The sequence below is a fragment of the Mesoplodon mirus genome, assembly GCF_964341445.2.
Source record: "Mesoplodon mirus genome assembly, chromosome: 12".
In the NCBI taxonomy this organism is placed as follows: Eukaryota; Metazoa; Chordata; class Mammalia; order Artiodactyla; family Ziphiidae; genus Mesoplodon; species Mesoplodon mirus.
In genome coordinates this window covers 51,680,050-51,925,927 of record NC_138988.1, presented here as the reverse complement: position 1 = coordinate 51,925,927, position 245,878 = coordinate 51,680,050, and the positions used below count along the sequence as shown (strand labels likewise).

General features: G+C 37.6%; 1 protein-coding gene across 4 annotated transcripts; it reads right to left on the bottom strand.

The window, feature by feature from the left end:
• Window positions 1-4,137: 4,137 nt before the first annotated feature.
• Window positions 4,138-193,477, bottom strand: CLASP2 (cytoplasmic linker associated protein 2). Of its 4 annotated transcripts, XM_082637540.1 has the most exons (39): window positions 193,063-193,477; window positions 178,376-178,454; window positions 172,164-172,267; window positions 169,747-169,838; window positions 168,468-168,543; window positions 166,817-166,914; window positions 160,646-160,716; window positions 138,796-138,942; window positions 121,746-121,825; window positions 119,380-119,472; window positions 116,113-116,258; window positions 103,829-103,964; window positions 97,963-98,033; window positions 95,055-95,114; window positions 93,791-93,868; window positions 92,650-92,817; window positions 90,369-90,424; window positions 89,127-89,300; window positions 71,217-71,240; window positions 69,320-69,337; window positions 66,762-66,863; window positions 60,912-61,082; window positions 60,241-60,348; window positions 55,421-55,527; window positions 52,126-52,370; window positions 49,830-49,893; window positions 39,048-39,211; window positions 37,927-38,005; window positions 37,744-37,794; window positions 33,429-33,572; window positions 25,661-25,804; window positions 24,223-24,329; window positions 22,371-22,524; window positions 18,747-18,975; window positions 12,493-12,686; window positions 11,861-11,989; window positions 9,479-9,685; window positions 8,273-8,389; window positions 4,138-6,036 (listed from the first exon to the last, which is right to left on the bottom strand). In XM_082637540.1, the coding sequence occupies exons 1-39, from the start codon at window positions 193,255-193,257 to the stop codon at window positions 5,950-5,952; spliced, it is 4,569 nt and encodes a 1,522-aa protein (XP_082493666.1). In that variant the 5' UTR covers window positions 193,258-193,477; the 3' UTR covers window positions 4,138-5,949. The 4 variants fall into 4 exon arrangements, with proteins under 4 accessions (XP_082493666.1, XP_082493665.1, XP_082493663.1 ...); XM_082637539.1 differs by lacking the exon at window positions 37,744-37,794 and having other exon boundaries at window positions 4,139-6,036; XM_082637537.1 differs by lacking the exons at window positions 69,320-69,337; window positions 71,217-71,240 and having other exon boundaries at window positions 4,140-6,036.
• Window positions 193,478-245,878: the final 52,401 nt, after the last annotated feature.

Here is a 245,878-nt window from a genome sequence, read left to right as displayed (position 1 = left end):
TTCAGTGGTATTAAGTATATTCACATTGTTTTGCAACTGTCACTACCATCCTTCTCCAGAACTCTTCTCATCATTGCAAACAGTAACTCTGTGCCCATTAAACAATAACTCCCTATTCCCTCCTCCCTGCTGCCCCTGACTAACACCATTCTACTTTCTGTTGCTAGGTATCTCATACAGGTGGAATTACACAATATTTGAATATCGACTTAATACTGGCCAACAAACTTCAAGGCCATTCTTCTGGGTCTCCTCGGTCGTTCACACTGCTGCAGACCTGCACTGTATGGAAATTCTCTGACCTCAAGAGCTAGAAATCAGTTCTTTGAAATAAAAATCACCATTTCTTAGAGGAAAATTTGAAGGACTACCCTAGCATTGGACTGAGACTTTAGAATGGAGTAAGTTGTAGGAGAAAAAGTAGAAAATAGTTTGGGTTGAGTTGGGGATCAATGATTTGTGTTGAATGTTTGGCATGTGGGCCCATATGTATTAAAAAATGGGAAAATTTATCCTAAAATTCAGCTGGAAATGAGTTCTGGATTGTTCACCTTTGTGTTCAACATTAGTGTAAAAAACTGATTCAGTGTTTTTAAACTGGGCTGTATTACCCGTGGAACTATCCATGGAAACTCCTTTGCTTTGGTGCAAGTTTTCTCAACCTGGGCATTACTGACATTTGGGGCTGGATACTTGTTTTTTGCGTGTGGTGGGATGCGTGGAAAGGCAGTCCTGTGTATGTAAGATGCTTAGGAGCGCCTTTGGCCTGTACCCACTAGATGTCAGTAGCACTCCCCCACCGAGTTGTGACAACCCAAAATACCTCCAGACATTGCCAAATGCCTTCCAGTGGGCAAAATCACCCCTAGTTGAAAACCATGGCTTTAGGAGGATGGAGAAGAAAAGGCACATTTCTTGTTTTGTTGAAGTCATTAAGCTCTAAGTCTTTACTCAGACCTGAACTTAGATAAAAATTAATGTTGTAAAATTGGCTTTAGATCAAAACCAGCAAGCAATCTCTTTTTGCACTCATTTCCAATAAAAATAACACATTCACACTTTCTTAAGGGAAAAAATACTGGGGGACCGGGGCTGCATGCAGGGCTATCTGGTCAGGATGGTTTGCAAGAAGCAGCACCTTCTACCCTGAGTTACAGGCCGGTCCCTCCTGTACCGATCACATTTCTGAAAGCACGTTAATGCGTCTCTCCTATTACCAGATCCACAGCTACATATTTACAGCAGACAGATTTTAGAGGTGTCAGATGCAGGGCAGGTGCTCAAATATTTAGTAGGTAAATAAGGGTTATCAGAACCAGATTCATAGAGACCAATCTGTAAAAAAATTGTAACCTAAAAACTAACTCACTTCTGAAGTTTTCAGAGTATGTAAAATTGAGGTGTTTGTGATGTTAATTCTAACCATGCTGTTCTTCAGTTTAAGTCTTCAGTGAACTCCTTAGTTCAGTTAGATTATATCTCAGAGTATCTAGTACTCAATCTGGGGTCATTCTCCACTGGCATCCCATGTTCCAGCTAAACCAACCTGTGTAATGATGGCCAGCTGGGGAGACATAAATGATACATTCAGTCTGGAAAGCAAATTCAATATTATAACTTTGTAAGAAAAGGAAAACTTTTGAACTAAAACCCCTGAAAGAAAAGTTATAGCCAATATTATAACTTTGTAAGAAAAGGAAAACTTTTGAACTAAAACCCCTGAAAGAAAAGCTATAGCCAAGCTTTCTTGATTGTGAGAATGCAGATTTTTTTTTTCTTTTTGAAAGATATTTTATGGGGACTTTTAAGAGAGTATATGAGATTTCTTTTACATTTTCCAAAACAAATCATCGTTTAAAAAGTTCCAGTGACATGACATAATGCTTCTTACTTCATAGAGCACTGCCTTGCTCTTTGGCTTCCCTCTGCTCTCCCTACCCTGTCACCCCAATAAGCCTCAGACCCATTCAGTTTCTAGACTAAATTTAAATATCACCTCTTCTCCTAGGAAGCCTTCTGTGATTACACCTTATGTGTACCCCCACCTCCATTCCCTAGCTCCCATCAGCACCGTGTTATTCTCTACTATAGCACTAACCACACTGTATCATGGTTATTTGCTCTACTCTGTCTCCCTGAAGGCAACTACTCATATATCTTCTGCATGGATGAATGTACGTAAGTTTTTTTTGTTTTTTTGCGGTACGCGGGCCTCTCACTGTTGTGGCCATTCCTGTTGCGGAGCACAGGCTCCGGACGTGCAGGCTCAGCGGCCATGGCTCACGGGCCCAGCCGCTCCGCGGCACGTGGGATCTCCCCGGACCGGGGCACGAACTCGTGTCCCCTGCATCGGCAGGCGGACTCTCAACCACTGCGCCACCAGGGAAGCCCAGTAGTGTGGCTCGCGGGCTCTAGAGTGTAGGCTCAGTAGCTGTGGCGCACGGGTTTAGTTGTTCCGCGGCAGGTGGGATCTTCCCGGACCGGGGCTCAAACCGGCGTCCCCTACATTGGCAAGCGGATTCTTAATCGCTGCTCCACCAGGGAAGTCCCTAAGTTTGAAATACTGAAATTCCGATACATATAAAGATTTCTTGTATTTTCCTGTTCTATTTTAGATTACTATTATGAGTAATTTAAACCCAGCTATTTAAGTAATTAGTATATCTTTAAATAAGGATTGTTTTTCTATATTTAGTAATTTCATAGTAAAGGCATCTATAAAACTGCCAAGTAGGAAATAATTGGAGATGTGCCAAAGATGTAGCTATTTGTTATAAGAATATCCAGTGAAGATCAACAACCCAGGATTATGCTGCACACATACCAATGAATATTTTGCTGCTGTTAGAAGTCATCCTATAGAAAAACAAAGAAGGAATATATTCAAAATGTATTGTTAAATACATGCACAGAACAGAAGCATTCAAAATCTTAGCTAATTCTAATCTTGTCATTCTCTGGTTAACAAAACTTAATGTTCCCTTACAGTTTTCAGCATTAAATCAAATTGATTATCTTAGCACTCCACAAAATAACAACACAGATCATCTAAAGTGGTGCTATGAGAGGTAATTTTTTTCCTTCAGTTTTTCATTATTTTCCAAATATTCCACAATAGAGATGGATAAATTTTTAACTGACAGTTTTTTTTAAAGCTTAATTCTAGACCTTTCATTTGCATGGCTATAAAACTATACTGATTAACTGCAGTAAAATGAACTAAAACAATACAGGAAGCAAAGATGTCAAAGGTTAAATTAAAAAAACCCTCATGTATTATGGAATAACATTAATCCTCATTTCTATTTACTGTAAATGTTTTTCTAAATTAACAATAATAAACACTTGAATTTACAAATAGATCTGGCCTGAAGATTTTAGTTTTTTACTGTAAGACATAACTTGGTGAAAAGTCATTTTGACCTGAAGTTTATAATAAAATATGAAGGAATATAGCAAATTTACTCCAAATATGAAACCTCAGGTTCAAATCATATCTTACTTGAAAATGTCAGAAGTCTATTACAGATTTTGAAAACCCACAAGAAACAAACATGTTTTAAAACCTGGAATTATATGTTTTAATTGGTTCTCAGCAGCGTGGGTAAATGAATGACACTGATGATTAGCTTAGGGGAGAAAAGCAGAAAGAAAAAAATTTAATCAGTAGCTTTTTATCACCATTCTTTAATAGCTGACATCTTAATATGTTTCTGGAATGAACAAATTAAAGGTATTATATATAGCAATCTGAATAGTCAACAATAACTTTCTTATAGTCTTATCAACTGAAAAAACAGAATTTTAAACATGACTTAGCTTTCACTTCGTCACATTAAACCATACTCTTCTGTTACTCAGTTCATTCATTTCTTGAGTGCCTGCCTTTAGATGCCAGGTGTTTGATCTAAGTTTTCAAGTAGAGTTATTGTTCAGCTTAAGCCACTCTATTTAGTTGTCAACAGTAGTTAGAGCAGGACCTTAAAGAAGAGGTCAAAATTAGATCAATATTTAGATCCAAAATGATTATAAAACATACCAAAGGTCATGGAACATAAAGCATTACTGAGACGAGTTCAATGTTTAAAATACCTTTTCTTTTTAAGGATAAGATATAATATATACATGCATATAGAGCTATATACATTAGATTGTGGCTGCTACTCCTGACATATCTTTTCTCCTTGGATGCACTTACAAATTCATGAGAATACCACTGAAACAGGACTTTCTAAGCATTTTTAAAAACCTAGTTATGAGATAAATGACTTGTCACACAGTGAGACAGAAAAACAACTGATATACATTGTTAATTTGTTCAAGTAATGTTATGTACAGTTTTATTGCCAGTATATGCACAACAGTAAGCATAGAACTATAAATACACAATGTAATTAACAGTAGAAAACAAAATTGTTACAGGTAAAGGGGGGACTATAGAGAAACTATTTTCCTGCTGCTAGAACAAAAAGGAAGGAAGGTAAAAGCCTATCACAAATCATCCATTCAGAACTCTTGCCTTAAATTCTTTACATACATTTCTACATTTTTTCGATTAAACAAAGTACAGATAACTCTGTAACAAAAGCAAATTGCCTCCCTAATAGGTATTTGCCTTTCCAGTCAAATTCACTTTATGTTAGGATTTAAAAAAAAGTCAAGATGAGAAATCATTAGTATCCTGGTTCCAAATTACCTAATTTGCCTTCCACCAAAACTGGTAATTTTTGAAAGTTGGTTGCACATGAAAATAAGAGGTGTAGCAAAAGGTGATTAAAAAAATTTGTTAAAAAGTAACAGAAAATCACCCTTTTAATAGTTTTCCAAAAGACACTATAGGCAGCAGCTCAGTTAAAAGTATTAGCCCTGAAGAGGTAGAGAATTTGAGCCCATTATACACAGATAATAACCTTGGCACCATCTTCTCTCTCATCAGGATCAATGTTTTCAAGTAAGACAATTTCATGGTAAAAGGAAACCAGGTTTCACCATTTAAAAGAAAAGGTGCTGGTCAACTCCCATGTCTCAATAATTAGTTTGTTTATTAAATGAGAAACAGAAGACGGTCAAGGACACACATGCACTTGATTTTTTTTAATGTTTCCATTATCAAGTTTATTCATAAGTGAATTTGATATTAATAAATAAAAAAGCATCATTCACAACAAAGATAAACAAACCAAAAAACCCTGCAATGAAACCTTCTATTTTAATAAGTAACAAGAAAAACACAGGCTGATGATTTGGTACAGCTTTCTTAAGGGATCATAGAGGGGACATGGTTTTAAATAAAGATGGCAAGATCAACAACCAACAAAAGCTATCAGCCTTACAGAACTGGCTGATTCTGTAACATTTCTTTGAGGTCTTAGTTTTAAACTACAGATCACCCCAAAGAAGTTGCAACTAATTAATGACGTGTATCACCATCACACCAACAGAGTCCAGCTGTAGTTCAGATTAGTCCTGCTTTATTTCACATCATTTCAATATTTCTAGCATAGGACATGATATGGAACTCAAAGTAGCAATAAAAATATTATTCTGCATTTGAATAAAGGCCAAAAAATGTTTTAGACTGTTAAACTTTTAAAGCTTTAAGCATTCCTGTTTAACCAGCATTTAAAAAAATGTATACAGTCATAACACTGGCAAAGGTTAATGGGAGGACAAAGAAGTAAAACGTGAAATGATGAATTAGATTAAAAATTACTTTGTATTGACCAACTGATGTTAATACTGCTTCTTTTGAATTTGGAATAACTATCATAAAAGTTACATGCAGATTGAGGATAGCCCTCTGTTACAGAAAATACAAAACAAAACAAAAAACTAAAACTGGGAAACAATGGTAACTTCCAAAAGATGTATTTGAAATTTTCCTTTCATTGATGAGGGTGGTCTGTCTGTTCTTTCTTTGAGAGACCTGGTTCACTTCCATCAGCTTCACTAACTTTGTCCAGAAACATCAGTAGTGGGATCAGCTCCTCCAGAACCTGTTTGTGCGCGTTTGATGTAAAGATTCAGTAGCTTCATCTGCAGATTCAAGCCAAACATGTCATTTGAGAAAGCTGCTCTAAATTATTGTAAGATGCTCATTAAAAAAAATTATACATATGTGAGCTTCAAAAGATATTTTAGACTGAGGGGTTATTATAATGCCCCAGTTACTGTTGATAATTAAGAATTTCAAAAAAAATATTTAAGTCTCAGTTTGTTCAGGACTGAGTATTCTAGCATGCCTTTCAAAAAATGTTACAGTGATAACATACAAAACTTAGAAAAAGAAGTCACCATTAAGACAATAATGATAAACACTTGAGCAGTATGTGCTATACAATATACTGCCTTAAATTCTCTTTTTATCTTCACAACATTTTACAGATGAGGAAATCGAGATACAGGATGTGCCATCCCTGCCTAAGGTCACAGGGGTAGAGAGAAGTGGGCCAGGAGAGGCAATTAGGCACTTGGGCTCCAAGATCTCAGACAACTACATCACTGCTCTCCTAACAAGAATGTTTTTGATTTCTCTGTGTCATTTTGCAGTCTTTATTGTATGAGATCATATTTTTAGTCTGGAATCAAAGCACATCCAATTCTGTTTTCTACTTTTTTTTCACCTAATGTCATTCTCAGATATTTTTCCCACCTACTGTCTTCACATGCAACATTACTACTGGCTGCCTAGTATTCTGATAAAGTGCTGAATTTTAATTCTTCTACAGACAACTCTGGATTTTCAGTACATAACTTAAACTTATGACAAAACTCAGGATACATTTTTCTCTGAAAACCACTTTGTTGTTCAAAGTTTGCTTTTTTAACATTGTCTTTGACCGAAGGGTTTTTAAACCTGGTGTCCACAAGATTCAGAGGCTCACCGAATGCCCCCCCAACGAAACTATGTGTAAAATTTATCTGTATGCATTTATTTTTCTTGGGATGAGATTATACCTAAAGCTCAAAGTGGTCTGTAACACAGAAAAGGTTAAGAACCACTGCTTTTTCTTTTGGCCACGCCACACAGCATGTGGGATCTGAGTTCCCTGACCAGGGATCACACCTGCGCCCCCTGCAGTGGAAGCGTAGCGTGTTAACCACTGGACCTCCAGGAAGTCCCTAGAACCACTGCTTTAATCTATCTATAACTTGTATAGGTATTTATTGTAAGGTATATACCTGAGCTCTTTTTCCTTCTATGTATTTTTTCTTCCCTTTGCTACTTAAAAAATAAATTTGATCATAGTAATGACAACTGTTAGGATTTGGGGAAACTTTTTATATGAAGGTGAGTGTCTTGCCAGTTAACTGGTTCATAAACCGTAATTCAACAATCATAGTTTATCCTTACCCCTTAGAACAAATTTCAAGGTTTTGATAGTATCAAAGAAATGAAGAAAGCAAGACTGATTTGTGTTTTTTTGCATCTTAAGGACTAATTGGAAAATGCATTTTAACATAACAAATCAAAGTTAAACATTTATTGTGATCATAATAAGAACAGAAAGAAGAGAAACAAATACTTGATTATCATAGTTCATAAAGGAAAATTTTTTAAATGTTCAATTGTTCCATATTTGGGGACATATAAATCCATGGACATATAACTACTATTTATTCTTAATTAAACAGCCCTTGGGGGTAAGGATTTGGGTGTGGGAGCGAGGAGAGTCAGTTGGTGATCAATAAATAACCAGAAGCTGTAAGCATTTTTTTCACAGCAGTCTACCAACCACCCTACCAAACCGCTGACCTCACCTGAGTAACAGATGTGGAAGTACAAACAGCTAAACCGCAACGGTAAGAGGAATAAGTTGGATTCGCAAAGCCTAATTAAAATCCGAACAACAAATTTACTCTTTTTATTTAAATAAATAAATAAATTAATTAATTTTTGGCTGCACTGGGTCCTCGTTGCTGCACGCAGGCCTTCTCTAGTTGCGGTGAAAGGGGGCCACTCCTCGTTGCGGTTTGGGCTTGTCATTGTGGTGGCTTCTCTTGTTGTGGAGCACGGGCTCTAGGCGTGCGGGCTTCAGTAGTTGTGGCTTGTGGGCTCTAGAGCGCAGGACCAGCAGTTGTGGCGCACGGGCTTAGCTGCTCCGCAGCATGTGGGACCTTCCTGGACCCATGTCCCCTGCATTGGCAGGCGGATTCTCAACCACTGCCCCACCAGGGAAGCCCCCAAATTTACTCTTTAACACACTCAAAGAACTAAATTTTGAAGAAGGACCCACAGCCACCATCTTTAGAACAGAGCAGCACTACTTACTTTACTGCCAGTGAGCTGACTGAGATGTGGTTTTAGTTCATCACCAATTACCGCATGAACAGCCACCAGGCAGAAGACACAAGCTTTCCGAACACTGCTCTCCGAATTATCATAACCCTGGGAAGAAAAGTCCTTGTTAGCACTCCTGCAGGATCTGAGGAAAGTACCATTCCACAGAGACAGAAGTGCAACTCAAAGAGGAGATCCCAAGTGTGCTGAGGAGAGAGAGCTTTACTGACTGGACAAAGTTAATTTCTCACCTTTTCAGGCAGAGACATGCCCTTCCCTCCTCCACCTCCCCTTCGGCATCCCCACTCCACTGTCAGACTTCCTTGTCGGGTTCTTTCTTACTTAGCTTAGAAAGCTGCAATCCTCTGACTCTGGGCCTGCCCCTCTGCCAATCCACCCTGCCAAAGTCTCTGAATTAACCTTCCTAAAGCATTCAGCTGTAGTGAATTCAACAGCTCCTCACTATTGAATAAAACCTAAACTCCTTGGCCTGGCAGTCAAGGTACTCCTGTAATCCAGGCTAAATTAAGCTTAACATCTGGCCCATCCCTACCATTACTCTAAGTTATTCATCCAACAGACATTTATTCAGTACCCACTATATGTATGACACACACCTATTACGTATATTCTGTTCTTAGCACCAAAGCACAGATAAGAAAGGAAAAGATTTGGATCTTATCTTCAAGGACCTCACAATTTAGTAGTCAAGGACCTCACAATTTAGTAGTAGTCGGCTTAGAACAGAGTCACAAAGGTAATACTGTAGAAGCACAAAGAAATGAATGATTAACTCTCTTCAGGAGGGATCTTAATATACATACTATGTAATATTAGTCATTAAAATTACATTATAGAATATTATTTATTGGATGGAAAAAGTTCACAATCTATGATTAAGTTAAGCAAAGCATGTTACAAAATATGATCCCATTTTTAAAAGTATTTATATGTATGGGTTTGTATGCATAGAAAAAAAACCACATTAAATGGTAAGTTACCATGCTAAATGGTAAGTTTTATGTTATGTATATTCTACCACACACACACAGAGCTAATTACAGAAAGTCTTTGCTCCGAACACCTAAGACAGCAGGAAGGCTTGGTCATGCCACTAGTGTTGCCTGGCAAGTGCCTAAAATAACTGAGTCCCAAATGCATCACACATAGCTTATTCCTCCAAGCTTTGCTGCTTACCTGTATTAGGCCTGGCATAATCTCTGGCAAAAGCAGGTTAAGGGTTTCCTTGGAAACTCTCTCTATCACTTTTGTTTGCATTTTGATTGCAGCCAGATTAATTGGGTAATCTGCAGTTTGGATGATGGGACAAAGCACTTTGATGCACTGCTCCGGACTGATTGAAGTGGCCAACACTGACGCAGCTTCCTCAGCAGATCTCACCACCTAAAACAAAGAGGTCAACATTTAGCAGGGATGTAATTTTGTAAAACTTACACTGTGGCCTGGATGTATACACTTCCTGAAATATATCCTAGGACATGATATCTGGGATTTTCTTTGAAAACACTAAACAAACATAAAAGGTGAGGGTACAGATAAAACAGGTTTGGTAAAACGGTGATAACTGTTGAAGCTAGAAGATGGAAACATGGTGCTTTTTTACATCATTCTTCCTTCATTTGTGTTCTCTTAATGTTGGCTTGATTCAGTGATTAAAAGCAACTTTAACATGATATTGTGGTCTAGTTCTGCAGGGGAGTGGAGGTTCTGTCCACCTAGACTACACTGTGACTGGAGTCCTCTGCATCAGCCACGCTGAGACCCTGCTCATTGTTAGGACCCCCAACTCCAGGAGGGCTTGTGCCTTTTATCACATTATTAACAAAATAAAATAAAAATCATTTCATTAATATGTTATCAAGTTAACAGGCTATTTCCCCTACTGTTCATAATGATTTTCTTTCCTTCTATATTGGACTTGGGGAGGGTAAAACACTGGTTCTGCAATGAAGAGAAGAAACAGTTATCTATATTTTTATTGGAATCTGTAATCTCTAAAGATGGTCTTGAAAACATGTAAAAATTATTGCTTTTGCTGCTACTTTGGTATTGTCTCATTTGTGCTCTCAATCTGTGAGAGGTACTTAAAAAGGTATAGTGGAAAATACACTGCAAGTCAGAAGACCTAGGGCTAATTTCAGCTCTAACAGCTTAAGAATGTCAATTTTATCTTTGGTAAAAACTGGTATGCTACAAGGCCTTATTTAGGTCGGAAGGTGGATAACTAAAGTACAAATATTACATAGTTTTTTTAAGCCTTCAGCAAGATGCTACAGATGTACCACTACTAAACAACAAGTGGATTTTTTAAAAAATCGGGATTAAAAATCCAGGTAGACTTAAAAGTTATGGCTCACTCTCCTATAAGATTCACAGTCACAGCTTCTGAAAAGTGAATTACCCAGAGGGTTTCGATTTTTTCATATCCTCACCAACATTTCTTATTATCATTCTTCATCATGTGTGGGAAGTGTGGTATCTCATTGTGGTTTTAGCTGCATTTCCCTAAAGACTAATGAGGGTGAGAATCCTTTTATGTGCTTATTGGCCATTTGTATATCTTCTTTGAAGAAATGTCAACTCAGATCCTTTGCTCGTTGAAAAACTGAGTTTTTACCTTTTCATTGTTGAGTTATGAGAGTTCTTTATATATTATGGTGGTTAGTCCCTTATCAGACATGATTTGCAAAAATTTTCTCCTATGTTATGGGTTGTCTTTTGACTTTCCTGAGAGCATCCTTTGAAGCACAAAAGTTTTTAATTTTGATAAAGTTCAATTTACTCTTTTTTTCCTTGTTGATTATTTCTGCTTTTGGTATTGAATCTAAGAAACTATTGCCTAACTCAAGGTAACAAAGATTCACACCTATGCTTTCTTCTGAGAGTTTTACAGTTTTAAATCTTATACTTAACTTTAATCTATTTTGTCTCACGGCTGTTTTAACTTTCTTTTTTTGACTTGTCTTTTGCTTATGTATTGCTCTGATGCTTTCTCTTAGAGTTGCAGTCCCTATTTGAAACTTGCTTTTCTAATTATTTTAATAAAAGTCCTTATGATTATCTCATCTCACTGATTATCTCATCAGTGTCATTGGTCATGATGGGGATATCCTGACTATAATGTAACAAGACAGGTTTACAGGACTCTTTCAGGAAAGCTGTCCTCATTGTTTTACTGAGAAAACTTTTAACAGACATCTAGCTCCTATAGGCAATTTACCACTCTAAAATAACAATGATTCTTATCTTCATTAGTTATTTTAAAAAACCAAATTCTTATTGGTAAACGGAAAGTGAAGTTAAGATTGGTGAACTCTAAATGGAAATCTAAAAGTGAATTATAGGAGAAAATGAAATCAGATAAATTATATCCTAGAGCTCACCTATTTTAGGTAAAAGGCCATGGTATCAATATAATTAGTTAAACAGAAAAGATTATATGTTTGCTTCTCAATCAGATACTACCTTGAACATTAAGAAAATGCTTGCTAAGAGTACTTTCAAACAACATTTGTATGTTTCATGCAATAATATCAGAAGTACTGTCAGGTCACTTACCTCCTTATGAGGATCTTTATGTGCTTCCAGTGTTTTCATGACAGTCAGTTCTGCATAGTTTTTAAATCTTGCTGGTTGATGCCTTAGGATTTCTCTTAAAACCTTTAATGCCAAAGCCCTGATTGTAGGCTAAGAAGAAATATTTTAATGTTTTTAATATTTTGGGCTGTAGATGATCTTTATATTTTCCATTTCTGTAACTTAAGGGTCTTAATATGGGTTGGGGGAATTGTAGACAACTGCATAAAATATGCGGTATATTACACAATTAAGTTTTCACATCTCTAGTTGAAAACTAATACTTCTTAAAGAAACCAAGAACCACTACATTCTATTAAAAAGGAAGTTTTACTTTTGAACAATGAATTCAAATATGCAAAAAAAAAAAGTACTCTCCTTTAAAAAATTTTGTCAGCAACCTTTCATTTTCCCTGTTGTCAACTGTTGAAAATCACTGAGCTGCTTGGCTGGGAAGAAAAAGTACTTTACAGTGAAAATTTCAGGCAGAAAGAAGCAGCAGAAAAGACTCATTTTCCCAATTTCCAAATCTGTGTAGCACTTGATTAATAGGCAATGACAGGCAATCCAAGACAGGAAAAACAGGCTATTGTTTACATATTCTGCCATTTTACCTCTTTATCCCCAAGGGTTTCAAGCAATAAAAGTAATATTGTTTTGAAGTGTTCATCCCAAACACTGAAAGATTCTTCCTGTGTCAGTTTCATGAGTTCATAGAGGGCGATTTTTCTTTCTTCTACACGTTCGTTATGGTTAGACAACTCCTTCAATAACTCTGCAACCAGGTCAGAATGGTCTAGGGAAAGATCTGTCATAAGGACATGATGTTAATTCTGTAACTTTATAGGTCAACTTTCACAAGTATGGGGATGACAACGTTATAACATGAAACACAAACAGAAAGTTGCTTGTAAAAAACCCCCAAAAACAAAGAAAAATGACCAAGTAATATTCTTTTCCATTTGTCATCCCCCAAACCTCAATGCTAGTTTAAAACCATTTATAATAAAAATTAACAGGAGAATTGTATAATGAACCCCCATGTACCCATCACCAGATTTAAAAATTATTAAGATTTTACCATTCTTACATCATCTTCGTAACCCCCCCAACTTTTTTCTGAAAAATTTTTAGCAAATCCCAAATGTATCATTTCATCCTTACACACTTCAGCATGCACTTCTATGTTGTCATGCCAGGAGGCTCACAGTGTCTGGGTACTCAATTTTCAGCGATACTAATAAATGATCACTGGATTTAACTGGTAACAACTTGATCCCACCATTGTAAAATTCCCCGTCAACCTTTTAACTAATGATTTCACCCACTGATGTTGCTGAATCAATTATTTTATTAGGAGTTAAAAATGGGTTGGAATTCTTCTGAGAGAGTGAGTTTATCAACTAGAGCTATTTTGATTGCCCTGAAATACAGTTTGATAGAAAAGGCAGAATACCTAATATATTTCCCTTTAAATTTCTGAGTCAAGAGTTGGGCCCAGTGGTTATCAAGGAGTTTTCATTTGTTTTTGCTTTCTTTTTTTAAAGTATAACTATGAACTCATGAATTTTATGAATGTTAAAGGACACATTGTTTATTTTTCAAAGTCATCAGATAATGCTTTGAGAAATCTTTGTAGGAAAGACAGTTAAATCCAAAAGTTCACATTAGAACATTAAAAAATACCAGAGTTCTTCCTAAATTCTTTTGGTGATAAAATACATGATAAATTCAGGTTTGAGGGACTTAGGCAGGCATTTGCTTGAGCTTGTGCCATAGATTCTTTTCCCTTCTAACTCATTCTCTGGAATAAAATAATCACAGAACATGGTGCCTGAGCCTAGAAGGTACACCTGGGGTCACTCCCTCTCCTAAGTCTCCAGGAAAGACAGCTAACACTGTGGAGCTGTATTCTCTGTGGCTTCACTTGGCATGAGTATGCTGGCCTTTTGGAGAGGGTTGCTGCCTACAAAAGGAAACGCTCAGGAGGAAAGAGCACTTTTCCCAAAAGTGAACCTTGAGGTTGTAGTTTGCCAGATGGTTCACAACTGGTCCATAAAAACAGAAGCTACTGTGCCTCATCCTGCCAGCTGGTTAGCCACTGACCTAGAGATACCAATGGCCTGAAATTATAGGTCTCAGGGAACCCACAACTACAAGTAGGGAAAGAAAAGTTATATTTCACTTAAGAGGATTCAGAAACCTGAGGAAAGGAAATCAAGCTGAACTACTAGAACAGACGACTTCTACTGGAATAAAACTAACAGATGATAGGGAAGGGAAATTGAACCAAAATGTAATGATAATATTCACTGCCTATAAAAAAGGAAGTTTGTTAGGACAACTTTCGTGGAACTATAATAAGAGCACGAAGAACTTCTGGTCCCCAAACACTCATACACAGAGTACAAAATGTGATTACTGAATTTAAAAACTTGAGATAATCTGGAAAGAATGATCACTGAGGAGAACTAAATTAGGTTTTGGAAGATCAGGAAGAACCTCTGCAAAATGCAGAGCAAAACCATGAAAAATAAGAAATTTGAGTTCAAAGATCTTAACTTGGAGAATAAAAACTGTCTTATAATAATTTCATTTGTATAGACCAACATTAGAACAATATTGCTGGCTTAACAAGAACTACTGCAGCAGGATCAACGCATCTCTATAAACCGCTCAAAAATCACTCCTGTGAAGTTACATTATCAGACTTTCAAAGATGTCATAAAATCATTCTGATAAGAGTATATTTTATTTCAGCTGAATAAAGGGAAATCTCAAGAAAATGCTTTGTTTCAAAGGAACTCAGTTCTCCTCTTCATGAATATAGGCTTTGTAATTACTCTAGAAGATAATTAGAAATGACTTGTCATATAATGGTCTGGACAGATGACTGACAGGAAAATAAGTTCTGCCAAAGAAAGCACATAAATTATTTGTTAAAAAACTGAACTATTTATGTCATACAAATGAGATAAGCCTAACGTACTGAATTAACTAAGATAAAGTATAATCAACTGTATTTCCTCTTCTGACACACAGAAACATTGTTGTTCTGTGAAAAGAACACAGGTTCTGGAGTCTCACCAAGCCTCTGCCCCTTAGCCTTTGTGTGATAGGAGTACGCTCTCAATTACTGTGGAGGCTGGGTTTTCTTATCAGTAAAATGGGAAAATAGCACGCACTTCCTAGGGTCATGGTGAGGACCTGGGCCTGAAATATGAGTCTCCCTTGAATAACAGTATCATCCTCACTAGAGGTAGTACATATTCTGGAATATTATAGTCCCTGGTGAACTTTACAAAGGTCATAATTAGAACTGGCCATTAGTGGGTTTGACTTGTTAGTTTTGATAAATGTATCACTAATGTGTGTATCTGTCTGTAATATGTACAGACACATCTGAGTAAGAGAGATACTTAATATGTCTCAGAATTTTAAAACAAATTCCTACTTGAACAAAATAATTATCTCCCGCCAAAAGTTTTATATTTTAAAAACAAAATAAGGAGAAATTTTACTTGGGGGCAGGGCATAAAAGAAAAATCAAAACAGCAAAATGGAGGTCAATACATTAAAAAAGATAATGTCAGCAATGTTTACAATAAAATAATGTCAAATAATGTCAAATAAGGTCTTCCCCACCTCAAATTTAAAAAAGAAAATAGACAGTAAATGAAAACAATTGCTATATGAAGCTTGGAACAACTACTATTTTGGTGTAACTGAAGGCTTATCTATCTTCAAATGTTTCAGAAGTCAATCAAGTATTATGCTGTGAAGAAATAACGTTCTCAAGTTCAAAAATATTCTACCCAGTTAGCTTTCAGTTATATTATTTCCAAAGATATTTTCCTTTAACAAATGAGAAATATATGATCCTTAGTAAAGGAGAAGAGAATTAGACAATAAGGGGGTGATCTTGCTAAGTTGTCATAATTTTGGCTTTGTGGTACTTGTGATATATCAAGCCTCAACATGAGAAGCTGGTAAAAACACAATTCCTCAATCTCATAAAATGAAGATATTTTTCCATTTATCAAAATTACAGGCCTGGGGACAGATTCCCAGGCAGAGTATGGAGGGTTTCCACACGTGAGAGTGGGAAGGATAGGGTTTCAGAGCTCAGCTAGAACAAGAAGTGTGTCCACATGTAGTGGCAACCAGGTGTGATGTGTCAGAGCCCAAGCAGAATGGCACTGAGGCCAAGGAAGTTGAGGGTGGAATGGCAGAGCCCAGCAGGGTGGGGAGTGCATCCGTGCAGGTGAGGAGGTGGTGGCAGAGATGGAGAACTGGCTGCACACAGGAGGATTGATCAAATAAGTAAGTATATTCAAGATAACGGAAGTCAGGTTTCTCACAGGGGGTTATTAATATGGAAAGGGAGAAACTAAAATTAATCTCATGGTGCTAGACTAGAATTGGAGTTATTGGTATAAACACATAGCTTTTGACAGATACAGCAATAGATATAAATCAGTGTGCATGCGTGTACACACACGCACGTGCACACACAAACACACACACTCCCTAGCTCTAGTCACTTAGAGGTCTGGGGAGTAGTGATGTCCCACCAGCAGTGAGTATACCTAGTGCCCAGACTTTAGTCTTTAAAGACCATTTTCTGTTAAAAGAAACCAAGGATCGATCCTTGGAGAAATGGTTGATTCCAGGACTGAAGCAAGGACAGTATAAGATTTTGCTCTGTCAGAATGTAAGAATGGGGACGTGTTAAAAGGACACAAAAGCCAGCTTGAATGGGATCCTGATGGTCAAATTAAGGAGCATCAAAATAAATAATGACAGTTAAACATTATAGCCCATTGAATACAACAGGAAACTATGTGTCTGTACAGTTATAAATATTTATTTTTTTAAGTAAATAAAATTTAAGTTTAATGAGGAACAGGATATTTAGTTTTAAAGTACCTCTCCACAAAACACTTACTACAAAATGAGTAACTTCATAGTGGAGAAGCCTGTTAGCAGCACCATAATCAAGTGATCAAAATTACATCACCAATCTTGGGGCAAAGGGAAATCATGTATTAGTTGAAAGATGCACTGACACTTCTGTGATACTGATGCCAAGAGTACAAAATCTGAATCCAATCGTAAGAAAACATCAGACAAACCTAAATTGAGGGAAATGCTACAAAATAACTGGTCTTTAACCATCAAAAGTGCCACGGTCATGAAAGCCAAGAAAAGACTGGACACTGAAGGAGACGTGATGATTAAATGCAACATGACATTCTGAACTGGATAATCCACTATAAGATATTATCGGGACAAGTGGAAAAACTCTAAGGATGGGTAGTTGTCAATGTAGCACTGATAATTCCCTGACTTTGATGAATATATTGTAATTATGCAGGAGAACTGTCTTTGTTTATAGAAAATATGTCCTAAAGTATTTGAAGTGATGGAGCGTCAGTTTGGCAACTTACTCTCAGATGGTTCAAGAAAAAGTTCCTTCTACTGTACTCCCAACTTTTAAGCTTTTGACTATTTTGAAATAATACTTAAAAAAAAACCCTACAGGGTTTCCCTGGTGGCGCAGTGGTTGGGAGTCCGCCTGCCGATGCAGGGGACACGGGTTCGTGCCCCGGTCCGGGAAGATCCCACATGCCGTGGAGCGGCTGGGCCCGTGAGCCATGGCCGCTGAGCCTGTGCGTCCGGAACCTGTGCTCTGCAATGGGAGAGGTCACAGCAGGGAGAGGCCCACGTACCACAAAAAAAAAAAAAAAAAAAAAAAAAAAAGGGAAAAAAAACCCTACATATATATGTAGGTATATATATATATATATATATACACACACCTATATAGTGCATATATATGTGAGATATACATATATATAGCGGAGCCGAAGCAAGAAATGTCAGTTGTGACCTCTGTGCATAAATAATTTAAAACCAATTTAAATTAAGCTGCTAAAGCTAGGTCTCAATCACCAGGCTGTTGCTACTACGCAGGGTTCCAAGGGCACTTTGCTGCTAGGTCCAATTCACACACTTCTGTTATGCTGCTATCATGACTAAACCTCAACAGCATAGTCAACTATTTGTGATAGATTAAAATACACCAAAGTGCATAATTGTGGCGATTTTATAGATTCTTATGTAATTTAGACAGTTTGGTATGTTGTCATAATTTTGCCTTTGTGGTATATGTGCTATATTAAGTCTCTTAACATGACATGTTTGCCAAAATATGATTCTTTGACCTCATTAGTAATCAAAGAAATTCAGAAGTGAAGATATTTTTCTATTCATCAAAATTAGAAAAATTAAAAAATAATCTGATATCTAATTTCTCAGTCTTCCTAACAATTAAGGAAATGCTCATTAGGATGACCTATTTTATATCCATCACAATGACAAAAAATAAAAACACTTAAACATTCTGGGTTGGTGAGGAAATCAGTACTACTTAAACTGGCCAAGTGTTTTGAGTTGGTAATTGGTAGTAACTCTCAAAACAAACTTACAGATATCCCTTAATTGGGCAATTCTATCCCTAGAAATCTCTTAGAATTACCTGTATGTGTACATAAATTTTATGCAGAAATATGTTCACTGACAGCAACACTGAGGGAATAAAGGGAAAATCAGAAATTACCTAAGTATGAAATCATAAGTGTTGATTTCAAGGATGATATTAGGATGATTAATCTGTCTCTTATTCAGGGTCAGAAAACCAACAAACCACTAGAAATGAGCTCCTAGAAGATGGGAGAGAACGTTCCCACCCCCAGAGATCCTTACTTTTTAGGGAGTTACAATAAAAGAGCATGCATATTTCATTTGCTTCGTTGATTACCAGTTCTCCAAAACACAGACAGTAGCAGCAGGACCCAGGACATACCATCAGGAAACTGGTCAGCATCATCATCAAACATGGCTTCCTTGAGGGCAGACTTATTGAAGGGACTGATGCTATCTGAGTAGTTATACGGATTATAGTCTCGAGAGCGTGGAGAGGAGTGAGCAGGCATCGAATGGAGCAATGAAGCTTTATTATCAAGGGCTGTTTGGCTTGAGTCAGTAGCATCACCTCCTGCTCTTGGATCAGACATCCCAGGACCGCCACATGTCTATTAATGGGAAGGGGAAGGCAGAGCAAATTAACTCCTTTTTAAATCTCTTTGAAATTCTAAAAAGATATTTCCCTACTGCTTCAAAGGCTGTTTTAAAAAGGTAACAATAGGGCTTCCCTGGTGGCGCAGTGGTTGAGAGTCCGCCTGCCGATGTAGGGGACATGGGTTCGTGCCCCGGTCCGGGAGGATCCCACATGCCGTGGAGCGGCTGGGCCCGTGAGCCATGGCCGCTGAGCCTGCGCGTCCGGAGCCTGTGCTCCGCAATGGGAGAGGCCACAACAGCGAGAGGCCCGCGTACCGCAAAAAAAAAAAAAAAAAAAGGTAACAATAACCAGCCAAAAAAAAATTAAGTAATGGAAATCAACATGATGAGTTAAAACTTACATGCAAAAAGTCACAGTTTATAGAAGAGATGTAAAGAAACCACAGCCATAAGGGCAAATAAGAACTGTAAAAGAATGCTGTCTCTCCTCCTAGAGAATGGACTTGAGGACAGGGGAGGGGGAAGCGTAAGCTGGGATAAAGTGAGAGAGTGGTAGTGTATATATGGACATATATACACTACCAAATGTAAGATAGATAGCTAGTGGGAAGCAGTCGCATAGCACAGGGAGATCAGCTCGGTGCTTTGTGACCAGCTAGAAGGGTGGGATAGGGAGGATGGGAGGGAGGGAGACACAAGTGGGAAGAGATATGGGGATATATGTATATGTATAACTGATTCACTTTGTTATAAAGCAGAAACTAACACACCATTGTAAAGCAATTATACTCCAATAAAAATGTTAAAAAAAAAAGAATGCTGTCTCTAATGATTCCTATAGTTTTCTTGCCAGTGGCTTGATCAAGCAATATATACAATGTGACTAGCAACAGTTTCTCTATGCCAGTTAAAGACACAAAAGGACTTTCATTAGCAACACAGAACTAAAAGCTCCCAGATTTCATTATTAAGGTTGTAAATTATACAATGACAGTGTGTCAACAAAGTATAAGAAAACCAAATTTAAAAAAGGCCTACTTAAGAAAAAATAAAAAAGTCCCAAAAGGACTGCATAACTTTTGGAAGGATGCCTGATGGAGTTTGAGCATATTAACATACTTATCAAAATATCAATTATGATCATCAATGTCACCATTACCACCGTCTACTGAGCAACTCTGTGCCAAGTCGTTAGCTAGGTGCTTCACAAATATCCTTTAAATATTTGCTGTGCGCCTTTTCCATGCTAGGTATTATTCTTGGCACTGGGGATATATTCTTGAACAAACGAGAGAGAATGCTGTCTATCCTCATGAAGTTTACATTCTAGTGGAGGGACAGAGACATTAAGGAAACATAATGAATGAGTAAAGTATGTGGTACAGCAGGAGGTAATTAGTGTATGGGAGGCAGTACAGTATTAAAGGGATTATGAGTGCTGAGGTGGGAGAGAGGAGACTGAAGATTAAATAGGGTGGTCACTGAGAAGCTACTGGAGCAAAGACTTGGAGGAGGTGAGGAAACTGGCCATGGCTATCTGCTGGAAGAATGTTTAAGGCAGAGGGAATAGCCAAGACAAAGGCCCTGAGGCAAAAGCACGCCCAGCACAGTGGTTAAGAATCTGCCTGCCATTGCAGGGGACATGGGTTCGATCTCTAGTCTGGGAAGATACCACATGCTGCGGAGCAACTAAGCCCATGTGCCACAACTACTGAGCCTGCGAGCCACAACTGCTGAGCCCGCACACCACAACTACTGAAGCTCACGAGCTCTAGGGCCTGCGTGCTGCAACTACCGAAGCCCGCAGGCTGCAACTACTGAAGCCCACACGCCTAGAGCCCGTACTCCACAACGAGAGAAGCCACTGCAATGAGAAGCCGGTGCACCACAAGAAGAGTAGCCCCCGCTCGCCACAACTAGAGAAAGCCCGTGTGCAGCAATAAAGACCCAACAGAGCCAAAAAAAAAGCATGCCCAGTAAGTTGAAGGAACAGCAAGGAAGCGTGTAGCTAAAGCAGAGGAGAGTAGTAGGAGATGAGGCCAGAGAGGTAAAAAGGGAAAAAAGTCTACTGTATAGACTGTGGCTTATATTTTGAAGATGGAGTCAACAGATTTCCTGCTGGACCGAGTAGGGAGGATGAGAACAAGAGATGGGACAAGGACAACTGTTCTGTCCAAGGTTTTTGGCTGAGCAACTAGCACTGCTGTCAACTGAGAAGGGAAAGATCAGGAGTTCAAACAAGCAGCTGGATGTATGAATCTGGAGATCAGGAGAAAGGTCTGGGCGGGATGGAGTCATACGATTTATTATACGCATAATAATTTTTAAGGTATGCAGTAATATCCCTATTTTCCTTAGGAAGACATGGAGGCTTAGCAGTGATAATCTGACTAGTGAGTAAATGCCAAACTCACTTCTGCCAGAATCCACTACTTGGGCTCCTGACACTGTACCCTGCTATCACTGGGGAGAAAGTCTCAATTAAGCAGTGACTCTTACTAACCTGTTACTGGTACCATAGGCAGCTTTTAGGGTAGGGAACCTCAAATACGAGTGGTAAGCAGGTTTTTGACATCCAGTTTACTAAGCTCATCTGCCATACAGGCACGGGGAGAAAAACAATAGCAGGAAAGAAGTCAGGAAGCAGAGCAGGGAGCCCTGTAGAGATTTGCTGAAACACTGCAATGTTCTATAATTTTGTAAACACTGAGAAACCACAGATTCCATAGGAAATGGTGGGATAGCTTGTTTTGAGAAAAGTCTAAGCTGTGAGAGAAAAGTCTAAGAAGAAGCAGAGTAAAAAAAAAGAACTTTTTTGTATAATGACGGGGTAACAAACTGAATACTACTACTCACAAATGTCAGAAAGATGGGTCATAACATTCTTAATTGGAACCGCAGAAACTGATGAAACAAATCACTATCACTACACTGAACAGGAATAAAAAAGGTTTAAACACCTTATTTTGTCCTACAAGAGCCACGTGATCTGGCCCATGTTCCTATACTGGCTTTCATCCTGGTTCTCAACTGTACAAAACTTGCTCCCATCTAAATGTCTTTGCACTTGCTACTTCTTTTATGGAATTCTTCTCTCCTAGATCTTGTATGGCTTTATTTAGGTCTCAATGCAAATGTCATCTTCCCTTACAACTTAATCTAAAATAGATTCACTTTACATTCTAACCTAGAACTCCACAGTACTCATCTCTACCCAAAAATATACGAGGAACTTGAGGGCAGCGACTCTGCCCAGAACAGTACCTGGCACATGGTACTCAGTAAATACTGAGTAACTGACCCCTGGAAAATTATCTTTGAAAATGACAGAAAGCAAAGTTTAAAAATAAAACAAAATCAAAAACTCTTAATGAAAACATGTACGATGTAATAATGTTCAAATACTCACTGAATCGCCTTCATCTTTTTTAGAATCCCTTTTCAATGGCTCATTCATATCTTCTTGACTGCGGAAGCTGAAATTCTGAATTGCTTCAGTGACACCTCTAAGAGAGCTATAAATATCTTCAGAATTCATATTTTCGGTGTCATAATCAAATGCACTATGAAAAAGACAACAATTAATTTTTATTTATGTGTAGTTTTAAAATACAAATACATTTGAGGAGATTACACAGGATATTTATAAAGACAGGATTAGAGAATGTATATGCTCTAAAGCATAATTAGCAAAACGAAACCTGACAGCTACAAATGGCTAAAGAACGTGTCCCACTGTTTGCCCATAAAGGGCAGCTTACAGTGACTCTAGAATGCACAGCCCTTAACAACTGGTTTGTCTTTTCACCTTCAAAAATGTTCTGACTAACCAGAGGCCAGCAAATTACGACCCCTGAAATCTGAGAATTTTTTTTACATTTTTAAATAGTTGAGAAAAAAATAAAAACAATAACATTTCATGACACAAGAAAATTACATAAAACCAAAATTTCAGTGTCCATAAATAAAATTTTGGAACACAGCAATGCTGATTTATTTAGCTATTATCTATGGCTACTTTCACACTACAGGAGCAGAGCTGAGTAGAGGTGACAAAGACTGAATTGCCTGCAAAGCCTAAAATATTTACCATATGGCCCTTTACAGAATATTTGCTAACCCCTGTGGTTAACTCACAATAATGGTACTGCTTAAAGAGGCGATAACTGTATTTTACATAAATCTGTAAGAAGGCTGAGAATTTTTAACAGTGAACATAAGTGTTACTGATCTGAATTCTATAATCAGATTCTAAAATTCAACTGAGTCTGGAATTTAGCCATCAAAATTGTCACATATGTATAACATGGAAAAAGCAGGCTAGACGATAAGTTTGCAATCGGTCTGCAGTATAATGAAGCATCTTATAATTGTAATGAATATGATGAAGCATATGTTATGGTATATGGTTAATAACAAAAATCAAGCTGGTAAGTACAAATATGACCCACTAGACAAAGTTTTTTAATTTAAAAATTTTATTTTATTTTATTTTACTTTTTTTGGCTGCAAGGCTTGCGGGATATCTTAGTTCCCTGACAAGGGATTGAACCTGTGCCCCCTGCAGTAGAAGCGTGCAGTCCTAAGCACTGGACCGCCAGGGAATTCCCTAGGCAAAATTTTTTAAAAGGCCAGGAGATGGGAAAAAAATGTTAATCCACTAATGAGTTAAGAACTTCATCTGAAATATAGCCCATGCTTGAACTGCACAAGTGTGTGAAAATTTCACGTCTTATCAATCTCACAGTCACATCTTTTCCTAACTATATGTATTGCCATTTTATATTTAACCCTTCCCTATTTTTTTTCTTTATTTTTACATTTTTGTCTATAAGGTTAATTTTTTCTTCTATTTTTAGAGATGGCTGGCCAATATTAGATCTAAATATTCATATTATAACTTGACCTCATCACTTATATTAAGTATCATAACTGAAAGACACAATTGGCAATTAATGGATTTATACAGCATATCTGAGAAACATAACTATGTTATTTAATGCAACAAGCAGTAATTTCCAAAAGCTGTGTCCCTAAGTTTTCCTGTCACTTACAAAAAACAGTTCCATATCCTACACATTATTATAATCTAAAGGGTTAGTTTTGGAATAAACTTAACATTTTTTGAATTTGCTAAGTTTCAATGTGTCTAAGACCTTTCAAGTTGAGTAGAAATCAACTGGAATTATATTAATGTCCATTTTTCTAAGAATGGGGAATCTGCAAATACAAACCATGATGGAAAATAACCCTTTTATTACCTTGGAGATAAAGTATTCTGCGACGTGTTGGTAGGAGAAGTAAGAGGACTGGACCAGTTGGCTGGTGACCGTGGTGCTGGTCTTGTCAAAGGACTCCCCATGGAACCCTGATGGACGGAGTCAAATAAACATTAACATATGACAGGTAGTTCAACCAAAAGGCTCTTCAGGAAGCCATACAATCAAGATGTTGAACAACATGAGAGAGCCATACTTATATTATAGGTCATTATTTTAAATATTCATGTACTTATCTCTAGTTTCCATGGGAAAAAACTTTCTTCCCATTCAGAAATCTAGCTCTTTAACCCTTTTTATTGTTCTCCTCACACACTTCCTTCTCTCAAATATTACCACAATATCTTTTTCCTCAAAGATTAAACAAGATCCCAAATTAACAATTTTAAATTAGCTCCCTGCTCTGAGCCAATTTTCCTTCCTCCAACCATTACGAATGCTCAAATTCTGTTCCCTCTTGAGTTTGATTTACAAATGATTTTTACAAAGACACCAAAGGAATAGAATCTGGTCATGTTAGTAATTTGCCTATCTCTTAAAATATAATGAAACAATACTTTCTCCTTTGATTTTTAAAATTTTTTAATTTTTATTTTTTGGCCATACCGCACAGCTTGTGGGATCTTGGTTCTCTGACCAGGGATCGAACCCAGGCCCTCAGCAGTGGATGTGAAGAGTTCTCAACACTGGACCACCAGGGAATTCCCCCTTCTTTTAAAAAAACTGACTTTGGTCCCAAGAAATTGTTCTCAGATTGTTCTCCCCTTAGACATTACCTTAATCCTGCCATAAGTGCATCTACTTTCTCCTTTATCCACTAGCAAAGGTATCGCTCTCTTTGTCTTTTTAAAACTTAAGTTCAATTCTTCAGGCATATTATGTAAATGGTTTGATACCATTTAAATATAACACTAATGTTTCATTTACTCAGATCTTACTTCTCCAAAACAAAATCTTGTGTTATCCAACCACCTATGGGCTGACAAGCCTGTTATTATTAAATGTGAACACACCCTTTAAAGCACTACCCTCCTCGGGCCTTATTTGTTATTCCTGGAATAAGTCATCCTTTCTGGTCCTCAAATAAGGACTGGTTCATCTAAAGAGCATGCCCTAATTCTCATGGCTTGCAAAGCTGATGACCTCATCTAAGTTCTGCTACATTTCACTTTCCTTGTTCATACCCTGGCCACCATTCACCACCATCCTAATGTACACCAAATTATAATAGAAACACAATAGGCCTAAGAACTCTATTCTTTCCAGGAAAATATTTAATTCTGCTCAGGAAATGCTGCCCAATACAGATGCAAAAATTGTACATTAGGATCAAAGTTTACTTCATGTAAAAAAAACAAAAACAATTATTGTTAACCAGTCATCACATTATACAATGGCCAAGAAAATAACTGAAAAAGACCTGGGTTCCATTGCCAGTGTTTCGAAGGTGATTATGAAGAAGTTTGGTAGCACCATCCTGAAAAGTTTTTGGTAAAGCTCCTAATAACATTGTAAACTCTGGGGTATTGAGTTCAAATAAGGAAATCAGGACTGACTGCGCTGCCTAGAAAAGAAAGACATACAAGAAGCATATGAATATATTTTGGTTACTCAAAGGAGACCATTTTCTTCACTCAACATTTCTGTTCAATAGTGCAAGGCCATCTTTCCCAGGGAAAAAAATGTTCTTATATGCTTTAAAATTTCTTTGCTGAAAGAATAAAATCAAAAAATATTTGACTTACCATTTATTTTTTTAAAGTAAGACAGGAATATGAAAAGTATAACAAATACGACCTAACAATCAATGGCAAAAGTCAACCAGACAGTTTCTAGGATTACTCTGTCAATATATGCTCCTACTTCAGTTTTCCTAAAAAAATTATTACAAGAAGAAAGATGGATGGAAATAAGGAACTACATCCCTAAACTATACAAAGCCCATCAAGAGCAACTTAGCACTTTAATTTTCATTTTCTCAATATAGGATTCTTTTTTTTTTTTAAACATATTTATTTCTTTATTTCTTTTGGCTGCATCGGGTCTTAGTTGCAGCACGCAGGATCTTTCGTTGTGGCGTGTGGGCTCTAAGGCACATGGGCTCAGTAGTTGTGGCGTGCAGGCTCTGTAGTTGTGGTGCGCAGGCTCCAGAGTGTATGGGCATTGTAGTTGCAGCACGTGGGCTCTCTAGTTGTGGTACACAGGCCCAGTTGCCCTGCGGCATGTGGAACTCCAGTTCCATGACCAGTGATCAACCCATGTCCCCTCCATTGGAAAGCTGATTCTCAACCACTGGATCACCAGGGAAGTCCCCTTATATGATTCTTAAATTAACTAGCTGTATTTAGTCTTCTCTCAAAGCAACTAATCTTAAATCTACAATTCGAAGCTAAAACTAGTCTAATGTTTCTGTGGAAATGGGAACAAAAGAAAGGTTACTCAGATCAGTTAAGAAAACATAAATTTCCTTTCTTCTTCTAAAGTAATCAATTGGGTTATTAAACACCACACTGTGAAATTCAGATTACTCAGAAACTTAATTGAGAAGAGAAAGAAACCTAAATAGTTCACGATCATGACTTGTATGTAAATGTGCACATTTTGTTCTGGACCCTTTCTGACCCCACTCTATGAAAACCTAAGTGTTCCATGTTTATGACATCTAATAAACAACAGGAGGGGATGGTGAAATTAAGTTACACTGGCACAATGACATATTACACAACACAGCCTTGAAAGATGATGTAGCTCTATACATGAAGAGATTGGGAGAGGACTATTACATACTGCTGAAGGGAAAAATTATAAAACAGCTGTAACATAAGCCCATTTTGTTAAAAACAACAACAAAGTATACACTGTGTGGGTGTGTACTCTAACATGTTAATAGTGTTTAAATAAAGCTATTTGCATTTTGAAACAAAACTTTATGATCTTGTGTCTTTTTGGAACCTAAACAGTGAAAGGATCTCAAGTTAATTTGAGCAAATGAATTAATAATTGTTAAGGTATATTTTATTCCACCTAGATTTTATTTTGGTGTATGAGACGCAGCTTTATTTTCTCTCTAGAGACAGACAATCCAACTGTTCCCAAACCAGTGAGTGTATCCTGTCCTCATGACTCAACATGACACCCTTATCATGAACTAATCTTCTATATAAACCTGCTTCTCTGGACCCTCCTTTATATTCTATTGATCTTTGTCTATTTCTGCATCAAATAATACAGGTTTAAATCGCATGACTTAAAATGCAGTAGCTTTATTTATTTTTTATTTTAATTTTTTAATTTATTTTTGGCTGTGTTGGGTCTTCACTGCTGTGTGCAGGCTTTCTCTAGTTGCGGTGAGCAGGGGCTACTCTTCCTTGTGGTGCAAAGGCTTCTCGTTGCGGTGGCTTCTCTTGTTGTGGAGCACAAGCTCTAGGCACGCGGGCTCAGTAGTTGCGGCACACAGGCCCTAGAGCGTGCGGGTTTCAGTAGTTGCGGCACGTGGTCTCAGTAGTTGTGGCTCACAGGCTCTAGAGCGCAGCTCAGTAGTTGTGGCACACGGGCTTAGTTGCTCCGTGGCATGTGGGATCTTTATGGACCAGGGATCGAACCCGTGTCCCGTGTATTGGCAGGTGGATTCTTAACCACTGCACCACCAGGGAAGTCCCTGTAATAGCTTTAGTATATTCTGATGAAGTCCTTCATTTCTGTTAGTTTAATGTCTCATTTATTTTACTAGCTACATTTTACATTTATTTAAAAATAAATTTTCCAGCCTTTAAATAAAAGTAACACATACTCATGGATTAAAAAAAAAAAACCTTTAGAAAAGGTTTTATAGTTCTCAATCCTCTGTTCAGCTCTCCAGAGAGTTCTCTGTAATGCTTGTTTTTACTGATTGTTAGGTATACATGGGCTTAAATAATTATTTCTTGATTTATCAGTTAGAAACATTTTCTGGTGATTTCCTACTACATTAGATGAAAACTTAGGTTCTGTTCAATATCAGCCCTACCTCTCCTACCCTCTTCTCCCTTACACAACATAGCTAGTCCATTTTTGTCACATTAGTCAAAATAATGTTTAAAAACATAAATCAGATCATATCATTCCCTTACTTAAAACATGTCAATCAATGGTCTCTACAGTCCCATCAGTATTCTTGGTCTTGGAATATCCTCAAATCTTAATTTTGATGAAATCCAACTGACCTATTTTTTCCTTTTGTTGTTTGTGCTTTTGGTTAGAATCCACTGCCAAATCCAAGGCCATGAAGATTTATCCCTCTTTTCTTTTAACAGTTTTCTAGGTTTAGCTTTTACATTTAAGTCTTTGATCATTTTGTATTAATTTTTGTATATGGTATGAGGTAAGGGTTCAACTTCATTCTTTTGCATGTGGCTATTTAGTTGTCCCAGCACAATTCGTTGAAAAGACTATGATTTCCTTATTGAATGGTCTTTGCACCCTTGTTGGAAATCAGTTGGTCATAAACACGGTTTTTCTGGACTCTCAATTCTATTACACTGGTCTTTATGTCTAGCCTTATGTCAGTACCACACTGTCTTGATTACTATTACTTTGTATTAGGTTTTGAAATCTGGAAGTGTAAAGTCCTACTTTTTTTTTTTTTTCCCAAGGCTCTTCCAGCTATTAGGGGTCCCTTGGAATTCCATTATGAATTTTGGAATCAGCTTGTCAATTTCTACAATGTAGAAGCCGGCTGGGAATATGGTAAGGATTACACTGAATTTGTAGATCACTTTGGGAAGTATTGCCATTTTAAGAATATTAAGTCTTCTGATCCAAGAACGTGGGATGATTTTCCATTTATTTAATCTTCTTTAATATTATTTCATAGTTTCTACTATAAATTTTGTACTTCCTTTTAAAAATTTATCCCTATTTTAATCTTTTTAATGCTACTGTAACTGGAACTGTTTTCCTAATTTCATTTTTGGATTGTTCATTTCAAGTGTTTAGAAATACAATTGATTTTCATATATTGATTTTGTATCCTGCAACCCTGCTCAATGTGTTTATTAGTTCTAATGGTTTTTTTAGTGATTCTGAAGGATTTTCTATGTATAAAATTGTATCATTTGCAAACAAATAGTTTTACTTTTCTTCCTTTCTCTCTTTCTTTTTTTTTTCTTTTTTCTGGCCTAACTATCCTGGCTAGAAACCGGCGAACAATGTTGTACAGAACATTGTTGTACAGAAATGGTGAGAGCAGACATCCATTTCTTGTTCCTGACTTTATGGAGAAAGCATCCAATCTTTCACCAAAGTAGCTGTGGATATCAGTAATAGCTGTAGAGGTGCCCTGTATTGGGTTTAAGAAGTTCCCTTCCCTTGATAGTTTGTTTAGTTTACAATTTTTTGTTTTTGTTTTAATCACGAAAGATGTTAGATCTTGCCAGATGCCTTTTCTGTTGAGATAATCATGTGGTTTTTGTCTTTTTACTATTGATGTGGAGTACTACAATAGACTTTCAGATGTTAACCTTACATTCCTGGGATAAATTACACGTGGTCTTGGTGTAGAATTCTCTTTTTATATGTTGCAGAATTTGGTTTGCCAGGATTAAAAGGGTCCATATTTGTAAGAGACATTGATCTGTAGTTTTCTTTTTGTGTGTGATGTCTTTGGGTTTGTGCTCAAGATAAAACTGTCCTCACAGAATAAGTTGGAAAGTGTTCCTTCCTCTTCTGTTTTTTAAGGAAGAGTTTGTGAAGAACTGATATTAATGCTTGGTAGAACTCACCAGTTAAACCATCTGAGCCTGGGCTTCTCTTTGTGGGTGGTGTTTTGATTACTAAATCAAACTCTTCACTTGTTCTATTGACTTCTTGAGTCACTTTTGGTAGTTTGTGCCTTTCTAGAGATTTGTCCATTTCATCTAAGTTAACTACTTATTGGCATACAATATTGTAACATTCCTTTATAATCCTTTTTATTTCTGTAAGGTTAGTAATAATATTCCCTCTTTCATTTCTAATTCTAGTAATTTGAGTCTTCTCTTTTTTCTGTCAATCTAGCTAAAAGTTTGTCAATACTGTTGATCTTTCCAAAAAACACAGCTTTTGGTTTCACTAATTTTCTCTATTGTTTTTCTATTCTCTATTTTATTAATTTCTGCTTAATCTTTATGTTTTTTGTCTTGTTTGGCTTGGTTTTAAAAATTGAAGTACAGCTGCCATACAATATTATATGTTATAGGTGTACAATATAGTGATTCACAATTTTTAAAGGTTATACTTCATTTATACTTATTATAAAATATTGGCTATATTCCCCATTGTACAATACATCTTTGTGACTGATTTCATACCTAATAGTTGGTACCTCATAATTCCCCACTCCCATATTGCCCCTCTCCTGCTGGTAACCACTAGTTTGTTCTCTGTATCTGTGAATATGCTTCTTTTTTGTTATATTCACTAGTTTGTTATATTTTTTAGATTCCACGTGTAAGTGATATCATACAGTATTTGTCTTTCTCTGTCTGACTTATTTCACTTAGTATAATGCCTTCCAAGTCCATCCATGCTGCTGCAAATGGCAAAATCCCGTTCATTTTTATGGCAGAGTAGTATTCCATGGCATATATATACATCACATCTTCTTTACCCATTCACCTGTTTTTTTTTTTAAGATTATTATTTTTTTGATGTGGACCATTTTTAAAGTCTTTATTGAATTTGTTACAATATTATTTCTGTTTTATGTCTTGGTTTTTTGGCCCTGAGCCATGTGAAATCTTAGCTCCCTGAGCAGGGATCAAACCCACACCCCCTGCATTGGAAGGCGAAGTCCTAACCACTGGACTGACAGGGAAGTCCCTTCATTCATCTGCTGATGGACACTTAGGTTGCTTCCATCCATATCTTGGCAATTGTAAAAAATGCTGCTATAAACATTAGGGTGCATGTATCTTTTCAAATTATTTCAAACATTTCAAATAATGATTTTTTAAAATTAATTAATTTGTTTATTTTGGGCTGCATTGGGTCTTCATCGCTGTGTGTGGGCTTTTCTCTAGTTGTGGTGAGCAGGAGCTACTCTTTGTTGTGGTGCAAAGGCTTCTCATTGTGGTGGCTTCTCTTGTTGCAGAGCATGGGCTCTAGGCACATGGGCTCAGTAGTTGTGGCTTGTGGGCTCCAGAGCACAGGCTCAGTAGTTGTGGCACACAGGCTTAGCTGCTCCGCGGCATGTGGGATCTTCCTGGACCAGGGCTCGAACCCGCGTCCCCTGCATTGGCAGGCAGATTCTTAACCACTGCGCCACCAGGGAAGTCCCTATTCTTAGTTTTTTGCCTCCATAGTGTTTTCCACAGTGGCTGCACCAATTTACATTCCCAAAAACAGTGTATAAGAGGGTTCCCTTTTTTCCACATCTTCGTCAACATTTGTTATCTGTGTTCTTTTCGATAATAGCCATTCTGACTGGTATGAGGTGATATATCATTGTGGTTTTGATTTGCATTTCCCTGATGATTAGCGATGTTGAGCATCTTTTCCTGTGCCTGTTGGCCATCTGCATTTCCTCTTTGGAAAAATGTCTATTCAGTTCTTCTGCGTATTTTTCAATTGGGTTGCTCTTTTTTTTTTTTTTTTTTTTTTGTGGTACGCGGGCCTCTCACTGTTGTGGCCTCTCCCGTTGCGGAGCACAGGCTCCGGACGCGCAGGCTCAGTGGCCATGGCTCACGGGCCTAGCCGCTCCGCGGCATGTGGGATCTTCCCGGACCAGGGCACAAACCCGTGTCCCCTGCATCAGCAGGCAGACTCTCAACCACTGCGCCACCAGGGAAGCCCCTGGGTTGCTCACTTTTTTGATGTTGAGTTGTATGAGTTGTTTATAAATGTTGGATATTTATCCCTTATTGGTCATATCATTTGCAAATATTTTCTTCCATTCAATAGGTTGTCTTTTTGTTTTGTTTATGGTTTCCTTTGCTCTGCAAAAGCTTTTAAGTTTAATTAGGTCCCATTTGTTTATTTTTATTTCCTTTGCTTTAGGAGATGGATCCCAAAAAGTATTGCTGTGATTTATGTCAGAAAGTGTTCTGCCTATGTTTTCCTCTAGGACTTTTACAGTCTTACATTTAGGTCTTTAATCCATTTTGAGTTTATTTTTGTATATGGTGATAGAGAATATTCTAATTTCATGCTTTTACATGTAGCTGTCCAGTTTTCCCAGCACTAGTTACTGAAGAGATTATCTTTTCTCCATTGTATATTCCTGGCTACTTTATCATAGGTTAATTGACCACGTGTGCATGGGATTTATTTCTGGGCTCTCTATTCTGTTCCATTGATCTATGTGTCTGTTTTTGTGCCAGTACCATACTGTTTTGATTATTCTGGCTTTGTCAACAGAGCTAGATACAGAATGCAAGAAACGAATGATTAGGGTTGAAGAGAAGTCTCAGGAAGAAGGTGAAGAGAACAGAGGAGGGTGTAGAAAGGAACTCCCCAGAAAATAAATAACCTATGTTTTTGAGCATATGGAAAATCTTAGCCATGAGCATATGACAGAGATGTTGAACCTAACAACAAGTACTTAAAAAACATGTGGGGGAAAAAAAAGGAAAATGAAAAGGTAAATTATTAACACCAGGACAAATAAAGCTTCTGTAAGGAAGGAGGCTGTAATAAGCCACTTGGCGAAGGGCTGAATACTTCCACAGTCAAAATTAAATCTTTTCTATTGAGTACCAACAATTGATTCATAAGTATTTTGAAGGTTATGGGGAAAGACATAGGAAAGGATAGGGGAAAGTTAAGTCTTAATTTACAAAGGTAGACAGACATATATAATGACTAAATTTATCAATGGATCAATAAATAATGCCTAAAATTAATAAATCAAGAAACAGTGCAAGCTCTTATTTGAAATATATAGGTAAATGCGAGGGGAAAGATTTGAAATATTTTGAATGGCTATAAGATTAGAGGTTGGGAGGACTGTTTCAAAGACAGTTATCTTTAATTCTAAGTTTGAAAATTATACTCATATTAATTGGATAAAATTTAAAAGAGAAGGTATTTTTTAAAAAAGGTCTTTATATCACCAGGTAAATAACTCTATGCTAACTGGTAACATCCTGAAAATATTAGCTTCCTTCACTGGCAATCCAAAATGACTGACTTGCTTTTCTAATTTATCTTCTAAATCTTAAATTAAAACATACCTTCCGAACATCAGAACTTTTGGGTTCTGTTGTCCAAGTGATGACCCGAGACACCGCCAGGCGAGTTTCACTGGAATTTATAAAATCTCCTGGATCCATCTGTTTGGCCAGAGTTTCTATGTATTTAAGGATAGCAACCTTCACCTGCAGAGGAATGCACAATGAGAGAGGACAATCAGCTGGTCATTGAGGGGCAATGAGAACACTTCAGAAATAATTAGGTGACTTTTTTTTTTTTTGGCTGCGCTGTGTGGCATGTGGGATCTTAGTTCCTCCACGGGGGATCAAACCCATGCCCCCTGCAATGAAAGCGCGGAGTCTTAACCACTCGACGGCCAGGGAAGTCCCTAGGCGATTATTTTTTTGACAAATACAAAATGAATAAGCATCAACAACAAAAGAGAAGTTATACAATCACCTACCTGCCAGAGGTACAAGTATATGAAAATGTGGATTTTTTTCACACACAGCAGAACTTATAAGTTTCATTCCCCGTGTTTGAACAACTGCTAAAGACTCTCTTGATAAGATTAGACACTTCTCCTTGAGTCTGCCTTCAGAGATTACAGCTGACTCTTGTCTAGATTTCCCTAGGAACCAGTCTTTATAAAATGAAGTACAATTTGCCTCTTGGGGAAATCAAAGAATTTTGGAAATAAGGTATTATAAACCATGGGTAATCAAGGTGGGCAATACAGGTTTTTGGCAAACAAACAGTAAGACTCACACAATGAGATCAGGTTCCTTAATATGTCCATCAACTGCTAGAACTACGTCTCAAAATAAATGTGACAAAAAAGTTTTACACAAGTACCACTGGAGAAGAGACAATACTTATCTGTATAAAAGAACTATCATATATGAGTTTAAAAAGTCTTATTATTCTCCCAGGAATTCCTGATGTGTGGGTGGCATGGTGGGTAGGTGTGTGGTAGGATGCAGGCTTCAAAGTAAGCAGGAGGTGGGGCAAAGCATCCATGTTTCTCTCTTAGATGCAGCCTTCTTTATCCTTAGAGTAAGCCATTGTTAAATAATCTCCCCTTTCTCAGGTATGTTGGGGTAGAAAAAAAGTTTGAGAACCACTGTTTTTAAAGTCACATCTAACATTCTAGGATTTCTAAGTAATGGTTCTCTAAGACTTTACCAGTGCCCTTTAGAAATGGCACCTGGCACAGTGCACAGTCCTTGTATACAGCAGATTCTAAACACATATTAAATGCTGATTTGCTGACTTAGAAAAAGGAAGGTTTAAATATATGATTAAAATAGTGACTTTGAAAAAATATTGTCAAAGATTAAGGTAATCAGGTTTTCTATACTCCTTCCCTTATTATTGATCTTAAGATGTCATTTTTCTCACTCAATCCAAATAAGGTCTCTGGGAAGTACTAAGCCAAGTTAACATATAGGAAGTAATATGTTAAAGTTCCGACTCTTGTACATTTTCCCCCTTCTGTTTCCAGTTTAAAAAAAAAAGACAGAATGCATCACCTTACATTCTTCATTTCATAATAAATGAATTTTAAGAAGTAACTATAACTTTAAGAAATGTACTGAAAAAAACAAGAATTAACCTATCAGCCATCATGAGTAAATTGTACAGGGGAGAGGGAAAGAGATTTATGGTTACTTTTGCAGTAGTAGGCCCAACTAAATTATGGCAGCACATAACATTCTGGATTCTTGAAGCCACGTCACCTTCTATCAGTGTGACTGGCTGAAAGGTGACTATAGTAAATCAAAGAATGAACATCAATGTATTTTGTTTTTTTGAATATATTTATTTGCACTATGTGAGATTCAGATAGTTCCGTGTCTTGACAATTTATAGAGAGGCATGTAAAGTTTTTAAAGGGTTTCACAGAATAGGTGTGTTTACTATACCAAAGGCAAAATAACCATGATACACATATAATCATTTGAAAATTTACATTTTGGTAGAATATTTCACAAGGTTCTATACATGGTCTGTACTCTGAATAACATAAACATGCATTCTTCTTCAGAGAGGAAAAACAATCTAGTCGCTAAGGTGCGTATAATTCTAAACCTGTTTGTGAAACTCAGAAAAAAAAGTCAACAAAATTCTATTAATTTAAAAAAATATTACTCAAATAAAATCACTCTGTATGCGATTTCCCCCTATCTTATTGCTTCCTTTCTGACATTTACCCACATGATACTCTGTGAGAGACGTAAAATTTTATCTGAAAGATCCAGCACTTCTTCAATAAAGAATTTTTATGCATCTCATACTGAAGTTATTTGTGTTTTTCTACAACCTATTAAGTTTTTAATTCTTAATCCTGTCACCCATCTGAAAGTTACTTTTATTTTCAGCATAAGGTGTAGCTCTAATAGAACGTCTCCTTGCTGTCCTAAAACATCAATTTATGAGTTGAAGAGTGATCTTCCTCTACAGTTTTACGTGTGTGTGCATATGTGTGTATATATAAAAGCCAAGTACATACTATGTTCGTATTATATACTATGGTTTATATATAATACACATATATTATACATAGACTGTTTCTCTAAAAGCCCTATATACAAAAGCCATGTATACATATATGCGTACAGGTATACATGGCTTTTAGAGAAACAGTCTAGGTATATGTATTATATATATGTATATGTATATAGGGCTTTTAGAGAAACAGTCTGTGATTCTAGTCTCCAGTATGACTTTTTTTAAAATAAATTTATTTATTTTATTTATTTTATTTTCGGATGCGTTGGGTCTTCATTTCTGCACACGGGCTTTCTCTAGTTGTGTTGAGTGGAGGCTACTCTTCCTTGTGGTGCGCGGGCTTCTCATTGCGGTGGTTTCTCTTGTTGTGGAGCATGGGCTCTAGGAGCACGGGCTTCAGTAGTTGTGGCTTGTGGGCTCAGTAGTTGTGGCTCGCAGGCTCTAGAGCGCAGGCTCAGTAGTTGTGGTGCATGGGCTTAGTTGCTCCGCGGCATGTGGGATCTTCCTGGACCAGGGCTCGAACCTGTGTCCCTTGCATTGGCAGGCGGAGTCTTAACCACTGCGCCACCAGGGAAGCCACATTAGTATGATGTTTTAATTATATGTTTTCCACTGTCTTTCTCTTCAGGCCTTCAGCAACTTTATTCTCTCCTTCAACTCACCTATCACCCTTATTTCTTAAGCTAATGGTTTAGACCTCCATTTCTACTGGGCCATGAAACATATGTTTTCAACAGCACTTGAATACCTACCACCAGTACCTAAATCATAACTCTTATCACAGTTTACAGTTTATCATGTATTATAAACAATAATGATAGAAAATTGTAAGTTTTATATTCCTATGAATGCCTAGCACAATGGCTTGGACAAAAAAATAAGTTTAAACAGTATTTATCAATAATATCAAGTAAATTATTCTCCTTCTGCAGGTCACTTTTTAAAATCAAAACAGATGGATCCTTTTTCACAAAGCAGCTCTGAGAAAATAACATTATGTTGAGTATAAGTCAACCCTGGTAAGAAACATAATTGTGATTTTAAGGTAAAATCATATTCAGAAACTTAAAGGAAAATCAATCCAAGGCAATAATGCTTATAGAAACATACTTCGTGCAGAATAGAGCAGAAAATACAAGGCTTATAAATGCTCATATGCTTGTTATTTCCCTGACTTTAACCTCTTTTTAATTTAAGAAAATTCACTAAGAAACATCTTTAGTAAAGAATTCAGGGAAGATCTTTTATATTATCTTTTATGTTAAATAATTCTTTTTAATCAAAAATTGGAATCTACCTAGTTTTCGCATAAATGAACTAGAAAATGTGTGCTAATAACAATGGAGGAAGTTAATCCTGAATCTAAATTTTATGCACACATTAGAAAATCACATTGCAAAAAGAAAAAGAAGTTACTGTTTCAGTTAAGAACTGGAGAATAGCACTGACATCAAACTTAAAAGGTTCTGTTTACTGAAATACATAGGCAAAACTGACATTTTGCCCAGAATAACTCTTCAAACTCCGAACTTAAAAAAAAAAAAAAAAGGATTGGGAAATCACAAACATAAAATTAGATAAGATTTTATAGAGCGAGTTTGCATAACAGCTTAGGGTTAGACGGCCATACTTGTGTTGCCTTCTAAGTATGTATCCCCAGTAAGCTTCTCCAAAAGATAATCTGGTATCGAATAACATTTGAAATCAAATCCATGCATGCTTTATAGGCTTATAAAGGTTAGTAGTTGAATATATAGATGCATACAAACATTATCTGAAACACTGCAGTTTGTAAAGAGAGTTAAGAAAAGAAATAATGCAGATTAAAACAAAACCAAAAAAAACCTTGGAACTCCAAAAAGAGTGAAGCTGGTCCCGAAGTGCTGGCTTGACTGTCTGAAAGTTTATAAAAACAAAATCCACTGATTGAACAGCTTCTTGTGTGACAGAAATACAAATATTAACACAACTTTATGAATAAAATACTTCAGTTCCTTAAAATGTCATCAAAAGACCTCAAATTTTTACCTTCAAGCTTGGTGTCTGGGTCTGATCAACTGTAAATCTCATTAGAATATTGAACTGAAGATCATTTGGAAAAGATTCTCTGAAATAAGGAAAGAACAAAGCAAAATAAAATAAAAATTAAGTCAGCAAGTAAGCATTTAGCAAACTTAACAGAAGATTATGTTTAATACCAAACAAAACATAATGTCATTCAGAAAGCATGCATGAAGTAGCACCTGTATGTGGTATACAGTCTATGTGGTAAAGTATACGATAAAAGCTACTCCCAGAAGAATCTGAACGCCTGAATTTATACCCTGTAAGTATAAATTTAACCCCCTGTAGGGGGTTAAAAAGCAACACTATAGCAAAGAATGATCTCTTGCCTCATTTATAGATTTAATCAGAAAAATGTATTCAGTAAAAAGTTCAACACTATCAGAGATGTTTCCATACCTAGTATCTGAATTCTAGACTCACCTCAACTTAGTAAATGGATATTTGAAATAAGTCACTTCAACAATCTACACAAGAAAGAAATATATCATTGGTTCAAAATCTTCTGAAAAAAGAATGCATAATAAAACATTCTTTTTAAACTTAGAAAATATTTTTATCTTTACACTAGACTGAACAAAATCTTCAACTCTACTTTGCAGTTACATCTTAATAAAACACTACCTTGAATTACTCAACCAATGTTAATAAAATTTTTTAATAGATTAAATGCAGTGTTTGAACTAAGGATCAATGTTGCATTAAATATACCATGTAAATGGGCAACATTAATAATTTTCAAATGGAACTCATGCAATCTACATAGTTTGAAAAGACTCAGAAATCTGAACTTTTAACACAGAAACGAAATATTCTTTTTTTTTTTTTTTTTTGCGGTACGCAGGCCTCTCACTGTTGTGGCCTCTCCCGTTGCGGAGCACAGGCTCTGAACGCGCAGGCTCAGCGGCCATGGCTCACGGGCTTAGCAGCTCCGTGGCATGTGGGATCTTCCCAGACCGGGGCACGAACCCATGTCCCCTGCATCGGCAGGCGGACTCTCAACCACTGCGCCACCAGGGAAGCCCAGAAACGAAATATTCTTGATTACTACCGGGTAAACTTGAAATACATGAAGAAAATCTTACCTTGTAACATCGAGGGCTTTCTGAACTTTTGCTTGAACAGACCCAAGCAAATCAGCACCCATTTTTTTTAGTAGTTGGGTCAGCAGTACAAACAACCAATCTTGAAGATCATCTTTATGGACTTGTATGAAGTCCACTAAAGTCTCCAAAAACATGCTGAACACCTACAGTGGATAAAGGGGGGAGGGAGGAGAAAAAGGAGGAAATATTGACCTCTATGATCAGTTCAAAACTAAAATAGAAAGGAATACAGGAATCAGAGGCACAGTGATTGGCAGCCAAGCGGAAAAACAATCTCTCTTGCTTTTCATTGGACTCTGTGATACAAGAGTACATCTGAACTGTTATCCAACTTCTGCTGAAGTTCGACAATTAGCTATTCCATGCAGCATCACTTGGTAAAGAAACTTTGGCTATAATGGCTGGCACACCTAAGGTTGTCAATGATGCCACGGCTTAAACTGCAATCTATTTTATCTGAAATTTAGGACAAGGAACTCCCTATGGTCTTATCAGCCCCCAGCTCTTTGGAAGAATGGCAGTGAGTTAATCAGAGGTTGACTATGCCGACAGCTACCTTAACATATAAGATGATTTTGACATAACGTGCTAGTTGGAGACTTCTTAGTTCTCAAAATGTCAGTGGTCACAAAATATTTTGGTATAAGACATATTATTTATTAAAACTGCCCCAAAAGTAATTTTAAATGACCTGGGATAACTATAACTGTACCTAAAATAAATAAAATCAGGATACAAATCTACATCTACATTTTAATGATTTCTAAAAAGTCCTAGATGGCATGCTATTAGTCTCCATTTCTATTGATGGGTTTTATACTGTTTCCAATATTAATCTACAAGTTTGAAACTTTTTGGAAGATTCAGGAAAAATTTAAGGGAAGGGAAGCTAAAATTCATAATTGCTTTATCTCATTAAAAATACTTATGGGGGGACTTCCCTGGTGGCGCAGTGGTTGAGAGTCCACCTGCCAATGCAGGGGACACAGGTTCGTGCCCCGGTCCGGGAGGATCCCACATGCCGTGGAGTGGCTGGGCCCGTGAGCCATGGCCGCTGAACCTGCGCGTCCGGAGCCTGTGCTCTGCAACGGGAGAGGCCACAACAGTGAGAGGCCCGCGTACCGCCAAAAAAAAAAAAAAAAAAAAAAAAAACTTATGGGGACTTCCCTGGTGGTCCAGTGGTTAAGACTCCACGCTTCTACTGCAGGGGGCAGGGGTTCGATCCCTGGTCGGGGAACTAAGATCCCACATGCCGCGCGGCACAGTCAAAAAATTAAATAAAACAAAACAAAACTTAGGAAAAGTGACATACGGTAAGGTTATATCTCCTCAATAAATTCAATATCATACAGGAAAATTTATTTCTAGGTAAAGAGGGAAAAGCTCTTAAGACAACGTCAGCCATGTTGTATTATATGAGATAATTTATAATCACAATGGATTATAAAAACTATGGTTTCAAAAGTTAAGCCCAAAGTAACTACGCTAATTTGAAAATTAGAGTTTTGTTCTCAATATATATTTTATTTCTTGAATTTCCTTTATATAGTTATACATGAACTCCTTTTTTTTCTTATGTTAGAAATGAAGGATTTTTATCTATCAGAATTATAACTAAGCTTTTCAACATTTGAATCTGAGTTAGAAAAAGTACACTTTAGCTACTTGCTCAAGATACTATCTGTAAAAGCAGAAACTATGACTACTTTGAATTTTCTGTTACCTCTGACCCCCAGGCAGTAAGTACCTGCTTCAACATTGTTCTTATTCACAATGCAGATCCATTAACTCCGGTCCTAACCCCACCCACAACCCATGGCCCACAGCTTCACTGAAACTCTCTGGCTCCCTCCTCAGGGCTTGAACGCTGCGGAGGAACTTCACTAGACCTGCTCTGTGACAAGTGCATGTGTCTAATCTAGTACTCACTCTTATTGGTACCTGGCAAATCTGTCAAGTGATGTCCTGGAGTCAGTCAGTATCTGCCTAGAAAGTCAAATGTTAAATATTCAGGAATTTTGTGAGCTGGTTGGTGGCTTGAAATCAGTCATGTGGGAATATTTACACCTTAGAATTTATAACGAACATTACAAATCAGGGCTTCCTGGCCCCTCTCAAACGTGTTTACCAGTATAACACTCTAATTCTTTGGTTCACTTTCACTCTTATTGTTTCAACTCTTGCCTATTTTCCTGAAGATTCCAACTTTAAGCTTTCTCTATGCCAAAATCCACTTTGAAAATCACAGACATTAGAATGCCCAAGTCAACCCTCCCATTTTATCTGGTTCTCAGGAAACTGAGAACTAGAAAATTAAGTGACTTTCCAAGGTTTCCACAGCTAATCAATGGCTAAGTCATTTGGTGTTTAGTTGTGTTCCATCTGCTCTGTTACTAGACAACTTACCTCATCTACTTTACTGTCATTCATAATAAAATTCTCCACTGACTTTTCCCTCACTTTGATTTCCTCTATAGCTATCCTTCTCATAATCGTTTCTCCAAGGAAGAGCCAATTTTATTCCTCTGTTAAGACTAATCTTGCTTTCTATATTCTTGTTCTTTAAAGTATGGTCTCCTCTATCTTTACTCTTTTATTCTCAACCTAAATTCTTTGTTTACAGATGCAGAAGACACTGTCTCAAGAATTTCTCCTTCAGGGCCTCCCTGGTGGCGCAGTGGTTGAGAGTCCGCCTGCCGATGCAGGGGATACGGGTTCGTGCCCCGGTCTGGGAGAATCCCATATGCCGCGGAGCGGCTGGGCCCGTGAGCCATGGCCGCTGAGCCTGCGCATCGGGAGCCTGTGCTCCGCAACGGGAGAGGCCACAACGGTGAGAGGCCCGCGTACCGCAAAAAAAAAAAAAAAAAAAAAAAAAAAAAAGAATTTCTCCTTCAATTTCCATCCTATTGCACCCATCAATTATCTTCTAATCGTGAAATGTAATAGCTTTTTCATTAGCTTAGTATGCTTAGCCATTCTGTAGCTTGACACTGTTTTTCCTCTTATTATCTCCCTTCCTTCTTTCACTCTTTTTACCAGGCATTTTCCTTTTGCACCCTGAATAAGGAGAGATGTAAGAGCCAGTCTTCATCCTGATTCTCTTTTCACCGAAAGTATGACTTCCTTGACAGGGCCTCTCTGTCCTAGCCTACTAGGCCCCACAATAACCTCTAGAATAACTCTCACTTTTGGCCTTCCTCAAATCTGTTGATCACAACATCATCGTAGGCACCAATTCTTTCTGACCTCAAGTCTGGATTTCTGCAACAGGCCAGAAAGTAAATATCCTAGGCTTTGCAGGTCATATAGTGTATGTCACAACTACTCAGCTCTGTCATCGTAGCACAGCCATAGACAGTATGCAAACAAGTGAGCACAGCTGTGTTCCAATAAAACTTTATTTACAAAACAGACGGCAGGCCAACTCATACTTCTTTCTCATCATCAGATTGTGACATCACTCTTTTGATAGAAACAAAATCCTTTCACGTCCCTTCACTGTCTATAGAATAATGTCTTCAAGGCTTAGACGAAGCTCTAACTCTCCAGACTCAGGCTGGACCATATGGCAACATAAATTCTTTGTCCCTGAACACATCTCACACACACTCCGCATTTTCTACCACACTCCCTAATCCTCCTATTTACACAAAGTACATGACTTCCTACGAAGCTTACCACTCAAGACCCAGCCAATATTTCACTTTTTCTGAATTTATATCATCTTCCCATCTGGAATACATAACATTTGAGAAAAAAGACTATATATTTTTTAGTCTTGTATCACCAATTAGAATGAAGCCTAAAGTTATCAGAGGCTGAGGACCAAATTAAAAAGTTGTTCAATGAATGTGCAGGAAAAGTTCCTTAAAGAGTAAGAATTTTCTCGTAAGTAAATAAACCTTACCCTGCAATTGGTAGCCAACCCTTTTTCTCAATGCAAGGGAAGATATGTAAGACCTTCCTTTCATGGCAGCCAAGATTTTCTTTTTCTTTCCTATAGTCTTTCTGACATCTCCCAGTTCTCTGGACTCAGGCTAGTCATGCCGGGGAGGCCCTTTCTTCTCATCCTGACATAATCCAAAGTTTATGTTCCTGTCAAGATCTGAATTGTTATTTTCTTAAAAAAGACTTCTCTGAGTCTCTAATCAAAAGTAGAAATTTCTTTTGATTAGATAAAATGTGAGTATAACTGAATAAAAATGTAGACATGTTACTTACGGTACTTTATATATAGAATTATACTATCATTTTTCAAAATACTTATATCTTATCAATGGTACTTACTAAATGATAAATATATGCATATATATATATCCATCCAAAATATACATTGGAAATTTTGCATAAAATTTCTTACTTGACTGCCCTATCACAGAGAGTTCACTGTCAGATGTTGATATTCTCCCATTTCCTTATCTATGATTAAAGGAGAAAGAGGAAAGTGGACATATTAATATAGCACTAGGGCTAAAAATTTGATTTCAGAAGAGAAAGCTGAGAATCACTGCTCCTTAAACAGCCTTGTTTGCTTTTGTGGAATGCCATTAATAGACTATTAGAAAGCGCATATGTCGAGGTTGGAATTCAATTAAAAAAATTAATTGTGAAGCTTGGGAATTATTTTTTTAATAACTCAATGAAACCAACCTTCAATGGAATCAATTTATAACTGTAGTTTATTGGAAAATTATAAGATTTGAGCTATTACAATTGAGGCAGCCTTTTCTTAACCTCTTATATCTTAGGTGTGCCAGTCATCAAATATAGAACGGAAGAACATAATCAAATTAGATTAATTAGTAGATTAAAAAGCACATCTCCAAACAGAATGACAGTTTGCATAACTGCAAATAGCATTTCGTGGATTGCAAAGGTTCCAACACTGCATGAACTCTTCGGGAGAGAAAACAGAGAAAAAGGGTTAATTTCACAGTCATGCAGTAAAGTTAGGTTTCCAACAAATATTGAACCAACTTACTCTCTATTGAGAGTTCCAACACAGGGGACAGCATGCAAAAGGAAAAAAAGAAAAAAAAGAAAAACACACAAATTAGTCGCCATCAATGCCAAGTTCCTGTATGGAAGAAAAACACTTAGAAAATAAAAGTGACAAATGTTTTTCAAAGTTTTACGATAAACTCAAAATAGTTTTTAAAACAAGAGTTAAATGAATAGTATGGGAGAAGAGTATGTGATTTTCCTATACTTCTCTCTCACCTTCTTGTCAAGGAAATTTAAAAACAAAAAACAAACAAAAACTCCCTTTTTTTCCAGACCCTACTATCCTTGAGGCTCCACTTCTGGAAAAAATCTAAGACTAACAGACACCTGCCAAAATTTCTGTACAGTGCAAACATTTGCTTCTAAAGCACAGTATCTAGAATTTTTCTTTTATCTTTTTTTTCCTCTTCAGAAGCAATGCATTCACAAGTTAAGTTATTTCTGTGAAGGCTTGGAATAATCACTATTGTTTGGAGGTAAAAAGTAACTATACCACGACTTTTAATTTTCCCCAGGTAAGGTGTATGTTTTGGTCTCCTGATCCTAAGACTGCAGACACTCTTCAGGAGACCAGATATGTCCTTCTAAGCAGGGCACTCAACTGTGTTGCATTTTAGTAGCCACTGATTGAATTCCTACCCTAGCTGTTCAAGACTTCAAGAGGTAGGACTACACAGACCATAAAATGTGAAATCAAACCATGCACTTTAGTGAAGGTGGCTCTTCTCAAGTAGGTCCTTCAGAGTCAAATGTCAGAATCACAGGGGATAGCTTTTGGCATCTGACACTCCTTACATTTGAAGGAAAAATTGGGTCTAGAGCAATCAAAATAAAAATCTGCCCTGAATTCCTTAATTTTTCAAACTTATTTATTTTTTAAAAACTTATATAGTGCTTGGTGTGTTGTAAGGGCTTTACATATATTAACTCATTTAATCATCATCGCAATCTTATTAACTCTATTTTACAGATTAAGAAACCAAGGCACACACTGCTAATAAGTGATGGAGGCAGAATTTGAACCCAAGCAATCTAGCTCCACTACCGATAGTTGTTATCACTGTGTTGTACTGTCTCTCTTAGAAAAATATTTAGAGGCTTTACAGAGTCATACACTGTGAGTGTATGAGTAGTATCTGAAAGTTTAAAAAGTTTATTTATCGGGGCTTCCCTGGTGGCGCAGTGGTTGAGAGTCCGCCTGCCAATGCAGGGAACACGGGTTCAAGCCCTGGTCTGGGAAGATCCCACATGCCACAGAGCAACTGGGCCCGTGATCCACAATTACTGAGCCTGCGCGTCTGGAGCCTGTGCTCCGCAGCAAGAGAGGCCGCGATAGTGACAGGCCCGCGCACTGCGATGAAGAGTGGCCCCCGCTTGCCACAACTGGTGAAGGTCCTTGCACAGAAACGAAGACCCAACACAGCCATAAATAAATAAATAAATAAATAATTAAAAAAAAAAGTTTATTTATCAAGTTACGGACATCAAATAATTTCAGCTTGTAAACTATTTACCAACCACATTACTCCTGTCCCAGGAATAAACCCAGCATCTATTTCAACTGTATTCAGAAGTTGAAATAGAAGCTCTTTTCTAGCCCTTCCTTTCTGGGATGTGTATTGGAGCTCACCTGATATTTCAGCTGGACTCAGATGCTTACTCTAACACATATAAGAGAAACATTCTGGGGGTTGGAGGTGATCCTAGATGAAAGGAGATGGGGCTGCTGCTCACACCCTGGTTCTCTAAGTAACCTGTTGGGGACAGCAGGTGGTCTCAATCATGTTGGGGAGAAGTAAGGACAGCTTTCAGTTAACATGGAAGCCAGCTACTATTCAGAAGCTGTTAACACAGCTTTAAGTTGACTTCAACTTAAAAGGGCATGGGAAAACCCACCCAACCAACCTCATAGTATGAGGTGTCTCCTCAACACTACAGCCCATTCTGGGGGCAAGGCTTCAGACGATTTCTGCCCTGTGAGTTTCAGGATAGTTAAGGTTACAGATAAGTGATTCCAATTCAGAGTGGAGAGCTAACCCACACTTGAGGAAGAAAAGAGAAGTCTCTTTGATGGCCTATTTCGAGGCTATGAGGAAAAGCACGTGGCACATTTGGGGAAATGAACGTAGTTTCCAGGCTGGGTTGAGAGTGAGAAGGGAATGACAAGAAAAAATGATAGGCTTTGTTTGAATATTTTCTTGAGGGTCATGAGTAGTCACTGAAGGGTTTTAAGTTAGTAGAGAAGATTTACCTTTTAGAAAGGTTATTCAAAGATGCAGTGTGGAAGAGAATTTAGGGATAGGAGGTGGGGAGGAGGTGCAGCTGGCCAAAGATGATTGTGCCCTGAATTAGCACTGAGAATGGAAATGTTTAGAAGGTTGAATCAATTACGACTGAGTAAATTTCTAGAATAATGCCCAAATTCTTCACTTGAGCAATGAGAGGATAGTGGTTTCATCTAATGAGATAAAGCAATGCAGGAGGAAAAGTAGTTTTGAGGTTTAAGATGAGCAAAAGGCATGTAACTAAGTAAGTGCAGGAGAACAATGTGGGCTGGAAGAACCATATGAGAGTCATTAGGATAAAGTGGGTGACTTAAACTTCAGATAAGGTACAGAGTGAAAAAGGAGGGCCTAAGGCAATGCTCTAAGCAGCACCAAACGTAAGTAAAACAAGCAGAGAGATAAGTGTCTGAAAAGAGAGGGTGTCTACTGTGAGGAAGACTGGATCAGGCACAACAGAAAACACCCCTCTTCCACCTCTCCCACATCCCTTTCCTTAAAGTGTCAGAAAAGATATGCCGGATAAACTCACAACAAGGTTGAAAAATAAAAAGGGATGTCAAACAGCAAACTGAAATTTATGAAAAATTCCTGGAAGACCAAGCAGATGAGACCATGTTAGCAAAAAGCAGAGTACATGTTTATGTGGCTACCAACAGTTTCAAGGTAAGACCTCCTGCCATTTCCATAGAAGAAAAGGTGGAAAGAATGGGCTTATGTGCAGTTAACTTTGCTAGTTTGGAGATAGGAAATGGAGTTTCTGCTGGATGGCTTCTATTTTCTTGGTAAGCTAAGAGGCCAGGACATATGCTTGGGGCATGAGATGGGTGGAGAGGTGAACAGGGCTGGAGTTCTGAGGAAAGACTATCTGACACAGTCTCTGTGGAGGACAGAAGAAAAAAACTAGAGGAAAAGGCAAGGCAGCACTGGGCTTTTAGACAAAAATCACAGATCAGAAATGGAGAATGGCACAATATACAGGAATAACAGGGCTGATTTAACCCAGCAGGGGCCAGTACATTGTTTCCCTTCAACAGGCTTAACCTTCAACCAGTGGCATGAGCATGAGCAGAGGTTCTTGAACATATTCTGTTTTAGTGTCAATGACCAGAGTTGACTGTATAGAACAGGCGTAGGGAAACTATGGTCTCAGAGCTAAGAATGGTTTTACATTTTAAAATGGTTTTTTAAAAAAATCAAAAGAAAAGGCTATTTCATGACACATGAAAATTTTATGAAAATAAAAATTTCAATGTTCATAAGTAAAGTTTTATGGCAACCCAGCCATGGTCATTTGTTTAGATATTGTCTATAGGTACCTCTGTGCTATAATGGCAGAGTTCAGTAGTTGTGACAGAGATCATTATGGTCCACAAAGCTACAAATATTTACTACCTGGCCCTTTATAGGGAAAAACAAACAAACAAAAAAGGCCGACTCTTGATAGAGAACAAAATTTTACTTGGAAAGAAAAGAAAGCATCAAAAACAGCTGCTTGATCCTAATGATTGGACTGTTAGTACTTTATAAAATTAAAAAGGGGGGGATATATGCTATTTTAATAATATAAGGATATGATGCAAAAGCTCAAATCAAACCCTGATATTTTTAACTCAGCACAGTATGGTGATATATCCAGTTTATTCTTAATGAATTACATTACTGGCAGAGTCTCTGATGGACAATCACCAAACAAAAGCTGAACAAAAACGAATTAAATAAAATCTTCCATTTACATGTGTATTCACTGAACTAACCAAAAAAAAACAAAAACAAACAAACAAAGCCGATGGATCAATAAGAATTGTATGTTGTTATAAAATCCCACAGAAAAAAAAAGTCTTCTTCCCGAAAACTCTCGGAAGGATTGTGGCTGGTTCTCTACATCTACTAAGGGAGGCCAAACATCTGTGCTTTCACCAACATCAAACCTGGTTTTCCTACTTGATCTTCAAGAGACTTTTTTTTTTAATTTTAACATTCACTTTATTTAAAAAATTTTTTCTTCAAGAGACTTTTTAAAAAAGTGTTTCTCTTTATTACTGTGCAAATCCTAGGATCCAACTAAATTGCATTATTGTCCTAACAAAAAATAAAAAACTGTGACTTCAAGAAATAATCTAGCCTTACACTCTCATACCTTCTAGTAGAGATGAACTTTATTACTTTTGAAGATGTTTTAAAACTCTATTTTTAAAAGTTGTAGAGATTATTAATTAAAACATCATTTAATAAAATAGGTCCACCCAGATCATAATTGTCTTGTCCTTTGGCTCATACTGCTAACAAAAAATGTCAACAGCTAATTTGTTCAGGATTTACAGAAAATTTTCCATTAAAGCAATTCTTGCAGCTGTAATTAGTGGTAGTAATATCAGTATAAAATGGTATGGTTATCTACATGCTCAGTTTGAAAGTTGTAAACTTAGTGTACTTTAATCTTTGTCTTTAATGGGACCTTGCATTCTTGGATAAAGTAAATATACCTTCTGATAAAAGGATAATCTTTAGCAGTTAAAGTACAAGCAATTTATAATTCTTAACTGGATTTCAGTTTATGTATAGAGTAGGATTTTAGTATCTTTAAGTAGTGTCACAAGTAACGAAAATATTGAAAATAGAAAAAAAATGAGGGGGAAATGACATGTGCAACAATAAAGTGAAGACAATTAAAAAAACAATAAAGTGAAATTTGTTAATATCTTTCTTATGATTTCCCTTCCACATCTCTCTCTCACTTAGGTTAGAAACTCTCATGTAGACACCTGGTGTCCTAAAGGAAGATACTGAATAAAGTTTCACCATTGTCAAACACACTGCTGAAAACAGAATAAATGAGTCCATTTTACAACAAAATTTTACATTTTAAAGCAAAATTTCACAGTATACATGCAGACTATGCATAAGTACTTAAATACATTTTAATCCGCATTAAAAACTGAACAAAGTTCTGAAGATTTTTATGAACTATTTCAATATATGAAATGCTTCTTTTATATTACTAACAAACCATGGGTGAAGCCATATTTTGTGCTTTTTGTTATTTAATGGCAATTCTTTTCTACAAAATTGCTCTTTTAAGAATATATTTATGTTAATAGAGAAGGAAACTGAATAAAAAGTTAGCAACTTTTTTCAACTTACCCCAATTATTTCCTTTACAAATAGTAAAATGTTTTTAGAAATTCAAATACTCACCCTAAGTGTATAAGAGTTTTGCATGTTACTATATATTCTTCAGTTTATAGTCTCAGATAATCTCTCTTTGGAGAAGCTTAAACAGTTACTAGAGAGCAATTTCTAAATTAAGTATGATATCAAATACTCAATTTCAATTATGTTTGAAAAGATCATTGCCATTTTAGAGCAATAACAAAACAAAAATGGCTTATAGTTTTTTGTTATTATTCACTTCTTTTTTGGGGCAATACAATAATGACACCTTACAGGAGTAATCTTAAATACTAAAACATACCTTGCCATGAGGATCAGCAAACATTCTTGTGAAAATTTCACATAATCTTTTCAGTTCAACTCGACTGTCAAAATAATAAAGTGGAATTAATATCTTGCTGTAGGAAGAAGTCATTTAAAAGTGACCTTACAGGGACTTCCCTGGTGGCGCAGTGGTTAAGAATCCACCTACCAATGCAAGGGACACAGGTGTGAGCCCTGGTCTGGGAACATCCCACATGTCGCAGAGCAATTAAGCCCGTGTGCCACAACTACTGAAGCCCGCTCGCCTAGAGCCCGTGCTCTGCCACAACAGAAGCCACCACCAGTGAGAAGCCCGCACACTGCAATGAAGAGTAGCCCCCGCTCGCCATAACTAGAGAAAGCAGCGTGCAGCAACAAAGACCGAACACAGCCTAAAAAAAAAAAAGTGACCTTACATATAACTGGGCTTCTTTTTTTTTTTTTTGCGGTATGCGGGCCTCTCACTGCCGTGGCCTCTCCCGTTGCAGAGCACAGGCTCTGGACACGCAGGCTCAGCGGCCATGGCTCATGGGCCTAGCCTCTCCACGGCATGTGGGATCTTCCCAGACCAGGGCACGAACCCGTGTCCCCTGCATCGGCAGGCGGACTCTCAACCACTGCGCCACCAGGGAAGCCCTGGGCTTCTTAAAAAAAAAAAAAAAAAAGCTAAAATCATCCCTCCTAAATGAGAAATTAGTGGGATTTACTAGTCAGGGCTAAATAAAAATTTATCAAATGCAACAATAATTCTGTAGTAACAGACACTATTTTAAAGGTTGAAAGTTATATGAAAAGAAATAAAACTGTACCTTATTAATGTAGCACAACAGAGGAAAGTATACAGATGACATTCCCAGCACATGAATCTTATCCCTTTAAATGCTATGATGTTTTCTTAAATTTTGCCACCTGAGGGCTAAAATCTTTCTAAACTATGACTATTTCCTTGCCATTTAAAATGATATACTGAACCTAATACTAATCTAAACTTGATAGGGTTGGGAACAACAGTATGATGATTTATTGTAGTGATTCATGAACTGTGATATGAAAGCATTAAAATATATTAGGAAGTATATAGATAAACACTTATTTTAAATTATATAGTTCTAATACTTCCTAAAATAAACACTCAGCTAGTAAATCAAACTCTGATTTCAGGTATCAAGTCAGGAAGTGGCCCGCTATTTTCCACCACACTCAAACTTATGAATTTTCTGAAACTATGTTCTTAAAGGGATAGATCATAGAGATTTAAAACATTACACATATAAAAAACAATAAAGAGGGGCTTCCCTGGTGGCGCAGTGGTTAAGAATCCGCCTGCCAATGCAGGGGACACGGGTTCAAGCCCTGGCCCGGGAAGACCCCACATTCCGCAGAGCAACGAAGCCCGTGTGCCACAACTACTGAGCCTGCGTGCCACAACTACTGAAGCCTGCGTGCCTAGAGCCCGTGCTCCATGACAAGAGAAGCTACCGCGATGAGAAGCCCGTGCACCGCAACAAAGAGTAGCCCCCTCTTGCCACAACTAGAGAAAGTCCACGCACAGCAACAAAGACCCAACGCAGATGAAAATAAGATAAATAAAATAAATTTTAAAAGATAAAGAATTTAGAGAGGAAAAGCAAGCAAGCCATTAAGAAAGGAAACCGAATCAAACCCAACTAAAAACCAATATAAACTTTTTTTTTTAACTTTATTTATTTTTTGGCCACACCACACAGTATGGGGGATATTAGTTCCCCAGCCAGGGATCAAACCCGCACCCACTGCAGTGGAAGCGTGGAGTCTTAACCACTGGACCACCAGGGATGTCCCTAAACTTCTGTTCTTAGAGAAATTCACTCCAAATCCATTTCATATTACACCAAGATTCAAATATTACACAAACACCAAGAATATACCTTCATTTCCAAATGAGCATAAATATTCTTTCATCTCACTGAAAAACTTATCAGGAATGAATTTTAATAATGAGTCAGCTTTAATATTATGCATATTTTATTATTTATTTTCATTAAAAAATAACATTTTTCATTTAACATCTATTTGTGAATAAAAAGTTTCCTTTTAGAATGTTTCTTTAAACAGAGCAAGTTAATTAAAACTTTTAAAAGTAACAATAGTATAGATGGTCCTAAAGGATTAAGGCTTGGGAAAATATTTTGATGCCACCTTCTGAATTCAGGACACGTATGAGCCCGTACCAGTATCTTTAAAGTGTTATGAAAAAGTCAAGTCAAAAAGTGCTAACCAGACAGGACAATTATTTTAAAGACAATATAACTCACCTTAGTGTTCTCTGATTTTTTAGTAAGTTCTGCAGACCCAGGAGGCCTTCTTTTCTTTCTGACCAGTTGGAGCTAGCACATCTGTTGAGGACTTCTGCCACATCTTCTGTCTGCCTCATGTATGTAGGAATACTACCATTCCGAGAGCTATAGGAGCGTTCTGAACAAGCACTGGATGCATCGCTGTTGGCATCATCATCTGAATGCATCCCATATGATTCATATCTTCTTCGAGCAGGTTTTTTCTGTTACACATAAAGACTCTCATTAGTGGCAGCTAAAATAATATGCTGGTATTTCACAAATTTCTACTGACCATAAAGACTGGTTTTTGTTTAAAAATCAGTGTAAAGCATGCTGCTAATCATTGTAATAATAAAATGTTGATATTTAGTTTTTCTTCAAAAAACATGTTTTAGGAGTTAGTAGATGATGAAATATTGTTTAACTATGGGGAGTGGTAAAAGCAGAATAAGACTACTGTATGGAAGTCAGATATGTAAAGTGGGGAGCACTAAAAACATGGGGTTCTTCCTTTTCTTTTTCCTTTTTCTGGAAAACCAAAAAGAACTACAAGAGTATAAACGAATGGACTCTGTACTAAAATTCTGAGTTGTTAAGAAGAAATTACTACCTTTTTAAAGGATGAGAATGGATCAGAAAATGGGCAATGGATCAGAAAAACATGTTTCCCCAGGTAAAGTTCTATTTTTTTCTGTCTCTCAACCTTCTCTTTCCTATTCTCCTTTCACTTCTACTATCACTTGTCTTGCCACTCTTTCTTCTCTTGTACCCAACCCTGACATTTCCTAGAGAAGCAAAATACAGAGAATGATGAGAGCCTGTTTTGCTTACTCTTACTTTTAGGAGGCAAGCTCCTGGAGGGTCCTCCATGTTCTTCCCAATGTGTCTATACTGTCTATTTCAATATTTATGAGAAAGCATATTTAGATTCCTTTGATCTTTACATCTGAAGCTTATTATTTAATAAATGTAACTGCTAATTTTACTTTGAATATTAAAAGTGAAATGAGACAGAATAAATAGCTTACTTGAGATTTCTTTGGAAGAATTAGAAATAAATCTTTATGTAATTTGATACTTGAATTTAGGCTGGTGAGCAGTGAAGATATTTCTAAGAAACATTTAAGCACAATAATTTTACACAGCTCCAGGTGACTTAAATTCTCCAAGTTTAAAATCTAAAAGAAATATAACTTGAACTCAATTAAAAATAGTTTTATAATGACATTTCCATCACTAAATTGATTTTAGAAGCACCAACTTAATTTAGAATGGCAAAAATGTGGTATTTCCTGTGTTGGTCTTCAAGACCAGTTTTGTTATAGACATCAGTGTCAATGACATCATCGCATTTGTACAAAGTAATCAGGCTTAAAGGATGAGAACCCCCATAGGACACTCTATTTAAGCACTATCTCCCTGTTGATAATCATATAATCATATATACAGAAAAATGATGTATATGTAAGGATTTTATTACTTCCATTTGAATTTTTTATACAAGACTATCATCTGTTAAACTGATGAAGGAAAGAAAAAAAAGTTATGGTATCATAAGATGTCAGAAAACAGCAATGTCTATACCTTAGTCCGTATGTCTCCTAAGAGCTGAGAGCAGATTTTTAAAGAGAAAAATTGAAAATAATGAAAAACATTTTGCTAAATAGCACAGTGAAGTAGGCATAAACAATGCCCATAATTAGAAACATTAACTTTTTAAATATATAGATACATTAGAACTGCTTATTAGGAGAATATATCTTTAACTTGTCAATATCCTTTAGTCCAAAGAAAAAAATCTAAGCTACAGAAATACTCCCATAACCAGTTTTCCAAAGAAACTCAAGTCTTCTTCCTATTTGGATCCTTTTGTTGTTTCCAAAGTTAATTTTATTTCTATGATTTTCCCTAGGTCCAATTAGACTTAATAGTTGGATAGTCTTTTCCTAAAAACTGATAGTTATAACTGGAATATCTATGTTATGCAAATAATGGAAGTATTCATAGTCAAATTATTGGGATTCAGCTTTTAGCCCTGGTGGCTAAATATTCCTCATATAAATCAAATACAACATCTTATAACAAGTAATAGTTCAAGAATAATCCATTCAATTCATAAAATTTATGTGAGCAGAATTTAACTAGTAAATCATCCACTTACAAGAAATTAAAAAAACATAATTTGAGAAATACACTGATGAGGAATAGTAATTTAAAATGTATGACTGATTTAATATCACTGGAACAAGATGTGATCAATATGTCCCAAGCTCAAGAGAACAAAGTTCCTACTTAGTTATACTGATTAGAAAAATCAGATGGCTAAGGTAAAGAGAAAAATTCAGCACATACAGACTGTTAGAACTACACGTGATTACATTTAATACATTACAGCTATGATCAATGAATATTTTTAAAAACTTGTTTTTCAAATATATGTGGCAAATATTTTATCAACACTGGTTAAGAGGTGATAATGTAATTTTAAAAGGCATAATGTATTTTTAAATTTCAAAACAAAGATGACACCTTTATAACTTCTGTGTAAAAAACTGAGTAAATGCTTACTTCTCAAATATAGGATTAATATCATAATTTGAAAGAGAAATTATCATGTTGAACTGACTTGGGAAAAAGGCAAAAGCCAATTATAATCACTGTTTCTAATACTTCCTTCATAATTTTAAGTGAGAAAAACTACAGTGATATCTGAACAGCACTCTTCTGACAAACCATCATAGATCTATGGATTATGTTTTTAAGCCTCACTGTTTAATGTGTCAGGTATAAAGAGCCAGAAAGATATCTTAAATATAATTTGTTTTGAAGTTGTACTTTCTCTCAGCTCAGAAAATACAAATAAGTAAAAGACTAAACAAAATTGTACACCAAACTAAAACAATCCCTAAATCCCCAAGGTTAAGCTAAACTTGAAATTACATACTTGTAGTGTACATATTTATATACTAATCTATCTGTCTTTATTCTCAGTGTATTACAGTGCATTAAAAAATCACCATATTAACAATATCAATATTTATATTCCTGACATCCCATCAATTACTATGCGCCCTGGCTTAAAAATTTGGCAGTTAATAAAGATCAAGAATTAATTATACTGTTTTGCTTTTTACATTGCCCACATTTGATCTTCCTAGATTTAATCCACAAGAATTTTCCCATCTCCTTTCCCACACTTGTGGATTGGCTCACTCATACATTAGTTTCACAGCTGGAACATCTGTAAAGATAAGGAAATGGAGAAAAGTACCAAGGCATCTGCTACTGCCTCCTCCACATCGGAACCTGTGTTCAGGACTCGCATGGCACTGACAGAGGATGACAGTCGGCTTGATTGGCTGATCCCATACCCTGGACCTAATTCACCAGAAGAAGGAAAATAGCTTTGAGAGAGCCATAAATGTAACAGGGTCACGTTGGAAACTTTAAGATCCTTAAGAGGAGGAAAAAAAAACCAATGGGGCAAAGCATTTTAAAAGCAATACTGTATTCTCTGGGTACATTTATTTTTGGTCAAATAAAAGGGCAAAGGCAATTAAAATCACTGACAGTGTGTGGGAAGTAAATTTAAAGAATAGTAGCTATGATATATTTTTCACCAGAAGACAGAAGAAAGCATGGCTGGCCAACTAAGGGCTTGCAAGTCTATAGCCCTGTAATTAATCTAGCTCTATCAGTCAGGCAAATCTCATCTGTTTGCTTGAGCCACAGAGTAGCCCAGAACAAAGACCAATTCTCAAACCAGTAACAATCAGGGAGCTCAAGGAAGGCACGCCAGGAATTTACAAGGGAAAACCCCTCCAATTATTATCTCTTCTCCTTCAAGATAGGCTGATTCATTCTGTAACTAAGATGTATCATTTGATATTTGTCAAGGACCTACTATTGCCCGACACTCTGAGGCATGTAAAGACAAACCATAGATGGGTTCTTCCTCTCAACTACTTTCTACAATATATCATCATTTACAATTAAAACACTTCATCCACCATTTTGGTTTTTTTTTTTAAACATATATACAAAGATGAAGTACATAACTGAGAACATAAAACAATTTTATATTTTAAAATGACATAACTTAGGTTATACAAAAGAAAAATGCCCATCTGCAGTGAGAAAAATGTTCAAATAAGATTGCTGAAGGGAAAAAAGTTACTTGGGGGAAAAGTTTTTTAAAAACCCACAAATGACTTACTCTCCAACAAATTAAATGTAAATAAAACAAATCAATTTTAAAACATGATTACTCAATGGAAACTGACAAGGACAAAAAACTTAAGATGAATGCACAGATGATAGTGAAAATGTACTCATCCTTCACCTGAGGCCCCATACACATCGGGGGCGTAGAGGGCACCAGTAGATCTGGAATGGTGTCTGGAGGCTGGAATAACAGGACCATACAAACCTCATCTATTACTACAGAAACAAGGAATAGTGGCAGCACTACAGTCAGGCAAGGAGAGTTAGTTCACAATGGTATTACTATTAATAGTTAAGGATCAGAATATTGCCTTAGACTAGGGCAACTGAACACTTGCATTGCAGTATCTTCCTTGACACACAACAGATCTTACACCTAAGGGGACAGACATAAGCTCACAGGAGACAAAAAATTAAGTATTCAAATGGAAGGAAATGTCAAAAGTACAAGCATGAGACAAAAAAATGAACACTGTAGTTTCAAAAAAAAAACCACTATGGTAAATAGCAACCAATAATAATCCCATCTCCTCTAATCCTGAACCCAGTGAGGCAGTTGTTACTATTCAATTTTACAAGTAGCTAAACTAAAGCACACAGAAAAGTTAATTAATTTGATCAAGGCCACACCTCAGTATCTGTAGTCTTTCAAGGCCTTTGCTCTTAAATAGTACACATACCATCTTTACATTGTTCAAAAGATAACATACCTCATTTATGTTAACATAAATGTTTTCTATAATGGTTCACAGTATATAAGTTCTGCATTCAGTAGATTAGTTAAATATCAAAGCACATTTTGAGCACCAAAAAAGGGGAGTATTAACAATTTAATCAAAAAACCTAAAAACCTATGACTTCTCCTTATATTTATGACATCTCTCTAAATCTAAATTTAGGATATTTAAAATCTTAGATCTTAAAATCCTGATTTTCATAACATCATAAAGTCAGTCTTTTTCTTACACACACAAACAAATAAGCCAGGAAAAAATCATTTTATTATTTAATGAAACATATTACTCATTTTAAAAGTTACTCTGCTTCAGATATATTAATGAGAACAGTTAAAATACTTTTATTACATGAATTACTCTTTCCTTTGCCACAGGACCTTAATGAATAAGAAAATGATCAAAAAGATTAAGAGACAGGATTAAAGAGAGAATGTTGCATAAAATGTTTAACAGACCCTGAAAGGTGATTGGTATCATTAGTAAAACATACTAATATATAGTTTTAATTTTACCCAACAGAATAATTTCTAAAATGATAAGGAAGAGTTGAAGCAATATGGAAATGCTTCAATAGATGAAAAAAATTTTGAAAACCTTTTGAAATCAATAGCTATCTGTGGCTGAAGATAACACTCACGTGCTTGTAATAATGTAAGCCTTTTTTTGAATCTTGGTTCCAGAAACTAAGAGTGTGAGTTCCAGAGTTCATCTTTGTTTAGCTCTGATTTATTTCTGGTGTTTTAGGGCCCTGATGCTGGCTGGCCTTGTGTTACAACTGAATAAATGGCAAGCTATGGGATTCATCTGCTGAATGGCCATATTCAAGTCAGAGGTGACTAAAGGATTCACCAAATAAAGAAAGAGAAAAATGTAGGCAAATATGGCAGAAAATGGGAATGAAAAGGACAATCTGATTTCTGGGAATGCTATCTTCATCTCTGTGTAATAAACAGGATTAATCTGCTACCTTTACTATGCAATATCCATATGTAAATAAAGGGCAATAAAATTCAATTCTTCTAAAACTATATGATTAAAAGGTTTAACCACCTTTAAACCAAATAGGATGTTTCATCACAATTGGGAAAACTGCCTCCTTTAATAATAAAATTTAAATAATTTAAATTGCCAAATGGCGGCTTTGAGATAAATCTAGAAGATCAATGACTAAACAACATATCTCTTTAAAAATAGGCATGACCACCTAGAGGAGTGGGATAGGGAGGGTGGGAGGGAGGAGCAAAAGGGAGGGGATGGGGGATATATGTATACATTCTTATTCACTTTGTTATAAAGCAGACACTAACACAACATTGTAAAGCAATTATACTCCAGTAAAGATGTTTTAAAAAAAGGCATATTAACATGTTTATTTTTTAAGTAATTAGAAGTTGGTTATAAATTTCCTCTAATCTCTGACTATTGTACAGGTTTAAACAGTACAGAAACCTATTTTTGTTTCTTCCTGATATCTCACATTTTCTACTAATTCTACATTATACAAATGTAAGTATTATACCGTTAAAAAAATCTAAGATCCTTGCCACTGATGTGTCACACAACTAACTGCAGGTAAGCAAGCACTGTTCCAGGGGGAAGACTGGGAAGAGCAGTCGCAGCAGTGACGATGACCATGATAACCACGTGCTCACCGTGTGCAAACACTGCTCTGAGGGACAGTTTCCATGTATCTCTCCTTTACAGTGTCTTCAAGCCAATGCTAAGAACTACATGCTATTATTATTCTAGCTTTACAGATAAGGAAAAACCCAGGTATAAAACAGCTACAGAGCTGGGGTATCAACCAGGCCATCTGACCCTAGAACATATGCTCTTAAACTACCACACACCCACTCTACTTCCTTCGATTCTTCAAGGTGGCATGCTTACTTTATACAAATGTAAGATTTATTTCATTTTTAAACATATATGCATGAGGATGTACCATATATATATGTATGTGTGTGTGCATGTATACATACACATACACAGATACTCTACAGACTAAGCCTACTGTATATTGTACATGAACTAAATCTACCTCTGGCAGAGTATAGAAGGAAACTCTTTGGCACTTGGGACTGAAACACAAACAAGGGTTGAGGATCCCCCTGCCTGAGTTCCTAGCTCAAAGGGTCAGTATAAGATAGTCTAGTAGTGATATAGTTGAGTCAAATAGCCCAAAGAACTAGAAATTAATCTCTAGAAATTCTATACTAACGTGACTATTGAAGGAAATAATAACCCCAATAAATAATGAGTGCAACTATGTTCTACGTAAGTGTCACAAAGTCTGAACTGCAACTCTCTTAAGTATTACAGTAACCTACATTTTATGGAATTAAAAGAAAAAACCTGAAATGGCTATAGGTAAGTGCATATAAACAAAGTATTAGTTAAAATGCTGAGGACCACACAGAAATTCTAAAGATTTTCAACATAAAAAATTCTGCCTCTCCAATTACTCTAAAATATTTAGTTTTTAAAAAATCATTTAATATTTTTATAATTGAGGTAAATATAGTATTATAATCGAGGGTATAATACAATCTCTATAATCAGGGACAGACAGGTTTCACAGCAATGACATGATATAAGCTAATGCATGGGAAATGTTGTTAAATTGTAAAATACTGTAAAAATATTAATCCCCCCCATTTTAATAAGTAGTTCATATATTATTTTGTAGCATTCTTTCTAGTAATCTGAAATATCTAAGGTGAAATGTTAATATTTCTGCTAAAAAGGACGAAAGTCTTTATTTTTATCAAACTAAATAGTCCATATTTCACTTAAGTGTAAATATTTAAATATTGTCTTTAAATTTTATAGGGAGATTTGTTAAGAAAAATCTTGAATTCAATATTCTGTAGTTTAAATCTGTATGATATTTACTTGATTATGAAGGCAATTTGTTTATCCAATGTCTAACTTGCTCATTTAAGACAGATAAATGTCAAAGGAATTGCCCAAACATATAATTTCCTTCTGACTGTCTTTAAAAAGAAAAGAGATAGAGGAAAAGATACAGTTGAAGAAATCATCAACTAAATCCAGGGTGTGTTGAGGTTATCAGATGGTAGGAACACAACAGGAAAGCAATATGCCTCACACCTGCCCAAACACTTACCAAGGGGCTGAAAAGAGCGAACAGGACTCGTATCCCTGCTGCTCTCCCGACTGGCTTCCCGGCTGCACCCTTGGCTCACACTTGGTCGAGGAATACGACTGCTTCGGGCTGGTATGAAGCAACAGCAGCACAGAAGGGGAGTAAACAGGAGATAGAGTTTGTATTTTTGATATTTTGGTTTTATTCTTTTCTTTCTTTCTTTTCTTTTTTTTTTTTTTGGCCACTCCATGCAGCATGCGGGATCTTAGTTCCCTGACCAGGGATCGAAACCATGCCCCCTGCAGTGGAAGTGCAGAGTCTCAACCATTGGATCAGCAGGTAAGTCCCTATTCTTTTCTTTCCTAAAAACTAATAAATAAGTTTTTTCTAAGGTTGAGAAGAAATTTTTTTTGATGAAGCATTACCAGGAATACAGTTAAAATTCTTGAATACAGTCTTCTAGTTTGTATGTGATTAGAAGAGTAAAATGATATTTTACTAAAATAAAAAGATTTAAAATATAAATGAATTATACTTTCAAGATAAGATATCTAATTCCATTTTTAACCTATATTTCAGTTGTCCTTGAATTTTAAGTTGTTTTTCTCTAACTTAAAGTGCCTAAATTGAAGTCTTCAATGTCTGAAATACTAAAGAAATACAAGGTCCCAAGTTTTGCACAAAAATCTTACCCACTGAGAGCCTAGATGGACTAGCCTCTCTGCTACAGCCCTGGCTTCGTGGTATCTTGCTTCTCTTCTGTGCTGAGGCTGAATTGACCAGGACTCTTTGAACACCAGAGCTCACAGTAGAGAGGGCTGTTGTGGTCAGAACTCTTCCCGGAGACCCAGACCGGCTGCCAGCTAAACACCAAACACACACACAAATGTTAAGATGTGAACTCCAAGAGAACTTGTTGAAAGGATGAAAATTCAAGAAGTACACCTGAGAAAACTGTGATGGAATGGCAGTTCTAAGTTCAAAGGAGTTAGACTGAGGAAGGTTTATATATACTCAAAACCTGGAATAAAAAGGTATACTATATATACTAGGATTGAATGGTAAATCATGTAAATATATTTTCAGTTTGGGGAGTATAAGATGCTATGTTTAGTAAGGACAACACTATTATGATTTTCAGAACATAAATAGTAGAAAATATTTCCAAAGAAATAACTTATCTAACAATACATTTCGTGCAGCTAAAGCTATATGTTAAAAAGCTATACATTTAAAAGGAAAATATTAATAATTCTATTACTGCTATCATTTTTGTTAAGAATATGGTAATGAAAATGTGCTTCCTGTTAAAAGTTTGCCTGCTGAGATGCTTCTAAATGGGCATAACAAGGTTATCTTGCAACTATGTATATTTTTAAATTTTTACAAGATTTAATTTTAAATGTTTACAGAGTTGGGCCAGCTGAAAAAGAAACTTGCATTTTGCTATTTGCCTTCAAATAGCAAAGGGGTCTTGGGTGGCCAGTCTGCCAAGTAGATGTATACTGAGGGTAAAACACGACTAATGGGCAAATAAATGTCAAAGAAGGCAGACCCTTTCTAAACCAGTGATTTTCAGTCTTGGAAGACAAAGGATACGTGGTCAGGGATAGAGAAAGGGAGCTGGACAAAATCTCAGAGATTGGGGTAAGAGTTAAAAAAAAAAGTTAAGAAACATGCTTTTAAACTAGAATTGCACACGTTAGTGTTTAAGGGGATAAGCTCCTTGTCAATCAAAACATTTTTTGTCTGCATTGAAAAGGAAAATGAACTAGATAACTCCAAGGTATAATTTAACTCTAGATTCTGGATGGTAGCATTATAAAAGTTAAACTTGCACTTAAATAAAACTTCATGAAAGCAACGGTTCCTCTTTGTTGGGAACTTCTCCACAGTCACTGCTCACCTGGTATAATCTTACCCAATGACACTTCACTTCCACAGAGCAAAGATTAAAGAGTCAAAGCCAATGGGGACAAGCAGGGAACATCAACCAGGGAGCAGTGCTGAGTGTAAAGCAGGGAGTGGTGACTTTTTAGTTCAAGCCAGCTCTGTCTTGAGGTAATACTGGCTACATTTTGGGACTTTTTTGTTTTTTAAATGAACGCTTTGACATTTCCTGATTTTTATCATGTTGTGTAGACCAAATAATACATGAACAGAGGCAGGCTGCACGTGGTTCATGGGCTGCTGATCTGTGACCCTGGCTACCGTTTTCTTGGCATGGTCTTCCTGAATACAATTTAAACTCATGCTTAATTCCTAAACTTTATTAGCACACAAAATGAAACTCATCTTCCGCTGGTTATAGCAATACTGTAAAACAAATCAATGTTTACGATAACATTAGCAATTTGTTATCTGTGTAGAAGGAATTCTAAATTTTTGCAGGGAAATTATACAAGTGTACTTTAAAATGATGATTCATTTGAATTGTTTCATGATATTTCAGGTGAAGAATCTTTAAATCAAGTTTCTTTCAGTTATAACCTTAGAGATACTCACAAGGCACCTATTTTCTCCATGCAGCATCTAAACTAAACATACACACCAAAACACCCAAACACCCAACATGCTACAAACTCACAATGCAAGATAAGCTGATGAAATATTTTATGGGAACACTTGCAACAATATAAAAAGTATAAATTATGAACTGAACACATACAACACGTTATTCTGTTAAAACTAATGTAAGTTTAGGGGGTGACAGTGTTGGTAGGAGACTGGAGAATTCCTTGAAATGTGGATCTATTCAGCAGAGAGGAAACATATAGTATAGAAGCAGAGTAATCACGCTACCTATTCTAGATTTATTGACTTTATCAAAACTATGCAAGCTCACTCTCTATATATTTAAATTCATTCATGCCCTCTCCTGGGAAATAAAATTGGTAGTGTTAATCATTACCCGCTCTTCTCCAATGGCCGCCCCCGCCCCGGCCCCCACCAACAGTGTGTTAATTCCAGTGCCTACAACCCATTTTGGAATTATTTATACTTAGAAGAAAATATCAAGGCTCTTTCCCCAGCAAAAGAACTACCAAGGCTAATTATTTCTTCTAGGAAAACCACATAGTTGATGAAAAAGAGTATGATGTACCTAGGGAATAGCATGCTACTAGAAAATACTCTAATTTATGAAATTTGAAATTAGATATCTAATTTCTCTTGTGCTGCCTAAAGTTTTCAAATTACCATTTTATACTTTTTATGAGATGTTTTCAAGGCATTGCTATAGCTCCTTCGCTTTTGAATGTTTACACCTATAGCATCAACATGGATAATTTAAAAAACCCAGGGTTTTGGTAATAAATAAGGACAGGTCAAAGAAAAATCATAATTGGTGATTTTTACCCCAATAATGGCTACAGAATAATATAATATTAAATGTTAAGAATTTCTGCTGAATAGAACCCATTCTTGATAATGAAAATAGGTGATGAAACAACAGATGCACACATAAAGTCTATATATTCTTACCACCAATGGTATTAGCAGATTGTGATCCTGAACAAGTGTAAAGGCAGAGTTAGGGTAAGGGTTATAATCCATGAAGAGGGAAGAAGCAGATTTAAAATGAATGGCAGATGGAAATAAGAAAGCTTTAGTCAGTTCTTAGGAAATAAAAAATTCTAAAGCAAAAAAAGCAAACTTTAAAAAAAATCCCAAAACCATTGATGTCTGTAACAAAAGCAGAACATTTAGTAGTTTTTAGCTGATAAACTGAAATCAGACACTCATGTACAAAGCAGATGAAATGAAGGTGCAAAAGTAAATGTAAATTCTTCAGCTTTTCTTCTACTGATAGTCTAAGATCTAAATAATTAAATGTTTAAATTTTTATAATTTAAACATTTAATTTAAAAACTATAGGTAAGGAAGAACTACAATATCTTCTAGCTGAAGAAAAATTACATGAAAAAGCTACAGGTTTTATCTTTCTTAAGACACACAGGGAAAAAAAACCAAACAGTAGAGGGGTGGGGTGGAGAGACAAAATTTCTGACAGGCTGTACAATCATTTGTACATAATCAGTCACTACCAACAACAAAAGACACAATCTTTACGTAAACATTTAAGTCTGGAAGTCTCTCCGCTGGGTCTGTTTTTATTTATTTTTGGTTAGCCATCAGAACATACCTGCTTTGACCCAAGAGATTTTTTTTTTCCTAAATGGTGATATAAAAATATGGAAAAGACCATGCAAACCCTAATGAATTACTTCACAATGAAGTGAAGATGGAGAGCACAGCAATATTTCTGTGCAAATATGTGTAAAGAAACTTGCATCAAATTATACAAGGCCACAATATCTTTTTTCAAAAGAATTTGAAATGAAAAAACAGTCATTCAAATAAATAAGCAGGCAAATAAACAAAAACCTCACCAATATGATTTAAAATCTAAGTGATTTTATAGTGGGAACGTCTTCTGATCTTAAAATCCTACTAGGTCTAAAAATCTATCATTATGTTCTCACACTCTAGGAGAGGATTTCAAGTGTTGTGGATTGGGTTTCAAAGTGAAAAACCAAATGTAAAAAAATTATTCTATATTCTCTTGAAGTGATCAGTAGTTATAATACACTTAAAAGGGAGTTCCTTAAGTAATATATTAAAAAAACATACACAAAGCACTTTGAATCTCTGCCATGAGTTCAGTCTTAGTATTACTTTAGAAGAGAACTCAGTAAAATATCTCATATAAAACTGTTTTATCCTTAAGATGCTGGATACAGACAGTTTCTGGTTGCTACCTTTATTTTTCTTTCTGCTTTAAATTTCCTGACTTCACCGTTATTTTTGTTTCCTGAAGGCCATAAGAAATAACAACAAAGAAGTGCACAATAGGAGTATAAAATTCAGTTGACATTAGGTTAAGAAAAACAAGGACATCAATTTCACCAGCTAAAATATATAGCACATACTTTGTGCACAGGCAAAATACTAATTTAATTCTCACAACAATCCTGTGAGATTATCCTCTTCATTTTACTGGTTACAGTAGAAGTATATAGAAATACAGAAACTTTAAATAACCTGGAATAGCCATGGATCAAATCCATGATCTAAATCAATACTTCTCGGACTTGATTGTAACACAAATCACTTGATGATCTTGTTAAAGACTGAATTCAGTAGATCTGTGGTGGCATGAGATTGTACATTTCCCAGGTGATGCTGATGCTGGTCTGTGCACCCCATTTGGAATAGCAAGGCTCTGAACTACTATGCTATACTGCTAAAGATTAAGTTACTTTAACAGTTACCCTAAAAATACATAAGATCTGGGAAGAATGTGGTATGATCTATTCCTAATTTGGTTGGGAGAAGAGCTCTCACCCAGAGGGCATTCACCATGTTTTCCTATTTGTAAATAACCCTCAATTTGCAAACCAATTTTACTAAGCATTTCTGCTTATTTTTAGGACTCTTGTTGAGTGCTCCCATCATTACTCTGTCTAGATTTTTTGACTTTGGAAAGAGGAGAATCTGCTAGGCCGGACTTGTCTAATCACTGCCCTGACCCCTTCTAAGCCCAGCTCCTTTCCCTGATTCCACGATTCAAGAATCAAGTTAAAAAAACAGACAAATTGGGCATCTATATCCTGGAAGAGTCACCTAAACAACAGTGGAAGATAGCTACATCTATTTCTTTCCAAAATGGCCAAGTATATAGAAGAACCCCAGAATTACCTCCCTAGAAAAAATTCCTGTTCTAAGAGGTATGTGCTAAGGAAAATCTCTTGATAAAGAAGGAATGTGAACTCTTTTAAATTAATTATGCCTTAAGTGTATATATTACTATTCTGGAATATATAGGAATGGATCATTCATTTTACCTAGAATTCAAAATTGTGCTTTTTAATAATTGTGCTTATGAGAAACTCAGCTTCCAATGAAATGGCAAAAACATAAATCTTAAATTTAAAAAGGAATATAACAAAACTGGTCATTTCAATTTGTTTCCTCTTTATGAATCAGTATATACCTGCCAAAAATGCTAACTACATTCTAACAGATTTCAGGGAGAGCACAAAGATACCACATATCTGCCCTTGAACAACATTAGCTAGATGCAACCAGATCTGATGCTAACATACGGCAATTATTTTGCCTCTAAAAAGCACAATTTTCCACGTTTACAAGTTTCAGAGTAGACTGTGAAAACCTTAATGTTAAAAGATTTGTGCTATTTAAAATATCTCCATGCAAGTCTGTATAGCAGATGAAGTTTTTCTTTCTAAGTGCAGATATCAATGATGCAGCCCTAATAACACACCAAAGACAAGACAACACCCACTCCAAAAATTCCAAAACATGCACAACTGACCCAAAACATTGAAAAAAAAAATACCTTCATTTTTGTCAGGTGATGATGAACCTAAAGTACAGAACAAGAACTCAGTATGTGGCTTGTCTTTTTTGAAATTAGTTTTGTCTTTTTCCACTGGTCAATCTCTTCATACAGTAACATACAAGGAATACGCTTATCCTAACATATTAGAAATATGGGAGAACTAATAGGCAATACGTACGCTGTGACTGAGACACCATTTTTGTTCGACTTCTTCCTCTGGAATCTGTCTTGGCGTTTCCCATACCAGCAAGTGGTGCTGAAAGCTTTGCTCTCACCCGGCCTAAGGAATAAAATTATTTACATAATTAAAGACTTTTTTCTATAATAATATTTAGTAATGAGGAAAAAAATCTCACTATAATTTTCTAATTGGGTGTGCTTTTCAAGTATTGTTAAATTCTGTACTAATGTAACCTTTGCTTACAGATTATAAGATTATAGTTCTCTTAAAATTTTAAAAATACATACTGCTTTTTACGTGTTGCACCATAAGCTAACTTTCCTTTATGGGTAAGAATAAAGTCAAACTAAAAGATCTCCATTCTCAGTTTGATATTATTAGTCCAGTAAAGTAGAGTTATAATTAAGATAATTACCACAGGCATGCACTTATTCTTAACTGGTAGTTCCAATTTTAAATTTTCAGTTTCCATGAAATTTAATTTATTCTCAAATCCACCCTGTAGTTTAAAATACAAGCTAATCTTGGAAACAACCCAATATTTCTGACTGAAAATGTACTTCTAAAGAGATCTGCAAGAAGATACAATACTAGGTAAAATATCTTTTTATATTCTGTGCTAAACATGAGATTACTACAGATGTACAGATGGACACATTTACTCTTCTCTTCCCCCAACTAACCAATTTCATTTAGAAAATTATTCGAGGAAATACCAATCCTCAAAGAGATGGCACTTTTCTACACACATTTCCTTCTCTACCTCCACGTTGCGTTCCTTTCTTCTCTTACTACTGCCTCATCCCCCTCCACAAAACCAAGCTGCAAGATGTTTCTAGAGCTCTTGAACCAAAGGAGATAATGCTTACCAAAGTGCTTAAGTAAACTGTCATTAGAAAAAACAAAAATATCTTACTAGCAGGTACTTTGGTATTCTCAAGCAACAGTCTCAATCACTATCAAATCAGAACCAATACCAAACATGATCATAAAGAAGGACTCAAAATACTTTTTAGTTAAAAGGCACAACTTTTAGGGCAATCACAATATAGAGGCTGGGGACTTCCCTGGTGGTGCAGTGGTTAAGAATCCGCCTGCCAATGCAGGGGACACGGGTTCGAGCCCTGGTCCGGGAAGATCCCACATGCTGCAGAGAAACTAAGCCTGTGTGCCACAACTACTGAGCCCACATGCCACAACTACTGAAGCCTGCATGTCTAGAGCCCGTGATCCACAACGAGAGAAGCCACTGCAATAAGAAGCCTGCACACCGCAACGAAGAGGAGCCCCCGCTCGCTGCAACTAGAGAAAGCCCGCACACAGCAACAAAGACCCAAAGCCACCAAAAATAAACAAACAAACAAAAAAAACCCCCCAGCAATATAGGGGCTAGCCTGGTATGGTGATAGTAATTAGGAAAACATACACTAAAGAGTAAGGAAAAATTACAATATTAAGAAATGAGTGAGGGGAGATAAGAGAATAATTAGGAACTAGGAATAAAATGAAGCAAAAGGAGAAGTATAGTTGGTAGATCCTAGCATTCTATCAACTTCTTTGAGGCCCCTAAAAAGCCCATAATTCAGGACTTTCACCCTTTTACAGAGTCTGTTTAGAATAGGACACAATGTTCTCCTGACTAAGAAGTAAAGTAGAAAAAAATTATTATTTTTGAAATGCAGAATGTATCCAGTACAACAAAGAAATTAGGATAAATTAAGTATTTTGATACTACCATTCTAAATTACAATGCCACAGTGCCAGAAACTAGTACTCTAATTTAAAACTTAAAATATGAAAATATTTCAAATATATCAGAGTAAGTATGAGACCTCCAAAATGTTAAATCTACTTAACTGTGTATCACAAGAAAATGTCATCCATGTAAAATTTAGGAAAAAAAAAATGTGTTTCATATCAGAGGCTTAATAAGACAGCCTTCAGGCAGGATAAATATAAAAACTGAATTTTTTCCTTTCTACAAATTCAAAAAGCAATAAATAATTTTTTAAAAGGTAAACTGGCTCAGTAAAATAAAGTATTATATCTAGCAAGGTTTTTGTAATCCCAAATTCAAATCATATGCAATTCTCCAGTCACTGATTCAAAATCAAAGATACATTTAAAAGCTGACAAAATAAATGCATTTAAATGCTGAGGATATTTAAAGACGATAAAGCAATGGCACGTGCACTCTCAAAGTATAAATGAATTGGCATAAATTAAAACACAAAATAAAAGCATTAATGTCACTACAAGAAAAAAATGAAACTATGTAACTTTATACTAGATATTATTAAACATGTTAAGCATTTACGTTTTTCTAGAATGAGATGGTCCAAGATACAAAGCAAAATTCCAGGATGAAGGATTAAAAAAAAAATCCACGTGTATAACTAACACAACCAAACATGAAATGTAAAAGCTACCACAGCTCGCAAATTATACAGATTTGCAAAGAAATTAGCCTATTTTAGTTTTTAATATTTAATTCCTACCAATGAAAATATTAATGTAGAGGTATTTGTGTTACTAACAAAATGTATAAATCTTACCATCTTCAGATGCTGTTCCTAAATAAGAGAAATAAAACAATAACATTTCAACAAAGTCTGCCAATGCTGATGTTAAAACCTTCCTCACGCCTCCCACCCAACGAAAACAAAAGGGCAAAAGAAAAACTTTCTAGTTCGATAGCCTTAAATTAGCTTTTAAAAGATTCATTTTGAGATAAAAGAAAATTTGAGGTAACCTAATGACTCATAGCACAAAAAAGGTTAAAACTAGACAATTAAAAATAGCAAAATTCTATAACAAACACGTTTGTCTGCTATACTTCATACTTGAAATTTTAAATGGTGAAGAAAATTAGAGAAATTAATTACTCAAGAAAGATGCAACTTTCATTGCTCTCTCCAAAATGAAGATTTTTATAGATCTTTCCAATGTAAGAATTCTTTCTGTGCATTTTCAAAAGGTAGTCCATAAAAGAACTAGAAAACTAATTGACAAACATGGGAATCAAATCCATGACCAAGGTCTCATTAACCCAGTATTTTCACCAAAGCATTACAAAGACCTATCAACCCATTAGTTATTTATTCAAAAATTCTTGTACTCCCTAAGATGTCAATGAAAACTAGCAAAAATGATCAAGTAAATAGAATTCCCCGGCACTCCAGTGGTTAGGACTCCACGCTTTCACTGCTGAGGGCCTGGGTTCAATCCCTGGTCAGGGAACTAAGATCCCACAAGCTGCATGGCACGGCCAAAAAAAAACAAACTCACTACTACTATAGGGCAATAACAGATGTTTCTCCGTGTGTGTGTATATAGATTTTTTTTTTAAAACACAGGATTAAACATCAGTGAGAGTAACACATCACATAACGCAGGTGATTCCTCAAATAGGCTGATGTTTCTGACCCAAAAAAGAAAACATTTTGATCTGGGATGTGAGAATAATTTGTTTTTGAAGGATCTAGAATCTCAGTGTTAGAAGTGATATTGAATGGTTTGAAATATAGAAACTATCTCTCGGTTAGGTTTTCTTTCATTTAATAATTTCTTAAATTTATGAAATATATTAAACACACACAGAAGCACAGAGACTAATTATAAGTAACACTCATGTACCCGACCCAAGATTAAATAAATCTTCCATTTCATCAGAATGGAAGGTATACCAGTTTCAGAGTTTACGTAATAATTGACAGAAAAACATACTTTTCCATTTTCCCTAGATCTCATACTGTGACTTACAGATTCAGGATCTTCTTACAAGTTCTTATAAAAAAGCTCAAGTTCTTAGATAACATTACGGTATCTGATGAAGTGAAGGGCAAGTATGGATAATACACAGTCTAGTGTTAGACAAAAATACCATACAGATAAAAATGACCATACTGGATCAAGCAACTAAAGATAAACTAAATACTGAAATTAAAAAGGCATAGCTCAAAGTAAGTTCAATTTTGATTAAATGTTAATTTAAAACTCACTCTCTGAAAGACAGCATCTGTGACTTGCATTTCATTTTCATAAATAACCATATGAATCTGTAAAATATGTCATTTGTCTCTCTCTGTATCAGAGTTATTAAACGAAAGAACTGAATCAAGTGACTAATGAGATTCCTTTCCCTTCTTCTGAATCTAATATTTCAGAGAAAGACTTAAGAAATCAAGAATATTTTAAGAGCTCAGGTAAAAAAAATTAAGAAAATTGATTTAACTTATAACAAACAGTAACCTAGTATTTGAGTAAACTGAAAAACCCAAAATGGATATGTCTAACCCAAAATTCAATCAGAGAATTACATAGCCATTTTCTCATTAAGAGTGCTGCCACATAAGCAGCCTATTTTCAGAACTTAAGAGAATGAACAAAGGTATCATGTAGAATCCAAGAGCCATAAAATTTTTTAGGTGAATTAGAAAAGGAAGTTCTTACCATCCATCTTGTCAGAAGTATCCTCTGATGAAAGAGCAAGCAAAGAACAGAAGAAAACTTAGTATGTTAGAAAAGGATTTTATAACCCCTGGAAAACATTATTTTTAAGAACACAGAATTCATAGCATACACGTATATATGAAGCTTGTTTTCAACTAAAACATACTAGGAGATTAAACAAAATGAGGTTTCTTTGTGAGATAAAAATACCCCCCCAAAATTATATATATATAGAATTGAATTGACAATAAGTCTGATTTTCACTAGCCTAGATAAGTTAGAGAAGCCCATGTCCCAACCTTGGACCCCTGCACCATCAGACAAACCCCTTGCTTGGGTCTGCTGAGTTCTCCTAATCTAATAAGAGTCACCTTGCCTTGCTTTCTCTTTTCCTCTACAGGCTAGAGCACACCCCCAAATTCTACTCTAAATTTAGCTGTCTCATCCTTATCCTCTGTCTACTGCGTTGCTGCTTCCTCACCCCATCCTTTCTTAGTACTTTCAGTCCCTTTAAGACCTGAAATATGGATAAATCTAACAACTAAATTTCTCTACCCCACTACTTTGAGGTGCCCCAATAGAGAAAATTACAAAACCAAGAAGTCATGCATACTGGCACTACTAGAAACTGGGGTAATTATCAGGCTTGGCCTTTAGTGACTGTGCAGAAAAGTGTTAATAAACCAGGCCTGATACTCTTAAGAGTCTAGTTACAGGGCTAGCCCTTAGCTGGCCTTTGGGAATTTAGTTTTGGATCTTAATTATATCAATGATGAGCTTGTTTTGTGTGTTTGAGTGTTGGGGACGGGGTATTGAACTCCTGCTATACCAACTTGCCTGTATTGTTTTTGCAGACAATGTGATTTATGGGGAATACCTGTTATCTTTTTGCGAGTATGGAATTCTGGTAATTGTGGCTGGTTGTGCAGCAGAGTGCTTGAATAATAACCGCCCTTTTATCCTCACCCTGGACTCTGAGTCTTAAGGAAGCTTCTCTGGACAGAAACACTATGCACATGTTCTACACTCATTGCTGGAGGAAGGAGCATGTTCTGCGCAGCCTGTCATTTTCGCCTCTGGGAAGGATAACTCTGAAAGCCTGTGCCTGGACTCCTCCAGACTACCCGATGAGTCTTCTTCCCTTGCTGATCCCGCTGTGTGTCCCTTTGCTGTAGTAAACCTCAGCCATGAGTACAGCTAACAGTCAAGTGAGTTCTCTGGTGAGTTTCTCCATGTATGGGTGGCTTGAGGTTTGGAATAGCAGTTGAGGAGGCACAAGAGGAGGGGCTCTCTTCCAGGCTTCCTGCAACCACCCACACATGGAGAAACTCACCAGAGAACTCACTTGACTGTTAGCTGTACTCATGGCTGAGGTTTACTACAGCAAAAGGACACACAGCGGGATCAGCAAGGGAAGAAGACTCATCGGGTAGTCTGGAGGAGTCCAGGCACAGGCTTTCAGAGTTATCCTTCCCAGAGGCGAAAATGACAGGCTGCACAGAACATGCTCCTTCCTCCAGCAATGAGTGTAGAACATGTGCATAGTGTTTCTGTCCAGAGAAGCTTCCTTAAGACTCAGAGTCCAGGGTGAGGGTAAAAGGGCGGTTATTATTCAAGCACTCTGCTGCACAACCAGCCACAATTACCAGAATTCCATACTCGCAAAAAGATAACAGGTATTCCCCATAAATCACATTGTCTGCAAAAACAATTCAGGCTCAGTGTCCTGACTCTGACTCCTCAAACATGAAGACACAGCTACCTCCCCATGACATGGCTCTTAATGCTCACCCGCCCAAAATATATCTGAATCTACCTCCTTCATTTCTTTCCCTTCTACCTCAGTGAAACGGATGACCCTTCCACATCCAAGGCTAACTCCCCAGCTCTTCTCTATACATCCTATTCCTTATGTCTCTCATAAGAACTTTGACCGTAAACAATTTCCTTTCATTCTTCCATTTTTTACTTTTCCTTCTCTACTGACTCTACCATCTTAGTATACAAACATATTCAACTCCCTCAATTTTAAAAAACAAGAAGCTCATTAACCTTTAACAACAGATAATTCCTACAATCTTCTTTCATCTCTTCTCAACCGCTAAGCATAGGAATAATTTATACAGATTCTCCTTCCAACTTCTTCCTCAATCAACTGAAATCTGACTTCTGTCCACATGACTCCAACTGAAAACATTTATTTTCTTTTTCATTTAAGCAATCCCACAGACCTAGTTGTTGAGAACAAATATTCATAAATATGCACAGATATATCAAGGTTTCCTTAACAGAAATTCCTGTCTCCTATCATACCAAGCTTCCTCTTCGGATAAAGTTTTCAAGCGTAAACCTCAAAACACTCATCATATCCCCGTTGCCAAAGGATTCAGTACTTCAGTGGATGAAAAATCCTGTGGCAACTGCTTTAAGTAATGTATTGAGTTTAATATTGAAAGATTACAGTATCTTAATTACAGACGATTACAGTAAGAACAATTCTCTAATGACTTCCAAATCTAATCTCAAGCACAGATCTCTCTCCTGAGTTCTCTGCCACTGTATGTAATTCTTTCATATACTACTATGACTCCGAACACTTCCAGTTTGATGTCTCAGGGATTTCAAACTCAAAATGCATAAAACTCAACAAGCTTTTAGCTGCTCATCCTTTAGCAACCTACCAATAGACTGAGAGACTCTTTCAATATAGAAGCATATATCTCTGGATCCATAAATGTTCAGCCATGATAAACAAGGCTCAAAGAGAAGAAAACAAAAGACTACACAAGTCACATCTGTATAAGAAAGTTGAGGAAGGGGGGAAGGGGGTTTAGAAAGAAAAAGGAAGGAAGGAATGGGGGAGGGGCGGAGGGAAGGAGGGAGGGAGGGAAGAAAAAGAAAAAAAGACATAGAAATAGAAAGAATGAGAAAATCTATTCTCTAAGCCCTGGAGAGAGGCACAGACAAGTATCTCATTGTGCCTGAGTGTGAACCTGGGCCAGATGAAGAAAAGAGGATAGAGGGACACCTTTCCCTTCTATAAAGAAGCAAACATGCCATTCAAACCTTAAAGAACCAAAAGAAACAAATTAAGCAATCTCATGGCACTATTATGACTTTCTTGCGAAAAAAAAAATTGCTGCTGGGAATTTCCTGGCAGTCCAGTGGTTAGGACTCCGCGCTTTCAGCCGAGGGCTTGGGTTCAATCCTTGGTTGGGGAACTAAGATCCCACAAGCTATGTGGCACGTCCAAAAATTAAAAAAAAAGAATTGCTGCAAATGGCTTTCGAATTCATATTAAAACACTTCAAATTCAGTATTTTTTTTCTGATACTAAAAATAATGGATACTAAATATAATGTTTTATTTTTAAGACTCAGGATGAATGTTTTATTTCTATTTGTTTTCCATTTTCCCCACTTAAAAAAATTAATGTATAATTCATGTTCTATAAAACTTACTCTTTCATAGTATACAATTCAGTATTTTTAATATATTCACAAGACTTAACAACCCTCATAAATATCTAATTCCAGAACATTTTCATACCCCAGAAAGAAATCTTATACCCATTGATGTCATTCCCTATTTTCCCAACTCCCAACCCCTGGCAACAACTAATTTACTTCCTGTTTCTATGGATTCACGTATTCTAGGCATTTCATGTAAATGGAATCATACAGTATGTGGCTGTTTGTGTCTAACTTTATAATGCTTTCGAGTTCCACCCCTCTTAAGAGCATGCATTAATATTTCACTTTTATGTAATGTGCTCCTTTTTATGGCTGAGTAATATTCTGCTTCATTGTATGCACATACCTCCCTAACCATTCACCAGCTGATGGACATTTGGGTTGTTTCCACTTTTTGGCTGTTATGAATAATGTTGCTATGAACATTCATTTGTGTACATGTTTTAATGAGAACATGTTTCACATGTCTTGGGTATACAGCTAGGAGTGGAACCACTGGGTCACAAGCTAACTCTATGTTTCACTTTTTGAGAAACTGCCAAACTGTTCCCATAGTGGCTCCACTTACACTCCAGGAGCAGTGTATGAGGGTTTCAATTTCTCCATATCCTCACCAGCATTTGTTATTGTCCATTCTTTGGATAATAGCCTAGCGGGTGTGAAGAGGTATCTCACTGTGCTTTTGATTTGTACTTCCCTAATGTCTAAGGACGTTGAGCATCTTTTCATGTGCTTTCATTGGCAATTTGTATATTGTCTTTAAAGAAATATGTATTCAAATTCTTTGCTTATTTTTAAATAGAATTGCCTTTTTGTTACTGAGTTATGAGTTCTTTATATACTTGAGATGTAAGTCCCTAATCAGATATGTGATTTGCAAATGTTTTCTCTCATTTTGTGTGTTGTCTTTTCACTTTCTTGATGGTGCCCTCTGAAGCACAATGTTTTTAATTTTGATGAAGTCCAATTTATCTAGCTTTTCTTTGGTTGCTTGTGTTTGGTGTAGTATCTAAGAAAACACTGCATCATTCAAGGTTATGAAGATTTACACCTGTGTTTTCTTCTAAGCATTTTATAGTTTTAGCTCTTACAATTGGGTTTTTTTTGGGTTTTTTTGGCGGTACGCGGGCCTCTCACTGTTGTGGCCTCTCCCGTTGAGGAGCACAGGCTCCGGATGTGCAGGCTCAGCGGCCATGGCTCACGGGCCCAGCCGCTCCACGGCATGTGGGATCTTCCCGGACTGGGGCACGAACCCGTGTCCCCTAAATCGGCAGGTGGACTCTCAACCACTGCACCACCAGGGGAGCCCTACATTTGGGTTTTTAATCCATTTTGAGTTAATTTTTTGGATATGATATGAGATAGGGGTCCAAATTCATTCCTTGGCCCCTGGCTATCGAGTTGTTCCAGCAATATTTGCTGAAAAGAATTCTTGCCTACTGCATGGTCTTGGCACCCTTGTTGGAAATCAACTGACCATAGATATATGGGATTATTTCTGGGCTCTCAATTCTATTATATTGGTGTATATGTCTATCTTTATGCCAGTACCACACAGACTTGATTACTGTAGCTTTGAAGTAAATTTTGAAATTGGGAAGTGTGAGTACACCAAGTTCGGTCTTCTTTTTCAAGATCGTTTCATCTATTTTGGAAACTTTGCTTTGTCATTTGGATTTTAGGAGCAGTTTGTCAATTTCTATAAAAAGGCAGCTGGACTTTTGATAGGGATTGCATTGAATCTGTATGTCAATTTCCCATCTTAAAATTAAGTCTTTAAATAACCTGTGTGTCTTTCCATTTATTTAGAGCTTTAAATTCTTCTCTAACAATGTGTTGTAGTTTTTAGTGCACAAGTGTGAAATAAAACATATATATGTGCCCAATTCTTGGCACAGAGCTCCTAAAACCCTTGTAATTTCTCAAGTGGGGCACAGAGCTCCTAAAACCCTTGTAATTTCTCAAGTGGTAAGAGCACTTGAGTACCTTTTTCTCTAATATTTGCTCCTTGACCCTGGTACCTGACAGAGCTCCTAAATCCCTTGGAATTTCCTGGGTGATAGGAGTGTCTTTTGTTCTAATAAGGCATTTCCTGGTGGTCTCCTCGACAGCCTCAGGATGGGGGATGGTCACCAGAAAGATGAAGCCATGATTAAAAGCTTGGAATTTTCAGCCCCATCCTCCATCCTCTTGGGAAGAGTTGTGAGGCTGGAGACTAAGTTAATGATCAATTATGACTATGTGATGAAGCCTCCATAAAAATGCCAAAAGCACAAGATTCAGAGAGTTTCTGGGTTGGTGAACACACCCATATGCTGGGAGGGTGGCACACTGCAACTCCACAGGGAAAGAAGCTCTTGGGCTTGAGAGCTTTCCAGACCTCGCCCCCTGTATCTCTTCATCTGGCTTTTCATTCATACACTTTAATATCCTTTGTAATAAACCAGTAATCTAGTAAGTAGACTGTTTTCCCAAGATCTGTGAACCACTCTAGCAAATTAATTTAACTCAAGGAGGGGGCAAGGGAACCTGTGACTTAGAGCCAGTTGGTCAGAAGCACAGGTAACAACCTGGACTTGCAATTGATGTCTGAGATGGGGGTGAGTGGGGGCGCGGGTCGTAACAGACTAAGCCCTTAACCTGTAAGGTCTGTGTTAACTATGGTTAGGGCCACAACTGAATTGAATTTTAGGACATCTAGGTGTTGTCTGAGAAATGCTTGATGCGAAAATCCCACACATCCGGTGTCAGCAATATTATGAGTGTAAGAGTAAAGGAGAAACATAAGAGTGGTTCATCCTAGAGAAGTCTTACACTTCTTTTGTTCTATCGATTCCTATGTACAATGTATTATTCTTTTTTAGGCTATTGTAATTGGAATTGCTTTTTTACTTTATTTTCAGGTTGTTCATTGCTAGCATTTTTTAAAAAGGTTTATTATTTTCTTTTCTGACTCCATCAACTATTTTAATTTTATTTTATTTTATTTATACAGCCAGTTCTTATTAGTTATCTATCTTATACATATTGGTGTATATATGTCAATCCCAATCTCCCAATTCATCTCATCACCACCACGACCCCCGTTCCCCGCTTTCCCCCCTTGGTGTCCATACGTTTGTTCTCTACATCTGTGTCTCTATTTCTACCTTGCAAACCAGTTCATTTGCACCATTTTTCTAGATTCCACATATATGAGTTCGTATATGATATCTGTTTCTCTCTTTCTGACTTACTTCACTCTGTATGAAAGTCTCTAGGTCCATCCACGTCTCTACAAATGACCCAATTTCGTTCCTTTTTATGGCTGAGTAATATCCCATCGTATATATGGACCACATCTTCTTTATCCATTTCTCTGTCGATGGGCATTTAGGTTGATTCCATGATCTGGCTATTGTAAACAGTGCTGCAGCTAACACTGGGGCACATGTGTCTATTTGAATTATGGTTTTCTTAGGGTATATGCCCAGTAGTGGGATTGCTGGGTCATATGGTAATTCTACTTTTAGTTTTTAAAGTAAACTCCATACTGTTCTCCACAGTGCCTGTATCAATGTACATTCCCACCAACAGTGCAACAGGGTTCCCTTTTCTCCACACCCTCTCCAGCATTTGCTGTTTGTAGATTTTCTGATGATGCCCATTCTAACCGCTGTGAGGTGATACCTCACTGTAGTTTTGATTTGCATTTTCTCTAATGATTAGTGATGTTGAGCTTTTCATGTGCCTCCTGGCCATTTGTATGTCTTGTATGGAGAAATGTCTATTTAGGTCTTCTACCCATTTTCTGATTGGGCTGTTTTTTTAATATTGAACTACATGAGCTGTTTATATATTTTGGAGATTAATCCTTTGTCCACTGATTTATTTGCAAATATTTTCTCCCTTTTTGAGGGTTGTCTTTTCGTCTTATTTATAGTTTCCTTTGCTGTGCAAGAGCTTTTAAATTTCATTAGGTCCCATTTGTCTATTTTTGTTTTTTATTTCCATTTCTCTAGGAGGTGGGTCAAAAAGGACCTTGCTGTGATTTATGTCATAGAGTGTTCTATGTTTTCCTCTAAGAGTTTTATACTGTCCGGTATTACATTTAGGTCTTTAATCCATTTTGAGTTAATTTTTGTGTATGGTGTTAGGGAGTGTTCAAATTTCATTCTTTTATATGCAGCTGTCCAGTTTTCCCAGCACCACTTACTGAAAAGACTGTCTTTTCTCCATTGTATATCCTTGCCTCCTTTGTCATAGATTAGTTGACAATAGGTGCATGGGTTTATCTCTGGGCTTTCTATCCTGCTCCATTGATCTATATTTGTTTTTGTGCCAGTACCGTATTGTTTTGACGACTGTAGCTTTGTAGTATAGTCTGAAGTCAGGGAGTCTGATACCTCCAGCTCCATTTTTTCCCCTCAAGATTGCTTTGCCTATTTTGGGTCTTTTGTGTCTCCATACAAATTTTAAGATTTTTTGTTCTAGTTCTGTAAAAAATGCCACTGGTAATTTGATAGGGATTGCACTGAATCCATAGATTGCTTTGGGTAGTATAGTCATTTTCACAATATTGATTCTTCCAACCCAAGAACATGGTATATCTCCCCATGTGTTTGCGTCATTTTTTTTTTTTTGCAGTACGCGGGCCTCTCACTGTTGTGGCCTCTCCTGTTGCGGAGCACAGGCTCCGGACGCGCAGGCTCAGTGGCCATGGCTCACAGGCCCAGCCACTCCACGGCATATGGGATCTTCCCAGACCAGGGCACGAACCCGTGTCCCCTGCATCGGCAGGTGGACTCTCAACCACTGCGCCACCAGGGGAGCCCTGCGTCATTTTTGATATCTTTCATCAGTGTCTTATAATTTTCTGGGTACAGGTCTTTTACCTCTTTAGGTAAGTTTATTCCTAGGTATTTTATTCTTTTTGTTGCAGTGGTGAATGCGATTGTTTCCTTAATTTCTCTTTCGATCTTTCGTTGTTAGAGTATAGGAATGCAAGAGATTTCTGTGCGTTAATTTTGTATCCGGTGACTTCACCAAATTCATTGATTAGCTCTAGTAGTTTTCTGGTGGCACCTTCAGGATTCTCTATGTATAGTATCATGTCATGTCATCTGCAAACAGTGACAGTTTTACTTCTTTTCCAATTTGTATTCCTTTTATTACTTTTTATTCTCTGACTGCTGTGGCTAGGACTTCCAAAACTATGCTGAATAAAGAGTGGTGAGAGTGGACATCCTTGTCGTGCTCCTGATCTTAGAGGAAATGTTTTCAGTTTTTCACCATTGAGAATGATGTTTGCTGTGGGTTTGTCATATATGGCCTTTATTATGTTGAGGTAGGTTCCCTCTATGCCCACTTTCTGGAGAGCTTTTATCATAAATGGGTGTTAAATTTTGTCAAAAGCTTTTTCTGCATCTATTGAGATGATCATATAGTTTCTATTCTTCAATTTGTTAATATGGTGTATCACATTGATTGATTTGCATACATTGAAGAATCCTTGCATCCCTGGGATAAATCCCACTTGATCATGGTGTATGATTCTTTTAATGTGCTGTTGGATTCTGTTTGCGAGTATTTTGTTGAGGACTTTTGAATCTATATTCATCAGTGATATTGGCCTGTAGTTTTCTTTTTTTGTGACATCTTTCTCTGGTTTTGGTATCAGGGTGATGGTGGCCTCGTAGAATGAGTTTGGGAGTGCTCCTTCCTCTGCAATTTTTGGGAAGAGTTTGAGAAGGATGGGTGTTACCTCTCCTCTAAATGTTTCATAGAATTTACCTGTGAAGCCAACTGGTCCTGGACTTTTGTTTGTTGGAAGATTTTAAATCACAGTTTCAATTTCATTACTTGTGATTGGTCTGTTCATGTTTTCTATTTCTTCCTTGTTCAGTCTTGGAAGGTTATGCCTTTCTAAGAATTTGTCCATTTCTTCCAGGTTGTCCATCTGATTGTCATAGAGTTGCTTGTAGCAGTCTCTTATGATGCTTTGTATTACTGCAGTGTCTGCTGTATCTTCTCTTTTTTCATTTCCAATTTTATTGATTTGAGTCCTCTCCCTCTTCTTCTTGATGAGTCTGGCTAAAGGTTGATCAGTCCTGTTTATCTTCTCAAAGAACCAGCTTTTAGTTTTATTGATCTTTGTTATTGTTTTCTTTGTTTCTATTTCATTTATTTCTTTTTTTTTTTTTTTTCTTTTTTTTGCGGTATGCGGGCCTCTCACTGTTGTGGCCTCTCCCGTTGCGGAGCACAGGCTCCGGACGCGCAGGCCCAGCGGCCATGGCTCACGGGCCCAGCCGCTCCGCGGCATATGGGATCCTCCCAGACCGGGGCACGAACCCGTATCCCCTGCATCGGCAGGCGGACTCTCAACCACTGCGCCACCAGGGAGGCCCTATTTCATTTATTTCTGCTCTGATCTTTATGATTTCTTTCCTTCTAATAACTTTGGATTTTGTTTGTTCTTCTTTCTCTAGTTCCTTTAGGTGGTAAGGTTAAATTGTTTATTTGAGATTTTTCTTGTTTCTTGAGGTAGGATTGTATTGCTATAAACATCCAATAGGTTTTGGATCATCATGTTTTTGTTGTAATTTGTCCCTAGGTATTTTTTGATTTCCTCTTTGATTTCTTCAGGGATCTCTTGGTTATTTAGTATTGTTTAGCCTCCATGTGTTTTGTGTTTTTTACATTTTTTAACTGTAATTTATTTCTTCTCTCATAGCGTTGTGGGTGGAAGAGATGCTTGATATGATTTCAATTTTCTTAAATTTACTGAGGCTTGATTTGTGACCCAAGATGTCATCTATCCTGGAGAATGTCCCGTGTGCACTTGAGAAGAAAGTGTAATCTGCTGTTTTCAGATGGAATGTCCTATAAATATCTATTAAATCTATCTGGTCTATTGTGTCATTTAAAACTTCTGTTTCCTTATTAAGTTTCTGTCTGGATGATCTGTCCATTGGTGTAAGTGAGGTGTTAAAAGTCCCCCACTATTATTGTGTTACTGTCGATCTCCTCTTTTATAGCTGTTAGCCTTTGCCTTATATATTGAGATGTGCCTGTGTTGGGTGTGAATATAATTGTTATATCTTCTTCTTGGATTGACCCCTTGATCATTATGTAGTGTCCTTCCATGTCTCTTGTAACAGTCTTTATTTTAAAGTCTATTTTATCTGATATGAGTATTGCTACTCCAGCTTTCTTTTGTTTACCATTTGCATGGAATATCTTTCTTCATCCCCTCACTTTCAGTCTGTATGTGTCCCTAGGTCTGAAGTGGGTCTCTTTTAGACAGAATATATATGGGTCTTGTTTTTATATCCATTCAGCGAGCCTGTGTCTTTTGGTTGGAGCATTTAATCCATTCACATTTAAGGTAATTATCGATATGTATGTTCCTATTACCATTTTCTTAATTGTTTTGGGTTTGTTTCCATAGGTCCGTTTCTTCTCTTGTGTTTCCCACTTAGAGAAGCTCCTTTAGCATTTGCTGTAGAGCTGGTTTGGTGGTGCTGAATCCTCAGCTTTTGCTTGTCTGTAAAGCTTTTGATTTCTTCATCAAATCTGAATGAGATCCTTGTCAGGTAGAGTAATCTTGGTTGTAGGTTCTTCCCTTTCATCACTGTAAATATATTGTGTCACTCCCTTCTGGCTTGTAGAGTTTCTGCTGAGGAATCAGCTGTTAACCTTATGGGAGCTCCCTTGTATGTTAATTGTTGTTTTTCCCTGGTTGCCTTTAATAATTTTTCTTTGTCTTTAATTTTTGTCAGTTTGATTACTATCTGTCTTGGCATGTTTCTCCTTGAGTTTCTCCTTCCTGGGACTCTCTGTACTTCCTAGACTTGGGTGGCTATTTCCTTTACCATGTTAGGGAAGTTTCCGACTATAATCTCTTCAAACATTTTCTCAGTTCCCTTCTTTCTCTCTTCTCCTTCTGGGACCCCTAAAATGTGAATGTTGGTGCATTAAATGTTGTCCCAATCTCTTAGGCTGTCTTCATTTCTTTTGATTCTTTTTTCTTATTCTGGTCCGTGGCAGTAAATTCCAGCATTCTGCCTTACAGGTCATTTATCCATTCTTCTGCCTCAGTTATTCTGCTATTGATTCCTTCTAGTGTATTTTTCATTTCAGTTATTGTATTGTTTATCTCTGTTTGTTCTTTAATTCTTCTAGGTGTTTGTTCTTTAATTCTTCTAGGTCTTTGTTAAACATTTCTTGCATCTTCTCAATCTTTGCCTCCATTCTTTTTCCGAGGTCCTGGATCATCTTCACTAGCATTATTCTGAATTCTTTTTCTGGAAGGTTGCCTATCTCCACTTCATTTAATTGTTTTTCTGGGGTTTTATCTTGTTCCTTCATCTGGTTCATAGTCCTCTGCCTTTTCATTTTGTTTATCTTCCTGTGAATATGGTTTTCATTCCACAGGCTGCAGGACTGTAGTTCTTCTTGCTTCTGCTGTCGGCCCTCTGGTGGATAAGGCTATCTAAGAGGCTTGTGCAAGCTTTCTGATAGGAGGGACTGGTGGTGGGTAGAGCTGGGTGTTGCTCTGGTGGGCAGAGCTCAGTAAAACTTTAATCTGCTTGTCTGCTGATGGGTGGGGCTGAGTTCCCTCCCTGTTGGTTGTTTGGCCTGAGATGACCCAGCACTGGAGGCTAAAGGCTCTTTAGTGGGGCTAATGGCGGACTTCAGGAGGGCTCATGCCAAAGAGTACTTCCCAGAACTTCTGCTGCCAGTGTCCTTGTCGCTGCAGTGAGCCACAGCCACCCCCCGCCTCTGCAGGAGACCCCACAACACTAGCAGGTAGGTCTGTTTAAGTCTCCTATGTGGTCACCGCTCCTTCCCCCAGATCCTCATGCGCACACTACTTTGTGTGTGCCCTCCAAGAGTAGAGTCTCTGTTTCCTCCAGTCCTGTCGAAGTCCTGCAATCAAATCCCGCTAGCTTTCAAAGTCTGTTTCTCTGGGAATTCCTCCTCCCTTTGCCAGACCCCCAGGTTGGGAAGGCTGACTTGGGGCTGAGAACCTTCGCTCCAGTGGGTGGACATCTGTGGTATAAATGTTCTCCAGTTTGTGAGTCAACCACCAAGTGGTTATGAGATTTCATTTTATTGTGATTGCGCCCCTCCTACCATCTCATTGCGGCTTCTCCTTTGTCTTTGGATGTGGGGTATCTTTTTTGGTGAGTTCCAGTGTCTTCCTGTCCTTGACTGTTCAGCAGTTATTTGTGATTCCGGTGCTCTTACAAGAGGGAGTGAGCACGCGTCCTTCTACTCCACCATCTTCTATTTATTTATTTATTTTATTTTTGGCTGTGTAGGGTCTTAGTTATGGCACATGGGATCTTCACTGAGGCATGTGGGATCTTTCATTGTGGGGCGTGGGCATCTCTAGTTGTGCCACATGGGATCTTCATTGAGGCATGTGGGATCTTGCATTGTGGTATGCGGGCCTCTCTCTAGTTGTGGCGTGCAGGTTTTCTCTTCTCTAGTTGTGGCGCGCAGGCTCCAGGGTGAGTGGGCTCTGTAATTGAGGCACGTGGGCTTAGTTGCCCCACGGCATGTGGAATCTTAGTTCCCTGACCAGGGATTGAACCGGTGTCCCTTGCGTTGTAAGGCGGATTCTATACCACTGGACTACTAGGGCAGTCCCTCATTGCTAGCATTTAGAAATACAATTGATTTTTGTATATTGATCTTATCTTCGGTAACTCTACTGAACTATTAATAAGCTCTAATAGTTTTTTTGTGAATTTCCTAGATTTTCTATATATAAGACCATGTTTTCTACAAATAGTTTCAGTTCTTTTCCAATATGGATACCTTTTATTTCTTTTTCTGGCCTAACTGACCTGGCTAGAACTTCCATGATAATGCTGTTAGGAAGGGCAAGAGTGGAAATCCTTATCTTGTTCCTGATTTTGGGGAAAGCATCCAGTCTTTCCCCATGATGTATATACTACCTGTGGATTTTTCACAGATGTTCTTTATCAGGTTCAGAAAGTTCCCTTCTATACTAGTTGAGTATTTTTACCATGAAAGGGTGTGGGAATTTGTCAAATGCCTGTTCTGCATCTACTAAGATGATCATGTGATTTTTGTCCTTTATTTTACTATACGGTATATTATATTGATTAGTTTTCATATACTGAAATAATAATGCATTTCCAGGAAGGTAATGTTTCTACCACAGAAAAGTTTTATGAAAATTTAAAAGCACTAATCAACCCATTGCTGACATCTTTGTAAACATCTCTGTCCAGTCCTATATATAAGAATGTTCATGAGTATTATTCATAATAATAAAAAAACAGGAAACAACCAAGATGCCCACTAACAGCAGAACAGAAAACTAAATTGTGATATATTCATACAATAGAATATTGTACACAGAAATACAAATAAATGAACTTTAGCTGCATGCAACAACATAGATGAATCTTAACAAAAAAACAAACAAAAAAACCCATCTTTGTCCAGTCTTTCATCTATGTATAATTTTATACAAAATAATGAAAGTATCACACATTGCTTGGTAGGCCATATCATCTGATCTTGGCTAAAAATATGACTTGTTGGGGCTTCCCTGGTGGCACAGTGGTTAAGAATCCACCTGCCAATGTAGGGGACATGCGTTCGACCCCTGGTCCAGGAAGATCCTACATGCCATGGAGCAACTAAACCCGTGCACCACAACTACTGAGCCTGAGCTCTAGAGCCCTCGAGCCACAACTACTGAGCCCATGCGCCACAACTACTGAAGCCCGAACGCTCTAGGGCCAGCGTGCCGCAGCTACTGAGCCCGCGTGCAGCAGCAAAGACCCAATGCAGCCAAAAATAAATAAAAACTTTTTTTAATTAAAAAAAATATGACTCGTTAATGGCTGTATGGTATCTGTAAGCATATACCATAACTTAATCCCTCCCTCTTTGTTACACATCAAGGTTGAAGCTAATACATCTATTTTTAGAAACATAATGAATATTCCTTTTATTTCTTGGCATAATTATCTATAAACATTGAATTACTGGCTCAAAACTCTCAACATTTAAAAAAGCTTCATGGGTAGTATTAAAATGCCACTCAGATAAAGTATTCCATGATTACTTCACATCAGCACTTTTAAACACATTCTTTATGAATAGTAGGCACTAACCTTAACTTTCTTGCTGCATTTACCGGTCTTTCAGTTTGCATCTGTTTGATTACAGTGGAGATCCAACATCTGTTTGGGGGTTTTGAGGGCAATTTTGAAATATGCTTTTCTTGATATATGTAAAATTTTTTTCTATAAAAATAAGCTCATCTGTTTCTCATAGACTTATAAAACTTGTTGACATTTTAGTTTTTTTGTAGTATTGGCAACATTTTTTTCCCTTTTAATTTTCAGTCACTTGATTTTATATTTTCACACTTAAGATTTCAATCCTAAGGGATTTTCCCTCATGGTTTTCTGGCTCTTTATGCTTAGAAATTTCTTCTCCAATCTGAGATTACATGAATATTCAACTACTATGTTTTTGTCAAGATGCTTTATATTTTTGTTCAACTTCTTAGTTATCTGGAATAAACTTTTATATGGTATGAAACATAGTTCTAACTTAATTTTGTACCAAATTGTAAGCCATGTGTCTAAACACCATTTACTGTATAATTTATGCTTTCCTCATTGAATGCAGCTATGCCACGTTTATTATGTACCACATTCACACCTAGAATCTCTGCACTTCCTATTGTGTTCCAATGATCTGCCTGCCTAGTGTTCCCTGAGTACTACCCAAGAAAAAGAAAAATGAAGCACAAAACAGAGATAAATAATATGGATAACCAATCTCAAACTTTTAAGATTGATGGATATAAAAAACAAACTCTGAATAGCTTTGGAATATATATTTAAGCTTTTTTTTTTTTAAACATCTTTATCAGAGTATAATTGCTTTACAATGGTGTGTTAGTTTCTGCTGTATAACAAAGTGAATCAGCTATACGCATACGTATATCCCCATATCCCCTCCCTCCTGCGTCTCCCTCTCACCCTCCTAATCCCACCTCTCTAGGTGGTAGCAAAGCACCAAGCTGATCTCCCTGTGCTACGCGGCTGCTTCCCACTAGCTATCTGTTTTACATTTGGTAGTGTATATTTGTCAATGTTATTCTCTTACTTCGTCCCGGCTTACCCTTCTCTCTCCCTGTGTCCTAAAGCCCATTCCCTACGTCTGTGTCTTTATTCCTGTCCTGCCCCTAGGTTCATCAGGACTTTTTAGATTCCATATATATGTTAGCGTACGGTATTGGTTTTTCTCTTCCTGACTTACTTCACTCTGTATGACAGACTCTAGGTCCATCCACCTCACTACAAATAACTCAATTTCGTTTCTTTTTATGGCTGAGTAATATTCCATTGTATATATGTGCCACATCTTCCTTAACCATTCATCTGCTGATGAACACTTAGGTTGCTTCCATGTCCTGGCTATTGTAAATAGTGCTGCAATGAACACTGTGGTACATGACATTTTTTTTTGTTTTTTTTTGCAGTACACGGGCCTCTCACTGCTGTGGCCTCTCCCATTGTGGAGCTCAGGCTCCAGACGCGCAGGCCCAGTGGCTGTGGCTCATGGGCCCAGCCACTCCGTGGCACGTGGGATCTTCCCGGACCAGGGCACGAACCCGTGTCCCCTGCATTGGCAGGCGGACTCAACCACTGCGCCACCAGGGAAGCCCCATGACTCTTTTTGAATTATGGTTTTCTCAGGGTATATGCCCAGTAGTGGGATTGCTGGGTCGTATGATAGTTCTATTTTTAGATTTTTAAGGAACCTCCATACTGTTCTCCATAGTGGCTATATCAATACACATTCCCACCAACAGTGCAAGAGGGTTCCCTTTTCTCCACACCCTCTCCAGCATTTATTGTTTGTATATTTTTTGATGATGGCCATTCTGACCAGTGTGAGGTGATACCTCACTGTAGTTCTTATTTGCATTTCTCTAATGATTAGTGATGTCGAGCATCCTTTCATTTGTTTGTTGGCAACATGTATATCTTCTTTGGAGAAATATCTGTTTAGGTCTTCTGCCCATTTTTGGATTGGGTTGTTTGTTTTTTTGATATTGAGCTGCATGAGCTGCTTGTATATTTTGGAGATAATTCCTTTGTCAGTTGCTTCATTTGCAAATACTTTCTCCAATTCTGAGGGTTGTCTTTTCATCTTTTTTATGGTTTCCTTTGTTGTGCAAAAGCTTTTAAGTTTCATTAGGTCCCATTTGTTTATTTTTGTTTTTATTTCCATTTCTCTAGGAGGTGGGTCAAAAAGGATCTTGCTGTGATGGATATCACAGAGTGTTCTGCCTATGTTTTCCTCTAAGAGTTTTATAGTGTCTAGCCTACATTTAGGTCTTTAATCCACTTTGAGTTTATTTTTGTGTATGGTGTTAGGGAGTGTTCCAATTTCGTTCTTTTACATGTAGCTGTCCAGTTTTCCCAGCACCACTTATTGAAGAGGCTGTCTTTTCTCCACTGTATATTCTTGCCTCCTTTATATAAAAATAAGGTGACCATATGTGCGTGGGTTTATCGCTGGGCTTTTTATCCTGTCCCACTGATCTGTATTTCTGTTTTGTGCCAGGACCATACTGTCTTGATTACTGTAGCTTTGTAGTATACTCTGAAGTCCAGGAGCCTGATTCCTCCAGGTCCATTTTTCTTTCTCAAGATTGCTTTGGCTATTCGGGGTCCTTTGTGTTTTCATGCAAATTGTGAAATTTTTTGTTCTAGTTCTGTGGAAAATTCCATTGGTAGTTTGATAGGGATTGCACTGAATCTGTAGATTGCTTTGGGTAGTATAGTCATTTTCACAATGTTGATTCTTCCAATTCAAGAACATGGTATATCTCTCCATCTGTTTGTATCATCTTTAATTTCTTTCATCAGTGTCTTATAGTTTTCTGCATACAGGTCTTTTGGCTCCTTAAGTAGGTTTATTCTTAGGTATTTTATTTATGTTTAAGCTTTGATTATGATTCAGCTTTGCGGTTTTCCCAGATTTCCAAAAGGCTTTAACTTCTTGGTAAGGGAAGTGAAGTAGGAGAAAGAGAATGGAGAAGCTGGGTACAACACCAAACTCCCTTAGTATTCAGCAGTTGGATGTGGCTGTAGTGCAGAACTTTGAAAATTCTATATGCAAATCATGGAATAAAGAATTGTTCCTTTGATTAAGATGGTTAGTAGGACAACAGGGGGAAAAGTAGAAACAAGGTATCTCAGATACCTCAGAACTACATTGCAAGGACAGAATCATATAAAACATACGGACTATCCTTAACTAGCAAGAATGAAATAGAAATGATAAAGATATCGCCATCATCCATCACTGAAATTGATGATGATTCACTGCTTCCCTGAGACCAGGGAGAAAATGTTGTACAATTTCTCATAGTTAGCTATCTTACCTAGTGATGCGTAGGAACCTGCATTCAGGGCACCTGCACCTAACCGCCCACTTCGTACAGACTGTCCAGCAGCATGATGTGCCTTGGCACCAGCAGCAGCATTCACATCAATATCACTTCGTGAACGCTGTAGGCTTCCTGGAAGGGAACTGGGTTTGCTGCTGCCTGCTGATACTATGAAAAACAAAGCAAAGGTAACCTATATTATTTCAATCACTGCAAATGGCACAAAAATTATATAAACTTGAAATCACCATGAGATTAATCCATGATGACAAATGGTCAAAAAGGAAGTAGTGGCCAAATGGATACTAGAAAGTACTTTAGAGTATTTTAAAATCAGAATGCCTCAGTTTCAATGCTGTCACAACTAATTCTTCTTGGACAATTTTCTCAATATTTCTCTGCCTCATTTTTCCCTTTCATAAAATGGGAAAAATAACTATACTTTGTAAAGTTCATAGGACTGTTTTATAGATGAAAGGATGATGTTTATGATTGATTCATGAAAATGAAGCACTGTTACAAGATAAATAGATGACAGCGGGGCTATTTTTTAACTATAAGAATGATGCAAGTAGAACTAGCCTGGGAATAGAATAATTCAGAAAATAATGCAGGTACTGCCACTCTTAGGTAATGCCAATTAAGTTATTAAATTTCTGGTCTCTAGTTTTTCCGTTTTAATGAGGAGTTTTATAAACTCTGAGTTATGACCCATTAATAGGCTGTGAAATCAACTAAGTGGGTCATGACTGCATTTTAAAGAAATGAAACACAGTAGAAAAGAGAATGCATCACAAGTAAGGGTAAGTAGGCTTCCTGGAACTTTGGATTATACTATATATGTATACTTATATACAATATACTACACAGCATATGTATATTGTATGTATATAATTATATACACTACATTGTATATATGACATGTAGTATATGTATATGGTATAGAAACACAGGTACAGTATATAGGTGTGGTATTTACTATGTAAAATAATTTTCTCACTGTGAGTCATATTAAACCAGTTTAAAAGCTACTGCTTTTAACTGTTTAGCTTTAAAACTGTTCTAATGTGCTTTTAAAACTTCTGAAGTGTAACTCTGTGTTTTAAACTTTTCAACTCTTGATATGACCCAGAGTGAGAATATCTTTTTACATAGTAACTTTTACTTTATTTATAAAGTCACTTTTACTCTATTAAGTAAAATATGCTATGACTCTTAGTTAAAAAGGCAATTTACCTCTTCCAGCAACAGTTGATGGGTTTGCTGTAGACCACTTGGAAGAAAAAGGGCGGCTGCAAGGTAAAAAGAAATACTTTTAGTAAGACGACATAATTTATCACTCCTCTGACAAAAATTAATGAAATACCATTGAGTTTTCCGAAGAGTTGAGAAGTATTTCTGATTTCAATTTTCCTTTTACAAATCACTTTAGAACAGTTGTTGTCATATATCAATGGTATCTAAGTTAGCTGTGAAGCAAAAATGAAATAACTAGCATTGAATAAAGACTGTAAGCTCTACAGAAACAGGGACCAGGTTGCTGTTGTTCACTCTGGTCCTCAGCACACACTACCACAGGGAACTCAATAAAAGCACTCTCCAACACTTCTATTCTGAGATATTTTACTTAGAAGGAGAGAAAGGTAGTATTATTGCTAGTACACAGGGAATTCAGTGTAACCAAGGCCTGTCTCACCGAAGTCATAATGGTTGTGGCCATTGGTAACTCATGCAGTTACCCTGTAGGTATAACACCATCTATAGCAGTTCTATTAAGTATTACTGCATGGGGCAACAGAAACAAAGCTAAGGACTACTGCTGAGGATAACATGTATGATTATAAAGCAAAACACCTAGAAACAACTCAAAGAATCCACTGCCTCCTTTAATATCTTTTTTGATTATTTATCTTTAATTACTGTGGTACTCTGAAGCCCATAAATAAATATCTAAGTATGTGAGAGAGTCTGGAAAGTATATCTATGTACATATGTATCTATCTATCTATCTGCCATGCTGTGTGGCTTGTGGGAGCTTTAGTTCCCTGACCAGGGATTGAACCCAGGCCCTGGGCAGTGAGAGCATGGAGTCCTGACCACTGGACCACCAGGGAATTCCCTGTCTACAAATTTTAAAGGTAAGGGGAAGAGAGGTTAATGACAGAGTGTTGAAAAACATTCTTTAAGTTATTATTATCAAATGGTAAATTTGGTAGTTGGTTATTAAACCCAGTATTATATTATTTTTATAACTGTCCCCTAAAATTGTTACTCTAATAGGTTGAGGCAGACCACTTGAAGTCCACAGATTTTAAAGTTGTTTGTTTATGTTTAAAGATGTTCTACTAGAGTAAGAAAATATCTTGTTTAGATCCTTGTTATTCAAAGTATGGTCCATAGACAAAAAGCATTGACATCACCCGGGAGTATGTAAAAAATGCAAAATCTCAGGTCCCATCCCAGATTTACTGAATCAGATTCTGCATTTTAACATGATCTTCAGGTGATGCATATACACTTTAAAGTTTGCGTACAGTAAATCAAAGTAAAGGGAAAAAAAGCAACAAAGCTCATTTGAGGTGAAGGATTTATCACAAATTTAAAGAGAAGTTTAAATAGATAATTATTCCTACAAGAATTGTTTTTTAAAATCAAATCATATCTGCTTTTACTCTGAAAACATGTTTAAGTCACTGAACTTTTATTTAGTACAGTACTCACAAGACCCTGTGAGTGCTTCCTTGAATTTTGTGCCCTAGGTGCCTCCCAGTCCCAGTTCTGTACCAGAGAGCTGCAAAGGCAAACAGCAATCTTTGTGGGGTTAAGGTCCTAAAGAGACAGGAATTACAGGGAGGTAAACTGAGATTCTGTGAGCTGCTCTCCCCTGGGGAAATCTTCAGATAGTTGTGGCCACTGCTAGGTAACTTAGCAGTCTCATAGGGCTAGAGAAACAGAAAATAGGGGTAAGCCAAGGAAGCAAGGGTTTGAGGTAGCCAACATAATGATGAGTGGAGTTACAGAGAAGTGAGTCAGATACTAGATAATTTTGCCCCCTTGAGGGATTTGCTGAAATCTTGAACTGTGCAAGAGGCGAGGAAAGAAAGCAGTGGAGTTTTTACCAGTCACAGTGCTGTGTAAGAGTTCTGAAGATGACTTCTGAATCTCCGTTATAATTCTTCCACTACAGTGCCCTAGAAATGGGCTTCTTACTATATTGACTATTTTCCAGGTATTAAGAAAAGTATACAAATTAATGCTTTCCAATCTTTTTCACAGACACGTACGTATTCAAACAAAATTTGAATCCCTATACTCTTTACCTAACTTCTTTGAGAAGTTATACAAGTATGTAATCCAACCCCTGAGAAAACAGACCAAAGAAAATAAGCACATTCAGTCATCATTCTTTCAAAAAGGCTTCAAGTAAAAGCAGTCAGATATTCAACCATCCAACTTAAGGAACTTTGTGGAGCTGGAGAGACAAATAAATCAGTAATTATCATCTATATGACCTTACTTGAGACTTTCTTGTGAGCTAGATGAGGACCTGTCTGATTGTGGAAGAGATGCTACACTGCCAGAACTCTTTAAGTAAGTTTGAAGACTCTTCTGATAAGATGGCTCAAGGGAATTATACAGTGTTTCAGCTTCACCAGGAAAGTGGTTTCTAAGACCCATGTAAGTCCTGTAAAACAAATGAACAAACAACAAAAAGTAATAACTTTGCATTATTAGACATTAACTGTAAAATGTGTATGTTCAAGAAGAACAAAGGTTTTTAAGCCCATAGGTTTTTCTTTTTTAATTTTTAAATTTATTTTTGGGTGCATTGGGTCTTCGTTGCTGCACGCAGGCTTTCTCTAGTTGCGGCAAGCAGGAGCTACTCTTCGTTGCGGTGCACAGGCTTCTCCTCGCAGTGGCTTCTCTTGTTGCAGAGCGTGGGCTCTAGGCACGTGGGCTTCAGCAGTTGTGGCTCGTGGGCTCTAGAGCTCAGGCTCAGTAGTCGTGGTGCACGGGCTTAGTTGCTCCTCAGCATGTGGGATCTTCCTGGACCAGGGCTCGAACCTGTGTCCCCTGTGTTGGCAGGTGGATTCTTAACCACTGTGCCACCAGGGAAGTCCCCCATAGGTTTTTAATACACCCACAATGTGCCAAGTAGAATACTTTCTATATTTAACAAGTTTTGGTAGAAAGACGGCAAGCTTTTGAGAAAAGGAGATCTCAGTTCAAAAGCTGGTTGTAATCCTTAGGGTCTGTGTGGCTTTGGGTAAACTCCCAAATCTCCAAACTTCAGTTGCCAATATAAGCACCTTTGTGGGATCATTTTAAGGATTAGAAAATAACATATACCTACTGCGCTACACAGTATCAGGTACATATTAAATGTTCAATAAATTAGTTATTTTTATTCACAGCAAAAGTGAGTATGTTATGATGGAACGGGAATACTGTTGAATGTACAAATGACAATGCTAAGTGAACTGTTAAGACACCCAGTACAGATTTAATGGAGAAAAATCAACCTCCATTTTACTAAAGAGTTAATCAAATAGAGTACTTGGGACACTTAAATGATATTTTCATTCTCCCAATATAATTCCTGTCAAAGAAAAGACCAAAGTATGTTTAAACTGTCAAAAAATACATTATAGACTTACTTTCTTGCCTCCACTCTGGCCTCAGCATCAGCATCATGAATTCCCTTCTTAATAGTTTCAACCAAGACGGCTGCATGTCTATAAAATAAAACACCTTTAGGTTCATGTGTAAACTATGTATTTCACCATAAATGATACTGCCTATACATTATGCATCAATCACAAAGGGGCAAGGGAGATAAAAAGATAATTAGTACACAATAATAAATCTAAGAGTGCAAGATTTCCTAATAGTCCATCCCATACATTTCATTCATGTATGGTTTGCTTCTGACGAGTCAAACACTATAAACCTGGACATAATTATTTTTAGATGAAGTCCAGACATATAGCACTCAAATCTCAAATTCTTTATGAATTAAAAAAAACCTTTTGTGTGGATCCTCACTAATCTACCAATGTATAAAATTATTTGCTAATAGTACGATCAGTTATAATCTAACCAAACTGAATAGCAGCTGCCACAAAAGAACTTAAAGAAAATGTGGAATTATGTCATGCCTGCAGTAAACAACAAATTCTATTTTTTAGAAATGGGTTATGAATAGATTTAATGATTTCCATGAGAATGGAAAATCAGCAACGTGTTCAACATAAATGCATGTATATCCCAAGCTTCAAACTTGAAATTAATGAGAAATACAGCCATGCAAATAGCCAGTGACCAACATTTTCCTCTTGTTCATCTCAGAGCTTCATTAGATGCTGCCCAGTCTATACTTGACCAATGACAACTGACCACTAGTGTGGAAAAACTTTCCAACAAATCTCTCTCACCTTTTTTTTAATGGCCACGCAGCGAGGCTTGCAGGATCTTAGTTCCCTGACCAGGGATCGAACCCGGGCCCTGGCAGTGAAAGCGCCAAGTCCTAACCACTGGACCACCAGGAAATTCCTCTTTCACTTTTTAAATCTCTTTCCTCTGAAAGGAAGTGCCTTTCTTCTATCTTAAATCATTCATTACTTGATTAACTGCACCTCAGGAAACCTATCTCACGTGACTAGAAATACATTTTAAAATATTTGCCCAATTTAACCTGGAATACCTTATATAACCCATTTACTAAGAGACCCACACTCACCCCACAAAGAAGAAAATCATAGCTGTAATGAATAAGAGGAGCACCACAGCTTTAAGGCAAAATCAGTGCTAATAACTTTTAAAGCAAAATGAGAAATAATGCAAAACCAGTCACATCAATTTCTAAAGAACCGGTAACAATGGGGAGGCGAGGGTGGTGGGAGAGGAATAGTCAATGCATACCTTTCCAATGAATGAGTCTGCCACTCCTGTAACAACAAATCTAAAAATTCAAATGAACGCCTGAAAAATAAAAGTTAATTATAACTAAATGTCATAACATTATATTAAGTTATATTAATTTATAACTAAATGTTAATTAACACTTTCTTCTATAATATTCCACTTTGCCCCCTAAATTAAAGCATAAGACATGTTTTTAGATATCTTTACTGTCAAATAATTAATTAATTAAAAAAATAAATTTCTTTATTTATTTAGTTTTGGCTGTGTTGGGTCTTTGTTGCTGGGCGCGGTCTTTCTCTAGTTGCGGCAAGCAGGGGCTACTCTTTGTTGCAGTGCACAGGCTTCTCATTGCGGTGTCTTCTCTTGTTGCGGAGCATGGGCTCTAGGCACGCAGGCTTCCAGAGTTGTGGCTCACGGGCTCAGTAGTTGTGGCTCACGGGTTCTAGAGTGCAGGCTCAGTAGTTGTGGTGCACGGGCTTAGTTGCTCCGTGGCGTGTGGGATCTTCCCGGACCAGGGCTCGAACCCATGTCCCCTGCATTGGCAGGCAGATTCTTAACCACTGTGCCACCAGGGAAGTCCCACTTAACTTATTTAAGGCTCCAACTATTCCTATGCTTAAGAGTTCAAAAAGACCTTAAGGGTTCCCCATAATTTTAACTTAAAATGTTTGTCAAATATACAATTTAACTTAATTTAAAAGATATTTACCAAACACCTACTGCATACTAGAAACTGAAGATATACAATGGTGACCAAGAAAGCTGGGATGGACCTTCCATTTCTACATTTGTTCCCTTAAATATATATATAAATGATTCTTAATCAAGTATTTGGTGTTTTCTCCTTAGCCTTCTGGTTCTTAACTTCTTCAACTGTCTCGTTCTTGAGCTTTTGTTCTTCCTTGGCATCTGACGACACAGCTCTGCTCTGTTTTTCTTCCTTTATTAACACTTTCCCTCCACCTACCCTTACACAGGTGCTCACCTCGTTGGTGCTGATCTCAGCCCACTTCCCTTTTATAGTCTTTTCTTGGACAGTATCACCTGTACCCTTAGCTCTATCAGCTGTACTTCTCACACCTAGTCCTTTATCTCCAGCACTGGTTCTTCAATTCAGCCATTAAGTCAGAGTGTCAACCAGTCACAGACATCTCTACACAGGCAGTGAGTGTCAACTCAAACACTACATATTGATACAAAACAACAAATTTAATTCTTACCCTCTCAATTCTACTCTTGGAGCCCATATGATACAGATTAGAAAAAAGAGAAACATGGAAGTTAAATTAATTTGCCCAAAGTGATAGAGCACCGCCTTAAACCCTGGCATTCTGACTCTACAGATCACAGTCTGAAGCACTTGACATCACCTTCTTCATCCATATCCAATTATCAAGACTCATTTCTATATGTGAAGTCTCCTGAATTTATTGAATAAAACCTCCTTCAATCAATTATCATAAATACAGCTCTAGTTCGGACCCTGCCTCTCTTACATGAGCTGTAAGAAGTCCTACTTAATTAAACCAATGCTTCTCACTGTCCCTTTTTAATTGCTGTTCACAGCTGAAATAAAAACTAGGATGGATGACATTACCTCCTCACCAAAAACTGCTAATGGAACAATATCAAAATTTCTCTTCCTGACATTCAAAGCCCTCTATACTTTGACTTCAACCTATCCCCTTCTTCCCCTCAGTCAGCCTCTTTTCCTACTGAATCCTCCCATTTATCATGTGTTCTGGCCTCAGTGGCCTGTCCAATGGCTCTGCAGCACACAGCATAGCTTTCCATCGCTGCGTACATTATTCCCCACTCTCTTCCCTTACAGGTATTGAATTGCTCCCCATTTTCAAGGTAATTTTCTGATGCATTTCCTGACTTCCTCTTCTCTGTCACATTCTTATTTCTCCAATTACCATTTTCTTCAGTGTAAGACAGAGATTGGTAAACCTTTTCTGTAAAGGGCCAGATAGTAAATATTTTAGGCAGTAAATATTTTAAACTTTGAGAACCACATAGTCTCTATTTTACATATTTTTCTTTCCCCCTTTTTAACTACCCTTCAAAAACGTAAAAAACAGTCTTAGCTTGTGGGCCATACAAAACTAGACTGCTGGACAGATTCGACCAGTGGGCTGTTGTTTGCCGACCCCTGACATAAGAGAGAGGTAATTAAACAACTGTCCCAAAACTCCGAATCACTTACAGGTAATAATGATGTCTTATTTTTCCTAACATTCAAAGTACTTAAATAAACATATTTATCAAACAAAAAAGGGGCAAGAGTTCTTTACAATTTTCTTAAATATCCAATGCACAAATCTTGTTTTTGCTGTCTTTATTATTCCTGGAGATAGTGATGATATTAAAGATTGTAGAAACCATAAGGAGAGAGATACTGACAGACTGACGTGTTATGGCTGCATACTCTGTGCCAAACACTATGTTCAATTCTACCATTGTGTTTCTCATTTAACCCTCACAACTCCATGGGGTCTACATTATTAGCCCCACTAACATACGAAGACACTGAGGTTCAGGGCAGTTAAAATAACTGCCTGAGGTAGGACAATCAGTCACAATTGTAGGACTCTAGGTAAGGGCTGACTCTAGACTCCATACTCTCTGAAAACCAAACAACTAGTGGCCCAAATAAACCAAACCTTAATAGGATAAAACTGAGAAATGTGCATAGTCATAATAAGCACTTCATTCCTTTTTCCCTTATATAACATAAAAATTATGTTACATTTTATGTTAAATTTATGTTAAATGATTTAAAAATTTTAATAAGGTTTCTAGAAGGCAAGAAATTGATGACAACTAATTTTTGCACCCAACTAAGAATTAAACATAATGCAATATTCAACATAAACCTACAGTAAGTTTTTTCAAAACTTACCTCCTTACAGGAACTGATTTTGATGTGCAATTGCTTGTTATTAAAGGTATAAGTCTGGGTACATGAGTATGCTGAAAAAGATATTTTAGAAGAGGTTGAAAAATACTGTGTACTTTAGATAATCTCTTATTCTATTTGCCTCGCATTCAAGTATTTAGCTATATTAGAACAGAATAAAAATACCATAAAATCAGATTTTGAAAGAAATTAAGACCAGTCAAAAAGTTTCCCCAAATTAAAGTAATAGTAATGATATAGTTTCAGAAGGACAGATGTGATTGTAATATTAAATAATAAAGACAAGTTAATTGTATAACTACAGAGAACTGTTAGGACAGTGTACTTTGCGGGGGATGGAGCACTAAGAGGGACCAGGCATGTACTGGTCTTATTTTCTGACGTACTGCTACTGCTGGAGAACACACTAACTGCTATGTCATCAAAGCAGGTTATCAGAGTGAATCTACATAACTACTGTGAATGTACTTTGAAATGGTGATTTTTTTGGGGGGGGGTACGCGGGCCTCTCACTGTTGTGGCCTCTCCCGTTGCGGAGCACAGGCTCTGGACGCGCAGGCTCAGCGGCCATGGCTCACGGGCCCAGCTGCTCCGCGGCACATGGGATCCTCCCAGACTGGGGCACGAACCCGCGTCCCCTGCATCGGCAGGCGGACTCTCAACCACTGCACCACCAGGGAAGCCCTGAAATGGTGATTTTAATTGAACTTTCATCCTGGCTGAACCACAGCTCTCTAGAATTCAGGTAAAGGTCAGTATATACAATCTTCTGGTTTCTATTAGTAATTCTTATGTTCTTCTTTAGTGAAGCAAACACTAAAAAGCTCATAACTGACATAAGAATAAAATAGCAACCTAAGCATATGTATTTGATGTTTTAAATCTCCTATTTTTCTTCTGAGCTAATGGTATGGGTTGGGTTCTCTAGGAGGCAGGCTCTGAGATGGAGTTTAGCGTTCAGGATATTAAGAAGTGCTCTTGGGATCAACACCGGTGGAAGTGAGGAGAAGGAAGCAGGAGTGAGCAGCAGAAGAAATCAATCTGTGATATGGCCCAAGGACATCTCTGCCCAAAGCCGAAGCTTTGGGGAGCTCTGGAGCTAAAATAGTCCTTCAAAGTAGTCTCAAATTGGTCTAAGATAACCACAGCACTATACTTCCACATCAATCAGTTATTAGACATGGGCCATAACCAGGAAGGGGCAAGACCTTGGGAAAGGCAGCTCTCTGCAAGCTGAGGCAATCCTTGAAGAGGCTGGCAGCTGAAGATTGTCTGCCCACATTGCTTCCAGTCCTGGGGAAACAAGTCTTTCAGTGAAGGAGAACGTGAATGGCACATCAGTGTGTGTCACAACTAACTCAACCAAAATTAGAGGGAAAACTTTTTTCAGTTCCTACAGAGGGAAACCACCCACAGACCTGAAGTTGTTCAAATGAGGATAATGCAACACAGTGCTGACCTGCATATTATTTAACTGTTCCATTCAGCGTGGAAGGGCTCTGTGGACCCGGGTCCCTTAGAGCATCCAGAAGAACCCATCCCCAAACATTACTGTGGCGTTAAAGCCCAAGGAGACTCCCTAGCCACAACATACTACATAGGAGGTCTCACCTACCTTCTTCCTCCTCTCTCATAACCTCCTCAAAACCCTACTGCTGACTGATTAACCTACATCCAACACAGTGGCAGGGATGGGGCAAAAGACTAACCTAACTATTGCTACACCATATACGGGGGAGCTATACCAAAGGAAAATAAAAAGTGACCCTCACAATTACAGATGACGCATTCAACCAAACACCAAGTCAGAACCTGGGAAACAAAATATAGAAAACAGGAAATAATGTAAAACAACAACAACAAAACATCCGATTTGTATTTTCAGTGAGATCATAAGATAGTGAGTAGAATTTAAAGGAATTTTTCCTGAGAACATATACAGCTGTAAGACAGAAAACAAAAAAATATTTAGGAAATGATAAATGACAAACAGAAGCAATAAATAAATGATCCATGAAAACTAACATAAATTTAAGGAAACTTCATTTTAGTCAGAAATCTGGCTCCACTGTGTAAAGAAAGCACTAATGAAAGATGATCTACTCCAAGGCCTGCCGTGAGGTAACTCCTGACACAGAGGCTCTTCTATAAAGCTTCCTAAGGTGGTGTTTTGTTTTAAATTAAAAAATCAAATGAGATCTAACTTATTATAGAAACAATAAAAAGTTAAGAAAACAATTGAGTGAAAAGGAGATAATTCTGAGGGAAAAGAAATGTGAACCAAAGTCCAATTTTTGAGTTCTTGTATAAGGGCAAAAAAAGCCATTTTGAAATATGCAAAGATAAATATATATGAAAATTGAGAACACACTAAAATCAAACAAAAATTTTAAATGGGAAGCGTTTCCTAATAAAGATTGGGCAGGAATAAAGGCAGAAAAAAAAAACGCAATTAATTTCAATTGCTGAAAATGAAAATGTCTTTGGCTCAATTTAACTTAATGGTTAAGGGAAAAAAATGACATGAATAAGATAAAATATATACTTTTTAAAAGGCTGGGGAAGTAAAACAGAAGTTTTATTCCTGACACTGACAATGAGTAAGAAACTTCTAAGAAAATAATGAAACAGGTAAGGAGCAAATACAATGAACATAAAACAGAAAAGATAGGAAAGAAAAAATACTATTTCAAGATTGTAGTAGTCAAAAACTTTCACCATACATAAAGTACATGAAGCAAGAATTGTTAGGAAAATAAAGTTGATAAAAATTAGAATCAGAATTTGCCAGATAAAGCAGCTTTTTAAAAAATGAGACCATGAAGAATTTGAATAATAAACAAACTAGATTTAGTAATGAATAAAGTACCCTATAAATGAATTCCATATTTTGCAAATACTAAAAGACTATCTAAATTTATGATGTATTAGGATACTAACAAAATTCAGGTTATTCAATGAAGAAGAAATTGTACAACCAAATCGTATGATCAGAATATCATGAGATTACAAAATGATAAGAACAACAAAAGAACCATCTGAAAATGCGAACAATATCCTTATGTAATTCAAAGAGAAACTTGAAATGGAAATTACAAATGATTGAGAATTATAAAATAAAGAGAATGTGATAAATCTAAATCACTGGATGCTGCTAATGCCAAACTCAGAAGAAAACATTACAATAAGAAAGCATTATAATATAAACAACAAAAACTATGACAAATTATCTAAGGATATACCACAAAAATCTAGGGGAAAAAAAAGAGGTAAGCCACAGCAAGTCAAAGAAAGGAATTAAGAAACATAAATGTAGAAACTAAAGAACCAGACAAAATTAAAGAACCCCAATGGTACAAATAAAACAAACTTGAAGCTTATAAAAAAATCCATAACAATACTTCCAGTAAGTGTTGTTTTTTTTTAAGAACATATAATAATATAATAAGAAAAAATGGCAATATAACCACAGTGGAAGAAACTTTTTTTTAAAAATTAACAGTATACAACCTCATGCCAAAGAGTCTTAAAATCTATATGAAATAGATATTCTGAGAAGACACAAATAACCAAGAATACTTCAAAAAGAGATGCAAGAACGCCCAGTCTAAACCACTAGAAATGTTATTGGATAACTTCGAGTCAGCAAACCCTAATAACAAAATATGTTAAACAACAGAAAAATTATAGAAAATTCTACAAAAGACTCATATTAAGTAAATACCAAAATCTTAATTAGCCAACTGCATCTAGCAGCATCATAAGGTACAACGGCCAAGCAGAATTTAGCTCATGAATGTACAATGGATAAATGAAAAGAGATAACCATTTCTAAAGATATTAAAGGGATATTTGACAAGATTCCACATCTATTGCTGACCAAAATTTAGCAAAATAGAAATAGGAGGAAATTCTCAAAACCTAATGTAAAGTATCGAGAAAGTTATCCCAGACATCATATTTAAAGTACTCCCATTAAACTCAGGGATAAAACAAAGATTTCAATAATTTCCACTATTTTTGAACACTGTTTGAAGGTGCCAGATTTAGTGAAGCTTACAAAAATATTAAAACAGAAAGAAACGAACATTTCCGTAGATAGATTCATAGATTTCTTCATAGGCACTGGATTTAATTGCTGGAAAAAACCTTCTGGTACAGCAGTATTAGAAAAAACCATTACTTAACAGGAGAGGACAAACTGATCACAGAAACTGAAAAGGCATTTAAAAAACAGACCCATATATTTATGGAAATTTACTACATGAAAACAGTGATATTTTAAGAAAAGACTGAACTGTAATTCACTACATGCCACTGGGTCAAATGGCTTTGTATTTGGGGGAAAATGAAGTTAGATACCTGTATTTCACACAGAAATAAAACTGAGTTAGATCTAAACCTAAGACACAAAATCATGAAAGTTGTAAACAATTGAATATTTTATAATTGAGAAATGAGGAAGGTTGTTTTAACTATAACAAAAACCACAAAAGGAGCATTGTCTCAAAGCCAAAAAATTTCAAATTTCTATATATAACAAACGATAACTTAAACAATATTTGAAGAACTGACAACTGGTAGAAAATATTTGCAACATAGAATTAACTAACAGTCATCCTTCAGTGTCCACAGGGGTGGTTCCAAGACCCTGGGAGGATCCCAAAATCTGTGGATGCTCAAGTCCCTTATATAAAAATGGTGCAGTATTTGTATAAAACTTACACATATCCTCCTGTATACTTTAAGTCATCTCTAGATTACTTATTATAGTTAATACAATGTAAATGATAAGTAAATAGTTGTAATTACTGTAAATGTTCTATAAATAAATGCCAGCAGGAGGCAAATTCAAGTTTTGCTTTTTGGAACTCTCTGGGATATTTTCCCCCCAAATATTTTTAATCTGAGGTTGGTTGAATCCACAGATGCAGAACCCATGGATAAGGAGGGCTGACTGTTCTTATAACATATAAAAAAGGCCTTAGAAATAAGTGAGGAAAAAAATGCACAAAGTATAAACTGGCAATCCAAAGAAAAACTATTAAAGGGAAAAAAAAACCTAATGTCTCTAATAATCCAAGAAATGCAAAGTAGAATATGAAATTATATTTCAATTATTAAATTTTTAAAACCTTCAAGACACTAATAATGCACAATGTTGGTAAAGGGTGGAGAGAAAGAACTTCATAAACCTCAGGGAGAAGGGAAGCTGCCCAAGTACGTGAAGTTTAAAAAGCAAGTGTAAAAAAAACATTATTTTTATATATATGTAAAATATAAATGCTACATTTACATTTTGTAGTAAATACAGTTTGTATAAGCAAGAACAGAAGTTTGGAAAAGTACATACTGAGTGGCTAGAGTGGTTAGTTGCAGAAGAGCAGAATTCAAGTGTGGAAGATTTATTTTTTTTAACTCTGTTCTTTTGGGCACCTTCAAGATGTGGATGATGAGAAATATTAAGAATTTGTCTGTCATCTTTTACCACTGCCTGTAACTTTTTTACTGTTTTACATTTGCCTGCTACCACCTATAACGTGGTTATACACACACACACACTCACACACATACATGCATATTATGTCTATTATATTCTGTATGCAAGCATGTTTACTTTGTAATCCTCTGTACTATTTAAATGTTCAATAATAACTGTGTATTACTTTTATTATCAGAAAAATAATTCAAAAGTAATTTTCCTTCGGGGTTTAAAAAAATACCAATGATTTATTTAAGTACACTGAGAGAGAGACATACAGACAGAGAGGTGGACAAACACACAAAGAGAAAGAAAAAAGAAAAGAGAAGAAAAGAAAAGAAAAGAAAGGAAAAGAAAAGAACCTACCCGAATTATGAATCTGATTGCTGCACATCCAGAAGTTGCCATGACTTTTGCACTATTGGGGACGAGATTAAAAAGTGTAGGTACAATGGCTTCAGCGCCATGATCAAACTTGTTTCCCAAAACTGTTGAAAGATGGCTATAAAGGAAGACAAAAAAATGTTTTTTAAAAAAATAGTTTAACATTAAATATAGGTAGGACCATACAATTTTAAAATATTCTTTTACTGAATTAACAAAATTTTTATTTTAACCAGTTCCAATGGCAGAAAAACAAAAGAGAGAAAGGCAAGTGCAGATATTACCTATTTCCTTCTTTTCCCCGTCCTTTTACTGCCTAGTGCAAAGTTGAAATTTGGCATTTTAACCATCTCTTTGCAATGGAGAAGTCATCTGATCTCAGAATTTAACCATTAACATGACAGGTAAAACACTCAGCTCTGATTGTCCTGAACTTTAGTCTTTAACCATTGGATATTTCCGTTCCGATGCCCCAATATCAATCTTAAATTCAACTTATTTTACAAATAAGTAAAATCTTTCCCAAATCAGTACTCCTCTATTTCTTTCTTTTTTTAAAAAAAAATTTTATTGGGCTTCCCTGGTGGCGCAGTGGTTGAGAGTCTGCCTGCCGATGCAGGGGACACGGGTTCGTGCCCCGGTCTGGGAAGATCCCACATGCCGTGGAGCGGCTGGGCCCGTGAGCCATGGCCGTTGAGCCTGCGCGTCCGGAGCCTGTGCTCCGCAACGGGGAGAGGCCACAACAGTGAGAGGCCCGCGTACCGCAAAAACATAAATAAATAAATAAATAAATAAATAAATAAATTTATTTATTTTGGGCTGTGTTGGGTCTTCATTGCTGCATGCGGGCTTTCTCTAGTTGTGGTGAGCGGGGGCTACTCTTCATTGCATGTGTGGGCTTCTCATTGTGGTGGCTTCTTCTGTTGTGGAGCATGGGCTCTAGGCGCATGGGCTTCAGCAGTTGTGGTGTGCAGGCTCAGTAGTTGTGGCTCACGGGCTCTAGAGCACAGGCTCAGTAGTTGTGGTGCATGGGCTTAGTTGCTCTGTGGCATGTGGGATCTACTCGGACCAGTGATCAAACCCGTGTCCCCTGCATTCGCAGGCGGATTTTTAACCACTGTGCCACCAGGGAAGTCCCAGTACTCCTCTATTTCTATTAATGAGAAATATTAATATTTCGGTCACAAATACTCCCTGACATCTTTGGTGTAGGATTTCAGAATTCTTGATTGAAAACAGAACTCTACCATACATTGATTAGTTGGGTGACTCTAAGGACATCTGTCTTCTCTTTCCAAATTTGTAGTTAAACAACTAAGCCAGGCTAATTAATTTAATATGATTTTGGGTAAAACACTTAGGAAGAATGCTGTAATTACAGTTCTGACAATGTTTGTGGAATTATTTAATTTCTATATACTTATATCTTATTTAAAATACATGGTTGGGGTACAGTTAGTTCCAGAATTTCAGGTTCCTGGTTCAAAGAGGTACTCAGACTCAGACTTACTTACTAGTGTTCAGTTATACCTTCAGTTTTCCAATGTGAAACTCAAATCAGAAGCAGTGAGGTGCCACCTGTGTCCAGATGTTGCTGTCTTCCTTTAAAGAGTGTAAGAGTTTTATTCTGGTAGGCCAGTGATATACTTTGGAATCAGCTTGATCTTTATAAGCTTACTGGGAGGGGTGGCCTGAGAATACTGCAGAGTACTCAGCTTCCAGAGTAGCCTGAACAGTCCTATTCCTATACAACAGCCTTTCTGGGGTCTCTACTGAATGCCCTGGGTGTTCAACGTTTCTCCAGTCTGGCTCGTCAGAACTTGAACCTCTCCCGGCCCAGGTGAACTCTGGGAATTGTTGTTTATCTTATAGCTTCCAGTAGTTCTTTCCAGGAGTTGTACCTTTCGCATGCACAGATTAGTATTCAACTAGACTCATGGGATCCCCTATGCAGATTTCTATAGCTCTTTTTCTGTATATCTCTCCTCTCCAGTGTTCTGCACTGCAAATTTTAGCCACTTCAGCTTTCGGAACCTCCAATCTGTTTCTTCTTCAACTCAGTAAGACTGCCTTGCTCTGCCTGCATTCTCCCTCCCTCTCCACGGTCCAGAAAATGCATCCAGGTCAAAACTGTGCTGATCATACTGTTCAACTGACTTGTTTGTTTCAAGAATTACACTCCTGCTCTGCCTGCTGTCCATCATCTGTACACAGTTGTCTTAACATATTTTCTCCAGTTTTCTGCAAGAGGGCTAATCTTGTACCAGTTGTTGCATCATGGCAAGAAGCAGAATTCTCATCACGGACTATTTTTGAAGGTTACAATTTGTGGATTTTTGTTTTGTTTTGCTATCAAGAGATATTCAATTATTTCGGTATATTGACTTGTATCTAGCAATCTTGCTATATATTCCCTTAATTATGATAAGTTATCTATCAATTCTTATCAGTTTCTGCATGGATAGTTATATCATTTGTTTTTTTTTTCTTATTCTTTTCTGTTATGGTTTATTACAGGATATTGAATATAGTTCCCTGTTCTACACAGTAGGACCTTGTTGTTTATCCATTCTCTATATAATAGTTTGTGTCTGCTAGTCCCAAACTCCCAAGCCAACATTCCCCCACCCACACTCCCCCTTGGCAACCACAAGTCTGTTCTCTATGTCTGTGACTCTGTTTCTGGTTCATAGATAGGTTCATTTATGTCATATTTTAAGTGATATAAGTGATATCATATAGTACTTATCTTTTTCTTTCTGACTTACTTCACTTAGTATGATAAACTCTAGTTGCATCCATCCATGTTGCTGCAAATGGCATTATTCTTTTTTATGGCTGAGTAATATTCCATTGTATATGTATACCACATCTTCTTTATCCATTCACCTGTCGATGACATTTAGGTTGTTTCCATGTCTTGGCTATTGTAAATAGTGCTGCTATGAACATAGGTCGTGCGTGTATCTTTTTGAATTATGGTTTTGTCTGGGTATATGTCCAGGAGTGGGATGGTTGGATCATATAGTAACTCTATTTTTAGTTTTTTGAGGAACCTCCATACTGTTCTCCATAGTGGCTGCACCAACATACATTCCCATTAACAGTGTAGGAGGGTTCCCTTTTCTCCACATCCTCTCCAGCATTTGTTATTTGTAGACTATTTAATGGTGGCCATTCTGACTGTTGTGAGTTGGTACCTCACTGGAGTTTTGATTTGCATTTCTCTAATGATTAGCAATGCTTGAGGATCTTTTCATGTGCCTATTGGCCATCTGTATGTCTTCTTTGGAGAAATGTCTATTTAGGTCTTCTGCCCATTTTTTGATTGAGTTGTTTGTTTTTTTGATGTTGAGTTGTATGAGCTGTTTGTATATTTTGGAAATTAAGCCCTTGTTGGTCACATCATTTGCAAATATTTTCTCCTAGTCCATAGGTTGTCTTTTTGTTTTGTTTATGGTTTCCTTTGCTGTACAATAGCTTATAAGTTTGATTAGGTCCCATTTGTTTATTTTGGCCTTTATTTCCATTGCCTTAGGAGCTGGCCTAAGAAAACATTAGTGTGATTTATGTCAAAGAATGTTTTGCCGACTTTCTCTTATAGGAGTTTTAGGGGTCATGGCTTATATTTTAACCTGCAGGGGTTTTTTTTGTTTGTTTGTTTTTGTTTTTTTTGGCTGCGTTGGGTCTACGTTGCTGCGTGTAGGCTCCCTCTAGTTGCAGCAAGCGGGGGGCAGTCCCCATCGCAGTGCACAGGCCTCTCATTGCAGTGGCCTCTCTTACTGCAGAGCACGGGCTCCAGGAGCATGAGCCTTAGCAGTTGCAGCACACAGGCTCAGCAGTTGTGGCCTGAGGGCTCCAGAGCACAGGCCCAGTAGTTGTGGCGCCCGGGCCTAGTTGCTCCGCGGCATGTGGGATCTTCCTGGACCAGAGCTCGAACCCACATTCCCTGCATTGGCAGGCGGACTCTCAACCACTGCACCACCAGGGAAGTCCCTAACCTGGAGGTTTTAAACTCTATCTTAATATCTAGTCCCACTAGAGATTGCCAATGAGTTTTTAAAATGTAACTACATAACACACCATTGTAAAGCAATTATACTCCAATAAAGATGTTAAAAAAAATGTAACTACAAATTCTGCTACTAAAAACACCTCCCACAGGCTTATCTTTAAGAACTCCCCTCTGCTCCTGGTTTAATCTAGCATATTAGTCTTATTACCACAGGGTTACAGATAAGCTGTGAGAGAGCAGTTTGTAACCTTTGTCCAATAGCAGCCTTTCAACAAGTGGGTGAAAAAAAGCACTGGAGCTCCTCTGCTCAGCTCGCCATGACACTGCATGTCTCTTGTGTGAGGCACAAGGCACGAGATACTCTATGCAGCAGACTCTACTGATTCTCTTAGAAACTCTACCACAAAACTATTCCTCTCACATAGGCAGATCACAGAAATGGTCTTAGAAAATTGGTCTTTGTAGCTTTCAATTTGTGCAAATGGGCACGATTACCATCCTGAAGGCTATTCCTAGGTTATAAACCAAAGAGCAAGTTGTCTTCTCCAGACATTAAAATAGGAAGAAGGATTCTTTTTTTATAATGGTTCAAAGATAGTATAGAAACTTTGATAAAGGACACTCACTCTATATGCATATAAGGATACCAGTTTTGCTACACTATGGCCTGAATTCATTATTCTTTTCTTTCTAATTAAAATTGCAGTCTAGGATATTTTGATCTCTCTTTTTACATTTCATTTATTATAAGTGGATACTTACTGTTAAGGATGCTAGGTTTCCTTGGCAAACTCTTTTTATTTTATGTTTTTTTATTTTTAATTTTTTAATTTTTTGCTTTATAACAAATTTAATCAGTTATACATATACATATATCCCCATATCCCCTCCCTTTTGTGTCTCCCTCCCACCCTCCCTATCCCACCCCTCCAGGCGGTCACAAAGCACAGAGCTGATCTCCCTGTGCTATGCGGCTACTTCCCACTAGCTATCTACCTTACACTTGGTAGTGTATATATGTCCATGCCTCTCTTTCACTTTGTCACAGCTTACCCTTCCCCCTCCCCATATCCTCCAGTCCATTCTCTAGTAGGTCTGTGTCTTTATTCCTGTCTTACCCCTAGGTTCTTCATGACATTTTTTTTCTTAAATTCCATATATATGTGTCAGCATACAGTATTTGTCTTTCTCTTTCTGACTTACTTCACTTTGTATGACAGACTCTAGGTCCATCCACCTCATTACAAATAGCTCAATTTCATTTCTTTTTATGGCTGTGTAATATTCCATTGTATATATGTGCCACATCTTCTTTATCCATTCATCCGATGATGGACACTTAGGTTGTTTCCATCTCCGGGCTGTAAATAGGGCTGCTATGAACATTTTGGTACATGTCTCTTTTTGAATTATGGTTTTCTCAGGGTATATGCCCAGTAGTGGGATTGCTGGGTCATATGATAGTTCTATTGGTAGTTTTTTAAGGAACCTCCATATCGTTCTCCATAGTGGCTGTACCAATTCACATTCCCACCAGCAGTGCAAGAGTGTTCCCTTTTCTCCACACCCTCTCCAGCATTTATTGTTTCTAGATTTTTTGATGATGGCCATTCTGACTGGTGTGAGATGATATCTCATTGTAGTTTTGATTTGCATTTCTCTAATGAGTAAAGATATTGAGCATCCTTTCATGTGTTTGTTGGCAGTCTGTATATCTTCTGTGGAGAAATGTCTATTTAGGTGTTCTGCCCATTTTTGGATTGGGTTGTTTGTTTTTTTGTTATTGAGCTGCATGAGCTGCTGATAAATTTTGGAGATTAATCCTTTGTCAGTTGCTTCATTTGCAAATATTTTCTCCCATTCTGAGGGTTGTCTTTTGGTCTTGTTTATGGTTTCCTTTGCTGTGCAAAAGCTTTTAAGTTTCATTAGGTCCCATGTGTTTATTTTTGTCTTTATTTCCATTTCTCTAGGAGGTGGGTCAAAAAGGATCTTGCTGTGATTTATGTCATAGAGTGTTCTGCCTATGTTTTCCTCTAAGAGTTTGATAGTGTCTGGCCTTACATTTAGGTCTTTAATCCATTTTGAGCTTATTTTTGTGTATGGTGTTAGGGAGTGATCTAATCTCATACTTTTACATGTCCCTATCCAGTTTTCCCAGCACCACTTATTGAAGAGACTGGCCTTTCTCCACTGTACATTCCTGCCTCCTTTATCAAAGATAAGGTGACCATATGTCCGTGGGTTTATCTCTGGGCTTTCTATCCTGTTCCATTGATCTATCTTTCTGTTTTTGTGCCAGTACCATACTGTCTTGATTACTGTAGCTTTGTAGTATAGTCTGAAGTCAGGGAGCCTGATTCCTCCAGCTCCGTTTTTCGTTCTCAAGATTGCTTTGGCTATTCGGGGTCTTTTGTGTTTCCATACAAATTGTGAAATTTTTTGTTTTAGTTCTGTGAAAAATGCCAGTGGTAGTTTGATAGGGATGGCATTGAATCTGTAGATTGCTTTGGGTAGTAGAGTCATTTTCACAATGTTGATTCTTCCAATCCAAGAACATGGTACATCTCTCCATCTATTTGTATCATCTTTAATTTCTTTCATCAGTGTCTTATAATTTTGTGCATACAGGTCTTTTGTCTCCTCAGGTAGGTTTATTCCTAGATATTTTATTCTTTTTGTTGCAATGGTAAATGGGAGTGTTTCCTTGATTTCACTTTCAGATTTTTCATCATTAGTATATAGGAATGCCAGAGATTTCTGTGCATTAATTTTGTATCCAGCTACTTTACCAAATTCATTGATTAGCTCTAGTAGTTTTCTGGTAGCATCTTTAGGATTCTCTATGTATAGTATCATGTCATCTGAAAACAGTGACAGCTTTACTTCTTCTTTTCCGATTTGGATTCCTTTTATTTCCTTTTCTTCTCTGATTGCTGTGGCTAAAACTTCCAAAACTAGGTTGAATAAGAGTGGTGAGAGTGGGCAACCTTGTTTTGTTCCTGATCTTAGTGGAAATGGTTTCAGTTTTTCACCATTGAGGACGATGCTGGCTGTGGGTTTGTCATATATGGCCTTTATTATGTTGAGGAAAGTTCCCTCTATGCCTACTTTCTGCAGGGTTTTTATCATAAATGGGTGTTGAATTTTGTCGAAAGCTTTCTCTGCATCTATTGAGATGATCATATGGTTTTTCTCCTTCAATTTGTTAATATGGTGTATCACGTTGATTGATTTGCGTATATTGAAGAATCCTCGCATTCCTGGAATAAACCCCACTTGATCATGGTGTATGATCCTTTTAATGTGCTGTTGGATTCTGTTTGCTAGTATTTTGTTGAGGATTTTTGCATCTATGTTCATCAGTGATATTGGCCTGTAGTTTTCTTTCTTTGTGACATCCTTGTCTGGTTTTGGTATCAAGGTGATGATGGCCTCGTAGAATGAGTTTGGGAGTGTGCCTCCCTCTGCTATATTTTGGAAGAGTTTGAGAAGGATAGGTGTTAGCTCTTCTCTAAATGCTTGATAGAATTCGCCTGTGAAGCCATCTGGTCCTGGGCTTTTGTTTGTTGGAAGATTTTTTATCACAGTTTCAATTTCAGTGCTTGTGATTGGTCTGTTCATATTTTCTATTTCTTCCTGATTCAGTCTTGGCAGGTTGTGCATTTCTAAGAATTTGTCCATTTCTTCCAGGTTGTCCATTTTATTGGCATAGAGTTGCTTATAGTAATCTCTCATGATCTTTTGTATTTCTGCAGTGTCAGTTGTTACTTCTCCTTTTTCATTTCTAATTCTATTGATTTGAGTCTTCTCCCTTTTTTTCTTGATGAGTCTGGCTAATGGTTTATCAATTTTGTTTATCTTCTCAAAGAACCAGCTTTTAGTTCTATTGATCTTTGCTATCATTTCCTTCATTTCTTTTTCATTTATTTCTGATCTGATTTTTATGATTTCTTTCCTTCTGCTAACTTTGGGATGTTTTTGTTCTTCTTTCTCTAATTGCTTTAGGTGAAAGGTTAGGTTGTTTATTCAAGATGTTTCCTGTTTCTTAAGGTGGGATTGTATTGCTATAAACTTCCCTCTTAGAACTGCTTTTGCTGCATCCCATAGGTTTTGGGTCGTCGTGTCTCCATTGTCATTTGTTTCTAGGTATTTTTTAATTTCCTCTTTGATTTCTTCAGTGATCACTTCGTTATTAAGTAGTGTATTGTTTAGCCTCCATGTGTTTCTATTTTTTACAGATCTTTTCCCGTAATTGATATCTAGTCTCATAGCATTGTGGTCGGAAAAGACACTTGATACAATTTCAATTTTCTTAAATTTACCAAGGCTTGATTTGTGACCCAAGATATGATCCATCCTGGAGAATGTTCCATGAGCACTTGAGAAAAATGTGTATTCTGTTGTTTTTGGAGGGAATGTCCTATAAATATCAATTAAGTCCATCTTGTTTAATGTATCATTTAAAGCTTGTGTTTCCTTATTTATTTTCATTTCGGATGATCTGTCCATTGGTGAAAGTGGGGTGTTAAAATCCCCTACTATGATTGTGTTACTGTCGATTTCTCCTTTTATGGCTGTTAGTATTTGCCTTATGTATTGAGGTGCTCCTATGTTGGGTGCATAAATATTTACAATTGTTATATCTTCTTCTTGGATCGATCCCTTGATCATTATGTAGTGTCCTTCTTTGTCTCTTCTAGCAGTCTTTATTTTAAAGTCTATTTTGTCTGATATGAGAATTGCTACTCCAGCTTTCTTTTGGTTTCCATTTGCATGGAATATCTTTTTCCATCCCCTTACTTTCAGTCTGTATGTGTCTCTAGGTCTGAAGTGGGTCTCTTGTAGACAGCATATAGATGGGTCTTGTTTTTGTATCCATTCAGCCAATCTGTGTCTTTTGGTGGGAGCATTTAGTCCATTTACATTTAAGGTAATTATTGATATGTATGTTCCTATTCCCATTTTCTTAATTGTTTTGGGTTCGTTATTGTAGGTCTTTTCCTTCTGTTGTGTTTCTTGCCTAGAGAAGTTCCTTTAGCATTTGTTGTAAAGCTGGTTTGGTGGTGCTGAACTCTCTCAGCTTTTGCTTGTCTGTAAACGTTTTAATTTCTCCATCAAATCTGAATGAGATCCTTGCTGGGTAGAGTAATCTTGGTTGCAGGTTTTTCTCCTTCATCACCTTAATTATGTCTTGCCACTCCCTTCTGGCTTGTAGAGTTTCTGCTGAGAGATCAGCTGTTATCCTGATGGGGATTCCCTTGTGTGTTATTTGTTGTTTTTGCCTTGCTGCTTTTAATATGATTTCTTTGTGTTTAATTTTTGACAGTTTGATTAATATGTGTCTTGGCGTATTTCTCCTTGGATTTATTCTGTATGGGACTGTCTGTGCCTCCTGGACTTGATTAACTATTTCCTTTCCCATATTGGGGAAGTTTTCAACTATAATCTCTTCAAATATTTTCTCAGTCCCTTTCTTTTTCTCTTCTTCTTCTGGAACCCCTATAATTCGAACGTTGGTGCGTTTAATGTTGTCCCAGAGGTCTCTGAGACTGTCCTCTGTTCTTTTCATTCTTTTTTCTTTATTTTGCTCTGCAGCAGTTATTTCCACTATTTTATCTTCCACCTCACTTATCCGTTCTTCTGCCTCAGTTATTCTGCTATTGATCCCATCTAGAGTATTTTTCATTTCATTTATTGTGTTTTTAATCGATGCTTGATTCATCTTTAGTTCTTCTAGGTCCTTGTTAACTGTTTCTTGCATTTTGTCTATTCTATTTCCAAGATTTTGGATCTTGGAAATAGAATCTTGGATCATCTTTACCATCATTATTCTGAATTCTTTTTCAGGTAGACTGCCTATTACCTCTTCATTTGTTAGGTCGGGTGGGTTTTTATCTTGCTCCTTCTCCTGCTGTGTGTTTTTCTGTCTTCTCATTTTGCTTATGTTACTGTGTTTGGGGTCTCCTTTTTGCACGCTGCAGGTTCGTAGTTCCCGTTGTTTTTGGTGTCTGTCCCCAGTGGCTAAGGTTGGTTTAGTGGGTTGTGTAGGCTTCCTGGTGGAGGGGAGTAGTGCCTGTGTTCTGGTGGATGAGGCTGGATCTTGTCTTTCTGGTGGGCAGGTCCACGTCTGGTGGTGTGTTTTGGGGTGTCTGCAGACTTTTTATGATTTTAGGCCACCTCTCTGCTAATGGGTAGGGTTGAGTTCCTATCTTGCTAGTTGTTTGGCATAGGGTGTCCAGCACTGTAGCTTGCTGGTCGTTGAGTGAAGCTGGGTGCTGGTGTTGAGATGGAGATCTCTGGAAGATTTTCGCCGTTTGATATTATGTGGAGCTGGGAGGTCTCTTGTGGACCAGTGTCCTGAAGTTGGCTCTCCCACCTCAGAGGCACAGCACTGACTCCTGGCTCCTCAATTTGGGATGATTTGTTGTCTATTCATGTATTCCACAGATGCAGGGTACATCAAGTTGATTGTGGAGGTTTAATCCGCTGCTTCTGAGGCTGCTGGGAGAGGTTTCCCTTTCTCTTCTTTGTTCTCACAGCTCCTGGGTCTCAGCTTTGGATTTGGCCCCGCCTCTGCGTGTAGGTCGCCGGAGGGCATCTGTTCTTCGCTCAGACAGGACACGGTTAAAGGAGCAGCCTCTTCGGGGACTCTGGCTCACTCAGGCCGGGCGGGAGGGAGGGGCACGGAGTGCGGGGCAAGCCTGCAGCGGCAGAGGTCAGCGTGACGTTGCACCAGCCCGAGGCGCGCCATGTGTTCTCCCAGGGAAGCCGCCCCTGGATCCCGGGACCCCGGCAGTGGCGGGCTGCACAGGCTCCCGGAAGGGCGGTGTGGACAGTGACCTGCGCTCGCACACAGGCTTCTTGGCGGCAGCAGCAGCAGTCCCAGCATCCCACGCCTGTCACTGGGCTCCGCGCTTTCAGTCGCGACTCACGCCCGTCTGTGGAGCCCCTTTAAGCAGTGCTCTTAATCCCCTCTCCTCGCGCACCAGGAAACCAAGAGGGAAGAAAAAGTCTCTTGCCTCTTCGGCAGCTCCAGAGTTTTCCCGGACTCCCTCCCGGCTAGCTGTGGCACATTAGCCCCCTTCAGGCTGAGTTCTCGCCGCCAGCCCCAGTCCTCTCCCTGCGCTCTGACCGAAGCCCGAGCCTCAGCTTCCGGCGCCGCCCGCCCCGGCGGGCGAGCAGACAAGCCTCTCGGGCTGGTGAGTGCCGCTCAGCACCGATCCTCTGTGCGGGAATCTCTCCGCTTTGCCCTACCCAGGTATGTGGGGAGTTTCTTGCCTTTTGGGAGGTCTGGGGTCTTCTGCCAGCGTTCAGTAGGTGTTCTGTAGGAGTTGTTCCACGTGTAGGTGTATTTCTGGTGTACCCGTGGGGAGGAAGGTGATCTCCCCTTGGCAAACTCTTCATAAACCTTACCAACTGTGAGATTATCACTTGTGTGTTCACACACAGTAATACTGCTCTTCAAGGGGGTTACATTCCAACTAAGACACAATGGCTAGCAGAGTTGTCTTTTAATCAGAACCTGAAATATGTAACCAAGGAGATGGGTCCAAGATGGCAGAGTAGAAGGACGTGAAGTCTATCATTTTTTAATAAGGGCAGTTTTGTTCCTTTTCTTGCAATCCTCATAGTTTTTATTTCCTGAGAGGTTTTTTATTTGTTTGTTTATTCTGTTCTGACTAGGACATCTAGTACAATCCAGATTATGAATATTAATAGTTGGCATCTTTGTGTTCCCTCTCTTCAAAGGAATACAACAACATATACAACAAAGTATTCTGGTTGGGAGAAGTGGTAAAAGGAGTTTAAGTGTTCTACCATCCTTAAATTTTAGAAAAATATAAACATACAGAATAGGTTTAGACTTTGATAAGTTTATGATGCACGTTATAATTCCAAGACAACTGCTAAAATATCAGAAATAAAAAGCTTAATATCCAAATTAGCAAAGAGAAAGTTACATATAGCCAGTTCTCAGACCCATTCACTTTCTTCTTATACTCACAGAGTTAGTGACCAAAAACCCACCAGTAGACTTTAGACATATAAACATATTTTAAGGTTGGTATAAAGTGCTATTAAGAAAGATTTTATTTTAATCACACAAATTTAATCCTTATATATATGATTTTTGGAACATATATATGCTTTTTGGGGGTTATCCTGCTAGTGCTTTACTGAATAATCACTGAATCAATAAGTACAAAATTCATTCATAAAAAATACTTATCACGAAAAAGAATATACTTACGCCACAGTAATGCAAGCTTCTCTAACCACCTGGGATCTAAGATCCTTAGCTGAAAGTTTAAGTGCTCCATCCAACAAGCGTAAATGTTGGAAAAAGCAATCATATTGTGCAGCTCCAGCAACAAGCAATGATCGAATTTTCTTAAGCTGAAATAGAGAGAATTTTCATTACTGACATTAAAAAGTGGCAGTGCAAAAAAAAAAAAAAAAACTACCTAAACTTCACTACTGGAACAAAATTAAAAATTTTTTCATTATATTTCATTATATAGTCAGACATTTTAACAGCATTAAATGTATCTTATAAATAAACATGCAAACAAACAAAAAAGCTTTCTGGAAAAGAACATTATAGATTTAATTATATGCATAATAGACATGTAACGTATGAGTAGGTAAGTAAATTTTAAAGTTTTAAGGGAGTCTTTTCAAAATTGTCACAAAATACACATTAAAATAAAATTTACCATTTTAACCATTTTAAAGTATACAACTTAGTGGCAATAAGTACATTCAAAATGTTGTGCAACCATCATCACTATCTACTAAGAAGCCTATTTTTAAAACAACCAAATTTGGAAACTATATTCATCCATAAGCAAAAGTAAAAAATCAAAAGGATCAACCATTAAGTCATCATCATCTCCAATATTTTAACATTATCACACTTACTTTGTGACACAAATAGCTCTTTCTCCCTATTTCTAAACCTTTAAGAATAGGATTGCCAAATGTTTTCCATATAAACATCATACATACCTAATAAAATTAATCAGTCAATTGAGATACACTCAGGTGCACATCTGTGCTCACACATACAAGCTAAAAGTTTACCTATCATACCCATTATTATGTATAATTTCATATTAAATTCTGTGGTTTTCTAAATTTTTAAAGGTATCTTTAAAGTTAAAGATGAATTAAGGATGGAAAACATAAAAATAAAATACTGTGGATATTAGAAAAACATCTGAAAGAATAGTTATACAATCTTAGGGTATATAAGGTAGGCAAACTATCATAAGCAGAAGAGAAATCAGAAGGCATCTAAACAACTAAAAAAAATTACAATATGGTAGGAAAAAATTATCTGCAATATATAAGTACAATACACAAGGAATGACGGTAAAATAAGAAAAAGACAAATAACCAAATATTAAATTGGGCAAAATAAATATAAGAAAATGTGTTCAACCTTACTAGTGATAAGCAAATGCAAATTACAACAAAGACACATCATTTGCCTTCATTAGATTGGCAAAGGTTAAAAAGACTCGATAGCACCCAGTAATAGCTCTTACTGTTAAGATCATGGATGCCTAATACCTTTGTTCAAGATATTTTGGAAATGTCTACTAAAATAAAATTGCATCTACTATTTACCCACCAATCCACTTTTAAAAATTTAACCTACAAAAATAAAAACACCATTGTTATGAATATGTGCAAGGATGTTTATTGCAATATTGTTAAAACAGCACAAAATATAAAAACAAGTCCATCCAAGTTTCTAGAAACATACAGCCCACCAAAACTGAATCAAGAATAAATAGATAATTTGAACAGTCCAATTGCTAGGAGTGAAATAGAATCTGCAATAAAAAAAACTCCCTGCAAACAAAGTCCAGGACTGGATGGCTTCACTGGGGAATTCTACCAAACGTACAAAAAAGAACTTATACCAATCCTTCTCAAACTCTTTCAAAAGACTAGAGAGGAGGGAATACTCCCAAAATCATTCTATGAAGCCACCATCACCCTGATACCAAAATCAGACAAAGATGCTACCAAAAAAGAAAATTATAGGCCAATATCTTTCATGAATATAGATGCAAAAATCCTCAATAAAATATTAGCAAACTGAATCCAACAACACATAAAAAGGTCATACACCACGGTCAGGTTGGATTCATCCCAGGGTCACAGGATGGTTCAACATACACAAATCAGTGTGGTCAAAAACCGCATGATCATCTCAACAGATGAAGAAAAAACATTTAATAAAATTCAACATCCATTCATGATAAAAACTCTTATCAAAGTGGATATAGAAGGAACATATCTCAACATAATAAAAGCTATTTTTGCCAAACCCGCAGCCAATGGTTTATGCCAAACTCAAACCCAATACTCAATGGTGAAAAGCTGAAAGCCTTCCCACTAAAATCTGGAACAGGACAAGGATGGCCTCTCTGCCACTTCTATTCAACTTAGACACAGAAATCAGACAAAAAAAGAAATTAGAGGTATCCAAACTGGAAGGGAAGAGGAAAATTGTCACTATATGCAGATGACATGATAATTTATATAGAAAACCCTAAAGACCCCACACAAAAACTATTAGAACTGATAAAGGAATTCAGCAAGGTACCAGGATACAAAATTAACATACAGAAATCTGTTGCATTTCTTTTTGTTTGTTTGTTTGTTTGTTTTTTGGGGGGGGGTTGCGGTACGCGGGCCTCTCACTGTTGTGGCCTCTCCCATTGTGGAGCACAGGCTCCGCACGCGCAGGCTCAGCGTCCATGGCTCACGGGCCCAGCCGCTCCGCGGCACGTGGGATCCTCCCGGACCGGGGCACGAACCCGTGTCCCCTGCATCGGCAGGCGGACTCTCAACCACTGCGCCACCAGGGAAACCCTGTTGCATTTCTTTACATTAACAATAAACTATCAGAAAGAAAAAGTAAAAAAAAAAAAAAAAATTCCCTTTATAAATCACATAAAAAAAAAAAAAACCTAGGAATAAACCTGAACAAGGAGGTGGAAGACTTATATGCTGAGAACCATAACAGGTTGATAAAGGAAGCTAAAGATGATTCAAAGAAATCATCCCACGCTCTTGGATTGGAAGAATTAATACTGTTAAATGGCCATACTGCCCAAAGCAATCTACAGATTTAATGCCATCCCTATGAATTTACATTCCCACCAACAGTGCAGGAGGGTTCCCTTTACTCCACAACTATGTAACCCTAAGGAGAGTCATGGTCCCAAGGCATCAATGAAGTTCAAAAAGTAGCACATGTGGAAACACTAACAAATGCGTGAGACAGGCTCCACCTGATTAGCAAAACAGAAAACAATGGACCCTAACTAAGAAAAGGCCTATTATCTCAATGTGTCTTCCAGAAAGAAATGTTACCTATCAGACTCTCTATTTCATAAGCAAATACCAGATAGTACTACTATTGAATTTCCAAGTTTTTGATAAAGAACACTGAAAAAAAAAAGGAGAGGGATAAGAAAATAAAAAATAAAAAACTTACTGCATTGGCACGCTGATCCCAGTCGTGTTTGTCATCTGACAAAATTTCCCTGATTTTATTTAATGTTTCTTCAAGTTCTCGACTAGAATAGATCTTAAAGAAAAGATGCAAAATTATAACATTAATATTTCTTGCCACAGCAAAATTATGCCCTCATGTTCAAATAATCTTTCCAGTAATAGTATCATTTCCCATTCTAGCACCATTTTTAAATGGAGAATGAAAATACATTATAGATAATAATAAAATAAAATGTTTTGTCTTCCTTACCTGTTACCCAGGTAAGGGTATTTCCCCACTTATGAGTAACTTCAAATATACTTTTAAAGTACTTTGTCATTTAAAAACAAAATGCAAATATCCTACAGATTAGTAAAAACAGGACTGAGTTCTCAGAATGACTTCAGGTATATAACATATCTATTGCATCCGTATACTTATTACACAATATTGCAAAAGGACATGTTTTAGGTTAGTCCCTCCTCCGACCGTCTCGCTAAACTGTAGCCAGGAGAGCTACATGTTTTATTCCCTCTGGAGCTAACTGTCTGCCAAACTCCATTATCCTTTCATTCACTTAACAAATATTCACATAACACGGATGTAACATTCTAGGCACTAAGGACACTATGGTGAGCAAAAATAGGCATGGTCTTTGCCTTACGGAACTTATAATCTAGTCAGGGAAAGAAAAAAATTAATCAAATGATATAAAATATGAAATTGAAAATAGAAAGTATCACCAAGGAGAAGTACATACTGCCATGAAAGTATACATACAATAAGGGGTTTGAACTAGTTAGGAAAGTCAAGCTTGAATTGAGAGCTAAAGCATGAGGCAGACATCATTAGACAAAATAGAGAAAGATCAGCCTTCCCTGCAGTGAACAGCATGTGCAAAGGCTCTGTGACAGAAAAAAACTGAAAGAAGGCCAAGTACAGTAGTAAAGAGTGCAAAGGGGATCAGGGGAAGAGACAGTGACCCAAGGCCTAAGTCAGTCAGTGCACAGTATTTCTCTACATCACAGTCAAGGTTCAGAGGTGGGCTAACGACCTAAATTAGTTCAGTTAGAGTGAATTTCAAAGTTTTACATGGTCAACTGGGGAAGAGGCAGAGGGTACTAAGGGAGTGATGCTTGGACAGCTGCAGCCATGTTGCTGACCATGAGGGAAGACGATGCAGAAGAATCCAGAAATGAGACATAAGAAAGAATGGGGTCCTAGGTACCATCTGAGTAGTACAAACAGATACTGCCAACAAATAGGTCCTATTTATATTTTCCACTTTCAACAGCCATTAAATTCCCCTTTTACTTAAAACAAAAACTTGCCAAAAACAAGAGTACAAAGGGGAGCAAGGCATGAGACAAGGCTGAAGAGGCAGGAGGGGAACCAGATAAACATTTGTTACAGAGTGGTTACTGGAGGCTTCTGAGCCTTTCCTGCCTCCCACTTTCCCTTCACAAAAGTCCTTCTGCCATATTTAAAAAGAAAGGCAGGTTCCTCTCCCACTCCTAATCTTATTTTGATGCTTTGCTCTGGAATACAATGCCAGGCTCCCCCTCCCCTAACAAGGGAAAAAAGGGTCGACTCAATAATTTACTTCAGTGAGGGGGTACATAATTTTTTAAACATTCTTTTAGAGGGCATTCAGAGAGAAGAAGTTTGAATATCACTAAGTTAGGAATTGGCTGCAATAAAATAATTCCTAGGTTTCTAACTTGTGTAACTGACTAGGTTTCCACATATAAAACACTGGAAGAGTAGGTTTGAAAGGGGAAGATCATGAGTCCAGCTGTGTGCACCTTGAATTTGAGATGCCTCTGAGACATCTAAAAGGAGATGTCAAATAAACAATCAGTGGAAAAATTAGTTTTGCACTAAAGAGAGTTCTGGCTGAGCGATAAAAACCTGTGCATTACCTATGTAAAGGCAGGAAGCCACGGATTCGAAAGAAGGAAGGAAATGGAGAGCGAGAAGAGAGGCCTAGAACCAACCCTTAGGAAATCGCAGTATTCAACAGTCAAGTAAAGAAGGATGTGGCTTTAAAGGATAAAGAGATGAAGTGGACAGAAAGGTAGGAGGAAAAAAATGGAAGAACATTGTATCACAGGCGCCTTTAAGAAAAAAAAGTGGATGTAGTTGGGACACTGCAATGTAATATGATTCAATGATATGAATGGATTCAATTTTATTTCAGCCTCACTGAAAAAATCACTTGGAAGTCTAATTGTACCAACAAATAAAAGTTTGGTAAGTCAATTCAGGAAGAAAAGAATTTGGAAAACAGGGACAAAAATAAATAATATTACAAACAGGTACATAGGCAATATTCATGGGGAATGCCACTTTACTGGCATCCTTACCTGTATAGAAGGGACATCTGTAAAAGCCTTTATAAAATCATCTTCATCAACTGCTCCGGCACCTCCTTCCTTAGAAGCACCTGATAATTAAAAATAAATGTATTTTTTAAAGTTTACTTTTAAGCATTTTAGCACTAAGAACACCATGAAAAATATTATATTAACTCTTTTGATATGCAAAAGGCATAATTTTGAGACATTCCATTTTATAAGAAGGTATTAAAAAAATCTCCAACTTTTCAGAAAAGAGAAGGTACTTAGCAGTAGTTGATTAACTCTCTATAAGGTACTAGATGAGGCTGGTAGTAGAATCCAAACTATAAGAACAGAGCCCTCTCATCCCTCATTCAATGAAAGAGCAAGGACACAAGAAATACAGGCGAAAGGATAAACATTTAAAAAGCTGAGCAGTCAGTTTATATGACCCTAAATGTCAATAACGCTGCCAAATAAGTGAGGCAGAGGATCCACATGTGCTGCAGTGGTCAGGAAAGCAAATGTGAAAGAAATGAGGGTCTTGAAATTAACTTTAAATATACAAACAAATCTTTTATTGCACATACACAATAAAAAAGTAAACTTAGTAGGCAGTAGTTGTTTAAGAGCCAATAATTAGCTATTGTCTTTCAGCTCCAAATACACTCTTTTATATTGTGATGTTGGGCCTAGGACTGAACAAACCATTTTTCTGCTGATTCTAATGGTTTCCTGTTAAACTGTGTCCATAGGGATGCTGGAAAGAATGAAAGCTGAAGGAAGAAGGGACCTGCTCCTTCTTAACTACTTCCTCTTCTTGTCAGTAAAACCCTAGCAACTCTGGCAGGTTGCTCATTTCAGTAGCAGTTCCAGACTGCAGTTTTTCTAACATTCACTGAAACCAGCTCACTATGCCTGACAGAGACACCAGACAGCTAGTACCTGCTCCTCAGAGGTCAAGTCACAGCTCTGCAGGGCCTCTCCTCTAAGCCTCTATGTTTCAATAATTTTAACCTCATTTTGTTCTTCCAGCTTTAGGGGTAGGAGCTATTTACTGTGATTGCTACATCCATGATACTTTATTTTATTTTATTTCAAATTAACTAGTATTTAAATGGGGAGGGGAGTTGTTTAACAGAAGTAGTATGAATTATAAATATTATTTCCCGGGTACTCAGCTGCTATATGTAATTGTTGTGCAGAAGACACTAAAATAGTGTCTTTGCTCTTAAAGACAGTGGAGAAACCAGAGTCAACAGAGGGAACTTGGCTTCACGGAGAACTGTCGTCACAAAGCTCAACCAAGGAATCTTAACACAGCCGCTGAGAGTACTGTGGTATAGGTAGCTGGGGAGGAGACACCTGTTTGGGGGGGAAGGAGAATAAAGCCGGGAAGGCTCTGCACTGATGGACTGTGAAGCTAGCAGAAGGGTCAGTTATCTTCTCGCCTCCTCGGCCTCTTCCATGATACTTTAGTGTTCTCTTCTTGCATTCTTAATTCATCAGTACCCATTTAACAAATTATATTAAATTCTCTCTGCAAAAATAACTTGTGGATTCTGTCTTCTGACTGAAATCTGGCTGATAACTCTACTTATTATTTATTTTCTTCATGGTAAAAATCCAACATATGAAATGGTTTTCAAATACCTAAGATGTACATTCCAATGGACAATTCACTTAAAAAATCTCTCTGGTTAAAAAATTAAACAGAAAATATCTCTTCAATTAAGTTTATCATCTACCAAAGGAAATATTAATGCTGCAAAACTGGACTTAAAAAAAATCATCCTAAAAAATACTCAGGATTTCCAAAGGTGTATAAAAAGCTCCTTATCTTAAAAACAAACAAAAACCTCAGAAGGTCTTTGTATATGAGTTTTAACAGCAATAAGAGATGGACCACAGAACAGCATAAAGTTTAAGGCAATATAAAACTGCAAATTAAAAGCAATGACAATTTCATAAACTAAAAGAGGAATGGATGCATGCTTGCTATAGGAAATTCAATTACAAGAGTAAATAAATTATAGTTACTCCCTAGATATTAAAAAATCCAATAAAATAATAAAACTCCCAACCCCATGCCCCTAATCAGTACTAGTAACTAACTGATTACCTGAAAATAATCAGCTAAAGCAAAGAAACAAAAAGATAGCTAACCATATTATCTTAACATATTATAAGATACTACATTCATTTACAATCTCTTAATATGGCAGGGTTTATTGCTTTCGACAATGGGTCCTCTGATAGGAGTGCATATGCCTAGATTTTTACAATTTCTTCCCAAACTTTCACAGTTGTCTTTGTCTAAAGCACTGAACAGAAATTTCGTTAGGGACTGGTCCTTACCAAGCAGTTCCTAAACATTCAACACAGTTTTCATAAAAACAAAGTTCCTGGGGCTTCCCTGGTGGCACAGTGGTTGAGAGTCCGCCTACCGATACAGGGGACACGGGTTCATGCCCCGGTCCGGGAAAATCCCACATGCCGCGGAGTGGCTGGGCCCGTGAGCCATGGCCGCTGGGCCTGCGTGTCTGGAGCCTGTGCTCCACAACGGGAGAGGCCACAACAGTGAGAGGCCCGCGTACCGCAGAAAAAAAAAAAAAAAAGTTCTTTCCACATTAATTAATATATTTTGTTCCTTTATATCACCACTTCTTGTAAATTACTTTGTTACGATAGTAAGAGCAACCATTAGGCAAGTTTGAGAACAAACAACGGACACCTAGAAAGTATACATATCAAGTGGTAGAGGAGACCTGTGCAGATGTACCAGAGCAGAGCCAGTTAACCTTAGTGTACTGAAGTGTGGAAGACAGAAAGATTTTACAGAGGAATGGAGAAGTGAAGGGGAAATCAGTATGAAGGATTACTACAGTGTATATGCAGTTTACTAAGGTATCATACATACAACAGAATGCTAACGTCGATACATTAACCTGCCAGCCATAACACAATGTCAAAATCCTTCAAGGGGATGCAGAGCTCTGAACAGATCCCAGATAAGGCCAGAAAAATATGCCAATGACTAAGGACATACACAGGAAAGTCTAACTTTGAAAGTCACAATTTACTCTAATCATAATTTCTTTATTATGCAGTAATTTCTTATGACTAGGGCCAAATAAGCTAGTAGGGAGTGGGGGGGGGAGTAGAATATAATGGCTTTTAAAAGTCCCACAGAAGATGCAGAGACAAATAAATGCAGCCTTGTGACTATCTCAGATATGACAGTTAGGTCTCTAAACCTGGACATGGGCATTACCAAATTTGGTAAGAACTTGCATGGTCTGAATAGTTAAACCTAATCTACCTCACTCTTACCTTGGAGAATCACTTTGTTTAAGCAGAGGGGCTGCTAAGGTGTTTGGGATATACGAATAGTGTAAAGACAGAGGACATTCTGAGCTCCCCATTCTAACCTTGCTTATACCTTGCATGTATTACAAGTAAACCTTTTTATAATCCATGTTTGCCTAATGTTTCCCCTCACCTTGGTTTTGACTGTCTGGCCTACAAAGTAGGAAAAGGATCCCTGCACAGGGAATAAACTGTTGAATGAACTGTTTTAGCTCACAATCATCACTCCATTTTCTGACACAGCTTTAAAAAGTTCACCCAAAATACTATAAAATCCCTTTAGCGCCAGCAAGGAGAATGAATTACATAAGAAGACAGTCAAAAAGAGTAATGGGCCAAGAATAAACTGTTGAATGAACTGTTTTATCTCACAATCATCACTCCATTTTCTGATACAGCTTTAAAAAGTTCACCCAAAAATACTATAAAATCCCTTTAGCACCAGCAAGGAGAATGAATTACATAGGAAGACAGTCAAAAAGAGTAATGGGCTTTAATGTCAAATATTACTGCAAGAAAAGGAGAATGAGTGTGCACACCAAGAGATGTATTTAGATAAATTACGTTTGAGAGCAGGAGCACAAGTAGAGGTTGGGCTGAAGGGACAAGCGAAGCTGGCTTCCAATTCTACTAAAGCCCTTTCAAATATAACTGTGTTAACAATCGTACCAGAAAATATTAATGGGCTGAAACAGAACAGAAGAGCTTTGCCCAGCTGTCTAACCACTCTAAAACAGAGGTCAGTAATTTTTTTCTGTAAAGGACAAGAGAGTAAATATTTTAGACTTTATGGGCCATATGGTTCCTGTTGCCATTTCTCAACTCTGCCGTTGTAGCCTGAAAGCAGCCACAGACAATATACAATGAACAAGGTTGTATTCCAATAAAGCTCTATTTGTGGACACTGAAATTTGAATTTCATATAGTTTTCACATGTCACACAATATTATCCTTCTTTTGACTATTTTTTTTTTTTTCCTTTTTGCGGTATGCGGGCCTCCCACTGCTGTGGCCTCTCCCGTTGCGGAGCACAGGCTCCGGATGCGCAGGCCCAGCGGCCGTGGCTCACGGGCCCAGCCGCTCCGCGGCATATGGGATCCTCCCAGACCGGGGCACGAACCCGTATCCCCTGCATCGGCAGGCGGACTCTCAACCACTGCGCCACCAGGGAGGCCCCTTGACTATTTTTAATCATTTAAAGATGTAAAAAATATTCCTAGCTCATGGGTGAAACAAAAACAGACAGTTGGCTGGATTTGGCCTGTGCACTACAGTTTGCTGATCCCTGCTCTAGAATCCACTCTAAGCTGGTAATCACTTGGTTGGGAAGCAGAGGGAGGGGACGGGGGATTAGAGGGTACTGTCATTCAGGAGATACCATGGTTTCTAGTGTGCCAGACTGCCTAGACGAGGCATTCTCAGAAATCCTCAAATACTACTTTAAAAGGTTCAAGTATAAAAAGAAAACTCCATTCTACTTAGTCCTTAACTACTAATAAGGTGAAGTGCTGGATACAATGGTGAATGAAACAAAGGGTAAAGTACAGATACAGGAGCAAGGAGAGCAAAGTCTTAGATATGGAAAGAGGCAGGTTCTTCTCATGCTACAATGAAGCGACTAGCACTGAAGAGAAAAATAAATGCTGGAAAAACAACATGGAGGGAAATATGGCAGGAAGCTTGATGAAATTCATACAAAATCTATAATTTTTAAAGAGAGTTACACTAATGAAAGCACTATTAGTGCTTTTGAAGAGTGCTATGAAAAGACAGAAGAGCTTTCTGGATCCCCAACTGTCTAAGGGAAGTAGGTTGAAAAAGACACTCAGCTGAAAACACAGGACATTTTGATACAAAAGAAGAAAAGATTTCGCGGGCAGAGCCCAGAGTCCAGGGCGAAACCAAGAACAGAAGAAAACACTGATTTAGAGAAGCACACCCAAAGAGAGAATGAAACCTTCATGATGGAACATTCATGACCCCTGTAATAAGGGAACCTGAAAGCAAGTTCCTGTTGGATTTCAAAATTGCTATAAATCAGTGACTACTAGGAAGTTCCTGTTCCCCCAACCTTTTTAAAGAAACTTATTTTTTTTTTTTAAATTTTTGGCTGCATTGGGTCTTTGTTGCCGTGCGCAGGCTTTCTCTAGTTGCGGCGAGCGGGGGCTACTCTTCGTTGCAGTGTGCAGGCTTCTCATGGCGGTGGCTTCTCTTGTTGCAGAGCACAGGTTCTAGGCACACAGGCTTCAGTAGTTGTGGCTCATGGGCTCCAGAGTGCAGGCTCAGTAGTTGTGGTGCACGGGCTTATTTGCTCCACGGCATGTGGGATCTTCCCGGACCAGGGCTCAAACCCATGTACCCTGCACTGGGCAAGTGGATTCTTAACCACTGCGCCACCAGGGAAGCCCCTCCCCTTTTTAAAATGGGAGTATCTATTATGGTTTTTCTGTCCTGTATGTTGAGTATATGGGGTGCAAGTAGATGTCTTTTTTTTTTTTTTGCGGTACGCGGGCCTCTCACTGTTGTGGCCTCTCCCGTTGCGGAGCACAGGCTCAGCGGCCATGGCTCACGGGCCCAGCCACTCCGCGGCATGTGGGATCTTCCCGGACTGGGGCATGAACCCCTGTCCACTGCATCGGCAGGCGGATTCTCAACCACTGCGCCACCAGGGAAGCCCAAGTAGATGTCTTTTTAGTTCAGAGGCCTCTGCATGGAGAGGAGCCACACCAGAGGAGAGAAACCTCATATACATCTGGACCTGATGCAGATCAAAGGATCACGGACTTTGAGCCTGATGGTATAATTAGGATGAGACTTTTGGGAAATGTCCATGAGTGCATTTTGTGTGTGGGAGGCATGTAAATTATCGTGGTCAGAGGGCAAGCTGCAGTAGGCTGGCTGCAAGGGTAGCTCTCATTCTTGACAATTGCTCCTTTTACAATGTGACTTTGCAGCTTTCCCTATTGAAAAGTGGAGTTCCCAGTAAAGAGGTGGAGAAGAGTAACTGAGAATTCTGGTTGAGACAAGACCTAGGAGAGGCTGAAGGGGTCCCTGATTGGTGATTCCCCAGTGTCCAGCAGAAAAAAAAACTTCTCAGAGGAAAGCTTCTAGAATCCCCAATTTGGACCTGAAGGACTTCCACTAATTAAGTTCAAGCCATGAGCTCACAATCAAAGTTTAAATACTTTTGATCCTTGAACAAAACAGGTTTGAACTACGTGGGTCCACTTAAACAGTTTTTTTTTTTTTTTTGAAAACACTGAGCTGTACACTGTCTATCTGTCTGTCTATCTATCTATCTATCCATCCATCTATCTATTTTTGGCCGCAGGGCATGCAGGACCTTAGTTCCCCGACATTCCAATAAACTTTTATTTCTAAAATCAGATAGCAAGGACACATTTGGCCTGCTGGCTGTAATTTGCCAAATCCTGGTGTAGATAGAAAACCCAAAATAATATATAGTAAAATCATTAAAAATTAACCTTTAGCTAGGTGACTAGATATAAAATCAAAATATAATAATTGATTTCATTTCTATGCATCAGCAACAAAGTTAGAAATTTTAAATTAAGAAAATACTATGTCCAGGAACCTTGAGGGCATCATGCTGAGTGAAATAAATCAGACAGAGAAAGACAAATACAGTATGATCTCGCTTATATGTGAAATCTAAAAAACAAACAAACAAAAAAAACAAGCACACAGATACAGAGAACAGATTGGTGGTTGCCAGAGGCAAGGGGTGGATGAAATAGGTGAAGGGAGTCAAAAGGTACAGACTTCCAGTTATAAAATAAATAAGCCATGGGATGTAAAGTACAGCATGGTGACTAGAGTTGACACTGTACTGCATATGTGAAAGTTGCCAAGGGAGTAAATCTCAAAAGTTCTCATCACAAGGGAAAAAAAGCTCTGTAACTGTGTATGGTGATGGATGTTAACTAGACTTATTGTGGTGATCATTTTGCAATATATACAAATATTGAATCATTATATTGTACAACTGAAATTGATATAAAGTTGCATGTCAACTATACCTCAATTTAAAAAAAAAAAAGAAAATGCGTTGACTCTATAGATGAATTTGCGGAGAACTCATGATCTTTGTAATACTGTTTTCCTATCCAGGAATGTAGTATGTCCATTTATTTATGACTTTTAAAATTTCTTTCATTTACAATTAAAAAAAATACTATGCTTTTGGGACTTCCCTGGTGGCACAGTGGTTAAGAATCCACCTGCCAATGCAGGGGACACGTGTTTGAGCCCTGGTCCGGGAAGATCCCACATGCTACGGAGCAACTAAGCCCGTGTGCCACAACTACCGAGCCAGCGCTCTAGAGCCCGTGCTCTGCAACAACAAAAGCCACCGCAATGAGAAACCCACGCACTGCAACGAAGGGTAGCCCCCGCTCGCCGCAACTAGAGAAAGCCCGCACACAGCAGTGAAGACTCAACGCAGCCAAAAAAAAAAAAACTATGTTTTTTAACATAAAATAAAAATATTCTGAGGTATCTAGAAATAAAACAAACCAAACAAACAAAAACAAAACAAAAAAAGTGAAAAACCTTGAGGTGGAAAAAGAATAAATTTTAATGAGACATTAAAGAGTGCTAAAATAAATGGATAGATATTCTGTGTTCATGGACAGGAAGACTATCATAAAGATGTCCAGTCTTCCCAAAGTACTGCCATAATCAAGCCTCCAACAGGATTTCTTGTGGAAGTTGTCAAGCTGATTCTAAAATTTGGAAGGGCAATGGGCCAAGAACTGTTGAGATAATCCTTATAAGAAAAGGGAGGAAGTACTTGCCCTACCAGAAATGAACAGTTACAAACCTAAGATAATGATGACAGTTAGGTTTTAGTGCAGGGATAGGCCAACTAATCAAATGAACAAAATACAAACTTGGAAACAGACCCACAAATGTACAAAAATTTGATACACGACAAAGAAGTGATTCAGATCAACAAGGAAAGTAATTCAATAATAATGCCTAAAATTCAACAACAATGCTGAGATAATGGATTATCTAGTAAAAAAAAAAAAAAAAAGGTTATTTCCTTACCCAATTTTAAAACTTACAGTAGACATTCTGATTCCCATGGGAAAATGGTAGTCATCCAAATTCAAATCAAACGTTTTACTAAATACTCCGAAAACCAGAGATCAAAAAGAAAAACAAATAAAACTGTCCACAGCACATACTTATAATACAAGTTCTCACTTCAAACTTCAATTTACAGGGCTTCCCTGGTGGCGCAGTGGTTGAGAGTCCGCCTGCCAACATTGGGGACACGGGTTCATGCCCCGGTCCGGGAGGATCCCACGTGCCGCGGAGCGGCTGGGCCCGTGAGCCATGGCTGCTGAGCCTGCGCGTCCGGAGCCTGTGCTCTGCAACGGGAGAGGCCACAGCAGTGAGAGGCCCGTGTAATGCAAACAAAACAAAACTTCAATTTACAGGTAAATGGGGAAATATAAACATCCAAAACCAGCAATGTCAATTAGAGTCCTCAGTGGAGAGAAAAATCCAAGGAATTTGTATGGAAGAGGAGGATCCTGGCAGTGGAGTACAAAGACATCAAATATGGTTCCCCTCAGAACAAGAGATAAGTAGCACTTAGAAGGGGGAGGTATTCCTTCAAAGCTTGGTGGATAAAGGAAAGGAAGAAAGAGAAGATAACAGTTCTATTGAAATGAGATACTATCACAGAATCAGAAGCACTGAATAGAAAGCCTTCCATGTATCATTTAGAAAAGAAGTTGCATTTCACTATATCAACAGAAGAGGGCATTCCTGAACTAACAAACAGTAAATTCTTCTTTCTGGCCCCACAGAATCACTTATTAAAAAATATTTTTAGGACATTTGAGGAAATTTGAATCTAGAATGGAAGTGCTTAAAAGGAGGTATATAGTTAGAATAAACTTACAGAAAATAAAAGGGCTTAAAGGAACAAGTTAAATATCACCACAAAGAAATCAGACAAATCCACAGCATGGGACAATCTAAAAGACAACTTGCATAGACTCTTTAAAAAAAAAGTCAATGTCATGGTATAAAAGTTGGTGAAGGGATTGTTTTATACATAATATTATGGAATTTTCTGGCATATGATAATTGTATTACGGTTATAATGAAGCACACCTTTAAGTCTTAGGAGGTGTATATTAAATATTTATGGCTGAAATGTCATGATGTCTACAATTTACTTTCCAACTATTGAGTTTTGGAAGAAAAAAGAATACGTGTGGGAATATATCTATATGGAGATGGTTAAAACAAATATGACAAAATGCTAGTTACTAAATCTAGGTGATGATTGTTTACTGCATGCCAACTTTTCTATATGCTTAAAATTTTTCATAATAAAAAGTTTGGGAAACCACTCACTAAAAAGCTAGAATAAGTACAGATAAACATCAGGAACATCAGTAACCAAAATACATCCAGTTAGTAGTATCTCAATTCAATGGAGTAAAGAATGTTTTATCCAATTGCATCGACATTAACTTGCCCATACATAAGGAAGAAAAGAAATTAAAATGAAAATACTGTCACTTTATACAAAAAAATTCCAGATATACTGAACAAACTAAATGTAAAATAATTTATGTTTTAGGATAAATTAGATTATTTGTATAAACTTTGGGGACTAGACAGTAGTCCTTCTTATTCAAGACAGGAAATTGGGAAGTTAAAAAAAAAAAAGGATAGATATTTTACCTACCAAAACAAAAATTTTTAAATTTTGACATAAAAATGCCATAGGCAGAGGAGAAACTGAAGAAATATTTGTAACTTTTAATAAAAGCATAAAAGGCCTAATATTTTAAAAACTGTAACAAACTGATGAGAAGACAAAACAGCCCAATTAAAAAATGGGCAAATAATAACAAATTACAATTCACACAAGAGGATATGCTAATCCCTATTAATGAATTTAAATATTCTGAATCTCACTGGAATATAAACTCTGGGAGGACAGGGTCTTTGTTCTTGTTCACTGATATTTCCCAGAGATTACGAGAATAGCAGCATACTAAAAGCTTTCAGTAAACATTTGTTAGCTGCTGGCTGGCTGGACAGGCGGATGAGGATTAAGAAAAAGAAGTACCATTTTTCACCCATCAAAATGAACCTGTTATATTCAAGGCTGGAGAAGGTAAAATAATGTCTTTATTAAAATTAAAAGCACATGATTCACTTTGTTATAAAGCAGAAACTAACGCACCATTGTAAAGCAATTATACTCCAATAAAGATGTTAAAAAAAAAATTAAAAGCACACACAACCTTGACCAAGCAACCTCATTTAGAGGAGTCTATTCTACAGATCAGAAGCACCAGAATGACCAAATACATAAGTACATGGAGACCTGCATTCTTTGTAATGGCATAAAGTTGCGAACAACCTGAATGACACTGACAGAGAAATAGTTTATTATTTATTAAATCATGGTACATCAATAATTTGGAACACTGTATAGCTATTAAAAGAATGTGATAGCTCTCATTCTTGATGCTGAAGGACGTAAGGATGTTTTGTGAAAAAAAAGCAAGTTGCAAAGTGTTTACTAGTATGTTTAATGGGGGCAAAAATAAAATCTAATCTAAATACCTACACAAATAAAAATGGAGTAAGATGTGGAAGAATATCATACATAACACTGGGCAATGAGATTAGAAAAGCAAGATGGTATGAAAGTTTTTTTTTCTAAACATTTCTCTAATGTTAGACTTGTTAACAGTGAGTATACATTTTATATTTAAAAAAATCAAATTATGCCATTCAATTTATTAGTTAAGAAACACATAAACTGGCTCTAAAAAAGAAAAATGCCAAGTTAATGGAAAAAATTAAATTTACAACATGCCCATCATAGAAATAATGCTTCTTACCAATTCAGTAATAATGTAATAAATATAAGTTGGAATTTTAAGTTATTACAAACTTCTACTTTATATGGATCAAGTATAACAAATCTAACTAATGGAAAATCCCTCACATGTGCGATCTATATTAATGATATTTCACTCTTTTCTGAGGCAAACCTTGAAATAAATTTGCCTACCTATATGACACTGTAATTTTCTAACACTTAAATCTCAGTCAAAAAGTATAGGCAAATGAAGTATGGAAAGGCCAAAACACTAAAAACCACGAACACTGGTTGGTGGGATAATGAGCATGGACAGATATTGTAATTTCTTTTCCAATTTCTTTTCTGCTTTCTTTCTTGAGCCTTCTTATGGTCTCCTCAGTGCCTAACATGAAGCCTTGCACACAGTAAGCTCTACATACAGATGTAGATAAAGACAATAACTCATCTGTGAAGAGACTGGGTCTTCATATGTCTACTAATTTTAATCACAATAGGTTGGCTGTTTATATAAATTTCCTCCCTTCTCAAACATTCTGAATGTTTCAGAAAATAAACCTTGCACAATGAAATTTCTTTGACTTTAAGTCTTGCACAAGAGGTAAAACAAAACTGAGGACAAAGAAAATAACTACAGCAAAACACACATATTCTTAGAGACAGTAGGCCATTGGGCAGTTTATTGATTTATATTTATAATAATTTATTGGTTAATTATTCAAATCTTATTTACCTTAAAATCATAGTTAAGAGAGACAGCACCAGGGCATCTTATGATGAATGACATGGGATTCACAGAAATTTAAGACAGAATGGTGACTGGCCAATCCTTAAATTCCAAATGTCATTAATAGTGTTTTGCTATATGGGATAAAAATATGAAATATGTATTATATGCAGTATTAGTGAGGAGATGACCCAGAGATAATCCAAAAAGCCCTTGACAGTGGGCCAAACACTGGGCCCTTATTTCATCTCTGCTAATAACTAACTGATCTTGGATACATCATTTAACTTTCTGAGGCTTAGTCTCTTCATCTGAACTGTGGTCAGATCATCTTTTAAGATCCCTTCAAGGCTAAAATCTTTTGGGTTTAGTATCATTCCCTCATTAAGGGGAAGGAAGGAGGAAGAAAATAAGCAAAACAAAATACACAAACAGAAAAGTTATTTGGTTTTACATAAGTTCAAAAGCAAGAAATTGAGGTTTATGAATTAAAAATTTAGATTTCAATATTAAACAACAAATTCTGTGAGATTTGTTTTATTAAATATATACTGATTTTCGTGATCTTTGTTTAAAAGGAAAAACATCTTTGTTGTTTGCATCACAGGAAAAAATGGGAATGATTAGCATAATGTGTGGAAAACAGATATTTAGACATTCTTAATAAAACCTCAGGTAAGACATAAAGTAAAACTAATACAAAATACCCTAAAGACAAGTAAGTACTACTGAATTTGAAAAGACAGTAATTAACCAGTTGTAAGAATTCAAAGTTAAAACCATTTCAAAGTAGTCTTTGATATTAGACGGAAACAATAGAGAGAAAATACTCTGTTTGCTTGAATGAATGGGCAAGTGAGAGAGAACAACAGAACTTTGACAATTGATGATTTGGTTAATGATGTGTTTCAATGATTACATACAAGCCTCAGTGACAAATCACTAACGTCAGAATCTGGTACTAATGATAAACAAAAACAATTATATCATCATCTAATTCAATTTTTATTTTTAGAAAAGAATAGCAGCCAAAATAATTGGTACAGGAATAAGGACATTATAACTCAGTAAGCTTTAAAAAGGCAATTTCAAAAAGAAAACTCTAAAAAGTATTTCCATTTATAATGAAAAAATTACCAGTTTGCTTACTTCCAAATATTCTATTTTGCGGGGAATCATACTAGTTGAGGTTTAAAATGACTGATTTGTGGACCCTGAAAGTAGTGATCATTCCTGTAGATTATAGGAGCTTTAGGATCTAGAAGAGTCCTTATTTACCCAGTGAGATTAGTGTTGGTGGTAGTATAGCAACGTGATTTTTGCGCCTCATCCACTTATTAGATGCATGACCTGTTCAAGTTGCTTAAATTCTCTGAACTTTAGTTTGCTCATCAGTAAAACTGAGATAAAGTATCTAACTCAAGAGTTCTGAGGTTTAAATGAGAGAACGTAAGTAAAAACATCCCCCAATTTCTAAAAACTATTACCTAAAATACTACAGAGATGTAAGTATTACAAATAATCAGGTATATTCAGCAATTGTTTTGAAGCCATTAAGCCAAAAGGAGGGAAAATATGTTTATCTAAATTCCTATTATGAAGTCACAAATTTTATTCAGAAAATGGACTATTTAAGGGAATTCAATTTATCCTTATTCTAATTAGCAAAGCACAAAGGTAACAGTTTTGACATCCACATAACATGGATTTTTATAGCCATGATGTATTTGGAAAAGGTTATGGGAGCAACCCATAACCTTTTCTTTTTTAATTCTCCTTGGTTTAAAAGCCCCACAATTACAATATGAGTAGAAAAGGTTGGCACACCGAGGCAAAGAACAAAACAAAACTAACACACACTAAAGATTAAACACAGGTCCTACTGGCTTTAACTGGCTAGGATACTTTGCTAAAAATAGCATACATCTCTTTAATCTTGACATATATCTCTGGGAGAAGTGAAGTAAATTAAACTCCAAAACTTCAGAGTAGATTCAATCAGGATTCCAAAGAAGCTCACTTTATTTTTATTATAGTAATCCTTCTGAAAAGAAATTTGTTAAACTCAGTGGACTGTGACTAGCTTATACCACTATTGTATACCTCCGTCTACCATACTCCTTTAATTAGGAACTAATCATACCTGTTTATTATATACCAAGGAGTAGCAAATAAAATGCCTGGACTAAATCACCATTATTCCATGTAAAGTTATGAGAAAGAAACTGTACAGTCTAGAAAACACAATAGTTATATAAAGAGAGACAGGACAACCTTCAAGTATTTGAAAGTGTCATGTTAACAGATAATTCATCTTCCCTGCCTAAGTTACAAGGAGGCAGATTTTAATGCAATATAAAAAATAATTAATTTATCCAGAATTGAAATGGCTTATAACTTTTCTGGAGGATACTATGCCAAACTGAAAGAACACAAGAAATCCCTGTAACTTTTGATTAAGTAAACTTTAAAAATTTATTCCAAGGAAATGATTGGAGATATGCTAATAAAATATATACTTAAAAGAATGATGGCACCATTTATAACTGCAGAAAACATGAAAGCAGCCTAGATATGAATACTAGCCATGAATAGTTTTAAATTAATAATTTAAGACAATGAGGAAATGATCAGGGTAAAATATTAATGAGACAAAAGGTATACAAAACTACAAAAGGAAGGGTGCCAATTCTGTCCTCCTCCTGAGAAAATATTTGTATGTGTAAAAGTAGTCAGAAAAGTTATTATAAAAATAACTGGAACAAAGTACATCATAATTTATCAGTTGATTATGTCTATACGTAGTGGTACTGCAGATGGTTTTTGTCCCAAATTTTAATCCATGAGCACATATTTAATCAGATGCTGAATAATCATCTATCAGGAATATTTTGAAAGGGATTGCTATACTTGAATAGTAAATTTAACTATGTAACTCCCAATGTCCCTTCTAACTCAAAGATTCTACAACTCTAAGAAAACATTCTACAACTAATTTAAAAATCAATAAGCTTCTGCCAAGAACAAAAAGATCTAAAGTTAAATTTTCAAAGAAGGGCTGACAGCCAAGAATAACAATTTCTGAAGCAATATCAGTATCCTCTGACTAATAGCTTTTTTCTTACAAAAATGGGCAATGAATGAAGCTAAATGAGCTATGGCAACCAAAAGAAATAAACTAAAAATTGCAGAATGAATACGCACTGCCAAAAGACTGAGGAGGAAGTGGAGGAAGAGGAGAATGAAAAAAGAACGAAGGTCTCTCTCTTATTTTAGCAAAAGGGCCACTGCCAGGATGGATAATATAATCTGTATGAGTGATTAATGACTACAATCATGAAAGCTACCTACATTCTCATATCTGGTAGGACTACAAATCAGAGAAGGGGGGAATGGCATTAAGAAAGTCTGCTGTTTCTTTAAAAAGAAATCTGATTTTATCAATTTGATTAACATCAGAATTAAGTGACCTTTGGTAGGTAAACTAGAATCTTCAATTTTCATCTAAGAAAAGAAAGTAAAACATGAAAATCAGAGCTAATTATAAACTACTGGCTCAGATTCACAAAAATGTTAAATATTTTCACCATGAATTTCAAATATTAATCCATTTTAAGTCAAATAAGACAATTTCATAAAATAATTATCATAGTATCATAGATTGGAAACTTATACCTCAAAATAAAGAAAAAAATATTCCCCTTGTAGTAAGTGAAGGTAGCCATTTGTTACAAAAGTAAGAAAGCAAAGAATGTCATTTACTTTTTACCAGAAATAAGTAAGAATGCATAATAGACATCATGTAATAGGATATAATAAGTAACATCTGAATGAGAATACACTCCTATAATTGCAAAATAAAAAGAAAATAATTAAAATACTGAAGTATAAATTACACAAAATATCCAGAGAAATCAATAAGACATTTCTATTAAACAGTATTTTATTTATCTATTTATTTATATGCATGCAAATATGTGTGTGTGTATACCTATACCATACCATCTTTCTTGCTGGTTACATGACATATTAGTTAAAGATATTTAAGATGAAATATTTATAATAGTTTTCCTATATTTAGAATATCATATGACATAGAAAATAACGTTTGGTTGTATAAAAAGGTCAGGAGAACACAACTTAGAGAACCTGGTCAAAATATAGTTTATTTTCCTTTCCTTTTTGCTTTTACTAAAAAACTACAGACAGAGAAAAAACAAAATCCTGAAGACCATGATTTTCCCACCAGCTATCATAAACAAGGAAAAATCTGTTTTCCCAAATTATAACCAACACACAAATTTATTAACAAAAAAGGGAAAGAAAGGAACTATTGTCTTTTTAGTATTAAATATTTACCCTTTTTCTTATAGGATTCATTTTACCATAAAAACTTGGCAAAACTAGCACCTGAAAAGGACTCACAACTTTCTAATTAGTATATGAAAAAATACTCATTAAAAATTCAAAGATTAGACAATATGCTAGACATAGTTTTAAAATGATCAAAGAATGTACTATGTTCTGTATAATTGCATAAAACCTGTTTTTTCCTATTTATTATTATCTAATCCAGAAAATATTTTTGAGGCAATTTTACTTGACCACCACCCATTTCCTATTGTGACAAACTATTCAATACCCAGTATCTTCAAACATTTTTCCAATGTTAGAGTATTTAAGACTCATGCCCTAGATGAATATATAAGAACATTACATAAATCAATATTTCTTTAACAACTAAAGCATCTGAAAATAGCCAAATTCTGAAAAACCTGCTCTCTCCTTAAAAACAAAAAACAAAACAAAACCCAAACCGAAAAAATTCCCTTAAATATCTTTTTGTGGCTTCTGAAAAATAAATACTCTCAAGAAAACACAAACTCACATATGTTCTGACAGGAAATATCAAAATACAATATTTTAAACATTTTCAAAAAGACAGCACATTCTTCTGTGTGTTGCAACAGACTCTCCAGACCTGCAATCCTGCTGCAGTCATGAATAAACATATGCCTCTAAAGTTCTAACTATGTGTGGCCATATCAAGGGCATGAGGCATGCACATCAGATTTGAAATGGATTTACATTACCTCCAACCTTAGGGCCACCTGCTGAACCAGGCTTCCTTGCACTGTTGACAGGATTTCCGGATGTTTTAGGTGCAGGAACCTTGAAGGCTGAAGCAGCTGATGATGGCCTATTTCCATCCACTGATTCTTCATCATCAAAGCTTTTATCTGCACAAATCATTAGAAAAATGTATTTTAAGAGAACTAAGCTTTGCTCAATTTTCCATAAGACTCAAAATCAAATAAAGCTATATATAAAGTCATTAATTTCTATGATATATAATACAAAATAAAGCTCCTTTGAATAAGCATTTATATATTGACTAACACTATATAAAATAACCCAGTATAATTTAAAATCAGTCTGAAATATTATATTTCCTACCTATATATATTAAGTCAAAACATAAAACCGAATACATTAACTCTAAGAACAGTAAAAAGCATTTTTCATTTCTTTGCTACTCATATAAGCATTTTCCGCCAGCTCCTCCCATACTGCATCTTCCAGCACACCCTGCCTTATTCCTTATACCCAGATTCTGCAACTTACAATCACAGATCCGTTTGCAAATCAGTCGCCTCATTCCTCTGAAAGCTCTTAATTTTCCTCACCCTAGGATGCTCTGAATAGTTCACATGGCCAAATACAATAGATTTGATACTAATCAAAGATTCTATCAAAAACAGACAGCAACAACCACAGAACCACCACTGAGGTTTGTGCCGGCATTTTTCTTTCTCTTCCCTGCCCTAGGTGCTGTAACAGCCAATCAGCTACAAGGTGACATCATCTTATGGCAGCTACTGCCAGATGAAAGGTAAAAATTCTCCATGTCTTTTAAAAAATCCTCCATGTAGTTGCAATCCTTAGTCTATATCAAAATTTCAAGGGCATTCAATACTAAAGGTTTATAAACCTACATTTGTTTTCTCCTATTTAATTCACATGAAAATTTATACAAATAGAAAATGTTTTCTGCAATATTCAATCTGCTGGAGTGCTTATTATTGCATCAGTAAAAATACGGAGTATCACAGTGCTCATTACTGGCATAATTAACTACGTAATCTTACAATTTGCTGTTTATTTAGGCCACAGAAACCAAACTGAACAATTTGTTCTCATAAATGATTCTAAAATACTCTACAAAGCTCCTTTTGGAATATTTATGAATAACCACACAAGTATAACCTCCTTATATAAAATGAACCCACCCACCCCCACCCCACCCTCCAAATCACAAGATGTATGCATTTTACTCGTCCAAGAAGATGGTTTTCTCTAGGACCCTGCACAAACCAACCACGACAAACAAGATGGGCGAGGCAGACAAGGAGCTTTACCACAGGCTTCACATCAACGTGCCAGAATCTCTTCCTTTCAGTCTGTATCCCTTACCTATGCAAACACCCAAATCGAGCAGAATAAAATCATCCCTACAAAGGACTGCAAGTCCAACTATTGAATATATTTTAAAATATATATACCAGACAAGTGTTAAGACTTTTATTTATTGGAAAAAGAATCAAATAGATACCCATTAAATTTACTATTCAGTAGACACCCATAAACCACATTCCATTTCAGCAAGTGTTTTTCTTAAATAGCACAACTTGTAGGAAAGAAGTATCTTCTAGTTAAAAAATATATATATATTTTTTTAGCATAATGCTATTGGGGAGCCAGTTTGGATCAATTAAAACCTGTGCTCTATAGAGACTGCTCTGTTAAAAACACTAATACAATCTCAAATAAGCTTTTATTTGCCACTACCATATTGAAACAAAAAAATGTAGCTAAAAGGGACAGAGTATATACACAAATCTACAGAGAGAGAGGTACTAAAACTTGAGTAGCCAGAAGTTCCCATGGAAACAGTGTTCTCTGTTCCCACAGACACACACACAAGAATTAAAATGAGTAAATATCTCTACTGCTTAAAAATAATTAACTCAACATTCTTAAACTCTTAGGAAATTAATTTTTACCTTTTTATCAAAACAAGTCAGAGAAAAGTATATAGATTAAAGTACACAGCTCAATTAATTTTGACAAAAGGAATATGCCAGTGTAACCAGTCTCCAGGCCAACGGATCACTATCAGCATCCTGTAAGCACCCTCACTGACCCCTGCAAAAGTCACTATTTCCTACCAAAGCTAACTAGTCTTGACTTGTAACACCACAGTCGGTTTTGCCCATTTTTGATCTTTATATAAAAGGAATCATATAATAGGTACTCTAGTACCTTTTTTTTTCTAGTACCTTTTCTAGTACATTTTCACTCAATATAATATTTGGAAGATGCATTTTCATTGCTTATAGTTTTATAGTGCATCAATGTGCCACAAGTTATTAATATCCATTCTACTGTTGATGGACATATGAGTTGTGGCCAGTCTGAGATTATTATAAAATAGTGCTCCTAAGAGGTAAGCAAACAAAGTTAAAGGGTTCTAAGGCTTTTAGTATTAATATGGAAATAGTAAACACAGTAATTTATTTTAGGTTGTATAAAGTCAAAGATGCATATTGTAACTTCTAGGGCAGTGGTACTCAAAATGTGGTCCCAGATCATCATCTGGAAATTTGTTAGAAATGCAAATTATTAGGCCCCAACTCAAATCTACTGAATCAGAAACTCTGGAGATGGGGAGTCTGCAGTCTGTGTATTAACAAGTCCTCCTAGTGATTATGATGCATGCTCAATTTTCAGAACCACAGCCCTATGGCAGTAACATGCAAACTTTTTCTATAAAGGGCCATATAGTAAATACTTTAGGCTTTGCAAACCACACATATATGCAGTCTCTCTGCACAACTACTCAATTATGCTACTGTAGTGTTAAAGCAATGATACCACGACATGTAAACAAATGGGTGTGGCTGTTTCAATAAAATTTTATGTACAAAAACAGGGCAGCTGGATTTGGCCTGTAAGCAATAGTTTGCCAAACCACTAAACTGAGAGTAAATATATAAATAAATAAACAACTAGAAGAAAAATAAAATAATAAAAAAGATTTGATTAATTGAAAAGATTCAGGAAGAGATAAAAAGATAAAACAAGTGGATAAAAATAGAAATAAAAGATAAAGTGGCAAAAATAAAATCAAATACATCAGTAACTGCCTTAAAAGTAAATGAACTAAATATTCCAAGTAAAAGACCAAGACTGAATTTTTAAAAACAGGTTGCTTAAATGAGATATACTTTACATATAAGGATCACATAAAATTTAAAAAGTAAAATGATGAGAGAGACAGACCATGGCAAACACCAACCAGAAGAAAGTTGGCATAGCTATACTAATTTCAAACAAAGCACCTTGAAGAAGCATTACTAGAGATAAAGAGAGACTTTTTAATAATGATTTAGGAGCCCAATCTAATAGGGGGAAAAAATTAACCCTACATTTTTACGCACCCATAACACATCTTCAAATATATAAAGCACTAAAAGGAAAAATAGACAAGTCTACAAATAGAGAGGGAAATAAATTTTTACCCACTTCCCATAAGGTTGTACCTTTCTTGACCATAAGCTAGCTAAAAGAATTCATAAAACTAGGGGCTTCCTTGGTGGTGCAGTGGTTAAGAATCCGCCTGCCAATGCAGGGGACACAGGTTTGAGCCCTGGTCTGGGAAGATCCCACATGCCGTAGAGGTACTAAGCCCATGCGCCACAACTACTGAGCCTGAGCTCTAGAGCCCGCAAGCCACAACTACTGAGCCCATGTGCCACAACTACTGAAGCCCACGCACCTAGAGCCCGTGCTCTGTAAACAAGAGAAGCCACCGCAATGGGAAGCCCGGGCACTGCGATGAAGAGTAGCCCCCACTCGTCCCAACTAAAGGAAGCTTGCATGCAGCGACGAAGACCCAACACAGCCAAAAATAAATATAAATTTAAAAAAAATAAAAAAGAATTTATAAAACTAATTCATCATCACAGCCCCCAAATTTAAAATGTTCTGTAGTTTAGTTTATATATAGGTTATAAATATTACAGCCTTAAAAAGATTTTCTTAATAGTTATAAAATATCAGAACAAATCCTATATTTCTTCACAGCACCTACCACTTCCTGAAATAATAGTTTCTTCTGAGTGAACTAGAAGGTGGACTGAAGTCGGCAGGAACTTTGTCTTGTTTATACTGTAACACCAGTACCTAGAACAATCCTGGGATAACTGTCATAGCTAACTCTTCCTCCTGCTCCCCACCTCTGCCCCCCTAGAGTTTATTCTCAACATAATGTCCTGTGTTGAACAAAGTTACATCACACTGCTGCTCAAAATCCTCCTATGACTCCATAAAAAGGCCTACCAGGACTCCAAGATCTGTGAGACCTTAGATACCACGTAGGTCTCTCTAACCACATGTCCTATTCACTCTCCACCTTTCTCTCCAACCAGTCCCATCAGTCTTCTTGCTGTGACTCATATCAGGGGCTCTGCACCTGTTTGCCAAGAATGCTCCTCCCCTCCATAGCCACACTGCTTACTCACCTCCTTCATGTGTTTATTCATCTATCATTTTCTCAATTAGGTCCCCTTTGGATACTAAGATTATAAACTTTCCCCCATCCTGATGCTACTGATCTATCCCTACCTCCCTGCTTTATTTCTCTCTCTAGCACTTACCATTTACATATTTTACTTATTTTATTACCTGCCTCCTCCCACTGAAATGCATTATCTATTAGAGTGAGAACTTTGGTCTGTTTTGCACATTGCCATATCTCCAACATGTAGAACAGCACTCAGAACGGCATTTTTCATAGTACAGAGACATTCTGTCTCCAGTAAAAGTGTTACTAGGTTATTTGAAATGAAACACCAAAGACAAACAACTATAAACACTGGATAAAATGTACATTTACAAAAGTCTTCTTGAAAAACTAGACCTAAACAGACATTTCTCCAAAGAAGATATACAGATTGCCAAAAAACACATGAAAAGATGCTCAACATACTAATCATTAGAGAAGTGCAAATCAAAACCACAATGAGGTATCACCTCACACCAGTCAGAAGGGCCATCATCAAAAAATCTACAAACAATAAATGCTGGAGAGGGTGTGAAGAAAAGGGAACCCTCTTGCACTGCTGGTGGGAATGTATATTGATACAGCCACTATGGAGAACAGAATGGAGTTTCTTAAAAAACTAAAAATAGAACTACCATATGACCCAGCAATCCCACTGTTGGGCATATACCCTGAGAAAACCGTAATTCAAAAAGAGTCATGTACCACAGTGTTCACTGCAGCTCTGTCTACAATAGCCAGGACATGGAAGCAACCTAAGTGTCCATCAACAGATGAATGGATAAAGAAGATGTGGCACATATATACAATGGAATATTACTCAGCCATAAAAAGAAACGAAATTGAGTTATCTGTAGTGAGGTGGATGGACCTAGAGTCTGTCATACAGAGTGAAGTCAGAAAGAGGAAAACAAATACCATATGCTAACACATATATATGGAATCTAAAAAAAAAAAAAAATGGTCATGAAGAACCTAGGAGCAAGACGGGAATAAAGACACAGACCTACTAGAGAATGGACTTGAGGATACGGGGAGGGGGAAGGGTAAGGTGGGACAAAGTGAGAGAGTGGCATGGACATATATACACTACCAAATGTAAAATAGATAGCTGGTGGGAAGCAGCCGCATAGCACAGGGAGATCAGCTCGGTGCTTTGTGACCACCTAGAGGGGTGGGATAGGGAGGGTGGGAGGGAGGGAGACGCAAGAAGGAAGAGATATGGGGACATATGTATATGTATAACTGATTCACTTTGTTATACAGCAGAAACTAACACACCATTGTAAAGCAATTATACTCCAATAAAGATGTTTAAAAAAAAAAAAAAAAACCCAGTAGGCTCACACTGGTAGTACTCCCAAGCAATAGCAAAAGCAAATGCAAACTCTTCCTGGAAAAAAATTCTCTGGCCTCACATTATTTGCACAAATAATTTTCCTAAGATCACTTGGCATGACAGGAAACAAGACACCATGAGCAAGAATAAACAGAAAGAAATAGACAATAGGAACAGATCCTAGAATTATCAAGGTCCTAGAATTTCGAATTCAAATTTTAGAATTATTAAGCACAGGCTATAAAACACCTGTACTTGGAAGCTTTTACTAGGCAAGCTTGAAAATAACTCAGGGATAAGAAAGTTATTTTCAAAGTGACATAGATTTTTTTTTTTAGAACAACCAAACAGAACTTCTAAAAATAAAAATACAATAACTGAAATTTAAATTCAGTAGGCAGGCATAACAGTAGATTTCAGACACAGCTCAAGGGCTCATTAGTGAACTAGAAGATAAATCAGAAAAAAAATCACCTAGGATACCTATAGTAGGTGCTTCAATATTAATTGAATAAACAAAAAAAAAGATCAAGGGACTTCCCTGGCGGTCCAGTGGTTAAGACTCCACACTTCCAATGCAGGGGGTGCAGGTTTGATCCCAGGTCAGGGAACTAAGATCCCACATGCCATGTGGCGTGGCCAAAAAAAAAAAAAAAAAAGGATCAAATACAAAAAGTAACCTATAAATCATGATTATGTTGACACCTCTCTTCTCACTCCAATGTTTCAAAATGACAATACTATGGTTTGGTGCAGAAACTGAAAAGGATGAACATATTAACAAGTACTAGAGGACATAAAGTAATAAAGTGAGCAGGCTGCAGTGGTTATGTGTATGACGGAAAAGAAAGAGAGGAAGAGGAGGAGAGGAGCTGATAAGAGTAGGAGAAAGAGATGAAGATGGAGGAGGAGGAGTTGATGGAGGAGGATAAGATTGGGAAAAAGAGATGGTGTGGAAGGAGGAGGTGGAAATGAAGGAGGAGGAGAAGGAAGAGATGGAAATAGAGGATGAAGAAATGGAGTAGGAGAAAGGAGGAAGGGGATAAGAAAAGGGGGGGGGAGGGACAGGCAAAAATTGAGGCGGGGGGGGGAAAGAAGCCCAAGTAGGATAAGGCTTTACCTTTTGTTCCCTTCATATAACACTTGGAAACTGCCCTCAGCAAACACTGAGGTATTACAGGCCCACGATCCCGTACCTGCATACCTGAAAGCCAAAAAGTTCTTAAAGTCCACCTTTACTTGTTTTGTCTTTTTAAATTCATTTGGTGGCAAAATCTGAACTGATTTGAACTCAGTTTATAGCAAAACATGATGTGAACTGACAAAAGACTATTTATTATGTGTATTTTACTCATTGTGAATTTATATACATTTAACTGCAAAAATATTAATATGTTTGATTACAAGGTATAGCCTCAGACCCATCTGGAGTTGTTATACAATGTATGGTGTATGGCCATATTACTTTTCTAAAATCTGACATATTCTGAATTCCAAAACACAACTGGTCCCCACGGTTTCCGATATAAAACAGTAAATTCATATTACCATAATCAAGTCCCTTCCCTTTTTTCTTTTTCCCTTCAAATGAAAGCCATATATTTAAACATTCCACTTCACTTTTATGGGTACATATATTTGAAAACCTGAAATTTCTGCTTCTGAATTCATACAAAATATGAAAAACTGCTCCATCTTACATGGCAAACAAAAGAGCAAGCCAAAACTTTATACCATTTTTCAAGGAAAAAAAAAAAAAGAATTCATTTGGTATTTTCTTCAGTGAACCAACCAGTTCAGTAAGAACCCATGTCACAGATTTTCATGCAAAAAATATACTCTTTCATATTAAGTAGTTTCTTATACCAAAGTTCCGCTTTTCACTTGAAGCTATATCCTTCCTTATTCTAATTAAAACAATTGAGTAAAAGGGCTTTGGATTTCTAAACTGTTTTATATACTTGCATATCCAGCAATGACCATGGTCATAGCTAAATTAGCAACTGAGACTAGGAAACAATAATCCCTGTAAGCTATTGTACCATATGTGTCTCAGAAAACCCAAAAACATTTTAGTTGTCCACTCTCCACTCTGCTTTTACAATAGGATACTCTCCTTGGCTTTCCTCTAACCTCACAAGTCCCTGTAGCTCAGTATCTTCCTCCTTTACTCAACCACTAAATGCTGAACATCCTCCTTCTCTCCAAACACACTTTCTAAATGGCTTCATCCATTCTCAACAGTTTTAAATATCTTCTATATATGCTGGCAACTCTCAAATGTTTTTTTCTTCAACAAATAAATGGCAAGTGGAGAAAAAAAGAGATGAACAGAGGCTTAAGATATCAACTAACTGCAATGGTGAGCCTTGTTTGAATCCTAATTCACTGTCAAAAGATATTTATGAAACAATCGAGGAAATGTGAACACTGAACATTTGATACTATGGGTTAACTTTTTTAGATGTGAAAATGGTACTGTGCCTCTTAAAAAGATGTTTTACTTTATTTTATATATGAGTAGGAGTGCATGTACACGCAAACACATCCCAGTCCAGCAGGATAGTAGGGCTGGGGCAGATAGGTAGGGATACAGATGAATAAAGATTGGCTATGTATTGATAATTTCTTGAAGCTGGATAATGGGTGGTAAGGAAGGTCTGTCATAATATAGTCTCTATTTCGGGGTATGTTTGAAATTTTTCCTTTAAAATTTACGGTAATTTGAACACTTTTACTCTCTTGCCCAAAACCCTGTAATGGAACCCAAAAAAAATGATAAGCAACATCATAAGAGCAAAGAAAATGAAGCAAGGCAGAGAGTATGTGAAATCAGCACCTAAAGATAGCAACAATTTCTTATAAGATGCAAATAAAAAGGATGGAAGGCTTTTGAAGAATACCGTATCAAAGCTGCAACTTAGAATTCTCAGAAACAGAATGAAACAGCAGAGAGAACTGATCTACCTTGTAGAATGACAGAAGTGACAGTTTCTAAGCCAGCAAGTACAGAGCTGATTAGCAAGGAACAACTGAAAACCTATGGAATGATTTCATCATTAAGCTCTTCCCACCCCCAACTCAGGGAGCTCAGTATTTTACACACAGGTGTGCATGTGCATTCTGTAAAAATGGAACCACCAGAAAAGGAAAAAGACAGTTTTTAGAACCATTTAAACTTTTGTTTGCCAAAATTAAAATTTAATAGAAGAACTGGATAAGAAAGTCAAGGAAATCTCCCAGAACACAGAATAAAAGAGAAAAGCATAAACGTAAGAGAATACAAAACATAAAAGACACAGTGAATCAACCTAGAAGGTTCAATATCTGACTAATAATAATTCCATAAGGAGAGACTAAAACTAATGAAGGGGAGAAGCTTATCAAAAAAAAAAAAAAAAAGATTTCCCAGGGCTAAAGAGAATCACAAGCTTTCAGAAGTAAAATAATCAAATAGTAAAAACTAAGGATGTCTTCAATTTAAACTAAAATGAAAAATTTCAGTAAAGTGATTAGAAACTGAAAATCAAAGTGCTTCAAAATAAAATAATCACCAGATTTTTAAAATATAAATTTTATTTATTTATTTATTTGGCTGCGTTGGGTCTTCGCTGCTGCGCATGGGGCTTCTTTAGTGTGGCGAGCTGGGGCTACTCTTCATTGTGGTGCATGGGCTTCTCATTGCGGTGGCTTCTCTTGCTGTGGAGCACGGGCTCTAAGCACACGGGCTTCAGTAGTTGGGGCACGTGGGCTCAGTAGTTGTGGCTCACAGGCTCTAGGGCGCAGGCTCAGGAGTTGTGGCGCACGGGCTTAGTTGCTCCGTGGCATGTGGGATCTTCCCAGACCAGGGCTTGCACCCGTGACCCCTGCATTGGCAGGCAGATTCTTAACCACTGCGCCACCAGGGAAGTCCTTAATCACCAGATTTTAATATTCACATGAAGATACTGTGTTCAACAGCATAGTTAATCTTAAATAGTTAACTATTTTATTTATTAAAAATAAAGTTTATTCCATACAAAGTTTAAGAGAGGCCAAGAAATTTGATAAACTCTCTTAAAATTTCTAGGTAGATATTAACTCACTAGTTAAAAAATATTTGAAGACTTTTACCCTCCTCTTTAAAGGGGCCTTTAAAAATTTAAGACCTTCAATAGTTCAGTGAAGTAAAAAGCTAAACACAATTTAAACTGTTATTTTGTATTAATAAAAGTAAGTAACAACATATTTCATGATAATCATAATATCAAACTAAACAATAAATGAGCCTCATAATAAGGCTTATTTAGAACCTTTACAAAATGTAGTCATTTTAGGTAGTTAAAATTTCATGACAGCTACAGCTTGGTTACAACAGCTGTCAAGAATATCTACTATACATTCTACATGTATACAAAGAAAAGATGTAAATCTTTTCTTGAAGATTCAGGTTCATTAGCAACATCATGTTTGAGGATAACTTGCTACTGATGTCCAACACTTTGCACCCAGATGGGTAAATAGGTCTGTATCAAGAAGATTTTCAATCTTAGTTCCCACTACTTATCTGCCTTTATTGCTGCTGAATGCCCATTTTTTTCTCCCTTGTAATTTACTTTTTCTCCTCATAGGCTCTTTTTTTCCCTTACTGCTCCTAGAAGAAAAGCTTGGCCTTTTGGCCAGTAAGTTAAAGGGTTGCTTTCTTTCAGTGACTTAAACTATCCAATCCTAGTATATCGCATAGAATATTCAAGGGTTTTGAAGAATAGAGATCTATTCAACATTAATTTCTTGCTATTGTTCCCTATCCCCCAAACCAGTAGTTATATGTCAGTTTGGAGTGGTCCCAAAAGGCTTACCTATAGAACGCCAAGGTTATGTCATCGCTTGTATGGATTTTTTAAGAGATTCAGCGTTTGGAATAATAGATTGTGTTGAAAGGTTTAAAGTTTAGAAACAGTCTATTTGCAACAAAACCTTATTTCTTTCCAGCCACTCTGCAGCAGAACAACAAAAGGCCAAATTCCTCTCGTGAGCTTTTGAGGCAGATTTCAGGGCTCAGCGCCACATAATAATCCTACAGGTTTTTAACTCTATCTGGTTTGATTGCCCAGAGCTACTTCACAATCATCTGACTGCCTGGTTTTATATTCTTAGGTGAGGATAAAGACAACTAAACAGAAAGGCACCTGAAAGCCACCCCCGACAACTCTTCAAGTGATAGTCATTACAGTGCTTCACAAATCTGAGTTTGTCTAGAAATAAAACTGTTAATAAATAAAATCTTTCATATGGCCTTTAAGTTAAGCTTATCTAATATATTTAATAGATAACAGATTAATAGCCAGAACATACAGAGCAACTATAAGTAAACAAAAAAGTCAAAACCAGAAAGTTGGCTAAAGATGCCAGAACACAATCCACAAAAAAGAAAATACAAACAACCAAATGTATGAAGATGATCAACCTTATTAGAAAGAAGAGATGTTTTTTAAAAGGGTGAGATATTTTTCACCCATCCGATAGGCAAATTTTAAAAAGATTAATAATAATGAGAACTCAAAAGAATGCAAGATAGAAGGCACTGTTGGTGGGAATGTAAGTGGTAAAGCCTCTTTGGGAGGAAATTAGAGATAGCTAACACAATTTGAAATGAATAAAAACTTTGATCCAGAAATTCAACTTCCAATTATTTTAAAAAATACATATGTACACACACACGTGATTTGTACAAAGATGTTTATTTCAGAATCATTTAGAAAAGTTATATGTGATTAAGCAATCTGAAATTCCACAAAGAAATGGTTATGATATATCCATACTACGGAATACTGTGCAACAGTTCAAAGAAATAAAACAGTTACACATGATGGCATAAAAAAAGATCACTATGCGATATTGAGTAGACATAGTAAATGGCAAAAATATGTTAAGAGTGATGCCATTTATGTAAACATGGTCAAAAACAAAATAATTCATTTTGATACTTAATATGTATGTAAGGCAGAGTAAAAAAAGGTATAAAAAGACAAACTCCAAACTAATAAAAGTGTTCATCTCTGCTTATCCCTGGCCTTGGGGCTTGGAGGTGGTTCTGAGAGGATTTTTGCTTTATCTGCATTGTTTGAATTTTTAAAAAGAGAAGATATTTGTGTATTAAAGAATAAGAAACAAAATAGGTTAGGAATAACATAATCCATTTGTTGTATGTGTTCACATGATACTAGTATGATGTATGTGTATTACGTGAGAGAGACTAATATACAGAGGAGTATATATGAAACTGTTAAGAACTATAAATCCCAAGATAACCTGTTACTACTGTTTAGGTGTTTAATTTTTTAATAAAGATGTATTACTTTATCAATAAAAATCCAATAAAAGTATTTCCATTTTAAAGAAGAGAATATGCAAGAAGGTTACCCTCTGAGCTTTATGAGGTTGTTACTTTGATTTTTTAAAAATCAGTGCATTCCTGAACAGTCTGAATGTATTCAGTATTACTTGAAAAAAGAAAAATTAAATAAATATACATTGATAGCCATTGAACTTATAATGCTTAAAAAAGAAATAAAATCTGGATACAACCCAAATCAAATGCAATATTTAGAGTTGCTTGTAAATTAAGGTTTAGAAATAACAATCAAACAAACTTGGCAATGCCATTAAGTATATGAGAACTTAATTTGTTAACTTTGATGGCTTTTGCCTTAAAAATTGGAAGTTTATATTGTTATTTATTTCTATAAGGACATATAAAACATTTATGTAAATTGTTGGGATAAACTATAACAATATGCAAAACCAGATTTAGTATCATATTTCCATTAACATGTGTATAAAAGTTTAAATGACTGTTTACCAATATCATCCTTTTGATAAGTTTGCACCCTATTCCTCATCATCCCAAGGGGACAAACTCCTTAGAGAGAAGTTATTATACAGTCATAAAAGGAGGCTGAAACTGTTAAGAGTTAAAACTCCCAAATACAGACCAGTCTTCCTAAAGAACGTAGTGAAAAATACACAAAACATTTTTGAAGTAACCTCAAATTCCCCTTCTTACACATCTCTGGTGTTGATGTAATTATAAAGTATACCTCTAAGCATCTTAACAAAATGTTTAATAATGAAAAAAAATGCTCAAGTATTAAGTGTTATGAAGGACAATACTGAATGCACATTTGAGGCTCCAGATTTGATTCTGGTTTGCTTTGTGCCTGGATCTGGGACTTATAATCTCAACAAGCCTTAGTTTTCCAATCTGTGAAATGGAAATACCCAAATACTCTGTACGCTTCACAGTTATTTGTACCTTAGGAGTTAATGTACAATAAATATATTCAAGTGCTTTGGAAAACTATACAGCACTATATATGTTTTTTAAATTATTCTTATCACAATAAAACACTGGTAAAATCAATTTTTGATCAAATTATACCTGTATAGAATTTGTAAAAGACTAAATATTTTCTAGAGAACTATTTACTAGGGACATTGACAAATCACAAGCATATCAATTGAAACAGTGCCCATGGCAAGCCATTTTGCTTCTTTATATACTTTATCACCACAGAATTCTACTTGTTGTCAAATACAACAGGAAAGATATCAAGCCAGCTAACTAAACCTTCCTGCCAAATCTGTCATTCTTCCAAAGGCCATGTTCTCTCTTCAAAGCTTTTACATTATTCCATGTTTCTTCCAACATCCCTTTATATCCACCACCAAAGACAGAGGGTTTGTTTGGGTTGCAAGATAAACTGTCATCTTGTATTTGCCCGATCCCATACAGACATATCAAGCAGAAAAAGATACCAAATGACAAGTACACACACACGTGCACACATGAACATACGAGTGTGTGTGTGTGTATACACACACACACACATACACACACAAAGTGTCCTTCGTTCTTTAGGGAGAAATATATTTCTTATACAGCAGATGACTGTCACTTTAAAAGGAAGTGTATAGCACAAGCAAAAAAAAAGAAAAATAAATCTTACTCACCATCTCCCATAGCCATTCAGATGGTCCAGGGAGCTCTCTCAAACCAACAGGTCAAACAGCACAGCAAATAAATGCAGCTCGGTGCCTGCGCCACTGGGCTCGGCCTGCAGCCTGCAGACACCCTGCAGACACCCGGAGCTCTGTGTGACCCAGGCCGCTGCAGCTCTGCACCGCAATAGCCAACAGCTGCTACTCCACTTCAAAATAAAAGTCTGGGGTCTTGCTGAAAGCCCTCATCTATTTAGCAAAGCCTAGCAGAGCTTGATCAAGATTATTCTTTAACTGCACATATGAGGTTAGATATACGTTACGGTGTTTCTCCTTGTGCTGGCTGCCTGAAATTTAATGTCAGAAAAGCTCTGGGAGCCAATAAATGCCATCCCACTGGGGGACTTTTAATGCAATCATCAAAACACAAGGCATGTGTTCAGCAATCATTTTCTGCTTCCCTAAAGATATCCATGTAATCAGTAGCAATCACATGATCTGATGAATTAACTGATTTGTGCCTTTTTAAAAGGTTTTCATCCTTTTGCCGTTACCTTTTAATATTTACAACAGAAGACTGCTAGAAGTGCACAAACAGGAAGAGCCCAGTTTCCATGATTAACTGCTCTCATTATGCAGGAAGCATTTCTGGCTGCCGTAAACAAATCACGTCAAAGGCAGCCCATCAAAGGCTGCTCTGTATGCAGACGGCAGGGCCACACGGAACAAAGCTTGCTTCTGGTGGAGGAGACAGAATCTGGCCAGTGCGCAGCTGCAGGGACACGGAGCACCCTCCATCCAAGCTGCACAACCATCAGCACATTGTCAAGCTCCAAGAAGGGCCTGGAGCTCATGGTCACAAACAGATACATTTTTATTTTTTTTTTTTTTTTTTTTTTTTTTTTTTTTTGTGGTACGTGGGCCTCTCACTGTTGTGGCCCCTCCCGTTGCGGAGCGCAGGCTCCGGACGCACAGGCTCAGCGGCCATGGCTCACGGGCCCAGCCGCTCCGCGGCATATGGGATCCTCCCAGACCGGGGCACGAACCCGCGTCCCCTGCATCGGCAGGCGGATTCTCAACCACTGCGCCACCAGGGAAGCCCTACATTTTTAAATCAAACTAAGAAAAGGGCTGCTTTGCTTTTCACCAAAGGGTATGTTATAAACTAGACTGCAAGTTACCTCATTACCTCTTTTGCCAAATATCAAGGTAATTTCAAAGCCTAATTTCTGTGGTTTAGTTTATTGCCAGCCTCCTAAAACAATGCTTTTCCTAGCAACTGTTTTCAAAGAGAGAAGCTGGGAAATATTTTACAATGGTTACATGCCAAGACTGCATTAGGTCCTATACACACTTGACAAATCAGAATTACGTATAGTTTTTTCAGTGAAAAAGAAAAAGACTTGCAGTCACAGCCACCAACACGTCCGTGTTTGTATCTCAGTTAGCATAGGAGCCTGACTAGAAAACACCAGACCCTGCCATAATCACAGGGCGTCCTGCAACTTTCAGTCTTTTCCTTCCTACAGGGCTGGTGTTGCCTTCTTTCAGCCATGATTTGATTAATTTTAAATCCAGTTTCCTTCTAATAGCAGAGCTAAATTCCACTGCACTTAAGGATTCTGCCTAACTTACTCTTGTATTACTCTCGTAATACAAGAATTAAAGTCAGGCTTGACACAGGGAGATCAGCTCGGTGCTTTGTGACCGCCTGGAGGGGTGGGATAGGGAGGGTGGGAGGGAGATGCAAAAGGGAGGGGATAAAAAAAAAATTACTTTATACATTATTTGATTTTTCTCAGTTTTACCAAATGTATCTCAAAGGGAAAATAAAGAAGAGGAAGTAAAATCATTTAAAGCACAAAAAAAAAAAAAAAAAAAAGTCAGGCTTGAAAAACCCTCGACAAAAAAAAAAAAATGCCATGCATTTCTCACTATTCCCAAATTAAATGACATGCTCAAATCTCTGATAATAGAATTTACTTTGTGTTCTTGAATGTGGTGAACTAATGCTCTAGAAAATCAAGTCAAAGAGTTCAATCAAAACTTAAAAGCGTTGGGCTTCCCTGGTGGTGCAGTGGTTGAGAGTCCGCCTGCCGATGCAGGGGACATGGGTTCGTGCCCCAGTCTAGGAGGATCCCACATGCCACGGAGCGGCTGGGCCCGTGAGCCATGGCCACTGAGCCTGCGCGTCCAGAGCCTGTGCTCCGCAACGGGAGAGGCCGGCCGCAGCAGTGAGAGGCCCGCGTACCACAAAAAAAAAAAAACAAAAAAAACCTTAAAAGCATAGATATGGCAATCATGAAAGAAATCAGAGACAAAAGCATGAGATGTAAAGTTATGTATCAAGACATGCATAAGGGGAGAAGAGGCAGAAGGAAGAGGAAATAAAGAATTTTCCAAACAATAAAGGTATGTAAGATAGTGTTGGGCCATGTCACTCTCACTTACCACATGCCTCTCCAGCCTAAAACCCTTCCTACTCCCAGAAGTCTACCAAACTCTTCCCAAGGCCTACAAGACCCTCATATAATGGTTCCTGCTTACTTTTCCAATTTCTCTCATACACGGTGTCCCTTCCAACAGAGCCCTAGCCTCACTAGGCTCCAGTCAGCCCTGGCCTCCCTTCCTTTCTTCAAATACACTAAGACCTTTTCCACCTCTCGGCCTTTATGGTCACATTTTCTCTGCCCAAAGCATTTTTCCTACCATGTATCCAATAACTAGCTCATTTTCCTTTATCAAGTCTCAATTCAAATATGTCAACTCTGAGAGACGCTTGCCCCACTATTCTATCTAAAGTGGCATCACTGAGTTACTTCACATCTCCATACCCCGTTTACTTCACTTAATGACTGTGTAGATGATAACTTTTAACTGCAGTGGCTCTTAAAAAGTTATACCACCTTTACAACAAATCCTCTGCATTTTTGTTTGTGTCTGTATTTAGTAAAATGATTTTTTCATCCCCAAACACCCTCAATGAATATAAGAAGTGTGATATTTCATTATTATGGTTTCAGCAAAGACACACTAAAAATTTTTACTTACCATAATAGTTTCTAGTCACAGAATATCAGATGAAACAAATGCAAATAGAATGCCATGTTTGGGTGAACTCACAATAATTTACTTTGCATATGTACACCAAGTAAGAGAGAAAAGAGGTGGTATCTTTAATAGCTCTTCAATCTGTTGTGTGCATGAACTATTTCCACAAGTTTCCATGATGAGCCTTTATTTTGTCCTAAATGTTTTCCTGGTCTATAACTTTATTTTCAAGTTTTAGTTTCAGTGCACAATAACAATGAGCCAAAAGGGACTGAAAATTATGTGGGGAAAAATTGTGCAGAAATAAAAATGGAGTCGAATAAACCTTCATTACATTATTTTAGGTATAAACTATTTATTTGCCTTCCAATTGCTAGCTATAAAAATTTGTTTTCAGTGCTCAATTGATGTATTTTTCTACCTGTGAAAATTATTCAAGCATCTTGCGTTGGGATGAAACATAACATAATGTTAGTTAGGAAAAATTAAGATATAACTTTTTCATTTAATGGCTTTTCACTTAGCAGCAATGATTTTAAGGAATAATTTAAGTTAATTTCGGGCTTCCCTGGTGGCGCAGTGCTTGAGAGTCCGCCTGCCAATGCAGGGGACACGGGTTCGTGCCCCGGTCCTGGAGGATCCCACATGCCGCAGAGCGGCTGGGCCCGTGAGCCATGGCCGCTGAGCCTGCGCGTCCGGAGCCTGTGCTCCGCAACGGGAGAGGCCACAACAGTGAGAGGCCCGCGTACCGCAAAAATAAATAAATAAATAAATAAATTTAAGTTAATTTCATTAAATTCATTAAACAGAGTAGTTGTATTTCTTTCATTACCAACTGTAATCACTCTGGATATCCATTTGTTTACTTGTTTATTATCTATCTCTCTCACTAGAATGTAGCCTCCTCGAGGCAAAAACTTTAACTGTCTTCTTCACTGTTGTGACATAATCCATCTACATTTTAAGAAGACCACTCTCAGTTCTGGGTAGAAAATAGATTCCAGGGGTCAAACATAGAACAGAAATCTATTGCAGTGATGCAGGTAAAAGCTAAAGGAGGGCTTCCCTGGTGGCGCAGTGGTTGAGAGTCCGCCTGCCAATGCAGGGGACACGGGTTCGTGCCCCAGTCCGGGAAGATCTCACATGCCGCGGAGCGGCTGGGCCCGTGGGCCATGGCCGCTGAGCCTGCGCGTCTGGAGCCTGTGCTCTGCAACGGGGTGGGGGCAACAGTGAGAGGCCCGCGTACCTCAAAAAAAGGAAAGAAAAAAAAGCGCTAAAGGATACTTAGAGTAGGGTTTTAGCAGTGGAGATGGAAAAAAATAAGCAAATTTGGCATATATTAGAATTTCAGAGGCAAAAATGACTAGGTAGAATGGGAGACCAACGCTAACTAATTCTAATCAGGAAATTTCCTAGCCTGAGCTGATGATGGTGCCACTGACTGAAATGGGTAAACTGGGGGAAGAACAGTTTTGAGGGAAAGGAAGAGACAACAGGCTTTAACTTTTGGACCTGTTAAGCCTGAGATGTCTCTTAGACATCCAAATGGAAATGTTGTCGAGGCCACAGGCTCCCAGATCGAGAGCACAGAGAGATAAATGAGGGCTAGAACTACATATTTAGGAGTCATCAGCAAATAGTTATCATTTGAAGCTTTTGGGCTGGATTAAATCACTGAAAGAGAATAAAGACAAGGGGAAAAAGAGGCTTGGGCCCTGGGACCTACCAACATGGTAAATGGATGACTTTCCTTTTCTAGTCTCATCCCTTATTAACAGAGCCATTAAAGTATTTTTCAATGACAGCTTAATACTGTCATCAAAATCATCATGACCAATTTTCACACACCAATAAGTATATTATAAACTTTAATGTTCACATTTGACTATACTTGCAATATTCAGATTATAATCTCCAAAACAGAAAGGTTTCTGAAAACTCTCTCCAAGAGAAATAAATGCCAGATATTAACCCCAAACGTCCCTGTTTGTGGAGAGATAATGAAAAGAAAAAGAAATGGGAGCTAAAAGAATAGGAAACAAAAAAATCTTCTATTTTGAAGGTAACAGAAATAACCTCACAAAATACAAGGCCAATACTTTCAAAATAAACCATATCCAAATAATAAACATCTTAGATTTTTAGTATGCATTATACTTTTCTTCATAGGGCTGTAACTACATAGTCTGGAATACATAAATGAGTATGTAGTGTAAATGATATGAAAACACACAATCTTATTTCAAGGAATTTTAACAATTCTCCATCTTCTTGCTGTTTCTGGTTTCTATGGAAATGGACAGTGGTAACGGCTGGAAAAATAAGGACAAGGTACTTAAAACACCTTCTATTTAGAGAAGAGGAGTGAGAAACAGCTGGCAATCAGGGTGAGGATTGGTAGTGCTGAAGTTAATTTATGCTTCTGTAACTAAGTTTAGATTAGGGTAGACACAATCTTTTTAACACTAAATTCTCTCACTCCATCTGCCTTCCTGCAATACAACAAGGCTTGGTCTTGGTTTATCCAGCAAAAGAGAACCAAATTATATTAGTAACTAGCTTTCCTATTATTTGACTATAACAACTCATACACCAAATTTTTTCTCCAACATCATGCACATTACTAAGCTAAGCATACTATCTTTAATATGAACCTACTTTCCCAGGTAGAAAGACCACCTATACGATCTTTGGAAATAGAATATATTCTTCACATGTATGGTTAATTAATACTTAAGGATTGAAGGTAAATGCTACCCAATAAGACCAAACACAATTTAGCAACCTTACAAAAAGAAGAGCAACCACAAAATCAAATAAATGCCAGATACCAACTCAAAACCTCCTTGATTTCCAATTTGGTCTCATTCTAATTAAGAAGCCAAAAATGATTACACTGGTAGAGTTCCTATGTCTGTGTCTCTTCACTAGTATGATCACTGATACCCTACACATAGGTGTAACAGAGTAATCAACCCTACAATTTCTACTAAAAGCATCTAACTAAAACAACTACTGTGGGATCATAGGCAAAATATTCTCTGACATAAATCATACCAATGTTTTCTTAGGTCAGTCTCCCAAGGCAATAGAAATAAAAACAAAAATAAACAAATGGGACCTAATCAAACTTACAAGCTTTGGCACAGCAAAGGAAACCATTAAAAAAACCACACACACACACACAGAAAAAGACACCATATGGAATGGGAGAAAATAATTGCAAATGATGCAACCAACAAGGGCTTAATTTCCAAAATATACAAACAGCTCATACAACTCAACAAAAACAAAAAAAACAACCCAATCGAAAAATGGGCAGAAGACCTAAACAGATATTTCTCTAAAGAAGACACACAATACAGATGGCCATGAGGCACATGAAAAGATGCTCAACGTCACTAATTATTAGAGAAATGCAAATCAAAACTACAATGAGGTACCACCTCACAACAGTCAAAATGGCCATCATTAAAAAGTCTACAATGAAAACAACCTGAATGTCCATTGACAGGTGAATGGATAAAGAAGATGTGGTACATATATACAATGGAATACTACTCAGCCATAAAAAAGAACGAAATAATGCCATTTGCAGCAACATGGATGCAACTATAGATTATCATACTAAGTGAAGTCAGAAAGAGAAAGACAAATACCATATAATATCACTTATATGTGGAATCTAAAATACGGCACAAATGAACCTATCTATGAAACAGAAACAGACTCACAGACAGAGAGAATAGACTTGTGGTTACAAAGGGGGAGGGGAGGTGGGGAAGGGATGGATTGGGAATTTGGGGTTAGTAGATGAAAACTATTATATACAGAATGAATAAACAACAAGGTCCTACTGTATAGCACAGGGAACTATATTCAATATCCTGGGATAAACCATCATGGAAAAGAAAATAAAAAAGAATGAAGAGGACTTCCCTGGTGGCTCAGTGGTTAAGAATCCTCCTGCCAATGCAGGGGACACGGGTTCGAGCCGTGGTCCGGGAAGATCCCACATGCCGCGGAGCAACTAAGCCCGTGCACCACAACTACTGAGCCTGTGCTCTAAAGCCCGTGAGCCACAACTACTGAGCTCACGTGCCACAACTACTGAAGCCCGTGCGCCTAGAGCCTGTGCTCCGCAACAAGAGAAGCCACCGCAATAAGAAGCCCGTGCACCACAGTGAAGAGTAGCCCCCGCTCAACACAATTAGAGAAAGCCTGTGTGCAGCAACAAAGACCCAACGCAGCCAAAAAAAAAAAAAAAGCATATATGTATATACTGAGTCACTGTGCTATACAGCAGAAATTAACGCAACACTGTAAATCAACTACACTTCAATTAAAAAAATAAATTGGGCTTCCCTGGTGGCACAGTGGTTGAGAGTCTGCCTGCCGATGCAGGGGACACGGGTTTGTGCCCCGGTCCGGGAAGATCCCACATGCCGCGGAGCGGCTGGGCCCGTGAGCCATGGCCGCTGAGCCTGTGTGTCCGGAGCCTGTGCTCCGCAACGGGAGAGGCCACAACAGTGAGAGGCCCGTGTACCGCAAAAAAAAATAATAATAAATAAATAAAGTAATTAATTAATTAATTTAAAAAAACCACAATTACTCTGGGAGTAAAAAACACATTTTATGCACGGAACATAGAAGGCAAGAGGGTCATCATATCTTCAACTCAGAAGATACCAAATATAAGGCAAAAGAACAGTATCATTTTACACAATTAACCCGTTATTAAATTTTCACTTACTCCAAAAGAATCAGAAGATAGGTAATGATCAGCAGGATGTAAAGACTTTGTTATCCTAAACAAGTTTTAAGCCACAAAGTCAAATCTGCTGAATCAGTGATATAATAGTTGACTTGAAGACATATTTTAGAGTCTAAAACTTTGCTAAATAATCTTAGAAATGTTTGAGAACTGGAATAACTTAATTATTCTTACCTTTGCAGGCATTCAAAATCATACCACTTGAATTTTGCACTTCATCAAATTTGCCAAGTATCATTTCTAATCTGGGAATAAAGAATAAATTTTATTTGTTTTACATACAGTTTTAATTAGAAACAATTTCCTTCACCATCTCCCTGAGAAAAAAAAATTCCAAGGATTCAGTTAGCTCTACACAACTCTCTTTTACAATTACCTCACTGAAAGCAGACACAAAATGCATCTCTTCAGTAGAGCAAAGCAGTCAAATACAGGTAGCACTCTACACACTCACAGGTATATTTGTGAAAAGGTAACCTTCAAGGGTAGGGGTTTACGATGTATAAAATAAATAAGCTATAGGGATATATAGTACAACACAGGGAATATAGACAATATTTTATAATAACCATAAATGGAATATAACCTTTAAAAATTGTGAATCACTATGTTGTACCCCCAAAACTTATATAATATTGTACCACCAACTATACCTCAATTTTTAAAAAAAGATAACTATCACACAAAGCAGTTTCATACTTTCATCATAAAATTATTTCCCCAAACCCATCAAAAATATTGGGTTGGCCAAAAAGTTCATTTGGTTTTTTCCATACGATGGCTCTAGTAGCACTCAGTTGTCTTTAACTTCATTTGAAACAATTTTGTTAGACTGTATGTGACAGCTGTCATACCAGAGTGCATTTAAAAAAAGACATCAAAATTGGTGAATTTTTGTGTAGCCATTTTAACATTGAAGATGGAAGAAAGAAAAGCAACATTTTTGGCATATTATGCTTTATTATTTCAAGAAAGGTAAAAACGCAACCGAAATGCAAAAAAAAAGATTTGGGCAGTGTATAGAGAAGGTGCTGTGACTGATGGAACGTGTCAAAAGTGGTTTGCGAAGTTTCATGCGGGAGATTTCTTGCTGAACTATGCTCCACGGTCAGGCAGACCAGTTGAAGTTGACAGCGATCAAATCGAGACATTAATTGAGACCAATCAACATTGTTCTCAACACAGGAGATAGCCGACATACTGAAAATATCCAAATCAGGCACTGAAAATCATTTGTACCAGTTTGATTATGTTAATCACTTTGATGTCTGCGTTTCACATGAGTTAAGCGAAAAAACCTTCTTGACCGTATTTCTGCATGCGATTCTCTATTTAAACGTAATGAAAACGTTGCATTTTTAAAACAAATTGTGATGGGCGATGGCAAGTGGATACTGTACAATAATGTGGAATGGAAGAGATTGTGGACAAGTAAAATGAACCACCACCAACCACACCAAAGGCCGGTCTTCATCCAAAGAAGGTGATGCTGTGTATATGGTGGGACTGGAAGGGAGTCTTCTATTATGAGCTCCTTCCAGAAAACCAAACGATTAATTCCAACAAGTACTGCTCCCAATTAGACCAACTGAAAGCAGCACTCGACGAAAAGCGACAAAAGAAAACCCATGATCTTCCATCAGGATAACACGAGACCGCATGTTTCTTTGATGACCAGGCAAAAACTGTTAAAGCTTGGCTGGGAAGTTCTGATTCATCTGCTGTATTCACCAGACATTGCACCTTTGGATTTCCATTTATTTAGGTCTTTACAAAATTCTCTTAATGGAAAAAATTTCCACTCCCTGGAAGACTGTAAAAGGCACCTGGAACAGTTCTTTGCTCAAAAAGATAAAAAGTTTTGGCAAGACGGAATTATGAAGTTGCCTGAAAAATGGCAGAAGGTAGTGGAACAAAAGGGTGAGTACGCTGTTCAATAAAGTTCTTGGTGAAAATGAAAAATGTGTCTTTTATTTTTACTTAAAAACCGAAGGCACTTTTTGGCCAACCCAATACTTTAGTTCTAACCTTATAATGAATCTACTCAGTAACCAAGACATTTTTAAAAAGTACATAAAAATCATGCTAAGGAGGGCTTCTCTGGTGGCGCAGTGGTTGAGAGTCCGCCTGCCGATGCAGGGGACATGGGTTCGTGCCCCGGTCCGGGAAGATCCCACATGCTGCGGAGCGGCTAGGCCCGTGAGCCATGGCCGCTGAGCCTGCACGTCCAGAGCCTGTGCTCCGCAACGGGAGAGGCCACAACAGTGAGAGGCCCACGTACCGCAAAAAAAAAAAAAAAAAAAAAAAAATCATGCTAAGGAAACTTAAGGCAAATATAAAAACAATGAAATATGTCAGAAATTAAAGTGATGCTGATATGACTGATAATCTGATGTTTTTCCTGTTAACCTATTTTAATTCAACAGCAATTCTATTAGCACTTCTGATTTTATATTCAGAATAATACACTTCTACTATCACTTTTTAAAAAAAAGTGTTTCTTATTACAAAAGCAATGTATACTCATTATAGAAGAAAACTAGGAAATATAAATAGGAACAAAGAAAAAAGCCACAATCCCATCATCCAGAGAACTTATTTAACTGCATGCTTTCCGATGTTTTATATTTATATATAAATTTTTTTCAGACCATGATCATGGGATCATGCTGACAGCACTAATTTTTACTTTCCAATATTATATCATGCTATGATTTATTCTTTTTTCTTAAATTTATTTATTTATTTATGGCTGCATTAGGTCTTTGTTGCTGCACACGGGCTTTCTCTAGTTGCGGCAAGCTGGGGCTACTCTTCGTTGCGGTGCACAGGCTTCTCATTGCAGTGGCTTCCCTTGTTGTGGAGCATGGGCTCTAGGCGCGCAGGCTTCAGCAGTTGTGGCACGTGGGCTCTAGAGCGCAGGCTCAGTAGTTGTGGCACACGGGATTTGTTGCTCCGTGGCATGTGGGATCTTCCTGGACCAGGGCTCGAACCTGTGTCCCCTGCAGTGGCAGGCGGATTCTTAACCACTGTGCCACCAGGTAAGTCCCACTATGATTCTTAAATTATGACTTAGAGATTTGGGTTCAGTCTTTAATTGCCAAATGTTTTTCTCACATCAATGGTTCTGTCATGATTTCACTTCTGGAACCTAACTAAGCCTTGGTCCACATCCTGTCATTTTTTACTTGTAAATAGAGGATGAAAATACTGTTTGGTCTAAAAAAATTTTTTTTAGTTGAAAACCTTCTAGAAATTCATTATAATGGGATTTCTAAACCTTAACCTCAGCTCTTACCCCCATTAAATTCAACAAATATTCACACATCTGAAAGCACTTTAGTCAAAAGACACAGGTCCCTTCATCCTACAAAGTAGTTACCTTCCAGAGAATTGAGCAGACACTAGACAGGCTGCCCAGAGACAAGATGGACAAGATGAGACAGGGGAGAGAAAACTGGAATTGGAAGATGGGACTTCAGAATGAAGACCAGACAGCCCAGAAACAGAAAGGAGAGGATTTAGGAAAGCTCTCTGGGAAAAAGGCAGAACAAGATGTTAAGAAGCATGAAATTAACACTCAGCTATTCAGTAGCAAAAAGGGAGTAAGAAACTCAGGGCTGGAAGCTCTGGAGAAAAGAGGGTTGGTAAGGAATTGAGGTGGGACAGATAAAATATACAGCAAGGAATGCAGATACAGGCAGCTTTAATGGGAAGAGGGGTCAACTGAAAGATCAGGCAAATATAACAGTAACAGGGAAAAAGAAAGGAAAAAGAAATAAAAAGCTATTATAAAATAATAATACAGCTATTCAGAAAAACAAGCTTATTCATAATGGAGGATCATTACACATATAATCTGATGGAAAAGGGAGAAAGGAACAATGTAAGAGAAGAAAGAAGAGACTGGGATCTTTTAAGTAATTCAGGAAGAAAAAGAATTTAGGAAATTCAACAGAAGGCAAATACAACAGAGGCTGGAATATCCAAAACACAACTTAGGAGGCCAAACAATAGAGGCCTGTAAAGCCCTGGAAGGTTCTGATTCAGGATACGGATAGAGAACAGTAAAGCACTAGGATAAAATTGGAAAAGCAACTTTATCCAAAGTCCATATTTAAGTTTAGAGTCATAATAATAAATCACAAGTACAATATGAAAGAGTTAATTAGGTATCTCAGAACTTATCTTTTTTTATAACAGCCAATTATTGAGATAAAACTCATACCATATAATTCACCCCTTTAAAGTGCACAATTCAATGGTTTTTAATATAAAGCCAGAGATGTACACAATCAATTTCAGAATGTCATCATCGTCCCAAAAAACAACCCTGTACTCATTAGCAGTCACTCCCCATTCCTCCCAATTTCCTCAGTCCTACACAACCATTAATCTAACTTCCTTTCTATATATTTGCCATATCTGGCCATTTCATATAAATGAAATCATCCAATATTCCAAACACTCTGGAAAACTGTCTGTGAATATCAACTAAAGGTAAATATACCCTATGGCCCAGCAATTCCATTCAAATATATTCCAAGAGAACAAATACATAAGTATACCAAAAGGCATGCATAAGAATGTTTCTAACAACATTAATTCATAAATGCTACAAAATGAAAACAACTCAGAAGTCCGTCAACAGTATGGATTCATAAAGTATGACCTACTCATACAAAGAAGAACTATAAGGCAATGAAAATGAACAACTATAGCTGAATCCAACAACCCAAATGAATCTTAAAGAGATAATGTTAACTGAAAGAAGCAAGACACAAAAAGTATACACTATATGATTCCATTTATATAAAATTCAAGCAGAGGCAAAACTAACGTATGGTGATAGAGTCAGGATTATGATTACTTCTGGGAAGGAGAGAAAAGACAAGGATTAAGAAAGATTTGGGGAGGATTCTGGAATGTTGTAATGTCTACTTCTTCACCTGTGTGGGAGATACGTGTGTGTACTCACTTTGTGATAACTTACAGAGCTGCATACTTACAATTTATGCACTATTCTGTATGAATGTCAAAATTGAATAAAAATTCTAAATACTTAAAAAAACATAATCTCAATATAAATTTAAAAATATATAATGTAACATATATACATACACTCACACAAAATATATCAATATACATTAATACCATTTCTTTCATAAAATGATACAGAATTTATTTAAATAAAATTCTTGTTAACCCTGGAAGTAGAAAGCCAATGAATAAATAAGTAAACAAAATGCATATTTTTTAGACAACCTTATTACCTAAAAAATAATTCATACTGGAAATAATCTACGTGGTAAGAGAGGCAGCCAGATCTGAAGAGACTTATGTAAACAGAACACACCACCACCTATGAAGTAGTCTTGCTCCTCCTGCCACCCCCCACTGAAAATCTGATCAAGCCTATAGATCCAACTACCAACTTACAGGATATAAAGACAGAAGAACACATTAAACCACACCACAGGAAAAGAATTAGTAATATCCAGGATATGGGAAACCTTTCAGGGTAAACCACCCAACTTATTCAATAAATAAAACACAAGGAAAAAAGTATTTGGGGGTACACAAAGATTTAAACAGGCTTGTAATACATATCAACTAATTGTTGGACTTTATTTGTATACTGATTCAAATAAACTGTTAAAATATATACATACAACATTTATAAAACAGTATGACATTTATGAAAATTTGAACCCTAACTGGATATTTGGATTACAGAATTATTTGCAAAAAAATGTAAGGTGTGATGATTGCATTGTGGTTGTGATTGGGAAAAAAAATTTTTTTTCCCTTTAGAAATATATTGAATAACAAAAAGGACCTACTGTATAGCACAGGGAATTATATTCAATATCTTGTAATAACCTATAATGGCACAGAATCTGAGAAAGATTATATATATGTATATATATGCATATAAACTAAATCACTTTGCTGTAATCCTGAAACACTGTAAATCAACTATACTTCAGTGAAAAAAAATTTTTTAATAAAATAAAAAGAAATATATTGAATTACAGATGAAATGTTATGAGTTGGATTTGCTTGAAAATAATACAGGACAAGAGTAAGTAGGTAAGGATGTAACAAACAAAACTGTCCACAAGTTAGTTACTGAAGATGGATAATAGGTACATGAGGTTCATTATACTATCCTGTCTAGAACAGTATAGAATCTTAAGAATTTTTTAAACAGTAATAACCTATATGTCCTTTTATATCTTTTGAATATTAAAGCATTCCAGAAAATTGAACCTATTTTAAATAAGCACATGAAATTAAAACCTTTAAAACCACTGGCAAAAAAATAAATTTAGCAAGACTTACCTAGCAAGGGGAATTCCTCTCTTATAAAGGTCCACTCTCACTTTCTCTCCCACATGTCTATAAATCTCCACCACAGCCAGTATTGCAGCATCTCTAACCTGCCAAATAATTCAGAACTTTAAAAACTTACATGAGAAAAAATAAAATACTTCACCTCAAGGTAACATTAAATTCAGACCAACTTGAAGCTCCAAGTTGGTTTTAATGCCTCTAAACCCCTGGGAGATTATGGCAGGTCATTAACAAAAACCAAGATGACCTGCCAAGAAACCTCTAGAGAAACCTTGTAAAAGTTTTATAGAAATCTAAGAAACATGTAAATAAATGTGGCTTTTCAAAAATCTTCTATTTGTAATAATATTGTATAAAGAACTGATAATAACTATATGACTAGAAATCATTATCGTGGTTAACATATTTTTGTAGAATAAAACTGCCTTTTAAGAATGTGGCCTGAACACAAACAGATAATTATATACCAATGTTCACAGCATCATTATTCACAATAGCCAAAAGGTGGAAACAACCCAAATGTCTATCCATGGATGAATGGATAAACAAGATGTGGTATATACATACAATGGTATATTATTCAGCCTTAAACAAGAATGGAAGGAAATTCTGACACATGCTACAACATGGATGAACCGTGAAGACATTATGCTAAGTGAAATATGCCAGATACAAAAGGAGAAATATTGTATGGTTCCACGTTTATAAGTAGTCAAATTCATTTGGAGAGAAAGTAAAACGTGGCCACCAAGAGCTGAAGGACTGGGGGAAATGAGGAGTTATTGTTTAATGGGTAGAGAGCTTCAGCTTGGGAAGATGAAAAAGTTCTGGAGATGGGTGGTGGTGATGGCTGCACAACAATGTCAGTGTACTTACTGCCAATGAACTGTACACTTAAGAAAGGCTGAAATGGTAAATTTTATGTTGTGAATATTTTACCACAATTAAAAGAAAGAATAAATGTGGCCTAAAGACAGGAATGTGGAAGACAGCTTTTAGTTCCTTTGCATAGCTCACTGTCGAAGGGCAAATGAAGAGACAGTAGAACTCTCTACAAACCTCTAGAGGAGGAGCTAGGGCCTAAAAGCAAGGAAATATCCAGGGTCATTCCAAATGCCCAAGCTGTGCCAAAAGGGTTACAGCCAAGATTCAACTCCACCACAAAGGACAAGATCCAGAATACACCCCTGTATTATGCCTATAGTATTTGAAGCTCAGGGAGTGAAATTTCCAACAAGTGATATACCACTGGCACAAACAGGGTTATGACTGTTGCAAAAGTTGTTATGCAGGAATGAAAAGGAAGCTGACAATCTGCCCTCACAACTAGCTTATAGGAGGACTAGAGAAGGAAATTCAGGTTCTTTGTTACTCAATCTTTCAAACTCAAGAACTATCCTTTAAGTCCCATCTATCCTTAATACTAGCCAAACACCTAACAAACTTGAGCTACGTTTGTGAATATAATGTATTCTTAAAAACTAAATGTGGTAGACATTAAAAGAAAAAAATGAAGTGGAATCTTGATTTTACCACTCCCCTCCACCCTCTCTCTTCTTTTTAAAAATGGAATAAGAGCATTAGAAAACAAGAGGTGGCTAAAAAATTAGTCAGTGCTTAAATGTAGATAAAATTTTACCTGACTGTTGGAATCTCCAAATAGGATACACAAATGTGGTACCAACTTGCTGAGGACTAGCGGCTGAGCCCCAAAACTAAATATAATTTGAAAAAAAAAATAAAGAGAATTTGGTTTTAATCAAACAGTAAACAAAATATCCTTACACTTTTAACTGTCTCGATAAGACAAATACGGTGGAGAGCATGGGCACACATCATTAAAACATAAAGGATATGAGACACAAGCAAAACCTAATTCTAAACAATGTGAGATATGTAAAATTGAATAATCATGACTGACAATGAAAACTGTCAACACATGATCCAACAGAGCAAAATGTTCAACCGATGGCACTCTTAAACCTAGCAACCTATCAATCACTTAGAAAATTTGCATTAAAATACTGTTTTTTTAGACTCTGGGTCTCAAACAAATTTGCATTCCAGTACAATAAGTAAATTTAAAGATCTTTATTTATGCTTATTAATATTTTGATGAGGTCATGGGTTGAAAGCAAATGACAAGACAGCCAAAAACCATGAAAGTTGTGCAGACTGAATGCACTTACAAGCTCTAGATGGCAGAAAGGACCATAGAGGAGTAAAAGAAAATAAAATGAAGGTATAGTTAGAGAAAAGGAAGTAACACTACAAAAAAAGTTGAAAGCTACTATATATTACCTATCTTGTTGCACAGAACTTGAAAAAATCATCCAGAAAGAGAACAAAAGCCCTAGTTTACAATTTCTTCAGGCTGGAGTTCTGAGCTCTGTGGCATCTATGCTGTCAGAGCTCTGCACACTGCTGTCAGCTTCACTGTCTGGTTACCTGGGGGAGTCTTATTCAGTCTATGATTTTGGTAACCACCTGCACTGCTCTAGAAAATCTAGGGCCAACTGGCAAAAGGGGGCTGGGGAAAATGGCTACAATTGTTGAAATACCACTGAGTTTAAAAAAATTCCAAACTGGGTCCAGAACAGAGGAAGATCCTAAGTTATATCAGCGTATTTGTTATATGACCATCTATTTGGGTGGTAACTATTAACATACTAAAGAGAAAAAAAGAAACTCTTCTTATCAATGACTAATAATTTTAAATTAACAACATGAAAGATAACAACATACATACAAAAAAATTAACAGATAAAGCTATCAAATAGAAAAACTCTGGTGCCAGAGATAAATTAATAACTATTTAAAATTTGTTATTTCCATAGCTTTCCTTGAGCTTTGTGAAATGGATTTTGCTTTTTTTTTTAGAAAAATGAAAAACATACTCCAGTAATCATAAAACTTACATGTTTAATGTTTCAATAAGACACAGACACACGCCTTCTCGAGATCGAAAATTCTTGTGCTTAAAACCAGAAGCCAACTGTTCCCAAATGTACTATTTGAAAGAAAAGTAACAAAAAATTAAATTACTTATGTTATAACCTTTTATCTATTCCCAACTTTACTACCAACCTTATTGGTAGCTAAATTTTCCCACAGATTTCTCTACAAGTTTTTCTAAGCCAAATTTGCACTGATGCTGCTCTCACCCATTTTTAAATATCTTAATCACATTTTTAATTTTTATTTTATACCTTTCAATTTAGATTTCAATTATTCTCAGAAAAACTGTGTCCAACATTTAAAAACCTTAAAATTTCCAAGGACATATAATTTCTTCTAAACTTTAGAAACCTTCAATAACAATGTTACCATTATAAGCCTAGTAGTATTGTAAGCATTTAAAAGGTCCAATGTTGCCTAGCAACTAGTACAGACTGTCACATGGAACAGGCTTTTTCAGCATTTTATAATTCAGGGGTTTTTTCATTTTAACACTGGATCCAAATACAGAAACATAATCATTCTATTGCTACCCACTATCTTTTTTTTTTGAAAACGCATAAACCTATACAAACAATCTAAAACAATTATATGGGTTTGTTATAAGAAGGAATTCAACTTTGTTTTTATAAACATAGAGCCAATTGTCCCAATCAATCCTTTCTCCACATTTAAGGAACATCACCCTTACCATTTACTAAATTAATGTGTACATACACACATACACACATACTCTCACACATACACACAAACCCCTACTCCTGGACTCTATTCTCCCTGGACTCTATATTCAGTTCTACTAATATTATTTCCCCCTGCCAAACTTTGTGGAGGGTAACTTGGAAGTTTACCAAAAAAGTCTTAAATGTGAATAACCTGATCCAGCAACACTGTCTCTAGAACTCTGTTCTATAATTACATTTATGTCCAAAGACACATGTACAAGGATGCTCTTCACAGCACTCATAATAAAAGCATGTCAAAAACAAGTTAAAATTTGAACTGCTAAGCAAGTGTCAAAGGATACCCATCAAATTATAAGGATTATATATTTATCTTTATACTCTATGGTATAAAAAGTCTGAGTAAGTTTACTTTCACTACTATTTGGATTTTTTATAAAACATATGTAATACAATTCTTTTTTTTTTTTTTTTTTTTTTTTTTTTTTTTTTGCGGTATGCGGGCCTCTCACTGTTGTGGCCTCCCCCGTTGCGGAGCACAGGCTCTGGATGCGCAGGCCCAGCGGCCATGGCTCACGGGCCCAGCCGCTCCGCGGCATATGGGATCCTCCCAGACCGGGGCACGAACCCGTATCCCCTGCATCGGCAGGCGGACTCTCAACCACTGCGCCACCAGGGAGGCCCTGTAATACAATTCTTAAACTGTATTTTAAATGATAACACTTAGTAGCACTATATTTTATAAATTCTGGGTTTTTTTCCCACTTAACATGAGCTACTCTTTTATTTTTTTTTTAATAAATTTATTTATTTATTTTTGGCTTCACTGGGTCTTCGTTGCTGCACAAGGGCTTTCTCTAGTGGCGAGCGGGGGCTACTGTTTGTTATGGTGCACAGGCTTCTCATTGCAGTGGTTTCTCTTGTTGTGGAGCACGGGCTCTAGGCATGCGGGCTTCAGTAGTTGTGGCACATGGGCTCAGTAGTTGTGGCACATGGGCTCAGTAGTTGTGGCGCATGGGCTTAGGTGCTTCGCGGCATGTGGGATCTTCCTGGACCAGGGCTCAAACCCGTGTCCCCTGCCTTGGCAGGCAGATTCTCAACCACTGAGCCACCAGGGAAGCCCCCGACATGAGCTACTCTTTAAATCTCTGTTTACGTGTCAATTTATTTTTACTCCTCTTTCAAAATATGTCCGTAAGGGCAATTTTTTTCTACCATATTCAAAAAACACAGGTCACCGTCATCTAATATATGCCTTATATAATTAGTAACCACCTGTTAAAATAAGAAATTTTCTCGTTTCAGTAAGAGTTGCAGAAATTCATATAACATTCAGTAGTTCTCAAAATAAGCTTTCTCATTGAACATTATATTATTTGTAGGTAGCAAAAACCAGAAAATCCTAACAAATAGTATAATCAGTACATTGTCAAATCACTTAAATCTATGAGTTAGCTTTTTGAAAAAGCATTAAAGAATAGAAAAATAAGAAAAAGGAAAGCAAAAAATCAAAAAGTTAAATATTGACACTTTATCTTGAATTTCAACTTCTTTAAAGCATTAGCAATAATTTACTGTTTAAAATTTTAGCTTTTATGTCCCTGGGGTTTTACTGACTTGCAGTGATTACCATCTATCTTTACTGTTATTTAATCATTAATTAGCAAAATCTGAATCCTAAAATGTAGGCCTACCATTGGTGGTGCTACTTGATCCATTAACTTCAGTATCAGAGTCTGAGCTTCATCTCGAACCTTGTCTTTGGCATCTCCCATTCTGTCTATTAAAGCTACAATAACTAGAGAAATTAAGGGGGAAAAGAATAAATATTTATAATTCATCTCCATTATACACTATATTTTACAAAATTACAAACATCAATTATTTCCATAAATGAAAAGTTATGAGGTAAGCAAATTGTTTCAAGTTCTTTACTCATGAGTACAATCAAAAATAAATGAGAAGTTTCAAAAGAATACATACAGTATGACATCCACTTATAATAATAATGTTCAAAAAACAGGCAAAACTTAATATTATTCTGTTTAGAGATACATATAGACGGTTAAGCTCTACAGACCAACAAGGGAGCGATTATCCCAAAGGTCATGACAGCAGTCATCTCTGGTAGAGGGTGGGAGGTGTCATCAGGAAATGCAGAGGGAGCATATAAGGAACTGGCAGAGCTCTAGTTCTTTGACCTGAGCACAGGCAGGTGTTGGTTTTATAGTTATTCTTTAAATTGTACATGCTTGATACGTATTATTCTATATGTACAACATATTACTCAAATGACAAAAATAAAGCACGGGTCCATGGGATTGAGGTCTTTCTCTACTCTGTCCAAGACTTTGACACTATTCCATGAAAGGAGGCAGGAAAGGCAGGTTAGAGTCCATTCTTAGAGAGTTTTCATGAAACAGGTTGCTGTAACTATAAATCAACAAAGCACCACAAAGAAATCACATCTATTGGGTGTGGAGTGAAGGAAATGGGAGGGGGGCTAGAACTGAGGTTATGCTTTCTAAAGTCAGTCCATAGGGCAAAAACACCTCATAGTCGAAATTATCTTTTTGTAATCCCTTAAATTACCACTACCACTCAGTGTAGTATTACTAGGTGTGTGACCAAACTATTTAATCTTTTTGTCTTTATCTCCTCAACCCATAAATATGTGCAGCAGTACTCACCTCAGAAGATTACTGACATATATGTAAACAACTCAGAGAGTGAAGGACACTGGGTAAGCATTCAATGTGTCTCTAGTTTATTTATAGACACATATAATTAAATGTGTATGTAATGTAATGCAAATGTATGCTGCAAAGTTAACATTGTCTATAACATAACAATTAGAACTGATATAATAATCAACAACATTTAAGGAAAGAAGGAACACATCCTTCTGGAAGAAAATGATTCGAGTGAGAAGCCAACCATACAAAATGGAAAGATTATCCAAAAGGAATAATCAAGGAAATGATTGTGTAAGAAACAAAGTCCTTATCATAAAAATCATAAGCCTAATCATGAGGCAACTCAAGTATCTGTCAGTTGAAACAATATAAATCCTTCTCATTTTGCTTAGATGCATTGTTAACACTAGAGAAATTCACCTATATCTACAGGATTGGCTATTGTGGGACTCATTCTGATAGCTTCTGAACAGACAGAAGACAATACTAAACACTAGTAAATGTTAGATATTATTATGTACTAAGCACTGAATTATCTCACTTAATCCTCATAACAATCCTATGAAACAGAGTAGGCCCGTTTGATAGAGAAGGCCCAGAGGGATTAAATACTTTGACCAAGGTCACACAAGTAGCAAGTAGTGAAATCAGGATTTAAGGAATCTACACAGTGTTAGGCTACAGTCATAACTACTTCCATTTATTTGTGACTGAGGTGTTTTGTGTGTGTGTGTGTGTGTGTGTGTGTGTGTGTGTGTGTGTGTGTGTGTGTGTGTGTGTGTGTGTGTGTGTGTGTGTGTGTATTAACAACCACATAACAATAATGAAAAAAAAAATAGACACTTCATTCCTGAGAGGTAGAGTTTAACTCCAAAAGAAAATAAAGGGACTTCTCTGGTGGTCCAGTGGTTAAGACTCCGTGCTTCCACTGCAGGGGGCACGGGTTCGATCCCTGGTTGGGGAACTCAGATCCCGCATGCCGTGCGGCGCAGCCAGAAAAAAAAAAAATTTTTTTTGGCCCAAACGGGGCTCACTTCAATTTAAAAACTAAAATTTGTAAAACATAAACAACTAAAACAAAAAACCTCACACTACATAAACTTAAGATTTACAGCTATTCAATTAAACAAAAAAATTCATAATTTTTTTCCTTTTTAACATATAAACTCTTGGAGTCAGAAGATTTATTTCTAGCTCTACTGGTTATTTAATTATGCAAGACAGTAAACTTCTCTAACTTCAAAGTCTCTTTGTCTGTAAAATAAGGAGGGATCCAGGTCTATACCTCACACAGCTAGTGAGAGAATAAGTAAAACTGGTAAAAAGCACCTGTGGCCAAGCCCATAATAACCATTCGGAAGAGTTAGCACTATTCCTTAAAGATCTGTAGATAATGAACATGCAATCAATAATTACTGGGAATACAAAACAGAGCTTTTCACTCTGTAAACTCTCAAAAAGAACTTGTTAAACAAACAAATACATCTATCATAGACTGGAATTTGGACAGTGAAAACACGGAAGAAGTCTGAAGCATAGGTGTTAGCATATTTTATTCTCTTAGCATTGTACAAGATGCAAACCATTGTACAAGATGCAAAGCTGATGACCAGGCATCCTGACTGTTCTAATACCCTTTCTACAAAACCATTTTGGATTAAAACTATCTGTTTAAGATTTGTAAAATATGAAATCCTTTACTGTTGTCATAAAACCAGGCTTGGGGGAATCATAAAACCAGGGTTGGTGGTCCAGTGGTTAGGACTCTATGCTTTCACTGCCTAGGGCGCAGGTTTAATCCCTGGTCAGGGAACTAAGATCCCTCAAGCTGCATGGTGCGGCAAAAAAAAAAAAAAAAAAAGGTTGGTGATCAGTGTTAAATGTAAATTGTATTTTTTTTTTGGTTTGAACATTAAATTTTTCCACAGTACATGTAGTCACAAGAGAAAATTTAAATATATTAAAGAATTACATTAATAAGAGTCCATACTTTTTTGGTACTTTGTCTAAAACTGAACATGAACCTCAATTTTCCTAAAACTTCACTTTTAATGTAAAAAGATAAAAAATATCTGTAATGATAGTTAATAACCTAAGTGTACCAAAAGGAAAACAATATCACCCACATCAAGTTACATATATCTAAGGTTACATTATCAAAAAAACCCTTCAGCACATAACTTAATTCAATTCCCTCCTTTTACGGAAAGGCTCCTAAAATGGTTTGGCTAAGATCTATGACGGAGTAAAACAAGAAAGCTAACTCTGGGATTCTTAGTCTAGTACTACATCTCTTTAAGAGCACAGAGATATACTGTAGCCTCTCTTGTAGAGCTGTCATACAAATTAGAAATAATTATTTGAGGATAATCTTTCATATAGGTAAAGTAGAGAAGCCCAGTAAATGGATAAAAAGTGGGCATTCAATAAATGGTAGCAAAACTGGGATGAAATTTTCCTATTATATCACACTGACTCTCAAGTAGTAACAAGTTCAGGTTTCACTAAGAAAAATAATGAACACTTAGGGTTCAAAGTGAAAACAATATTGACTAACAGTAAATGCACAGGGATAACCAGAAAGAGTTAGGAGATTAAAAGATAACGTTATACATATGAGAATATGTAGATATGTGGGAAACATACAAAAAACACTAACCAACAAAAACAACTTAATGTAATTTATTAATATTTACGGGTATAAGAATCATGAAGTAAAAAAAAAATTCAGTATATGGTGAGATTAATCTGCAAAGCTCCCAGATTTTGAAATCAGAAGTAAATCGTTAAAACAGAAAGGAAGGGGGCTTCCCTGGTGGCGCAGTGGTTGAGAATCCACCTGCTAATGCAGGGGACATGGGTTCAAGCCCTGGTTAGGGAAGATCCCACATGCTGCGGAGCAACTAAACCCATGCGCCACAACTACTGAGCCTGCGCCCTAGAGCCCACGAGCCACAACTACTGAGCCCACGCGCCTAGAACCTGTGTTCTGCAACAAGAGAAGCCACCGCAATGAGAAGCCAGCGCACCGCAACGAAGAGTAGCCCCCACTTGCCACAACTAGAGAAAGCCTGCACACAGCAAAGAAGACACAACACAGCCATAAAAAAAGAAAAAATCCAAAAAAAACCCAGAAAGGAAGGACCTTGGAGAAGAGAGGATTTCAAAAAAAAAAACAAAACAGCACAGCAGCGGCATAAACAAGCTAAGCCAGAACTAACAAGAGTGAGCAAGTTTCTGATTAACAACAGTGGAGAGTATTTACTGACAATCACAAATAAATAAGGCTGCTGAGGTGGAGAAGAGCCATACATGCTGAAGAGCCATACACGCTGAGAGAACTGAAACACCAAGGGCAGAAAAACAGAAATAAGTTTTGAAAATAGGACAGTCCTGGGAGGCAGCAAACTAGGGTTCTGGTCCTAATACTCCTACTGCCTCAATATGAGCAGTCAGTAGGTATATCAAACCCCATCTGGCCCTCCTTGTGTCTGAAAAATAAGTGATATACGTGATACCTACAATTACTCTCAAGTCTAAAATGTTGTCTGTAACAACTAATAATAGGGAGCTACTACAGGGCAGGGGTGACAAACAGAGGTGCCTACAGTCAGGGAGGTACCAGAAATGCCAAAAATGAACCAGACCTATTCCAACCTCTGTGTATTGTAACTGAAATTCTCTGTTATGAGGAAACAAGAGGAGATGGGAGAGACTTATGGATTGGAAAGCTCATGACCCAAACAAAAAGGAAGCTACGACAGAGCTTCTGCCTTTATTTACACATGGAAATGGAAGAGCAGGGTTGCCACATTGGCCAATTTTTCAAGACAAGCTACAAATATGAATTTTTACTAACAATGACTCAAAATACATTAAGATAATACATAAGCAAGTAACACATGTTTGCAGAGCACAGTTTTTAACATCTATCATAGGATTTTAAGCAGGAGACTGACAGCTTAAAAATCATCTCTTCAAAAGATATTCATACAAAGATTGAATTGGAACCAGGTATTGATTAAAAAGGAAATAATAGAGATAGACAAAGTCACTAAGATGCTTCTGCTGAAAGGATAGACAATAAAATTAAAAGAAGAAATTGGCAGAATTTAGTGGCATACCGAACATGAAGCTGACCAAAGATAATTTGAAAATAAGGGTGATGATACATTGAGGCATTAACTTAATCCATAAAAGAAATCACAAACATCTGAGGTTACCCTTAAATATATTTCTATATAATAGGACCAAATCCACTCACTGAAGCACTCCAAAAGGCACACAAAGGTCACTTAGGTTTAAAAGATAAGTCAAAGCCAACTTTGCAATCTAACTACTATACAAAGAGCTTTACACTAGCACATCGCTCTGGACTGCAAACACACTGTAAGTAAGTGCTGCTCAAAGTATGGCCAGCAGCCCAGGACCAGTCTACAAGCTACTTGTGGTAAAGAAATTGTGAGTTTTTCCAAAACAAGGTTTGGAAACAATCTGACCAAAGTAAATTATACATTTGTTGAATCTACCAATAAAAAACTGAGCCTTGTATTTTTTTTTCATTTCATTTTGCTGTAGTTTATTTGTATTGGATTTTATAAAATATTGGTCCGCATTAGACTAGCAATGAAAAAACTGGTCCTTCACCATAGATAAGTGAAAAGTGGTGCTGGGAATTATATTATAAATTATTAACATGTTACAAAAAAGTAAAAGATAAGTTAAAAATTTGAAAATACAAAGTAAAAATCTATTAGCAGTATATTCGGTAAGTTTTTTGCCTTTGTTTGTTTTTGTCTTAAAAGGAACATATTTATTTAAATAGGCTTAAAATCTTTTATGTTCAGCAAATTAAAATGCTAAGTAGCAGATCTCTGGGTTGTATAAAATTACATTTTTGGGGCTTCCCTGGTGGCGCAGTGGTTGAAAGTCCGCCTGCCGATGTAGGGGACACGGGTTCGTGCCCCGGTCTGGGAAGATCCCACATGCCGCGGAACGGCTGGGCCTGTGAGCCATGGCCGCTGAGCCTGCACGTCCGGAGCCTGTGCTCCGCAACGGGAGAGGCCACCAGCAGTGAGAGGCCCGCGTACCGCAAAAAAAAAAAAAAAAAAAAATTACATTTTTGCATTTACAAAGAACTAATTCTGTTAAAAATTATGAGAAAAAAGTATGTCAAACCCTACAATAATTTTTAAATAAATTTAACTTACCCATTGCTACATAGGACTTAAATCGTGTTGATAATCTGTCCACGAAGGCACTTAAAATTTCCAATCCCATTAATGACACCTACAGATGGAAAAAAATTTTAATGAATACAAATTACTGATGCATATTTTAATATCAGTATGTAACTGCTGACATAAAGATCTTCATATATTACCAAGTTTTTAAAAAAATAAGGAGATTGAAATATTCAGGGTGAACAGTCATGAGGGTAAGGCACCCTATTCTCAAATGGTTCAATAACAATAATAATAATAATGACATGCAAATGCAGGAAGATAGTGATATAGCATATTTGGCAAAATATTAATAACAGGTAAATTAGGTGAAGGGTACACAGGAGTTCACTGACTATACCTGTCACTTTCCTGTAATGTTGAAATGTTTCTTAAATGAAACAGTTAAACAAAACAGCACATTTAATTACAGAGGAATTCTAGCTTCTGTCTAGGATGAAGAAACTGGAAAAAACCATCACTCGCACCATAAACAAGAAAAAGCCAAGTAATCTACAAAACCATAACTATTCTTGAATTCATCAGAAAGCTAAGGTTGTAGAATAATCATCTAGGTTGAAATCTTTAGGAAAGACAGGTGTGCCAAGGAGAATGGGACATAAGCAGTAGGTCACATGTGGCAGAGGACAGATGGAAAATGAAGCTGAGATGCAAGTGCATAAAAAGAATTCAGCTATATTCAACTCACTGTTAATAGTTGAGTGTGGGTTAGCATGAAAATACAGAATCCCTATTAGCTGCAGACACAAGAAGAGTTCACACCCACTTGCCGGCTCTTTCTCCACAAACCTCCACTGGACACTCATAATTAAGACTGAGGACAGGGTAGGAGATTAGAGAAAGTCTCTTGGTGGTTACAGGTCTCGTAGGAAGGGAGCAGCTGCCTCTGCAGGAAAAGCACAAACCTTTCCCATTTCCTTGTCCTACAAGAAACGACAGTTTGAAGCTACTGAGGGAAAGACAACGCTGTTACCCTCTAGACAGAGGTAAAAAACTCATACCTATTAAGTAAAGAGAAAAGGAAAAAAAAAAAGGCTTCTACTTCAAGGGTAGGAGCAAAAAACCATGCTGGGCTCCGATGATTAAAGGTTTCAGCTGAGGAGGGGCAGGATTTCTGATAAAGCCTTACCCCCAAGACTCAGGGACAGAGGGTTCCTAAGACTGAAGCTGGACCAGGAAAACAGCTGGACCAGCCCCACTACCCATAAACCAGCCAGCAAGAACAGAATAAGAAGCAACGGCAGCCTACCACTGGGGAAGAAGAAAACCCCTCTATGAAGCATGAGAAAAAAGAGAAGGCCTAAAGTGTAGGGGGTGGCGCAGAAACACTGAGGACCCAATAATTCCACTCCTAGGTATATACCCAGAGGAATTAAAGCAGGACGCAAACAGATGCTTGCACGCCAATGTTCATTACGTATCATTCATTACAGCCCGAAGGTGGAAAAGCCCAAATGTCCATCAACTGATGAATGAATAAACAAAATGTGGTATATGCATTCAATAAAATATGATTGGGCTATAAATAGTAATGACTGACACATGCTACAACATGGATAAACCTTAAAACATTATGATAAGTGAAAAAGCCAGACACAAATGGCTACATGTTCTGTGATTCAATTTATAAGAATGTCCAGAATAAGCAAATCCATAGATAGAAAGTAGATTAGTGGTACTTAGGACTAGCGTATGTGGGAAATAGGAAGGTAACAGCTAAAGGTACAAGGTTCTTTTTTTTTTTTAACATCTTTATTGGAGTATAACTGCTTTACAATGGTGTGTTAGTTTCTGCTGTATAACAAAGTGAATCAGTTTTACATATACATATGTCCCCATATCTCTTCCCTCTTGTGTCTCCCTCCCTCCCACCCTCCCTATCCCACCCCTCTAGGTGGTCACAGAGTACCGAGCTAATCTCTGATCTCCCTGTGCTATGCGGCTGCTTCCCATTAGCTATCTATTTTACATTTGGTAGTGTATATATGTCCATGCCACTCTCTGTCACATCTTACCCTTCCCCCTCCCGATATCAAGTCCATTCTCTAGTAGGTCTGTGTCTTTATTCCCGTCTTGCCCCTAGGTTCTTCATGACCATTTTTTTGTTTGTTTTTTAGATTCCATATACATGTGTTAGCATACATTATTTGTTTTTCTCTTTCTGACTTACTTCACTCTGTATGACAGACTCTAGGTCCATCCACCTCACTACAAATAACTCAATTTCATTTCCTTTTATGGCTGAGTAATATTCCATTGTATATATGTGCCACATCTTCTTTATCCATTCATCTGTTGATGGACACTTAGGTTGCTTCCATGTCCTGGCTATTGTAAATAGAGCTGCAATGAACATTGTGGTACATGAGTCTTTTTGAATTACAGTTTTCTCAGGGTATATGCCCAACAGTGGGATTGCTGGGTCGTATGGTAGTTCTATTTTTAGTTTTTTAAGGAACCTCCATAGTGTTCTGCATAGTGGCTGTATCAATTTACTTTCCCAACAGCAGTGCAAGAGGGTTCCCTTTTCTCCTCATCCTCTCCAGCATTTGTTTGTAGAATTTTTATGATGGCCACTCTGACTGGTGTGAGGTGATACTTCATTGTAGTTTTGATTTGCATTTCTCTAATGATTAGTGATGTTGAGCATCTTTTCATGTGTTTTTTGGCAATCTGTATATCTTCTTTGGAGAAATGTCTATTTAGGTCTTCTGTCCATTTTTGGATTGGGTTGTTTGCTTTTTGATATTGAGCTGCATGAGCTGCTTGTATATTTTGGAAATTAATCCTTTGTCAGTTGCTTCGTTCGCAAATATTTTCTCCCATTCAGAGGATTGTCTTTCTGTATTGTTTATGGTCTCCTTTGCTGTGCAAAAGCTTTTAAGTTTCATTAGGTCCAATTTGTTTATTTTTGTTTTTATTTCCATTTCTCTAGGAGGTGGGTCAAAAAGGATCCTGCTGTGATGCAAGTCATAGAGTGTTCTGCCTATATTTTCCTCTAAGAGTTTTATAGAGTCTGGCCTTACATTTAGGTCTTTAATCCATTTTGAGTTTATTTCTGTATATGGTGTTAGGAAGTGTTCTAATTTCATTCTTTTACATGTAGCTGTCCAGTTTTCCCAGCACCACTTACTGAAGAGCCTGTCTTTTCTCCATTGTATATTCTTGTCTCCTTTATCAAAGATAAGGTGACCATATGTGTGAGGGTTTATCTCTGGGCTTTCTATCCTGTTCCATCGATCTATAGTTCTGTTTTTGTGTCAGTACCATACTGTCTTGATTACTGTGGCTTTGTACTACAGTCTGAAGTCCGGAAGCCTGATTCCTCCAGCTCCACTGTTCTTTCTCAAGATTGCTTTGGGTATTAGGGGCCTTTTGTGTTTCCATACAAATTGAGAAATTTTTTGTTCTAGTTCTGTGAAAAATGCCATCAGGGTTCTTTTTGAGGTGATGAAAATGTTCTAAAATCGACTGTGCTGTCATTCATACCTACAAATATACTACAAAAAAAATGAGCTGTACACTTCAAATGAGTGAACTGTACAATATGTGAATTATATCAATAAAGCTATTTAAAAAATTAACTGAAAGTGCACCAATAGACACACTCATACACAAAATTTAATAGATGATAAAAGCAGTATCTCAAATCAACAGGAAAAACATGAACTCTTCGTAAGATCTGACTTAGGAATCTACCCCAGAGATATACCAGCAAAATCACGAGAAGATACACAAAGATTATTGCAAGAGACTGGAAACTATCCAAACATTCATCAGTGGTATGGGACAGATTCAAAAAATTATGGTTGGGGCTTCCCTGGTGGCACAGTGGTTGAGAGTCCGCCTGCTGATGCAGGGGACACGGGTTCGTGCCCCGGTCCGGGAAGATCCCACATGCCACGGAGCGGCTAGGCCCGTGAGCCATGGCCGCTGAGCCTGTGCGTCCGGAGCCTGTGCTCCGCAACGGGAGAGGCCACAACAGTGAGAGGCCCGCGTACAGCAAAAAAAAAAAAAAAAAGAAAAAGAAAAAAATTATGGTACATCCACACTAGAGAGTACTATGACACTTTAAAAATAAAAATGAGGGCTACCCTACTTCTGCTATGCAATGCTCTCCAAGATATATTAAGTGAAAAAAGCAAGTTGGAGAAATGCATGTGTATATTTTAAAAAGGGGGCTACAAATAGATTTAGTTATAAATGTTTATTTAAAATATAACAACGGGGCTTCCCTGGTGGCGCAGTGGTTGCGGGTCCGCCTGCCGATGCGGGGGACACGGGTTCGTGCCCCGGTCCGGGAGGATCCCACATGCCGCGGAGCGGCTGGGCCCGTGAGCCATGGCCGCTGAGCCTGCGCGTCCGGAGCCTGTGCTCCACAATGGGAGAGGCCACAACAGTGAGAGGCCCGCGTAACGCAAAAAAAAATAATAATAATAATAAAAATAAAATATAACAACAATGGAAAGATAATCAGAAAAAAATTTTTATGGTTGGCAATAGGCTATAAGGAACAGAGAAAGAAACCAGACTATTTTGAATATACCTTCTTTGTAGCAATAACTAATTTCATTGAAAATCAAATAAAATAAGTAAACCTAAATGTATATTCAATTAGTAGCATAACAACACAGAAGACTATTCCAAGTGACTTTAAAATACAGCAATTTGACTATTATCTCTCCAGTGGGATATACCCTAAGGACAAAAACGAAACTCTGCAAAAAAGAAACTGTCAATGTTTTGAGAAATTCTGTTGATAGAAGGAGATATAGATGGAAGATATATAATAGTAAAAACTGCAGTTCTGAATGTGAATTAGAATATCAGTATGAACTCATGATATATTTTTCTTTAAATTAAACCTAACGCTATGCATTGAAAAAACTCTGGAACAATGATCAGATGAGTAACAATAAGTTCCATTAGCACTCACACTGTAGTTTCCACATACCATTTCCCACAAAAAGGAACCAAAGCTTCTTGGAGAAGTGGCTGATTGCAGGGCAGGAGCAGAAAATATGATCTCATTATACCAGATAGCAAAGACTCTATCAAAGATTATTAGGGTCATGTGATAGAACAGCTTGGATATTAATAAGGATAATAACTGGGGACTTCTCTGGCAGTCCAATGGTTAAGACCCTGCCCTTCCACTACAGGGGGCATGGGTTCGAGTTCGATCCCTGGTTGGGGAACTAAGATCCCACATGCTATGCAGCGTGGCCAAAAACAAAACAAAACAAACAAACAAAAAACACCAAAGAAACCAACCTGAACATTAAAAAAAAAAGGGGGGGTGATAATAACTGTATTGTCTTGAAATGCATTAGATATAGTTAAATGCAAGAGTTCATAATGATAACAAAAACTATCTGGTCAACACTGGAGGATACTAGTTATTTTTACCTCATTATTTTGACAATTAGTAAATAAAGAATCATACGAACTATAAACTACAGTATATATATAAACTATACCACTGGGTAACCAAATACTAGTAAACAGTGGAAGTTTCTCTTTATAAAAGTATTCCAGCTAATGAATGAAGGAATGACATAATTAGAATATCATTTTGCAAACCCTAATGAATAAGAGATCTAAACACTGAACATTAATGGCTGCTACCGTCACAGAACAAGACCTTACTTACGTGCCTTCCTAATGTTACATGCCAGCTGGTGGAAGAAGAGCACTACTTATGAAGTAGTCTTGCCAAAGAAAAAAAAAAAAAGACTGATTCTGATCAAACTTTAGATCCAACTACCAATTTATAGGAAATACAGAGAAAACATCATAGGAATGAAATCAGCAAAATCCAGACTGTGGGAAACTCTACCACAAACAAAAGCCAAGAATTTTTTTTAAAAGGCACTGAGGGAGAAACAGATTAAGAGACTTAATAAACATGTTAGGACTTCGATGGTGGTGCAGTGGTTAAGAACCCACCTGCCAATGCAGGGGACACAGGTTTGTCTCTGGTCCAGGAAGAGTCCACGTGCCACAGAGCAACTAAGCCCATGAGCTATAACTACTGAGTCCACATGCCACAGCTACTGAAGCCCGCGCGCCTACAGCCCATGCTCCGCAACAAGAGAAGTCACCACAGTGAGAAGCCTGCACACTGCAACGAAGAGTAGCTCCTGCTCGCCACAACTAGAGAAAGCCCATGCACAGCAACGAAGACCCAACCCAGCCTAAATAAATAAATAAATAAACATGTTAACTGAGGTAAGCAGAATAATGGCCTCCCAAATGTGTTCACATCCTAATCCCCAGACCTGTGAAAAGATTAACTACATGGTAAAAAAAACTTTAAAGATGTGGTTAAGGATCTTAAGATGGGGAAATTACCCTGGGATTATCCTGGGCCCAAGAGTCCTTATAAGAGACAGGGTGGAGAGTCAGTCAGAGTCAGAGGAGATGTGATGACAGAAGCAGTGGTCAGAAAGAAAGATGGGAGGATGAGACACTGAGGGCTTTGAAGATGGAAGAAAAGGCCATAGGCCAAGAAATGTAGGCAGTTTCTAGAAGCTGGAAAATTCTCTAAGGTCTCCAGAAGGAATACAATCCTGCTGAAACCTTGATTTTATACAAATAAAACCCATTTCTGACTTCTGACCTCCAGAAATGTAATAAAATAAATGTACTTTGTTTTAAGATACAAGTGTGTGGTAACTTGTTACAGCAGCAATAGAAAACAAATATATTAATGAATCACAACATGTGAACCTTATTCAGATCCTGATTTTTCTTAAAACAACTAATTTAAGAAATTTTTTTTTTTTTTGCGGTACGTGGGCCTCTCACTGTTGTGGCCTCTCCCGTTGCGGAGCACAGGCTCTGGACGTGCAGGCCCAGCGGCCATGGCTCACGGGCCTAGCCGCTCTGTGGCATGTGGGATCTTCCCGGACCGGGGCACGAACCCGTGTCCCCTGCATCGGCAGGCGGACTCTCAACCACTGCACCACCAGGGAAGCCCTAATTTAAAAATCTGTACTACATTTTTAAAAACTGGAAATTTAAACCCAAGATATTTTATATCAAGGAACTTTTAATGTATAATAATAGTATTGAAGTTATGCTATTTTTTAAAGAGCACTTATTGATATCTTTGAGACATTAATAAAGACTTAACTGATGAAACAATATATTTGCAATTTATGACAAATTCAATATTATAAAGATATCAAGTCTTCCCCCCAAAAGATGACATCCAATGTAATCCCTATAAAAAGCCACAATTTTTTGGTGCAACTTGACTAGCTGGTTCTAAAATTCGCATGGGCTAGTAAATAAAGACCCAATAATAGCCAACACATTCCTAAAGAATCTGGTGAGTGAATATGACACAGCAAACATCAAGATTTACCATGGAGCTACAAATAACTTTCTTGAATTTCCATTTAGACATCTTTCAACTTAGCCTGCATCTTGGCTAAGGATCCCTTCAGTAGAATACTAAAACCCTGAAAAAAGAAGAAAAAACAACTAGAGCAGTGTTCCAATTTTGCTCCTCACCAATTTCTTAGGAACTCAAATGCCTCCATTCAGATCCTTTAAAAAAAAAACAAAAATAATGTACTTTCTAACATGTATATATAAAATATAAAATCAAAAATATAAAACATATTATATAATATAAAATATACAACAATAAAATATTTAAAATATATAATATATGGGAATTCCCTGGTGGTGCAGGGGTTAGGACTCGGCACTTTCAGTGCCAGGGCCCAGGTTTGATCCCTGGTTGGGGAACTAAGATCCTGTAAGCCTTGTGGCGCAGCCAAATTTTATATATATGTATGTATGTGTAAATATATATGTATGTATATGTGTATATATATATATATAGACATAAAAGCACAAATGACATACCTTTTAACAGGAGGAAAAACAGAAACCCCAAAAAGCAAACTTTGGGCTACAACCAAGCTTAAATTTTATGGTGTTTTTAAGCCACAAAACTGAAATTTTTAAAAATGTATGGGGAATTCCCTGGTGGTCCAGTGATTAGGACTTGGGACTTTCACTGCCAAGGCCTGGATTCAATCCCTAGTCAGGGAACTAAGATCCTGCAAGTGGCATGGCATGGCATGGCCAAAAAAAAAAATTATGAAATTTTATTAACCCCAAGAAGTCCCAGAACCCTTAGGGTCATTTTCCTATTCTTTCTTTCTTTCTCTCTCTCACTCCCTTTTTACCTCTGAATTACAAGTGGTTGAACATCTTTGAGTAATCTGACATCAATAAACTCACACGCAAGTTGTCATCTTGGCGACAGAGTTTTAATTCAATATGTTTAATCTTCAAAATGATTTAAGTCAGAAATGTTGTCAACCAACAATAGAACTAAGTAATTGCATGCGATAGTAATTACCCCCAATTTAAGAATCACAACTGGGACTTCCTTGGCGGTCCAGTGGTTAAGACACCACGCTTCCACTGCAGGGGGCGAAGGTTTGATCCCTGGTGGGAGAACTAAGATCCTGAATGCCGCGCAGTACAGCCAAAAAAAAAAAAAAAAAAAAAAAAAAAATCACAACTAAGAACTTTCCATGTAAAAGTCAGAAAGCCTGACAACAAGAGTTCTTGAAATCTAGATAGGACATAAGCTTAATTCACAGTCATAGATTTTTTCCACCATAGGTGCAACAGAGAGAAGACATGTATTATTCATAACAAGCATACTTCTGTAATGCTCCTTCTCTCATTAGGAAATACTGTAGGTGTACAGGACTTCTTTTCCCCACACAAATTAACTCAGCATCTAAGAAAATGAGTAAAAGAATGGGATAGAATAATTGGCAAGTGAACATGTATGCACAGATCAAATAAGTAAAACACGATGGCTTACAAATTTTGAAAACCTGAAGAGAAATATCAGGTTTTTATATAAATATATTAAAAAACTATTTCCCTCAAAAAAGGAGGGAAATAAGTAACTTAAAGATACTGATAAATTCTAGGTGGGGCAAGGGGGACAAGACAGGAAGTATAACCCAATATTTCCACTGCTAGACACATAACCAAGAACAATTATTGGAGACACACATTATTCTTCCCTGCAGCTCTGCAGCCCCAAGGTATATGGCCATACTTGGTAGCCCTGCTGCCAGTCATTTCATAAAAGCCCCGTTTGAAGTTATCAGAAGCTAACACTTTTGTGTGTGTGTACACAGTTTTACTATATGAGGTTTCCAGGAATGCAGCCAGCAGATAAATCAAGTGTGCTTTCACACACTTTCACTGATTCTACAAATACTGAGAGCCTGCCATGGGTATAAATGCTGGAAGGTGGGTACATACAGTAGTGGGAATCTTAATAAATTCTAGTTCCTTCAGTTTTCTCAGTGAAGTAGGAAGCAAGGCCATCAGCTGAAAATGATGATGGAAGCAGAACTACTGATAGGTCTGAGGGGAGAGGAACAGATGAAAGAATGAATGAACCAAGAAAATATAGGAAGATTGCCAGGCTCCAAAGAGGACCCACTTGAAGGTCAGGAATTTAAAGTGAAATCAGTTAGAGGTTTTGTGTTTTTCTCCATCCACCTTCAGTTGCACTGGTGCAGGTGCAGGGTAGGCAGAGTTCGATTAACTAGGATTACATTTTATCAAATGAGAACCACAAAGGAAAAGTGAGGAGGGAGAAGAGAATTAAAAATGAATGTAAGGGTGTGATTGACTGACTAGGATATTTAAACTCAGACAAGAGGGATAACGGGACAGTTAAAACTTAAATGAATTGGATGTCACATGGGGTGGTCAATCTCTTTAAGATGGTATAGTCAAAGAAATAAGGTTCAGAATTTATAGTCACAGAATATCACAACCACCAACAGTAATGCCGCTGGTGAAGTCTGAATAACGAGCAACCACATACCTGTAGTGGTCTGAATCGGCATTTATAGCAATATGTACTGATGCAGCCATCTGACTAGCATTATGTCTTCTTGGGTAGCCAGGCTGGCACATTTACATATTGAAACATTTTATCTCATTATAAATTATGTGTAATTTTCCTTTATAGTACAGTTAGGTCATTATTGGGATTTTTTTAAATGATGTGTATTGAGTATTACCTATAAATTTTATTTCAGGATTGTAAAGGGGGCATTAAAAGAAGGCACTGGATCTGACAGGGTTCAGAATCACCACCCTACAGAAACTCTCATGCACACGTACAAGGTGACAATGCAAAAGGACAATGCGAACAGGAAAAAGTTAAAAACAACCTGGATGTTCTTCCTACGTGGCAGGTAAAAGGAAGAGACAACATGCATATAAAGATATACTTCAAACTAAAAAATAGTATATTGTAAGAAATTGATGGTTTATAAGATATACAATCAAGGTGATGTTAACATTGAAAAGTATCATCCTTCAAATGGCAAAAGAGCTGTGATTTTGGATTACAAGACTTGAAATCCTAGCACATTACTAGCCCAGCACTAGTTATAATATAAATGGTACTTACTGTTTTCTCCATTTTTAGGGTCAACTTGTTATAGTTGCAGGTAGATAAAATAAAAAAGTCAGAGTAGAGCTGACAAATGATAGGATATTGAAGAGGTTTACAAAGTACAGAAAAGGAAAGGAAAATCCTGATCTCCCTTGGTTTAAGTACTCCACCAATATACCAGGTCTAGGACCTATGCCAAGATACTTTTATCTTCTTTTCTACAAAATGAGGAAATAGTACTGACTTTCTAAGGCCACCTTAAAGATTAAAACGAGATAATGGAAACAAAGCACTTGAGACAATGCCTGATACTCACTAAGGACTTTTTAAATGGTGGGTATCATATTTAACTGCATTTTATAAGGGACAATTTATTGCTGTAGTACCATTTTAAAATTTGGGAACTCATGAAATCACAGGACTATCCTTACCAAAGTCAAACACCAGAGCATATATATTTTATATAATATACATACCTATTCCCACATTTTTAATCTTCAATTATGATTTCTCCACTGGGATGAAGACCCCAACCGTCCATTTAACATCTCAACTTGGATGTCAAACGACCTTCTCAAACCTAACTTTTTACTTCCTTCACCCAACTTGTTTTCTCAGTCTTCCCCATTTCAGTAAACACCACCCTCTATTGGTGCTCAAGCAACGCAACTACCCCTAACTGCTCTCTCTCAATGCTCATATTCAATGCAAGAGGAGGTGCTATTGGCTTTACCACCAAGTCACATACCGAATCTTCCACTTCTCAGTACTGCCACTGCTACCAAACAAGCCTTAGCCACCATCGCTCTCCTTCTTCTTTTGCTGCTTTACTGTCCACTGCCCACAAAGCAGCCAACCCTCTACATAAAAACCTCCGCCAATTTAGAATAAAATCCTACAAAGCTCTTCCTACCTGCCTCCTCAACTTCACCTTTCTGAACACCTCACTCACTTGTAAACTCTAGCCATGCTGGCCTTCTTTATGTTCCTCCACAGAACTAGGTTCTCTGCATTTGCAGTTTCCTCTCCCTAAAGGCATTCTTCATTCCTGTATTTCTTTCCTGTCTGTACTCAAATTTCACCTCACTTCCTTTACTTCCAAAATAGTCTCATCTTCTCCTCATTCTTTCACATCAGTTGATTTACAAACACTTGTTACTTGAAACTATTCAATTTTTATACCTATCTGTCTCCAAGACAGCAGTGATCTCACTCTTCCCTCCTTTAAATCGCTCTCTCAGTGAGGTCTTCAATGACCAACTATTTAAAATTCTGGGCCTCCATGGCGGCACAGTGGTTGAGAATCCGCCTGCCGGTGCAGGGGACACGGGTTCGTGCCCCAATCTGGGAGGATCCCACATGCCGCGGAGCGGCTGGGCCCCTGAGCCATGGCCGCTGAGCCTGTGCATCCGGAGCCTGTGCTCCGCAACGGGAGAGGCCACAGCAGTGAGAGGCCTGCGTACCGCAAAAAAAAAAAAAAAAAATTCCAACATCTGCATCCTGCTCAACACTCCTATTCCCTTCACTGCTTTTCTCCAAAGCATTTACCACCATCTAACATACTACAGATTTTAGTTATTTTATCTTGTTTATTCCTTTGCCCCCACGAGAATCTAAGCAACTATTTCAGTCTTTTTTTCACTATTGTATCCCAAGTGCCCAGAAGATTGTCTGCACATGGTAGGTCCTCAATTAATATCCAGATGAAGCTGAATGAATAAGCCTTTCTAGTCTTGTTCACAGGTGGGTCTTCAATATCTGGAATAATACGCAGCATATAAGTATAGTCACTCATATTCACTGTTATTAAGAAACTCAAATTCTTAAGTACTATCAAATCCAAAGAAAAACTATATTTTGTCCAGCATAACTTGAAATTTAAGTACACTTCTATTTGTATGTATGTTCAAAAACTGCCATGATACACTTTTTTTCAAAGATTTAAATAGGGCTTCCCTGGTGGCGCAGTGGTTGAGAGTCCGCCTCCTGATGCAGGGGACACAGGTTCGTGCCCCGGTCCAGGAAGATCCCACATGCCGCGGAGCGGCTGGGCCCGTGAGCCATGGCCACTGAGCCTGTGCGTCCGGAGCCTGTGCTCCACAACGGGAGAGGCCACAACAGTGAGAGGCCCGCATACCGAAAAAAAAAGAAAAAAAAAAAAGATTTAAATATGCATTTTATCTTGAGTAAAAAATGATGACCTACCTTGGTAACTTAGTTTATAAATCCCAAATAAACTAATTAGAATGCCCTCTCCCTAACAATGTCAGAAAAGCTCTTATATTACAGAATTCAGTAGAAAGGAGAGAACTAATGATTCAAGGAGAGATCAGAATTAATGAATTAATGTCCTTGAGAAGGCAAGAGGGCATGGGATACACATGCCTTCATACCCATGTGGGGGGATTGGTAGAAGTGGGAAAGATAGATAATTTGTTCACTATAACAGAGAAGACAGAGTTATATGGGCACAGCTACAAGGAAGTATGTAGGTGAGGATGTGGGAGCTCTCTTCGGATTTCTGAAATTGTCTCAGGCTATAGTATCTACAGAGGAGCATGGAGAGAATGTGTAGTAAAGAGATAAGAACTTGAGTCAGATCCCTGAAGGATTCTAACTCTTAAGGATCAGTTAAAAGAAAAACATAACACTGACTAGAAGCACTGCTTAGAGACAAAAAAGAAAAAACAGGATACTGTGGTATCACAGAAGCCAAAAATATGTTTCAAGAGATGGGACTGCTTAACTGCCATTCACTGATGGTACATCTGAGGAGTGAAATGGCCCAAAGCCAATTCAACCACAGCCAGCATAGAGGTGACACATCAACCTTCACTTGGGAAGGATAGCAAGCATTACCAAAGAGCCAACTTTCTACAGCAGCCTAGGCTGTAACACAAAATCAACTATCTTGAGTGTGTATGCTCTTCTTACAGTGTGTAAATTTAGCTTGTTTCTTCCAAAGAAATAAGACTAATCCCCTAAACAGTAATGACATATTCTTAAATATTAACTTTTCCCAAAGTTTTTAAAAATAATAAAGAGATAGTATATAATGGAGCACTGAAGTGATTAATTCTCAAACTGTCTATTATTCTTGTAAAACGTCAAACCCTTCCAAAACTCATATAAGTTTCACCATTAAATCTACATAATAATTTTAGAGTTTGCTTTTCTTCTCCATGATGATAACGCTTTCAAAGTACAGCCTATTCGCTGGGTTATAAGTATCTATTACTAAGAAGAATCACTTCATCCACAGGACGTTTGGGCCAACATTTTAAAGCAACACTGCCACCAGAAGACTAGAAAGAAAAGTTACTGCCAAAAACCACAGTTCAGGCTGATTACAGAATATTTACCTGGTCTCCCAACTTGGCTACATTACAACCTGCCTACTACCGGCTCTTCAGAAACACTCATTCCTTCTTGTACCTCATCCTTTTATTTTTTGTCAGCATCAGCTAACCTGCTACGGCACGGTTTCAAATCCGAGTCAGTCCTCAACTGCGGCAAAACAAAATGACAGCATTCAACTGCTTTCCGTCGGCCATAACGAAAAGCAAATAAATAATGCCATGAGGTCAGCATCTTTTCATTAGATTTAACAGTAAACTTAATCAGGCACGCTATTAAGCTCTAAAGATGCCTTAGACACGAAAAGCACAACCTTCCAGACACACACATACACACACACACACAAACTATATAAGAAAAAAAGAAACAGGCGATTAAGTAGGATAAAAATCACTCATGAACAGGGATTAACTTGACATCTTTCAACTTAAAATTTGTATCCTCATGTCCTACGTCTTGGTCTGGGTAGTGTTTACATAGGTACGTACAAATGTAAAACGCCTTCGAACCTTTTAGGCATGTAAATGATCACTGATTTTTAAAAATACGTGATGAAACATTATATCCTATTGACAAGGAACTCCGCACGGTGCGGTGTCACGGAATCGCTGAATTTGTCACTGTTCACAATTGTGGAAAAAGTTGGTCGTGGTGGGAAGTCGGTCTCCGGCTCGAGTTCGGGTGGGGGCACGTCGGGGGACCCCGAGTTCACGAGGCGGTTCCGAGGTGCCCGACGCCCCCCCGGGGGCTCGCCCGGCCGGCCTCGCACATCCGTGATTAAAGGGCCGACGGGGGAGGGCGTGCCCGGCCAGGCCGCGCCGCCGCCGCTTACCCGGTAGTTGCTCGAACCCACCCAGCCGGTGAGAGCGTCGACCGTCCTGCCCAGACAGCCTAGGTCCTCGTCCAGGTCTGGGATGGCGCCGGGGACGCCGAGGTAGAGCAGCAGCTCCTGGCCGACCTGCAGGCGGCCGCCGACGTCCTTCTGCTGCACCTGGGCGCTGAAGTACTCCATGCAGCGGGGCTCCATGGCCGCGACCGCTCGCCCGCCCGTGAGGGACCAACTTTCGCCGAGCGCCGCCCAGCCGCCAGCGCGGGGCCCCACGGGAACGGGAGGGACGCGCTGGGTCCGGCCGAGGTGCGGCTCGCGGGGCGCGGCGGGTGCAGCGTCAGGCGCGGATCGGCCCCCAAACTAGTCAAACTCGGCGCCCCCCGCGCCCCAACCCGCTTCAGAGGCCGCGGCCGCCGGCGACGTCAGCGCGCGCGTGACGTCAGCGCGACGCCGGCGGGCGAGTGCCCGCCCGCCTGTCCGGACTCTAGCTTCGCGGAGGAGGCGGGGGCGGAGGCGGAGGTGGAGGCGGGGGCGGGAACCGTTGTGGACAGTGGGACGTCTGCGGGGAATTGGGGTCGGACTGTGTTGGCACCCCCGGGAAGCCGACAGTTCTCTGCAACCCGCCATCTCAGCAGCCTGCCCTCGCCCTGTAAAATCGAGAACACTTCCAGGTTTTCCTCCACTTGAAACCAATGCTTGGGAAAGTTTCTGGTACTTGGAATTCCACTTTCCCAGCCCCACTCCCGGTATTTTGGGTTTGTTTTGTTGTGGTGGTGGTTGTTGTTTTACTTTGTAGAATACACTTCCTTATTTAAAAAACAAAAACCAAACACCATGACTCCTGCTTCTGGTTGGGTCACCATGTGATGCTTTTTTTTTTTTTTTAACTAAGGTTTAATTTGCATAGTAAAATGCACAGATTTTAAGTGTTCAGTCCATGTGCTTTGGCAAATGTATTCACCAATGTGAAGAGCTGCCATCCTTAAGAAGTTGGAGCACGTTTTCATCACCCTAGGAAGTTCGAGGAACATCCCAGTCAATAACCACTGCCTTGCCAAGCATTTCTAATCGGATTTCTATCACTGTAGCATAGGTTTCCCTGTTCTTTAATTTCACGTGACTTCACACAGTTTGTACTCTTATTGACTCGGGCTTCTTTCTTTCTTTAGCATACGTTTTAAGGCTGATCCACTGCTGTTGGTGTGTCAGTAATCCCTTTTTATTGCTGAGCAGTATTCCATATATGGAAGAACCACAGTTCGTGACCCAGTCACCTGTTTATAGACAGTTGAGTTGTTTCATTTTTCAGTTTTCCAGCTGTAACCAGCTATAACCATTAGTGTACAAGTCATTGTGCAGAGACAGGGTTTCATTTCTCTTGGGTAAATACCAAGGACTGGAATTACTAGGTCGTATGAGAAATGTATGTTTAACTTTAGAAGAAACTGCCAAACTGTTTTCCAAAGTGGCTGGACCATGTTACACTCCCACCAGAAGTACTCGGAAGTTCCAGTTGCTCCACATCCTCCACAATGTTTGGTATGGTTGGGGTAATTAGTTTTAGCCATTTTAGTGTGTGTAAACTGGTCTATAATACATTCTAAATGCACATTGGGGACTTCTCTGGCAGTCCAGTGGTTAGGACTCCGCGCTTCCACTGCAGGAGGTGCTGGTTTGATCCTTAGTCAGGGAACTAAGATTCCGCATGCCCTGCGGTGTGGCCTAAAATAAATAAATAAATAAAAATTAAAAAAAAATAAATGCACATTGTGTTTAGCTTCCTGCCAATTATTTCCAGCCACAATTTAATAATTATTTTATGTATCTGTCTCCTCTATTACACAGAAAGCTCCAAGATCATTTGTGTTTTCCCTTGGATGGTGCTTGGCAAATAATGGGTGCTCAATCAATTTAAGTTGAACAAGTGAATGAATGTAATGAAATGCTTGAGATGTTCACAGTAACAAAATAATAACAACAAAAACAATAATAATACACTCTCCAGATTCAAAGAAACCTCTCTTCTGTGTTTACTCTGAGGTTTTTTCTGTATTTCTCTGTTTCTCTTTGTATTGTAATGTAAAGTTTCTTCCATCTTTAATTGACTGTAATCTCCCTGCAATTTGGCCTCAATCAAGTAAACTGCAGTAACTGTTCCTTGAGTGTCTAAAGGTTCTGTTCATAAGGGTTACAGAAGAATATTAAAAAAGGGTCCAATCCAAAGAAGTTTGTTTTCTAATTGCCAGGGACCAGGTGCAGTATGTGGTGCAGAAAAAAAAAAAATGTAGGAGGCTCTGGATTCTAGGTTCAGCCCCACCTGTCCCTGTGACCAAAAGTTACTGCTGCCCTAAGCCCTCTGTTGTCTCCATTCACCTTTCTGAACCTGTGTAACTCAAGGTCTTTAAGTTGATAACTAAATAATCTTCACGTTATAAAATAATATTATGGCATTTGAGTAACGTTGGAAGTACCTATGAAATGTTTAGTAACACTGGTTACTATTACCTATGCATACCCTCTGTGTGTTTCATTAATTCATCGCCAAATATCTTCTGAAAGCTCGTTATGTGCTACACACTGTGCCAGGGTCCACAGATACAAAGTTCATTTAGATCTGGTCTCTACCCACAACAAACCTAAGTACAGACAAGAAAATCAACATTCCCAGGATGCGAGGATGGGGTAAGCAGAAGGTATTTGGAAGCCTATATGAGAGGCTTCTTATCTAGATGGCACTGAGAATGGGGGTGGGAGAGGTGTAAACCAGGGAAGGCTTCCTGGAGAGGTTTATGTATATAAATTGAGTTTTGAGAATATATAGGAATTAGCTAATTAAAGAAGTGATTTTTTTCATATGCTCCAGCAATCCCACTCCTGGGCATATACCCAGACAAAACTATAATTAGAAAAGATACATGCACCCCTATGTCCATAGCAGCACTATTTACAACAGCCAAGATGTGGAAACAACCTAAATGTCCATTGACGGATGAATGGATAAAGAAGATGTGGTACATATGTATATACAATGGAATATTATGCACCCTTTAAAAAGAATGAAACAATGCCCTTTGCAGCAACATGGATGGACCTAGAGATGATCATACTAAGCAAAGTAAGCCAGAAAGAGAAAGAGAAATACCACATGGTATCACTTATATATGGAATCTAAAATAAGACACAAATGAACATATCTACGAAACAAAAACAGACTTACAGATATAGAGGACAGACTTGTGGTTGCCAAGGGGGAGGGGAGGGTGGAGGAGGGAAGGACTGGGAGTTTGGAATTAGCAGATGGAAACTATTACATATAGAATGGATAAACAACAAAGTCCTACTGTAATAGCACATGATTCAACATTCTGTGATATTCAACATTCTGTGATAACCCATAATGGAAAAGAATATGAAAAAGAATATATATATGTATAACAGAGTCACTTTGCTATATAGCAGAAATTAAACACAACATTGTAAATCAACTATACTTCAATAAAATTTTTTAAAGTGTTTTTTTGAGGAATAACATGTTTATCTACAAGATGTACTCTTGACTATTTAAATTTAACATTGTTATTATCATTACACACCTACTACAAAATCTACTTATTTCTCTACAGCACTGTTGTCTGTCCTCAGTTAAATATCGTTAGAACAGAAAGTTCTCAAGCCTTCTAGTTCACAGCACTTTAGTATCAGTGATTTTTCACAGAACCTTAGACCAAAAGAAACACCTAAGAAATACATCTACTGAATAGTAAGAGCCAAACAATAAGTATTCACATCCTAACATCTTAGTAGGCATTTGAAAAAAAAGTGCATTTTCATTTCGTTCTTAAATAAGCACACATACTTATGAGATATCTGCACCTGTTGGTACACTGCACAATTTCTCAAACCTGGGAATCAGACTGGACACTGCCTGTGGTACATTGCTTCTCATGTAGCACTGGCTTTTTATCACAGCAACCACAGAAAACACAGCCTTGCAAAAATGGCATCAAGGAAAGAAATGTACCACAATCTAATGTTGAAACGTCTAACTCCTTGGAGCTAGTAGTTCACTCCATGACAGACAGATGCCAAGTATCACCGTTTCCTTTTAAAATTCAAGCTATCCTGGAAGGCTCCTGTTGAGTGTATGGCAGCACCCTGGGGTAACTGAGCACACAATCTAGGAATCTTGGCAGACAGATATCTGATGATGCCCAAGTTATCAGAGAGACAAAGAGAACAGGAAATGAAAATAGCAGCTCATAAAGGAAGAAGGCGTGGGTCCAATGAGAACTGGGCTTCACAAACGCCATCGCCTGAAGAGCTCAGCTTGACACATGTTAGGTCTTTTAATCCTCAAAGAAACCCTATGTGGAAGGTATTACATCCCCATTTTAAAGATGGGAAAACTAAGGCTCAGAGATTAAGTCTCCAGCCTCACTCATGATTTCAGATTCATGATTTAAAAACAGGATGTCTGGCTTCTCCCAAATAGATAATTTTAAAGAAAAGAAACCAAACAAACAGAAAAGTTTGGAATTTACTACCAAAATAATAACACTCCTTGTATATTGATATACAACACAGTCTTTCTTTGAATATTCATATAGTATTTCCACTGAGAACCTGCTTTTCTCTGAACTGCTGTTAAAAAGAAAAGAGCAAGGACACACAGAAAATGGGTAGAAATATTAGGGGAAAAAACAGCATAAGAAACATCTACATTCTTTCATAATCAGTCACTAAATGTATCTGGGAGCACAAGTCTATTTTTAACTGGCAACTAGACTGAAATAGATCATTTAAATACAGGAGACTGACTTCCTGACCTATTTGTTCATTATTTATGATAGTGGAAACTTTGAGTTGACTTTCTTCTGACACTGGACTTTATTTTCCACATGGAGACTGACAGACAAATCACGACACTGCTAGTTTGAAACCATACTTCCAATAAATACCCATCAAGAAGGGCATTGTGTTAGGTACTAGAGTGGCAGTGGGGGCACTGTGTGGCTCACCAAAGATAGATCACAATCTCTCCTCAAAGGTTAAGAGGGATATGTACATGAGTGTTCAGAGCAGCTTTATTCATAATAGCCCAAACTGGAAACATCCCAAACATCCACCAACTGGAAAATAGATGACTGTGGTATATAGCCATACAATGGAATTCTACAAGGCAATAAACAACAAACTACTGATACACTCAACAATGAGGATGAATCTCAAAAACACCATGTTGGGCACAAGAAATCAGACCCAAAAGAATATATACTCTGTGATTCTGTTTACGTAAAGTTCTAATACAGGGAAAACCTACTGATGGTGATAAAAATTAGAAGAGGTGTTATCACAAAGAATGGGAGTCGGTGGGTATTGACTAGGAAATTGACTAGGGCCTGAGAGAACTTTCTGCAGTGATGGACATGTTCTATATCTTGACCTGAGTAGTGATCATTGCAGTATATGCATAGGTATCAATTCAACAAGTTGTGCACTTAAGACTAGTACATGGTGTGTTTACTATATGTATATTAAAACTAATAAAAAGTGGGGGGAAAAGTTAAAACTAAAGAATTAAAAGGAAAATAAGGGATAAAAGAGTTATAGTCTATTGCAGGGCTATCCAACGTAATACATATGTGACCATAAAATATTAATATATTAATAAATATTAATAAAAATTAATAAAAATTAATAAAATATTAATATATGTAATTAATTTTTTTCTAGTAGCCACAGTTTGAAAAGTAAAAAGAAATAAGTGAAGTTATATTTAGTAATATATAGATATTTCATATTTTATTTAATGATATTTTAAAACAAAATTGAATAAAGTTATAGGTGATGTTTTCTTACATTGTATATTTAATAATTTTATTTATTATATTTAATATTTTATTAATATTCAAATGTTATTTAGAACTGTGATCCAAATGAAAATTGTTATTAAAATGTTTTATATATTAGACAGTGCAGGTCTATTGAAAATAGCACGAATTTAGAATTAGAAAACTCAAGTTCTGATATTACTAGCTGTGTAAACTTAAGTTATCTGTTAACTTCTCTGAGCTCCAGTGTTTCAGTGGAAATAAAGGAAATTAAGGGGAGTTCCCTGGTGGCCCAGTGGTTAGGACTCAGCGCTTTCATTGCCAGGGCTCGGGTTCAATCCCTGGTCAGGGAACTAAGATCCACGTGTTGCAGTCATAAATAAATAAATAAAGGAAATCAGTAATGACTGTAGGGCGAGAGGCTCTTACGTAAGTCTCACATATGTCTTGTTGGGTATGCCAAGAAAGCAAGGCCCTAACTGTTACCACCCAGGGTTCTTGGCCTTCCTTAATCAACAGAAATTGATAAGGGGCCATACAAGAAATCAGGCAAGGCTTTATTGGGGCCCCTGCTGCAGCAGGGGGGAGCAAAAGCAAGTAACAGGTGCCCTTGCTCACTCCCCCAGGGGGGCGAGCAGGTTCCTTATATGGGGTGAGGGTAGGGGTATGTCATGGGTTGGGCTGGAGGGTTGGCTTAGGTGGTCTGCCCAACCCTTTGGTGGTGGTGTGTGCAGGGGGCATGTGCAGTACGCTGCTTTTGCTCCCGACACACTGTTTTTGCCTGACTCTTCAGAAGTGGCAGTTGGGTTTTTTGGTCTTTTTGTATCTTATTGTCTATAATTTGCCCCAGTTGCACATGGGCACAGTTATTTTTAGTCCCTCACAGTTTCTCTGTATTTTGTTGCTCATGGAGACATTTGTCCAGGTGCAAGCACTGCAGTAAGGGGTCCCAGGTCCCAGGTCCCAGCTTGTCTCGTGGCCTCTCTTTACCTGGTATGTTTTCAGTGAGCAACCTTGAGGGATGAAATAATGTCTCCCTCCAAGACAAAAAACAGGTTTACTTAGCGCTTGCTCTAAAATGGAGGATTCTCCAGCTTCTGTTTCTCTCCTGTAACACAACCCCATGAAATCTGGGAGACAAAGGGGAACCTTTGCAAACAAGAAGCTTACACTGCATATTTTGCCATGAGTAGAAAAGGCCTTTGTCTCTGACCCAGAAGTCTTGAGTCTTCTGTTAGCATTGATGAAACAGCAAAAGGCCAAGTTATTAGCTTGTAAGTAAGGTAAAATCAAATGCCATCACCCACCACAAAGACTTTTTTTTCATTTTTCAGTAAAAATCAAATGAAATCCATTGAGAAGTGGATACAAAAAGAAAATATATGAAAAAGAATATATATATGTATAACTGAATCACTTTGCTGTACGGCAGAAATTAACATAACATTGTAAATCAACTATACTTCAGTAAAACTTTTTAAAAAAAAGATTCCATCAATGTAGTAAATACTTGAAAAACAACATTAGGTGGCATACAATTAACCCCTAGACAAATGAAACACAGTAATAAGGAAGTCCAGCTAAAAAGATCAGACAAAACTTCACAGGTTGCTCTGGAAATTAATGATGAAATAGACCTACCTGTCCCAGCAATATTTGTTGTAAAATTATTTCTATGAGTAAATATTTTCTCATAAATTTCCAATATAAGAAAGTCAAAAGTGGATTCCCAATGAGCAGAATGCTTTGTTGAAGAAAGGGGCTAAGAGTTAAAATGGTGATCAGTTTCAAGATGAATTGAGAGCTACAGAGTTTCTATCACCCTGCCTATTAGGAAGGCTCTATCCAACTGTACCACCAATGGCTTCAATTCTCCTAACTTCCCACTATGACCCTGGGGTACAGAAGGACTTATTTATGTAATACTTCAAATGGGAAATACCTTTGGTTTTCCTACCATTTTTAAGAATTTGAGTTAAGCTCTCTAAGGGATAACTCAAATCCAGAAGGAACTTAAATGCTTCTTGGGGAGAAGAATTTAACTCCAAACTTTCAACTCCAAAAATATATATGTTACCATGGTAAATGTGGGAATAGTCATAAATGGGTATGGTCCAAGGTAGGAAATATTATTCTCACATGGCAGATTTAAGAGACACTCTTTTAGATAGGAGCAAATGAGGTGAGTGGGAGTATGGATGTGATTTCAGCAAGGAGAAGCAGAGAAGGGATCCCAGGGGCAAGAAGGAATCTGGATGTAGAGGCAGGAAATGCCAGGCTGAGCTCAGCAATCATGGCCGGGCCAGTTTGGCTGGTTCCTGGGACCTATATGGAGGAGTTCTTGTCAGAATTCTTAAGCCCTAAAAATGTTTTGTCACATACATTCAATAAGGAAAATAAACAATATCCCACTTTTTCATGGCAGCCAATCTTATTTTCATAAAAGCCTGGAAAAATGTAAAATTTTATGTGTAAGGAATGATAGGAAATTTTGATGGTTTGATATTATCAGGGTGTCCAGTGATGTTTTCCCATCCAGTATATCAAAGGTGAGTTAGCCTGTGGTAAGAAAGCCCTGAAAATATCGCTGGGAGACGTTGCATTAATGTAAGACTTCTTGCCTAGTCCACAAGGATACACCCAACCAGTATTTTCAAAAATAAATTTCCCACCTTATAAAACTGTTTTTAATTTTTTGTGTGTGTGATAAAGAAAAAAGATCTACTAACTCCCATAAAATCAATTCCTGCTCAGTTGCTTCTGACTGGATATTTTGTTACAAGTGGCACTTTTTCATTTCATTTAGCAGTGAGTTTTCTAAGAAAAAAAGCACCAGAAAGTTTCTGTTCTGAAACTCTGGTTTCTGCCTGATTGTCTTTACTAGTTATTACTAGTTATTAATTACTGAGTAACAAATTACCTCAATTTAATGGTTGAAAACAGCAATATATATTCAAAATCTCACAGATTCTGGTGGCCAGGAATTTGAGAGCAGCTTAGTTGGATGTCTTTGCTCAGGCTCTTTCAGGAAGCTGCATTTAAGACGTCAGCCAGGGCTGCTGTCATCTGAAGGCTTGACAGGGTTGGAGAATCTCCCTTCGAGGTGGCTCATGCCCATAGTTGTGGGCAGGAGGCCTCAGCTCCTCACTGCTTTAATTTCTCCATAGGGCTGCTTGATTGCCTTCATGACATGGCAGCAGACTTTTTCCAAAGTCAGAGATCCAAGACAACAGAGAAAGTGACAATGTCTTTTATGGCCTCTTCTCAGAAGTCACACTTCATCATTTCTCCAATAGTCTTATTATTTACAGAGATGTGGGAGGGGACAATACTAGGGCATGAAAACTGAAGGCAAGAATGGGGATTGTTCTGGAAGCTGATACCACACTATCTTTAATTGTAATACTTTAAAAATATTGATAATTGTATTTTCAAATGGGAACAGGAGTCAATAGTGAAAAGGAGTAAGTTTTAATAGTAAGTTTGAAACAGTGAGAACAGGAGAAATTCAGAAAAACCTGAAATTATTGAAATTACTGACAACTCACAACTACCCAAATTTCCCTGTGCTTATTTTGACAGTGATGTATTCCAATCATCATTTTAACAAGCTAAAATCCATCTAAAATGTAGACAGATACAATCAGATGTTTAATACAAATTCTATTATTGTGGATGCGTGAATGAGACTAAAGGTTTGTATATGGTTTTTGAGAAAACTGAGTAATAATTGCCTGGAACCATTATATTTGATGTGACATTTAAAAATCAAATTTGCAAACAATTTTTAACCATAAAGAAAGAAGCCCTGGCTACAGCATTACAATAAAATTCACACATCAATTAAAAATTTCATAAAGCTCCCAGACTGACTTCTTAATTACCTTGGAAACGGATGTTTATTTTAAAAATATGAAAAATTGGTGACATGCTACATGGTAGATATTTCCAAATCTGTTTAGGTCAAAAGAGGTTGCCAATCTGGAAAATGTGTTCTTATAAAAATAGCACAGTTGGGCTTCCCTGGTGGCGCAGTGGTTGAGAGTCTGCCTGCCGATGCAGGGGACACGGGTTCGTGCCCCGGTCCGGGAGGATCCCACATGCCGCAGAGCGGCTGGGCCCGTGAGCCATGGCCGCTGAGCCTGCGCGTCCGGAGCCTGTGCTCTGCAACGGGAGAGGCCACAACAGTGAGAGGCCCGCGTACCGCCAAAAAAAAAAAAAAAAGCACAGTTAATAAACACACCTGAGTATGATTTTTTTTTAGTCATATGTAATCCAGTTCTTTTTCCTATAGTTGAGTGAATGCACGGTTGTTATTAATTAGGAAATTGTTTACTATATATGGAATGGTGATGTCTGTGAAGATGTGTGTTGATAAAATAACTGTTGAAAATATTTTCAACCAAATACCACACAGCATTTTCTGGAAATAAAAGTATGGGAATATGCAGAGATGAAGCCGAATATATTATGGATGGAACTCCAGAAGTGGTAACCCACATCAAGTCTCCTGCTACAAGAACACGTTTTTGCAAATAATCTGTTTTTGTATTTTTTCAAGGGCTAGTAAAGAAGTAAACGTTGCTTTAAAAAAAATAGCGGTTTGATCATTTCTTCTTTTGAATAAAATTTATAATGAACATGTTGATTTTGAAAGCTTTCTTTACTATGCAGATGCACACTGGCTTAGTCAGGAGTAGCAGCTGGTCAAAGTTTTCTAACTTAATATTGAATTGTTATTTTTGTTTATAAAAAAAAGAAAGAAAATGCCATGACAAAGAGTAAAACTTGGATTAAATGAATGAATTCATTATAAGTGCACCTTATCAATAAAAGTGGCACACAAAGATGAATAATTTGCATTTTAAAAGCTAGATGCTCAAATGACAATTACAAAGTAAAGCTAATATTTTTACTGCATGTGACAAGACTACTAGAGCAAAAATAAAGTCTGAGTTAGGAGAGTTCATGGTGGAACTATGAGTTGTTTGAGACTTCTGGTTCATTTACATTAGATTTTTTATATTTATTTATTTACTTACTTTTAATTCTTTTTTTTTTTTGCCATGCCCCACTGGCATGTGGGATCTTGGTTCCCCGACCAGGGATTGAACCCGCACCCCTTGCAGTGGAAGCGCGAAGTCTTAACCACTGGACCGCCAGGGAAGTCCCTACGTTAGATTTTAAAGATTGGCAGTGAACTAAAAATCATCAGTCAGCTTTCTTCAGTGACTGAAAAAAAGTCTTTTGACAAGTAAATATCTTAAGACAGTGGTCCCCAACCTTTTTGGCACCAGGGACCAGTTTCGTGGAAGACAATATTTCCATGGACGAGGCGGCGGTGGCTGGGGGAGGAGTGTTCAGGCGGTAATGCAAGCGATGGGGAGCCGCAGATGAAGCTTCGCTCCTGCCTGCCACTCACCTGCTGTGCGGCCCGGTTCCTAACAGGTCGCGGACTGCACCTGTCCGCAGCCCGGGGGTTGGGGACCCCTGTCTTAAGAGAATAAGGGAGCTGGAATGATCAGAAATGAGTTCCATCTGCCCATACACCAAAGCAATTCAACCCTGTGGTGCACTGAGGTAGGTACCTATACATTTGTTCTGCCTAACACCCTTTCCCATCCACCTTTGGGTTGCAGCCACTTTCCTTTTGGGTGATGGGGAAGAGGGGCCAACTGTTTTTGTTTGCCCTGACTCAGTTTTAGCACTTACAGTTCTGTGTATGGGAAACTTTATAGTGCTGGGAAAACAGGAAGCATTGGTGTATGAGATATGGAGTGGTGACAGGCTCCTTTCTTCCCAGATGTAGGTGTGGCACTTGATCAAGGTGTGATCACTTACTGCATCCTACCCACGTGGTCACAGTGATTGAATGAGAGATGGACTTGAGCAAAGCTGGTCCGCCTCTGCTAGAGGTAACAGGGAATATGAACACTTTTCAATTTGTACAATTCACCATGACCACTATTTTGATTGCCATGTGGAAAGATCTTTCCCTAGAAGTGGAGAGTGTGATCATTTGACCCCTGGAAACAGCCACAGATGAAGCCAGCTGCAACCCTGGACTTTAAACTTACTAAACTATAAATTCGCTTCTCGGCTTCAGCTGCTTTGAGTTGATTTTCTTTTTTTTTCAGTTTTTCTCTCCTTTTTTTTTTAACATCTTTACTGGAGTATAATTGCTTTACAATGTTGTGTTCGTTTCTGCTGTATAACAAAGTGAATCAGCTATACATATACATATATCCCCATATCTCCTCCCTCTTGTGTCTCCCTCCCACCCTCCCTATCACACCCTTCTAGGTGGTCACAAAGCACCAAGATGATCTCCCTGTGCTATGCAGCTGCTTCCCATTAGCTAGCTGTCTTACATTTGGTAGTGTATATATGTCAGTGCTACTCTCTCACTTCTTCCCAGCTTACCCTTCCCCCTCCCTGTATCCTCAAGTCCTCTATGTCTGTGTCTTTATTCCTGTACTGCCCCTAGGTTCATCAGAACCATTTTTTTTAGATTCCATATATATGTGTTAGCATACAGCATGTGTTTTTCTCTTTCTGACTTACTTCACTCTGTATGACAGACTCTAGGTCCATCCACCTCACTACAAATAACTCAATTTTGTTTCTTTTTATGGCTGAGTAATATTCCATTGTATATATGTGCCACATCTTCTTCATTCATCCATCGATGGACACTTAGGTTGCTTCCGTGTCCTGGCTATTGTAAATAGTGCTGCAATGAACATTTTGGTACATGACTCTTTTTGATTTATGGTTTTCTCAGGGTATATGCCCAGTAGTGAGATTGCTGGGTCATATGGTAGTTCTATTTTTAGTTTTTTAAGGAACCTCCATACTGTTCTCCATTGTGGCTGTATCAATTTAATTTCCTACCAACAGTGCGAGAGGGTTCCCTTTTCTCCACAATCTCTCCAGCATTTATTGTTTGTAGAATTTTTATGATGGCCATTCTGACTGGTATGAGGTGATACCTCATGGTAGTTTTGATTTGCATTTCTCTAATGATTAGTGATGTTGAGCATCTTTTCATGTGTTTGTTGGCAATCTGTATCTCTTCTTTGGAGAAATTTCTATTTATTTCTTCTGCCCATTTTTGGATTGGGTTGTGTTTCTTTTTTTTTTTTTTGATATTGAGCTGCATGAGCTGCTTGTATATTTTGGAAATTAATCCTCTGTCAGTTGCTTCGTTTGCAAATATTTTCTCCCATTCGGAGCATTGTCTTTTTATTTTGTTTATGGTTTGCTTTGCTGTGCAAAAGCTTTGAAGTCTCAATAGGTCCGATTTGTTTATTTTTGTTTTTATTTCCATTTCTCTAAGAGGTGGGTCAAATAGGATCTTGCTGTGATTTATGTCATAGAGTGTTCTGCCTATGTTTTCCTCTAAGAGTTTTATAGTCTCTGGCCTTACTTTTAGATCTTTAATCCAGTTTGAGTTTATTTTTCTGTATGGTGTTAGGGAGTGTTCTAATTTCATTCTTTTACATGTAGCTGTCCAGTTTTCCCAGCACCACTTATTAAAGAGGTTGTCTTTTCTCCATTGTATACTCTTGCCTCCTTTATCAAAGATAAGGTAACCAGGGCCTCCCTGGTGGCGCAGTGGTTGAGAGTCCGCCTGCCGATGCAGGGGATACGGGTTCGTGCCCCGGTCTGGGAGGATCCCATATGCCGCGGAGCGGCTGGGCCCGTGAGCCATGGCCGCTGGGCCTGCGCATCCAGAGCCTGTGCTCCGCAACGGGAGAGGCCACAACAGTGAGAGGCCCGCATACCGCAAAAAAAAGAAAAAAAAAAAAAAAAAAAAAAAAAAAAAAGATAAGGTAACCATATCACCTTATCTTTGTGTGCATGGGTCTATCTCTGGGCTTTCTATCCTGTTCCATTGATCTATAGTTCTGTTTTTGTGCCAATACCATACTGTCTTGATTACTGTACCTTTGTAGTATAGTCTGAAGTCAGGGAGCCTGATTCTTCCAGCTCCACTGTTCTTTGTCAAGATTGCTTTGGCTCTTCAGGGTCTTTTGTGTTTCCATACAAATTGTGAAACTTTTTGTTCTAGTTCTGTGAAAAATGCCATTGGTAGTTTGAAAGGGATTGCATTGAATCTGTAGGCTGCTTTGGGTAGTATAGTCATTTTCACAGTGTTGATTCTTCCAATCCAAGAACATGCTATATCTCTCCATTTGTTTGTATCACCTTTAATTTCTTACATCAGTGTCTTATAGTTTTCTGCATACAGGTCTTTTGTCTCCTTAGGTAGGTTTATTCCTAGGTATTTTATTCTTTTTGTTGCAGTGGTAAATGGGAGTGTTTCCTTAATTTCTCTTTCACATTTTTCATCATTAGTGTATAGGAATGCAAGAGATTTCTGTGCGTTAATTTTGTATCCTGCTACTCTACCAAATTCATTGATTAGCTCTAGTAGTTTTCGGTAGCATCTTTAGGATTCTCTATGTATAGTACCATGTCATCTGCAAACAGTGACAGTTTTACTTCTTTTCTGATTTGGATTCCTTTTATTTCTTTTTCTTCTCTGATTGCTGAAGCTAAAACTTCCAAAACTATGTTGAATAATAGCGGTGAGAGTGGGGAACCTTACCTTGTTCCTGATCTGAGAGGAAATGGCTTCAGTTTTTCACCATTGAGAATGATGTTGGCTGTGGGTTTGTCATATATGGCCTTTATTATGTTGAGGTAGGCTCCCTCTATGCCTACTTTCTGTAGAGTTTTTATCATAAATGGGTGTTGAATTTTCTCAAGAGCTTTTTCTGCATCTATTGAGATGATCATATGGTTTTTCTCCTTCAATTTGTTAATATGGTGTATCACATTGATTGATTTGTGTATATTGAAGAATCCTTGTATTCCTGGGATAAACCCCCCTTGATCATGGTGTATGATCCTTTTAATGTGCTGTTGGATTCTGTGTGCTAGTATTTTGTTGAGGATTTTGGCATCTTGTTCATCAGTGATATTGGCCTGTAGTTTTCTTTTTTTGTGACATCTTTCTCTGGTTTGTATCAAGGTGATGGTGGCCTCATAGAATGAGTTTGGGAGTGTTCCTCCCTCTGCTATATTTTGGAAGAGTTTGAGAAGGATAGGTGTTAGCTCTTCTCTAAATGTTTGATAGAATTCACCTGTGAAGCCATCTGGTCTTGGGCTTTTGTTTGTTGGAAGATTTCTAATCACAGTTTCAATTTCAGTGTTTGTGATTGGTCTGTTTATATTTTCTATTTCTTACTGGTTCAGTCCTTGAAGGTTGTGCTTTTCTAAGGATTTGTCCATTTCTTCCAGGTTGTCCATCTTATTGGCATATAGTTGCTTGTAATAATTTCTCATGATCCTTTATATTTCTGCAGTGTCAGTTATTACTTCTCCTTTTTCATTTCTAATTCTGTCGATTTGAGTCTTCTCCCTTTTTTTCTTGGTGAGTCTGGCTAATGGTTTATCAATTTTGTTTATCTTCTCAAGGAGCCAGCTTTTAGTTTTATTGATCTTTGCTATTGTTTTCTTTGTTTCTATTTCATTTATTTCTGCTCTGATCTTTATGATTTTTTTCCTTCTACTAACTTTGGGTTTTGTTTGTTCTTCTTTCTCTAGTTCCTTCAGGTGTAAGGTTAGATTGTTTATTTGAGATTTTTCTTGTTTCTTGAGGTAGGCTTGTATTGCTATGAACTTCCCTCTTAGAACTGCTTTTGCTGCATCCCATAGGTTTTGGGTCGTTGTGTTTTCATTGTCATTTGTTTCTAGGTACTTTTTAATTTCCTCATTTATTTCTTCAGTGATCTCTTGGTTATTTAATAGCATATTGTTTCGCCTCCATGTGTTTGTATTTTTTTACGGTTTTTCCTCCTGTAATTGATATCTAGTCTCATAGCATTGTTGTCAGAAAAGATATTTGATACGATTTCAATTTTCTTAAATTTGCCAAGGCTTGATTTGTGACCCAAGATATGATCTATCCTGGAGAATGTTCCATGAGCACTTGAGAAGAAAGTGTATTCTGTTGTTTTTAGATGGAGTGTCCTATAAATATCAATTAAGTCCATCTTGTTTAATGTATCATTTAAAGCTTGTGTTTCCTTATTTATTTTCTTTTTGGATGACCTGTCCATTGGTGAAAATGGGGTGTTAAAGTCCCCTACTATTATTGTGTTACTGTTGATTTTCCCTTTTATGGCTGTGAGCATTTGCCTTATGTATTGAGGTCCTCCTATGTTGGGTGCATAAATATTTACCATTGTTATATCTTCTTCTTTGATTTATCCCTCAATCATTATGTAGTGTCCTTCTTTGTTTCTTGTAATAGTCTTTATTTTAAAGTCTATTTAGTCTGATATGGGAATTGCTACTCCAGCTTTCTTTCAATTTCCATTTGCATGGAATACCTTTTCCCATCCCCTCACTTTCAGTCTGTATTTGTCCCTAGGTCCGAAGTGGGTCTCTTGTAGGCAGCATGTGTACAAGTCTTGTTTTTGTGTCCATTCAGCCAGTCTATGTCTTTTGGTTGGAGCATGTAATCCATTTACCTTTATGGTAATTATCGATATGTATGTTCCTATGACCATTTTCTTAATTGTTTTGGGTTTGTTATTGTAGGTCTTTTATTTCTATTGTGTTTCCTGCCTAGAGAAGTTCCTTTAGCATTTGTTGTAAAGCTGGTTTCATGGTGCTGAATTCTCTTAACTTTTGCTTTTCTGTAATGGTTTAATTTCTCCATTGAATCTGAATGAGATCCTTGCTGGGTAGAGTAATCTTGCTTGTAAGTTTTTCCCTTTCATTACTTTAAATATGTCCTTCCACTCCCTTCTGGCTTGCAGAGTTTCTGCTGAATGATCAGCTGTTAACCTTATGGGGATTCCCTTGTATGTTATTTGTTGCTTTTTCCTTACTGCTTTTAATATTTTTTCTTTGTATTTAATTTTTTTTTTTTTTTTTTTTTTTTTTTGCGTTACGCGGGCCTCTCACTGTTGTGGCCTCTCCCCTTGCGGAGTGCAGGCTTCCGGACGCACAGGCTCAGCGGCCATGGCTCACGGGCCCAGCCGCTCCGTGGCATGTGGGATCCTCCCAGACCGGGGCACGAACCCGCATCCCCTGCATTGGCAGGTGGACTCGCAACCACTGCGCCACCAGGGAAGCCCCTGTATTTAATTTTTGATAGTTTGATTAATATGTATCTCAGTGTGTTTCTCTTTGTGTTTATCCTGTATGGGACTCTCTGTGCTTCCTGGACTTGATTGACTATTTCCTCTCCTATGTTAGGGAATTTTCAACTATAATCTCTTCAAATATTTTCTCAGACCCTTTCTTTTCCTCTTCTTCTTCTGGGACCCCTGTAATTGAATGTTGGTGCATTTAATGGTGTCCCAGGGGTCTCTGAGACTGTCCTCAATTCTTTTCATTCTTGTTTCTTTATTCTACTCCCTGGCAGTTATTTCCACCATTTTATCTTCCAGGTCACTTATCTGTTCTTCTGCCTCAGTTATTCTGCTATTGTTTTCTTCTAGACTATTTTTAATTTCAGTTATTGTGTGTTCATCACTATTTGTTTGCTCTTTAGTTCTTCTAGATCCTTGTTAAATGTTTCTTGTATTTTCTCCATTTTGTTTCCAAGATTTTGGATCATCTTTACTCTCATTAGTCTGAATTCTTTTTCAGGTAAGTTGCCTATTTTGTCTTCATTTATTTGGTCTTGTAGGTTTTTACCTTGTTCCTTCATCTGTAATATATTTTTTTGTTGTTTCACTTTTTTTTTTTTTTTTTTTTTTATGTAGGGCTGTATTCCTGTCTTACTGGTTGTTTGACCTGAGACTATCAGCACTGGAGTTTGCAGGCAGTTGGATAGAGCCGGGTCTTGGTGCTGAGGTGAGGACCTCTGGGAGGCCTCACTCTGATTAATATTCCCTGGGATCTGAGGTTTTCCGTTAGTCCAGCGGTTTGGACTTGAAATTCCCACCACAGGAGCTTGGACCTGACCTCCAGCCTGGGAACCAAGATCCCGCAAGCTGGTCACTTGGGGTTCCTCCCATCCCCTTAGGTGTCCATCATCCCCCACTGGTGCCTGGTAGGTGCCCTAGTTGTGCCTGAGTTGATTTTCTATTGCTTGCAACCATAAAAATCCTACAACCTGTCAGCATGAAGATATATTTATTAAAATTTTAATCAACAGGAGTCTGAAAATGTACTATTCTACCTCTTTGTCGGTATTCAGGGCATCTCTACTTAATGGTTATCCCACATAGCTCTTAAAGCAGGTAAAAAAAGTACATCCATACATTTAACTGTCTGGATTCGAGAAATATTGTGACATCATCATCAGCAAAAAGAAATTGCCTAGTATGAGCTGTCAGGTCTCTGTTATTCAGTCTAATTATCCAAAATTGATGCAGTAGCTCTCATAAATTAACCAAGGACCAAGTAGGAAAAATCTTTTGAAAACTTTCCTGATAGCAAGAAGTGTGAAATGTTTCTTAAGTTAAAATAAGCATGGCCATGTTATGGATTTGAATATAAAGTTGACATAAAATTTTAAGAGCCTGGAATTCAAAGACATTTCTTACTTGTGCCTGGTTGCTTTATTTTCTATATCCCAGGGCACATGTTAATTTTCCTGAATATTTAGGAAAGGTATTTCTGTACAAAACTTAGCAAGGTCTCACAATGGAAATAGAGACCCATTAAAATTAAAAAAAAAAAAAAAAAACAGAGATGTGACCAGAGTTACTAACAGCAATTAGTAAGATGGTCTGGAAAAAGAGGAGGTTAGAGATAAGACCCCTTAGGGGGTCAGTGCAATTGTCTAGACAAGGAATAATGACAGTCTCAGGAAAGATAAATGATTTTCTGCTTTGGTTTCCACCTGACCCATGCAAAGCACCAACCATAAAAGGGAAAGTACAGGGCTTCCGTGGTGGCGCAGTGGTTGAGAGTCTGCCTGCCGATGCAGGGGACACGGGTTCATGCCCTGGTCCGGGAAGATCCCACATCCCGCAGAGCGGCTGGGCCCGTGAGCCATGGCTGCTGAGCCTGCGCGTCCGGAGCCTGTGCTCCGCAGAGGGAGAGGCCACAACAGTGAGAGGCCCGTGTACCAAAAAAAAAAAGGGAAAGTACATACTAAATACTAAACAGTCAACATGTATAAAGTGCTTCATTTAGCAAACTCCCAGACAACATTCATCAAGGGCCAGACACTATTCTAAGCACTTTACAAATATTAGCTCATTTAGTTCTCATTACAAATTTATGAGGTAGATCCTATTAATATCCCCATTGTACAGATGGGGATACAGAGGCAAAGAGAGATTAAGTAACTTGCTCGTGTTTACCCAGCTAATAAATAGCAAAGCCAAAATTTGAATCCAGATAATCTGACCCCAAATCCCTTAGTCTTCACTGCAGTGCTGTGCTCATTTTGGGAGGGAAACATAATTTGAGAGTTAATACTCAAGATATACTATTTAAGGCATTATTTTGAGAGTGAAATTGTAAACAAGTGAGCAAAGAGATGATATATAGCCCTGAATCATTCAGAACTCATAGATGGATTTGTGGAAGAGAATTCGACCCATGTGCAAAAAAATTGGTAAGCATTGCAAAGCATTTTTGAGGTTGTAATATTAGCTCCACCTTGTCAATGCTTAGGCAAAAATAAATAAATAAAATGAAAATGTAAGAACATGTGTTTATCAAGGCAAACTTCAGTTAAACGTATGCAAAATATCTCTAGAAATCTACATCGTGGTTGAAAAAATATGGATACATTTTTCGAGTTTTGCTTTGGCATTTAGGGAGAGGTGAAGTGAAAGGTATTTTAGTTGTTTTTCTACTTGTGGCAGGAGTGAGAATTCTGAGGTTTCCAGAGAACAAAAGACAGCTTGGTTAATGAAAGACCACACCGCTAATGAATATTTATGAATGGGGGAAGGAAATTTACAAATCACAATATATCCTCACTTCCACCCCTACCTCTCCCCCACCCATTTCAAGCTATGGAAGGAGAAAGAGAACAGGATATCTGTTTCTCACTTGGTAGTTTCAAAATCCTTAAGGAATGGAAATGGCTCAAAATAAAGACAATGTTTGGGAGCGGAGAAAATGTAATAATGTAAGAGCCAACTCCTGTCTTCTTACTTAATATGATTTTACAAGTAGAGGGGAAAGGAGAGAGGGAAGGGATACAGGGAAATGATGGAAGTTTAAACAGAGTTGAGACCTTGCACCTTGCTCACCCCTGGGCAGATCCTGGAGACCCACTTCCCAGACCCACAATGTTCCAGTGTAGCATGGGAGGAGCAGAAAGAATAGTGGGCCCTAAAGGTGTCTTGAGGGTAGGAATGAGGGACAACTCAGCAGTGAACAGCTCATGCCTGATAACCTAGGTATCACATGCCTAGCGATGTCTCCATCAGGGGTCCTACCAAATTCCCCAAAAGGCAGGGATTTAGATGCAACTTAAGGGAAAAGCAGTGGTAGGGGAACACACAATATGACCAAGATTAAATTTCCACCACTCCAGTGGAATGGAGGCTTACAAGAACAATTATGCAGGAAATTATACAGGAAAAAAAAAAAGAAAAGAATATAGTGTCTTTTGCATATCTGAACATGTTCCTTAAGATTTGTACCCATTACACAAGCACAGAGTGTCACTGACCTGCATGCTACCTTATGCCCATGGGATATGAGTGGCACAATGAAGGAATGAAGTTACATGGCAGGGATTCAGTTTTTCAGAAGACAAAGGATCCTCTTAAGAGCTTTCTTAACACCATGGCTTCCTTTATCTTCTCAACCTCACATGCTCAACTTCCCATACTGTTTCTCCCCAGTTAATATGTGCTCCACTTCCAACTTTTTGTTTGGAAATCTTATGTGTCCTCCAAAACCCAGCATTTAAAACTCTGAAGCTGTGAGTACTCCTTCCCAATCTCTTTGAGACTCCATCATGTATACATAGAGGATATTCAAATTTTCTGCTTGAATAAAAAAAAACACTCGGCCTGAACTTCCCTGGTGGAGCAGTGGTTAAGAATCCACTTACCAATGCAGGGGACATGGGTTCTATAGCTGGTCCGGGAAGATCCCACATGCTGTGGAGCATTTAAGCCCGTGTGCCACAACTACTGAAGCCTGCGCGCCTAGAGCCCGTGCTCTGCAACAAGAGAAGTCACCGCAATGAGAAGCCTGTGCCCAGCAACGAAGACACAACACAGCCAAAAATAAATTTTAAAAAAACACAACACTTGGCCTCATATTATACTACTGTCTCTCCATGTCTCATCTCACTAAGTAGTTTGTACTTTTTGTGAGGGTATGGACTGTATTATACACATCATCATGATTATTATTTTTTAAATTATTCTCTTTATTTTATTTATATTTTTATTGAAGTATAGTTGATGTACAATATTATATAAGTTACAGGTGTACCATATAGTGATTCACAGTTTTTAAGGGTTATACTCCATTTATAGTTATTGTAAAATATTGGCTATATTCCCTGTGTTATATAATATATCCTTGTAGCTTATTTTATACATAATAGTTTGTACTTCTTAATCCCCCACCCTTATACAGTCCCCCCTTCCCTCTCCCCACTGATAACCACTAGTTTGTTCTCTATATCTATATGAGTCTGAATTCACTAGTTTGCTGTATTTTTCAGATTCCACATATAGGTGACATCATACAGTATTTGTCTTTCTCTGTCTGATTTATTTCACTTTCATGATCATTTCTTTTTCTTTTTTTTTGGCTGCACTGCGTGGCATGTGGGATCTTAGTTCCCCAACCAGGGATCAAACCCGTGCCTCCTACAGTGGAAGCTCAGAGAATTAACCACTGGACCACCAGGAAGTCCCTCATGATTGTTTCTTAATAGTATCAAATACGTAAGAGGTATTCAGTGTATACACACACACACACACACACATATGAAAGAATGAATTTCCAGGGTGTCTATGTAACAAAATAGAATATCTAGTGTCTTAGATTGGGTTCTTCCAGAAGCAGACTGAGCCACAGATTCAAGCAAAAGTGCTCTCAGGGCAGACTAGTAAGGGAATGAGGGAAGCAGGACAGGGAAGGAGAGGCAGACGAGAAAAGGGTACAATTTTTGGTGAATTGCTGGACTTGGTCTGATGCTGTAGGGAGCTCTGGAGCATAAATTATACCTTGAGTTCCTGCAGTCTTGAGGCTAGGGAGCTGGGCTCTGTCCACGAGTCAGTGGTTGGCTACCAGCCACCTTGGGGGATGGGCACTCCCAGGCATCTCTAACCTTCCAACTGGAGGTGGCTCCACTAGCGCAGGGGCAATCCTTTGAAGAAGATTGCTGGTGTAACCTGAGGAGATTCTGAGGGGTTCTGAGCAGGGTACCTATGTGTTCCCCGAACCTGGGAACAAACACAGTGTTTTAGGGCATCTTTGATTCACTTTGAACAAGATATTCCTGTTAATCTTTGTTTTTTTAGTTTGTTGATTTTTTTCTTTTCTGGTCCCTTTGCTAATCTATATCCTACCTCCTTGTGTTTGTTTATACAAAACAATAAAAAAAATTTTTTTAATATTCTTAAACAAAACCAAATACCAGATAGTCTAAAGATTTATGTCTAAAAAAGGAAACCATAAACGTCCTGGACGAAGGCTCAGAGCTGCTTTGGGAAGCAGGGGCTTGAGAAGGTCGCATTGCTCTACAGAGGAAATGGAAAGAATTTGTTTTTTATGTTTTCTTTTTTCTTCGGAGAGGGCAAAGGCAGAGGAGAGAGGAGTGAGTACAGAAACAACAGATGTAGCCAAAAGACTCCTGAGAACCAGAGTGTCTGACATTTGATTTTTAAGCTGCTTGTGTGGCTCCCTAAACAGTCATTGTAGACAGCTACATACTCCAAACCTTGGGTAAATAGGAGCTGCTTTTGGTACAAAAACTCAGGAATGGATTGAAAAGTAGAGATGAAGGAACAGCCCCAAGCTGCACAATGGAGAACAAGCGTTCAGAGGTGGTAGCTAGTGCCAGCCAGGCCGTGAGACGGGAACTCCGCAGGGAATTCACAGCGGCCTTGACAGAGGCACTGGGTTTCTTTTTCCCCAAGGCATGGAATATGACCAAGCCAATCTTCTCTAGATCCTTCTGATAACTGAACTGCACTGAGGAAGCTAAAAGCACTTCAAAGTACATTTATGAGGTGCTTTTATAAAATAATATACAATCAAGTATGGGAGAAGTAAATTAGGTGAAAGCACAAAATAAGGAAGAGACAAAGGCAGAACCAGAACCCAGAAAGTTCCCAGTCCAGGCTTCTGTTATATATTTTTCTTCCCAGCAGCAGTTTGCAATGGCATGAGCAGAGTTACTGATTGCACCTGGTGCTTCTCTGAATACCTTAACAGTGAAACAGGGAGTCTCAAAAATGGGTTCCTTTAAATCCCCTCTGTGTCATACATGCCTGAAAAGCAGGAGACTTGGGGAATAAGAGAAATATATAGTCACCATAACAAATTTCATGTTTTGTCCAAAGCAGTAAAATGAGTGTGTACCCTACCAGGGGGCTATGGTGACAACCAGCTCTTAAGAGTGCATAGCTATGCAGAGGTTGGGGCTGGAGGCAGGGGCATTGATGCATGAAGTGATCCTTGGAAGGGTGATGAGTGAGTTGGAAAATGAGACGTGGAAGGAAAGAAAGCCCGGAAAGGGGACATTAATGAGTAAGTTACTACAGAGAGTAACCAGAGCTCAGTTCCTCTGGGGACTGTGTAGAATACTTAGAATTGTCTCACAGAGAGGCAAGGAAGTTGGGGTATTTATTGACCAATTCCTGAATCTCTTTGGTTGAAGGCTGTTCTTGGGGTCTAAACTCCACAGCATGCCCTCATTGCCAGGGAAAACCATCAGGGAGAGAAATTCAGGACCTGAACTTATAGAACTGTCTGTAAGTAGGGACAGTGAGAGTTTTGAATGTCCTTTCCCTGGCTTATTTATTAGTTATGTGACTTTTTTATCTGTGCTTCAGTTTATTCACCTATAGAAGCGTGGTGATAATAATCGAAACCTATAGTGTTTTCATGAGAATTAAATGACAAAAGACATGTATGTAAAATGCTTAGAAAATTCCCAGGAGCCAATTTAATAATACAATTATCATGTTAACTTTGCCATGTTCGTTAACTAATTTGTTAAATGAATTATAGCTACCTCTCATTCTTTGGAAAGATGATAATTTATTTGGCATTAGTTGTCTTTTTTTTCTAAAGCAATCTAATGTTTTTTTCTTAACAGATTCTCAGCTTCATTCAATTGTGAATTTTATAATGTTCATAATGAATAGTTATAAAAGTTGTTATCCATGAAGCAGATGACATACAAAGGAATTTCTATACAGCTTGAGCTGCAGATCAGGTTTTATATACAGTCAGGTTTTTTTTTTTTTTTTTTTTTTTGCGGTATGCGGGCCTCTCACTGTTGTGGCCTCTCCCGTTGCGGAGCACAGACTCCGGACGTGCAGGCTCAGCGGCCATAGCTCACGGGCCCAGCCGCTCCGCGGCATGCGGGATCTTCCCGGACCGGGGCACGAACCCATGTCCCCTGCATCAGCAGGCGGACTCCCAACCACTGCGCCACCAGGGAAGCCCTACAGTCAGGTTTTTATTTTTATGTTTTGTTTTATTTTCTGATGTTATCTCTGCTAAAGGAAATGACCAAAACTCTACTCCAGATCACCAGGACTGGCACCATGTTTCGGGTGTCACTGTCAGCTACTGCTAGATATTATGATCAAGGGTGAACCCTGAAATTGGAGCAATTTCTAACTGATACCATTTCCAGCCTTCCGCAAAGTCAATGAACATATACCCAAAACTGGAAAGGAAGATATTTCAACTTGGAAAACAGAAAAAAATGGATCCCTAGGACTTCCCTGGTGGTCCAGTGGCTAAGACTCTGCGCTCCCAACTCAGGGGGCCCGGGTTCGATCCCTGTTCAGGGAACTAGATCCCACATGCTGCAACTAAAGATCCCGCAAGCGACAATGAAGATCTCCCATATGGCAAATAAGACCTGGCGCAGCCAAATAAATAAATATTAAAAAAAAAAAAGAAGAAGAAGAAAGAAAAAGATGGATTCCTGGGACTTCCCTGGCGGTCCAGTTGTTAGGACTCTACGCTTTCACAGCCAGGGCCCAGGTTTTATCCCTGGTCACGGGGAATTAAGATCCTGCAAGCCAAAAAAAAAAAAAGGATTCCTAATCTACTTTTTGGTTGCTTTTTGCCCTGGATTTCTTCATGTTCAGGTACAATGCTTAGATGTGGTTTATAAATGTGCCCCATGGTATGCCATCTATTTATATGGCTGTGATGTGCACAGAAAGTCATCCATTGCTGAGAAAGTACTGAATGCTCAGAGATTGATCTCAGTTTGATCTTCCTGAGAAGTTGCATCTTCAATATTAAAGATTGTAATACATTGGCTGTGTGAAAGCCTAGTGAAGAGAGTAAATATATCCCTGAGGTGTGCCACTCGAGCAAGCCACTTGAAAGCTGGCATTAAAAATGGCATACAGAAATGTGTTCAGGTGATCCTTCATTAAAAAGACCAGTGTGAATACTTCTCCACTCAACAGTAAAGACGCTTCAGTAGGGAAACTCAGTTATATTTGCTGCTTTTTTTTTCCTGTTATTTTTTGGCAGCGCCACACAACTTACAGGATCTTGGTTCCCCAACCAGGGATTGAACCCAGGGCCCCCGGCAGTGAGACTACCGAGTCCTAACCACTGGACAACTAGGAAATCCCCTTTTGTTTCCTTTTAAATGAACAATTTTTAGAGCAGTTTTAGATTCACAGCAAAATTGAGTAGAAGGTATAGATATTTCCCATATACCCCTGGCCTCCACATACACACAGGCTTGCCTACTATCAACATCCCCCACCAGAGCTGTACATTTGTTACCATCTATGAATCTACATTGACACCTCATTATCACTGTAGTTTATGCTGGTGTTTACTCTTGGTGTTGAACATTCTATGGGTTTGGACAAATGTATAATGATATATATCCACCATTATAGTATGGTACAGAAGCTTCACTGCCCTAAAAATCCTGTGTGCTCTATCATCCCTCCCTTGCCTCAACCCCTGGCAACCACTGATCTTTTTACTGTCTCCATTGTTTTTGGGAATTATACAGTATGTAGCCTTTTCAAACTGGCTTCTTTCTTGTGGAAATACACGTTTAAGTTTCCTCCATGTCTTTCCATGGCTTTATAGCTCATTTCTTTTTAGTGCTGAATACTGTCCATTGTCTGGATGTACCATAGTTTATTATCCATTCACCTAATGAAAGACATCTTGGTTGTTTCCAAGTTTGGGCAATTTTGAATAAAGCTGCTATAAAGATCTGTGTGCAGATTTTTGTGTAGACAAAAGTTTTCAGTCAAAATGTAAGGGAAAATTAATTATGACATAGAATTCTATAACTGAACCACCAAAGTATGAGGGTAGAATAAATACACAATCAGAGATGCCAGGTCTCAAATAATTTATCTTTCAGTGGAGGATGTGCTTACAAGGCAAGGGTGTAAACCAAGAAAGGGAAAATCTTGGAAACATGACACCAGGGACAGAAGAAGGGAATTCCTTAACTTATGGTGAAATGAAGTCTCATGGCTGCTGTGTAACCCACCTAGAAATGCACCACCCTAGACTAGAACAGGACAGAGGGCTCCAGGAAGGATGCCTTTAAAGAAAACAGTTGAATTGATAAACTACTAAGTGTTTATGGTCATTGGGAGGAGTTTTACCACTCTGACAAAGATTTTGAGGATGAATTAATGATCAGTGTAGAAAATATTAAACAATCAAACAAAAAAACTGAGGCAGTTATATATTCACAGGTTGAATGAACAAAAAGTTACACAAGAAAGGAAATACAATCACAGTTTTCTATGTGGCTCAATAATAAACAGAAGTTACGTAGTCCATAATAAAATAAACCATAAATATTCAGCTAACCACAAGTCGTGATGTAATTATAACTGGAAAATGAGATGAGAGGAAGTGGAGATGAGGAGAGGAAGATGGGAGTGTAAGAAAAATAAGTCTTCAATTTCCATTTTGAAAAGATGGTAGCTAATGTTTAGTTTTGAAAAACAAAGAAATAACCTCATAAACTGGTAATTAGAAATATGGCAATAAATACTAAAAAACCAGCTAAGTAAGAGGTAACTCCTGGGAAATGGAAAGCAAGAATAGGAAAAGGGGGTAGGAGGTAGCTGATTGCTGCTTCTTGCTATCAGGTTTACTGACCTATTTGACTTTTTACATTATTTATCGGTATAATTTTTAAAAATTTTTATTGTACTATAATATGTATACAGAACTATGCACATTTTACATGGAAAAGTTTGGTTTTTAAAAATCAAATTTAAAAAAGTCAAAGGAGCCATACAGTCACTACAGGTGTGGTGTTAGGTATAATTCACTGTTGATGGAAACAATGAACCACTGCAAGTGTTTCTGAAGTTGAGATACCAAGAGCACTGGTCTGTGATTCTCAAGCACTTTGCGGTTTCTGAGGAAAAGTAATGTCACATTATTCATAATTTTAAGATAAAGGATTAACTGTGACTTTCTCAAAAAGCTGGTTCTTCAAAATCATTAACAGTCTTTAAGATGGTTTTTATTTATTTATTTTTTAATGTATTTTTTTCTTTATTGGCCTCTCCACACAGTTATGGGATCTTAGTTCCCCGACAAGGGATGGAACCTGAGCCCTCAGCAGTGAAAGCGCAGAGTCCTAACCACTGGACCACCAGGGAATTCCCAAAGATAGCTTTTAGATAGTTCTTAAAGGACAACTCATTTTGGCTAAAGTTCAATTAACCAGATTAGTTTATCTCAGCCATGGTGTTTTGAGTTCTTTCTATGTGGTTGTTTACTATTGTTAAACTTAAGAGCTTTGATGCTCTCTGTTGTGTGTTCTATATCCCCAAGTCATCTATTATATCAATCATTGAGATATGGTTCTCGGAAGCTTACAATTAGTAATGAAAATAGTAACCTAAACACAGCCACTAAGAATAACTTAGCTGTTCTAGGCCCTTGCGAACATCACTCATCTGGGCTAGGCATAAATTTAAGCTTTTAAAAATGAGCAGTAAGTGGAAATTTCAGAGCACCAAGGGACTAATAAACTAATCAGATATTCTGCTACTCCTTTTTCTCCACGGCAGTGCGTCTCAACCTTGTCTGCACATTAGAATCACTAGTGAAGCTTTTAAAATTCCAAACCCCAGCCATACCTCAGGCCAAGTAAATCAGAATCTCTTGAAGTGAGACCCAGGCATTCATATTGTTAAAACTCCCTGGGTGATTCCAATGTGCTGTGAAGTTTGGGAACTACTTCTCTATAAAAAACCATAATGTACAGCATTCAGCACTACCGCATTGGTTTCAATCCTTTTCTTAAATAATCTCAGCCTTCTGCTTGTGAGATGTCCAAGCAAGATTTGATCCCCCACCTTTTTTGGGAAAGGGAGATTTCCCTCTCCGTAAGACACCTGCTTCATCTTCAAAGAAGATGGTTGCTCCAACCCCGTATAAAACCTGTCTTTAGGGCAGTAAAGATTGGCAGGGATAATATCCAATCATAATTCCTTTACCCACGTGAGCTATGTTTCATAAGCAAGTCTCTCTCTGTTGTTTAACTGCAACATTAAACAAAAAGTTGGCACTTTTTTTTGAAAGAACAGTTTTATTGAGATATAATTTACATACCATAAAAGTCACCCACTTAAAGTGTACAATTCAGTGGTTTGGGGTATATTTGCAGAGGTGTCACCACGACTATCTAATTTCAGAACAATGTAGCTAATAGATCTTGTTACAAACACAGGGGAAGAGAGCAAAACTAGAAAAACATCATTCAAAGTTTCATTCTGAGTAACAAAATAGGAGTAAATTAAATTATCATCAAAAATCTTGGCTATCCACCCAACAAATGACAAACATTAGGCTTGGAGAGCTAGCAAAATGAACTATTGGCAACATTTATTTATTAAATGACACTGTGGTACATAGAAAATAAATGGCCATAATGTATGCATTCTCATAGATATTTAGCCCTTTATTTGGTCAAAACTATTTATGCAGAGCAGGAGTCAGCTCTTGGCATATACAAGGGAAAAGTGCTCAATCACTTCTTGTTCTGTTTATCATCTCAAACCCACATTCCAGGAGAACATTTTGTGTTTTAAGTTTGACGCATCTCACCTTCACCTCCATCCTCCTCTGGAGCGGGGAGGAGTGGCTGGCTCCTCTCACGTGCATATCAAAAGCAATCCTTAAAATCTGTGAGAAGAGAGAGCTTGGTGTCTCCATTTCCAGGTGTTTTCCATGCAGTAGCACTGGGAAGCAAGACAGGAGAGGCCATGTGGATCCAGAGATCCTTGGTTGATTGTCACAGGTTGTAGCTATGCCAGTGGGAGAAATGATAGGTATGTGCAGTGGCCGGATACCTAGCACATTATTGACCGGAGGCGTGATTAATACGGGTTTTGTTACCCACTCATTATTGACCAGAGATGTATCAATACATTTTTAGAGAGTGATACAATTAACATCACCCTGCGAAGTTGTTAGAGCTTAAAATTGATCAAGCGTTCATTAGACAACTCATGATTGTCATTATCATTCACATTTTGGTCTCTTAGGTTTTTGTTCCAACCCTGTGTATATTGTAAATGCAAGTTTATTACTGTAAAATTTTGAAAAATGAAGCACTGAGAAATGTTGACTGAAGAAGAATTTTTTGGTGAATTTTATGCAGATACTTTCTCTGACTGTCCAAGCGACATATATGTTAGTGTCTCAGAAGATGATAGTTCTTCAGAATATAGTTCTGATTTGGACGTTGTGACTATTTGACCAAACAAAAAGACATAAAACCTTAGTGATTGAGTCTGATACGGAAACAGAAACTGAAACTCACGGTGCTGGAGAATGCTCCTTTGCTTCTACAGAAGAATGGATTGAAGACAACATTTCACGAAAATTAGAAGACTTTACAGGTGTGTCATGTGTAACTATTGAATGTAATAACCTGCAAAGTGTTAGTGAAATAACAGAATTAATTTTTGGTAATGACCTTCTCGAGTTGGTTTCTTCTCAAACAAACTTGTATAACCAACAGAATGAAAAATCATATAAAAACTATGATAAGGCTTTAAAATGGACTGATGTAACCAATAGTGACATGAAGTTTCTTGGATTAATAATTTTTTTTAGGAGAATTTTTTTTAATGGCTTGAGATGAGGTTAAATTCAGTGGAGAATGTTGAATATTTGTACACCCAAGTCTTGTGGAATTTTATAACCAATAGATTAATAATTTTGATAATAAGACAAATAAGAAAGTCACACTGGAAAGAATATTGGTTGACTGATCCCTTACTTGAAACACCTATCTTTCCGAAGATGATGACGAGAAGAGTTTTCGAACAAATAATGACATTTCTTCACTTTTTTTTTTTTGCTTTATAACAAATTTAATCAGTTATACATATACATATGTTCCCATATCCCCTCCCTTTTGCGTCTCCCTCCCACCCTCCCTATCCCACCCCTCCAGGCAGTCACAAAGCACCGAGCTGATCTCCCTGTGCTATGCGGCTGCTTCCCACTAGGTATCTACCTTATGTTTGGTAGTGTATATATGTCCATGTTGCTCTTTCGCTTTGTCACAGCTTACCCTGCCCCCTCCCCATATCCTCAAGTCCATTCTCAAGTAGGTCTGTGTCTTTATTCCTGTCTTACCCCTATGTTCTTCATGACATTTTTTTTCTTAAATTCCATATATATGTGTCAGCATACAGTATTTGTCTTTCTCTTTCTGACTTACTTCACTCTGTATGACAGACTCTAGGTCCATCCACCTCATTACAAATAGCTCAATTTCGTTTCTTTTTATGGCTGAGTAATATTCCATTGTATATATGTGCCACATCTTCTTTATCCATTCATCCGATGATGGACACTTAGGTTGTTTCCACCTCCGGGCTATTGTAAATAGGGCTGCTATGAACATTTTGGTACATGACTCTTTTTGAATTATGGTTTTCTCAGGGTATATGCCCAGTAGTGGGATTGCTGGGTCATATGGTAGTTCTATTTGTAGTTTTTTAAGGAACCTCCATACCGTTCTCCATAGTGGCTGTACCAATTCACATTCCCACCAGCAGTGCAAGAGTGTTCCCTTTATTCCACACCCTCTCCAGCATTTACTGTTTGTAGATTTTTTGATGATGCCCATTCTGACTGGTGTGAGATGATATCTCATTGTAGTTTTGATTTGCATTTCTCTAATGAGTAAAGATGTTGAGCATCCTTTCATGTGTTCGTTGGCAGTCTGTATATCTTCTGTGGAGAAATGTCTATTTAGGTCTTCTGTCAATTTTTGGATTGGGTTGTTTGTTTTTTTGTTATTGAGCTGCATGAGCTGCTTATAAATTTTGGAGATTAATCCTTCATTTGCTTCATTTGCAAATATTTTCTCCCATTCTGAGGGTTGTCTTTTGGTCTTGTTTATGGTTTCCTTTGCTGTGCAAAAGCTTTCAAGTTTCATTAGGTCCCATGTGTTTATTTTTGTCTTTATTTCCATTTCTCAAGGAGGTGGGTTAAAAAGGATCTTGCTGTGATTTATGTCATAGAGTGTTCTACCTATGTTTTCCTCTAAGAGTTTTATAGTGTCTGGCCTTACATTTAGGTCTTTATTCCACTTTGAGCTTATTTTTGTGTATGGTGTTAGGGAGTGATCTAATCTCATACTTCTACATGTCCCTGTCCAGTTTTCCCAGCACCACTTATTGAAGAGACCGGCCTTTCTCCACTGTACATTCCTGCCTCCTTTATCAAAGATAAGGTGACCATATGTCCGTGGGTTTATCTCTGGGCTTTCTATCCTGTTCCATTGATCTATCTTTCTGTTTTTGTGCCAGTACCACACTGTCTTGATTACTGTAGCTTTGTAGTATAGTCTGAAGTCAGGGAGCCTGATTCCTCCAGCTCCATTTTTTGTTCTCAAGATTGCTTTGGCTATTTTGGGTCTTTTATGTTTCCATACAAATTGTGAAATTTTTTGTTCTAGTTCTGTGAAAAATGCCAGTGGTAGTTTGATAGGGATGGCATTGAATCTGTAGATTGCTTTGGGTAGTAGAGTCATTTTCACAATATTGATTCTTCCAATCCAGGAGCATGGTATATCTCTCCATCTATTTGTATCATATTTAATTTCTTTCATCGGTGTCTTATAATTTTCTGCATACAGGTCTTTTGTCTCCTTAGGTAGGTTTATTCCTAGATATTTTATTCTTTTTGTTGCAGTGGTAAATGGGAGTGTTTCCTTGATTTCACTTTCAGATTTTTCATCATTAGTATATAGGAATGCCAGAGATTTCTGTGCATTAATTTTGTATCCTGCTACTTTACCAAATTCATTGATTAGCTCTAGTAGTTTTCTGGTAGCATCTTTAGGATTCTCTATGTATAGTATCATGTCATCTGAAAACAGTGACAGCTTTACTTCTTCTTTTCCGATTTGGATTCCTTTTATTTCCTTTTCTTCTCTGATTGCTGTGGCTAAAACTTCCAAAACTAGGTTGAATAAGAGTGGTGAGAGTGGGCAACCTTGTTTTGTTCCTGATCTTAGTGGAAATGGTTTCAGTTTTTCACCATTGAGGACGATGCTGGCTGTGGGTTTGTCATATATGGCCTTTATTATGTTGAGGAAAGTTCCCTCTATGCCTACTTTCTGCAGGGTTTTTATCATAAATGGGTGTTGAATTTTGTCAAAAGCTTTCTCTGCATCTATTGAGATTATCATATGGTTTTTCTCCTTCAGTTTGTTAATATGGTGTATCACGTTGATTGATTTGCATATATTGAAGAATCCTTGCATTCCTGGAATAAACCCCACTTGATCATGGTGTATGATCCTTTTAATGTGCTGTTGGATTCTGTTTGCTAGTATTTTGTTGAGGATTTTTGCATCTATGTTCATCAGTGATATTGGCCTGTAGTTTTCTTTCTTTGTGACATCCTTGCCTGGTTTTGGTATCAAGGTGATGGTGGCCTCGTAGAATGAGTTTGGGAGTGTTCCTCCCTCTGCTATATTTTGGAAGAGTTTGAGAAGGATAGGTGTTAGCTCTTCTCTAAATGTTTGATAGAATTGGCCTGTGGAGCCATATGGTCCTGGGCTTTTGTTTGTTGGAAGATTTTTTATCACAGTTTCAATTTCAGTGCTTGTGATTGGTCTATTCATATTTTCTATTTCTTCCTGATTCAGTCTTGGCAGGTTGTGCATTTCTAAGAATTTGTCCACTTCTTCCAGGTTGTCCATTTTATTGGCATAGAGTTGCTTGTAATAATCTCTCATGATCTTTTGTATTTCTGCAGTGTCAGTTGTTACTTCTCCTTTTTCATTTCTAATTCTATTGATTTGAGTCTTCTCCCTTTTTTTCTTGATGAGTCTGGCTAATGGTTTATCAATTTTGTCTATCTTCTCAAAGAACCAGCTTTTAGTTTTATTGATCTTTGCTATCTTTTCCTTCATTTCTTTTTCATTTAGTTCCGATCTGATCTTTATGATTTCTTTCCTTCTGCTAACTTTGGGATGTTTTTGTTCTTCTTTCTCTAATTGCTTTAGGTGAAACGTTAGGTTGTTTATTCAAGATGTTTCCTGTTTCTTAAGGTAGGATTGTATTGCTATAAACTTCCCTCTTAGAACTGCTTTTGCTGCATCCCATAGGTTTTGGGTCATCGTGTCTCCATTGTCATTTGTTTCTAGGTATTTTTTAATTTCCTCTTTGATTTCTTCAGTGATCACTTCGTTATTAAGTAGTGTATTGTTTAGCCTCCATGTGTTTGTATTTTTTACAGCTCTTTTCCTGTAATTGATATCTAGTCTCATAGCATTGTGGTCAGAAAAGATACTTGATACAATTTCAATTTTCTTAAATTTACCAAGGTTTGATTTGTGACCCAAATATGATCTATCCTGGAGAAGGTTCCATGAGCACTTGAGAAAAATGTGTATTCTGTTGTTTTTGGATGGAATGTCCTATAAATATCAACTAAGTCCATCTTGTTTAATGTATCATTTAAAGCTTGTGTTTCCTTATTTATTTTCATTTTGGATGATCTGTCCATTGGTGAAAGTGGGGTGTTAAAGTCCACTACTATGATTGTGTTACTGTCGATTTCCCCTTTTATGGCTGTTAGTATTTGCCTTATGTATTGAGGTGCTCCAATGTTGGGTGCATAAATATTTACAATTGTTATATCTTCTTCTTGGATCGATCCCTTGATCATTATGTAGTGTCCTTCTTTGTCTCTTCTAGTAGTCTTTATTTTAAAGTCTATTTTGCCTGATATGAGAATTGCTACTCCAGCTTTCTTTTGGTTTCCATTTGCATGGAATATCTTTTTCCATCCACTTACTTTCAGTCTGTATGTGTCTCTAGGTCTGAAGTGGGTCTCTTGTAGACAGCATATATATGGGTCTTGTTTTTGTATCCATTCAGCCAATCTGTGTCTTTTGGTGGGAGCATTTAGTCCATTTACATTTAAGGTAATTATCGATATGTATGTTCCTATTCCCATTTTCTTAATTGTTTTGGGTTCGTTATTGTTGGTCTTTTCCTTCTGTTGTGTTTCTTGCCTAGAGAAGTTCCTTTAGTGTTTGTTGTAGAGCTGGTTTGGTGGTGCTGAACTCTCTCAGCTTTTGCTTGTCTGTAAAGGTTTTAATTTCTCCATCAAATCTGAATGAGATCCTTGCTGAGTAGAGTAATCTTGGTTGCAGGTTTTTCTCCTTCATCACTTTAATTACGTCCTGCCACTCCCTTCTGGCTTGTAGAGTTTCTGCTGAGAGATCAGCTGTTAACCTGATGGGAATTCCCTTGTGTGTTATTTGTTGTTTTTCCCTTGCTGCTTTTAATATGATTTCTTTGTGTTTAATTTTTCACAATTTGATTAATATGTGTCTTGGCATATTTCTCCTTGGATTTATTCTGTATGGGACTCTCTGTGCCTCCTGGACTTGATTAACTATTTCCTTTCCCATATTAGGGAAGTTTTCAACTATAATCTCTTCAAATATTTTCTCAGTCCCTTTCTTTTTCTCTTCCTCTTCTGGAACCCCTATAATTCGAACGTTGGTGCGTTTAATGTTGTCCCAGAGGTCTCTGAGACTGTCCTCTGTTCTTTTCATTCTTTTTTCTTTATTTTGCTCTGCAGCAGTTATTTCCACTATTTTATCTTCCAGGTCACTTATCCGTTCTTCTGCCTCAGTTATTCTGCTATTGATCCCATCTAGAGTATTTTTCATTTCATTTATTGTGTTTTTAATCGATGCTTGATTCATCTTTAGTTCTTCTAGGCCCTTGTTAAATGTTTCTTGCATTTTGTCTATTCTATTTCCAAGATTTTGGATCTTGGAAATAGAATCTTGGATCATCTTTTTTTTTTTTTTTTTTTTTTTTTTTTGCGGTACGCGGGCCTCTCACTGCTGTGGCCTCTCCCGTTGCGGGGCACAGGCTCTGGACGCGCAGGCTCTGCGGCCATGGCTCACGGGCCCAGCCGCTCCGCGGCATGTGGGGTCTTCCCGGACCGGGGCACGAACCCGTGTCCCCTGCATCGGCAGGCGGACTCTCAACCACTGCGCCACCAGGGAAGCCCTTGGATCATCTTTACTATCATTATTCTGAATTCTTTTTCAGGTACACTGCCTATTACCTCTTCATTTGTTATGTCTGGTGGGTTTTTATCTTGCTCCTTCACCTGCTGTGTGTTTTTCTGTCTTCTCATTTTGCTTATGTTACTGTGTTTGGGGTCTCCTTTTTGCACGCTGCAGGTTCGTAGTTCCCGTTGTTTTTGGTGTCTGTCCCCAGTGGCTAAGGATGGTTTAGTGGGTTGTGTAAGCTTCCTGGTGGAGGGGAGTAGTGCCTGTGTTGTGGTGGATGAGGCTGGATCTTGTCTTTCTGGTGGGCAGGTCCACGTCTGGTGGTGTTTTGGGGTGTCTGCGGACTTTTTATGATTTTAGGCAGCCTCTCTGCTAATGGGTGGCATTGTGTTCCTGTCTTGCTAGTTGTTTGGCATAGGGTGTCCAGCACTGTAGCTTGCTGGTCGTTGAGTGAAGCTGGGTGCTGGTGTTGAGATGGAGATCTCTGGAAGATTTTCGCCGTTTGATATTATGTGGAGCTGGGAGGTCTCTTGTGGACCAGTGTCCTGAAGTTGGCTCTCCCACCTCAGAGGCACAGCACTGACTCCTGGCTCCTCAATTTGGGATGATTTGTTGTCTATTCATGTATTCCACAGATGCAGGGTACCTCAAGTTGATTGTGGAGCTTTAATCCGCTGCTTCTGCGGCTGCTGGGAGAGATTTCCCTTTCTCTTCTTTGTTCTCACAGCTCCCGGGTCTCAGCTTTGGATTTGGCCCTGCCTCTGCGTGTAGGTCGCCGGAGGGCGTCTGTTCTTCGCTCAGACAGGACAGGGTTAAAGGAGCAGCCGCTTCGGGGACTCTGGCTCACTAAGGCTGGGGGGGAGGGAGGGGCACGGAGTGCGGGGCAAGCCTGCAGCGGCAGAGGCTGGCGTGACGTTGCACCAGCCCGAGGCGCGCCGTGCGTTCTCCCAGGGAAGCCGTCCCTGGATCCCGGGACCCCGGCAGTGACGGGCTGCACAGGCTCTCGGAAGGGCGGCGTGGACAGTGATCTGCACTCGCACACAGGCCTCTTGGCGGTGGCAGCAGCAGCCCCAGCATCGCACGCCCATCTCTGGGCTCCGCGCTTTCAGCCGCGGCTCACGCCCATCTGTGGAGCTCCTTTAAGCAGCGCTCTTAATCCCCTCTCCTCGCGAACCAGGAAACAAAGAGGGAAGAAAAAGTCTCTTGCCTCTTCGGCAGCTCCAGAGTTTTCCCGGACTCCCTCCCGGCTAGCTGTGGCGCATTCGCCCCCTTCAGGCTGAGTTCTCGCCGCCAGCCCCAGTCCTCTCCCTGTGCTCTGACCGAAGCCCCAGCCTCAGCTTCCAGCGCCGCCCGCCCCGGCGGGTGAGCAGACAAGCCTCCCGGGCTGGTGAGTGCTGGTCGGCACCAATCCTCTGTGTGGGAATCTCTCCGCTTTGCCCTACCCAGGTACGTGGAGAGTTTCTTGCCTTTTGGGAGGTCTGAGGTCTTCTGCCAGCGTTCAGTAGGTGTTCTGTAGGTGTTGTTCCACGTGTAGCTGTATTTCTGGTGTATCTGTGGGGAGGAAGGTGATCTCCACGTCTTACTCTTCCGCCATCTTCCCCGGAAGCCAACATTTCTTCACTTTAACGATAACTTGGAAACTCCACTTCCTGCAGGCAGAATTTAAAAAGTTAAACCTCTTCTGGATTATTTTCTACCAAAATTTCAATCGGTCTGTATGCTCAAACAAGAGCTATCACTTGAAGAGGCAACGATAAAGTGGAGAGGATGACAGATTCAAAACCTATAATCCCGGAAAACTTACAAAATATGGAATTTTGGTCAGGATGGTTAGCAAAAGTGAAACTGGATATATATGCAACCTTGAGATTTACATGGGTGAAGGAAAGAAAATGCAAGAAACAATATCATCAGTCCTACAACCTTTTCTTGGTTCATGGCACCATATTTACCAAGACAGTTATTACAACAGTGTGTCCACATCTGAAACACTGTTGAAAAATAAAACCAGAGTTTATGGGACTCTAAGAGAGAATCGTGGTCTACCAAACCAATTAAAGGAGAAATCTAAAAATCTACAGAGGGGAGAAATAACATTCTTTTTTTTCTTTTTTTTTCTTTGGCTGCGTTGGATCTTTGTTGCTGTGCGTGGGCTTCCTCTAGTTGCGACGAGTGGGGGCTACTTTTCACTGAGGTGTGTGGGCTTCTCATTGTGGTGGCTTCTCTTGATGCACAGGCTCTAGGCATGCGGGCTTCAGTAGTTGCAGCATGCAGGCTCAGTAGTTGTGGCTCACGGGCTCTAGAGCACAGGCTCAGCAGTTGTGGGGCACGGGCTTAATTGCTCCGCAGCATGTGGGATCTTCCCAGGCCAGGGCTCGAACCTGTGTCCCGTGCATTGGCAGGCGGATTCTTAACCACTTTGCCACCAGGGAAGTCCCAGAAATGACATTCTTATGGAAGGGAGAAGTGATTCTTCTTATATGGAAAGACAAGAGGCTAGTCCACATGGTGACAACTACTCATGACGCCTCCATAGCATCTACAGGAAAGGAAGACTGGCCATCAGATAACTAAGCCCACTTGTATATTAGAGTATAATAAATATATGAAAGAAGTTGGCTGATCTGATCAATATCTGGCAAATTTCAACATCCTCCGGAAAACTCAAAAATGGTGTAAGAAAGTGGGCTTCTATTTGAGTAATTGCAATTTATTCAATGTGTTTAAAATTTATTGTAGCCTTAATGCACAGAATAAAATGACTTACAAACGATTTTTGTTGGCAGTAGCTAGAGTATGGGTAACTGACCATTCTGGTGAATGTAGTGGTAGTCGTGCACCTGGTCCTTTTTGTGGCATTTCTAAAAGAGCCCCCAGCAAAGATCCACCTTGTCAACTATCAGGTAAAATAAAAGAACATATTCTAGAGGAAATAATACCCACAGGACTAAAAAAAAAAAAATGCTGCCAGAAAGTGTAGAGTCTGCTCTTCCAGGGGAAAGTGAAGTGAAACACAGTATATTTGTAATAGATGTTCTGTTCCCCTGCCTAGGGATGCCTTCTGTACTGCCTATCACACTCTAACGAAATATTAGAATGCTTTCGTAAGACATGTACAAAGTTTCAAATAAACACATTAAGTGCAAAAAAAGTTGTTGATATTTACTCAAATGTGGGTGTTTCAATATTCACTTACATAAAAAATCGCCGGCCACAGGCATTAGTTTCTGCAAAAATCCCCTGGTCAATAATGTGCTAGGAACTCACAGGTACAGTGTATCCCTTTTACCTAAAATCTATGCCCACAGAGGAACCGTAGTTCTCCCTGAAAGTGAGGGCCTTTCTGATTCCCAAGGAAGTCAAGTGTCTCTAACAGGTTCTGCAATTCGTACTTTAGTACTAAGGAGTACTCGGGAGACTTTAATAGTAACTCCCCTCCCTTTGTTGATTTCTCTGCTCCTTGCCCTGCTCTCCAGCTTCTTACCTGCTCCCGGAACTGGAGCTTCTGAGCTATTTCTGTGCTCCTGAGTGTCCTAGGGTCATTAGGATTCCTCGCCTAAAAGTCTCCAAGGTCTCATTTTGAGGATGAAGTAAGGGGGGCTCACAGAGTGGATGAAATTGCCCCCAAAGACACCGCCAATTTTTTTTTTTTTTTTTTTTTGTGGTACGCGGGCCTCTCACTGTTGTGGCCTCTCCCCTTGCGGAGCACAGGCTCTGGACGCGCAGGCTCAGCGGCCATGGCTCACGGGCCTAGCCGCTCTGCGGCATGTGGGATCTTCCCAGATCCAGGGCACAAACCTGTGTCCCCCTGCATCGGCAGGCGGACTCTCAACCACTGTGCCATCAGGGAAGCCTGACACCGCCAGTTTTTAACTTTACCTGAGCTCCTGGGAAACAGGGAGAGTTAGGAAAATCACTCCCACCCGCACCCACCCTGCCTGACACACACACACGTTTTTGCATTCTGGGAAACAGGCTTACTGGAAAGAATTTCTTTTCTCTATATGACTTAGGTAAGACTGATGAAATACAGTTTAAAAAAATAAATTAAAAAATCTATGCCTTTCCCCCAGATGATTTAATTGCTTTATCTTTTCCTGAAACTCCTCCTAAATGTTATGCCCAAGTGTCCCATTGGCTCTTGTATACAACTTATGTTATTTTCACGTGGTTTTGCTCGTTATAATGTAATTAGCATAGGCAGAGGTGCTTCGTGTGCACTCATAAGGTTATGCAATCTGTTCTCAGTCAAGACCTCCGTTCCCCTTGGTACAATCTCAGTTCTTGTCTCACTTCACTTTTTGACTAAAAGAGTGCAGAAACTGAACTACTTCTTCCTCATTATCATTGCCTGTGCCCTTAAGTATCATGCTGATCAAAACATATTTATCTAATTCTACTGATTCAATGCATTATTTTTTCACTAAATTATTCACAAAAAAATTTTCACTAAGCATACATCACCATATGAATGTATGTCTTCCTTTCAAATCCTCTGTTAACTACAAGTTACACACTTCTTAGCTACCCCATTTGTGATATACTAAATATCCTAAATCCAATCAAATAAATTCCCCTTCTAATTAATGTTACCTAATATTTATAATAATATTGAGAGTCTGGAAAATGTTCTTTCATATCAGTAAGGGTGACATACCAGCTGTATAGGAAGCCAGAAAGGATATGCAAATAAAAAGGTCAGACTGGATGTCAGTCCACACACTGCTTTAATCACTGTCCTTGTGGGGAAGAATGTGCTCCCTGACCTTGATTTTATACTGAAGGAAATCATGAAAATAAAAACTGTAATCACAGAGACAGGGGTTTGGGGAAGAGGCCACAGTGCTTCTTGCCAGCCAGGCTGCAGGCATCCGTTGCAAGGATCAGCGGGCTCAGCTGCTCAGGATCTACCAGCAAACAGAAAACCTCAGTCTAGTCTCCTGTTTTTGAAGCAAACTAGGTTTTGTTTTGTTTTGTTTTCAGAGCTTCAACTAAACAGCATATATTTTTTTAATGGGCCTGTTGGTGCTACTCGCCTGCCTAACTGTATATACGGCCAGAAGACCCTAGCCAGTCTGACCAGTCCCAACTGAGTTTCTCAGGGTAGTGATGTCCTAGCCTGAGTCAGGCTCACTGGCAGGTAGTCACAGGGCTTGAGACGCAGGCTGCAGAAATATGCATTGCCAACTGGGGTGGATCCAGACATATGCCCATGTGGACAGCTGCCTCAGAAAGCAGATCTCGTGATCTGGAATTTGTTCTGGCACTAGAGAGGAAGAGCTGTGAGGAGGACCATCTGATAACTCATAATATATGTTCAGGAACTTTTTCTGTAATCTTGTATTTCATAATAATTTCAAACTTACAGAAAAGTTGCAGCCAAAAAAAAAAAAAAAAAACAGAGAGAGAGAGAGAGAGAAAGCGATACAAAGAACTCCCATACACTCTTCATCTCAATCTACCATTTGTTAACCTTAAGCCACTTTTACTTTATTAGCCTCCCTCTCTCTCATTTGTCATTTTCTGAACCATTTGAGAGTAAGTTGCTGATGATATGCCCCTTTACCTCTAAACACTTCCCATTTCTCATGAAGACAGAGACGTATCATCTTCTCCCAGGCCTCTTTCATTGAAGAAAAAAATCTACTTACACTATCATCTTTCCATCAGAGTTAACTTCACGAGTAGTGAAACAAAAGATTATAAGAATCTAAGATGAAGTCTTTCTTTCTCTTCAATTTTATATTTTCTATCTAGCAGCCATGTATTAAGAGAACATTATGTAGTATTTTAAACTGTTTTCCCCTTATGTTTACATCCTTAGGCCAAATAGTCTATTGAATGGGGTGAAAAAAGTCTGAATTATTAGAATGAAGTCAGGAAAATATGTCAAATACATGATTTTTAAACTTTTTGGAATTAAAGCTTTTTTTTGGTTTGGTGACTTTTAATTTTGTTATGATTTCTAACTTACAGAAAAGTTTCAGGATGAGTACAAAGATTGTTCATATACTCTTTACCCAGTTTGTTTACACTTTCCTGTATTAACTTTCTCATTATCTCCCTCTATATAAAAATGTATGTGTACATTTTTATACATATACATGTACAGCATGGTGACTATAGTTTTAAAAAAAGGAAAGAAAATTGAAAACATCATGCCCTCCACTTCTAAATATTTCAGTGTCTATTTCCAAAGTACTAGGACATCCTCCTATATAGGCACAGTACAATGATCAAAATCAGGAAATGAAACATTGATGCAATACTTTCATCTAATCCATATTAAAATTCATGCATTGTCCCAATATTGACCTTTATAGCTGTTCTTCCCGCAGTCCAGGGTCCAATCCAGGATCATGCATTGCATTTAATTGTCATGTCTCTTTAGTCTCCTTTAATTCAGAACAGTTCAACAACAATTCTTTGTATTTTTGTACTTCTTGACCTTGACACTGAAAAAAATTATTTTACCTAATATGCTAGCTTCACAAAAGAGATTCAAAGTTGTGACTAGCTTTAAGTGTCAATGTTAGTATAATTTGTGCTGGTCATTGAGCTATATTCTTACTGGGGATGAACAATATCCAAAGAACTCTTTCTTCCATGTCAGTATTGATCAAAAGTTGTTATAATTTGTAGCTATTTTTCACCACTTAATTGATGTTTATTGGAAACTTTCTGAAATGGGCCAATAGCTTGGTTGTGTTTTACTGTATAATATAAATATAGTCATAAAAATAAGGGAATAGCTGGAAAAAATTTAAATATGATAAAATTGCAACTAGTATGTATATGTTTTCATATACATACTTTAAAAAGATGAGCAACAAGATCTATATGAGGAAAACTACAAAACTCTATAAAAGAATCCAAAAAAGAATTAAACAAATGTAGAGATATTCCATGTTCATCAATAGGAAGATTCAATATTGTCAAGACATTAGTTCAGCCCAACTTAATCTGTAGATTCAACACAATCTCAATAAAAATCCCAGCAAATTATATTGTAGATATCAACAAACTGATTCTAAAGTTTATATGAAGACAACCTTCAGAATGGGAGAAAATATTTGCAAAAGAAGCGACTGACAAAGGATTAATCTCCAAAATATACAAGCAGCTCATGCAGCTCAATATCAAAAAAACAAACAAACCAATCCAAAAATGGACAGAAGACCTAAACAGACATTTCTCCAAAGAAGATATATAGACTGCCAACAAACACATGAAAGGATGCTCAACATCACTAATCATTAGAGAAATGCAAATCAAAACTACAATGAGGTATCACCTCACACCAGTCAGAATGGCCATCATAAAAATTCTACAAATAATAAATGCTGGAGAGGGTGTGGAGAAAAGGGAACCCTCTTGCACTGTTGGTGGGAATGTATATTGATACAGCCACTATGGAGAACAGTATGGAGGTTCCTCACAAAACTAAAAATAGAACTACCATACGACCCAGCAATCCCACTGTTGGGCATATACCCTGAGGAAACCATAAATCAAAGAGTCATGTACCACAATGTTCATTGCAGCACTATTTACAATAGCCAGGACATGGAAGCAACCTAAGTGTCCATCGACAGATGAATGGATAAAGAAGATGTGGCACATATATACAATGGAATATCACTCAGCCATAATAAGAAACGAAATTGAGTTATTTGTAGTGAGGGGTGGATGGACCTAGAGACTGTCATACAGAGTGAAGTAAGTCAGAAAGAGAAAAACAAATACCATATGCTAACACATATATATGTAATCTAAAAAAAAAAGGTTCTGAAGAACTTAGGGGCAGGACAGGAATAAAGACGCAGACGTAGAGAATGAACTTGAGGACACGGGGAAGGGGGAGGGTAAGCTGGGACGAAGTGAGAGAGTGGCATAGACATATATACACTAACAAATGTAAAATAGATAGTTAGCAGGAAGCAGCCACATAGCACAGGGAGATCAGCTCGGTGCTTTGTGTCCACCTAGAGGGGTGGGATAGGGAGGATGGGAAGGAGACACAAGAGGGAAGGGATATGGGGATGTATGTATATTTATAGCTGATTCACTTTGTTATACAGCAGAAACTAACACACCATTGTAAAGCAATTATACTCCAATAAAGATGTTAAAAAAATAAAGTTTATATGGAGAAGCAAAAGTCTCAAAATGGCCAACAAAATATTAAAGGAAAAGAACAGTCAGAGGACTGACACTATGAAATAATAGATCAATGGATCCATAGATCAATGAAATGGAATAGAGAGCCCAGAAATAGACCCACATAAACATAGTCAGCTGATCTTTGACAAAAGAGCAAAGACAATACAATGGAGAAAAGATAATCTTTTTCAACAAATGATGACAAGCAACTGGGTGCCCATATGCAAAAAAAAAAAAAAAAAAAAATCCAGGCACAGAACTTAGAACCATCACAAAAAAATAAATCAAACTGGATCATAGAAATAAATGTAAAACTATAAAACTCCTAGAAGGTAACCAAGGAGAAAATCTGGATGACCTTGGGCATGGTGATAACATTTTTAGAAGCAACACCAAAGGCACAATCTATGAAAGAAATAATTGATAAATTGGGCTTCATTAAAATTAAAAACTTCTGCTCTGTGGAAGAAACTCTCAAGAGAATAAGAAGACAAGCCACAGACTGGGAGAAAATACTTGCAAAACACATGTCTGATAAAGGACTGTTATCCAAAATATACAAATTCTTAAAACTCAACAATAAGAAAACAACCTGATTTTAAAATGAGCAAAAGATTTGAATAGAAAGCTCACCAGATACCTCACAGATGGCAAATAAAGGTATAAAAAGATGCTCCACATTGTATGTCATTAGGGAAATGCAAATTAAAACAACTGTGAGATAACACTACACACCTAAAACCCAAAACACTGACAACACCAAATGTTAGCGAGGATGTGGAGCAACAGGAATTATCATTCATTGCTAATGGGAATGCAAAATGGTACAGACACTTTGGAAGACAGTCTGACGATTTCTTATAAAACTGAATACATCCTTACCATATGATCCAGCCAGTGTACTACTTGGTATTTACCCAAATGAATGGAAGGCATTGCTCAAAGATCTTCCGGAGTCCATTCTTTTTGTTGAGAAGCTTTATAATGCTTTATTTATTTCAATTGCAGAGAAATTTCAGGTGGATGTGTCTTGAAATGGTTCTTTGTAACTTGTTTTGCTGAGCACTCTGTTGTAATCTGGAAACTGATGTCCAGATAAGATAAAACTTATTTCTTTGAAAAATTTCTCATTTATATTGCTCTGTTTTTTCTGTCCAGAATTATTTGTTAGACATTAGACTTCCTGGATTAGTTGCACTCAATAATTTTCACATCTTTTTTTTTCTTCTATTTCCAATATCTTTGATTTTTGTTCTACTTTCTAGGAGAATTTTTTCTATCTTATTTTCCAAACTATCTATTGAATTTTAAAAATTGGTTGTTATATTTTTATTTCTATGAACTCTTTCTAATTCTCTTACTGTACTTTTAAGAAATCTGCTCTTGTGTCATAGATGTAACTTCTTCTGTTATCTCCCTGAAGGTTCTTAAAGATTTTTTCCTGTTCCCTGCATATCCTATTTACCTTAACTTTTTTTATCTCTGTCTTTCATTATAGGATGTTTCCTTAAATGTTTATTTAAGGAAAATAACAAAAATCTATTGGAAGCTTTGTATGTGTGAGTCAGATAACTAGGGGGTGATCAGGCAAGAACATAGATGTTTGATTGGCACTTCACCAAATGTCAGGATCTTTAGGTTTTTTCCCTCTTGACTAAGCCAGTTTCCCCAGAGAGTAATCCTTCAACATCCTGCTTAGAATGAGGTTATGGGTTGAACTGTGTTCCCCAAAAAATATGTTGCAATCCTCAACTCCAGTACCTCAGATGGTGACCTTATCTGGAAATAGGGTTGTTGCAGATGTAAGTCATTTAGATGAGGTCATACTGGAGTAGGGTGAGGCTTTAATCCAATATGATGGTGTCCTTATAATAAGATGAGACAGAGCGACACACAGACAGGAGAGAACCACCATGTGAGGCTGGAGACGGAGATTGGAGTGATGCATCTGCACCAAGGAATACCTTAGGTTACCAGAAGCTGGAAGAGACAAAGAAGGATCCTAGAAGCTTTGGGGAGAGCATGACCCTGCCAACACCTTGATTTTGAACTTCTAGCTCCTAAACTGTTGGACAATACATGTTTAAACCACCTAATTTGTAGTACTTTGCTACAACAGCCCTAGGAAACTAATACAGATGCATAAGCCTGGTTTTCAGGAATCAGCAGGGAAAGGATGCTAGAGGTTGATCCCATTCAGTATCTAGACTTTTATTTATTCCCCCCTTCTCACTATGGCACTTTCCCCCTGCCCTCAGCTCTGCTTCAAATCCTCTTTCTCTCAATTTTTCCAGGATCTAAGCCTCCACTGTTATGCTATAGTAGAGGAAGGATAGCCTTCTGTTGGTACAGGGTGGGGGAAGTCACCTTTTATTCTAAACTGGTGTTTTAACTGCTCTTTATACATATAATCAGCCAATCCTCCCACATTCTCATCCTACCTTCAGAAGTACTTGGTCCTTCTGAGTTCAAGTCTTTTCTGAGGTTTTTGCCCTTCGACTAAGTTTGTTCTAAACTGCCCCCCCCCCACAGTTGAAGGGTAAGTAGGCTTTCAGCTTTTTCAGTGCTGTTAAGTCTGCTTTTTTGGTTGTCAATATTTTGGTTTTTATTTTTTATTCTTATGAGTCTATATTTTAAAAAAATCATCTATGATTATTTTGGTGAGGATTCAGGAAGGAGCATAGAAATGGATGTGCTCAATCAAGCATGTTTAGCTGGAAATCCAACCATATAACTTTTTAGAGGATCTAGTTGCCAGCTAAGTAGAAATAGAACTTGTTCAACTTGATAAAACCTACAGCTAATATAATATTTAATTATATATAATGGCAAAGTTATATAAAAGTATATAATATACTTAATGGCAAAAGATTGAATGCTTTCCCCCTAAGATCAGGAACAAAACAAGTATGTTTACTCTCACCACTTTTACTCAGCATTGTACAGGAGATGCTAGCCAATGCAATCAGGTAAGTTTTGCTTTTTGGAACTTTCTGGAAAATTTTTTTTTCTGAATACTTTGAGATTGGTCAAGTCTGTGGATGTGGAACCCATGGATCCAGAACCCGTGGATCCAGAAAGCCAACTGTAGTTAACTGTATGTCAAGTGTACCTCAATAAAGTTGTTAAAAATTCAGCTCAGAGAAAGATAAATATCATATGATATACTTATATGTGCAATCTAAAAAAATAATACAAATGAACTTATTTACAAAACAGAAATAGACCCACAGACATAGAAAACAAACTTATGGTTACCAAAGGGGAAGGGGTGGAGGGAGGGATAAATTAGGACTTTGGGATTAGCAGATACACACTAATATATATGAAATAGATAAACAACAAGGACCTACTCTATAGCACAGGGAACTCTACTCGGTATTTTGTAATAACCTATAATGGAAAAGAATCTGAAAAAGAATAACTGAATCACTTTGCTGTACACTTGAAGCTAACACAACATTGTAAATTAACGATACCTCAATTTTTAAAAAAGTGTTGCAATAAAAAAAAAGACTCAACTCTAATCATTTTGGTGAGGTTTCTGGATGCAGCAGAGAAATAGATGTGCTTCATCCACCATGTTTAACTGAAAATCCAATCACATAACTTTTTAAAGAATCCCATTCTCATTTCAAGAACATACAAAAAAAAGTTTGCTTGCTGTATTTCTCTCTATTACTCATTAATACTCCCATTCATTTATGCCTCATCTTGTTCCCAAACCAACCAAGTTCTGGGTTGGGTACTAGGGATGGGCTCCAATACAATGAATTACCGAAGGCGCCTGGAATGTTATTGCCTGAGTTAAATCAAGTACAAATCTGTCCCTGAAGCAAGAGAATAGACCAAGCAATGTTTCAAGTTCTTTTCTTTTCAATAAATGTATTGAGTAGTCATGTTATAAATTGTTACTCTCAAAAATGAAGGAGGCAAGTAAATTAGATAGCGTGTCTTAGCATTTGCAGTTTCATAATGTGCCCCCTCCCTCCTCACCCCTTTGTCCAACCCTTATTCAAGTCTTAATAGTATCAGAAAAATACCTCGACTCTACAGGTTCCTGGGATGGGTGGAGTGAGCATGAATGATGTACCCATGTATGGTATGCCCAGGACATGTGTGGGCATGTCAGAGGCATGCCTATACCATGATTGGTGAATCTAGCTTGGAATTCTTTTCCTCAGAACTGCTTTAATCATGCATTACTTCTTTTTAATAAAAGGAGCTTCTGGTTTTACCAGTTATATTTTCCTTACAACCCCAGTAGACAAATAATGGTTTTCATTTTAGATGTCTTTGTTCTCACAGTTGAAAGGGAAAGTCCCAAAATGATAGGGAATTTTTCTTGTATATAATTCAGAAACAGAAACTCCCAGATCTCAAAGATCCTTAAAATAGAAATCAGAAGGCTCCAGTCTGGACTAGTACCTTACAAATGAAGTAAAGCAATTTACTAAGTTGTTAAAAGAAGGAAAAGAAAGAAAATTGGGGAGAATGAGCCCTCTGAAGGTAGTGTCCATGTTTTATTACCTCTGTACTCATAGTGCCAAGCATAATAGGTAGACATCTGTTGTGCATCTATCCTTTGGGGTGTCATTTGCATTCCTCTCCTCTTACTCTGATACCAGACCACCTCTTTCCTGTGGGGAAGTCCTATCATGTGGATCTGGTAAGATTCTCAGTGTTCGCTCCCCCACAGGTGAAATTTCTTGGCTGAAATTTTCTATTTTTTCACTTGTCTCAAGCATGTTCAAAATTTCTTATTGAAGCATTCTTTATGATGGTCTCTTTAAAAACCCTTTTGGATAGTTCCAATGTCTGTTATCTTGGCCTTGCCATCTGTTTGACCGTCTTTTCCCATTCTAGTGGAGATTTTCCTGATTTGTGAGAAAAGGATTTCTTTTTTAAATTAGTTCCAGACATCCTGGTTATTATGTTTCGAGATCCATCTTATTTAAATCTTCAGTTTTAGCAGGTTTCCTCAGACACCACACCAGTGGAAGAAGGGTGATGCTGCCTTTCACCGCCATGTGGGAGTGGAAGCCAAGCTCTCCACATCATCTCCAAGGAAGCTTTGGAGGATGGAGGGTTTTTTACCTGGATGACTAGGGTGAAAGTCCTGGCTCCTCACTCGGCCTTCTCTGACACCACTCCAGTGGTGGGGTGAGGCAGAGAGGAGCAGGCCTCATTCCAGCAGGGTGAGGATGGAAGTCTAGGCTCTCCACTCAACCTCTGTTGATGAGGGTGGAGGTGGGGCCTCAGTTTTTCCTGAGGCATTTGCCTGCAGTAGGGCCATCATTGTCTAAAAGTTTTCAGTCTTGCCAGACTGCCCCTTTCCTGTCCTTTGGCTAGGAAGAATGGGTTTTTCTTGGACTTTTTTTTTTTTTTTATTCTACATCTGTTGGCATTTCTAGGTTTTAGCTTCTCCAGGACCCAGCTGAGAATATGAGGGGAAAAGAAAACCTAGGGAACTCAATGCATGTCAATCCTTGAGTCCTGAGTTCCCTAGCCATTCTGTTTTCTTTGCTCCACCTTTCAAAGCTATCTTTATTTGTTTTAAATATAACGTCCAGGGTTTTTAGTTGTATGTAGTGGAAGAAATAAGGAAAAGTGTGCCTATTCCATTTTTCCCACAACAAGAAGTCTCTTTAGTTTACTTTTCATACCTAAAAGACCCAGGTGGGAATCTTATCACTTGTATTTAAATCCCAACTGTGCCATCTTGGATGATTCCTTTTTTTGAAAAAAAAAATTGTTTCAATTGGAATTTTTAAAATAAGATTCCTCTGCAATGTTACAAAACTCATTTTGAGAATGTCCACCCAAGCTTATGTTCAGAATCAGTGAGTTATAAGCAGAAAGCAATAATTATTTATTTACATAAAAGAACATCTGAAAGGGAGAAAATTCAAAAATATAAACATATGTATGCTATATATTGCTGAAGGACAGGCATGTGGCTCAAGTAACAATTTTTCTGACGTAAATTAATCATGCAATGTGGTATCCTAGATTAGACCCTGGATTACATAAAAAACACTGGTAGAAACAAAGGTGAATCCCAAATATAGTCTGTAAATTAGTTAATAGTATTGAGGCAATGTTAATTTCTTTTTTTTGTCATTTAATTAATTAATTTTTAAATTAAATTAAATTTATTTTTTTATACAGCAGGCTCTTATTAGTCATCCATTTTATACACATCAGTGTATACATGTCAATCCCAATCTCCCAATTCATCACACCACCACCACCACCCCTGCCCCTTTCCCCTCTTGGTATCCATATGTTCCTTCTCTACAACTGTGTCTCAACTTCTGCCCTGCAAACTGGTTCATCTGTACCATTTTTCTAGGTTCCACATACATGCGTTAATATATGATATTTGTTTTTCTCTTTCTGACTTACTTCACTCTGTATGACAGTCTCTAGATCCATCCACGTCTCAACAAATGACCCAATTTCATTCCTTTTTATGGCTGAATAATATTCCATTGTATATATGTACCACACCTTCTTTATCCATTCGTCTGTCGATGGGCATTTAGGTTGCTTCCATGACCTGGCTATTGTAAATAGTGCTGCAATGAACATTGGGGTGCATGTGTCTTTTTGAATTATGGTTTTCTCTGGGTGTATGCCCAGTAGGGGGATTGCTGGATCATATGGTAATTCTATTTTTAGTTTTTTAAGGAACCTCCATACTGTTCTCCAAAGTGCCTGTATCAATTTACATTCCCACCAACAGTGCAAGAGGGTTCCCTTTTCTCCACGCCCTCTCCAGCATTTGTTGTTTGTAGATTTTCTGATGATGCCCATTCTAATTGGTATGAGGTGATATCTCATTGTAGTTTTGATTTGCATTTCTCTAATAATTAGTGATGTTGAGCAGCTTTTCATGTGCTTCTTGGCCACCTGTAAGTCTTTTTCGGAGAAATGTCTATTTAGGTCTTCTGCCCATTTTTGGATTGGATTGTTTGTTTTTTTTAATATTGAGCTGTATGAGCTGTTTATATATTTTGAGGATTAATCCTTTGTCCGATGATTCATTTGCAAATATTTTCTCCCATTCTGAGGGCTGTCTTTTCGTCTTGTTTATGGTTTCCTTTGCTGTGCAAAAGTTTTTAAGTTTCATTAAGTCCCATTTGTTTATTTTTGCTTTTATTTCCATTACTCTAGGAGGTGGATCAAAAAAGATCTTGCTGTGATTTATGTCAAAGAGTGTTCTTCCTATGTTTTCCTCTAAGAGTTTTGTAGTGTCTGGTCTTACATTTAGGTCTTGAATCCATTTTGAGTTTATTTTTGTGTATGGTGTTAGGGAGTGTTCTAATTTCATTCTTTTACATGTAGCTCTCCAGTTTTCCCAGCACCATTAATTGAAGAGACTGTCTTTTCTCCATTCTATATCCTTGCCTCCTTTGTCATAGATAAGTTGACCATAGGTGTGTGGGTTTATCTCTGGACTTTCTATCCTGTCCCATTAATCTATATTTCTGTTTTTGTGCCAGTACCATATTGTCTTGATTACTGTAGCTTTGTAGTACAGTATGAAGTCAGGGAGTCTGATTCCTCCAGCTCTGTTTTTTCCCTCAAGACTGCTTTGGCTATTCGGGGTCATTTGTTTCTCCATACAAATTTTAAGATTTTTTTGTTCTAGTTCTGTAAAAAATGCCATTGGTAATTTGATAGGGATTGCATTGAATCTGTAGATTGCTTTGGGTAGTATAGTCATTTTCACAATATTGATTCTTCCAATCCAAGAACATGGTATAGCTCTCCATCTGTTGGTATCATATTTAACTTCTTTCATCAGTGTCTAATAGTTTTCTGCATACAGTTCCTGTGTCTCCTTAGGTAGGTCTATTCCTAGGTAGGTCTATTCCTAGGTATCTTATTCTTTTTGTTACAATGGTAAATGGGAGTGTTTCCTTAATTTCTCTTTCAGATTTTTCATCATTAGTGTATAGGAATGCAAGAGATTTCTGTGCATTAATTTTGTATCCTGCAACTTTACCAAATTCATTGACTAGCTCTAGTAGTTTTCTGGTGGCATCTTTAGGATTCTCTATGTATAGTATCATGTCATCTGCAAAGAGTGACAGTTTTACTTCTTCTTTTCCAATTTGTGTTCCTTTTATTTCTTTTTCTTCTTTGATTGCCATGACCAGGACTTCCAAAACTATGTTGAATAATAGTGGTGAGAGTGGACATCCTTGTCTTGTTACTGATCTTAGAGAAAATGCTTTCAGTTTTTCACCATTGAGAACGATGTTTGCTGTGGGTTTGTTGTATATGGCCTATATTATGTTGAAGTAGGTTCTCTCTAAGTCTTCTTTCTGGAGAGTTTTTATAAATGGGTGTTGAATTTTGTCAAAAACCTTTTCTGCATCTATTGAGATGATCATATGGTTTTTATCCTTCAATTTGTTAATATGGTGTATCACATTGATTGTTTTTTGTATATTGAAGAATCCTTGCATCTCTGGGATAAATCCCACTTGATCATGGTGTATGATCCTTTAATGTGTTGTAGGATTCTGTTTGCTAGTATTTTGTTGAGGATTTTTGACTCTATATTCATCAGAGATATTGGTCTGTAATTTTCCTTTTTTGTAGTCTCTTTGTCTGGTTTTTGTATCCGGGTGATGGTGGCCTCATAGAATGAGTTTAGGAGTTTTCCGTCCTCTGCAATTTTTTGGAAGAGTTTGAGAAGGATAGGTGTTAGCTCTTCTCTAAATGTTTGATAGAATTCACCTGTGAAGCCATCTGGTCCTGGACTATTGTTTTTTGGAAGATTTTTAATGACAGTTTCAATTTCATTTCTTGTGATTGGTCTCTTCATATTTTCTACTTCTTCCTTGTTCAGTCTTGGAATGTTATACCTTTCTAAGAATTTGTCCAATTCTTCCAGGTTGTCCATTTTATTGGCATAGAGTTGCTTGTAGTAGTCTCTTAGGATGTTTTGTATTTCTGCAGTGCCCTTTGTAACTTCTCCTTTTTCGTTTCTAATTTTATTGCTTTGAGTCCTCTCCCTCTTTTTCTTGGTGAGTCTGGCTAATGGTTTGTCAATTTTGTTTATCTTCTCAAA

What these genes read in the sequence shown, in the direction of transcription:
- CLASP2 (XM_082637540.1), bottom strand. Translation starts at nt 193,257, where the DNA reads ATGGAGCCCCGCTGCATGGAGTACTTCAGCGCCCAGGTGCAGCAGAAG. An exon ending in ACACTGGCAATGGAACCCAG is followed by an intron (nt 24,330 to 25,660) that starts GTCTTTTTCAGT and finishes TCCGTCCATCAG; the next exon opens with GGTTCCATGGGGAGTCCTTT. An exon ending in GTCAGCTCACTGGCAGTAAA is followed by an intron (nt 6,037 to 8,272) that starts GTAAGTAGTGCT and finishes TTGAATCTGCAG; the next exon opens with ATGAAGCTACTGAATCTTTA.